Here is a 273,740-nt window from a genome sequence, read left to right as displayed (position 1 = left end):
GCAACAATATATTATTATAAATAACAGATATGATTTCAATACAAATAGATAGAACACAAAATGCCGTGTTGCCTCAGTGGTAGAGCGCTCACCTCAGGTGCGTGGGATCAATGGTTGTATCCTAGCTCGCGCCAAATTCTGCTTTTGGTATACAAACAATTGTGTGGGGTTTTTTTTTCGGGGTCCTCCCGCTTCCTTCCACTATCTTAATCCACCCTTATAATTCATCTCATCATGACAGTTTTCCTTAGCCTTGTGAATATTCGTAGGACGTTAAACTTTAGAAAATAAAAGCACAAACACTATAATACGATTGATTTGTTGATTTAAGTTTAATGACCCTTTTCAGCAGCGAGGCTATGAGATGTGGACTTACAGTTTAAGGTGGAATCCGAACTACGGTAATCGTTCAAATTTTTGTAAGGCGCTCCCACCGGGAATCGAACCCAGGATCCCGTGCACCGAAGATGGTGCGCGCGTGCTAACCACTAGACCACTGAAGAGAGCCACAATAATACAAGCATTGAATGGTTGTGTTACTGTATTTATAGACCTAAAATATAGTTTGCAATAACGTATCTTACATTAGAGAAAATTTTTAAGATTAAACTTCACTTTCTTTCCTTGTGTAACAAGAGTTGAACATGTGATGGCCAGAAGAAACCCACGTATGAGCAGCAGTAATAGCATCCCATAATTTTAAAGGAAATCCACTGAGTTTAATTATCAATAAAGATTGCAAGGTACTCGCCAACATACGGTTTCTTTCGGAACTTTTAATATGAACAACATTGAATCCACGTTCACAGGCAGCAGTTGATAATGACACAGAACTAACTTTCCGTGTTAAGGTTTTAAGAACTTGAAAATCATTTACCGACTTAGAACTTGACTTGTACTCTCTCCATTCTGACACTGTAGAACCCCCACTTGGTCTATTGGCTAGCACGCTTGACTTCGGTTAGCGTGGTCCCTGGTTCCACGGTGAGGTACAGTTGAACGACCAAAGTGATTCGGATTCCATTATAATCAGTAGGTCCACGTCTCCTTTAGCCTAGCAGGCATAACCGTGGGACGTTAAACTAAATCAAATCAAATCATTCTGACACTGCAGTATGAAGATTCAATCCAAACAATTAAGCTGCTTTATATACGTCTACGTTACCGTATAAACCACTCAGGCTATTACGATCTTTATTTTCAAACATTGAAAAGCACTTTAGCACATCATTAAAAGGAAACCTTCTTTCCACTTTGTCTATTAAACCCTGGATTACCTGCCCCCTTATTTGATCAAACTCACTATCATCATTCCCTGTATCAGACGCTTGTCTGCAATGCACTAAATAATTATCTTTACAAAGACTTTGGTAGACATTATCTTTCATACGCATTTCTCTCAGAGCTTGGATTGTAGGGTCAATTTTTTCTCTATTTCATTGTACGAAACTGCTTCCTTTTGCATCGTTTTACTAATATTAGACAGAATGGACGCAATATCCAGAAGAAACCGAGCAATGGAATGTTCTTTTTCTCCGACTGTTTTTTTTTTTTTTTTGTTGTTGTTGTTTTTTGTTTGTTTGTTTGCTTGTTTGGTAAATACCACTCAGTTTAAAACTGTCTCTGTTGAAATGGTCAGTATTTTCATACTCCAAAAGTAGGAATTGCATTATACAAGAAAAGTATGTAAAGACTGCCAATAATGCATCCTTCTCATTTGAAATCCAACGTATGTGAAACAATCTTTTGATTTTCAGCAGTCCTGCGACATCTGTGACTGTCGCGATACTTTTAAGTGTTGCAGATGTAGATGACTTACTGAACACCTTGTAAAGTTCGCCTAACAAACATTCAAAGTTGTGAACAGCATTCACAACACCAAAAACTCTTTCTGAAACGAGATCAATTCGATGTGCCATGCAGTGTACGCTAATTAGGCACGGGTTGACATTTCTTCTAATTTGAGCAGCAACACCTACGTTTCTCCCAGTAAACTCTGCATCCCCGTCCGAACTAAATCCAACAAGTTTTTCTTTAAGATTAAAAATATCTATGCCATCTTCGGAAAATGCTTGAATAATTTTCTCTTCGAGGGATTTTGCATCGGCGTTTTTTACAGGCACTAATGTATAAAAACGACAACAAGGTTTATTTTCTTCGTCCATATATTTTCATATAAAAGCAAGTGCTTATCCGCAAACCTGTTTGTAGATTCGTCCACTGAAATTGAAAAACAATCTGTTTGTTTGAGAAATTTTACAAATTTTGCATGTAACTGGTACGCTAGAGAATAAGTCTTCATCTCGTCAACAACCGAACAACCGAAAAAGTTAAACACCTGATCCTTCTACAAATAAACTACGTTTTTTAAAACAGCATGCATTTACAATTATTGTTTGTCTGAAAAATTTCATTATATACCTACTTATATTTTCCTATTAAGGTGTCCCCCCTTACAGATTTTGGTGAGGGGGAAATGCAAGTGTAAAATTTTTGGTGGGGGGAAATCCCTCCCGTCCCCCCCCCCCGGGATTTCGCACCCTGTACAGAAACTTGCGTCAAACCTGCACTAACTTGCTGTGCACTCGCAGTGCAAGTGGAAACTTGCAGTAGGCTTGATTTGCAAATCTGCTGCAAGTTTATTGCAAGTATATTTTGCTGTCTGGGGAGACTTCAAATTCACAGCTCCCGAACCAATCAGTCGCTGTCAGTATCATATAATAAAAATAATGATCCATAGACGTATTTCATTAGAAGAAATTTATTAAGTTTCGGAGGAAAAATGTGCAGTAACCCAAGGAATCCATATGATCAACATTGACATGGAATAAGTCACTTGCGCAAAACAAATGCACCGAATCCTAACTGATTCAAGCGAATCACTCTCAACAAGTTTACTTGCGCGAAGGGAATGCGCTGACGTATAACAACTCATACGAACGAATAAAATAATGGAGTAATTTGAATGAATCAGAGTAAACAAATCACTTTACCCATTCTATCTTTGAACACAATGTTCTAATTGTGCTCTCAAAAAAATGTTTAAACCACTGACCACGGGGTCAGTCTGATTTTAAAGGCCATATAATTTGTGATATTTACTGGCGCCATTATTTTCTACGCCTTGGAACTAATATACTGAATTTGCTGCGTGAATTTATGAGTAATTATCTTTCTCTAAAGCCGTATATTTGTATATATATATGGCTGTTATAAGCTTTCCATAATAAATTATAAGTTATGGCCGTATTACAAAACATTCAGTTGTTTTCTCTATTATTGCATATAATGTTTCGATTCTGTGAACAGACATTTATGCTGCCATCTGCTGGGCATCATGAATAACACAACTCTTCGTAAGAAAAATATGTCTACTACACCAGGGATGCAAATAAGTAACAAAATTTTACTAGCCCACATTCCACATCCCAATTGTAACTTTTACAGTTTTTGCTGTTTTAAAGCTCGCCCGCAGCGATGAACCGTTCGCCCGCAGCGAGTGGACGAGCGGTTATTTGCATCCCTGTACTAGACATATCTTTCTTAACTATATATAAAACAACATGAGCTGACATAAATTATTGAGCACTTCCTGTAGGGCTACAATGATTAAATTTGGCATGATTGTAGCTTTCCGAAACTAACCGATAGGAAAATTGCTAAAAGTGAATATTTTTAAATTTTAGGAGGTCTAAAGGAGAAATGAAGAAATCCCCCATGTTATTTTAATGGGTCTTTTTTTGACTTATAATCTCATGTTTTAGGTACTTTAAATTGGAATAAAAAATTGAAATTCGGTATGCTTGTACATTGTCGTTAGCTTTACCTAAATAAACCAATGAAAATAAAAATTTCGAACTTTAGAATTGTTTTATAGGGAACTGAAAAATGGTTTTATGGGGAACAGGTGCGAGGCCGTAGGTCTGGGGGCGAAGCCCCCAGCTAGCCAATTGCTAGTTCTCTAATAAAACATGATTAACGAACTTTTTCTTTGGTGTGTACCAGTGGAGTAGGCCTATACTGGTTTGAAGGCATGGGCTACCACTGACCTTTTATAATAATAATAATAATAATAATAATAATAATAATAATAATAATAATAATAATAATAATAATAATAATAATAATAATAATAATAATAATATACAAAATATGGATAACAATGAACAAAAAGTGGTTGGTGTGTTTTGCTTGAAATTTTGCTTTGAGACCATTGTTTTCCACCGTAAATGAAATTCCATCATACATTTATCCAGTTAACTTTTCGTTGATTGCATTTGTAAAATGTTGATTTTTACTAATGTCACTTCCCGCAAAAGTCGCCTCTGTTACTGACATTGATTGTTATTCCGTACAATTCTTCGCAAAAATTCTAAGTACAGCATTGTAACGCAAATATGCAGACAGTCATTATAATTGTCATGTCCATTATCGCTACTTACATCGCAAAGTTTCCGTTGTGTTAACGCAAACGATTACAGAATGTGACCGGTTATCCCATACAATATATTTCGTTCCTCAATTTGCGTCACGAAATATGTATAGTAATTTTGGTATTTGGTCTTAAATCCATTATTGTATTGATTTTACCCTTACAGAAAAACTTTCTATAATGAATTTCCTTTGTAACAAATATACAAATTGATAATTTTCTTTGTATCATTTCATTTTCCCTTTAGATATTACGTACTTAACAATTCTCACCAGAGTAAAGGCGGATTTTCATGTGTCCTTTACCTTTGTGAGTTGCGAGCGATTGTGCTAAACAGCCAATGAAATCACGCATTGGAGATGGCGCGCTACACTCGCGTCAGAGTAGAAATTTGTTCAATTCTGACGGAAGTAGCGCGCGTACACTATTGTATTCACTGACTAACATGGCGGAGGTAAGAACAACGTTTGAAGAACTGCTCGTAGAACAAGTAAGAGAAAACGAAATTTTGTACAACCTTAAGCATCCGAAATACAAGGATTCAGTATTAAGGACAAAAACATGGCATCAAATTGCTGAAAATATTGGTATCGATGGTTAGTACTTTTATATTTGTGTAATTAATTAGTTGTATTACCGGGAACAATAGATAGTTCATACAATAACTGGTATGTACAAATTATCAATCCCTATATAAAATAAAAGCAATGTGATTTGAAACATGCTTTAGTATGATTTATAAATATTTTTATTTGTTTTATAAAATATATCCGGATCGGATTTTAATTCAAAGAAAAGGTTCCTGTATATTCCGTATTCTCGTCGAAGCTGGAAAATGGGGTGAACCCACCACATTTTCCTAACATACTTCTGACGGCGGCGTTTTGAAATATAATATATTCCAGCTAAAACGATAGCTCTCCTTCGGGAATCCATTACCACAAACTAAAGTCGCTAACTTTCTATTTTACGCATGCGTATTAGCTAGCGAGTAGTAATTTGGCGCAATACACGCACGGATGTATGAAAACGAAAATAATTTACGATGAATACGCTACATGTGATGCTTCCGTTCTAACGCGGGCATGAAAATCCGCCTTAATAGAAGTTAACACATTACAGTATATCCAATATACAATACTATCTGTGGGCCTCATTTCGTAACGGTTAGGCACAAACTCAGCGGATTCAACTCAATGTAAATAACGCAATAAATAATTGTAATTACAATAACAAGAATCGCAAAGTAAAACAGAAATTTTGAATTGAGTTGACGTAAAGAGCTACGAAATGATGCCCTGAAATTATCAGATAGCCCCAAATGGCTGCTAAGTCCTTGTTCTTATAATACACGACAGAACATAACCAATTTTTTCCTCGAAGGTTAAGATCTAAGGCTTTACTTGTCCCTACCATAAATCCTTGCTTGTAACTAGATTCCGGCGTTGCCGCTCCAACTCAGGTACAACTGTTGTTCAGCTCTCAGTACGGCTAACCCCATTACAGTTATCATAGCATCGTACAGCGTTTGTTCAGTCTGGCATCCGTAGCTTTTACAGCGTGATTGATGAACGTATCTGTACATTTCGGTTGCTAGGCTTTGCAATCAGCCCACGTCATATGACAATATATGAAAGCTATTTTGCTCTAGTTCGTTCAGCTTAAAACACAAATTACTTTGATGTAAATTATGTCGGGGAGTATGTAAATGTTATCGAATAGAGCAAAACTTCTCTACTTCCGATCCAAGCCTTTGCATTATGTTTTCTTCATAAGTGACGTAAAGGCAATGGGAGGGGGTATGTGAGGTATACTTCCTTAGATCTTCCACTTCGAGCACTGTGTAAAGGAAATGTAACACAATTTAAAAACCGAGATCTTCCTATTTGGAATATTTTCAGTGTGTAGCTGATGGTTATTGTACCCAATTACACCATTGGTCAGGCACAGAGATCATGGACCATACCTCCAGGGAGTCAATTTAGTTTCTTCTCTATATTTCCTAGCTGATTTCCTCGCTATTTCAATATGCATTTATTATTTTATTACCAACACCCTAGCAACACTGGAATATCGTTCCACGTGAGATCAGCGAAGTCAAACAGTGCCGGGTCTGGTCAGAGGTAAGATAGGTGTGACCATTCGTACTCACCAGACCGTGTTGGCGTTGCGGCGTCCGCTCACCGTCGTGAGGACAGTTGGGAAACTACTTGAAAGAAAAAAATTAGGGAACTGCAGTCTAGGAAGCCAGCATTGATGGCGAGGGTAGCCGATCTGATGGCATAGCATCACCCCACAGGAATGAGTGCCCAAAATCCAGGCCTCCTAAGGGCTGTTGTGCCAGAAATTTATCATTACTATTATTGCTAATAATAATAATAATAATAATAATAATAATAATAAAGTTGTCCCAGAATACGTCACTGATATAGTAATTAGTTAAACTAATTAAAATAATTATAAAAGTTTTGTTTTCATGGATATATAATGATTTGACCCCCTTGGTCCTAGGTGCTACCCATCTTTGTTTTCCCTAGAATTCCTTTCATTTGTTTTTTATATCTAAAATTTGTATTACTTTTTTAAAATGTTACTTTTCTCCTTTATATAAACACTTAGGCTTTTATATACCTTGTCGAATGTTAGTTATAATATTGGTTTTCTGCATAGTATTATAAGCAACTTGGTATAATATAGAAGCAATTGTACACATTGTACTTAGCGAGTTTTTTTTAAATAAAAAGCACAATTTGTTGAAAAGTTTCTTTTTTCTTTTTTTAAAAAAGTTAGTTCAACATGTCAACTCAAATTGAACAAATATAGTCTGAAAGCTACTTAAAACCAGCCCGGGAAAATTATCGCTTCCCCCCTGGTCATTCACGTAGCTGATGTGAGCACGGACTTTCTAGGGTTAATATTGGAGAAAATTACTTCGTTGACTGATCTGTAGTTATTCTTGTTTTATTTATTTGCTTATTGTTTTGCAACACTGAGTACGGTTAATAGTTCGTCTTTATTATTTACCCTGGCAACAGGGTGAGCTTCTAAGTTTTCACAATACCGGCAACATCCAACTGATTGACAAACAGCACGTGGCCGCTAATTACCTTTTGACAGTTTTACTGCTGATAAGAAACTTGGTTTAGCTTTGGAAACAATTATAGCTTGAATTTACTTGCTACGCCTACGGAAACCGATCCACAGAGAGGAAACCTGCTTGATTATCAGCCGGGCAGCCAGTAGCTGGCTAGCACACTGTTGCGGAGGAACCTGCGTGGGAGCGCGAGCATTTACACGTTTTGGTCTGTTGGGAGTAAACAGCGCAGCGGTATCCCAGGGGTTGCGAAACCTTCAGTGCCTACGAAAGCTAGAGGGATTGTGTTCTAAGCGTTAACGGCTGCCTTAGTACGTATTCACGTTCTACGAAAGCGAGAGGGATTGTGTTCGAAGCGTTAACGGCTGCCTTAGTACGTATTCACGTTCGCGAAAATATAGAGAAACTGGTACCATGAAAAGAAGAAAAACTGTAAACGTATTATTTTAAATTAATTTATACGTGTTATATTAGCTTTCTTTATTAATGTTGCAGATCTACCGCTGGTAACCTCGGTTGCCCATAAAATACGCCACTGGTATGTACTGATAATACGTAATATATAAATATTTAACAGTTTGGGTGCACATTTCTACTAGGACAGTCAATCATGGGCATAGCTAGAACTTTATATTTGGGTGTGCACAGGCCGGTAGCCAGCCCAAAAATGTACGGGGGGGGGGGCGATCCAACCATATTATAGTTTATTATCATGTTATAGTTCATTTGCTAGCCTACCGTGAAAATTTAAGGGGGGCAGCCAAAATTTAGGGGGCCCGGGCCTCTCCCAGACCCCCCTTGGATACCGGCCTGGGTGTGCATAAAGGAAGCAAATTAGGTCTTGTGCCTTTTTAATTAATGTTTAACTTTACAATTCAATCATTAGGCTCTTTAACTGCATTAATGTTTTCAATAGAACATAAATTCGTTAAATGACAGTGTTGAAACTTTCTGAATATAGTTATGTAGTAGAAAAAGAAACAAATTGCATAAAAATTACGCACACGAAATGTTAGTAAATGTTACAAACAAATACATCAATATACACATAGTCTATAACAAGAGACGTCTGTCAAAAGGTACAATGTTGTTAAATTCATAAATTACTTCATCTAAATCATTAGACGAAGCTCTTTCCTGTTCTATAAACAACAAAAGCAGGACTTCCAATCTATCCTGCTTCTGAGTTGCTCTTTATTTACTTTCAATTTGAGTAAGCTCGGAGAAAGCTCTCTCACATTTGCAGGCAGGCCCGTATCCAGGGGGAGTCTAGGAGAGCCGGTCCCCCCTTAATTTTGCTGCCCCCTTAAAATTTTGACGATAGGCTTGCAAATGAACTACAATATCGTGATGTACTATAATATGGTTGGATCGGGTCTCCCCTATCTTCAGCCGGCCCCCCTACATTTTGGGGCTGGCCACCGGCCTGCTTGCAGCTTGTGACAAGTGTGGAACAGAAGCAGGTCCCAAGGGGGTCTAGGAGACCGCCCCCCATAATTTTTCTTGACCCCCTAAAATTTTCACGTTAAGCTTGCAAATGAACTAGAATATGGTGATGAACTATAGTACGGTTGGGTCAGGTCCCCCTAACTTCTACCCCCCCTACATTTTTGGTTGGCTACCGGCCTGAAGAGAAGCGGTACAGAGTAAAATGTAGTAAATATGTTCTTTCTATCTTATTTCTCCAACCACTGAAACCACTCCTGTAGCGTAACAGCAGAACTTCCCTTAGGTTCAGACGACTTTCCTTTCAAAAGTCTTACTTCTGCAGCCAACTTAGGGGTCTATAACCTGATAATTTTTATGTTTTAACTAAGAGGGTTATTCATCCTTTAAATTTAAGTGAACCAGCTTTCCCATGGCGCTGATGATTCCAATAGTTTCTTGACTAAATCTCTCATCAATACTACAAACAACTGAGTCTAAAAGAGGATAATAACAAGAAATGCTGATCTCCTCTTTCTTTTCTTTTGTACAAATACTGTTTTGTACAATACAAAGATTTTAATAGCTTTCGTTGAAAGTTCCATGAATTGAGATGAGTTTCTCATGGATTGCACGGAATTGCGAAGCGATCAAACAATCTGGCTTCTTTTAGTTAATTCGTTTTAGCTCCCCTATCACCCTGATGACTGTTTTGAGTGAATTCTTCCAAAGCAAAAATAATTTGTCAGTAGATTTCCTTTTAACTGCAGAAACTAGGGATGGCCACAAAGTTTCGGTTCCGGCGGAACCGGTTCCAAAAGGAACCGGTTCTTTGAGATCGGGTTCCAGACCTGGATCTGAAAACCCGGTCTCAGAACCGGAATATTAGGAGCCGGTTCCAGATCTGGCTCTGAAAACCCGATTCCAGAACCGGATCTTAGGAACCGTTTCCATACCTGGATCTGAAAACTTGGTTCCAGAACCGGATCTTAGGAACCGGTTCCATACATGGATCCAAAAGCCCCCATACGCTTGTGCCCTCCCCGCCCAGACCCGCTTCAACCCCACAGAAAAAGTTTTGGTACACCACCTGGGTGCTTAGCCAAATGAGTTTGCCAATTTGCCTGTTTAGCCAATGAATTTGCCAGTTACACAGTTTAGGCAAACGAGACAAGCTGCCGCCTCCTACGCGAATGCTTGTCGCTTCCACCATTTCATCTAGGACACTGTTCACAGCCTGTCAGCAGCTCGGGTTTAGCGTAAAGATGGCCACAAAGTTCTGGAACCGGTTCCTGACCTGTATCCGAAGAACCGTTTCCAGACCTGAATCCGAAAGCCGGTTCCGGAACCGGATCCGTTCAGAGCCGAAAACCAGTTCCGCCAGGTACCGGTTCTGGCCAACCTAGCAGAAATAGCTTCAGCATGGCAGGGCCATTTCGTTGTCGATAAAGACTTCAGTGTTCTCAAACTTAGAGCAATTTACTGGCATACACTTTCAAACACTACCGATTCTTATGTGTCCCGTTTTTGCAAGTAAAAATTCTGGTCACCTCGATCCTATCGTAACAACCAATTTATACATTAAGTATATTCACAGCGTGAAAATAATCTCACACTTTCAAAAAGTTTCCTATATATCATTTGTGCCTTGCATTATTCTAGTGGTCTTGCGCTGTTCAATAATATACCCAAATTAGATCCATTAATTTAGCAAGAGTCGCGATAAATTGTAATAATCTTAGTAAAATTTAGCACTCTGTAAAGAAAGATACATTATATTTATTGCAAGCAGTATTAATAGTTGAAAAATGTTTCAAATTCTTGCACTACGTTGACGAGTTGTAGAATAACCTTATACTACTTGCAGGACATAAGTTTTGCCTTCTATTGACAACATATGAAGTAACTTGTGAAAAGAAGGAAATCATCAACTTCGCAGAACAAGTGACCGATTCAGAAGAGGAGCATGCAGACATGTAACATTTTGCGTGTTACGTCTTAACAGTGTAGTTGGGGCTATCGGTCTCAAGGCCCCCCCCCCCCCCCCCGAAATAAATTTTTTATAGCCACACACAAAGAGTAAATGTTCTGTGCACCAAACCTCAGGATATGGATTCGATGTCTATTTTGTTACACAGAATCCAAATTTCGAAACCCCAGGATGATTGACTCCAGGATATGGATTCGATGTCTATTTTGTTACACAGAATCCAAATTTCGAAACCCCAGGATGATTGACTCCAGGATATGGATTCGATGTCTATTTTGTTACACAGAATCCAAATTTCGAAACCCCAGGATGATTGACTCCAGGATATGGATTCGATGTCTATTTTGTTACACAGAATCCAAATTTCGAAACCCCAGGATGATTGACCCCAGGATATGGATTCGATGTCTATTTTGTTACAAAAAATCCAAATTTCGAAACCCCAGGATGATTGACCCCAGGATATGGATTCGATGTCTATTTTGTTACACAAAATCCAAATTTCGAAACCCCAGGATGATTGACCCCAGGATATGGATTCGATGTCTATTTTGTTACACAAAATCCAAATTTCGAAACCCCAGGATGATTGACCCCAGGATATGGATTCGATGTCTATTTTGTTACACAAAATCCAAATTTCAAAACCCCAGGACGACTGACCGTCAGAGCCGTAGCTAGGGGGGGAGGGCAGCGGGGCGGTCGCCCCGGGCGCTGACAGCAAGGGGGCGCCGAACGAGCAAGAAGAAAGGAAAAATTTTAGACGATAGTAAACAACGGGGCGCCTCGTGAAAGTGTTGGCGCCCTAATAAATCAATATTGTTGTTGGTTTAGAAAGAAATGGATTTGGTAAAAAAAAAAAAAAAAAAAATTCTTGCTCGCTTCGCTCGCAACCCAAACTAAGTATTTCAATAAGAGTCACAAGCTTTTACTTATTACTTAAAGGAAGTTATTATATAATATTTGTTAATGATGATGTGATATACAAGGTGCGATCTAGTGTTACATTTCACAAAATATTTTTTTTTTTTAATGTAAAAGAATCGAAATTAAAATGCTATTTGTGTGGTCACATACAGAATATAATTTCAAAAGTTTACAATTTTTGTTGGAAATTAATGATGTTACTCATTTCAAACATTTTAAAAGCACAGAGCTTCTGATGTATTGAAATTTCATTTCTTATCGATAGTGTGAAACGTAAATAATTGTAAATTTCCGTAACTGTTCTCAAAGTTGACCTGTATACCAACCAAAGGTAATTTTGCCAAGTTTAACGAAAAGTACGAAATAAGCGTCTTGAAAACTGCTCTTATTTGTAAAAGAATGTATAATGATCGGTTTTAGCTGTTGCAAGTCTGTCCAAGAAAAGTGCAATGTGCGCTTTCTCATTGTTTCTGTTTAGCATGCCTCAAGGTAAGAGAAAACTGTTCATGGCAGTTTAGTCCAGTTATAACGCTATTCGAATTTCTTTAATCTTTTTCAATAGTGTGTGTGTTTTCGCTTGTTGCTATATCTATCCAGAACCTTAGGATAAACATGAAATTCGAAGAGAGCGCTATGATTAATACAAACAGAATTGTTTATTTCCCGCTCCTGCACAAAGAGTCCGTGCTATTTTATTTTTAAATTTAGCTACAACAGAGCAGACACACAGTTTGCAAGGAAGGAGTATTGTTAAGTCACCTTTTGTGTAGGTGTGTTTACGAAACCGAGCTTTCTATCGTTGTATTTTTAGTCTGTCTTTGTTTTCAAAGTTATTTTTTTGAATTTTTTAAATTAATATTTAGACTGTTATAGTATATACTTAATCATGCCTCCTAAAAAACTTTCTGGTGCTCAAAACAGAAAAAGAAAGAAGATGCAGGCCAACGAAGACATGAGAAGTGCAAAGCTTTTGAAGACGTTTATGACGAAGATATCCACTGATGACAACGAAGATTGTTCCGATTCACGTACAGATTCGCCAGAAACTCAAAGAACACAACAGGAAGAAGTAAGTAATATATTTCTATAAAGTTTCATATTCTATATTTTTTAGATCTATGAGTTACATCACTTGCCATGACGTTTGATGATAAAACAAGATTTGAATGTTACATTCTTTTAAAAGAATATCAGATTAGCTGCATCAGTTAGGTGCGGGTAGAATAAACTTCAGATTATTTAAGACCCACTTCATGCAACGAGACTAACAGGAATCTAAGGCTTTCAATTAGCTCGCTCCAACAGAGTTTCTGATTACCAACCAAACGATTGTAACCATTTAGCTACCCTAGCTGCAACCTACATTGTAGACATAAATTCAGACACGGTATTTTCGTGGCTGGTTTATTTGTTTATTTATTGCTTGTTCGATATAAATATTCAAATATATGACCTGTAGTCTAGTCAATACTTTGAGAAGCAACAACATTAATAATAATACAATTTTTTGCAACATTGTGTCACAAATGTTGATCAAAGTGGTAATAGATATATTCGTATCATAATCTATATATGCTTTGAATTATCAGTAAGCTATATTATATAAAGACCAAGCCACTCATCAATCGCTACCTCAGTCCAGTCGAGGCCAGGAGGTAGAAACGTAAGAGCATGTTGCATCGTGTGTTAGAAACAAAATAACAACCAATATTATTTTTCAATTCTAATAATGAATATTTATAATAAAGGCACTTCTTGTTTACTAAATTGTCAGGGTCAAAGAAATATTATTACTACATTACTATTGAATAGGTTCATGATCGTAACAAGATACACTTCCTGCAGTGTAAAGTTTCAAAATTATTTAATATTTTTTGCATATAAATATCATAATTTCAACGACTAATCCAAATTTTCCCCGAAGATAGGCACACACAAAATATTTTTAGGTAAACATGAAAATGTGATATGTATGTAGGGAGAATGTTTTTACTTTTTACGAAATCGCTAATTAAAATTATCATTAACATTAATTATTTGATTTAATTATTTCGACGGTGAGAGTACGAGCTACGATAGCAGGGTTCGTAGATTCGAATCCTTGGTAAGGCACTGATGTTTGTGTGTCTCTTCATGCCTTTCATATTCATCCACTCATTCACATTGTCACAAATCATCCAGTCGGTGTGCAAAGACATTAAATAACTCAATTCATCAACATAATTAATTATTTCGATTGAAAACAGTTAGCATATGAGTATTTTGTAAAAACTGAAAACTTGTTCCAACGATATGCATCAAATCTTCATGTTTATTAAACAATTATCATTAGTGTCTGTATCTTCTGAGAAATTTGGATAATTCTCTGAAATTATGATAATTAATTAACATGCAAATATTTTTGAAACCGTACACTTCAGGATCATAACATATTCTACCTTATGTTTTAAGCTAGTATAGTATGTATGGTATAGTAATAGCTTTATTACCACTTTCATATTTCCTGCATAAAACTTAATATTTTCAGAGTGGAGCAGAGCGAAGGTCTCTTAGCAGTCAAAAAGTTTTTGTTTGTTCCACTAGAACTCACCCATTTCTCAACCGATTTCGAAGAAATTAATTTTAACTTTAATTGGAGAGTGCAAAATTAAAGAACTAGATGAGATCTAAGTCGTGACAAAGCACAAAATATAGATGGGGCTTTAGGAGAGCAGAGCCTCCACTTGAAACAGTTACCTATATATTATAACCATTTCATGACAGTTTACATATATAGCATTTTATGGCATTTCTATCCATGCTGTAAAATCGTCCAATCCCCGGACGGAGGATAGTCGGAAAACGTATTTTCGCAAAATGACCGTCTTTTATATATATATATATATATATATATATATATATATATATATATATATATACCAAAATGGCATCTGACAAGGCAGCACGAAGCGTCGAAAGTGACACTTTTTTTTTCATCGTTTCAATGGAGTGAGTGGTCGTAATAACATAGTTTTGATCGCGTTGAATTTGTTTCATCCAGGAGTGGCTAGCTACTGCACTGAGAAAAATCCATTATCCGGACAGCGGTATATTGTACAAATACAAGGATTCGTTATGTTTACTAAGGAAATCTGTACGGAGCGTACTTTATCCATATGCTACACAGGTATTGCCTTTTACCCGCTTAGATATTACATCATGTCGCTGCAGGATGTCTGACATCTAACAATCTTCTGTATTTTACATACGTATACGTATGTTAAATACTTCAGCTATATGTTATATACGTCCATCTGTGTGTGAGGTCCTGACCTATATACACCTCTTTCTTGCACCATAGATGACGTCATGAAACAACGGTCGTTTGCTTGCGAGTTGGTTTATAAACGAGGTTGTTTACAAACGGAAAAGAAGAGTGGAAGGAAACAAAAGCCTGGGTAAGTGCAATAGTAAACTATCACTTTAGTTAAATATTCCATTAATTATATATTCCTTTAGTATAACTTGCTTTAATATAGTACTAAACAAGTAATGTGATTTATGACTACAATTCTTACTATTGTAACTCGTTAATGGTTGAGGAGAAAGGAATGGGTTATTCTGAATTTTGAGAAATCTTTGAATATTAATGTTTTGTAACTTTTTACATTTCAATGTACTCAAAATGAATGTTATGTGTCTATTCATTCCTTTTTATATGTGACGGTTTATTACTTGATGGAGATTTACTACAGGACTGCTTAACATAATTGCTAAGAAACCGTTTTCAGCGCGAACATTTTCTTGTGTAGTGAATGAAGATTTAGGATTTAGGTTTCTGGGCTTTCGGCATCAATGACCTTGTTAGCCCGTCACATGTGAGTTATGACGTCCCTCGGTGAGCATACTATCCGGGGAAAGGGAAGGAAGCAAACGGCCTGGGACCTATATGTTGGGTACCACCCGGCATTTGCCTGGTGTGAAATGAGGAAAACCCAAGAAAGCCTCATTCAGGATGGCTGGACTTAAAAGCTTTCGATACTTTTTCGACCGAGCGCCCCTACCGGAATCGAACCTGGGTCCGCTCGTACCGAAGGCGAGAGCGTTAGCAACTACGCTACGCGGAGCCACTTGTGTCTAGAAAATTTATTTTTACTAGGATATTTGCAACAAAATTTATTTCATTTCTTTTTTTATTTTTCTTTTTCTTTTTGTTTTTTAACAATAAAACAAAACATATTTTACAGCCTCACTGAAATTTAAAAACAGCAGTCAGTTCTTTTTGTTTTGTTTGTTTTGCTTGTTATGTTCTCTAGTTAACTAATGTTTGAGTTACTGAGAATTAAAACATTATTATTATTGTTTCATAATTTTGGAACCAAAAATTAGATGTTTTTCTTTTTTTCCTTGTGTTGACGTCATTGTGGCAAGTTGGGGTGTTTGTATCGTACCTTGGCATTAATTTGGTTACTAGCACTTAGTTTCAAGGTCATAAGTTGCAGACCGCTTGAAACAGCTACTACACAGCTTGAAGAGTTAGGAGTGTCAGGCGTTTGACTTGCAGCTTTCGTTACAGCGTCTAAATTGCAGTATTGGATTGCGTCCAGCTTCTATCGCTGGTAAAAAAGTTATATCGCTTTCGTAATATGGTAAGAAATACAATGTAACAGTTAGGTATAGTATATATGACTAGTTTAATCAGTCGGAAATTACTCTGTTTCCTTGTCTTATTCTTTCGATTATGTTTAAGTACTGTGACTTCATAGTATTGTTTCACTATTTCTAGAAGGAATTAAGTATTAACGAAGTAAAGAATAAGCAGAAGCCCACTTTGATTGACGTTTACTATTTCTCATACTTCATTGAGAATGTTTTGATCCCCAATTGCGCAAACTTCTAGTATATATATATATATATATATATATATATATATATATATATATATATATATATATATATATATATACGTATATATTAGGGATGGCCAATTCCGAAATTTTTACTTTCCGGAATCCGGAAAGTAAAATCGGAAAATTCCGGAATTCGGAAAAATTCCGGATTTCGGAAAAATTCCGGAATTCGGAAAAATCCGGAATTCAGAAAAATTCCGGAATTCGGAAAAATTCCGGATTTCGGAAAAAATCCGGAATTCAGAAAAAATCCGGAATTCGGAAAAAATCCGGAATTCGGGAAAATTCCGGATTTCGGAAAAATTCCGTATTTCGGAAAAATTCCGGATTTCGGAAAAAAATCCGGAATTCAGAAAAATTCCGGAATTCGGAAAAATTCCGGATTTCGGAAAAATTCCGGAATTCGGAAAAAATATTTTTTCTTTTTGTAATCCTAAGAATTTTGTTCAAATGCAAACGAACAAATTTCCTTTTTGTAATCCTAAGAATGTATGATGCAAGTTGAGCTGAAACTTACATCCTAAAGTATACACTACTCAATCTTCCCATGGTTAATGAGATGTAGTCCAAAAGTACGATGTACTCCTAATATTTAATTTTCGTTTTACTGTGATATTGTCCAGATGTAAGACATATATCACACTCAGATAAACAACTTGACATAATGAAAATGTTATCATACGTAGTTTTCCAGAAAATCGTGAGAAACGATTTTTTATGAAGTTAAAATATGCGTCGCTTGTTGCCAGTGTGATGCAATTGATAACTTTTCTGCTGGAATAGTCTTATTATTATTATTATTATTATTATTATTATTATTATTATTATTATTATTATTATTATTATTAATCGTTTATGTATTGTAAAAGAAAAATATGAACCGTTAAGTAGTAGATTTTATCTGTTGTTTTTTGATATCTTCTAACAGTAATAACAAATTGCTTGTAAATACGCAATGATTATCAAAGACAATGGCATATTAATGTAAGGACTACTCTGCAGACTAGCAATAAACAATAAACAATAACAGATAAACAATAGTCCCCCCAAAAAAAGTAACTAACTTGGGCACGTCAGAATATTCGCGAGAATGTAGGGACGCATTGAGACTAGCAAAAAGCGTGGTGTTATTATTACTCAAAGGGCCGTACGATGGAGGCTTTAACGTTAATGTTAATGGCACCAATGAGCACTTACTTGCTCTAACGGTTAACCTCATTTTTGAGATGATTCTTAGAAGTGGGCGTGTTGGCATGCAGTTGGAGTACTAACGATTTGCGTCACTATCGAACACTAAGGTAGCACTAGCGACGTTTAAAGTCGAAATTGGAGTCTGACATAAGTGGCTTGTCAACTTCACGGACATTATATTTTCCTTGAATGCGAGAATTTTGCGCCCTACCACAAAAATAGGAAAAAATGCGCTCGCAATATATTTGCACTGGAATATTTGCGCCCTACCCCCAAAAGAGGGGAAAATGCGCCGGCTATATATTTGCACTGGGATGTTAGCGCCCTACAATTCAACTTATTATTGTATTGTGTAAAGTAACTTCCACTCACACTTGAACTAGGCTTGCCTCTCATCGTCTCAGTAAGTTACTCATCCGTTATAATATTCCGAACAAATGAAAAAAATACAATTTTAGTTCACTAAAGGGCAATCCATACAAATACAATTTTTCATTATACTACAAAATTTAAAATAAACGTATAAATGACTGATATATAATTATTTATTAATATAATCAAAGAGTATAATTTAATCTACAAAAGGCTGTTTGGCTCTACCCAGATATCTCTGTTCACAATCCTTGAGAGTTGTTTGGCTTTTCAGGACACAAAATATAGAAAAGAAAATGTAAAGTGAATGTAAAATCAGTTCAGTAATATTATCAAGAAAACTATGTACAGTGTGTTTACTTGCTGGAATTACACTTCAAACACACAATTGCGTTCAGTCGTTCTTTCAGGAAAAATGTTCCGGGGGGCACATTTAGTATTCCGGAGGGGGGTCACTGCTGGTACTATTCTATTTATTATTATATTATAGACGTATTATTTTGGTCTCCTCCGAGGGGGCACTCTGAGAGCTCTGGGGAGGCCAGTGTTCCCCCAAAATCATCTCTGGAAGAAGCAGTGATTGCGTTGATTCGTTGTGTTCTTTTGGCTTATATTGAAGTTTATTCTCCCCTTATATAGCCACAATGAAAATAAATCACAAATGGCATGGTTGTGGGGGGAGGATTGTTTATGCTGTAATTTCAGCCCCTCCGAGGAAATGCGTAAGCTCCAATAGGTTCTTTTATTTTGCAGGGCTCAAACTTCCCGGTGGAGGTACATCGCAGGCGCAATTTTCCCTGTTCTTGAGGTAGGGCGCAAATTTCCCAGACGCAAAATTCTCGACACCGTTCGAATGACCTCGGAAGACGATATCTTTTTCAATACTTTTTTTATATTCTTTTACTCGAGATTTCTTCATAGCTTCTTATTAAAATACTTACTAATATATCCTCATTTTATTGTCCTAACCAATCAATATGGGTATGTTGTCAGTAAAATATTTAGATTGATCGAGCCTCTGGTGTGTAACCACAGTATTTCATATCATGCCCCCATTAGAAATCTTGGCTAAACGAACCAATATATGTTGCCAATAAAATAGTTTAGAATGATTGAGCAATTGGTAAATAACCACAGTATTTCGTGACAGATCCCCCCCCCCTTCCTATTACCATATTCTAGCTACGTGCCTGACTCAGATAATTCTCTACATTCTTTATCAAGCACACATTTTCTAAAGCGGAAAATGCTCTCTAAATACCTAAGCTCATTATTTTCAGCAGATGCACAAACTGGGTAACATTCTATCTACATGAATGTTATATATGTCGATTACTGGAAACCGCTTCTCGCTATCTATTACCATATTTACTATATAATGATTAACGTTAAAACCGGAAATGGTTGATTTGTACCGCTTCCGGTTTGAATATTACATTTATCAGGGAACTCGATTCTTAACTATTGACTCTGTACATCATGGCCAAAATTGATTGGTAATCCATCAGATAGTTCTTGAGACTGTTTGTTTCACTGACGGACAGAATGAATATATGGCTATAGAGTTTTGATAAACTAAATTCGTTAATGAGTGATGATGGAACAAATATAAGAAAGGGAACCAAGAGTACCACCGGGAAAATTTTCGAACACAAAATTAGCCATCGAAAACCCACATGTCCTGGGTTAGAATACCATAGATGAAAACTCTACCACTGAGTCATCAATCACCCGCTTATTAGTTTTGTTAACTATTATATTAATATAAATTAATGAATGCCTGCTTATGTTAATTATTGAACAATTACATTGTATACTTCGTAAAGTCAAAAATTATAAATTTGTATTTACTGTACATACAGTGAGCGCAGAAAGTGTTCGTACACCTATGCTATTGAAACGAGAATGCCTGCGAAAAAGAAACAGAAAATTTAAGAAGTGTAATAACACACACAATATGAATAATGAAAACTAAGCTTTATGAATATATCAATAAAGAACCACAAAGACAAGTTTAATGGTCAGAAAGTAAATAAATTCCGTAGAAAATATATAGAGTAGACGCAAAAAGTGATCGTACACCTGACGTACGAATACGAAACAAAGATACCACAACTGGGGTTCACTAGTATTCACCTGAGTATACACCTCTGTATAGCATGGCGAGTAACAGAATGAGTTTAGTTGTGAATAGGAGTGAAAAAACTGCACGGTGGGCTGTCGAAATGGGAAGCAACCGAACAGAAACAAATGAGGAGACAAGAAAAGTAATTATTAAAGCGCATAAGAAGGGTAAGTCTTTGAGAAAGATAGCAAACCTCAGGGGCAGATCCAGAGGGGGGCGATCGGGGCCATCGCCCCCCCCCACACACATACACACAAGAGGAAACTTTCTTATTTTATATATAAATAAACCCATCCATAACAAGTTTGGAGCTCTTAAAAGTAGCAGTATTACTGCCGACCGCCCCTTCCCCAGAAGTCCGTCCTGGATCCGCCCCTGTATAGAGTAGCCACAATCGAGTATTTTCCGCTGTATGTTTGGAGTCGTTGTCTTGCTGAACAATAAATTGTTTTCAAGAACCATCTTCTGCGCACTAGTATGGAGATATTCCTTTAATATGTTAATATACACTTTGTGGATCATCACTCCATCGATAAGGTGGAGACGACCCACTCCTGAGGCACTCATACAACCCCAGACGAGCACGGACCCTCCTCCGTGTCTTACTTTAGGGACGAGATTTTGAGGATTCATCTCTGTATTCACCTTGCGCCATACCATACGCCTCCCATTGGACTCGATAAAATTAAATTTATTTTCGTCCGAAAATATGACCCTATTCCAGAAAGAAGCCTGATCCCTTATCTTTATACTCTTTTTCAAACTTTAGTCTCTTTATACGATTTGTCTTGTTCACCCAGAACATTTTCCTGGCTACCCGACCATGATACCCTGCAAATATTCCGCACTGTACTGGCTAATACTTTAACACCGCGTGTTTCCAGATCCGTTGCCAATTGCACAGCACTATTTTTTGGAATCTTTTTTCTTTCCCTAATAATGTAACGTTTAACTTGTTCACTCAACACTCTTGGTCTTCCAGTTCTTTTTATTATTATTTTTTTTTTATTATTTTTTTATGGTTTCGCACAGTGATAGAAACATTATACATCGCAATTATTGTTTGTACTGTTGAACAAGGCCTGTCTGCAAGGTTTGCCAGGGGCGGATCCAGGACGGACTTCTGGGGGGGGGGCGGTCGGCGGTAATACTGCTACTTTTAAGAGCTCCAAACTTGTTATGGATGGGTTTATTTATATATAAAATAAGAGTTTCCTCTTGTGGGGGGGGGGCGATCGCCCCCCTCTGGACCCGCCCCTGACTCTATAATACCTTGAAACAGCTTCGCACACCTCCCCAATCCCCAGACATGAACCCCATAGAACATCTATGATCTGTTCTGGAGACAAGAATCAGAAGGCACAGCTTGTCTACTAAAGAAGGCCTAAGAAAAGCTATTCAAGAAGAATGGGACATAATCAGTCCCGAAGCTACAGAACTACGAACTACTACAGGTGAAATCAATGCCACGAAGACTACAGACAATCATTAACGCACAGGGTAATCCCACAAAATATTAAATAACGTAATATACTTTATAAGCATTAATTCAAGCATAAGTGTACGGTGACTTTTTGCGTTTACAAAAAAGGAATTCTCTCTTTTCTTCTGAACAGAACAGTGATTGTGTTTGTTTGGCCTTTCTCTTGTATATAGAAATAAAATGTATGAATGTGTAGTCTTAATTCTGGTTATATATATATTTTCCACCTCCCGTTCTCATGCTAGCTGTTTTCAATATAAAGTAGGCACGGTGTACGAACACTTTCTGCGCTCACTGTAGGTATGTTGACAATAAGCGAATGTTATTAGAATATTTGTTGAGATTTATTTTCCTTCACTGCCTTTCGCCTGGTTAAAAAGTAGTTTGCAGTGCTTTGGAGCAGCTGCAGGTGGGAACGCGATAATGTTTGAGACATACCGGCGACTTTTTTGTGTGTGAAAATAAGATCTTTCTCATAAAGTAGTAAATAACTGCAGTAGCAATTGTCTACGTAAATGATAAAGACATATCCAACTAAAAGAAATTAATACAGTATATAGAGCCTATTCATTATTGTGTTTCTCTTTTAATAGCTACTAGCTAAGGATGGCCAATTCCAGAATTTTTACTTTCCGGAATCCGGAAAGTAAAATCGGAAAAATTCCGAATCTCCGAAAAATTCCGGATTTTTCCGAAATCCGGAATTTTTCCGAAATCCGGAATTTTTCTGAATTCCGGAATTTTTCTAAATTCCGGATTTTTCCGAATGTCGGAATTTTTCCGAAATCCGGAATTTTTCTGAATTCCGGAATTTTTCCGAAATCCGGAATTTTTCCGAATTCCGGAAAGTAAAATTTCCGATTCCGGAAAACAAAATTTCCGGAATCCGGATTCCGGAAAATTTTGGCCATCGCTAGTATATATATATATATATATATATATATATATATATATATATATATATATATATATATATATGTGTGTGTGTGTGTGTGTGTGTGTTTCTTTTTTTGTTGTTGTTGTTGCTTACACTGCTTTAGAGATGAGCTCCTTCATGGCTAAGTGGTTAGCGTACACGCCTTTGGTGTGGGAGACCCGCGTTCGATTCCCGGCGGGAGTGGTTCGGAGTCCATGTTAATCAGTAAGTCCACGTCTCATACAGCCTCGTTGCAGGAAAGGATATTAAAATCAACTCAGCACTGCTTTACAGATAGAGTTGTTTGATTCAGGGTTCGAATGAAGCTTTTTACGGGAAGCAGGCACGTAGCCGAGGGGTGGGTCCAGACCCCCCCTTTGGATCTAGAAATGAAAAATATTAAGGAAAGATGAAACAGATGAATCAGCCTAAAAAATATAAAGCTACGAGAAGCGTTTGGTTACTCTTTCTTACGAGGAGCTTTGTGTGGAGGAAACGGGGGGGGGGGGGATCAAGTTGAAATTGGATATTATTGTAACGGAACATTCCGAATTCCATCTAGCTCCATGTTAACCCTATGCAGCGGCGCAAATCTGTCTTCAACATTGAGAGGGACGCGTAAGACAGTTCTCATAATTTTTTTAAAGATGTTCAAAATATTTATGACGTTGAAAAACAATGCTGCGGAGGATCAGGGGAGCAGAGTTGTCTTCAAAATTGTGAGGCGGGCAGATTGAAGGTTTATTCTGGGGTGGGGACATCATTTCATCTTACTTTCCTTTGTGGCAATCGGACACAAATCATCACATTTCTCCCCCCCAAAATGCATTTCAAATCGGATTATTGAGGGGAAAGTCCCCCCCAGTTCTAAGATTGGAGGGGACATGTCCTCATCCCCCCGGGATTTGCGCCGGTAACCCTATGGACTAAAATGACGATCGATAAACCGGTTCTTTCAGATAGCCTGTCAGTTAGAACTTAAGCAATGCCCAGAATTACCAATAATATGAACCATTTTGAATTTCGCGGCAACACTAATCCATTTTATAGGATGTCTTTACTCCCGAAAGAGATCTCGTTTGCTATCCTTGACGGCATTAAACTAAGATAAGAGAAATAGAAAGAAGACGAGAAGAACCGAGTTCGAATGACCTCGGAAGACTATGTCTTTGTTAATACTTTTTTCTATTCTTTTACGCAAGATTTCTTCATAATTCTTTAATTAAAATACTTACTAACATATCCTCATTTTATTGTCCTAACAAATCAATATGGATATGTTGTCAGTAAAATAGTTTAGATTGATCGATCCCCTGGTGTTGTAACCACAGTATTTCAAGTCACGCACCCCCTTCCATTACGAAATCCTGGTTAAACGAACGAATATATGCTACCAGTAAAATAGTTTAGAATGATCGAACCCAAACGAAGCAGGTAATTAACACTAGTACTAGGTATGTGTAGACTAAATGAGGTGATTTGCTTCGTGACCCTTCGAACAATGTACGAAGCGGATGCAAGCAGTTAGTACATGGAGTTAGCTTACCTAAATTTAGATTTCGCTTTCTGAAATCTTAATGGATGTATTAAGTGATTTCGTTACTTACACTCTCAATCTCTAAGTACAAGGATTCAAAACACATTTTCGATTCCAAACTATGACTCTGCTAGACAAAGAAAGCATAGTCCAGTGTATGTTTTACTTCATTTTCATATACGTGCTTGTAGGTTTTCTCGGGGACTTGGTTTCCTCCCACTTTCTCATTCCACCAAATATTCCATAACCATTAACTTGCTTTAATCACCGTCTCTCTTAGCCTAACAGCATAATCGTGGGACATTAAACTCAAAGACTTTATTTTTATTTCCAAGTAATTACTTTTCTCTCCCTTATTTATTTTTAATTTAATTTCTCTTTCAATTTCCCTCTTTTAGAAACATCAACATAATTTGCAATTCTTTCTCATTATAATAACACTATTACAAGTCCCATATGCAGCTTACCACGTTGTAACCCAGCGGAAACGGATGAACAACGAATATTGTCGAAAATATGTATTGCTTACAGCGGCGTAGCGAGCATTACAAGATTGGGAGGGGGATGAAACTTGAAATTGCCAAGTCTTGGTTTCTTTTTTTAAAAAATGTCAAGTCTTGATAAAAAAAAATTGCCAAGTGTTTCGAAAATCTTACAAACCCTGTGGAAAACTATTACAGGAACCTTATTTTCATATTCGTTCCATTCCATGCCCTGTCTGAGACACTAATAACATCAGCCCTTGTTCCGCTCTCGAGTCCAATTTAACATCTAACCTCAGGATCATTATCATCACCCACGATGCACAACTGTTAATTTGATAACTCATGGCTATGTTAGGTAACCTCCGCCAGCTAATCTTCACGAGAACCTTTAAAGTTACAATCAGTTGTAGAAATGCATTTAAAACGTAGAATAAGGTAGGTTATATTTACTGTTTGTGATGTAGGAGTGCCTAATTTACATATTAAACATTCAATTGAGGGGTTCAGTGAGGACCAGGCTAACCTACATCCAGGTCAAGATTGAGATTTTGACGGAACAGCATACCAATGTCATTAATTGACCTTTGCCTCAACCACTTGTCGGTGTAGCTTGTCCTGAGTTAGGGGCGGATCCAGGGAGGGTCTATCGCCCCCAAGAAGAGGAAACTTTGTGTATTTTAATATAAAATAAAACCCACCCAGAGTTGAATCTCTTAAAAGTAGCGAAAGCTTGTAAGTAGTGGCATTACAACCCACCGCCCCCCAGTAGTCCATCCTGGATCCACCCCTGTTGTATACTAAGCCAAACTATGAATATCAGACGTATCCTTTGTAACGTGCTGTTTTCATTTGTTTCCTTTTCTTTCAGAAAGTTAAAATTGTCAGTTAGCCTAGTCTCTCGCTAAACTGTCAATTGTGACAAAACACACCAATAATTGTTGATGCCAACTAAAACATTCATATCCAAAGCCTACAAAATATATCACATTATTTAAGTTTTTTTTTTTTTTTTTTAGTTGCTTGCAATGTTTTTCTTCGTGCCAAGCATCCGAATGTCATCTTGAATTCTGACCTTCTCATTTCACTACAATTCTTTGAAGTGTAAAACTGCACAGCTTTTTTTTTTTTTGTTTTTTTCCTCTCTCTCGCTCTCTTCAGTCCTTCAGTCTCCCTCACTTTGATTTCATGATTTCGCACTCTGATGAAAAGTATTAAACACCAAACGGAAAAGTACTAATATATAACCTCTCTTTTAGTAGCCCCTCCAACCACGCGCCTGGGGCACGTGCCTGGCTTGCTCGCCCATAGCTCTGTGAGCTATATAAGTAATATACAATGCGCGCGCATATGTAAACTTGGTGCCAGCTTTGATTCTCGCTGAGAGAGTATACATATAATGTTGGTTCGACTTCCATCAAACCATAGGCTCATTTTTGTGTAACCTTGGTAGTGAAGAAGACAGTAGACTTCAACAAATATTCCTGTCGGGCCTCGATGGCTCAGTGGTAGAGCGTTCACCTCTGGTGTTTGGGGTCTTTGATTTGATCCCAGCTCGCGCCAAGTAAACTTTGTGGTGGACAAACACCGTGTGAGTGGGTTTTCTCGGGGTTCTCCCGTTTCCTCCCACTTTCTTCATTCCACCATTTCATTCATTATATCATCATCAGCGTCTCCTTTAGCCTAGCCGGTATACCCGTCGCACGTAAAACTCAGATTTCAACAAATATTCCCTTTTCAGCAAGACATTAGGTTAAATTGGAAACAACATTCTAGATCACATACTTCCAACTTCATTATTGATACAACTATTATATACAGGATGCATCAGAGGTCCCTTGTCATCCTTTCTGAAAACTACAGGGATGTAGTTTCATTGAATGCGAGATAAGAGATACACATTAGGCCCAGAGGGATACTTTCGGATTACATCACGCGGACGGTCGCCATCTTAGATTCGAAATTGTAATACGGATGATAAGTGGGTAGTGTGATACATGGCCATGCACTAAAATGTTCTGAGGATGTCAAATGTGCAATCAGATATCATTTAACTTATTCCGGTGAAATGTTATTGGCAGTGAACCAAGTGAGACTATATGTAGTGGTATGTCATACCCTTCTGTTTTTTTTTTCAGTGATAGAGACATACCGTTTCTGGTTTTATAGTGATCAAGATATACCTTCAGGGAAGAATAAATGCTAAATACCTTTAATAAATCCATTTTTATATATTGACAAAGATTTTATTTCTCATGTAGAAGTAACTTCTAAGTTGACAATACTGACATTTTTTTTTTACCTTTTTCTACCTTTTGTTTGTAAAATGAGGTGTTTTCAAAGAAGTTCATTAGTTTATATTTTGATGTGCCATATTGAATTGTTTCTTTCGTATGTTGGTATGTGTCGTCTTGTCTGAAGTCTTATAAGCGTCGTGGTTTGAGCGTGGGCGGATTTAGGGGATTGCAGTGGGGGCAAATCTTACGAAAGTTTGAAATACCCCTCATTCGAGTGTGTGGTCCAGGAGTTTTCCCGCTGGAAATTGTTAATATTAAAAGTCGGTTTTTGAGCACTTTCGTGTATAATTCTCTGATACAAGGTAAGGGGCTATTTTTATTTATTTATTTATTTATTTTTTCAGAAAGTTGTTCACGATGGATGGAATAGTCTCTCCATTTTTTCTCCGTAACTAAAGAGGCTTTCCAGTGGTTTTCAGACATTATGTAAATAGAAATGCAATCTTGTAGGCTTCACACTTCACTGCATTTGAACATTTAGATAGCCGATATGTCGAGTCAAAATCGTAATAAAACGCACCGCCTCTGATTGTTCCCACTTCGAACACATTTCCCTGTTATAGTCAGGGGTAAAAGCGAGGGGGAACGCGGGGGACACAGTTCCTCACCTCGAAAAACATGTACGGCGTCTCCCAGACCCTAAAATGGTACAATGGGCTAAGATAGGCAGGAGGAACGGCGTGGAGTGATGCCGCTACCTACCGTCCCCCCACCTTTTCAGGTCCACTTTTACCCCTGGTTATAGTATATGTTCCACATGTTCCTACTGAGCAATAAACATTTGCAGAAGCTTCTTCCAATTAATGTGGACACAAAGTAGGATATAGGGTCAAATTCGTGCACAGACGATGGCGATACTTTGTTCTAGATGATAAAAATTATGAATATTTACTGCACAAACCATAGGCTTAACATGTCCACAAAGCTAGAAATTGAACAGCGTTAGGTCCGGTGATCGGGCAGCCATTCAACTGCCTCTCGTCGATCAACCCATGTTCTAGGGAATTGTTCAAGTAGTGACGCACCACGAATCCATAATGAAGAAAGCGCCATGGTGTTGAAAAAACTGCGAGAATGTACCATCCTCGGGCATCGCAGCTCGCAATATCTATCCCTGTACGAGCGTGAGGTATTATTCCGCAGTTAATTTTATGGAATGAAAAAGTGACTGATTAGACGTATTCCTCATTTATCTGCCAACACCATAATTAATTTTCTTTGCGCTGGTCATGTTGGAGGGGTCTTGCACGCGGGGTTGTCAGGTGACCAATTGTGCATGTTCTGCCTATTAACCTTCCCATTTACGTAGAGGTCAGCTTCATCTGAAAAGAGTATTTGCATAAAAATGTTAGTTTAACCATAATTACTCGATAACTCGGTCACAAAACTGCACTTGGCGACCAAGATCGTTCTCTTGGAGATGTTGCTTCATTTGCACCTTGTACGGATGCACTTATACACGCGCAGACAGTAGTAGGGGTCCCCGTTCCCCCGAATGACTCATCCTCACTCTCTTTTATGACCGGGGTCAAAGGTCAATGACCTGGCCCGGGGTCAATGACCTAGGGGTACCTAGGACCACCCCCTCTAAATTTTGGCAGGGGTACCTTGGCCCACCCCCTAAATTTTGGCAGGGGTACATAGGACCACACCCCTTAAATTTTGGAAATTGCCAAATCTAAAAATTTGGTATGGTAGCCTAGGACCATAGTATGTACCTCTATCAGTATTGGGTGTCTATGTCGTTCCCTTTCATGGGTAAAAAATTGCCAAAAATTCAAATTTCGGGGGTTTTTGACGTAATTTATCCCCTTTGATGAGGTGTTATTACCCTATATAGTTATATGAGCGTATACAGGAGTCTATTATCTTTCATAAGATATGGGTACATTGGTGCACCCCTTTAAAAATTTGGGAGGGGTACCTTGGCCCACCCCTTAAATTTTAGAAATTGCCCAATTTAAACATTGGGTATTATACTACAGGACCCTAATATGTATTATGATAAATTTGGATGGTCCACCTCGTTCCCTTTTAGGGGTACAAAATTGCCAAAATATAAACGTAAGCAATACGTAGTACCACGTGTTTGGATTTTGGTCGATTTTATCCCCGTTGATGAGGTCCTATTACCTTATATGGTTATATGGGCGTATACAGGGGTCCATTACCTTTCATAAGACATGGGTACATTAATGCACCCCTTGAAAAATTTGGGAGGGGTACCTTGGCCCACCCCTTAAATTTTGGAAATTGACCAATTTAAACATTGGGTATTATAGTATAGGACCCTAATATGTATTATGATAAATTTGGATGGTCCACCTCGTTCCCTTTTAGGGGTATAAAATTGTCAAAAATATAAACGTAAGCAATACGTTGTACCACGTGTTTGTTCTTTTGGCCCATTTATCCCCTTGGATGAGGTCCTACTACCTTATATAGTTATATGGTTATGTATAGGGGTCTATTTCCTATCATAAGACATGGGTATATTGGTGCACCCCTTGAAAAATTTGGGAGGGGTACCTTGGCCCACCCCTTCATTTTTAGAAATTGCCCATTTTACACATTTGGTATAATAGTATAGGACCCTAATATATACTATAAATTTGGGTGGTCCACCTCGTTCCCTTTTAGGGGTACCAAATTGCCAAAATTTTAGTACAACCACGTGTTTGGACTTTTGACCTAATTTATCGCCTTTGATGAGGTGTTATTATCCTATATGGTTATATGGGCGTATACAGGGTTCATTACCTTTCATAAAACATGGGTATATTAATGCACCCCTTGAAAAATTTGGGAGAGGTACATTGGCCCACCCCTTAAATTTTGGAAATTGCCCAATTTAAACATTTGGTATAATAGTATAGGACCCTAATATATATTACTATAAACTCGTTCCCTTTTAGGGGTACAAAATTGCCAAAATATAAACGTAAGCAATACGTTGTACCACGTGTTTCGTTTTTTTACCTAATTTATTCCATTGGATGAAGTCCTATTACCTTATATCGTTATATGGTCACGTATGGGGATTCATTTCCTATCATAAGACATAGGTACATTTGTGCACCCCGTTTAAATTTTTGGGAGGGGTACTTTGGCCCACCCCTTTAATTTTGGAAATTGCCCCTTTTACATGTTTGGTATTATAGTATAGGACCCTAATATAGATTAGTATAAATTTGGATGATTCACCTCGTTTCCTTTCATGGGTACGAAATTGCCAAATTTTAGTACAACCACGTGTTTGGTTTTGGCTCAATTTATCCCCTTGGATGAGGTCCTATTACCTTATATGGTTATATGGCCATGTATGTATTGGTCCATTTCCTATTATAAGACATGTGTACATTGATGCACCCCAGGGAGGGGATTCGGTATCATAGTACATGCCTCAACATGTATCATGATAAATTTGGATGGTCCATCTTGTTCCCTTTCATGGGTAAAAAATTGCTAAAATATAAACATAAGCAATATGTTGTACCATGTGTTTGGTTTCTGGCCCAATTTTTCCCCTTTGATGATGTTCTATTACGTTATATGGTTATATGGACATGTATATGGGTTCATTTCCTATCATAAGACATGGGTACATTGACGCATACTTTAAAAATTTGGGAGGGGTATCTTGGCTCATCCACTCGGTTTTAGAAGTTGTTTAATATAAGCATTTGGTATCATAGTACAGGACCTCAATATGTACCACTATAAATTTGGATGGTCCACATCGTTCCCTTTCATGGGTAAAGAACTACCAAAAATCAAATTTTGGAGGTTATTGACCCCGTCTTATAAGGTTTTAACACGTTATATGGGTATGTACAGAGGTTTATTACCTTCATATGTTTATGTTCCCTTTTAAATTTGGGAATTATCAAATAACAAAATTCGGTAAACGTTTTCTAGGACCCATTGGTGTTCCTCTTATGGCCAAATATTCAAAATTTAAAGGTTATTGACCGGCTTTATTATTGAATAAGTACAGGATTTATTACTTTTTTCATAAGACACAGGTGTGTTTGTGTACCAATCTTAAATTTTGGGAGGGGGTACATTTCTTATTGTCATATCAATAATTGGTAATTGTTCTTAGAATTGGGTGGTATCTCTTTCTTTGGGTAAATCATTGTCAAATATGAGTATGATCACGTGATCAGTTATTGACCTATGATGGGATTAGGAGCCCAGGACATTGGTACATTTAAACTTTATAGGATAATTTGAGAATGCGTCATTGGTATTGATTATTACAGCCAAATATAAACGTAAGCAATACGATGTACCACGTGATTGACCTTGATGAGGTAGTGTACAGGGATACATAGCTAACCTTATTGAATCTTATGACTCATAGTCTTAAGGAAATACATGCTACAACACTGGCAAAGTTATTGTTGATGCAATTTGATTGGTGGATCACTATCTTTCGTGCAATCTGATTGGCTGATCACTATCTTTCGTGCAATCTGATTGGTTGCTGATGTTCAAATCTTTGCTGCATTCAGTTTTAAGTTTTGTTTAACATTTAAAAATCTTGGTTTCGTTCAACATTTTGCACTCACTGATAAATATGATCAAAACCGTTTATTTGTTAATCGAATAGTTAAAAACCGGATAAAGTTTGACGGCTAACCGTGAAACGTAAAATTTTTTTGTTTGAAAGATTTTGTTTGAAAACTCTTGTTTCAAATTTGTTTGAATTTTTTTGAAAACCGTTTATTTGTTAATCGAATAGTTAAAAAACCGGATAAAGTTTGACGGTTAACCGTGAAACGTAAAATTTTTAGTTTGAATTTTTTGTTTGAAACTTTGCTTGAAAATTCTTGCTTTCAAATTTTTGTTTGAATTTTTTGTTTCAGAATTTTGTTTGAAATTTCTTTGACAACTTTTGTTTCAAAATTTTTTGTTTAAAAATTTTTCGTTTGAAATTTAAAAAACATTTTGTATCAAAATTTTGTTTAAAATTTTTGTTTGAAATTTTTCGTTTCCAAATTTTTTGTTTGAAATTTTTTTTCAAAATTTTGTTTGAATTTTTTTGTTTAAAATTTTTTGTTGAAATTTTTTGTTTGAATTTTTTCGTTTCCAAGTTTTTTCCGTTTCAAAATTTTTTTTTCAAAATTTCTTCATAGATTTTTGTTCGAAATATTTGTTTGTAAACTTTTTTGTTTGAAATTATTGTTTGGAAAATTTTGGTTTGACATCTTTTAAGTTTGTGCACTCATTAGTAAAGAACCGGAACTGTTTAGAACTAAAACCTCTGGCAACATTGTGGTGCAATAGTACACGTCAGAACATGATAATGCAACGACATCGGTTTTGCATCATATATAAGTATCGTTCGAGTTAGTATTCATGATAACGTCATCATGGCTACTTGTCTGCAGTTTCTAAACACACGTGATGTGATGAAATCATTTACCAAGATTACTGATTTACCACAGAATGTACCTTATAGAATCTTAGCTAGCCAAAAAATCCCTACAAAGTTTGGATTAAGAATCGTAGTGAAGCTTCAAAATGATAAGAATATAATCTTACCAGCAAGATATTTACCCATGGAAGCATCAAAACAAGAAGAACTGCTGCGTTTCTTAAATACTGGATCTGTATCTTTATGTTACAAAGGATTCTTGGGCCGAAGTCATCAATTTGAATTTAGTACACAGCAATTGTGATGAAATCATGAATTCAAACGTCAGCACATTAGACATAGTTGTATGAATTTGGTTGGTCAGCATGACGTCAGCAAATGTGATGAAACCATGAATTCAAATGTCAGCACATTCCTTTCCAATGACGTCAGTAATAACTATAAAATCAGCAAATACAGTGTCATCCCACGAAATCATTTGAGCAAGTGCTTTTCAGGAGGAAAGATGTGTACTTCTAACGATAAAGAGTTCATCTTCGCAAACTATTATCCAATAAATATATTTCAAACAAAACATGTGATGATTGGTATCAGTGCTAGAACATTTGAACCAGTGATTCGATTGGGCAAAGCAGAACAATTTGGTGTACAACTGACCTGTGAAGAATGGCAAATATTATGTTCACGAATCGACCAAATGAACGATTATTTTCATGATGAGCTAAATGTGACCATAGTCAAATCATTAGGCTCAAATCATGAAGTGGTGATGCGTACAGTCCTCGAAGAGAAGATGGTGCTGTTACGTAAAAAGAGTACATTCCATGTCCCTCGCGACATGGTGTATCTAACGCAAACGGAATGGAACAAATTCATCAGCGTATTTCAGTGTGTTAAACATGCAGTGGAAGTCTGCATCAAAACAAGTATATTCCTGAAAAAGTACTATTTTGAAAAATGTGTGATGCATATTGTACAACATGTATCTAGATATTGTGATGGCTGTCAACATCGTTCGTGGGTGCATACCTGTATTGATGAACAGTTTATTTGTGATCAAATGGACATTGAGTTTCCACCAATTGATATTGCAATAGACCTTAAAAGACTTCAAGTGGAATTAAAATTATATGCTAAAGACAAACTAGTGCAAGAAGTTCAAAATACATTGTATCGACAATATCCAGAACCACTATCTGGTATGGATGTATGTGGAGTGTAATAAAATGTTCCATTTCAATCAATTGTGTTTTTTTTTCATTTCAAGTAAAACCCCATGTTCTGACGTGTACTATTGCATCACAATGTTGCCAGAGGTTTTAGTTCTAAACAGTTCCGGTTCTTTACTAATGAGTGCACAAACTTAAAAGATGTCAAACCAAAATTTTCCAAACAATAATTTCAAACAAAAAAGTTTACAAACAAATATTTCGAACAAAAATCTTTGAAACAAAATTTTGAAAAAAAAATTTTTGAAACGGAAAAACTTGGAAACGAAAAAATTCAAACAAAAAATTTCAACAAAAAATTTTAAACAAAAAATTCAAACAAAATTTTGAAAAAAAATTTCAAACAAAAAATTTGGAAACGAAAAATTTCAAACAAAAATTTTAAACAAAATTTTGATACAATTTTTTTTTTAAATTTCAAACGAAAAATTTTTAAACAAAAAATTTTGAAACAAAAGTTGTCAAAGAAATTTCAAACAAAATTCTGAAACAAAAAATTCAAACAAAAATTTGAAAGCAAGAATTTTCAAGCAAAGTTTCAAACAAAAAATTCAAACTAAAAATTTTACGTTTCACGGTTAACCGTCAAACTTTATCCGGTTTTTTAACTATTCGATTAACAAATAAACGGTTTTCAAAAAAATTCAAACAAATTTGAAACAAGAGTTTTCAAACAAAAACCTTCAAACAAAAAATTTTACGTTTCACGGTTAACCGTCAAACTTTATCCGGTTTTTAACTATTCGATTAACAAATAAACGGTTTTGATCATATTTATCAGTGAGTGCAAAATGTTGAACGAAACCAAGATTTTTAAATGTTAAACAAAACTTAAAACTGAATGCAGCAAAGATTTGAACATCAGCAACCAATCAGATTGCACGAAAGATAGTGATCAGCCAATCAGATTGCACGAAAGATAGTGATCCACCAATCAAATTGCATCAACAATAACTTTGCCAGTGTTGTAGCATGTATTTCCTTAAGACTATGAGTCATAAGATTCAATAAGGTTAGCTATGTATCCCTGTACACTACCTCATCAAGGTCAATCACGTGGTACATCATATTGCTTACGTTTATATTTGGCTGTAATAATCAATACCAATGACGCATTCTCAAATTATCCTATAAAGTTTAAATGTACCAATGTCCTGGGCTCCTAATCCCATCATAGGTCAATAACTGATCACGTGATCATACTCATATTTGACAATGATTTACCCAAAGAAAGAGATACCACCCAATTCTAAGAACAATTACCAATTATTGATATGACAATAAGAAATGTACCCCCTCCCAAAATTTAAGATTGGTACACAAACACACCTGTGTCTTATGAAAAAAGTAATAAATCCTGTACTTATTCAATAATAAAGCCGGTCAATAACCTTTAAATTTTGAATATTTGGCCATAAGAGGAACACCAATGGGTCCTAGAAAACGTTTACCGAATTTTGTTATTTGATAATTCCCAAATTTAAAAGGGAACATAAACATATGAAGGTAATAAACCTCTGTACATACCCATATAACGTGTTAAAACCTTATAAGACGGGGTCAATAACCTCCAAAATTTGATTTTTGGTAGTTCTTTACCCATGAAAGGGAACGATGTGGACCATCCAAATTTATAGTGGTACATATTGAGGTCCTGTACTATGATACCAAATGCTTATATTAAACAACTTCTAAAACCGAGTGGATGAGCCAAGATACCCCTCCCAAATTTTTAAAGTATGCGTCAATGTACCCATGTCTTATGATAGGAAATGAACCCATATACATGTCCATATAACCATATAACGTAATAGAACATCATCAAAGGGGAAAAATTGGGCCAGAAACCAAACACATGGTACAACATATTGCTTATGTTTATATTTTAGCAATTTTTTACCCATGAAAGGGAACAAGATGGACCATCCAAATTTATCATGATACATGTTGAGGCATGTACTATGATACCGAATCCCCTCCCTGGGGTGCATCAATGTACACATGTCTTATAATAGGAAATGGACCAATATATACATGGCCATATAACCATATAAGGTAATAGGACCTCATCCAAGGGGATAAATTGAGCCAAAACCAAACACGTGGTTGTACTAAAATTTGGCAATTTCGTACCCATGAAAGGAAACGAGGTGAATCATCCAAATTTATACTAATCTATATTAGGGTCCTATACTATAATACCAAGCATGTAAAAGGGGCAATTTCCAAAATTAAAGGGGTGGGCCAAAGTACCCCTCCCAAAAATTTAAACGGGGTGCACAAATGTACCTATGTCTTATGATAGGAAATGAATCCCCATACGTGACCATATAACGATATAAGGTAATAGGACTTCATCCAATGGAATAAATTAGGTAAAAAAACGAAACACGTGGTACAACGTATTGCTTACGTTTATATTTTGGCAATTTTGTACCCCTAAAAGGGAACGAGTTTATAGTAATATATATTAGGGTCCTATACTATTATACCAAATGTTTAAATTGGGCAATTTCCAAAATGTAAGGGGTGGGCCAAGGTACCTCTCCCAAATTTTTCAAGGGGTGCATTAATATACCCATGTTTTATGAAAGGTAATGAACCCTGTATACGCCCATATAACCATATAGGATAATAACACCTCATCAAAGGCGATAAATTAGGTCAAAAGTCCAAACACGTGGTTGTACTAAAATTTTGGCAATTTGGTACCCCTAAAAAGGGAACGAGGTGGACCACCCAAATTTATAGTAATATATATTAGGGTCCTATACTATTATACCAAATGTGTAAAATGGGCAATTTCTAAAAATGAAGGGGTGGGCCAAGGTACCCCTCCCAAATTTTTCAAGGGGTGCACCAATATACCCATGTCTTATGATAGGAAATAGACCCCAATACATAACCATATAACTATATAAGGTAGTAGGACCTCATCCAAGGGGATAAATGGGCCAAAAGAACAAACACGTGGTACAACGTATTGCTTACGTTTATATTTTTGACAATTTTATACCCCTAAAAGGGAACGAGGTGGACCATCCAAATTTATCATAATACATATTAGGGTCCTATACTATAATACCCAATGTTTAAATTGGTCAATTTCCAAAATTTAAGGGGTGGGCCAAGGTACCCCTCCCAAATTTTTCAAGGGGTGCATTAATGTACCCATGTCTTATGAAAGGTAATGGACCCCTGTATACGCCCATATAACCATATAAGGTAATAGGACCTCATCAACGGGGATAAAATCGACCAAAATCCAAACACGTGGTACTACGTATTGCTTACTTTTATATTTTGGCAATTTTGTACCCCTAAAAGGGAACGAGGTGGACCATCCAAATTTATCATAATACATATTAGGGTCCTGTAGTATAATACCCAATGTTTAAATTGGGCAATTTCTAAAATTTAAGGGGTGGGCCAAGGTACCCCTCCCAAATTTTTAAAGGGGTGCACCAATGTACCCATATCTTATGAAAGATAGTAGTAGGGGCCGGCGTATATTGCGCCGAGTCAGCAAAAATTTTTGTGACGTCATAGGTCAAAGGTCAATGACCTTGGCCCGGGGTCAATGGCCGAGGGGTACCTAGGACCACCCCCTCTAAATTTTGGCAGGGGTACCTTGGCCCACCCCCTAAATTTTGGCAGGGGTACATAGGACCACCCCCCTTAAATTTTGGAAATTGCCAAATTTAAAAATTGGGTATGGTAGCCTAGGACCATAGTATGTACCTCTATTAGTATTGGGGGTCTATGTCGTTCCCTTTCATGGGTAAAAAATTGCCAAAAAGTCAAATTTCGGGGTTTTTTGACCTAATTTAACCCCTTTGATGAGGTGTTATTACCCTATATAGTTATATGGGCGTATACAGGGGTTCATTACCTTTCATAAGACATGGGTATATTAATGCATCCCTTGAAAAATTTGGGAGGGGTACCTTGGCCCACCCCTTAAATTTTGGAAATTGCCCAATTTAAACATTGGGTATTTTAGTACTGGACCCTAATATGTATTATGATAAATTTGGATGGTCCACCTCGTTCCCTTCTAGGGGTACAAAATTGCCAAAATATAAACGTAAGCAATACGTAGTACCACGTGTTTGGTTTTTGGTCGATTTTATCTCCTTGGATGAGGTCCTATTACCTTATATGGTTATATGGTCATGTATAGGGGTCCATTACCTTTCATAAGATATGGGTATATTTGTGCACTCCTTTAAAAATTTGGGAGGGGTACTTTGGCCCACCCCTTAAATTTTGGAAATTGCTCATTTTATATATTTGGTATTATAGTACTGGACCCTAACATGTATTATAATAAATTTGGGTGGTCCACTTCGTTCCCTTTTAGGGGTACAAAATTGCCAAAATATAAACGTAAGCAATACGTTGTACCACGTGTTTGGTTTCGACCCAAGTTATCCCCTTGGATGAGGTCCTATTACCTTATATGGTTATATGGTCATGTATAGGGGTCCATTCCCTTTCATAACATATGGGTATATTGGTGCACCCCTTTAAAAATTTGGGAGGGGTACATTGGCCCACCCCTTAAATTTTAGAAATTGACCATTTTACATATTTGGTATAATAGTATAGGACCCTAATATATATATATATATATTACTATAAATTTGGGTGGTCCACCTCGTTCCCTTTCATGGGTACGAAATTGCCAAATTGTTAGTACAACCACGTGTTTCGTTTTTGACCTAATTTATTCCCTTGGATGAGGTCCTATTACCTTATATGGTTATATGGTCATGTATAGGGGTCTATTACCTATCATAAGACATAGGTACATTTGTGCACCCCTTTAAATTTTTGGGAGGGGTACTTTGGCCCACCCCTTTAATTTTGGAAATTGCCCATTTAATATATTTGGTATTATAGTATAGGACCCTAATAGAGATTACTATAAATTTGGGTGGTCCACCTCGTTCCCTTCTAGGGGTACAAAATTGCCAAAATATAAACGTAAGCAATACGTTATACCACGTGTTTGGTTTTTGGTCGATTTTATCCCCTTTGATGAGGTGTTATTATCCTATATAGTTATATGGGCGTATACAGGGGTCCATTACCTTTCATAAGACATGGGTATATTAATGCACCCCTTGAAAAAATTTGGGAGGGGTACCTTGGCCCACCCCTTAAATTTTGGAAATTGTCCAATTTAAACATTTGGTATTATAGTACTGGACCCTAACATGTATTATGATAAATTTGGGTGGTCCACCTCGTTCCCTTCTAGGGGTACAAAATTGTCAAAATATAAACGTAAGCAATACGTAGTACCACGTGTTTGGTTTTTTTTTTTGTCGATTTTATTTCCTTTGATGAGGTGTTATTATCCTATATAGTTATATGGTCATGTATAGGGGTCCATTACATTTCATAAGATATGGGTATGTTTGTGCACTCCTTTAAAAATTTGGGAGGGGTACTTTGGCCCACCCCTTAAATTTTGGAAATTGCCCAATTTAAACATTTGGTATTATAGTACTGGACCCTAACATGTATTATGATAAATTTGGGTGGTCCACCTCGTTCCCTTCTAGGGGTACAAAATTGCCAAAATATAAACGTAAGCATTACGTTGTACCACGTGTTTGGTTTTTGGCCTAATTTATTCCTTTGGATGAGGTCCTATTACCTTATATGGTAATGTATAGGTGTTCATTCCCTATCATAAGACATAGGTACATTGATGCACCCCGGGAGGGGATTCGGTATCATAGTACAGGCCTCAACATGTATTATGATAAATTTGGGTGGTCCACATCGTTCTCTTTTAGGGGTACAAAATTGCTAAAATATAAACATAAGCAATATGTTGTACCATGTGTTTGGTTTTTGGCCCAATTTCTCCCCCTTTGATGAGGTTCTATTACCTTATATGGTTATATGGTCATGTATATAGGTTCATTTCCTATCATAAGATATGGGTACGTTGATGCATCCTTTAAAAATTTGGGAGGGGTATCTTGACACATCCACTCCCAAATTTGGTTTTAGAAATTGTTTAATATAAGCATTTGGTATCATAGTACAGGACTTCAATATGTACCACTATAAATTTGGATGGTCCACATCGTTCCCTTTTCATAGGTAAAGAACTACCAAAAATCAAATTTCGGAGGTTATTGACCCCTATTTAGCACGTTATATGGTTTATTACCTTTATATGTTTATGTTCCCTTTTAAATTTGGGAATTATCGAATAACAAAATTCGGTAAACGTTTTCTAGGACCCGTTGGTATTCCTCTTATGGCCAAATATTCAAAATTTAAAGGTTATTGACCGGCTTTATTATTGAATAAGTACAGGATTTATTACTTTTTTCATAAGACACAGGTGTATTTGTGTACCAATCTTAAATTTTGGGAGGGGGTACATTTCTTATTGTCATATCAATAATTGGTAAATGTTCTTTGGGTAAATCATTGTGATCACGTGATCAGTTATTGACCTATGATGGGATTAGGAGTCCAGGACATTGGTACATTGAAACTTTGTAGGATAATTTGAGAATGCGTCATTGGTATTGATTATTACAGCCAAATATAAACGTAAGCAAGACGTTGTACCACGTGATTGACCTTGATGAGGTAGTGTACAGGGATACATAGCTAACCTTATTGAAACTTATGACTCATAGTCTTAAGGGAATACATGCTACAACACTGGCAAAGTTATTGTTGATGCAATTTGATTGGCTGATCACTATCTTTCGTGCAATCTGATTGGTTGATCACTATCTTTCGTGCAATCTGATTGGTTGATGAGTTTTAAATCTTTGCTGTATTCAGTTTTTAAGTTTTGTTTTACATTTAAAAATCTTGTTTTTGTTCAACATTTTGCACTCAATGATAAATATGATCAAAACCGTTTATTTGTTAATCGAATAGTTAAAAACCGGATAAAGTTTGACGGTTAACCGTGAAACGTAAAAATTTTTTAGTTTGAAATTTTTTTTGCTTGAAACATTTTGTTTGAAAATTCTTGCTTTCAAATTTTTTTTGTTTGAATTTTTTGTTTGAGAATTTTGTTTGAAATTTTTTTTGACAACTTTTGTTTCAAAATTTTTTGTTTAAAATTTTTTTGTTTGAAATTTTTTTTCGTTTCAAAATTTTGTTTAAAATTTTTGTTTGAACTTTTTTCGTTTCCAAATTTTTTGTTTGAAAAAATTTTTGTTTGAAATTTTTTTGTTTCAAAATTTTGTTTCAAAATTTTGTTTGAATTTTTTCGTTTGAAATTTTTTGTTTAAAAATTTTTCGTTTGAAATTTTTTCGTTTCAAAATTTTGTTTAAAATTTTTTTCGTTTCAAAATTTTGTTTGGAAAATTTTGTTTGAAATTTTTTCGTTTGAATTTTTTTTTTCGTTTCAAAATTTTGTTTCAAAGATTTTTGTTTGAAATTTTTGTTTCAAAGTTTGAGTTGACATTTTTAAAAGTTTGTGCACCTATTAGTAAAGAACCGGAACTGTTTAGAACAAAAACCTTTGACAACATTGCGGTGCAATAGTACACGTCAGAACCTGGGGTTGTACTTGAAATGAAAAAACACAATTCATTGAAATGGATCATTTTATTACACTCCACATACATCCATACCAGATAGTGGTTCTGGATATTGTCGATACAATGTATTTTGAACTTCTTGCACTAGTTTGTCTTTAGCATATAATTTTAATTCCAGTTGAAGTCTTTTAAGGTCTAATGCAATATCAATTGGTGGAAACTCAATGTCCATTTGATCACAAATAAACTGTTTATCAATACAGGTATGCACCCACGATCGATGTTGACAACCATCACAATATCTAGATACATGTTGTACAATATGCATAACACATTTTTCAAAATAGTACTTTTTCAGGAATATACTTGTTTTGTTGCACATTTCCACTGCATGTTTCACACACTGAAATACGCTGATGAATTTGTTCCATTCAGTTTGTGTTAGATACACCATGTTGCGAGGGACATGAAATGTACTCTTCTTACGTAACAGCACCATCTTCTCTTCGAGGACTGTACGCAGCACCACTTCATGATTTGAGCCTAATGATTTGACTATGGTCACATTTAGCTCATCATGAAAATAATCGTTCATTTGGTCGATTCGTGCCATTCTTCACAGGTCAGTTGTACACCAAATTGTTCTGCTTTGCCCAATCGAATCACTGGGTCAAATGTTCTAGCACTGATACCAATCATCACATGTTTTGTTTGAAATATATTTATTGGATAATAGCTTGCGAAGATGAACTCTTTATCGTTAGAAGTACACATCTTTCCTTGTGAAAAGCACTTGCTCAAATGATTTCGTGGGATGACACTGTATTTGCTGGTTTATAGTTATTGCTGACGTCATTGGTAAGGAATGTGCTGATTCATGATTTCATCACAGTTGCTGACGTCATGCCGACCAACCACATTCATACAACTACAGCTGACGTCATTGGAAAGAAATGTGCTGATTCATGATTTCATCACAATGGCTGACGAATCTGGCTGTGTACTAAATTCAAGTTGATGACTTCGACCCAAGAATCCTTTGTAACATAAAGATACAGATCCAGTATTTAAGAAACGCAGCAGTTCTTCTTGTTTTGATGCCTCCATGGGTAAATATCTTGCTGGTAAAATTATATTCTTATCATTTTCAAGCTTCACTACGATTCTTACTCCAAACTTTGTAGGGATCATTTGGCTAGCTAAGATTCTATAAGGTACATTCTGTTGTAAATCAGTAATCTTGGTAAATGATTTCATCACATCACGTGTGTTTAGAAACTGCAGACAAGTAGCCATGATGACGTTATCATGAATACTAACTCGAACGATACTTATATATGATGCAAAACTGATGACGTTGCATGATCATGTTCTGACGTGCACCACAATGTTGCCAGATGTTTTTGTTCTAAACAGTTCCGACTAGTGCATACCTGTATTGATAAACAGTTTATTTGTGATCAAATGGACATTGAGTTTCCACCAATTGATATTGCATTAGACCTTAAAAGACTTCAACTGGAATTAAAATTATATGCTAAAGACAAACTAGTGCAAGAAGTTCAAAATACATTGTATCGACAATATCCAGAACCACTATCTGGTATGGATGTATGTGGAGTGTAATAAAATGATCCATTTCAATGAATTGTGTTTTTTCATTTCAAGTACAACCCCAGGTTCTGACGTGTACTATTGCACCACAATGTTGTCAAAGGTTTTTGTTCTAAACAGTTCCGGTTCTTTACTAATAGGTGCACAAACTTTTAAAAATGTCAACTCAAACTTTGAAACAAAAATTTCAAACAAAAATCTTTGAAACAAAATTTTGAAACGAAAAAAAAAATTCAAACGAAAAAATTTCAAACAAAATTTTCCAAACAAAATTTTGAAACGAAAAAAATTTTAAACAAAATTTTGAAACGAAAAAATTTCAAACGAAAAATTTTTAAACAAAAAATTTCAAACGAAAAAATTCAAACAAAATTTTGAAACAAAATTTTGAAAAAAAAATTTCAAAAAATTTTTTCAAACAAAAAATTTGGAAACGAAAAAATTTCAAACAAAAATTTTAAACAAAATTTTGAAACGAAAAAAAATTTCAAACAAAAAAATTTTAAACAAAAAATTTTGAAACAAAAGTTGTCAAAAAAAAATTTCAAACAAAATTCTCAAACAAAAAATTCAAACAAAAAAAAATTTGAAAGCAAGAATTTTCAAACAAAATGTTTCAAGCAAAAAAAATTTCAAACTAAAAAATTTTTACGTTTCACGGTTAACCGTCAAACTTTATCCGGTTTTTAACTATTCGATTAACAAATAAACGGTTTTGATCATATTTATCATTGAGTGCAAAATGTTGAACAAAAACAAGATTTTTAAATGTAAAACAAAACTTAAAAACTGAATACAGCAAAGATTTAAAACTCATCAACCAATCAGATTGCACGAAAGATAGTGATCAACCAATCAGATTGCACGAAAGATAGTGATCAGCCAATCAAATTGCATCAACAATAACTTTGCCAGTGTTGTAGCATGTATTCCCTTAAGACTATGAGTCATAAGTTTCAATAAGGTTAGCTATGTATCCCTGTACACTACCTCATCAAGGTCAATCACGTGGTACAACGTCTTGCTTACGTTTATATTTGGCTGTAATAATCAATACCAATGACGCATTCTCAAATTATCCTACAAAGTTTCAATGTACCAATGTCCTGGACTCCTAATCCCATCATAGGTCAATAACTGATCACGTGATCACAATGATTTACCCAAAGAACATTTACCAATTATTGATATGACAATAAGAAATGTACCCCCTCCCAAAATTTAAGATTGGTACACAAATACACCTGTGTCTTATGAAAAAAGTAATAAATCCTGTACTTATTCAATAATAAAGCCGGTCAATAACCTTTAAATTTTGAATATTTGGCCATAAGAGGAATACCAACGGGTCCTAGAAAACGTTTACCGAATTTTGTTATTCGATAATTCCCAAATTTAAAAGGGAACATAAACATATAAAGGTAATAAACCATATAACGTGCTAAATAGGGGTCAATAACCTCCGAAATTTGATTTTTGGTAGTTCTTTACCTATGAAAAGGGAACGATGTGGACCATCCAAATTTATAGTGGTACATATTGAAGACCTGTACTATGATACCAAATGCTTATATTAAACAATTTCTAAAACCAAATTTGGGAGTGGATGTGTCAAGATACCCCTCCCAAATTTTTAAAGGATGCATCAACGTACCCATATCTTATGATAGGAAATGAACCTATATACATGACCATATAACCATATAAGGTAATAGAACCTCATCAAAGGGGGAGAAATTGGGCCAAAAACCAAACACATGGTACAACATATTGCTTATGTTTATATTTTAGCAATTTTGTACCCCTAAAAGAGAACGATGTGGACCACCCAAATTTATCATAATACATGTTGAGGCCTGTACTATGATACCGAATCCCCTCCCGGGGTGCATCAATGTACCTATGTCTTATGATAGGGAATGAACACCTATACATTACCATATAAGGTAATAGGACCTCATCCAAAGGAATAAATTAGGTCAAAAACCAAACACGTGGTACAACGTAATGCTTACGTTTATATTTTGGCAATTTTGTACCCCTAGAAGGGAACGAGGTGGACCACCCAAATTTATCATAATACATGTTAGGGTCCAGTACTATAATACCAAATGTTTAAATTGGGCAATTTCCAAAATTTAAGGGGATGGGCCAAAGTACCCCTCCCAAATTTTTAAAGGAGTGCACAAACATACCCATATCTTATGAAATGTAATGGACCCCTATACATGACCATATAACTATATAGGATAATAACACCTCATCAAAGGAAATAAAATCGACAAAAAAAAACCAAACACGTGGTACTACGTATTGCTTACGTTTATATTTTGACAATTTTGTACCCCTAGAAGGGAACGAGGTGGACCACCCAAATTTATCATAATACATGTTAGGGTCCAGTACTATAATACCAAATGTTTAAATTGGACAATTTCCAAAATTTAAGGGGTGGGCCAAGGTACCCCTCCCAAATTTTTTCAAGGGGTGCATTAATATACCCATGTCTTATGAAAGGTAATGGACCCCTGTATACGCCCATATAACTATATAGGATAATAACACCTCATCAAAGGGGATAAAATCGACCAAAAACCAAACACGTGGTATAACGTATTGCTTACGTTTATATTTTGGCAATTTTGTACCCCTAGAAGGGAACGAGGTGGACCACCCAAATTTATAGTAATCTCTATTAGGGTCCTATACTATAATACCAAATATATTAAATGGGCAATTTCCAAAATTAAAGGGGTGGGCCAAAGTACCCCTCCCAAAAATTTAAAGGGGTGCACAAATGTACCTATGTCTTATGATAGGTAATAGACCCCTATACATGACCATATAACCATATAAGGTAATAGGACCTCATCCAAGGGAATAAATTAGGTCAAAAACGAAACACGTGGTTGTACTAACAATTTGGCAATTTCGTACCCATGAAAGGGAACGAGGTGGACCACCCAAATTTATAGTAATATATATATATATATATTAGGGTCCTATACTATTATACCAAATATGTAAAATGGTCAATTTCTAAAATTTAAGGGGTGGGCCAATGTACCCCTCCCAAATTTTTAAAGGGGTGCACCAATATACCCATATGTTATGAAAGGGAATGGACCCCTATACATGACCATATAACCATATAAGGTAATAGGACCTCATCCAAGGGGATAACTTGGGTCGAAACCAAACACGTGGTACAACGTATTGCTTACGTTTATATTTTGGCAATTTTGTACCCCTAAAAGGGAACGAAGTGGACCACCCAAATTTATTATAATACATGTTAGGGTCCAGTACTATAATACCAAATATATAAAATGAGCAATTTCCAAAATTTAAGGGGTGGGCCAAAGTACCCCTCCCAAATTTTTAAAGGAGTGCACAAATATACCCATATCTTATGAAAGGTAATGGACCCCTATACATGACCATATAACCATATAAGGTAATAGGACCTCATCCAAGGAGATAAAATCGACCAAAAACCAAACACGTGGTACTACGTATTGCTTACGTTTATATTTTGGCAATTTTGTACCCCTAGAAGGGAACGAGGTGGACCATCCAAATTTATCATAATACATATTAGGGTCCAGTACTAAAATACCCAATGTTTAAATTGGGCAATTTCCAAAATTTAAGGGGTGGGCCAAGGTACCCCTCCCAAATTTTTCAAGGGGTGCATTAATATACCCATGTCTTATGAAAGGTAATGAACCCCTGTATACGCCCATATAACTATATAGGGTAATAACACCTCATCAAAGGGGTTAAATTAGGTCAAAAAACCCCGAAATTTGACTTTTTGGCAATTTTTTACCCATGAAAGGGAACGACATAGACCCCCAATACTAATAGAGGTACATACTATGGTCCTAGGCTACCATACCCAATTTTTAAATTTGGCAATTTCCAAAATTTAAGGGGGGTGGTCCTATGTACCCCTGCCAAAATTTAGGGGGTGGGCCAAGGTACCCCTGCCAAAATTTAGAGGGGGTGGTCCTAGGTACCCCTCGGTCATTGACCCCGGGCCAAGGTCATTGACCTTTGACCTATGACGTCACAAAAATTTTTGCTGACTCGGCGCAATATACGCCGGCCCCTACTACTAAGATAATAGACTCCTGTATACGCTCATATAACTATATAGGGTAATAACACCTCATCAAAGGGGATAAATTACGTCAAAAACCCCCGAAATTTGAATTTTTGGCAATTTTTTACCCATGAAAGGGAACGACATAGACACCCAATACTGATAGAGGTACATACTATGGTCCTAGGCTACCATACCAAATTTTTAGATTTGGCAATTTCCAAAATTTAAGGGGTGTGGTCCTATGTACCCCTGCCAAAATTTAGGGGGTGGGCCAAGGTACCCCTGCCAAAATTTAGAGGGGGTGGTCCTAGGTACCCCTAGGTCATTGACCCCGGGCCAGGTCATTGACCTTTGACCCCGGTCATAAAAGAGAGTGAGGATGAGTCATTCGGGCGAACGGGGACCCCTACTACTCAGACCCTATGACTCAATCCATAGATTAATTGCATTAATAAATGACGTGTGCTCCTTTGGGGCCACATCGAGAAGGAAGTCAGCACTGCCGTAGGCGTTGCTTCATTTGTAGCTGTCTACGATCGTCCGCTACGACGTATGTCCACGAATGTGCCCGTCTCCTCAAATTTAGTTAATTACTGTGACACTGCAACATGTAACACAGTCACATTGTGGATAATTCTGTTTGCAATCGGTAACCACTGCACAGGCACTCCTCCCGCTCCACAGTTTGAATATTTCGATACATTCCTCACGTTCTAACCGTATGGTTCTACATCTAGAAGAAAGAGGTAAATACAACGTTCAATTGGCAATAACTTTTCACCAAATTAAGCTCCATGGAATCTGATTGCATATTTGACATACTGAGAAAATTCTAGCCCGTGGCTATATATATATATATATATATATATATATATATATCACATTACCCACCAATTTATAACAAACAAATTTAATCCAAAATGGCGGCCATCTGTGTGAGTATTTTCAAACGGCCTAATGTATCATCCATCTCACATTCAATTAAACTACACCCGTGTAGAATTTAGAAAGGAACTTCGTATGATGTATACAGGGTGTTTCGAAAGTCCCCTGACACAGAGTAACTCTGTTATCAGAGTTACAACAAATTGTAAGAGGAAAAACCATTTCTAAATATGTTGTTTTCAATCTAAAGTGAACACTTTTTAAATCAGAGGAGCCGTTTGGGCTGTACTCTTTATGCGCCCAATGTGGAATGAAAATGCAATGTTACCATTTACCTGGACCCACAACATATGTGAATGAAGTTACTGTTTGAAATGGGCCATCGACATGTTAACGTAAAAGACAGTAACTTCATTCACTTAGGCCTATGTTGTGGGTCCAGGTAAATGGCAACGTTGCATTTTCATTTAACATTGGACGCATAAAGAGTGTACAGCCAAACGACTCATCCGATTTCGAAAATTCCTTCAACTTACATTGGAAACATCATATTTGGAGACGGTTTCCCAATTACATTTTGTTGTAACTCTGATAATAACCGAGTTACTTTATGTCAGGGAACTTTTGAGACACCCTATATATCTTATGGAATATATGTTTGATGTCCCTATAACTGTAGTATAATTTTGTTTAAATTTACAAGTTATTACAAGTAGATTCTGACTTACATGCGTAAGAGTTTCTATGTAACTAACTAATGAATTGTATTTCATGAATTTAAATACAATTGTGTGAAATATTTAACACAAAATCTTTTATATTCATGCTTAGTGACTTGGCTTTGGACTGCAACTGATTATTGTACCCCATTATTGCTTGAGAAGAAAACCGATGTCCGAATCTTCATTTGGAGAAACCAAAGTTCTATTGGAATGCTGAGGATTGCAATTATTAATTTCTAGACTTCAAGGTGCGTAAATTATATCTAGGTATATTTTGTGTTTATTGTTATAATTACTATTACTATTATTGGGTTTAGAATCAATCAAGTACTTCATGATATTTTAGAGGGATCAAGATGGCTGCCAGATAGATAAATATTTGAGCGTCAGGCCCTTATTTCTTTTCAATTTTATATTTAATCAATGTCTATTCCCCCCCCTCATTATTCCACCAAATCGTATTCCAAGATCATCAATTTTCAATACTCATTTGTGACTGTCAGCATACACAGTATAACCGCAGGACGTAAAACAAAGATTTATTTTTATTTTTCGTTTTCATGTCTTTTCTTCATAGCTGTGAAAAATAACGCCTTCAACATCATAAATTTGTATGCTACTTGCCTGCATTCGAGCACAGTAATCAACTATTTGGACATTACGAAGCAAAGCAGGTCTACTTTGCAGTTAGCATAGTTTTGAAAGGATGTGACATAATGATATTGGTGTTGCGATGTTCAGCACCGTAGATAATTAAACAGTGCTAGTAAATAAATCTGTAACAATTGTATTGGTGTTTAGCTTACATGACCTCCAGACGGGCCAATTTTTTTTTTTTTTTTACAACATATTGTTACTTGTACTCTATATGAGGGGCCGCGGTGGCTCAGTGGTAGAGCGTTCACCTCTGGTGCTTGGGGTCCCGGGTTCGATCCCAGCCCCCGCCAAGTGAACTTTGTGGTGGACAAACACCGCGTGTTCTCGGGGTTGTCCCGTTTCCTCCCACTTTCTTCATTCCACCATTTCATTCATTACTCATCATCACCGTCTCCTTTAGCATACCCGGCAAAATCGTGGAACGTAAAACTCAAAGATTTCATTTCATATAAACTTTGGTGCAAAGTAACCCCATAGATGAAGATATTTTGCACCACATACAAAAAAGTATGTTCAACATACTAACATAATGTTTGTCTGCAATGTTTTCTCTCCTGTATTTATACATTTCACTTTTTACACAAAACTGCATGTAGTCTACAAATATTGATGTTGGAATTATGGTACCGGTATCAGTACTTAGTATGAATTATCGATATTTGTAAAGAAAATTATGTATTTTCTGGTACCGAAATAGGAGCCACATTCTGATAGTTTAGCATGACCCACAAAAATGGCAACTGAAAAACAGAAAAAATCTCCGTGAACAGATTTGCCTTGGTTGCTCTTTATATCCAAGAATATCATCTCAATCGTAATCAGTGGAAGATTTACGGGATTTGGGGCTTTCAGGCTGAAGCCCACCCAAATTGCAGGATTTCTTTTTTAAAAAATCTAATTTAGTCATTCCTATGCATATGCCCGTCAAGCCCTTCAAAAAGTCTACTGATTTCTAAATAAACGAAGTATTTCTGTGTGAAGTCCCTCTCAAACTATTCTTCTGAATCCGCCGCTGTTCGTAATTTATTTTCCAACAAGAAATCCATTTCGACATCTACCTAAAGAGGAAATTTTCCTAAAGTTAGACGGGAGGAGGTGCCAGTAGTAAGAATTTCCCATTTAAGGGGTTACGTTGACCCGGTGCAAAGTAACCACGATTTGAGGCTCAAAACAGCCTTCTCCCAGTGTTATTTTTTCTATGACTTTACAATGTTTCACCCTTCAGTTTCAACTATTGCTTGGAAGTCCCATCATACACAGTAGAATTCTACGAAACCGACTTAACCATTTCATTCATTACTCATCATCACGGCTGGAACATTTGACGGAAATTCTTGTAGGTGATATCTTCCAAATTTTGTCTGCATTTACAGTGAGTGCTTTCCATACCTCTACAACAACAAACCCTTCAGGTGATTAGAACTGATGTTAACCGCCAACATTATAGCCAAAATCCAATTAGATGTTCTATCTTACGGTGGCAGTTGAAACTTTCTCTTTACAGTTCATGGGTTTACCGACGGAAGACAGTGTAACTTTTTTCGTATTTTGTGCGAAGTTAACCCTGAAGTGCAAAGTAACCCCGTCTTAAGGTACTTACAGATTACCTAGGTAGTTAGCAATTTTCACATTCTTTTTTAAGGTGGTAACAGTTGGAGCCAAGGGATGTGCGATATTTCGATCGAACGATTAATATTTTCAAATATCAAACTATCGATATCGAAATTTTTGACCGATATATCGATGTTTTTGATCTTTATCAATTTCTATATTTTCGATTTTTGATATTGCTTATATTTTGATATTGCTGTATTTTTTGATATTTCGAACAAGTTTCAATAGTATTTCAATATCGATTATCTATTTCAAAATTTGGATATCACAAAGCCCTATCGAAACCCCACCGAAATGAAGTTTTTGTCTATGGCCTGATTAGGGTTGCGCACGGCACGAGACTAGACAGAATTTTTGTTACGAAATTCGAGACGAGACATAGCTCTTCCAATAGAAACAGATACAGATTTCGAGAGGAGACAACTTTCGCGACATCTTTGCGAGAGGTGACAGTCTCAAATCATTTCTCGTGCGCACCCCTAGCCCATATCGTGCGTTATCAAAAAGCATGTTAATGAGAAATAACATGTAAATACAATATAGGTAGTTAAAAACATTTTTGTTTTCATTCTTCAGTAATGCATTATTATTAACCTCAGTATTTTATAGTCCATTCTTAATCTTAAGGTGATGTATAATTAAGTTTTGAATTCGGTTAACTTATTTTGTTTCTCAAATTGTTTTAAAAATGTATGTACAAACATGTTTATTTTCATTCTTGAGTGCTTAAAGTCACTATAGTTATTAAACATAGTATTTAATATTGTACTCTTAACGTTAAAATAATATACAGTTAACTTTTGAATTCAGTTAACACTTTTCTTACTGAAATTGCTTTAAAAAAGTATGTAAAAACGTTTTTATTTTCTTTCTTGAGTGCCAAAAGTGATGCACAGTTATTAACATTAGTACTTTATATTCTATTTTTAATTTTAAACTGATAAACAGTGCGTTTCTGAATAAATTATGTCAAGTTATTTGAGTGACGAACACTGGTAGAAAATTCTGACTACTACTGGAACATTTTGATTTTAAGCTGACGACTACTGGTGCAAGGATTTTAAAATATTGTTTTTCCTTCAACGGCTACTCCTTTTTGAATTCTGACTACATGGTCATTATAGGAAGGATCAGTGAGTCTTTCCAACTATGGTACAGCTCCGACAGATTCACGATGCTCAGAGAAGAGACAATATATTATGTTTTCAACCTTAAAGTGAGAACCACTGGCGTTTTTACCCTGCTATGCAAAAGTAAGTGAGTACTCCAATGGGGTTCCAATGCAGTACCTAATTTTTGCATTTTAGATATATGGAAATGCATGTGTCTAAAATGTAAAGAACTGATATTTGTTTACTGAAAACTGCAACTCGCTAAGCCTTACGGATACCGAGATATGGGAAAATAAAGAGCGACTCGATATGTATGTGGGGCTTGCATACTTGAAGGTACAATTTGGAAAATGAATTAAAATATGACTAACGGCTATCAAGATATTGTCAAATAAAGAGAGGACCAATACAAGTATGAGATTTTCGTGTTAGATGATAAAATTTCCGAAACCGGTCATGGAAAGTTAATAAGCACCAGTAGCAATTCCATCTTCAAGTAATTAGATATTTCCATGGGGTGTTAGAACATCTTACAGTCTACTAAGATTAAATTTTAAAAGCTTTTGAAAATATAACTTGACATTTGTAAAGAGTATTAGAAATATGTAAGTATAAATATAATATGTTTACCTAAAACTTCCAGCCAGTACATCTAACATATAGAGAAACACCGTAAAATAAAAGAGTATGAGATGTTGAAACTTCGGAAAAAATATTGGTCCCAACAAAATTAAATAAGATGGTACTTCTATGATTTAAGTGAGTACCTCATTACAATTTCGATGGAAAGATTAGTTCTAGGTTTTCTTCAGGCAGTTCCAAAGGTTCATCGAGCTGTGTAAGAGAGTGAAAATTCCCTGTGAATATCTAATATAGTAACCAAAATATAACGAGTCATATGTTTTATGACGTAAAAATAGAGATCTTTTAGGATCTGTACTTCTGGGTCTTTGCTATAAGAAAGAAATTCAAAAACCTACTGTATATACCTTAATAGACAATTAAATCAGTGAGGACACAGTAACTTCGTGGTGGGGTGTTTACCTAGTATGTTTTGCAGAAACTACACTGGAGTATTCTCTTAATCCACAGAGATACGATCACACTTAACTGCCCATTTAATTTTAAAATGAAATTAAGGCAAATGAATGTTGATGATAGAATTGATGGAGTGTAAAGGTGGGAGGAAACGGGAGTACCCCGAGAATACCCACGAATACGATGTCGACTACAAACTGACTTGGCCGCGGATCGAACCAGGGACCCAATACACCAAAGGTACGCACTCTACCACTAAGCCACCGTGCTTGCACCCATTTAATTGTCTATTAAGGTATATACGGTAATTTTCTGAAATTTCTTCTTCTTACAGCAAAGACTCAACAGTACAAATCCATGGGGGTCTCCATTTTTACGACGTCATAAAATACATAATTACTTATATCTCGGTTGCTATATTAGATATTGACAGAGAATTTTCATTCTTTTTTTACGCTAGGAATTATCACGCTTGGATTTACCCGAAGAAAACTTCGAGCTGAATTAATCTTTCGATCGGAATTGCCCTGACGAGTGTGAGGTACTCACTTCACCCATATAAGTACCATCTTATTTAACTTATATTAAGATCAACAGTTGTTTTATGAAATTTCAAGATCTAATACTCTTTTATTTCACGGTGTCTCTCTAGCTGTAAGATGTACTGGCTGGAAGTTTTGGGTAACTCTATTCTCTTTTCTAATACTCTTTACAAATGTCAAATTATATTTTCCAAAGCTTTTAAAACTTAATCTTTTTAGACTCATGATGTTCTAAAACCCCATGGAAATACCCAGTTACTTTAGGATGAAATTGCTATTGGTGCTTATTCAGATTTCATGACCGGTTTCGGAAATTTTACCACCTAACACCAAAACCCCATAACTGTGTGGGTCCTCCCTTTATTTGACAATATCTTGATAGCCATTAGTCATATTTTCATTAATTTTCTAAACTGTACTGTCAAGTATGGAAGCCCCACATACCTATGGTGTTCCTATTTATTTCACCATATTTCGGTAACTGTTAAACGTACCGACTTGCGGTTTCGGTAAACACACACCTGTAACGTTCTTTATAAGTTTATTAAGATATATTTTAGAATGTTTAGAAATGGGAGGTCTGTGAATGCCATACTACCCGAAAACCCCCATAAGGACGTGTGTGTAGTGTATTGAATTGAAACTACTTTTGAGGTTGTTGTTAGCTCTCAGTAATTACGTTTTCGAAACTGCACATCTGGTACACAAACCTCACACTTCTATGGTGTTGTTCTTTATTTTCCCATACCTCGGTATCCATAAGGCTTACCGAGTTGCGGTTTTCTGTACTAAACAGATATCAGTTCTTTACATTTTAGAGACATATATTTCCACATATCTAAAAATGCAGACATTAGGTACCCCATAGTACCTCGAACGCCATTGGGTACCCACTTACTTTTGCATAGTAATACATTTCGAGTTGTTCAGCATCAATAAACACTTTTTTTTAATTAATCGTTTTTCTACCAGAAACCCAAAAGTCCATACCTGACTGAACAGATTTTGTCCATTTAATTTAAAAAAATGTTAAATATTTTAAAATGTAACATTTTAAATATTTTTTTGGATTTTTCTTTCAGGTATTTCATGCATCAAAACAAAACCAGGATTCTGCATGAAAGACAGCGAAAAGAAGCAGTGTAATTTGTGGCTAAAAGCACGTCCTTTTTGAAGACAGACCCGATTATATTTACATTCTTTTGTACGAATATGTAACCTTAATAAATATACTGCTCCTCAAATTATTTCTTTCTTCCATAAATTAGAATAAATGTATGTCTGTTTAAAGAAAATGTTTGTTAGCGTTAAGTCCTTTCAACTCTTTTTCTCTGTAAATAAGAAGATTATACCTTGCAACATTTTTTTTATCATTGTGCAATTCCGATTGGATAAAGTATCTGCACGAAGCACTATTATTTCAGACATACATTAATAACTAATGTATTGTTCTGTGAATAAGGCAATGGTATAGTGAACATGTTTTAACATAAAATCTGTATAACTCAGCTTTTCAGTAGTCAACTTTATTGAGAATCCGAAGAAAGAAAAAATGTTGGACTTAACAACGAATTTCAAAATTATTTTTGTTCGAATTCTGAACTAATCTAAATTATCCAGAGAAATCATTTATGTTGCTCTCTACAGATGTATCCTTTATCCAAATCGTATGAAAAGGAGACTTCATACATCGCTATATTTTGTATGAACTATGTTTCGTATTTATTTAATCACTTTGTACCTTTCTCTAGTGTTGACAAGGCCGCAAGTGTCAATCGAATAATTTAGTGTTTCACTCATGTAACCTTGTGACTAACGTACGTCCTGTCGGTATATATATGTTACTGGGTTCGATTAGCGACAAACAATTTTTAGCGTTAAACAAATACAAAAATCTACACGCAATGAGATACGATGATCTTTGCCTCATAGACAATACCAAGCAACTAACGGTACTGAGTGTGGTTGAGTTTACTAGTGGTATTATCTGGCTATAATCAGTGTTCCGAGAGCTATACTTCTTTTTGTACTCTGAATTGCAAACTTTGATATAACCGTTTTAAATTATTGTATATCTATCTATCTATCTATCTATCTATCTATCTATCTATCTATCTATCTATATATATATATATATATATATATATATATATATATATATATATATATATATATATATATATGATATAAAATTGTAAACTAGAAACTTCCGAGTAGTTCTGAGAATTATCGCTCTTTCTTTAAATAATGTATGAGACTATTACACTGCTCGTTACTTAAAATGTTGAACTAAGAAGGATACATCCAGGAAAGTCCTAATTTGCAGAATGTATAGAGCAGGGAAGGATAAATATATTTGGTCGATGGCTGCACAGCTTCTCATACCTGTGAACTCCGCCAGCTACAGTTGATGAGCTGTGGCATTGGATCGTAAGACGCATGGCTTACCATACCAGAAGAGAACATCCTCTCGATGTCTCGCTGTGTTACAGTCGTTCTGGTTGTCAATGTTGGGTCAGTTCTGCTCCTTTGTCACCACGTTGTCACACAGCGAAAACAGCGGTAAGTTTAACCCTTAACGTACCAAGCCTAAGTCGTCAAAGTTTACCAAGCTGGAGTCTTCTGGAGACCCCAAGTATTATTTTAATTTCTCAACATAGTATTGCAGAGGGTTACTCCAACTATTATTTTTTGGATGTCTAGAAGCATACTTAAGTTAAATGAACATTGTTGACATCAAATATTATGTATATTTAAGCACTATTCAGTTCTTCATACAATTTTATATTTTTGTGTTCGTAAATCTGAAACACAGGTTTAACAATGGAGTTTTTACATTTTCAAGTGTGTTTTTATTTTTTGTATTTTTTAAAGAAACGAGTCGTTGATCTAATCATGTAATTAATATCTCAAAGGGTTGCAGGATACATATAAAAATTGAGAATAAATTGATTCTTATGATTGCGGCAGTATCACTAAATATCACTCTCTGGGGTCCCTAGAGTACTCCGCTTGGTATGTTAAGGGTTAAGCATATTCGACACTTACTATTAGATATCGGCTTGGGAACTTTGGCGTAGCTACCCTGTCTCCCTGAAGTTGCATTTTTAATGGCGAGTACTGTGTAGGAATCATCTTGTGAGGGAACACGTTTTCAACTGACACCATGTTTTTAATTATAGCGTCATTTAAAAAATAACTTATCTGTTAATTAAAATGTGCAGAGAAGTTATTTCTGGAAAATCCTATTCACGCCTCTTGTGGTAACAACTTCTGCATTTTGGAAGAGGATATTATTAAGGAAAAGAATGAGGTAAAGTCGTCTTTATATAGTACACACGGAAAAGAGAGTATTTGACAGTTGACAAATTTTCTTTTGCCAATAGCTCGGGAACAAATGAATTTATTTGGATCTTTTTGGTGTTATTCTTCGAATAGTTATAACTTGATAACCTGCCAAAGTCGGTACTCTAATAGGTTAATTTATTGTTGAGTTTTTAGGAAAACAAATTTTGTCAACTGAAGAATATTTAATTTCGTGACTGTACAAGCAATGGATGATAACGGCTTAATAAATGACTGTACGTAAGTCTTTTTTGAGTTTGAACATAGGATTGTACATGGTTGTGCATTTTGCATTATTATTGAAGTGCTGCAACTAAGTTATTGCAAAAGGTATGATAAATTCTTACAGTAATATTGTCACATATTGATTTACTCTGTATGAAAACTAAAATAGTTTAACATATGGTTAACCTCCTTTGTGCCAATAATTTTAAAATTAACGCTTGTGCCACTTTTCAACACTTGGCTTTGCAGTAGCTTTCCAAAGAATTAGCAGGAAGTCCAAACTTATACACTGCAGGTAAATACATTTCTCTGGACAGTTTCACTGCTCCAAACTAAGATTGAAAAGTGTAGTATTTTTAATTTTATTATTATTGGCACAAAAGATCAACCATATTTTAAGCTATTTTTGTTTCCATACAGAGAAAAACAATATGTGACAACATTACAGTAAGAATGTATCATGCATTTCTCAGTATGTTGCAGCACTTCAATAACGGTGCACTATACGTACAATATAGATCCTGAATATGTCCAATCCATATATTACAACAAGGCAATACGTATGCGATACAGGTAAAATCCGTATATTTCATACGGACAATCTATAAGCTACATACATCCAATCCATACATTACATATGGCCAGCCTGTACGCGACATACGTATAATCTATATGCTGCATGCACACAGTCTGTAAGCTGCATATGTGCACTCTGTATGGTGCATACGGATATTCTGTATGCTGTATCGGGACAAGCTGTGTGCGACATAAGGAAAATCTGTATAATACATACGTACATGACGCATACTGTATCTAGTCGTACGTACGGGGCACAAGTACAATATAGATGCTGCCTCGGGGTTGAACGCAAGAAACACACGTACAGAACGTATATTGCATACTTCTTGAAATTATGCTCCGTCCTGATAGTCAGTGAGTGTCGTCATTATTAACCCACATGCTACATACGATCGTGACGTCACAAAGCTAGATATTACCTCCGTATATACTTGTTACTGCAGATGACGTCACACGAATGACGTGATTGCACTTATGCAGACAGTATGTATAATACATACTTTTTCAGCTATACGTTTGCTGCAGGATGTTATATACGGTTGTACGTTAAGTCCGGAAACTACAGGAATTACGAATGTAACCTACGTTTTTAAGTATGCCACCTACATTTTTTTTTCTCAGTGTGGAAATAAAATTGCCCCGCTCTGATAATGTTGAAGAACCAAGTGTTCGGTGACCACCGTAGTTATAATTTGTTCCCTGTGTAGATTTATTAAATAGTGTCATTACATTCCTTCCCTAGAAATTTGTCATCACACGCCATTGCTCTGTACAGAAAGTAATATAAATTTTACTAATTACTTCAGCATCATAAGTTTAAAATGATATTTTAAAGCTATTTCAACTTGTTAAATAATGTTATTTTGCTTTCAGAGCACATCTGCTGGGAACACAGAATGCGATGCTTTTCAACCCGGATGTTCTCTTCTCGTTCACGAATCAAGTGTTGGAGAAAGAAGAAGCAGTGCTTCCTATAAGCCATCAGACACTGCACAAGAAAGTGGTCCAACAGATCCTTCATTGCTTGGGAAAATACAAGAGGAAACAGTGTTTCCACAAGTTGTCGCTTCATATGATATAGGGTTGGTGCCTTTTCAGCAAAGACAGCAAGACTCAGTTAGGTGTTACATAACAGAGAATAGTGTAAGAGTTCCAGAACAAGGATGCGGACTACACCAGAGAAACAGAACACGATGATGGGCGGTATTTTTCAAAAAGGTGGTTTACTCGTACACTTCCAAATAATGTTGAAGTTGAAAGAACATGGTTAGCATATTCTCCAAGCAAAAAAAAAGTGTGTATTGTCTTCCTTGTTTCTTATTCGCAAAACCTGATTCGTCACAGTTTTGCCGTGCTGAAGGATTTTCCCACTGGCGTAAACTTAATCCGAGAATTCCGGATCACGAAATTTCACCGATTCATAAAAATGCTTTCGACGAGTGGAGGCAGCTATTCTCTCGTTTGAAAAATAGGACTGCTATTGACAACGAACTACAACAGCGAATTGTGAGTGAAACTGGCAAATGGAGACATATACTGCGAGCAATATTACACTGCATTTTGTTTCTGGCATCAAGAAATCTTGCATTACGAGGCAGCGATGATGTTTTGTGGAAGAAAGCTGATGGAAACACAGGACAACATGGAAATCTATTGGATCTGTTCATGTTGTTAGCGAAGTATGATGATGTATCAAAATCTCACGTTTCAAAAATTATGCACTCCCCATCAGCTCTTGCTGTGACATATTTATCTCCACAAATTCAGAATGAACTTGTCTACTTAGCTGGAAATTGTGTACGTCAGGCAATAATTGAGGACATTAAAAAAGCAAAAATATTTTGCCATTTTGTATGACTCGACTCCAGATGTAAGTCATAAAGAGAAGATGTCCCAGATTTATCGTTATATTACAATATCTTCTGATGGAGAGTGCAAAATTGAAGAAAGTTTCGTAGGCTTCATTACTACGAACAACAAAACTGGAGCTACCTTAACTGAAGACATTTTACGTGCTGTTCAGAATGATGGCCTTCCCATGTCAAATTGCCGTGGTCAGTGCTTTGACAATGCCAGTACTATGTCGGGAAAGTACTCGGGTGTTCAAGCTCGCATATCTCAGCAGTTTCCTGCCGCTCGTTATGTTCCTTGTGCATCGCACTCGTTAAATTTAGTTGGTGTTCACGCTGCATCAGTGGAAATAGAAATTGTCAATGGATTTGGGGTAATTCAAAATGTTTACAATTTTTTTAGTAAGTCAACGCATCGCTGGGATATTTTAAAAAATCATGTTCATATTACTGTGAAGGGACATTCAGCAACCCGGTGGTCTTCGAAGCAAAATGCAGTACATGCTCTAAGCACCCAATTTCCGGATGTCTGTGCTGCTTTGGAAGAACTTTCGGACTTTTCAAAAGAAACCCCCGAAACTGTAAATGGTGCCAAGTATCTCCTATACAATCTTAAGAAGTTTGATTTTCTTGTGTTTTTATTCTGCTGGAATGATATCCTTGATGCTATCAACAACATTAACCTACGACTGCAAGAAAAGACAGTTACTGTAGATATAACTGTCAGTCACTTACAGGGACTGAGGAGCTTCTTTGCTACCAACCGGGAAAGAATTGTGACCAAGGTTATTGAGAAAAGCAAGGAGATCTGCAATGATATGATGATCACAATTGAAGAGCCTTGTCCGAGAAAGAGAGCCAAGTTTTTTGACGAAGTTACAGAGGATGAATCTGTACTCATCAATATAGAAGACAAAATGAGAAAGATCTTGTTTTGTGCTTGGATTCAATTACATCACAAATAGCTGATCGATTCCAGCGCATGAACGGAGTTTTGGAGGATTTTTCAGTAATTATTCCAAGTAATATGGCAGTTATGTCAGAAGAAACATTGAGGAAAGGTATCTCTGATCTGGCCTTATTGTACCCTATGGATATTAATGGAGGTGAGTTGCTTCAAGAACTGTTGATCTTTAAATACCATGCGCAAGCATTTTTGAAAAACTTTCACTTGGAGAGTTTGTCAGAATTTCCCCTCTTGCTGCTCTTACGTTCATTCGTAAAATATCATGTCTTGAGTTATACCCTAATTTTGTCACTGCATTGAAAATACTTTTAACATTGCCTTGCTCTATTGCATCTTGTGAAAGGAGTTTTAGCAAGCTAAAGCTTATAAAGAATTACTTGTGCTCTTCCTTGTGTCAAGAAAAACTTACTAACCTCGCTATTTTATCTGTTGAAAAGCTTCGTGTTCAGTCACTTGTGTTCGACGACGTTATAAATGATTTTGCTGCTCGGAAGGCAAGAGAAGTTAACCTGTAGCTTTGTTCTCACACGAGAAACCTTTTCGTTCTAAAATAATTGTTCACTGTGTTCATTTTTTAAAACCATTTCCGTTTAAATTTTTATTGTTTGTTGATTTCATCAGATTTGTGTAATAATGTTCCAGTGTATTTTAAGTAGTGTTATGTGAATAACAACACTGTATTACATTAATGATTTTACTTATATTTTTCTCCTGCCTAAGAAATATATACTGTTCATACGGTAAAGTATTTTGTATTTATAAGTTTTATTTTTAAGGATTTTTTATAATATTGATTTTTCTATTTGCGGCGAAAGACATTATTTTAGTGCAGCATAACAACAAATGTTGCTCCTTTAAAAAAAAAAAACTTGGTGAGATGAGTGTAGGGGGCGCCAAATTCTAATCTCGCCCCGGGCGCAGAAATCTCTAGCTACGGCTCTGCTGACCGTGTCAGTGTTTTATGGGCGAAAAATTTGAGCGATTTTGGAAAAGGAAGACATACATTTTTCGCCCATAAAACAAAATTTGAACGATTTTGGAAAAGGAAGACACATTTTTCGACCATAATACAAAATTTGAGCGATTTTGGAAAAGGAGGACATACATTTTTCGCATATAAAACAAAATTTGAGCGATTTTGGAAAAGGAGGACATACATTTTTCGACCATAAAACAAAATTTTGAGCGATTTTGGAAAAGGAGGACATACATTTTTCGCATATAAAACAAAATTTGAGCGATTTTGGAAAAGGAGGACATACATTTTTCGCCCATAAAACAAAATTTTGAGCGATTTTGGAAAAGGAGGACATACATTTTTCACCCATAAAACAAAATTTGAACGATTTTGTAAAAGGAGGACATATATTTTTCGCCCATAAAACAAAATTTGAGCGATTTTGGAAAAGGAAGACATACATTTTTCGCCCATAAAACAAAATTTGAGCGATTTTGGAAAAGGAGGACATACATTTTTCGCTCATAAAACAAAATTTGAGCGATTTTGTAAAGGAAGGACATACATTTTTCGCCCATAAAACAAAATTTTGAGCGATTTTGGAAAAGGAGGACATGCATTTTTCGCCCATAAAACAAAATTTGAGCGATTTTGTAAAAGAAGGACATACATTTTTCGCCCATAAAACAAAATTTTGAGCGATTTTGGAAAAGGAGGACATACATTTTTCGCCCATAAAACAAAATTTGAGCGATTTTGGAAAAGGAAGACATACATTTTTTCGCCCATAAAACAAAATGTGAGCGATTTTGGAAAAGGAAGACATACATTTTTCGCCCATAAAACAAACTTGACACTGTCAGTCTCCTAGGGTTTTGAAATATGGATAATGTGTGACAAAATACATTGAAGCCATACCTGGGATCCGGTATACAGAACTTTTATGTTTCTGTGTGTGTGGGTGTTTTATTAATAATTACCTTGAAACAAAGAACTTTAATCTGCTTAGATGTCGTTGCCACATGAATTTTCTTCTATGTAATTGTCAATATAAAAGCTTATCTCAAGTTTGACTGCATTATTCAACTCTTTCTTAAACAAACGCAAAACAATAACAAAATTTCCTTATTCCCAAGGGCGCCGATTATGGGAGGGCCGAGGGCCCCCCCCCAAAGCTCATGTGGGTCCCCTATTGTATTTGTGAATATACAATATTTTGCATAATTTGAGTGCAATTTGTCTTAAAATCTTCATATATATATACCTTCTGCATCTGAATGCCCCCCCCCCAAATTTACAGAGAAATCTTCGCCCTTGCTTATTTCTGAAGTATTCTGAACATATAACAAAATCATTACTATTATTTGAAATTATTGTTTCCCTACGCACACTGATTGGGTTGAAATTGACCCTATTGGTGCATATTTTAATACAACCAGGTGGCTAAAACTGCTCCGACCCAAATAGGGTCAAAGCGTTTAGTTAACCCTTAATGCACTAAGCCTAAATCGTCAGCGTTGTTTACCAAGTAGGCCTATTATTTTAATTGCTCAACTTATTTTTTTTCCCCTGAACGTATCATTGATCTAATTATGTGGCAGATACCACAAAAGGATACCACAATAGGGCACACATAAAAATTGAGAATAAATTGGTTCTTATAGTTGCAGCAGTATCACCAAATATCATCCTCTGCGGTCCCTAGCGGACCCCGCTTGGTGTGTTAAAGGTTAAATTGGGTTGAAATAAATTCAACCCAACGTATAGTTAAATGTAGGAGTCCAACCTATCGTATAGTTTAATGTAGGAGTCCAACCCAACGATCCAATTTGTGTGAAATCGCATAACCGGTTAATACGTGTAGCCCAACTTGGTAAGACTTATACAATATAACCCAACAAAGTGTAAATTTCACTAACCCGGCTTTGTGTTTGAAGTTACAAGTGAACAAACGTGGGTTCGCTTGGAGAAGGGAGGGAGTGCAAATAACCCAACAATGAAATAAAATTGACCACGACGGAGTTGAAACATGACGAAATAATAGATTAAAAACGTCATGGTCACATTAATCATTACGGGATTTAACATAACATGTGATTAATGTTAAACCATCAGTTGGTTACAAAGGTGAAAAAACAAGCATAAAATATAAACCTAAAATAAAATGCACATATTGCTATGTTGATCACAGTGTCGTGTAGCTAAGCTCCTACTCTTTCCAGCGAGCCCAATCACATGTCAGTACGAGTAAAACTGTGGCCACAGTAACGTCTCCCGTGAAAGATGTCAATAAAATCTGACCTGAAGTTCGAGATTCGCAGTGTTATCTCGTTCTGAAGAGAAAATCTTCTCCTGAAGTTTTCAACGAGACAGACCGGTAGTCAGCCCAAAAATGAAGGGAGGGGCCGGTAGAAGTTAGGGAGGGCCCGACCCAGCATATTATAGTTAATTTGCAAGCCTATCGTGAAAATTTTAGGGGGAGGGGCAGTGAAAATTTCTGGTATGAGATCAAATCAGTTTATGGCGAAGGAGATGCGAATGGTACGAGTGTGTTTAAATGGTATCGTGAATTTAAAAACGGTCGTACTGATGTGCAAGATGAGCAAAGAAGTGGACGACCGTCGATTTTGACTGGTTCGCGCATGCTCCTAAACTGGCGTCTTTAGACCATCATGTGTTCACCTCCTTGAGGATGCTCATAGGTTGAAAAACAAAAGTTTCAATTGACAAAGAAGTGAAGATGGAGATGAATAATTGTGAAAAAAAAAAAAAGATGGCGGAAGACTTCTTTGACTAAGGCGTAAAAAATTTAATCCCTCGTCTCACTAAGTGCATCAAGAGGGATGGCGACTACATGGAAAAATATTCCACATAAGTACTGATGTAAACCATGCAAAAGTTTTGTTTAAAAATAATTTTTTTTGAAACATACACAAATCTAGTACACTTATTTTCCGGACGTGCCTCGTATGATAATAATTGGTGTTTCTTTCTTTTTTTTTTAATATCTTTTATTCATTTCAAATAAAAATGTTCTTGGCAGTCTTTGTGTGAGCATAAGATAACTCTTCGAACATAACTCTTGTGTCTGCTTAAGGTGAGAAGGGCTAATGAAACAATCTCTGAACAAACACAGGATGTCTCTGTGTGCAGTTTCTCACAAATTATTTACACGCACAACAATAAATACTAGCATCAGCACTCTGAAAGCTTTTTTACTTACTCAAATAAAATTATTTACTAAATTACGTAATTTTCACTACATACGTCACATATAATGCCTATAATAATTAATTATAAACAATACACTTCTCTGCCCTTTTCATCGTTTACTGAGATATTAAGTATAAAGTAATAATCAAAAAATCAATATAAATAGTCAGTCTGATAGGTATAAATAACAGTGGATTAATCTGCTTGAGTCACTGTGTCATTGTGGCTTCTGCGGTCGATTCGTACTCTTCAAGAATAGTCATTGTTAACACTATAGCATAAGACAAGTTGGGAGTGAAACAATGTCCAGTGGTGTAGAACGTTCATTATTAGTCCGGCCCGTAGTAGTGCTACTCTTTCTAGGCAAGTGTAAATGATCGGACATAACGCTATATTTTAAAATTGGTGTGTCTGTGTGTTATTACTAGTGTTAGTGCATTATTAGTGCTAGTTTCAATGCGATTACGTCTATCTGACGACAAAAAATTCAGTGTTCTGTGTGTTAGTGTTGTGTCATCGTTGTTCCTTAAGGATGTTGAAGATAGATATATTTTTATTTTATTGTCCTTCTTTCTTTTCTCTCTTAACAAATAGTAACTAAATACCAATAGCAGGATGAAGCATGTTACTATGCCTCATGTCAACATTATTAGCATGACCTAAGCCTCCATTGTCTGTAAAAATAAAATACGAGGGCTATTCGGAGAGTAAGCTCCGATCGGTTAAGAGTCTTCATCCCGGCGAAATTAAAATACCGCTAATTTTACAGTAATTATGTGATATCTTCAAACAGATAAAAGATAATCGAAATGTGGAACAAGAGCGCCCTAGACAATATTATTTTGCATGAGAAACCGTTATCACGACTCACTTATCTGCTTTCGATTTCGAGCAATTTTGAAAAGCAGCATTTATTTTCGCGTTTCTAAACAGCTCAAAACGGAAAGTCATTAGGTGACTTGTGATAACGGTACCTCACGCAAAATAATATTGTCTAGGGCGCTCTTGTTCCATATTTCAATTATCTTTTATCTATTTGAAGATATCACATAATTACTATAAAATTAGCGGTATTTTAATTTCGCCGGGATGAAGACACTTAAGAATTAAACACCAAAGTAAATAAGAAGAATTTATTATATACATCTGAAAAGTACTTCTTTGCTCTATATTTCAACATAGTTTCCATAAACATTCAAACACTTATCATATATCTGCACTAGCTTAGAAATTCCATCAGTATAAAAATCTTGCGTCTGTGTCTTGAGGCACAGTACTTTCTGCAGCTAACCTTTTATGTCACTACGTCATGTAACACAGTCCTGGAAATTTGTGGAAATTCATCGGAAAGGTCCGAGATTATGAAACGTCCTATTTTCACGAACTTTTCTATCAATTTTCTAAACGAGTTCATCAGTGACTACTGATGTCCTACCACTGCTCTCTTCGTCATGAAAGTTTAAATGAACGAACCCATTCACGAACAACTTTACTCATCACACTTGGTCCATACACGGCAGAAAGTTCCCGACAAATAGCTGCTGTCGAATATGTGTTTTGCCGTAAGAAAACATATAAGAGTTCGCACATCGCACTTGGCTGGGTTTTCTATTGCAGCACATATTTTTAGACGCTAAAAAAAAATGGAACTTGTGATCAGGTAACCTTCATTCTACCACGGCTGGATGCAGACTGATCTGCTGCGCACGTCTGTGCAAAGATTGTTGCGCTGCACACCCACTATTTCACGCACCGTGACCAATCGGAGGTTACTTTCCGAACGTCCCTCGTAAATAGAGTCGGCGTGTGTTGGAAATAACTAGAAAGAAAATAATAGAAACTTCTTAGTTACAAAATCTATTCCCTCTCTTCCAGACAAATTTTCTATTTTTCGCCACTATAAGAAATTCACCTTTGATATAATGCACTATTTTTGTCTTTGATCAAAATTCCATTATCATATTCATTTTTAGATTCTATCGGTTAATATGGATAACACATCGGGAAGGAATTTGAACGAAATAGTAGACTCTCACGTTGAGGGCCTTGGTGACCCTCCTAAACATCACAGGGTAATAATTTGTATCTCTTTAGAAAGCTGATGAAACACTAATTCCAACGAAGAATCACTTGTGCAATTCCGGCCATATTCGTGGAAGAAGGAGAAACAAAAAATTATAAAAAAAATATATATATATTTAAAAAAACGAATTTGGGGGTTCTGATAACCCTTACAGTCACTTTACGCTGACAAAATGAAGCTAATGTGTAGGAAATACATTTGTGACAATAATACAAAAATGGTAGCCATTGCTGAAATAGAAAGGGAGATACAAATTTAGAACAAAATATTCGTAAAAACGCTTTGTATACCATTTTCGAAAAATTCATAGAATTTGACCTTCGCCTCTAGAATTTGACCATCATACTAACACGTTATATACACACACCATGTTTTCATTATTGTCCGTAGAATAAACAGAAACAAGAATTATGCTTCTAGACCAATTCAGTGAAAAGATATCTTGTAGTATATAGGGCTGTCCAGAAACTAAATGTAATTTACCTAAAAAAAAAAAAAAAAAGGCCAACCTTGTCCCTGCCCTATTTCCCAAAGATAAGTAACAAGTACTTTTGCAAGTTGTTACCGAATAGTGAACTACTTCATTGCTTCATATACCAATTTATATGACTGTAACCCCAAGGGAAGAAATAACCATTCCTAAATAATCTCATGCAAAAAGAAACACGAGCTTTACCCTCCACCACTCCACCGTAGCATCTCCATATTCATACAATGCATATCGGCCGCAAGTTGCCATCTTCAGAAACACATTGATACCAAAATTATCTTTCTAGTTTAATTAGCGGCTGACTTAAGCTTTAAAGCCTTGACGCAACAGTTGCATTCTACAGCACTTAAAGGCTAAACCTCAACTAATAAAATAATCTTTCTCTTTTCATTTTAATGTATTCTTCAATATTTTCTTTAATATAGTAATACATTTCGTTTCAAGTGTACATTTTATATATTAACAAGGATATAATAATAATAATAATAATAATAATAATAATAATAATAATAATAATAATAATAATAATAATAATAATAATAATAATAATAATAATAAAATAGAAACAAGGAATATTCCTATTTTTATTCCGTCATATTTCTTAAATGTAACATATATTTCGAATTTTCTTTCATATATCATATATATACTTATTATTTCATCATCATATTATTATTATCATGATAAGAACGTCCTAGGATCCTAGATAATATTATATTCATTAGTTACCTATTGCAGTATAATTATTATTATTTACCTTATAAGGCTTCTTACATCTTACAATGACAACTATCTTCATATATAATGATTGTCCTTTGAATTAAGTATTTGATTAATGAATTTAATGAATCAATAAATTAATTAACTAATCGATAACCTTTTAATCAGTCAATCGATAACCAATCAAAATCAGTCAATCGATAAAAATCAATCAATCGATGATGAATTAATTTTTTGAAGAACCTATACATGGAGCACTTTTAAGAACTTAGACACGCCATTTTATAGTAGTGAATCACAACACACCAGGAAATAGTCATTTTCACTTGATCATTTTCCTTAAAATGAAAATCCCGTGTATAGGTAACTATAGAGTTAACTTTCCCTGTAGTTCTATTCAAGAAAATAATAGCGCACAGTCTTAATCAGTGTTTCCTTTTTAGAAAAAGTGTTCCGAGGAGCACACTTAATGTTCGGAGAGGCACATATTATTTTCACATGGCACTATTCTATTTATTATATTATAGACGTATTATTTTGGTCCTCTGTGGGGGGCACTCTCAGAGCTCAAGGGGGACGTGCCTCCCACCAAAAACATGTCTGGAAGAAATACTGGTCTTAATCCACACAAAACTAAACAAAAGTTTAAATGGTGTTTTCATTTTATCTTTTAGGTAAGTGTTGTATGAGTATTTGGACCAAAATAATCTAAAGATGTGTTTATACATTTTGGTTAGGGATGCGCACGAGACAGGATTTTCCTGACAAAATTCGAGTCGCGACACGGCTCTTCCAATAGAGAAATATATATTTTTCGAGTCGAGACATCACTTTTACAGCACATTTTCGAGACGAGACAGCCACAAATCTTGTCTCGTGCGCATCCCTAATTTTGGTTGGTGGCGTTAACCTATATAACTTCTATTTTGTATGTTAGATTACCACTTCTTATATTCAACACAAATTTTTCTTTGATATTCCATAAAGAGTCTGACTTTGTTGTTGTCCTTCCAATTGGTGAGTACAATTATTTTTTATCTTTTCCAATATAAATTTCTTTATTTTAACATATCTTAATGCTACTATTAGTGTTACTAGAAATTATAACGATGATCGCACCAAGAACGAATGTCATAGAATCTTTATATTAATGTAAATATTCTATTTCGTCTGCATTAGAGCCTTCTCCAATTTATCGAATGTCTGAGTGTAATTTGTTAAATTGAAATGAAACTCTTTCCAGTCCTGCATTACATCTGATATTTAGTTCGACCCATTTAACAATATTATTTAACAGGTTTATACTAGCTTTGTTATCTTAAATAACTTACATTAAAAATACAAATCGCTGAGCAAAACAACGTTTATTTTCAAAAAATAATAAATGTGTAACAAGTTTCGCCAACTAACTGAACATATTGGCTTCATTAGACACTGTAACTTGTAACTTGTTTGTTACTGTAGCAGTTTCGCCAGCCGCTGTAACAGTTTCGCCAACTAACTGAATATGTTGGTTTCATTAGACACTGTACCTTGTAACTTGTTTGTTACTGTAGCAGTTTCGCCAGCCGTTGTGACAGTTTCCGCAACTAACTGAACATATTGGTTTCATTGGACACAGTATCTGGTGACTTGACATTGTTTGATGAAGCAAATATGTTCAGTTAGTTGGCGAAACTTGTCACACATTTATTAGTTTTGAAAATAAACGCTGTTTTGCTTATCGATTTTTTTTTTTAGCGTAAGACAATATTATTTGTCTTGTTGGTAACGCTGTATCAACAAAGATTGCATGTGGAAAATTTTCAGACGCAATGAAATGTGATCGATTATAACCAAGAATCAATTGCTTTGATCTCAACACATTATCACTGCCTAATATTGTTTTGAAGCTTGATTCTTTCGGCGAGTACAAAATACGAGCATTAGTACCAAGGGAGCCGATCGTGGGTGGCCAAGGCCCCCCCCAAAAAGCTCATGTGAGTCCCACATTTTATTTATGAATATACAATATTTGGCATAATTTGAATTCAATTTGTCTTAAAATCCTCATATATGCCTTCTGCATCTGAATGCCCCCCCCCAAATTTACAGAGAAATTGGCGCCCTTGATTAGTACATTTGAAAATAAAATTTTACTTTCGCTTTTCCGAAAATAGATTACAACCTTTCAGTATTTTTTAAAAAAATATAATATTATAGAGACATAGTGACTCTTTAGTCATTCTTATCGAGTCTGCTTATTAATATTGTGGAATTTAGATTCTGATAAATACAAACTCTCTGGTAAATCATAATAATACCTTGTATTTCCTGGCAAAAAGAACGGAAAGATTTTACTCCGTACATTCTTAAAATGCTACTTTCATATAAAGTTGTGGTCTTCAACAAGATATCGATATTATTCGCATTGAAATTAAATTGAATTAAATATGCTGATGATAACTTATAAAATAACCTTAAATTTGTTCTTATAAACAGTAGCTTTCAAAACATCATGACCATCCAAAAACTGTAGTGCCTGATCGTTACTTAAGATGTAAAATAAAAATGTATTAGCCATTATGTTATGAATCATTTGCAATATACGAGGTGTTATCTAAAAATACGGTGAATGATTTTATTAGCAACAAAGCAATAAGCTTACATGGAATTTTATTAGAAACAAAGCAATAAGCTTACATGGAATTTTATTAGAAACAAAGCAATAAGCTTGCATGGAATTTTATTAGCAACAAAGCAATAAGCTTACATGGAATTTTATTAGCAACAAAGCAATAAGCTTACATGGAATTTTATTAGAAACAAAGCAATAAGCTTACATGGAATTTTATTAGAAACAAAGCAATAAGCTTACATGGAATTTTATTAGAAACAAAGCAATAAGCTTACATGGAATTTTATTAGAAACAAAGCAATAAGCTTACATGGAATTTTATTAGCAACAAAGCAATAAGCTTACATGGAATTTTATTAGCAACAAAGCAATAAGCTTACATGGAATTTTATTAGCAACAAAGCAATAAGCTTACATGGAAATTTATTAGAAACAAAGCAATAAGCTTACATGGAATTTTATTAGAAACAAAGCAATAAGCTTACATGGAATTTTATTAGGAACAAAGTAATAAGCTTACATAGAATTTGATTTAATCTCCTTCAAAGTACTGTCCTTGGCCTGCAATGCACTTATCTGAACGTTGAATCCATAACTGGAAGCAATTCTGGAAGGATTCTTTTGGACGAGCGTTTAGCTGGTCTGCCGTGGCCTTCACAATGTCAGGAATAGTGTCCAAAGATTTTCCTTTAAGAGCTTTCATCCCGGCGAAATTAAAATACCGCTAATTTTACAGTAATTATGTGATATCTTCAAATAGATAAAAGATAATTGAAATATGGAACAAAAGCGCCCTAGACAATATTATTTTGCGTGAGATACCGTTATCACAAGTCACCTAGTGGCTTTCCGTTTTCAGCTGTTTAGAAACGCGAAAATAAATGCCAATTTTCAAAATGTCTCGAAATCGAAAGCAGATAAGTGAGTCATGATAACGGTATCTCATGTAAAATAATATTGTCTAGGGCGCTCTTGTTCCACATTTCGATTATCTTTTATCTATTTGAAGATAAAAGATTTATCTATTTGAAGGTGCATGGTACTATATCAGGAGAATACTGTGGATATGGACAAACATCAATATTTTTATTGACTAAAAACTCCCGTTCGTTAGTCAAAAGTTGAGGAGCGAATTTCGCACTCACTCTTCTCACTTGCAAATGGGTGGTTAAAATGCTTTCCACGGACCCGTACGAGATGCAAAGTTCTTCAATAAGCTCTCGAATAGTTATTCGCCTGTTTGAACGAATAATTTTTGCCACTTTTGGCACGCTTTCTTCTGTTTTTGAGGTTAATGGATGACCCGAGCGTTGCCCGTTTTCCACCGACTCATTTACGCTTTTAAATCCATTATATCACTTGTAAACTGGATCCCAGGTTAACAGGAACCAGCCAATTATAAATGAAGATAACCATCATCCTGCACTAGAAATCACTATTCCATTTAAAGGACAAAATTATTCACTAAAAAATGATACAAAAGTTGTATTCAACTTTTGGAAAGCTAATTTTTTAAAACTATATCAATTAATTCAAGAAGTTGACTGGTCGGTTTTAAAAGAATTTAATAATGTTGATGACGCAACTAACGCATTTTATGAAATAAGAAATAAAATAATCATTGATACAGTAGCTAAAATGCGAAAATGTAACATTAGAAAATATATGTGCTGGTTTACAAAAGAGGTAATAAATAAGTTAAAATTAAAAGAATATTATAGGAAAGACATGAAAGACTCAAAACACAATAAACATATGTATAAGGAGATAAGGAAGGATACAAAGAAAATCATTCGTAAGACGTATGAACATTATATCAGGAAAAGTGAAATTCAGGTTTAAAAGGATGTAAAAATCTTTCTGGTCTGATATAAAATGTAAACAGAAGAATAATAATAGTGAAAATGGTAGTATGACGTTAAACGGTAATACAAATAAACTAGTTGCTAGTGGTTCTGCAAATTATTTTAAATCAATATATGATAAAAATATATCATTACACAACCCTCCTGAGGAAGAACATATTGAGATAAGCAACTGTTTAGTAATTGATAAAGTGTCGAATGAAGAGTATAGGAAAGCTATTAAGAAGTTAAAACTAGGGATGGCCACAAAGTTCCGGTTCCGGTTCAATAATCCGAAAACCCAGTTCCAGAACTAGATCTTAGGAACCGGTTCCAAACCTGGATCCGAAAGCCCGCAAAGACTCGTAACCTTCAAAACACTGCAAAGAGGACCATGCGCTTGTGCCCTCCTCGCCCAGACCCGCTTGTGCCCCCAGAAAAAAAATTGGTCCACCAGTGGGTGTTTAGCCAAATGAGTTGGCCAGTTTGCCTGTTTAGCCAACGAGTTTGCCTGTTTAGCCTGTCGCTTCCACCATTTCACTAGCACACTGTTCACAATCTGCCTGCAGCTAGGGATGCGCACGAGTAGAGTCGAGTCGAGATTTAAGCCTGTCTCGACTCGTCTCGAGAAAATGTTGTCTCGACTCGAAAATATCTTTCTGTCTCGACTCGAGTCTCGACTCGACAGTCTCTGTCTCGACTCGACTCGAATTCGAGTCGAGACAAAATATATGAGTTAAAATATATGCACACATCAGCCAGACCAATATGATTACCTACCTAATTGTCAGTATGTCGACCTTTGGCACGGATAACAACGGCAACGCGTCTTGGTGCACGCAATGATCCTTGGTAGGTCGCTGGAGAGAGTTGACACCACATATGCACACACAGGTCACCAAATTCCCGTAAATTCCGGGGAGGGGGCGATGCGCCCTGACGTCACGTTCAATCTCATCCCAGATGTGTTCGATTGGGTTCAGATCCGGCGAGTTGCGAGGCCAGCACATCACTTGGAACTCGCTCTTCGTTCCTCGAACCACTCCATCACACTCCTGACCTTGTGACATGGTGCATTATCTTGTCGAAAAATGCCACTACCGTAGGAAACATGGTCGTCATGAAAAGATGTACATAGTCTGCAAGCAGTGTGCGATACGCCTCGGCCGGTATGGTGCCTTGCTCGAGCTCCACTAGACAAATGGATGCTTACATGAATGTTCCCCAGATAATAATTAAGCCGCAGCCAGCTTGTCTCCGTCCCGCAGTACAGGTGTCAAGGAGCTGTTCCGTTGGAATACGACGGATTCGCACACTCCCATCGTCATGATGAAGAAGGTATTGGGATTCATCAGACAATGCAACGCTTTGTCACTGTGCCAAGATCCAGTGGCGATGGTCACGTGTTCATTTCAGTCGTAGTTGCCGATGTCATAACATTCTCACATGAATGGGTCGTCGGCTGCGGAGGCCCATTGTTAGGAGTGTTTGGTGCACTGTGTGTTGAGATTAGTGTTGTGAAGGCCTGGGAAAAAACGGAAGTTTTGGGTTTTAAAAAAAACACCTTCTTACGGTCTTCCCGATGTTGGAAAAAACGGCAAATTTGGTTAAAATTGAAATTTTCGAATATTTTATTATATTATGCTTTCAAAATTAAAACTATTTTGTATTTACTAGTTTAGAGTTAAGATAATTGAGTACTTATGTTTCTTGAATTAGAAAGGGGAATTTTGTGCACAACTCAATCAAACACTTCAAAGTTAGCACCGTGATAGAATGGAGTTATGTCTACAAAAGAAGCTAAAATATAATCCTAGTTAGCTTAATTAGTATAGACGCATTAAAATTATCTTGAGCAATCTTATGAAGTTCCCCCTTGATGGCAGGGAAGTGTTAAAATAACGGGGCCAGAATCATTTTAGTTAATATGTTAAATCAAACATATATTTTATAGAGATATCTTCCTTGTTCTATGTAAAATTTCCGGAAATTTTGAATCCATTAGAAAAATCATTTGTTCGAAAGTATTGGCAAAAACAAGAAAATATAGTTTAAAAACTATTTCTTGACCTCATGCTAATAATCTTACTTGCTGTAACATGTCTGCAGCATATACAGTAGGAAGTCGAAAATCCGAACTAATTAGGACTACAGGTAGTTCGAATTTTCAAATTGTTCGGATTTTCGAAAATGACCAAGTAAATGCCATTTAGGCTTACATATACTGTACGATATGTTCTATCGATACAGTGGTTATTCAGTACATACAGTAACTGCAATACCGTACGTAAGGCTACTTACATTTAATGTTTCCGAAGAACCTGCTCGTACACTAAATTACACTGATCTTGTACGTCACACTTAAAACTTATAGGCCTAAGAGAAAATAAAAATAAAAATATGTATGACAAACAGTTACATATGAATGTACTTTTGTAAAAACACTGACTTCACACAACGTCGACGGACACACTATTGTTTATTATCGTTAGCGTTAAGAAAGCTTCTAGGGACCGCGTTCGGATTTTTGACGTTCGTTTATCGACGTCCTACTGTATATACAATGTATTTCGCTAACGGAAAAATACTTAAAGCAACAGGTTTTAATTCTACTTATTAGTTTTCTGATTTCTGGTAAAATTCCTCTTTATTCTTTGTATGGTGCTTTCCATTTCAACTCAGGCAAAAAAATATAAAATTGTACCATCACCATCTCAGATATTGTTGAAACTTTTTTTATAGCAACTAGACATGTTTTTAAGAGACCCATATTTTTTTGTTTTGTCGAAAAAAATTTTCCCGCCAAGTAATGGGCCATCAAAGACGGGGAGTACAATTTATGAATTGTAGAAGACATGGAAAATGGTCAATTTCGGAGCCTCACCATTCGGCTATGGAGACAGGTAGAGTTATAATTCTTGTTGTGGTATGTACATAGGGATATAAATAAACTATATTTTATTATAGTTTGGTTTGCGCATGCGTATCTTTTTGTACATAAATTAACAAATGAACGTCAATTTATCTGAAAAGTCGAAGTTTGCGAATTTTTTTCGAGCACTTCCGGTTCGAATTTTAAAATTCTGTTTCCACGGTTGGTAAAACCTTGTTACCCGCTTTCCGAAAAAAAATTTGTATCGCTTCTGTGGTCAACCGTTTTGTCGCAAAAAATTCGAGAAATTGTAAAATTTTCAAAAATCGCCATTTTTGGGCGCCATTTTCTCGAAAACACCATTTTTTAAAATTCTGAAATTTTGTCAGATGGTTCAACTTTACCTGAATAATAAACACACCAAATATCATTCTCGACCAATGCTTCATGGATTAACTGCAGCCTTTTAAAGTTAGCGAAGTTTCGCTAATTTTGATGTCACAGTTAGCAACACTGGGAACAATGAAAGTGCAATGATTTGATGATGTTTGTGGTTTACATTCATTAAATGAAGAATAAATGGTTTTCTTGACTGTTTTTTTATTATTATTTTGATTAAAATGCTCTCTGAAATAGTAAAATGAGCCTCCCTCTACTCCTGCGTTTTCTGAAACTGAAGTAATCTGAGGTGGAAATTACGATTACGAAACACACAAATTTCAAGTTCACTTACTTAAAATGGTCTTCGGAAACAAAATTTCACAGAATTTTTTTTTACATGGACCAATCATTTGCTTGGTTGTTGTCTTCTTTGCTAATAGCATGTAACCGTGCAAATGCTCCAATAGATGTTGGTTCACTTATAACTGATCCAGGAGTGGATCTAGGGGGACGATTGCCGCCCCTTCCCCCAGAAGAAGAAACTTTCTTATTTATATATAAATAAAACCCATCCCAGAGTTTGGAGCTCTTAAAAGTAGCTCTAAGTAGCAGTATTACAATCCCCCCCCCCCAGAAGTCCGTCCTGGATCCGCCCCCTGCGTAGCACATTGTCGATAGTCACAAAACACTTATTTTCACTTCTCTTATGCTCTTCTGGAAACTGTACGCTGCTGAATGTTCATGTGGAAGCATAAACAGCACTTCAACTTCACGTAATTCATGATTTATTCATAATATTTCTGCTACGCACCACTGGTTATCATACGTATATGTATATAACAAAAGTTCCTTTTTGCAGATTTCTTAAATCTTCACTTTGAATTGCAAAAGTTCGATTTTGGGGGAAGTATGAAGTTAGTTCATGGTGACCCGTTACTGCCATAAAAACTTCGCAATTTTCCGAAAGCCAAAGATAACTTCGTTGAATACCAGTTACCGGTCGCATACTTTCCCTTTTTTCTTCCGGAAGTCGTTGAATTCAGTTCCAGGTAACAAAACGAGAGTAATACCCGGAGTTTGTACTTGCACTATACTCACGAATTCTTCTGCGGTTTTAGTGGGGACGCGGTGGCTCAGTGGTAGAGCGTTCACTTCCGGTGCTTGGGGTCCCTGGTTCAATCCCAGCTCGTGCCCTGTGGGCTTTGTGGTGGACAAACACCGTGCTCGTGGGTTTTCTTGGGGTTATCCCGTTTCCTTCCACTTTCTGCATTCCACCATTTCATTCATTTCTCATAATCACCGTCTCCTTTAGACTAATCGGCATAACCGTGGAACGTAAAACTTAAAGATTTCATTTCATTTTTTTATTCTGCGGTTTTAATACTGTGTATCTGTTTTAGCCTAAGGCTATGGCGCGTTGCCACATTCTTTGCCCCTACCCCACTACCGTCGCAGAGACCCTTGCATGGCCGGTTTCACTGCAAAAACACTGCTTTATCGGACCTGTCTGCATCTCGAACATCTGAAAGCGATTTTTAAAGTAGGATGCAGCACCATCAGAAATCACTGACACGGTTTGGGAAATTGTAGACACCTATTTTCACGTATTCAAACCTTTTTCTATAAAATATATTTTCGCTTTTCTTTGAGTATGTTTAGAATCTTGTCTATGACTATGAGTACATGAGCCGAATCGTGTGTTTTATCGTCGTTTATTACAACAAAACTGTCAGTTGTTTCATATTTCGGTGATAACTCTGAATTGCACTTTGCAGAATAACAGTCCAGTTTTCAACAAAGTCCACATGAAGTAAAATAGAATTTGTATCTTGAAATTTTATATACGGTGGTTTTCGGTAGCAATTGATTCTCTTTGGATTTTCTTGATATAGTCATGAATTACAATTCTTACAGTTAAACCAGCAATGTACGATACAAAAACAGAAAGTGGCACAGTTTTTTTTTTTTTTTTTTTTTTTTTAACGAGATCATTATTCTCTCATACGGCATACGTAACCACTTTCATTTTCATCAGAATCAATAATTAAAGACACCACACTTATTTCTTCCACTACAGGACATTCACCACATTCCTGAAGAAGACAGCTGTCATTTTCTACGGATCATACTACTAAAGGAAATATGTCACTCATGACAGCTTCAATACAGCTTGCACCTTTGATTTGTAGCAACGCAGTAGCAGCTAACTTAAAATTTGCACAATACACACACACACACACACACTTCCCTCTCAGGTTGCGGACTGGCACACTTTAGTCGAATACTATAAAATTCCGAGTGACCCATTTTTATGCTGCAATTGTTCTGTTTAAAAATTCAGTAAATTTCTTTGAAACGCGTAAGAAAACATTTCGATTTTTTTTTTTTAACTTTTTGTCATTTTTCGATCACTGTAATGACATCGCACTTAATTGAGACTTTGTCTGGAGCATTCCAAATCATACTGAGGTAATAGTTTAGGCCTTTTATAGATCATCAGAATTCGTTGGATGGCCATTTCAAGTGAACTTAAAATTTGTGTGTTTCGTAATCGTAATTTCCACCTCAGATTACTTCAGTTTAAGAAAACGGAGAAGTAGGGGTAGGCTCATTTTACTATTTCAGAGAGCCTCTTTGTTCAAAATAATAAAAAACCAGCCAAGAAAACCTTTTATTCTTCATTTAATGAATATGAACCACAAACATCATCAAATCATTGCACTTTTATTGTTCCCAGTGTTGCTAACTGTGACATCAAAATTAGCGAAACTTTGCTAACTTTAAAAGGCTGCAGTTAATCCATGAAGCATTGGTCGAGAATGATATTTGGTGTGTTTATTATTCAGGTAAAGTTGAACCATCTGACAAAATTTCAGAATTTTAAAAAATGGTGTTTTCGAGAAAATGGCGCCCAAAAATGGCGATTTTTGAAAATTTTACAATTTCTCGAATTTTTTGCGACAAAACGGTTGACCACAGAAGCGATACAAAATTTTTTTCGGAAAGCGGGTAACAAGGTCTTACCAACCGTGGAAACAGAATTTTAAAATTCGAACCGGAAGTGCTCGAAAAAAATTCGCAAACTTCGACTTTTCAGATAAATTGACGTTCATTTGTTAATTTATGTACAAAAAGATACGCATGCGCAAACCAAACTATAATAAAATATAGTTTATTTATATCCCTATGTACATACCACAACAAGAATTATAACTCTACCTGTCTCCATAGCCGAATGGTGAGGCTCCGAAATTGACCATTTTCCATGTCTTCTACAATTCATAAATTGTACTCCCCGTCTTTGATGGCCCATTACTTGGCGGGAAAATTTTTTTCGACAAAACAAAAAAATATGGGTCTCTTAAAAACATGTCTAGTTGCTATAAAAAAAGTTTCAACAATATCTGAGATGGTGATGGTACATGCTCTGCCTGAATTGAAATGGAAGGCACCGTATATTTTTTTGAATAACTCAAAAAGAGAGATGATCTTGTTTACACATACACACATATACCGCACACGTGAGAAATTTGAGCAGCGAGAAATATATTAAAGGGTTGAGTATGTGAAACTTCCGTTCGTTATTATTACAGACTAGCAGAATACCCGTTCTTCGCACGGGGAGAATACGTTTCATTTTGAACACAAAGGGCACCAAAACTTTCACCAACGGACTTATGGAGCCCCAAAACAATGAATTCGACATTAATATTGGTAATTTTCAATTATCTTTACATGTCACCATCCCCCCTTGGAGTACTAATGGGACTGGATTTGGATTTAAACGGCCGGAAGTGTCACTGTTCATTTCAGCGACCCCGAAAACTATGGATTCGACACTAATATCTGTCATTTCCTCCTCTCCCCTTCCCTCAAGTTGCACTTTAAAGGGAAATAATAAAATCCATCCCGAACCTCATCTATGTTGAAAATTTTATCGAAGTCGGTTTGATGATTCAAGAATTATTAAATTAGAAACATAGTCACTTTCATTTTGGTTGTAATAGATATTCTGTCGCACTAGAAAACATGTATTTGTTTACATACAAAATTTTGTTCCTAAAGTTTATATAAGTGTCTATATTAAAATATTAAATAATAGTAATTATACGAGTATGTTTTAGTGCATGTGTATTAGTGAAATTTGCCTATTGCTCTTTCTCTTAAGAAGTAATTTGGTTAAAATTAACAAAGCTTCACCAGATCAAAGAGCGTATTAAGAACTCAGTTTTATTCAAGAGACCTATTTGATGCGATAGAAACACTTCATGTTGGTAGGCTTGTATATAACTGTAAAAGTTCTGTAATTAATGCAAATCCACGAATGAACGACACAAGAGAAATAAGCGAAGACTATTAATCAAGCGCATCATTCAAGTATGAGCATGAATCTCCTTGTCATTCCTCATATCCGTACATGTCCCATTACAGATACAAGTGAAGGACGCATTCATAAAAATCGGCAAGGGGTATCATAAACGGGATTTTTTTTTCGATTTGTTTTCAATATCTCGCACCGTTTGCAATGGTTGTCCTTCGTTTTCTTATCATTTGGCTATTATCATGAAACAAACACCTGAGAGATATACAACCCCTATATACAACTATGTGATGTTGGAATATATAACTCGTAGGGTATGATGCTTTACTTTTTCAAAAATTTCAGTACTTCCAGTGTACTACTAAAAATGTAATAAAGAACTAATGGCCATGCTTTTTTTTAAAAAAAATATTAATTAGAACTGGACAATTTACACAAAATTTGGAATCGACCAATGAAAATGGCACGTTTCTAGCACTTGTGGGTTCAAGATCTCATTGCCGAAAGGACTGGAGACAAACATATAAACTTTTCTATGGAGACAACCATATACGCTTAAATCTAGTATTTTAATATATAGATATTAACTGGAATAGTTTGATTTTCGAGTGCTATTTTTTAATATTCGCAATATTGAAATTTTTGAACTTATATTTTTCACGGGTTTGAAAAAAAAATTTATATCATTACTAGTAAAATTAACCTAATACAAACATTTTTTTATTTTTTCAATTTTTCCGGAAAGAAATCGAAAAAAACGGTTTTGACCAACAGGTTCCAAATTTCCGAAAATTTTACAACACTAGTTCAGACACTTCTACTTTGCCCAGCATTAAACTTTGATGTTAGTTCCGACGCAGTTCGCTGCTGTCCAGCTTTACCAGTCTGGCCAGCGTGCGACGTCCGACATATGTAATGAGGTGGGAAGGCCCAACACCTCGACGTTTGGACGTCGTTTCCCCTTGGTTTCGACGCTTGTTGAAGACACTCACCACAGCACTCCTCGAACACCTGACAAGTCCTGCAGTTTCCGAAATTCTCGTGCCGAGTGTTTCTGAGTGAGTACTTTCTTCAAAATAATATTAACAATTATAGAAAGATTTTCGAGACATTCGAGTCGAGTCGAGACTTTTACGAGCTGTCTCGACTCGACTCGTGTCTCAAAAATTCGAGTCGAGAAACACGTTTGTCTCGACTCGTCTCGAATTTTACAAAGCGTGTCTCGACTCGATTCTCGACTCGAATTCGAGTCGAGTCGAGTCGAGATTCGAGACATGTCTCGACCCTGCGCATCCCTACCAGCAGCTCGGGTTTAGCGTAGGGATGGTCACAAAATTTCGGTTCCAGCGGAACCGGTTCTCGGAGATCCGGTTTTCAGAACCGGTTCTAGACCTGGATCCGAAAACCTGGTTCCAGAACCGGATCTTGGGAACTGGTTCCAGACCTGGATCAGGAAAACCGGTTCCAGAAGCAGATCTTGGGAACCGGTTCCAGGCCTGGATCTGGAAAAACGGTTTTGGAACCGGATCTTCTGGAACCGGATCCGTTCAGACCCGAAAACCGGTTCCACCAGGAACCGGTTCTGGCCATCCCTAGTTAAAACCTAAAAAAAGCGTGTGGACCAGATGTTATTCCTCCATGTATGATAAAAACATGCTCGGAAATACTACTAAAACCTCTGTCTATACTTTTCAATTTAATACTTAAAACTCAAACGTTTCCTGAAATCTGGAAAATTACTAAAGTATTACCAATCTTTAAAATGGGGATAAGAGTAAAATAGAACATTATCCATATAGCCATAATTTGTGCACTAGTAAAAGTTTTCGAACAAATATTATACGATCGAATTTTTAACCATGTAAAGAATTATATTTGTAAAAATCAGCATGGATTTTACCCTGGACGATCGCGATAACAAATTTACTTAATTTCACTCAATTCGTTCATGAAGCTATACACGATCGCAAACGAGTAGACACAATATATATTGATTTTCCAATGGCATTTGACACAATTTATCATGACAAACTAGTTAGAAAACACTCAAGCTTTGGAATCTCATCAAATTTACTAAAATTGTTTAAATGTTACCTGTATCAGAGAAACAGTATGTATACTTTAATCACATAAGATCATTCAGTTATAATATTAATTTCAGTGTCCCACAGGGCTCACACATAGCACCCTTATTGCTCCTACTTTTTATAAATGACCCCAAAATATGTTAAATATTCCAAATGTTTATTATATGCTAACGATTTAAAATTATACAAAGACATACAGGAAAATCTGGGTATTTTGAAATTGAATTAGGATCTAAATAATATATATAAGTGGAGTACAAGTGTAAATTCATGATATTTTCAAAACAAAGAAAGTCAACTAAAATTAAACCTTGCATGATAGACAATAAATTATTGAAACGTGTATATACATATAAAGATTTGGGTGTTACTTTCAGCTGTGATATGTCTATTAATAAATATATTTTGTTGGTAAAACATAACGCTTTTAAGCAATTAGGATTTATTATAAGAAACACGAAGATGTTTATAAACATTGATGGTATAGGAACTCTTTTCATAATTATTGTAAGATCAAAGATGGAGTACGCCTTACTTATGTGGACTACGAAATTCGTAACTGAAAAACCATCAATTAGAAGCAATTTAGAAAAGGTTTTTAAGGTATCTGTACTACAAGAAAACTGGACAATCTGCAATTACTAATAAAAATTTCGTATTCCAAACTACTTAGTCTTAAAACTTTGCTATAATAACATAACGAAGTCCATTCTCCATTTTCCTGCTGTTGTAAAACGACACTTCCGATAAATTATGTACACGCATCTATGCGCAATCTGCATTCTCCATTTTCCTGCTGTTGTAAAACGACACTTACGATAGATTTGGTACACGCATCTATGCGCAATCTGCATTCTCCATTTTCCTGCTGTTGTAAAACGACACTTCCGATATATTTTGTACACGCATCTATGCGCAATCTTAACAGTCTTCCAGAAAAAATGGGGCTTCCTTAGTGCATTCTTTAGCTTCTGAAAAGCATCGTCTTCGGATTTACTCAATTCATTTTTTTAATCTTTCCTGGTGACTTTTTTGCAGCGGCTCTACTACTTTTACATAGTCCTTACAATATTTTCGAAAATAGTCTGCTAAACCTAAGAATGATTTTAACATTTTCGGAGTTTTTGATGCTTCAAATTCTTTAATTGCTCTAATTATTTTGTCGCTTATATGGAACTCAAAATTCGAAACTATATATATCTAAGAGCCAACACTTTGCATGAATTTGCTCTTTTCAACTGATAATTTTATTCCTATATGAGACAAATGTTCGAACACTTTTACTAATATTTCAACCATTTCTCCTTGAGAGTCCGTGAATATCATGTAGAAATTAACTGCTGAAGTTTCTATATTCGCTGAAGTCATAATCATGATTCTAGTGTAAATCGCAGGAGTTGATAAATAAACCATGGGCAAACATTTCATTCTAAAGCTATCTTCTCCAGGTATATCAAATCCAGTGCAGTCCCTGCATTATTCCGTAATCGGAATTGTACAGTACGCCGATTTTACATCCAAGCTAAATCAGTGATGTCCTATTTCTGCTAACAAATTATTTATGGGCAGTAACGATACCGTGTGAACGATTGCATTGTTATTAAGAACCCTGGCATCTAATACGGCACGTAACGATTTATCCGCTTTTCTGATTAAGAAAATTGGAAAATTACATGGCGATTGGGCATACTCAATTACCTAGGTATATCCTGTTCCAGCAACATTCAGCTGTTTTCGCACTAAAGATTTAATAGCTGGAGGTATCGCATATTTCGGTCTATGGAAAGTAGTCTTTGTTTTCAACTCTATATGATGAGCAAAGTTCTCTACTAAACTATCGAATTCTTTTTTTTCCATGCGAATATATGTGCAAACGTTTCGCATATTTACTAATTTCACTCCAATATCTGATTCTATTTTTCTCCAATGACTACTTTTGATTCTTCAAATAAAATTCTTCTGTCGCTTTTCTGATTTCTTGTTCTTTTTCCTTTCCTTTTCTCTTCTTCTTTTTCACTGTTTAGGTCCAGTTTATTTTCCTGTATATATAGTTCTTCATTTCCTATCACTCTACCTGTTACCAACTTATTTTTTCTTTTTTTGTAATGGATTTACTAATTTCTCCAAATTTCGTTCTTTTGATAATAGTACTCTACTCTCGGAATTAATATGTGCATCTTTTCCTGAATTTTGTTGTCGAGCTCATCATACCACGTATTCACTAACTTTACTTGAACTATTACGTTTGAACTATGTGGCTAAAACACTTTTCTTCTTAATACAAATTTTGGTACTATATAAGTCTGCAACATAATGTATGCTATGTTGGAAATTTGTAATGTCTCCTCATTTCCGAAATCTCTTGCCGATTGCTTGAAAAATCGATGTGAAGTTGTTGTACACGCGCTATAATCAATTCGAGCTTCTTGCGGCTGTAGAAAATCATTTCCGATAAGAATGTCATACTGAAAATTTTTAATTACTCGAAAATAATAATGAAATATTTTATCGGCTATCTCAAATTTTACAATACCAACCTTATCAATTTGTAACGAATTTTGCGTGATTCGTTGAATTCTCATGTATTTCTTCAAAGCTTTCGCTCCGAAAGGTATTAAATTCTGATTAATGATTGGCAATTACGATGCTGAATCGATAACTGTCTTCACACGTTTATTTTCAATTTGCACCGGCCACATTCCTTTCTTCACATCTAATAGAGGCTTACAAGTCTCTTCTTTTCCGAATCTTAGCGCTTCTGGCATTTACAGTATTGCTTAGTTTAAATTCAGACTATTATATACATACTGCTGCATGTTGGAGTGATCATCACAATTATTGCAGTTTTGAAAAATCCCCTTTCGGTACCCTTGGTTGTGCATTATATTTTAACTAACTAGACATAGTAGTTAGTACGTCTAGGCACTAAAGACCCTATCCTACGTTGAAATTGTTGATACAAATTAAATTGTTGCGATTGCTGTACGCGTACATTCCTATGGTTCCTATTTATACACATGCTAGACCGTCTACCTCTATTTCTACCAAGGGCCACGGTGGCTCAGTGGTAGAGCGTTCACCTCTGGTGCATGGGTTCGATCCCAGCTCACGCCAAGTGAACTTTGTGGTGGATAAACACTGTGTACATAAATTTTTCGGTGTTCTCCCGTTTCCTCCTACTTTCTTCATTCCACCATTTCATTCATTTCTCATCATCAATGTCTCCTTTAGCCTAGTTGGCGTAACCGTGGGACGTAAAATTTAAAGCTTTAATTTCATCTCTATTTCTATTTCTACCACGAAATACTCCTTCATTTGTTCCCAAATTACCTCTATTTCGATAATACCTGCACTGATAAGCATTACCACAACCTTGTTATTGCATATTGCTGTAAATATCCGTTACTATTAGTTTTATTATTATTATTCCTCTGTTGAAACTGATGTCCATTTTCATTATTCATTCTAAAGTGTTTATTCGTTGCTCTAAACGAATTCTGCTGCTGTTGGTACTGCTTTCCCTGTTCTGTATCCTGGTTATTTGTCATTGAAACTTTAAGTTCGTTTAACGTCTTTTCTATCCTAAACATTTGTTCACTCGCAATCGGTTCTCCCTTTATTCTCGTTTATACTTTCCTACTTGATTCTTTCTTCTTCTGTTTCGTTAATACTGATTTCGTTTGTTCCGTTATTACTATTTTTTTCGTTTTGAATATTACTCTCTGACGAATCTATGTTTACTACAACCGGACTTCTAACTCTGTTAAGCAATTCCTGCACTGAATCTGCCTTTCTTTTTCTCTCGTTTCTTTCTCCTTTCCATTTTATACTTATTTTTCTCTGTTTTCAGTAGTAGTTGTATAAAGTCTTCCACAATATCGAATGACTTTGTGCCTACACTTTCAAGATAATATAGCAAATCGGAAGCTTTAAGTCCTATCTTCTTCCTATCTGTCATTTCACTGCCAAATTTATCTGCTAATGCTATCATGTCATAGACAAAACTAACAAACGGTTCTTTTTCCTTTTACAACTTGCCTGTCAATCAACAGATCAAACTGGAACCCCTTTCACTGAAGCGTTGGTGACAGTGGTCGAAGTGAGACGGTATGCGGTGGTATGCCATACCGTCACTGGTTTCTCAGTGATGAAGGCATACCGCCTCTCGTCTTTCAGTGATCAAGATATACCGTCACTGGAGAGTAGATGCTAAGTACCTTTAATAAATCCATTTTTATACACAGTAATTGACGAATAGCTTTACACGTAAAAATATTTTGTTTCTTATGGGCAAATAATTTCTAACTTGACAACACCGACATTTTTGTTACCTTTTTTCTACTTTTTGTTTTTAAAATGAGGTGTCTGCAAAGAAATTCACCTAGTTTATATTTTGATGTGCCATATTGAATTGTTTCTTTCTTATATATGTGGGCGTGTCGTGTTTCGAGCATGGGCGAATTTACGGGTTGTCTGCTGTGGGGGACGGGTCTTCCAGGGGTTTAGAATACCCCTCAGTCGAGTGGAGGATCCGGGAGTTTTCCTCAAGAAATTGTTAATACAAAAACTGGGCTTTTGAGCATTTTCGTGTAATTCTCTATAACATAACATTAGGGGATATTTTTTATTTCTTTCAGAAAGTTGTTGGTGGGGGATCAAAGTCTCTCCATGCCTCTTCTCCCCTCGTAACTAAAGAAAAGGTATCTAATGTTTTTTTAGTCTTTATGTTAATAGAAATGCAATCTTTTAGGGAACATATTTCACTGTATTTCAACATTTAGATAGACGGTATGTCGAGTCAAAATCGTAATAAAACATACCACCTCTGTTTTTTCTCCACTTCGAACACTGGTTGGTGGCAACGAAGTTTAAAGACAAAGTCTAAAGATGAGTGATGAAATATATCAGAGTTCAACACAGACAGAAATCTGGAGACTAAAGAACTGATGACACAGTCTCCGATGATCGAAGAATGAAGAAGAAGCCCGAGAGACCAGGACAGAACAGCACAACGGCTGATCATCTCCAATCTCCATATTTACATGTGTTCACCGTCTGTTGTATTGTGTTCTTCACTCTTGGGTTTTTTGTTCCTTTCTTCCTGCTTACAAAATCGGAGGTATTTTCCACCTTAGTCTTTGCTCAATGTGTATTCTTGATTTTGATTTTAATTTTAACATTCCTTTCAGCAGCGAGGCTACATGAGACGGGACCTAATGATTAACGTGGAATCCGAACCACATGAGCTCCCGCCGGGTCAATATGTATTCCTCAGTTAAAATGTTGACAATTTGTGGATTCTACTAAGCATTCCTTGAGAACACATAAAACTACAACGTTTGCAGTTTCATAGCATTTTCGCGTGTTACAGGTGTAGATTATCTGGCATTTTCTTTCTTTTTAGAAGTTACGAACCTGTCATTTGTTTTTCAATTAATTCACTACTTCTTCCTGGTTTTAACTTTATTGTCCCTATATTTCGTTGTACAGTCTGCAGCAAAAAAAAAAAAAAAAAAAACTGCAAAATGAGCATGTAAGTTTATTGTGAAACTACGACTAACAGCCCAGGGAATCAACATAACCTCTAAGTGGCACGAATCGCGCGAGGAGAAACCTCAGCATCTTCCCCTATACACTTATTTTGGAGCAAAAGACTTCGTCGTTTCACAATAAACTTACATTCTCATGTTGCAGTTTTTTTTTTTTTTTTTTGCTGCAGACTGTACAGATAACTTAAATGTTGACAATTTTTATCAATAACTCAAAATGACACCTCAATATATATATATATATATATATAGGGAGTCACAGACTTGCGCACACTTATACTATCTTCTTTATCAGAAAATACCAGATAAGAGGTTGATTGACAGTATCTTTGGCCAGGATTGCGCACAGGATCGGGAATCGACGTTGCGAGGTGATAAAAACAGAATTGTGCACAACATCTAATGAAGAAAAGAAAGTGAGATTTCTGGATGCTAAATCTAAAATACTAGTTATTCGTACTTGGAAGGGAAACACCACCACCTACTTTTATTTGTAAAGACAAATTTCAGGATATCAGGAATCAAAATTATTCTAAATGATTCAATTGTAATATTTTTCGGCTTTCCCCAGTTTTCAAAATCTAACAGCAGGTCAATAATTTTGTAAAATATTCAAGTCCAATAGTAATTTCAGAAGCATTTCTTAAATTACTATTGGACTTAAACTTCAGAAGCATATTCTAAACGAAGCATGTAAGAGAAAAGCAATGGAATATGTTAGTGAGAGACCTAATAAGATTATCAGGCAGGAGCTTTCAAAGATGACGATTGTGTACAGTTTACCCACAAAGATTCGAGATGAGCACGAGTCGAGTCAAAGGTAATTTTCTCGAGTCGAGTTCCGAGCATAGTCAGTGTTTTGAATTCGAGTTTCGAGTCGAGTCGAGTTTAATAAATGGCTCGCTCGTTCAGCTCGTTTTAACTCGTTTTGAAATCATGGCCTGATTAGATTGGAAAGCGAAAGCCATATGTAAGCAGTAACGTGGAATACTTTTAGTGATGCTTTTGACAAGGTTCATCTCATGTCTTACTTTTAGTGCATCTCGTGGAGTACTTTTAGTGCATTTAGTCCCGTCTCGAAAACGAGACGACAATAGATTTTTATAACGAGACATTGTATATACTGTATATATACTGTAGTTGTTACCGTCAAGGCTGAGACCTGCATGGTCTAAGTTTTGAGCCCAAGCATAAGCCTAACCCGGATAGTGATGTCAACCGGCTCTACTCGGTTCAACTCAGCGAACAGCTGAGCCAGCTCGGTTGGGATGAAGAGCCATCTGCTCAGATGAGTTGAGCCGGCTTGGCTGGGATGAGCCACCAACTCGGCTCATGTGAGCCATCAGCTCCAGCCAGCTCCGTTGTAGCGAGTCCATCAACTTGGTTCGACTCAGCTCAACTGAGCCAAGGCTCGACGAGCTCCTTCGTGGATGAGCGGTTAGCGTACACGCCTTTAGTGTTTGAGACTCGGGTTCGATTCCCGGCGGGATATCGTGTACTTTTGGATTCCACGTTAATCAGTAGGTCCCGTCTCAGATAGCCTCACTGCTGAAAGGGACGTTAAACTCAAAATCAATCAACCAACAGCTCGAACCGGCTCCGTTTGGGGTGAGTAGTCAGCTCGGTTCGGTTCGGCTCGGTTGAATGAGCTGTTGGCTCGTCTCACTTCTCGGTTCGACTCGACAGTGAATGAGCTGTGAACCGAGCCGCTCGAGCCGTTAATGACACTAAACCCGAGCCGAACAGTTTTGAACATGTTTGGCAGGTGCCTTATAACTTCTAACAATTTTTGGCTGGAGCTCGAATACTTGTTCCTCCGGAAGTCAAACCCAGAACCTCGTGACCGATGTCCTTGCCTTCTGAAGACTTCACGACGACCGAGATCGACAGTCAATTAGCTTTTACTATTCAGATGCAAACCGCATATCTTTCAAAGATTATACACAGTGTTCATATAATAATAATAATAATAATAATAATAATAATAATAATAATAATAATAATAATAATAATAATAATCTATATATATAAAAGAGAACGTACAAAATCCTTTGTCCGCTCATCACGCTAATACGGCTGAACCAATTTCTTTCATTTTTGGGGGGTTATTAGGATTTGGACCCTAGATGGTTTTTATCATATCACTTTAATTTTTAATTACCAGTGTCTTGAGATAATTGACCATTCAAGTGTCCATAACGTACAAATCCTTTGTTATTAGTTCATCATAGGTAAAAATAAACGTATTTATATGCAACCCGCATGACCGTGTCACTCGGCGGGTTAACATAAATGACAGGCGATATACAGCGGAAAATAGCTTGAATCTTCTGTTTAAAATTTTTTAATTGATTTGCTTATTTTTACAGACACTTTTACAATATGCCAGCACCGGGATGACCGCAGCGAAGCGGGGCGGGTTAACATAAATGACAGGCGATATAATGTTAAGATTTACTGCAATCTTCTATGGTTTTTATCATATCACTTGAAAGCGAAAAAGTAAAAATTATCTAAGTAACAAAGTTTATTGCGTTCCGGGGTGACCGCAGCGAAGTGGGGTGAACGCTGCTAGTAATAATAATAATAATAATAATAATAATAATAATAATAAATGCAATTGTGGTATCATTGATAGTTATATTATCTATGTAGGATACTTGAAGAGAGTACTTGGAACTACAGACAGGATTTAGGACGAATTGGCTCGTTTTGACTGGACTCGACTCGAAACTCGACCCAAATTCGAGTCGAGCCCAAACATGTCAGTTTCGAGTTGAGTCGAGTTTCAAAGAAAACTCGCTCGAACTCGCTCGTGCCCATCCCTAATAAAGATATGAAGAGTTGCAGAGAAGCAATGTATAATTGTCGAAATAAATTAGCCCCTACTCGACTCATATGCACTTTCCAAGCTGCACTTTCCACACCCCTGCATTGATCAAGTATAACATTCTAGTTTATGGGTTTGTTTGCTTCGGCTCTTCCTAGCTTAAGATGTAAGTAAAACACTTTAAAAACAAATAATAAAGAAACTAAGTATATCTGAAAGATAACAATAAGAAATGATATAAAATACCATGAGCCTGAGCAGTATGGTACTGTATACCTACTTTTGAGACATCCTGTAAACATCTAAGTTTGGCAACGTTGTAAAAAAAACTGTGCGCAAACCTGGATTTTTAGATCTTGATCTGTATAATTGAAAAGTGTGCGCAATCTTGGATCTCAAGTGTGCGCAAGTCTGTTGCACCCGATATATATATATATATATATATATATATATATATATATATATATATATATATATATATATATATATATATATATATATATATATATATAGGGTTTACCCAGGCCCGTATTTAGGTAAGTGCTATTCTGTGCTCGACCACAGGCTGTCAGAATTTAGGAGCGGCAAAATTTTGGAATTTCTTTTAAGATTTACAATAAATTAATATTTGAAACTAGCAATCCACAGAGTCCTGCGCAAGCGTGGGGAAATATGTTAATGTGTTTAATTCACTCTAATTATAGTAGTTACTAATTACCTAGCTAATCTTATTTAATTATTTTTTTTTTAAAGTCATCCTTCTCCACCTCCAACCTAAGAGGGTGAGGATGAACTTGAACATCATGAAAACTGATACCGTTGAAGTCAACGACCTCGAAAGTTATGAATTCTACACTAATATATGTCGTTTTCGATTACTTTTAAAATCTCGCTCCCTCCCTGGGGAGTGAAGTATGACCTTGAACTTGAATTGGATTAAAACTGTCACTATTCATCTCAGCTTCCCAAAAAACCACGAATTCAACTCTAATATTGGTAGTTTTCAATTATTTTAAAAATGAACCATGTTATTCTTATGGGGATTTTGCACCCACAAAACTCAGGTGTGATCTAGGGACCTGGAAGAGGTCATTTGGATAATTTCACTGGGAACTTTAAAACATATTAAAATTTCAAGTTTCTATCCATTATGATTCTCGAGTTGAAAGCGCTACAATCAGACAACTTATTGTACTATTAATATAGATGCTGTTAAACCATTACTGACGATAAATAATGTAAACAATTATTTTCTTATAAGTTAACACCAATAATATTGGTGTCTCACAATGACGTCCACCAATGGACGTCAGCCAATCCCAGCTTCAAAATCACGCTCCCATTAGATCTCCAGTAGGCTACTCTATCTCTCAGTGGATTCGGGTATTGCTTGTCTTCCACTTCTTGTGGATCGGTATCGGTGACAACAATCTCTCCGTCACTCGTCATTCCGACAAGTGACACTGTTTGCAGTGCCGTGCCGTGGAAAAACAGCGCCTGGGGCGAGAGAATACGGCGGCGCCCTCGTATATATGAGTGAGGTCGACAGACAGCCGCGAAACGTCAACATGGTTGGTGTAAAACGTAAGACAATTTTCAAAAACAAACCCTGCTTTCCTTGATTTTGAGCACTTTTTGTTACTTGTCTTTCCCTTTCATTTTATATATAGCTTTTCTATCTTCCCTCTTGAATTCTGCGTCCCCTTACTTTGGCATCCGGGGCCGTCGCCCTCCCCCCGAGGCACGGCATTGCGTGTTTGTGTGTTTTTAGTGCTTTTAGTGATTTGTGTTCTAGTTTTTCTAAATGTTAGTTTATAGTACACTCTGAACTGTAATGTGAAAAAGAGAAAAGTACGAGTTTATTATTACTTCTTTTGTATGAAGTTGCGATAGACGGTAGGAAAAGACTAAGTGGAGTGGCATATAGACGGAAGGCAGAAGAAAAGAAGCATAAAGAAGAGGAAACGTTTAAAAATTATTCCACCTTATGCACAGTCGTTTTGGCTTATGATTAGCGTCATACTAAATGCTTGACTACTGCAAGAAACATATGTTAGTCGAACCCTTTAGTATGGCATCAATCATGCGTCAGAACGACTCTGCATAAGGCCCATAATCTTTAATTATGTGATAAGTTCAAAATAAATAATGTCAAAACCACTGCCTAGTTTCTTTCATTCTATATTTTACTATTACAATGGTAAAAATAAATATTTAAGAATTTCAATCATAATTCAAGTGAAATTGAGAAACATAAAATGACATAACGGTTGATTACGAATTAATATAATGCATTTCTCCAGGCAGTAAATTAAAATCTACAAAAACAAATTACATACCAGTATTGAGATAATGGGTCAACAATGGGTGGTTAAGCTCGTTGCTCTAATTAGGGGGTCCCGGGTTCGATTACCGGTGGGGACACAAGAGGTTCGGATCCCAAGTTAAGCTGTAGGTCCCGTCCTTAGTACGTCATCATCCCATGAAAGGCAATGGCAGACTACCTTGGGACCTTTGGGTCAAACATTACCTTCGGGCAGAACACCACATCTGCTACTCAATAAGAGGTGGTACGGACGGAGAGGTACGGGTATGCTACCTTCTTTCTTCAAGAAGAGAAATTATTTGTGCCGTACAGTACATTAACGACACCTATTTAGGGAAGAACTTAGAGAACTTGGAAATGTGGTGCTCGAGGAAGATGTAGAAGATAAAGTGGACAGACAGAGTAACAAATTACAACGATATTGTATATTTATTTTGTACTGTAATTTCTTCTATTTTTATATCTTGATTTTGGGCAACGGTGCATAAAAGTATACAATCTGTCTGCAGAAGAAGAAGAAGAAGAAGAAAAGAATATATATATGTTGTTGATTCTAAATAGAAAGAAATAAGATTTAATCTCAATAGTTGAAATATATGTTGGTTTCATACGAGGATGTTATAAATAGAGGATCTGTTTATATGTATCTTCATCCTATTAAATCGATGAAGCCAAAAAAAGCAACCGAGCATAGACACGTCTGATTGGCTACTCTCGTTTCCGCCATCATCTGATTGGCTATTTTCGTTTCCGCCATGATTGTTGGCTCAAAACATTGCGATCCTATTGGGCGGAGTGGGCAGAGTAAGGGGGGAGGTGAAACTGTGACGTATGGCTTCAAGATTTTGTTGTAAGGGCAGATTCTCTATTTTATAACATCCTTGGTTTTATAGGTGCAATCTGCATTTATAGTTATCATAACAGCAGATAGTTAATTGTTTAAAACGTTGCTATGATAACCGAAAAAAGGTATAATTAATGAAGTTTTGGAGAATAAAGGTAATAGTAATATAATTTGTCGTGCCTGATTTAATGTGATTGGATTGTATTGACATATTTTAAAAAATACACGGACTGTGGGCTGAAATGTAACGTACAATATATATATATATAATATAAATTAATCGTTATATTTTAAATGGTGGTTCCAATATACGTTACAAAATGAAGACGTTTTGAAACGGATAGGAGAGAAGAGCCACCATCGATAGCCACCATCCTTCATACTAAGGCCAATTGAAGTGGACATATTTGGGAAGAAACTGTCTTCTTCATACCGCCATAGAAGGAAAGATGGAAGGAAAGCGAGGAATAGGAAGAAGAAGAACACAATTGATCGATGATTTGAAAAATAGAAGAAAATATTGGGTTAAAAGAGGAAACTGAACATTGAGAAATTTGAAATAAACATTTCCAGGACCAAACCTAAAATTAAAAGAAAAACAAATCATTAGTCCCGGGGCCTGCAAAAGGCAGAATGTTTAATAATAATAATTCTGTGAAGAAAAGGGACCTCTGGGACTACTTGATCTGTTACAGTATAACGTGTTTGGGAAGAGAATCATGGATCAGGTGTAGCCACGGAGGTATTCACCCCCATTTTCCTACTTCTAGCGCCATCACTGGTACCAGTAGTCATTTTATCGTGATTAAATAATTATTGAAAAAATTATAGCTTTTTTTGTTTTATCAGATAGACTATATATTTTCTGTTCACCCTGTAGATTAGTATTTATAAAAGATTTTCATCCTACCCCATACATAGAGAGAAGAGGTTTTTTTATCTGAACATTTATAAATAACCCTTATTTCGTTTCTTATGCCTATTAATAGTAACATTGAGGAGGCCTCCCTCTATCCTACTGCAGCACACATGCTTCGCAAGCATCATAAAACAAATATAAATAATGTATTCCCAACATATAGACCAGAACATGCAGTGAATTGTGTCTAGCTATTGAACGTCCATACGAAAACAACAACGAAAAACAAATATTTTATTAGTGATTAATCTTTATCTGTTATAACTCCTTTCAGTAGACTAACATCAATCTTATTACTACTGGCTTATCAAGGAATCACGTGCTCTGTGGCCGATAAACTGTGACGTATATTTTTTTGCGGTTTTTCTTCGTTTTTCAATGATAACAAACTTGTCCTGAACCTTATGTTCATTTGATTATGAAGAAAGTGACACAGTTCCGTATCTTATTTTAATGCTTATGAATATTAAAAGATTAAAAAAAAAAAAAAAAAAAAAAGAACTAGTGTCAAAGTACAAGCGGAAATACAATGGACTTTTATTAATTATTCGAAAAACTAATTCGTGATAGTGTGTTTAATTCAGAACGAAGAACTGAAATTAGTTGCACACTCTCCGCTCAGACTGCCGAACCAAGTGTGTGTATGTCGGTTCTAAGCTTCGTAATGTATTGATCCACGTTGAAAACAGCACGCAAACTCGAACTCTAAAACATCAATTGACGCAGTTCATATGATTTAGTACATACACACACACACATAGATCATATTTTGTACCCAGTGCCTTTTCTTATGTGCTACGATTTATTGTGATTTAATAATAATAATAATCAAATAATTGACAATAATTTTATAATACAACTTCTGGTCACAAGATGAATCTTAATTTCATTCAATCTACATTTCTACTTATGCTAGGTAAGTTTAATTAATTCTTGTGCTATTCTTGTACTTATATTCAAAATTACAATAATCTGTCCACACTATTTTTAACTCTTAATTTGCTTTTACTTTTTGCTTGTATAGTATTCTGTGTCACAGATATCTATATTTCTTTTATAAATGATTGTAGCCCTTATTAAAAGTACTGTTACGGATTCGATGTTATGTGGAAGGATGTGTGTTGAAAATGTACATTTGGAGAAGATTTTTAATATCTTTAGCGGTCAAAGTACCTGTTCAGCTTGCATGATACTGTAAAATGGCATTTGTAAATCTATATCTTCTTCGCTCCGTCGCGATTCCCAACTTAAATATTCTTACTGCAGGTTTTTCTTGCGTCATAAAATCTACCCAATATCTAAAATTTAATAAATAACCCCGTTTAAGACAATTTAATCCATTTTAAAAATACATACTAGCTGAACCTGCGCTCTCTACACAGCGCATAATTCATATATGAGCATGAATATCCTTGTTATTCCTTACAACATCTGTACATGTCCCTTTACAGATACAAGTGAAGGATGTTTTGATAAAAATCGGCTAGGGGTACCATACAGGGGATTTTTCGATTATTTTTTCAATATCTCGCACCCCTTGTCTACTTCCGGTTGGAGTTTCTTATTCATTATGATCAGTGTTTTCTTTCTTCTTGTATGCAGTGTGTAATAAGCAAATACATTACACATACAATTATTTATAATGTCACTGATATATGGTGTTCATTGGGAAACACTCCAAACAATAAAGATTCATTTTACATTGTTAGACTGGAGAAATGGTTGTCCTTCGTTTTTCATTATTATTTGGCTCTGAAACAAACGCCTGAGAGATATACAACCACTGTATACAAATATGTACTATTTGAATGTATAACGCCTAGGATATGATGCTTTACTTTTTAAAAAAATTCAACACTTCCAATGTACCCTTGAAAATGTAATAAAGAAATAACGGCTATTTGTTTTAATATTCAATTAGAACTGAACAATCAACCCAAAATTTGAAATCAACGAGAAAAAACGGCACGTTTCTAGGACTTGTGATTTCCGAAATCTCATTGTCGAATGGATTGGGGACAAACATATAAACTTTTCTTGGCCGCAAACATATAAAACTAGCATTTTAATATATAGATTTAAAGAGCATCAGTGAGGCGCTATTTTCAAGGAGGCACTGACTACAGTTGTACAGTCACAAACATTAATAAATGAAGTTTGGAGCCATAAGAAATAATGGCTTCAGCCTCCATTTATTAAAGTTCGTGACTGTACAAGATTTCTCGTGGCACAATAGTTAGCGTTCTGGCTTTTAAAACAAGATACCAAAAATCGATTTTCAGTTAGTGTGTGTGTGTGTGTGTTCATGTCTTACACAAACTTGAAACAGGGACGCAGGCAGCTAAGGGGGGTGTCCGAGGATCCGGACCCCCCCCCTCCTTCGAAACCAGAAATGAGAAAAACTAAGGAAGGATGAAACAAAAGGAAGAATCAGCGTTACAAATAAAAAGCTACAACAAGCTTTTGGTTACTCTTTCTTATGAGGAGATTTGTATTACTTCCAATACATGGTGGCGAATGAGCGGGATATCCCGGAAAAGTCGGGAATTTGAAATTTCTAGAAAAGTTACGGAATTCTCAGAATTTCTAATACTAGTCAGGGAAATTTCAAGCTTTCGACAGCATAGTGCCGTTCTGTAACAGTGTGGACATTTTTTGATAATAATTTTTCGTCATCGCTTCACTGCAGTATCAAACACGTTATTTCAGAATCAGTTTTCTACTGCTCCTTTAATCTATCTTTTGAAACAGAGAGTACTTGATGGAATAATGAAAGCAAAAAAGTTGTGTGGAAAGAAAATTTTGTTAACATTTGATTCAACAGAGAAAGGAATGCAGATATTGTAAAATATTTTACAAGACATTATTGGATATGTACTGTTTATAATAGTGGATGTGTACATTTTTATAATAGTTGAGGTCATAATGAAAGGAAAATTGTTATATTTGAATGAACAAAGGAAGGACGTAAATATTGTAAAATCTTTTTTCAATCCGATTTTATATTCTTTTACTCGAGATGCCTTCATAGTTTGTTATTAAAACATTAACAGATCCTTATTTTATTGTCTTGTTGCCAGTAAAATAGTTTAGATTGATCGAGCTCCTGGTGTGATAACCATAGTATTGGACCCCCAACCCCTTCACGAAATCCTGGCTATGCCTGCTTGAAGGATACCTCATGATTTTAACCTATTAAAGTATTATTCGTATTTTTACACTAAACACGCCAGTGCTATTTTACCAAAATTACTGTAAGACATGTACAATGTGTTGAAATAAACACTTAAATTATCCTCCATTACTACTTAGTGAGCGTGTTTTGTTTGTTTGAAACCCCAGTAAGGGGTACAAAATCTCGAATAATATTTTAAGCTATGGCTTGTATCCCATTTTCAGCAATAGGTGCAGTCTGATATACAGATGGTGATCAGAAAAATGGAAACACCTGAACGAAATTGCAACTTACCAGATTAATATGGTGTCGGGCCATCTTTCGCCTTCAGAACAGCCTTGATGCGACGTGGGATGGAGGCATAGGGGTCGTGAATGGTAGCAAGTGGAATTTTACACCATTCCTCGTACAGGGCATCGGCCAGTTCTGTGAGAGCGGATGGAGGTGGAAATCATCGCCGGAGTTGTGTTTCCAAGACGGACCACAGATGTTCAATTATGTTGAGATCTGGGGATTGGGCGGGCCAGCGGAGGTGTTGAACTTCTTCCCGATGTTCCTCAAACCACGCTGCAACAACGCCAGCTGTGTGAATGGGTGCATTATCATCCTGGAAGATAGCATCATTGCCCGGGAACAACATCCGGACCATAGGATGCAAGTGGTCTCCTAAAATTGCGACATAATCGTTGGCAGTGATTCGTCCGCTAAGTGTGACCACAGGACCCAATGAAAACCATGATATGGCGACCCACAGCATCACCGAGCCACCGCCATGTTTCACAGTTGGGCGGAGACACTGCAGATCATAAGCTTCTTTGGACGTTCTCCACACATAAACACGGCCCGTGGTTGGGAATAGGGTGAAGGATGACTCATCCCACCATATCACACGTTTCCAGTCCTCAACGGTCCAAGTTTCATGGTCGCGGCACCATTTGCGGCGTGCGAAAGCGTTATGGTCCCTGATGAGCGGTTTGGCCCTTGCAACACGACCCCATAACCTCATGTCATGTAATTCGCGACGAACTGTGATTGTCGAAATAGGGTGGGGGAGGTGCTGATTGAGTTCCTCCGTCACTTGCTCCGCAGTGGCACGACGGTTCTGCGCTTTAATACCCGGCGTGACCTGTCACTAATTATTTTCTTCCGCCCACTGTTCCGCTTCCCCGATTGGTTTTCCCGTGTGTTGAGTAGGCCGTCATCACCTTCGACACTGTCCCATGCGACACACCTAACACAGTAGCCACCGCCGTCACACTCACTCCACATAACCGCGCACTAACAATTTACCCTCTTTGAAAATCTGAGAGGTCTCCCATTTTACACTACCTCCGTCTGTTGCAGCCACTGGACACTGCTGTTCCACTGCGCCTGACGTAGTATGGAGACCGACCTAACACACCACCACCAGCGGTCCGGCGCTGCGGGTACCACGACACCACTGCCAACCCATACATCTGACGTGTTGCCAACTACAGGTGTTTCCATTTTTCTGATCACCATCTGTAGTTTCGGCAGTGACAAACTGAAAGAATCAACAAACTGCTTACAAATTATCCCCGGTTGCACCATTGTTGACGATTATAGACAATCGCAGCAAAATAACAACGTATCAAAATAACCTTATAAAACATATAGAGAACAATTTGCGCCACAAATGCTGAAAAATGAGATGACATTTTTTAGTTTTACGTCCGACGCTTATGCCGGCTAGGCTAAAGGAAACTGAACAATGCAGAGCCTGTGACGGGGAAAACATTTGGTATTTGCACCTGGCCAGTCACGTCTTTTAGTAATATATGGATGATTTATATTAATGTACTTACCAGCAGGGGTAAAAGTGGGGAAAACCACGTCCCCTCGCCTTTAAAAAATGTACAACGTGCCCTCGGTTCCTAAAAAAATTACAATGGGCAAAACTTCCTAACAACATACATTTGTACACTTTGTCAATAAAACTATAATTGTTTAACAGAGAAATGGTTGATAAAACACGAAATTTTGATCTTACGCTTCATCTGTACTCTTTCGCTTATAAAAATACTTATATATTTTTTTCTGAAAATATAGGTGGTCTTATCGTCTTTTTGGGTGCAGAATAATACACGTTCAATACTACATAGACGCAATGGCTTGTAGTATTGAAACCCCCAACACAAATTTCTGGGTGCGCGACTGAACATACTAATTGTTAGTTAATTTTAGGGATCTATATAGTACATAATGTAGTAATTAGTAATTGCATTATACGTATTATAAACTACAACCGAACTCCCAGCCGTCTCGCGTATGTCAACGTTTAATTTCAGAGCAATACGTATTTCGTGCACAAGCATAGGCGCTCTTTAAAAACTTTCTTCTTCTTCTCTTGTAACTGACAGTTTCAAATGTGGGAGTACCGGGTTCTTTGTTGGGAACCATTGCCTCCTATATGAGCTGAATGAGCATATGTAATAAACGCATATGAGCTGATGGTGAAGGGTAACTGTCACACCTTCGTGATGTATGTTTGTTAGCGTTTGTTATGAGCAAGCTTAACAAAGATATTTTATTTATTTTATTTTTATTATTCATAAAATTTGCATATGCAATCTAAATTTTATATTCAGAATTAATATATATATATATATATATATATAATTAGTTTGGTTATTCTTTATACATTAGATTTCAAGCAATCATTCTGATATTATTTTATTTTATTTTAAATTTCATTAAGTTTAGTGGCATAACAGAAAACTGATTTTTCTTTTATATATTTGTTGGAAAGTTCTGTATGAATTTTGAAACTTCAGGGAGATAGAGGTTAGTGACCTCTACAGCACCAAAGATTTCCAACCTATAGTAACTAGAAAATACTATAAACAAGATTCTTTCAATGTGTTATAACTATTATAGAAATATATTGTAAGAAAAGGAAAGAAACTCTAAGGATGGACAAAACAAAATTGGCGACAGAAAGTCGCTGAGCAATCTTTTCTTAAACTGTACACACCTAGATACGAATTTTCGAATACAATACGTGAGAAATTGTTTCACTGACCGCGATTTTCACACTTTTAATGGAACCGCTACCTCTCCGGTGGGGGTGGTTCAACAGTTCTGGGTGCCTAGTCAGCGAACCTTCATCAATTCAATTTTCATATTGTTCCAGGGTTACCAGAAGGTACTGATATATGAAATATATTTTTGAATATAAATTCCAACCTCTAACAATTCTTGGACAGATCCGATATCGTTATATTAACATATAGAATCGCGATCCTTACCGTATTTTCTTTATAGAATAGCTATTTTGGCAGTTTCCTATTCTTTGCTTAATTTTTAACTCAGTATGTTGATTCTGGCACTCCCGGCATGCCTTGGAGTGTGATGGAAGGTAGCAGAAGACAATTGTCTACCACAAACAAGTTACAACTCCACCCAAGTTTATAAATGTAAAATAGGATATTCAAATATTGGTTTTCAACTTTTGTTACATGTCAATTGTAATTCGTTAATCAGTAATATCATTAAATATAAATGTAAACAGAGAAGGATATCGGTCACTGAGAGAGGTTGTTTACATTCGAAAAAGAAACAGTAACCGCTAGAGGGATACACCTGTTAGGCCTCTCGCAAGCAACCCTTTGTGAAAGAAAGTCCCTCTATCCTCTGACAATGAAGAAAAAAACTTTTGCAGCCCCGCGGAGGAGGCGAGTTTTGGTAAAAGCTCGCGTTTGTGTGCGTAACAAAAGCAAAAGAGAGTAAAACATTGAGTTAGTTTAAAATCGACTGTCGCCAAAGTCAGACATTTATTTTTTTGTGAGAAACTGAGAGTTGAACTCATATCTTCATACATACATAACTTCAGCAGTAATGATAGAGCTAATTGTTATTTGGATATCTGTTATATAAAGATAATTATTCTGAAGAACTACATTTTATTTTATGCTAAAGTGAATAATCTTTGACGTAAAGTTACAGCTGAAAATGTCTGACAAGTTAACGAATATCAGTTTAGCATACCAAAAGTAAAACACTATGTTTGCATTGCAGAACTTAAATTTGACATCAGTGCAATGTTATTTATTTAAAAACAAGACTGAGTTAAAGATGCCAGTGTGTTTTATCAGCAGTTTCTCTGTAACTGAAACTTTATTCTCAAGAGAAGACAAGATCTAAAGACAGTGACTCCCAAAGAAGAAGGAATTGGACCTCTCCCGGAGAATCATCTGAAGTGAAGTGTAATTACAGTGACAGTGCATCGAAATATCTTGTTTAAACGGTTTAGTGACAGTGAACAGTTGAATTGAGAGAGATCTCTATTTTTTTATAAAAAAAATCATTTAAGGCAGTTATCAAAGTGATTGTTTAAAAATATATATATCTATATCTATATATATATATAAATATATATATATATATATATATATATATATATATATATTGAATATTTAGTGTGTATATATCTATATATTGCGTGTGGTGGTGTTGTGTGTTCAGTAGGGAAATTAAAAATAAATATGTGTGCATTTTCTATAAAGTGTGTGGAATTTTTAATTGAATATTAGCCGCAAGGTGAGTACAAAATAACTTGTATTTTTTTTTACTTTTCAGGCATTTCAGGATATGTTGTGTCTGCCAGAGTTAATTAATGCAAATTGATGATAAATTCACATTTTCTAAATATTAAAACAATATCTTACCTAAGTCAGATCTTCAAGCAGCATTACTGTCCCTAACGGGGCAATGGGACGTTAATATAGAACTCATGTTTACAGGAATGTAAATTCTAACTTTATTTGTAATTTGGCTCTACCGACACTAAATTATTTTTTTTATTTTTTTATATTTGGCTAATCTAAATTTTATTAATTATTTATAACAATTACATATCATTTGCATATGTCGTACATTCCTGTGGTGAGAGGGTGAGATGGTTATTGAAAGCACCTCCCACCTATCTCATGCTCTTCACAAGAATTTGGCGCCCAGCGTGGGACTTGATCACGCTGGTCATTGTGTTACATAAAATCACTCCAGCGTGTTGCTAGACTAAATGCTGCATCTGTCATTTATTGCAAATGAGAATTTATCATCACCAGTCAAAATTAACTATTCGCGAATATATTTTCCCACCTCTGGTCCAAGAATTGTTACATAATTAAGTATGAAGCTCACTAATACAAAAGCTATGTTTTAGATGTAAATAATAAAGGGGGAGGTAATTTTTTTTAGGATTTCAAAAATCGAATTTTAGAGATAATTTTGAGAATTTTAGAGAAAGTTAATGGTATTGACTCGGTCACAAAAGAGAAAAATGGATGAAAATCTGGTATTCTTAGATTATGCACAAAGGTTGAGTCCTTCAGAGGAAGACATGATAAATGTCCAAGAAATAAGTGAAGTAGCAACAGGTGATAGGAGAGAAATATTAGAAGTTAGGCAATCACAAGGTGATAAAGTAGAACGTAGTCAATAAGAGACAGGAGATAAAGAGAAAGCTAGGCCAAGTAATCCTGTAGTACCACCATTAGGAGTAAATAGTGAGGAAATGAGAAATCTAATGGAATTTATAAAATTAATGATAGTTGCTTCACAGAAGGAAATAGAACAGAAAATTGATAGTACAAATCATAAGTTATTAAATAGATCAAACGAACGCTTGCCAAAAAGAAATAGAAAGTAAACTTTTGCAGGTTGAAGAAAAATTAGAGAATACAAATACAGAAATTAGAAATGCGCGTAGGGATTTTGAAAATGCTCACAAGGATTTAGAAGACTATCTAAAGCTCTCGAAAATACAAAGCAACAGTTACATAATGATCTTGAGAAAACAGTAAATCAAGTAGATGGTGCATTAGGAAAGGTAAACGATAGGATTGAGGCCACTGAAAATTCAATTGTAAGTGTTAGGACAGAAATAGGTTCAAAACTAGTCACATTAGAAGAGAAAAATGACACTATTCAAAATGAAATAGTTCACACTAGATCAGAATTTGAAGATAAGTTAGAAAATGTAATCGCAGGACAGGTCAGTTTGCAAGAAGACATAGAGAAAAAAATTAGTGAGGCCAATACAGTGTTCAAGCAAGATGTAATAGAAAAAGTGCAAAATTTAGAAGGAAAACTTATTGCATTAGATAATGTTACCAACAAGAAAGTGCAAGAATTATGTAATTCAATAAGCAGGTTACAAGATAGGACACAACGCGAAGAATGTAGGGGAATGCATGTCAATAATGAAAATACAGGCAATGGTAATAGGTCAGACAGTGTAACCTTTCAATTAGAACAGGAATTGCCATCATGTTCAAGGGCAGTAGGTGATAATACGTTCCAACCAATAAGCTCACCACCTGCACAGTCACTAACTCAGATGGATAGTCAGGTTGCCTTGGCAACGGCTATGAATTCCTTTTTACATAGAGATTTAAAGTTACCATGTTTTCAAGGATTAGAAGATGAGGCCCAGACTTATAGCTTCCTTGTTGACCTAGATAATTATTTTGAACTAACTGGTGTCAACACTGAAGCATGTCTGTCCTTCATCTCTCGCACATTAAAAGGTAGTGCCTTGCAATGGTTTAAAGTCATGAGAAGCAAGATTGTTACATATTCAGACTTTATAACAGCATTTAAAGCCACATATTTGAACCAAGAGAGATTAGCTGCTTTAAGAGTAAACATATTGACAAGTCAATTCAATCCAAAAGTACACAAAAGCGCATCGGAGTACTTGCTCCACTTGCTACACTTAAATGCGGTCTTAGACCCTCCCCTTGAAGAGAAAATCCTGTTAAAGGTTCTTCCGCGCCAACTTTCGCCTTCTCTTTTCAGAATTATAATAGCCGCAAAACCAGAAACTATTTCAGAATTACTCACGCTTGTGACGGAAGTTCAGTATTCATACCAGGATAGGATTAATGTCCCTCAGAGGAGGAGCATTAATATGCTAGAGGTCACACGTGAACAACACGAGACCACACAGCCACAAAGGAACAATCGTGTTCACAGACAAAACCGTGGTCCTTACTCTAGAAATGCAAGAGGTCACGTAGAAAGGACTGAAAGAAATTCCAATGCAAATCAAGAGACCTCAAGAGGGCGTGGCCGAAATACTGAAAATCAATTATCCAGAAATAACAGACACAATTCTCAAAACGCATCTCATCAAAACACGAGACCACAGAGAGGTATACGGGGTGTAAATACAAGGAATTTTTACAGCCGTAGTAGTAATAATAATAACAGGAACACATATGATGACACAGAACAAATTCAAGTATTAGAAACATATGACAGCAGACAAACTTCCAACACTTACACAGCACAAGGAAATACAACCAGTGCAAGGGAAAACAATCTCAATGAACAATGAGAATTTCCAGCATGCACTGAGGAAGAGTTGATACTTGACATCCGAAATAACGAACCCAGTATCCAACTAGTGGTCCAACCCCAGTGCGTGCTCGATGACAGTCAAAACAGTAATAATGGTAGTATGATACACAATGAAAAAGAAACTTCATTGAAGATTTTAGAATGTAGGTCATTAGAAGAAAAAGAAAATTGTGTCACTTGTGCAAAGATAATAGAAAAGAAATATTTTGATCAAAGTAGTGATACAGAAAATAACTCAGTTAAGTTAGTATTAAAAGATGGTAAAAGTGTGTTAATTAGTAAACCCGTATTTGAACAAGCAAACGGAATATTTGATGATTTGCTTGATATTCGAGACGAGCCTGTGACTCGAAACAATATTATACATTTACCGGAAATTAATGTAATGATTTATGAGCAGTCAATCAATGCATTGCTGGACAGTGGATCATCAATCTCAGCATTGAGTGAAACTCTTTGGAATACAGTTAAGGACAGTAATCCCGCACCACCTTTTTTGAAAAGTAACAATATGAAAGTTACTTCTGCGTTTGGTAGAAAGGTAGCTGTTATATTGGGGCAAACTCTATTAGCATTGTACATTAATGGGAAACTATTTCACACAGTAGGGATCATAGTGAAAAACCTTAATCGTGATTTAATCCTTGGATCTCAGTTCTTTGTAGAAGCACATGCTGTGTTAGATTATTCTAGAGGATTATTAGTATTAAATAAGCCACACACTGTAGAAATAAATTTTCGAGACGTGGAAGTAGATAACCAAGATTTAGTATTGAGGTATATAGAGGAGACAATTAACTGTGATGCTGATAATGCAATTACGGTAGAGAATTTTTGTGAATTAGAGAGACATGATGAATTGCAGCAAATGGTTTATGGCAATTCAAGGAAGCAGCTAAATGAGACTGACCCCAAGCCACAATTGAAGCTTAGAAAGTTTCCAACAATCAAAGAACTGCAAGAAAGAGTATTGTCACCCTCAGAATGGTTACAGGTGGATACGAAAACCACTGTAGAAGAAATCCACGAACATGTAAACGCTTATGTAGAACTTAATAATGATCAAAAGGCCATGTTAGCTTCTTTGTTAATTAAACATCGTGATATATTTGACAAGAGACCTGGAACAATCAAAGGGTATGAACATTGTATTGAAATAATTGATCCCACACCCATTAGGTCAAAAATGTACAATTTTCCCATGAAATTTCAGAATCAAATTCGGAATGAAATTCACAGATGGCTCGCGTGGAAGATAATAAAAAAAACACCTAGTAGCTATAGTCATCCATTTGTTGTTGTAGAGAAACCAAATGGACAGATTCGTCTGTGTGGATGGGAGGAGGCTTTCGCAAGTTATAAAAGGACAGACCGACAAACCATTGGTCCCTCTTGACATCTTACAATCACTTAGTAATAAGAATTGTTTCAGTAAACTCGATATAGTTGAATTCTTTGTAAACGTGAAAGTCAGGGAAAAAGACCAACAATTTTTAGGTTTCGTATATGAAGGTATATCATACTGTTTCATGAAACTACCATTTGGAACAAAAACCAGTCTGTCATCGTGCATCAGAGCACTTGATCAAATTCTTGGAAATGATGTCAAATCATTCTGTAATACTTATGTTGATGATACGATTATAGCATCTACTAGCTTCGAAGAGCACCTGTCTCATTTGGACCAGGTGTTGACCTTATTGAAGGAAGGAGGAGTTACACTCCGGCTAAAAAAATGTGAGTTCGCGCAACCAAAAATTAAGATACTCGGTTTTGAATTGTCTCAAGAAGGAATTGGCAAGGACGAGAATAAAATTAAAAAAGTAATTGATTTTAGACCACCTAAGAATGTAAAAGAGTTACGTAAGCTGTTAGGTTATTTAGGATTTTACAGATGTTTCAGTGCGAAATATTCGGATGTCTTGTATCTGTATGAGTTGCTAAAGAAAAATGTTAAGTTTAAATGGAGTTCACAGCATCAGGAAGCTCTAAATAAAATTAAAGAAGTATTTCAAGAGAAAGTAGTGCTTAAAAAGCCACTACCTAACAAAGAATTTATTTTAGAAGTAGATGCGTCTGATCGAGCGAGTTCCAATTTGTTGTATCAAATAGACGATGATGGAGAGAAAAGAGTGATAGGAATGTCCTCGAGAATATTTTCTGGCCCTCAGAAACATTACACGACGACTGAAAAGGAACTTTTGGCATTGGTTGATGGGGTAGCAAAATTTAAACACTATTTGATAGGAAATAAATTCATAATACGTTCAGACCACGAGGCCTTAAGGTTTATTTTACTATGTAGACTCACCAATCAGAGAATTTTAAGATGGGCACTCTCATTAGCGAATTTAGACTTCAGTTTTCAGCATGTAAGGTCCCAAGATAATATGGCTGATTATCATTCAAGATATCCACCACATAGTAATGTTGAATTTGACATTGAAGCCAAACCAGTTTTGAAAGAATCATTAATGGGTATCTTAGAAGAGATTCCATGTGAAATGAGAAGTTTAATTAGCATGTTACCTGAACTACAAACTTCAGATTCATTTCTAGGTTCCATTAAAAGACAAGTAGAAAATGGAGAAAAGAATGGTAAAGTTTGTGGGAAAAGCCACCGGTATGAAATATTGAATGGTAGGCTATGTAAGAGAGATAACATGGGCATACGCATATGTATCCCGGAAGTCTTAGTCAAACCTTTATTAAATTATTATCACGAACAAAGTGGACATCTTTCAGCTAGTAAACTTGTGCCTCAGTTGACAGAGAGTTTCTTTTGGCCAAAGATGCGCACTGTAATCAGGAAATATTGTGGCTCATGCTCCATATGCCAGAAGGCAAACCCTCCTACTTGTTATTATAGAGGTCCTATGCATTCAGTTATAGCACAGAAGCCAGGCGTCTTTCTGGGTGCTGACTTCTGCGGTCCAATCACTAAGGGATATGGTGGTTATCAATACATATTAGTATTTTTAGATGTGTTTTCAAAATTAGTAGGTCTTTATGCTTGTAAGAGAGCAACTACATCCATTGCATTACAAAAATTGAGAGATTTTCTCAAACTATGCCCAAATGCAGAAATGCTAATCACGGATAGAGGGACCCAGTTCCAGTCCACACAGTGGAAAAATGCAATGAAAGAATTAGGAATTAAGCATGTTATGAGTAGTGTTTACTTTCCTCAGGGAGAAATTGCGGAAACAGCTGTAAAGTCTACAGTCCGTATGTTACGTAAATATTGCTCTCATAACCAAAAAGAGTGGCCACGATTACTTACTAAAGTGGAAAGGTGCTTAAATACAGCAAAACATTTAAGTACGGGATTTTCTCCCTATGAGCTACATCTAAACATCTCACAAACAAGTGATATAGCTCGTCTGTTTGAGGTACCAGAAGTGGACAGATCTGCTGAAACCAAGTATTACGTGGAGATTGCGCAGAAAAACTTGAAGAAAAAGGCGGAAGCAAGAAAAGCATACTTCGACAAGCATCATCGGCTTGTAGAGTATAATATTGGAGACCTTGTACTCGTTCGTCTCTTTCCAAAATCAGATGCTTTGGCAGGGGTGTCCAAAAGGTTAATGGTTTTATATAGTGGCCCCTGGAAAGTAGTCCACAAGACAGACACCAATGTCTATACACTTGCAGACCTCAACACAGGCAAGGAGATAATTAAGAGAAATGCTTTTCTATTAAAAAAATATAACATGCGAGAAAATACACCTGGAAAGGAGAATGCAGAAACGTAAATTCTCAAGATGGGAACTCCAACGTATCATGGGATACATAGATCTTAATTAATTAGTATTTATATTATTATATTCACACATATAATCACATTAGCTTAAAGCATATTCCTATATATATAGTATTGTTAGTAATATAGTTTTTCATACAAGTCTATAGATAGATAGGTAGACAAATACGCATAAATTTGCTAGGATAGTTGTATTTTATTAATTCTAATCAAAGTGTCATATATAGTATTCACTCTAGGTAACTCTATTCATGTTTAATTAGCATAAGTGAGAACGTTGTGATATCTTTTCACAAGTATATCCCAACCTTCCCAAAGGGGGATTTGTTATGAGCAAGCTTAACAAAGATATTTTATTTATTTTATTTTTATTATTCATAAAATTTGCATATGCAATCTAAATTTTATATTCAGAATTAATATATATATTTAATTAGTTTAGTTATTCTTTATACATTAGATTTCAAGCAATCATTCTGATATTATTTTATTTTATTTTAAATTTCATTAAGTTTAGTGGCATAACAGAAAACTGATTTTTCTTTTATATATTTGTTGGAAAGTTCTGTATGAATTTTGAAACTTCAGGGAGATAGAGGTTAGTGACCTCTACAGCACCAAAGATTTCCAACCTATAGTAACTAGAAAATACTATAAACAAGATTCTTTCAATGTGTTATAACTATTATAGAAATATATTGTAAGAAAAGGAAAGAAACTCTAAGGATGGACAAAACAAAATTGGCGACAGAAAGTCACTGAGCAATCTTTTGTTAAACTGTACACACCTAGATACGAATTTTCGAATACAATACGTGAGAAATTGTTTCGCTGACCGCGATTTTCACACTTTTAATGGAACCGCTATCTCTCCGGTGGGGGTGGTTCAACAGTTCTGGGTGCCTAGTCAGCGAACCTTCATCAATTCAATTTTCATATTGTTCCAGGGTTACCAGAAGGTACTGATATATGAAATATATTTTTGAATATAAATTCCAACCTCTAACAATTCTTGGACAGATCCGATATCGTTATATTAACATATAGAATCGCGATCCTTACCGTATTTTCTTTATAGAATAGCTATTTTGGCAGTTTCCTATTCTTTGCTTAATTTTTAACTCAGTATGTTGATTCTGGCACTCCCGGCATGCCTTGGAGTGTGATGGAAGGTAGCAGAAGACAATTGTCTACCACAAACAAGTTATTTGGTATTTTTTTTTGCTTTTTAACAATGACAACTCCACCCAAGTTTATAAATGTAAAATAGGATATTCAAATATTGGTTTTCAACTTTTGTTACATGTCAATTGTAATTCGTTAATCAGTAATATCATTAAATATAAATGTAAACAGAGAAGGATATCGGTCACTGAGAGAGGTTGTTTACATTCGAAAAAGAAACAGTAACCGCTAGAGGGATACACCTATTAGGCCTCTCGCAAGCAACCCTTTGTGAAAGAAAGTCCCTCTATCCTCTGACAATGAAGAAAAAAACTTTTGCAGCCCCGCGGAGGAGGCGAGTTTTGGTAAAAGCTCGCGTTTGTGTGCGTAACAAAAGCAAAAGAGAGTAAAACATTGAGTTAGTTTAAAATCGACTGTCGCCAAAGTCAGACATTTATTTTTTTGTGAGAAACTGAGAGTTGAACTCATATCTTCATACATACATAACTTCAGCAGTAATAATAGAGCTAATTGTTATTTGGATATCTGTTATATAAAGATAATTATTCTGAAGAACTACATTTTATTTTATGCTAAAGTGAATAATCTTTGACGTAAAGTTACAGCTGAAAATGTCTGACAAGTTAACGAATATCAGTTTAGCATACCAAAAGTAAAACACTATGTTTGCATTGCAGAACTTAAATTTGACATCAGTGCAATGTTATTTATTTAAAAACAAGACTGAGTTAAAGATGCCAGTGTGTTTTATCAGCAGTTTCTCTGTAACTGAAACTTTATTCTCAAGAGAAGACAAGATCTAAAGACAGTGACTCCCAAAGAAGAAGGAATTGGACCTCTCCCGGAGAATCATCTGAAGTGAAGTGTAATTACAGTGACTGTGCATCGAAATATCTTGTTTAAACGGTTTAGTGACAGTGAACAGTTGAATTGAGAGAGATCTCTATTTTTTTTATAAAAAAAATCATTTAAGGCAGTTATCAAAGTGATTGTTTAAAAATATATATATATATATATATATATATATATATATATATATATATATATATATATTGAATATCTAGTGTGTGTATATATCTATATATTGCGTGTGGTGGTGTTGTGTGTTCAGTAGGGAAATTAAAAATAAATATGTGTGCATTTTCTATAAAGTGTGTGGAATTTTTAATTGAATATTAGCCGCAAGGTGAGTACAAAATAACTTGTATTTTTTTTTTTACTTTTCAGGCATTTCAGGATATGTTGTGTCTGCCAGAGTTAATTAATGCAAATTGATGATAAATTCACATTTTCTAAATATTAAAACAATATCTTACCTAAGTCAGATCTTCAAGCAGCATTACTGTCCCTAACGGGGCAATGGGACGTTAATATAGAACTCATGTTTACAGGAATGTAAATTCTAACTTTATTTGTAATTTGGCTCTACCGACACTAAATTATTTTTTATATTTTTTTATATTTGGCTAATCTAAATTTTATTAATTATTTACAACAATTACATATCATTTGCATATGTCGTACATTCCTGTGGTGAGAGGGTGAGATGGGTATTGAAAGCACCTCCCACCTATCTCATGCTCTTCACACGTTGATAGATTGAATTGACTGGTGGTCCTGATGTTGTTGTATTTAAATGAAGAACTAGTGACACTGGCGATGATTGGTTCCTGAGTGAGCCAATGGTGGTTGTCTGAAGTGGTCCTCATAAGGGTGGTGGTCCTGATATTGTTGTATTTAAATGAAGAACTAGTGACACTGGCGATGATTGGTTCCTGAGTGAGCCAATGGTGGTTGTCTCAAGTGGCTCTCATAAGGGTGGTGGTCCTGATATTGTTGTATTTAAATGAAGAACTAGTGACACTGGCGATGATTGGTTCCTGAGTGAGCCAATGGTGGTTGTCCGAAGTGGTCCTCATAAGGGTGGTGGTCCTGTATGTAATTAGAAGATGTTTTCAAGGTATAGCTTTTGTCATGTCATTCAGAATTTCAGTAAGCATCGACAATTTGGTGAATTCATCTGCAGCTTTTTGTAGACGTGGAAGTCTGTTTTTGAAGGCTTTTAAAAGTTTAAATAGCTGTAAATCTCTAAGGATGGTCAGAAGTTCTGTTCAACTAGGTTCTGTATCAGGCAAAGTATCGTTTTTTGACGTACCATGTTTAGAAGTGAGATTAATCATTGTTTTAGGCACAGTTGTCGTCCTCTTGGCATAAGTGTCTGCATGAGCTAGGGCCGGCCCGGGGGCCACAGAAGGTGAATCAGATGTTAAAGCAGGAAATTCTCCTCTAGATGGTGTTTATTTGGTTTGTACGTCTTGATATTAATTTAAGGAGAAAAACCGTTAAATTATCAATGTCTTCGATGAACCAAGCGTTGCTGAGAGAAATAATATATCCTGGGGAGCTACATGTGTGCTGCAAACACCATTATTAAACATTTCAGATTCCGAATTAAACATTTTACTTCTAATAACGCAATAAATATACTTGGGTATTGTACGAATTTATTTTAAAACATTGTAATATTGTACTGGTATTTTAGACTCCCATCTAATAAGCATCTAACGCATTAGGAACGCAATATATCTTAAACCTTTTAAAAAACCTCGAAGTTTTCAAGAAAATTTTAAATTTTCACCTAGGAAGTGGGTGCAATTATCTTAGTTTAATGTTTTCTGTATATCATTATTTTTAAAGAAAATCAGGCTTTCGAATAATATGAACATTAGCGGATCAGTTACAGGTCCGTATCCACGGGGGGCTAGGGGATCCCTGCCCCCTAAAATGTTCACTGCCTCCTAAGCTTGCAAATGTACTATAATATGTTTCGATCGGCACCTCCCAGATTTCTACCGAGCCCCTCTATACAAGCTTGGCTGGCTACAAGCTTGAGTCAGTATAATGCCCAGGATACAACACACTAATCTGTCCTTGTGGAATACAATGCTAAAGTGAAATAAATTACTCTTTACTCGACAAATCTAAATATTTATGTATTTTATATTTTCAAATGTTCTTTATTTTAGACTACATTCAATTTGAGCTAAATGCTATATTTAAGCCTATGCTTCGTAAAATTTAGCTCGTTACGACGTCTGGTTTACTGAAACAAAACCAAATTCTTTCACGTGATGTACATTGTGACGTTGATGCATGATTCGCTATACGCTAGTGACATTGAAGAATACGAATATGCATTACTCAGTATTTGAACTAGAAGTTAGTACATATCACGCCATGACTTACATAAATCTCCAACGTGTTGTTTCAAAGAAGTGGTCCGGAAGCGCAAATCATCAATCCGGAACCTTGCAAATGAACTATATTTGACTTTGATACTGTCTGCTTCGTTTTAATAGAGATTTTCGGTTCAATTTACGCGTCTACCGGTCCATGTGAGAATATAGCAACACGATAGATCTTACCGGTACTGAATGACAAACCGATGAGTAAAGCCTGGCTGCGTTGACAAGGAAACTGTCACTGGCGTCTCTGGCATGTAAAATTTGGGGGGACATCAAAGAAAGTTATTTAAATGGTACTCCTTAGCCCAACCACTTTATTATCTTCGATTCCATTTATTACCTTTTTGCTTATCTTAACTGACCCCCTAAGGTAGATAAAGAACTGTTATAATCCTTTCACAGCCTTAATATTATATTCCAAATAAATATAATTATTATTATTTATAAGTTATTTTGTCGTTAGTAAATAAATTAAATTAGAATAAAATATTGGGGGAACGCGTCCCCCTCGTTCCCCGCGTCCCCCGCCAGAGACGCCTATGGAAACTTTAAGGATAATTTGGGTTACTACTAGTGATTGGTAGTTCCGGAACGATTCGTTCCAATAGAACGAATCATTCGCTGGAACGAAGAGATGGAATCTCTGAAAGGAATCGGATTGAGTTAAGCTGAATCAAAATACGGATTCACTCAGAGGAACAAAAATACGAATTCAGTTAGTGTCAGTATAGTTGATGTATTGAACCAGTGGATTTGGTTGATGAAACCGGAAGACGAACCCAAATAACACACGGGTGGATCCAGTTGATGAATTAATACGGGTAGAATCAAACAAAAGCAATATTTTAATAGCAGAGGGCACGAAATGACTGAGAAGCAAATGTTGAACCTATTGTGCATGCCTAGAAACAACCAATCTTTCATTCCTTTTAGTGTCATTTCTTTATGTAGAGCTAAAAATCAGGAAAAAAATGGGACCTTCTTCACATGACTTGGAACATAGCAGTACATACAAATCTATATATCCGCTTTCCTCACTTAAAATCAACTTTCTTAGTTCATAAAACTGGTTTGACAAGTTTGGTTAAAAGGAAAAATCATACTAAAGAACCATATAGATCCTCGGAATTATTCAGTTTATCGGAACCAAAGGATTCGATCCCAAGAAGGGATTTTATGTTTGGAATTAAATGAGAGGAATCGATTCCGGAAAGGGAATCAAGCTACCTATCACTATTTCCTACCTCAAAGATTGGTAGCGGAATGTGGTCCAGAAAACTAACAAGAATGAGTTGGGCATACGTGATATGTTAATAACACAGATGTCTTACCATTCACTGATTGTCTGTTACGCACCTTTGAACATTTTTAATTATTTAACATTTTTTTTAAAACATCCAAATAAAGTTAAATTCCTTCCCTGGCCTGCTCAATCTCCGGATCTAAACATCATTCAACATCTATATGGTTCCTTTGGAGACGCCACTGGTTTCCGGCTCTATCGTCTCTCATGGGACTGGGTGATACAGTTAGTAACGTCATTGCAGATTTTGCTGTGAGGGAGGGGGACAAGATAAAATTTCCCACGTAAAAATTCCACGATTTTTTTATTACTGTATTAGTATAAACAATGAAAAGTATGATCTCAAAACTCATTTGAGGAGCAATTCTCCCTACCCTTCCCTGTCCAAAGGACGCCCCTGTATAAGCTGCACGCGAGATGGCTACCATTCGTGACTTCTTACCGTAGAATCTGAATCACATGAACTGCCACCAGGAATCGAAGCCTGGTTCTCCGCACACAGGGAGAGAATAACAACCGTATAGTCACAGTGCAGCTCAATTTTGGAATTTTCAAGCCTTATAAAATGAGGTAATATTTTTGATCGAAACTGAGAGATTGATGGGGAAAACTTTCTCAATTAAAATTTCTAAATTCATAACAAGTTACCTCGTAAGGAGTGCAAGAGAGTCCTATTTACACATAGAACACGTATGTAATTAATTAATCTTTTGGTGTACTTTCGAAAATAGTACGCGTGAAAAATAATGATACTCCTGTTACTTACTATTTATACATTGTTGCCAACCCCGGAAAACAAAATTATCGATTTTCGTCTTTAAAATTATCGTATATTACAAAAAAATATCGTATATTCGTTATGAATGTGATAATTATAGAAACAAGTATAATACTACTAATACTATCAATAAAATATAATAAACTTACCTTACTAATGACATTTTTATCACACCCGTTGCCTTAGTTCTACCTAGTTGAGTCTTGTTAGTAATTTTAGAATCAGCAAACGCACTTGTAATCATTTACATATCTTAAATGATGATCTGCCGTGTTCATAGAAATATTGTGTTTGCCTCCCCCCCCAAAATAGCATTATTTCAGCTCGCCTACCTTCTGTATACAATGTGTAAGGAGTAGACGTGGATTATGAAAAATCGAGTTTCCTTTGGGCAAACCCTACACGTTTCACGGCACTCAAATACTTTTTTTTTCCTTTTTTACTACAGTCAACTTAGCAGTAAATTCGGTTCTGGAAACTTTACACCGAGCTTTATACACATTATCAATAATAGGCTCTAACCAGTCCTTGAATACAGCATCAATTAACCACTCTTTCCTGAAGTTTTGTTTTAAATGCTTAAGTTTCAACTCACCTCATGCCTTTAGCTTCTTTTGTGGATTGGATGACCCTTCAGGATCTCTGTCACTTTCCATAGCTATTTTACGTGTTCGCATAAGTAATTAGGAAAACATTAATTTATTCCAATTTCCACAACCATTTCCACACAATAATTCTAACTTCTTTGTTTTATACATCTATAGGCACTCACACTCACGCGCGTGAATAACAGAGCCTTCTATCCGACATTAACATTATTCCCGCCTCCCTGTAAATGCAATTGAATTTAAAGAATGGATGCAGGGTTACCATTTGCCAATTCTCAAATCGTTATTGATTTATTTCAGCAAGAATGATTGTTAAAAAATCTCAGTGTGTGTGGGATTTATAATTCTTTAATGCCCACCTACAATTTATTTGCACATTCAAAACTAAAAAAAAAAAAAAAAAAAATGTGCGTTCTAAAATTATCGTATATTCATGTATTATCGCAAGGCCATTATCGTATATCGTATTAAGGCTTAAATTACCGTATATGATGATAGATTATCGTATGGTTGGCAACCGTGTATTTATACAATAAAACAATTAAATTAAATGTCATGCTTTTTACTTGAGGTAACTTGTAGTTAGTTATAGATAATAAAGGTGTTATTTTTACTGGTTAATACAACATTCTAAACATCAGACCCTTGAGATTGATGTTAGTTCTTCTAAGCGTAATGAACATGTTAACAACATAAGTTCACTCAATATTTTATGGGATTTGTGTCCAATAGCTTAATCTGCCATCTATGATATATCATGTTTAGAATATTAATCTTTCTTAGAAATTGAACCTTTATGCACTATTAATGCTGTGCCCTATTCCTTGAGTTGGTTTTGAGCTTAACCTCCCTTTCAGCAGGGAGGCTATATCAGACGGGACCTACTGATTAACTGGAATCCGAACCATATGAACGCCCGCCGGGAATCGAACCCGAGTCTCCCACGCCAAAGGCGCGTAAGCTAACCGCTTAGCCTCGAAGGAGCTCTGTCCTATTCGTACAAAAAATATAATCATTTCTATGATTATAAACATCAACATTCAATGTTATAAATATGGCGCATATTGGGAATAGCTCGGCTATTGATATTTTACGAGTAAAATATATCCCCTCGCAGAGTGACACATTAAAAAAATATATTTATTTATTTTATCAACACAACAGGCATATGCCCAATTAGAGTGTTAAAATATTATAATTCATTTAACAACAGTTTTTTTTTCAGTGCTTTACAGGATATCGTTCACTCATCGAGTCAAGTCGATTTTGAGCTTAACGTCCCTTTCAACAGCAAAGTTATATGAGACGGGATCTACTGATTACGTGAAATCCGAACCACATGAGCTCCCGCCCGGAACCGAACCCAGATCTCCCACACCAAGCGTACACTAGCCCCTTAGAAACAGAGGAGCTCTTGTACACTCATGTCCAAAATGATTGTCGCATATCTATAGCTGTCTTCTTGTAAGATTATAATTTGATAATGATTTTGCAGGGTACTTTTAATACTGATACTATGTGTATAATCGGGAATGTATATTTGTGGTAAATTTCATAGCAAAAGAATTATAAATACGAAAATTAGAATGAATAAAACAAAATGTTGCTAAATGGACAAGAAAGTTTTATTTTCGTTTTATTGTTCTTATTTACTGCTGTTTTGACATGAAATTTGCCACATACGTGTCTTTGCCGATTATACACATACTAACATTATAAGAAATACCGGACGAATTCGTAATCAAATTATATTCCTACAACAACATATTTATAGACATGCGACAATAATTTTGGACATGAGTGTACATATGCCAATTTCATCATGTTTATGACATAATTTGTTATAGAAAGAACATCTTCTCCCGATTGGTGACTTCGGCATTATGTTGGTTCTAGCCTTTTTTGCAATAAAAGAAACCTGTATTATCCTTTCTAGTTCTAACTGAAGGAAAATGGAAGTATAATGAAGATATACCGCCTTATGCAGAGTCGTTTTGATGTCTGATTAGCGTCACACTAAAGGCCTGACCACAGCAGGAAACAAATGTTAGTCGAACTCTTTAGTATGGTACTAATCACACGTCAGAACGACTCTGCATGAGGCCCATAAAGTTTAAACAATCGAATTCATTTTAAACTATTTATTTGGAGAAACACGAGATCAGCAATATTACGTCTTTGTTCTGAAGAGTAAATATTACAATTATCTATTAGCGTAGTAAGAATTTCAGGTGAGGGATAAATTCCAGTTATTTTGAATACCTTAGAAATTTAGATTGAACTCCTTCAATTTGTTGGTGATATTTTTGTTATGAGAGGTTCCAAATCACGACTGCATATATTCCAACTTGGTGCGTACATATACATAATACATTTTCAATAGTGTTGCAATATTTCTGAAGTCCTCACCACTACTAATTATGAATCCTGATAATTTAAACGTATTATGAGTAACATTTTCTGTGTGTTTAATGAACGTTATTTTCGGGTCAAATGTAACACCTAGATCTTTAACTGTATTAGGTCTACTTATAGAAGTATTACTAAGCTTATAATCATATTGAAGGGTACTTTTGTTTTTGCTGAATGATAATACGTTACATTTGTGTATATTTACTCCAAGTTTATTAACTGAACACCAGTTCGCAATATCTTCTAAGTCATGTTGTAAATCAAGACAATCATGCACAGATTTTATCTTGGCGTATATTTTGAGATCATCAACGAACAATTATTTTTCACTGTTATGTATATGATCTGTAAGATCGTTGATAAATAATAGAAATAGTAAAGGGTCTAGGTTGGAGCCTTGTGGAACTCCTGATAACGTAAAATACTTCTCAGATTTAAATTCTTTATACACAACTCTGTGCTTACATTCAATCACATATAATGAAAAAAAATGGTGAGGGCTGAGGAAAAAATTATAATGATTGAATTTGTTTAACAGTATTTTATGACTTACTCTGTCGAAAGCCTTCTCAAAGTCAATACATATTACGTAAACTTGGCATCCTTCATCTAACGAGTTAACTATAAAGTCAGTGACTATTGCTAGATTAACGTAGTAATAAGGTAGAAAAACATAGATGTACGAGACATGTTTTTGAACTTGGTGCCTATATTGTTTAAAAGTAAACAAAGCATTATTTGTGCACTCTTTTATTTCCACAGAATGTTATAAACTTTAAACTACTTCTCCATATAGTTTCTACCATTATTAAGACATTTGTAACGGGAAAACATTCTGTGTATCCATTCGTCATAGAAGGATACCGCCTGTTCTTGTGTTCAGTAGAAAGATTTTCACGATCGCCGTGCGAACGATTTCCGAAATTCTAAGTGTTCTGCCACAATTTTGTAAAGAACTTATTCTCCCTCTTCTTTTACTTTCCGGGTTGCTTATTAAAAGTGAGTCCCCTCGCCTGTCTCTGCTTTTTATAGTAATTTATAGTATAATTGGATCCCATGTTAAACTTTGAAGAACGCAATAGGTGAGGGGACTCACTATAAATAAGCACCCCGGCTAGTAAGAGGCGATGAACTCACTATAAATAAGCACCCCAAATAGTGAGAGGTTCAGAGACAGTTTATCAAGCGTCCTGTTAAGATAAGTACAGAAAGTGGTTTCAAATCGGTCTGCAGCCTGCTCGCAATAACCCCTGCCAATTCTGATTGTTCTTGGCTAACTACAGAGCATTTTAAACCAGAAGAGAATTTGTAATTGTAATTACCATAACAGATTCGCCATTTTGAATTTTGTAATTTTGACTTAAGATTCTGAATTAGCTGTCCTAACACCCCCCCCCCCCACTGACAGTATGTTTTCTTCTATGTTAAATGATTGTTTTCTATCTATGCTTGCAGATCACTCCTAACGTTCAGAGGGTGGTTTCTATCCTTAAACCCGCACCATTGCCGAAATAAAAAAAAAATACATGTCTATTATTATTTTTCGATATTCTACAAGTATGCAAAGTTTCATTCAAATCGATGAGTTACACTTCCGTACGTCTCCTTGTAAGAGTCAGACTCGTACAGCATTAAAAAGTTAAGTAAAAAGTAGAAATCTGGAAATTTATTTAAAGACTCTCTTGTCCTGAGTTCGACGTTTTGTTATTATTGCTCCTATTCTCGAACTTAGAACAGAGAGTAACCATACCTGTTTGTCTCATATTTGGAGTTTTTTTATTATTATTAAACGTTTTAGGATTTTAGCAAACCATTTATAACATTTAAAATTTTAAATATTTTTTTCTGAACTCATTAAGAATTACTTCTGGTTTTTCCACAGGTATCTTATTCTTCTTTCGGTATGAATTTCGAAGAGTTTGTGTAAGACTTAAGAACTACTATTACCCTCGACCAGAAGATGTGCCTGCAATATTACGGAAAGAAGTGTGTTATGGTGAGTATTGTATATGATAATATCAGTTGGATATTTAGGTTATGGCGTAATTACCTGTGACTTACTGCAAACTGAGAAGACGCATTGACTTGGCATCCAACGACGGTTTTCTGAAACTAGGCTACAACCATTCAAACAACACTCATTACCTTGCCGGCACGTTCTATATTCTGTAATTATTACAGTTCAAAATCGGGTCATTCTTTTTGAAACACGGTATATATATCCTATCCGCCCCGCAAATACATTAACAAATAAAGAAATTTGAAGCATTTGGTACTGAATTTCTACAGTCAAACTTCCAGGAGAACGGATAGGAATTCCATAAGGATTACATGCAAAGGAAAAGCCTATTGATTCCTGTGTAGCACTCGGATATATTTTGATAGAGTGATTAGGAATTTACCGTCTATTTCAATGCCGAAGCTGTATGAAACGTTTCTAGCATTTACAAAAGGTTAACAGTGATCGATGTAAAGAGACAACATTAAGGGTAAAGATATACCGAAGATACCTCGGTCGAGATCGAGGTTTAAGTCTCGCGGTCGCTACCTCGATAAAGGCACAAACACATGGATTCAAATTGGTAAGCGCATGCCGAAGATGTACGCTACATCGCGACGTAGAGGTCGACCGCGATGGTGAGTTAGGGGTCGCGATGATAAACAACCGAGTTTGTTTTTAAATCGATGTTCAGTGGAAGTATCGTTGCGGATCGTGTTTTTATTGGTTATCCCTGAAGCACTGCATGGAATAAAATTTTCATTTGTTCAGAATTTCGTCTGCAGAGGATTGTATCTATGCTCAAGAGGTTTTGCTGCACTTTAAATTTGATTGTGAAAGACATATTAGTAGAACTAATGAAGAATGTTCCAGCAAATGGGATGAGAGGCAGAAACAACTTCATTATAAGGACGTTTTAAATAGAGAATGGAAGAAAATAGCAACTCAAATGGGAATGTCAGATAAGTTATTCATATTTATTTGAGAACAATACTGTAGCTTATTATTATGTAAAGTAGTGGCGGTTGTAGGGAAGGGGTTTTCGGGCTGAAGTGCCTAAAATCCGGAATTTCTAAAGAAAAAAGAAGCTAGTGTGAATCATATATATGCTTAAAAACTTCGCGCCCCCTCCTCAATTCCGAGATTAATAAAAAAGAATTTCTTCTAAATTCGTTACTGATATAAAGTAAAGAAATACATGTAAAGACAGGCACGTATCCATTGGAAGACAACGTCGAATAATGGAATTGCAGTAACGAAACTTCATTTGGTGAAATTAATACATCCTCCACCTCGAAACCTGAAGACATTCCTATTTTTTATTTTACTGGGAAATGATTTCTCGCTTGAGTGCTGAAAGAGGGTATTTCTTCACAGAAAATTGAAAAAAATGTAAAAGTCTTTTATTTATTTATAGGGATGAACAAGAGATGAGATTCAAATATTTTTGAAAAACAAGAGACGAGACTTTAGCATTTCTCATATCTCGTCTCGCATCCATCCCTATTTATAAACTGTTTGGTCCTTTCAATCTTAAAATGTGTTTTTGCAGTGATTTTTATGCACTGACGGAATAATTTCACACGTATTATCCGCGTAATTTCACACATATTGTCCGGAATAATTTCACACGTATTGTAATTGCACTGTCCGCGTAGTCACGACACCTTCACTAAAAGCCTTACATATCTTCCGTCCCGCTGTAGCGGCGTTTGACCTCAGTTTGAACTCATAAAGCATACACGCCCTTACGACGCTCTGTGGAGATCCCATATTCACTCTGTTTTTACGCAAGTTTACGGTAACTGAACTGCCGCAACCAGGTAGTATGTTGGATATAAGCACACCAACAACTGACCTTCGCGTTATTTCCATCCGCATTCAACTCACGGTTCGAGGGCCAATTGAACACAGATCTCCACAAAAAGAGACAGAACTCTTTTGGTTATCTTTATAGATATAACTGTAGAACCCCTCTAATCCGTCACCTTTGAGACTGAAGATATGATAGGAACACAAGAAAGATCGAATTATCAGGAAATTCAGAAAAATATGGATTTACAATAAAATAAACAATCTCTAAACTCAAAAATGACTGTATTGTTCTCTACAGTATAAACAAACGTACAGTAAGCACTAAAAATTGCACTTTACAGTACAGAAAACACGCACAACGAAAGAAACGGCAAGAGATGACCTATAGCACTAAAGTATTCATGCCATAACAGCAAAGTAAACAGCAATGCCGCGACGGCAGTAAATGACAATGGGCCTCATAAGTCACCGACGAGTCAGAATAAGTTCGGCTCGAGCGCGATCGGATCAACCGGAGTGGCGTAACAGCCGAGGGCGGACGAGAAGGGTACTACTGTAATTAAATTGAAACAATGCAGTTTTTTAAAGTTGCAATCCAATCGTCACAATACTTTTTTCAACCTGCAAATTGCTTGCATAGTAGTGCCATTTACTTACGTCAGGAAGGTAGTGAACATAGCGAAACGAGGGATGTTGACTATTAGTAGTTAAGTGTTACAACAGACTGAAATATTTCCTCTCTCTCTCTCTCTCTCTCTCTCTCTCTCTATATATATATATATATATATATATATATATATATATATATATATATATATATATATATATAGTTGGGTCCTATTGTTGCTAGTCCACATACCACTTGTAGTAATTAATCTGAAAATGTCTTCCTTTTTCCTTCTCAGATGATCTCGGATGCTTTTCAACGGAAGGAACATTTAACCATACGTGGTATTTGCCAGATTCTCCTAGTGCCATAGGAACACGATTTTGGATGTATACTCGCCAGAACCCAACAGACATCGATGAAATTTTGTATTCCGACCCAACAACATTGAAGTCTTCCCATTTTGATCCGAAAAAGAAAACAAAGGTTATCATTCATGAATTTGGTGGAAATGGCAACTCGTCGTGGGTCAACGAAATAAAACACAGATTTCTAGACCAGGTAAGTCAACAATAACTATAAAGTATCATTTCAGATGCTAAAATTATGTACTACGATAGATTCCCAAATTGTAGTCCAATCTTCGAACCGGAAGTGATATATTTATTTGTTTATCAGTTTTCAATATTTAAATAAAGCGGAGAAGAAACCTGAGGATGAGAGTAACATGAAAGGTAATAAAGGTCATCAGTATAGGGGGATTAAATTCTGGACTATATGAGTTCGCAAGGATTGATGTGATATTAGGTGAACAGGCAATAAAATATATGGAAATGTTTTAACCCGACTATCTTACACGTTTCTTATTGGTTGCAGTTTTGCGATTGTCCAAACTTTCTGGTGCATGTATTATAGTAATAGAAGAAAATTGTCACTTTGTGTGTCGATAAAAATAAAAAAAGATAATAATTATGTTTGGGTTACATTTCGTAAGAACATAAGGTATTCGATTCCCGGTAGGGTCACTCCGTCGAAAAAGTGTAATACGCTTTTTCAGGCCAGCCACCCTGAATGAGGTTTTCCTGGGTTTTCCTCATTCACACCAGGCAAATGCTGGGGTGGTACCTAATTTATAGGTCCCAGGCCGTTTCCTTCCTTCCCCAATCCTTTCTTCCTTCCCTTTGCCCGGATTGTCATCCCTCAAATTGTGAAGGGCTAAATGGCCTTAGATGCAGAAAGCCCAGAAATCTAAAAATCCTAATCCTAGAACATAAGGTATATTTTTCTTTCACGCGCTACCCTAAAAGAAATACGTATTTTGGTCACAAGAACGTGGGTGAGGTTCGGAGTTAGAAAATCCAAGTGTGACGTAATGTCACGTGGTATTATCATGGGGTAAAGGTGGAACAAAACAGGCCCTGCAGGGCTTCTAACCCCCTTCGCTCGCTCAGCTATGTTTCGTAACATAAGTAAATAACTTTTTATGTATTATATATTAAGTACAAATTAGTATTATTTATATCTTATTTTAGTGATAAAAGTGTTATGAAAATTTAAAGAAAAACTTTTCTTGGGTCGGGTTTGAACCCACGTCAAGAACATTTTATATTAATAGACCGTTCGCTAATACGCTTGACCAGCAGCAGGCGTTAGATTTGTGCTATATGTATGCTACGTGGCGAGAAACGGATATCTTCTACCAATCAGAACCGTGTATTTAGCTCCTATGACCAGGGTCAAGCGTGATTACAATATATGCGCTGCAATAATGGAGAGAAAACAGAAATGTAGAGCGCAAATTAGTAAGAGTTGAAACTGATCCAAATGTGGTGAAATGGGCCAAAATTTGAGTGCTATCCCATTTTATGAGGGCACAAATTTGTAAAATCCACGGAAGAAATATGTCACTTGATTTCACAATAAGATTGTACAGTCCGCAGCAAAAAACCTGCAACATGAGCGTATAAGTTTATTTTGAAACGACGAAATCTTTTGCTCCAAAATAAGTGTGCAGAGGAGGACGCCGATGTTTCTCCTGGCGTGATTCGTGCCACTTAGACATTATGTTGATTCCCTTGGCTGTTAGGCGTAGTTTCACAATAAACTTATATGCTCATGTTGCAGGATTTTTGCTGCGGACTGTACAACTAATCAAAATATATCGGGATCTTACCTCTTACATGTATAATAAGCTATAAATACGAAATGTAAAGTGTGCTTTTCATCACATTAGTATGTTGGGTACATGACTGGAGAAGCCAAGATGCTGCACTTTTTGATTGGAACATGCCACTTTCTGTGGTCATAGTTTATGTAAAAATGTAACATTTGAGCCGAAATTCCACTTCTAAAACTGTGTAGAACCCCGAAATGGCGGACATTCAAGACGACTGCCATGAGTCACGGTATTGCCTTGTTTAAATAGCTATTGCTTCAACACTACTCATCCGAATTTAATGATTAGTACCGCATTCTCTTAACAATGAAACAGTCCTTCAACTGCATAATTGCGTATATCCGTGTGACGTATGAGAAAAGGGAAATTTTGGGGAAATCGGGAAATTTCTCCGGAAAAAATACCTTTTTTGAAGTTTGGAGAGCCTCAGAGCGACTCCAGGTAAGAGTACGTAATCGCATTGTACCCCGAAAAATGCATTTATTTATTGGTAATGCTTTTGCCAAATAAGATTTTGATATCTTAAATATAGTGACGTGGGAAAAATATTTCCTAATCCTATTTGAAATTAGAAAATATGTATCAGTAGGGAACATTACGATCTAAAATTCCTTGAGCGAATACAATCCATCCAAATCTTATGATTTGTATTCCATTCTCTTTAGAATGATGTAATCTTTCAAATGCAATATTGTTTATGTCCTAATAAAGTACAGGAAAGAGGAAATTTTGGCAAAAGCGTGATATTTCTCCTAAAAATTCCTTTTTTTAAAGACGTTTGGATCCTCTTAGAAAGCTAAAAGTACGCAACCCTAACATGCCGCAAACAATGCGCCAAAGTATTGTTAATGCTTCCTTCAAACATTATTTCGATATCTTATTTAATGACGTCGCGAAACAATATTCTCCAGTCCCTTTGTAAGTAAACCTTATATGCAAAAGATGGAAAATTACGATATAAAATTTCTGGACAGAGTTGGAACCATCCAAATTTTGTGATTAGTACGTCATTCTCTTTAAAATGATGGAATGTTTCAAATGAAATATTACCCATAAACCCATGACCTACGAAAAAGGGGGAAGTTTATGTCCTTTCTTGAATTCTTGCCAATCTATTCAATGTATTCTCTTAAAGCAAGAAGAGCTAATTTCCTTCTGTGTTTCCTGCATAAACTTATACATAATGAGATAGATTCGCCAATATTACTGTCCGAAATATCCCTTCATATTCCGAACAAGAAAATTCGCTCGCAGCCACAAACATTTCATGAACCACCTCAGCGTACTAATGCATTAAATATATCGCCTATTAGGAGAATGTGCACAATATACATAGTATAATAGGTATAGTGTCCAAATAAGGTGCCCTACGTATAAAAAATACTTTGACTACATAGTTTAGCATGTAGAACAGATATTATGTATTCATTTATGTATACTACTGCACACTGCCAATGGGTATATACCTGTTGTGTTAAATATACAATAAATAAATAAATAAAACGGGTTCATGTGAGTCTAATCCGGGGCCCTCATCGGCTTAAGTTTAGAGTTGCCCCTCCAATCTGAAGGTGCCCTTGGACTTTGCAACATACAAAAAGCAGTCCTTAAAGTATTAAAAATTGTTACATTTCACGTAACTTCAGTACTCCGTGGGCTTCACAAAAATTTAAAAGGTTTTCTTCATTATTTTTGCGCATCCGTTACACCTGTTCGCCATATTCGCCATATTTTACAACTACCATGCTGCTGAAACCTTCCGCGAATGCTTCCGCATCCGGCAAATAGTACTAACTTCCACATATCTTTTCTCGTATTAAACATAACTCTCCTGACGAACTTACATTCCTAAACTTCAAATAAAACTTCAAATTATCATTTCTTACCTTATTTCTCCTGTAAATTTTCCTGATTTTTATAAAAAGCGGAGGGGTAACTCTAATCTTAACCCCCGTCATCAGCAGAAGAATAGCCAAATTATCTAAATTCAATACGGCACTTAGAATCAAAACACGAACTTAAATTTTAATAATTTTAATCTTTACAAAGCGACAGTAGATGTAGACATACTTCGTTAAGAAATAAGGATTTCGTTTGTGATGCACTATGCTGCAAATCTTCGTCACTGAATCCTAAAAACCACAAAATAAAACGTGAAAGTTTGTATGACTGATATCAGACAAAAATTTAATACCAATGAAATCTTCGATCAATAATTAATAAAACACCCCTACTGCAAAAAATTTTGTGTGTTTAGAAAAACAGCGAAGATGTGGGTGTCTATACGGTTTAATTTTTCTGGGGCATAATATGAAGATGAAATTATTATGTTTATCCAAATTATACAACTGAATGTTCACTAGTACAGAGATAGTGTAACCTTCTGCAAGGAATAGAAGAACGAAGTTTCTAACTTAATATTCAGTTACCTTTGCACCTACAATTATCATATGAGTTATTTCCACAGTATAAAGTCTTCACCCTCAATATTCTCACTTCTGCAATATGACAGATTTTTGTAGAACTCTTGGAAATTGTTCCGAATCGCTGCAGTTGGTACTCTGCAGAGAACCTGAAGATCTTTATACTTCTTTGTAGATAGCTTAGAAGCACTGATATTGAGACATGGAAGAGATTGACGCAAAACTTCCAAAACATTTCTCTTGAGAAGAACTCTTCCGTGAATTCTTTGTGTAAGGTGGCTTGTCTTTATGCAAATACAAGTCAGATCTTCCTTGGTAACCATGACCTGGTTGATATCTGTCCAATCGATTTTATCTCCCGAATCGAAGCTCTTGACAGATCTAGTGCAAATATCTTCTCAGACACTTTTGAAATCACTAAAAGTCTTCAACACCCTTATTACGAACAATGTAAGGGAAGATCCCCAAAGAGTACGCACTTAGTCTCGAAGAAAAGGGAAATCACCCAGGGTGATAATTTCTATAACAAATCTTTATTCATTCCTTAAGGTCAAAATTGGAGGCAAATATGAAGACAGTGACGCAATAGTTACAACAATAGACGCATTGTTATAAAACAATGCATTTGCTCACTCTTGAAGGACTATGCCTCTAAGAGTACGCAATGTGTCCTCTCCAAAAGTGCGCATTTGCTATCTGAGAATAATACTATTACAAGGCAGCAAACGAAGATCATATTACACAATTCAAAGAAAATTATGACAGAAATACGAAAAGAAGTACAAAGTGTTTTGGTTTTTCAAGAAATTGATATAAATGAATACAAATATAAGTGTAACATCAAAAGTATTCAAATTCTTGATATTAAGGGAAACCAAAAGATAGCCTACAATTAACTTAGGCCTAGATTACAAAATAAAATTGAAATCTGCAATTACAATTAGAATTACAAAATAAAATTGAAAACTGCCAAATTATACCAGAGTATAATTGGCACTGCCTTTGAACTAAATAGAAACTTATACGTACAAATAAAACAAATAGAACATTATAATAAAATTGTGCATCTAAATTCTGACATTTTTATGATCATTAGCAACTGTCACTCTTAAAAACCCCGAGGCCCTCATAATTTGAACAGGCCTCATGCTACCACTTCCTGCAGGCATGACACTGCACCTAATCCTCGATGATGGTTTGCGTCTACTGCTCATTACACCCAGGGCAGAAGTAATTCTCCTCGGATGAAGATCGTGGTTGGTCTGAAGAAACACATCTTCCTTCAGTCTTGACATCAAGTTAATCGTTAGGCCTATTCCTCTTGCAAGCTGCTTCTGTGGATGCTTCAAGTTTGTTTTTGAATGGTGGAAACGTCATCATCTCAGACTTCTTTCCTGCTCTTTTTATTTTCTGTACACCTGAGTGTTTAGGAAGAGGCAGACATGCTGACGATGTACTGCTACTGGTTCATTTGGGACATCTGATGTTGTTGCGCCATTCTCTTCGCTGTCAGCACAGCACAGTTGTTGATCGATCAATGCCAAAAGTTGGAAGTCTACTTCGCTCAAGACGTCAGGATTCAAAGGGTGGATCCCTGTAGCTATCACAAACTCCTAGCTTTCTTAATTGTTGCAATCCCTTCGTATGCAATGTGGATGACGCCGGAAATGTCCTTTTGTGTTATTCTTCCCGCGGGTGATCAATGGTTGTTGACCATCCATTTGTCACATTCAGCTGCAAAGGCAGTCTTCAGAGGTTCAAACCCCTTGTCAAGGGGCTGCAGCATGTGGCTTGCATGCGGAGGAAGAGAAAGAAAGGTAATGTAATTATCCCTATAATACAGCACTGCTTCCAAAGTGCAGTGTGTGGTGTGGTTATCAAAAAGTAGCAACATTTCATCATTCTGAGTTGGCTTCACGAGGTGAAAGAAATGTTTCAACCAATCCAAAAAAAAGTTTGCTGGTTATGTATCCGGAATCTGAGACCAGAGGTAAAGTTCCTTCAGGTCCATCTTCATACAACACTATTTTCATTCTATTTCTGAGAAATATGATGGCTGGAGGCACGTTGGAGACATATAACAGGGAACAGTAATCGTTTGTCCCCTCTCACCAGACACAACTTTACTCACCAGACACAAAAGGTTACCGATTGGCGAAAGTACTTTTGGAATTTTATTTGGGAGAGTTAAAATTCCATTTTCATCCATATTAAACATTCTATGAGAGATAAATTGTTTGTCTTGTAACACTGCCTGAAAGTTGCTGAAGAATATCGTGTATTGAGTTTTGTTGAAGCCAATTATTCTTCCAAGGCTGCATTTCTCCGGTGAGCGCAATGTTATAATTCCTTTTCAAAATGCATATATCCAATTCTTTCCGGCTTTCTTCTTCTCTCTCTTGAAGTTGTGTTGATCTGATTTCTCTCTGCATTATCGAACGCAAGGTCTATCAGTTGTTGGCATGTGATACCGTAAAGCATGGAGTCAAGGTCCCTTACGTGCTGAGCAAATTCCTGTTCTTGCAGAGGGCTGAATGTTGACTTTATCAGTCGCGCGGACGTTGGGACAGTCCCCTGGAAAAATTAAAAGAAAAGGAGCTATAGCTAAACAAAAACCATTAAAAAATCATTGCAGTATGTTAGTTAAGAAACTCTTTTCGGAGGTTAGTTCGCAAGCAGGAGGTTAAAATTTGTAATTTTCTGATCCTGAAAGTAATCATACCCATTTTGTTCTACTTCATTCACTTCAAGAATAGCGTAATTACACATTGCTATAAAGTAAATCATTGGTGATTTCACATTAGTATTGCTTTAGTGAGCCATGTAAATCGCCGGCGATTCACATCTTACCTAGGCCTACCTACTTTCTCGGGCTATGCGAATCAACAGCAATGCACACTGCTAGTGTTTATATTAGAGAAACCTATTCATTTTGCCTCATAGCAACCCCGCAGTGTCAGCATTGGAAAATAATCTGAAAAGGGTGTCTTCTCTGATAGTCTACACAGTCCTCCAAGAGTACGGCATCACCGGTCCCGGAGAGTGCGCGCGTACTCTTGAAGGAAAGAAAATGCGTACTCTTAAAGGAATCGCACTCATTTTACAAATCTATCACAAGTAGTTTCCAGATATGATGGTATTATCTGCTTTATGCCCAAACTTGATTGTGACACCTAATATTTGATACTAAGTTTAGAAACAAAATATATCTATATTCAACTACACACACTAATTAGTGGGAACTCAATTATTACACTGGAAGTATCAAAAATATTTACTTACCAATAAAACGTAGGGCACAGATGCTGGCAGCAGACAACTTGCGTACAACCACCTTTCACACAACGACGCTTCTGCAGGAATACAAACAAACATCGTACAGCTTTGCCAGAGCTGGCAAATTGTTGATCGTACTCTTAGAGGCCGCGTGCTCTTAGAGGAACTTCCCTTATGTATTTGAACGACGAGCTAAACGCAATATCGGCAGCAACTGTGTCTGGAATGAAGTCGCGAAATTGTGCTGTGAACAGTCTCCTTCACTTTGCCTATTCGGTTCGGTCCAAAGAAATAGGTCTACAAAGAAATGCTACGTAAATGTGTAAAATTTGTCAGAACGAAAAATAACATACAAATGATAATATTTTTGTTCTGTCCTGCACATGAATCTGGGAATATTTTCATTTCTTCCATACCGGTACCTTTTTTATTGAGTACTTGCAAATTTTGCTATACACCAGCGTTTCCCAACCTTTTTCAACTTGCGGCACATTATGGGTGTAACTTGAATTCTTGCGGCACACTCATAGATTTTATTATGTTTAAATATAAAATACCATGGTATCTTCTTCTGTGATTACTGATCTCACAGAGAAAAAAGCTCTATCACTGGTTTTTCCCAGTGGTAAATCATTATGCTTATTTTTCACTCTAATTTAAAATAGAAAACAACTGCAATGAAATTTTGGACTTAGGGTTTTAAAAATACGCTTTCTTTTTCGAAAACTGCATCCAAACTTTCACTAACAAGGAAGATCACTAAATAACGAACGAACAAACAAATCTCTTGTACTTTTAAAACAGAAATGTAGGTGTATGCATGTTTGTTTTGTCGAAAGGATTGAATATTTTAAAATTTGAAGTTACGAAATAGTCTGTAACAATAAAGAAGCAATAATGGTCATAATGTCATAACAATGATAACAAATACCTTTTTCAGTATTAAAAATGTACAGAAAAATAACGCGGTATGAAACTTAAAATTGTAGGTTCATATTAGAGATTCATAGTAATGTGAAATACAAATATACATTTTCCCCTACGTCCTGCAATTTAATTGCTATAGAACTAACAATTTTGTTTCGATTTACTTGCGGCACACCAGCGGCCCATTCACGCCACACCAGTGTGCCGCGGCACACCAGTTGGGAAATGCTGCAATACATCATCTGGCCATACATTTGCATTACATACAGTATGAAACTCATTTTCTTGTACACTTACATAAAATGAAGAGTAACTGTTATGCTTGGTCTTTAGTTTTACGCACTTTCCAACTTCAATATTTACACTATCTTTCACGGACTCACTAAAATCATTACAAAAAAGAGTTAGGTCAAGCCGTGCAACGAATAAAGGAGCCACACGAGAAGGTTTCTTATTGGCCTTCAGCTTATCTGTGTTCCTAATAATAATAATAATAATAATAATAATAATAATAATAATAATAATAATAATAATAATAATAATAATAAAGAGTGTTAAGTTTTCCATGTATATAAGTGTACTATACCAACTTCATGTCCATTTTCCTCACAATTTTGGTAATTGTTCTAAATTTGCGTATGCTCTGGGCGCCTCACCTCTATAGCACGAGACGTACGGTGGCTCAGTCCTCAACAGTAGATCACTCACCTCTGTTGCAAAGAGTCCCTGATTCGATCCCAGAGTCATCAGAGTTTATGGTAAACGACATTGTATTAATTGGCTTTCTTCCATTTCCCCATCCCCTTCCTTTAGTCTTAAGGTGGATCACCACCCGGAACTCAGTACATATTTTTAGCTCATTTCCTTAACTACTGCGCAATGAAACGTTACATATTATAAGAATTGTACTATAAGATAGAGTAATGTTTCAGCTACAGCACAAGACACTGATTCATTTGGTTGTGTCTTCTGATATCGAAAAAGGTAACAAATAAAGGAAAATATTTGATTCGTTTTACAATGAGCACACAAGATGGCACTTGCTGTTAGATCTTACTAGAGGTGCTCAGTTTTATGAAATGTTTATTTGTATGTGTAAAGTATTTTAAAGTAATGATCTTATTACGAAATAGATATATTGTTTGACTGTTTTTCGTGTTATGTTTCACATTTTATTTCAATATTAATCTATATTTAAGGAAATAGATTTTGAGAAGAAACTTGCGCTGAACGCCATAATGCGTTGTGTCCAAATTTGTACTTTTACTGTAGTAATCACAATAAGAAAATTCCTGGATTCTAGCGTTGCAGTTTGAGAAGCGAGATTGTGGTAAGGGTCGAAAACTAATTTTTCCATGAAGTATCCATACAGAATTCCATGATTACTCCCTTTATTATCCTACATCAGTAAATACTCGACACTATCTGGCAACGCCGCACTGTTCAAACAGCGTTTTGCGTAGCACCGAGAACACCTAGTGATCCACCTTAATGGAATAATCTTGGGATGTGAAACAAATTAATTTCAGTTCACATGTCGCGCAGTCGAATGAGAAATATATATTTTCGTAGTTTGTAATCTGCATTTCTGTACGTCCCTCGTATAATTGATACTTTTCCTTCCTCCAGGATGATTACAACGTTCTTGTCGTGGACTGGGCAGACGGTGCAGCATATCCTGATGTGTGGCAAGCAGCAACGAACGCCGAACTCGTAGCGAGACAACTGGCAATTCTTCTCAAGCATATGATGCTTCTGGGAAACGAACCGAAGGACATGCACTTGGTTGGATTTAGTCTGGGAAGTCAAGTAGCAGGCTTCACTGGAGCTCGAACCCAATACCTTGGGTTTAAGGTCGGTATGATTACCGGTACGTTCAACATTGTTTAATAATAATAACAATAATAATAATATAAGTAGTAGCAACACGTGTATACCACATTGACAAGTTTGGTTTGTTTGGCCTGATATTTTCTCAATTATTATTGAAACCGAAGTTGTCGTAGAGTTTCTCCGGTTTTGACAGAGATATTAGAGGAGAGATGAAATACAATACACTGTAAAAAATCAGATGTTGAAACAACACAAAATGACTACTAGTTCAGCGTATTACTTGTGTGTTAATTCAGCACCAAGCACATCGCCTTCCGAGCATATCAGAAATAACTCGTTACTATATGAGAGAATTTGCATTGGTATTTATCGTTTAATATGAGCAAAGTTTTGCGAAATATATTTGGCACTTATGCCAAGTAACGAATAATGTTCTGTTTTCTGTAATCGGTCACAATAATATTGTTGTAAACCTGTGAATCGTCTGACAACAGTTACATAGACAACAGTTCTGCTATCTTCTGTTCATATGTGCTAAGACTCAAAAATAACAAATAAAGAAAATAGATGAAAGCATTGCTATCTGTGCAACTGTTTCCAGATGATTCACACGTTTACAACAATATTATTGTAACCGATTACAGAAAGCATAGAATGTGATTAGTTACTTGCCACAAATGCGAAATATATCTCGCAAAGCTTTGCTCATACCAAACAGTTAAAACCAATGCAAATACTCACAGCCAGTAGCGAGGTATTTCTGATATGCTCTGAAGGAAATGTGCTTGCTGTTGAATTGACACACAAGTAGCACACTAAAGTGGTAGTCATTTTGTATTGTTTCAACACCTCATTTTTTGCTGTGTATTGGGACCTTAAATAATTGGAGACACCCGCTTCTCGCTATTTATTATCGTTTCAACTTGTTAGGGCAGTAAATGCTTAGTTTTAATAACATGCTGATTTGTACGAGGCAAAAATAGAAAAAGAACAGAAGTCGATTAATCTTGATAATATTCAGTATGATCAATGTGGTTAAGAGAAAATAAAAATGAAAAGTTTGGTGGATTATATAATTATATTATTGTTGTAATTTTTTTCCAATATATATAGTGGCCGTCATAAATTAAGTAACAAAAGGATACTCAAGTAAGGAAAGTAAATGCATGCTGATGAACAAACTGCTATTGAAATTTAAAAAGCACCTATTTTACGCCATACAGCAAGATAAACAATCAAATGAAAGTACACTCGTTGGCAAAAAATGATGCTGGACGTAGGTGGCACTGAAACTGAGAAACGCTGAAGCAGCAAAAGTATGGTTTGCTGACACTAATAAGGTACATGATCATCACGCATAGCAATACTGGATTCACAACGTCGTCTCATGCTCGTAATAAGTGTTTGTACCAGCTCATTTGGTATCTGGGTCCATTGTTGACGAAGAGCCCATTGAAGATCTTGGAGAGTTCGTAGAGGGAGTACAGGGCTTGCAATATGTCGTCCTACCACATGTGTTCGATCCGGTTAAGGTCAGTGGACCTCGACGTCCACTCCATTCGTTGAACATGGTGTTGCTCCAAGTACTGATCGACCAGTTGTTCTCTATGGGGACGAGCATTATCGTCCTGTAGAATGAATCCCTGACCTCTAGGAATTGCGAAGGGTACAACGTGACGATCCAGAACATCATCCCTATAGCACTGAGCTCTCATTGTGCCACAAGGGAGAATATACAGATTTGTACGTCTTCCAAGTGAGATGCCACTCCACACAAGCACACCTGCACCACCATATGTATCCTTTTGAAGAACATTGGATGGATGGTAATGGATTCCTGTTTCTCACCACACTAATTTGCGTCGAGAATCATTGTCTAGAGAAAATTTAGACTCATCAGTAAAGAAAACCGACTGCCATTGCTCTGGGGTTCAATTCGCATGCGCTTTTGTCCAATTTAATCGCTGCCTCTTGTGACACCGGGTAAGAGCTATGCACACCACTGGTCTTTTGTTATATAACCTACCTTCATGAAGTCGCCTGCGTACTGTATTCGTTGCTAGGGGACGTCCAGTACCAGCAACAGCCTCCACACGCACTTGAGTTGCTGTTGCAGACCTGTTTCTTCGACTTGTCAAACGGATATATCGATAATCCCTGGCCGATGTCACATGCAGTCGACAGCCACTTAACTTCTCGAAGATTTTGCGTTCCCTGGAACTTGCTCCATAACTTCCTGATCACTGCTCGATCGACATTAAGCCACCGGACTACGGTCGGCCTGACGCTGTCCTGCTTCCAATCGACCGATGGTACGCCAGCGTAATTCATCCGGTAAATGATGCCTCCCTCGTTGCCATATTCGCCTGTTTCACTCCACTAGACTTGCCTCTGCACTCTACACACACTGTCAGCCAACAATTCCGTGAACTCAGGTAGTCCTCGTCCGTTACCTATTTATTTACGAAGTGGTGTGAGGGCAGCATAATCGCGAGTTCTTCCTCACAGTCTTTCCCCGATCATTCATCAATGCTCGATGTATTATGACATCCATTTTCTCTGCATTTCATCACCCCCGCCCACGGCATTTTTTTTATTGTACGGTTTGTCTCTGTTGCTTAATTTATGACGGTCTGTGTATTTAAAGGTGTGAGAGATAATATTGGCACAGAGAATAGTAAGAATTTACGATGAAGAAATAATTGGCAAAGAAACCCAATTTTTACAAAATGAAAAACTATTGAAAGCTTTCGAAATGTGGATGTGGAGAAGAATTGAGAGAATTAGCTGGAACGAATGGAAAGCGAATGAGATGATGAAAAGAACAATTTTAGATGTTATTGATAAAAAGAAGTGAAACTGGTCTGGACATTGGTTAAGAAGGATCTGTATCATGAGGGACGTGCTAGAGGGTATGGTGGTAGAAAAAAGAGGGAGGGACGAAGGAGGCTACAATGGCAGAATACCTATAAAAATAATGATGATATTAAAATACAATTAGCATACGATAATCAAAACATTGAATTTATGCTGGACGCAAGAGCGTTAGTTTCAGCAATTGGTTTGAATCAGTGGAGAAAATGGTCTCCACATAGATCACATTTCTGTTCACTTCACGGTCATCAGCCTAACGCCTCCTCACACTGATCAAACTCCTGATGGGCACGGTCGTCAGTCTAATGCCTCAAACAGATCGAACTACTGATGGGCTTCACTTCACGGTAGTTAGCCCAATGCCTCAGACAGATCGAACTCCTGATGTTCTTCACTTCAGGGTCGTCAGCCAAACTCTTCAGACTGATCGAACTCCTGATGGGCTTCACTTCACGGTCGTCAGCCTAAATCTTCAGAGTGATCGAACTGCAGATGGGCTTCACTTCACGGTCATCAGCCTAACTCTTCAGACAGATCGAACTCCTGATGGGCTTCACTTCACGGTCGTCAGCCTAACGCCCCTGACTGCTCTACTAAACCAACCTCATCAGAAATTAAATAATGAAATAAAATTAAAGACAAAATTATTGTCCTTTATATGACCATAAGCCATCTTTCTCGTACAGGGTGTCCGAAAAGCCCACGTACCCCTACGTTTGAGTATCATATGGAACGATGTCAGTGTAAATTTATTTGTCGTATTGGCAACAGTGTTTTCATGATAATAAACACCGTTGTCTAGTACCCCTGCTTAGTCACGTGAAGCCTTTCAGTTTCCGAAGTCGTGGTTGATATGAATGGTTGCAGAGTTATACGATTGAAGAACATGTGTGTGAGTTAAAGTAACCAGAGTTATAACTAGCAAAAATGAGACGCATATTGATCGAGGGGTCGATATTGTCAACCTTTGATTTGTAGATGGCATTGGACGCCAGCAATGCTTTCAACTTGTAAAATAAACAAGTAACACATTGAAAAGTTCCAAGCACTCAAGAGCATTAAAAAGTTCCACACGTAGCCTAAAATGAAATGAAACGAAAATTTTTAGTATAATGCCCCAGGGTTATGGCCTTTAGGCTAAAGAAGTCGAGTGATTGCCCTGTCCCCAAATCGAACCCGGGACCATGTGCACCATAGACACCAGAAAAAGAGAAACTATTCGATTGATAAAAGCACCAATTATTGCGTATGTTATTGAGATATGTAATGTTTCTAAGTGCTACAAAAAGAAAAGATTTCATTTGCTTTATCTATTAATGTTAAATAAGTCTATTGTGTTGAAGAAGTAGCAGAAAGCTGGGGTAAATACAAATCATAGGGCAAACCTAATTTCAAGGGTACACATCTCTTATCGTGAGTTCCATCGGAAGATTTGCTTCTTCCCTGGAAATCGTTCCACCTGACCAATTAGCCATACTTGATTTTTCCACGCGAGAGGATACGCCCTCTCACCACGTGCTTGTCATAGTTGAGTTGATTTTGAGTTTAACGTCCCGTTCAGCAGCGAGGGTATATGAGACGTGGACCTACTGATTAACATGGAATCCGAACCGCATGAGCTCCCGCCAGGAATCAAACCCCCGCCAAAGGCGCGTACGCTAACCGCTTAGCCACGGAGGAGCTCATGCTTGTCATAGTTGTTACCAGTGCCAGCCACTGGGCGGTAAGAGGGTACACTCATTTCAAGGGTACACATTTTAATCAGTGCTCCACTAGTTTACAGACCAGTCAACATGAACACCTTTAAAAGCATTACAAAGCTACGTACAACTATTGCTTTGATCATTTCTTTGAAAGACTAATGTTTTTAAATACTTTTAATTTCTAAATTGTTCCCAAATACCTGATACAGTAAAACCTGTCTTTAACAGAATCGAACGGGACTTGCAAAACTTTTCCGTTAAAGATAGGTTTCCGGTTAACGAAGATAGACCTATGCAAAAAGAAATGCATGCATATAATGGACATACAGATAAAATAAGATACTGTACTATCTTGGTCAATTTCCAGTATTTATTTCTCCTACGAATTAATACACACAAAACTTACAAAAAAAAAAAAAAAAAAAAAAGCACACACGTTAACTTAATTTTTCCAGTAGTCAGGAGTTATCTATACATGTCGCTGCTTGTCTGATCAACTTTACACAAAGGCTTTAGCCTGGGAAACCACGCTAAGCATATGAGCACATAAGGCAAATGTTGCAGTTCCTTTAAACTTTTATCAGAATCTTGATAAATCTTTAGCCTACATTCCCCTTCCAACTCAATGCCTTATTTCTCTTCTTCCTCCATCTTCTCTTCTCCTTTCAGACTTTCCGTATAATTCTCAATTAAAGCATGTATAGCCGTTGTGTCTACTTCGGTTTGCACATCACTGTCTGTTTTGCTGAAAACATATCTAACCTCTCATATGGTGTCTACAAACTTTCTAAATGCTGCAGTCTGATTCTTGAAATTTTCCGTTAAGAGGCATATTTTGATTTCCGTTGTCCGCGTAATGAAGTTTCCGCTTAATGAAGGGAATTTAACACGATTTTCGTCAGTAAATTTATGAGACTCTGAAATATTTCCGTTTAATACAAATTTCCGTTTAATAAAGTGTCCGTTGAAGACAGGGTTTACTGTATCAAAGAAAATGTCGGCATGTAAAAGCAAATATACAACATGAACAAATATGTTGCTTGAGTTTTACCTTGCTGTTCCTGTTTCGGTTTTCCATGGATGCAGTAGCTCCTTTCCATTAAAATTATTCACAATATGAGTAGTTTTTGGCTTTCATTTCTGAGAGATTAGTCTGTATACTCTGAGAAAGCATCGGTAGACGTGAAACGTAAACAATACAAAAGCATCTAGCTATCAAATTTTACAATATTTTCACACAACGGTCTAGTCCTACACTTACGATTTAAAAAGAAGTTCACATTAATATATTTCTAAAACAATTATGTTACCACTTTAAATTCGTGAAAAAAATGGTGTGTGCTAATTATTCAAAAGAGATAGGGCAAAATACAGGGTGTTTCGAAACAATACCGATAACGTTTGGGAGGTGATTCCTGACACCAAGATAAAACAAAAAGTATAGACCAACCTGGGTGCGCAACTGCTTCCTTTCGGAGTTATAGGCTGCCGAAAACATGAGAAAGTGAACTTTAAAGGTCCATACCTCCACAACTGTGGGACCTACCGTAGTCGGGTCAAGACTTCACTTAGGAACTAATATGTGCTCTATCCAAAAATACAGTTTGAGAATCCTGTGGTACTCACGCAACAATTTTTTATAGAGACAATTTGGCTATGGGCATATAACTTGAAGTATTCACCAACTGCCTCTATAAAAATTGTTACGGAAGTACCGCAGAATTCTGAAACATGGATATTTGGATAGGACACATATTAGTTCCTAAGAGAAGTCTTAACCCGACTACGGTAGGTTCCATGGTTTTGAAGCTATGGACCTTTAAAGTTCTTTTTTTTTATGTTTTCGGCAGCCTATAACTCGGAAGGGAAGCATTTGTGCACCCAGACTTGTCTACACTTGTCTGTACTTTTCGTCTTATCTTGGTGTCAAGAATTACATCCGAAACGTTGTCGGTGTTGTTTTGGAACACCCTGTATATCAATTGATATATCTCATTAAGCAGAACAAAACGAGGTGAGGTTGAATCCTTATTTATAGGTTTTTTTATAAAATGTACAAAAGCGAATTTTTACAACAACAAAAAAAAAAAAAAATGCTATTCGTGGCCAACAATAGGAAACTCAATAACACGGTACCTATATTAGAGTGAAACTGATTCTAAAACATATCGCTAAAGTTTTTCAATATTACCTCTTCAGCTTTAAGGAGATTAAATAGGAATTTTGCTTTAAAAAAAATTAGAATTGTATTTCTAATAATGGATCTTTTTGAACTGGGATCACATTAGTCTTTCCGCCCCAGACAAGGTGCTGATAACAAGTATAACACGCATGTGAAAGTGGTCACTTTAAAAATGAAATGATTTTTTTGAGTTTTACGTCCTACGGTTATGCCGGTTAGGCTAAAGGAGACGGTGATTATGAGAAATGAGTGAAATGGTGGAATGAAGAAAGTGGGAGGAAACGGGAGAACCACGGGAAAACCCAGGAGCACGATGTTTGTCCACCACAAAATCCACACTGCGCGAGCTGGGATCGAACCAGGGACCCCAAGCACCAGAGGTGAACGCTCTACCACTGAGCCTCCGCGGCCCCATGTGGTCACTTTAAGTTTGACTAACTGATCAGAGGGTGATGTGGGCATTCACGTGGAACGATCTCCAGTGAAGAAGCAAATCATCTGTTGGAAGTCACGATAAGAGATGTGTACTCCTGAAATGAGGTTTACCCTAATTATCTATATTTTTCCTTACCGCTGTACAAGTTTAGATTTTCCAACTAGCACCGCTGGAATGCAGTGATTTTTTTCGTGTACGAGACGGGGTCAAGTCAAGTCAAGTTATGTCAGTTTTCCGTCTTATATGAGATGGAAGGATATTATGCTTCTGCTACTTTATCCAGAGATTTGTATTTGGTGTGTATAGGTAAAGATGCCAGGAACAATATGTGTTGTGTGAATATTGTGGTCTGACAAGGAACATTCGCGAAGTGTCCCCCTCAGGTTTAGTGCAAAATTGATTCAGATGCAAAGTTCTCCGCGGCCCAATGTATTGTACTAATTTTAGCGGCCCATACCGGTAATTTGCATATTTATTGGCCTTCATATCCGGAATTCAATCATTCACCACTATAACGCTCGAACTCAAAATTGCTTTTATTTTTATTTTTATTTTTATTTTTCTTTATTTTTTTTAAAGATGTAAGTGAACATGTGCAAATGACACCTCAAATTCACGTACAATTTTCTCGGAAACTCACTGGTGTAGAGAATGTTACCGTAGCTTGTACCGTTTGGAAGGTATTACATGTTAAATATCGTCAGGCACTTCGCGAATTGACATTGCAAAGTAATATCAGTTACACTTACGTTTTTGATGTTGAAAAATCAAAACACTTTCTAACTGGAAAAATACTGTAGGTATAAACAAACTCTTTACAACATTGGTGTCATAATCTTATTATATTTCTGTGAATGGTTGTTATTACTTCCATGTTATACTATAACAAGAAAGTGTTGTATTAGGTCAAAATGCGTAATGTAAATCCAGATACGACCAAATTTGGGTGAATACCTACCATTTCCGTATTGATGCCTGTGTGTTTGTATGTATGTACGTTCAGATAATATTTCGTCAACGAGAAATCACGTAAAGGCTTACATATAGACACGAAGCCCTGCACAACTTTCTATTTTGTTCAATATTCGTGAAGTGCCTGACATTTAATATGCAATACCTTCCAAACGGTACAAGCTACGGTAAGACTCACTACACCAATTCATTTCCGAGAAAATTGTACATGAATTTGATGTATCACTTGCACCTATTCCCATTTGAAAGACCGAAAGTTGAATCCAAAATAGCGGATCCAAGATGGCGGCTGGGGCGGGTAACGTGTGTCAGAGAAGCAGTACTTGATCTAATTTGTTCTGTATATGCCCACATTCATTTCCAGTTATATCTAAAGAAACTAAAAGCAATTTTGTGTCCGAGCGTTATAGTAATGTATAATTGAATTCCGGATACATGAAGGACAATAAATATGCAAATTACCTGTATGGCCGCTAAAATTAGTACAATACATATTGAGCCGCAGAGAATTTTGCATTTGAATCAATTTTACACTAATCCCGATTGGATACTTCGCATATGTACCTTGTGACATTTTTTTATGTGTGTGTTATACTCGTTCTTGAGAATTCAACAGTTCTTCCTTGTTATATGTGATTTGTATTTTGTGAACTTAGTTGTTACGCAGAATCTGCTTCTGATACAAACAGGTTCTAAATACAAACGTATTTATAGCTATTGATATCCCAAATCGTCATTAAATGATTCGCTAAACTTCATAAATGTGAGATAAGTATACCAAAAGCTAGAGTTACAGAAGTTTTAAACAAAAGACTTTTTATTTTCTTATTTTTACGTGTCTCTCCTTGAAGTTTATTTTTCTGTTCGTTTGTCTGTGTGAGACAAATTTTGCAAAGAACTTACTGAACTCTGGCGACTCGATTGGCATTAAATTGTTGATACGTATCATACTGTATACCAGGGGTTTTCAAACTTTTTTGCAGTTGAGGCTCCTCTCAACCACCAAAGTCTGAACGCGCCTCCTCTGTCAAAAATGGCATGTGTCCCTAAAACAAAAACTATCACTATGATAAACTATGTTTCATTTATTAATCACTAATAGAAATATCTCATTAACACAGGTGATCTACATTGTATACACTGATTGCACCTTTTAATGTTATTAGCCGTTGTTAATAGACCTAATAATTATAAATTGTGGTAAGTCAGACATTTATGTAACTGAAAAATACGAGCAAGGAGGGAATTTACATAACAAAAACTGACACACTTAAATGTTGAGCAACGTCATGGGATGTATGAGCTTGTTTTGAGTCACACAATTTATTAAATCTTGGTAGATATTTTGAAATGACAAGACACATCTCTTGCTGGAGATATAGTTTTGAGCTATATTTGGATTTGATCACCTCTATGGCTTCGGATACTCATTCTTCACTGAGCTCCAAAATTCAGGCAACGATGTAGAAAGAAACTTGGTCTTCAATGTGCTGTCTGAAGAGAGATCAATGAGCTATTCCTCTTCTCGGGTGGTGAAATTTGGTGAATTCTCTGCGTTGAGTGGGTTCACGACCCAATTGTGCTGTGTGACCTCTGGAAAGTGCTTCTCAAATTGGTCATAAAGTTGTGTTAAAAGACATACTATTCTACAGAGATAAATAGAAGATCGTTACTGGCCATCTAACAAGCATTATACACGTTTAAGCCAAAGATGAAAGGGTCATAACTGATTTTATGTGGAACAGAGGTGGTGACTTAGTCCACTATGTATTACTAAAGAAGAAGGGTGCAGACTCAAGTATGGGTGTAAGATTATAATCATGTTCCTTTGTAGGTTTTTTTGAAATTCCTCGCGCCTCCCCTTACAACCTTTGGTGCCTCCCCAAGGTGTCGCGCCGCACAGTTTGAAAACCCCTGCTGTATACAGGACTGTACTGGACATTCATTGTATTAACTGTATTTTATAGTTACGCAAATATTTTACCCGCAAATCACTAGATGTCAGGACATGTTTACTTTCAGTGGCCGTCACGCGGCGAACGCAGGAACTAGTTTGATGTTCCGTACATGTTCGGAAAGTCTTTACACTTTATTTTCACGAACGATTTGGGGAAATCTCATAATAGTAATTTGAACTGACAATGTTTTATCTTTCTTTTTTTTCTAATGCACTCATTAAACGTATTCATGTTTTGTGATATCGTAGAAGCATCTCCATGCTGAGAGTGATTACGCTAGAGGAAGGGAAAACGAGAGAGCGCCACTCACCGATGGCTTCGTTCACCCTCCATACACCGATTGCCCCAATAGACAGTCATATTTTAATGTAGATGTTGATCACGTAATATAGAACTATTACTTTTGACATACAAAATGATAATTACCCTCCAAGGGCGCCGATTTCTCTGTAAATTTGGGGGGGAGCTATTCAGATGCAGAAGGTATATATATGAAGATTTTAAGACAAATTGCACTCAAATTATGCCAAATATTGTATACTCATAAATACAATAGAGGGGCCCACATGAGCTTTGGGGGGGCCTCGCCCCCAGGATCGGCGCCCTTGTTGCCCTCCAAAAAGTGTCTGCCCCTCTGCTTGCTCTTCTCCCCAATTAAAACTGATCACTGCATACAAAACTATGTACAGTATTTGTTCATGGTACACCACATTCAAGGAGACAAACTTCGATGTACGGAAACAAAAGGACAAACTTGTGCTTCTTTTTTTTTTTTTTTTTTTTTTTTTGACTAACGTCTTCCGGTAAAATCTAAAAGTACACTTCAGTGCCCTTTACTGAAAAACTTGAATGAGTTCTTGTGCCTGCCGATATCTTTCTTCGTCCTGTTTCTTCCTTTACTATTGTGCTAGTGAGGCGTAAAATCCAACAACTGTACGAAATATTTCATATCTGAAGAAATTCTTTTTCACCTTTTAGAGAAGTTTTCAAAAAAAAAATGGCAGGGATGTAACTTATTACAAAATTCAAATCTTTGTGCAAAAAAGAAAGAAAGAAAGAAAGGATGAAAAGAAAAAGAAAAGAAGAAAAGTTAGCACCAAAGTTTTCCAAATGCTAAGTGTATCTTTTATTTTTTTCAAGAAGTTATCTTCCGGTCGTTGATTTTTGACTTTTAGTTTAGCGTTTCTTTCAGCAGCGAGACTATATGAGACTTGGACCTACAGTTTAACGTAGAATCCGAACCACATGAGCTTCTGCTGGGAACTGAACCCAGGTCTACCAAGCCAAAGGCGCGTACGCTAACCGCTTAGCCACGACTGCGCTCTTATTTTCCAGTCGTGTGTTCCTGTGTAGCGTAGTCGCTAACCCTCTCGTCGTTTGTGCAAGAGTCCTCGGGTTCGATTTCTGGTGAGTGACAATCGGTCGAAAAGGTGTAATAGCTTTTTTCAGGCAGGCATCATTCTGAGTGAAATTTCTTTCTATTCCTTCATTCACACCAGGCAAATACCAGAATGCTACCTAATATATAGGTCCTAGGTCCCTCCCTTCCCTATTCTCGGGATAGTGTACTTGTCGAGGGACGTCATCCCTTATTTGCGACAGTCTTAAGTCCATAGATGCTCATAATGACCAGAAATATGAATAAGTAAATAAATAAATAAATAAAATTTAATTGAAAAGAAAAAAAGTACGAGTAGCTAGTACACGCGTCTTTGGTACTCAAGTACTCGGGTTCGATTCCCGGAATTATATCACTAAAATTTAAACGTATCACGGTAATTTGGATTAGGATTACCAACTTTCAAATGCCAAATGTCGGGACAGTTCATGTAACTATTCGATGGAGGGTGGGGATGTACAGTATTTCCATTTCCTAACAATCTAACATAAGCCTTTCAATAGCGAACAGCGAATCCTATACCTAGGTATATCATACCTAATTGGTAAAAGAAAAGTGAGGTATTTTACATCATATAGACCCTGTCTATACATTAAAATGCTAGAAAAGTGTATATGTTTGTGGTGAATCTTTTTGAGAGTGAGTTCTCGGGAACAATAGACTCTAGAAAGATGCCGTTTTAACTGATCGATTACAAATTTTGTGTAGATTGTTCAATTAATTAAAAATTTTAAAAATATGGCCTTTACTTCTTTATTACATTTTTAGGGATACACTGGAAGTGTTGATTAAAAAAAAAAAAGAAGTTAAGCATCATAGCCTACAAGTTATACATTCCAACACTATATAGCTGTATGCAGAGGTTGTATATCCTTCAGGCGTTTGTTTCATGGCCAAATGATAATGAAAAAAGAAGGATAACCATTTCTCCAGTCTAAGATGAATCTTTATTGTTTGGAGTGTTTTGCTCAATGAACACCGTATATCACTGGCATTATAATTAATTGTATATGTAATGTATTTGCTTATTACATACTGCATGCAAGAAGAAAGGAAACACTGATCATACATAAATTAGAAACTCCAACCGGAAGTAGGCTCAAATCTTGGAAACGGTACGGAACATTGAAAAATAGTCGAAAAATCTCCCCTTTATGGCACCCCTTGTCTATTTTTTTTTATCAAGACATCTTTAACTTGTGTTTGTAAAAGGACACGTGAGGAATGATAAGGAGATTCATGCTCATATGTAAATAATGCACTGAGTGGAGAGCACAGGTTCAGCTAAACTCACTAACTCTATAGCCTACGAAACCCGGAGGTTCAATGCAGCGTTCACAAAAGCTCTCCACTGACTTCTATCCTTAGCCAATTGGATCCAGTTTCTACTTTGGATTCCAATCTCTGCGAGATCCATCTTAATATTGTCCTCCATCTGCGCCTTGGTCTTCCTAATGGTCGTTTTCCGATTGGTCTTCCAGTCAAGACTTTGAAAGCGTTTTTACTTTCTTTCATTCTAGCTACATGACCCGCGCACCTAAGCCTCCTAGACTTGACGACCCTAACAATGTTGGGTGAACCATATAAATTATGTAGTTCCTCGTTATGAAGTTTCCGCCATTCCCCATTCCCGTTCCTCTTGGGTCCGAATATTCTTCTCAAGATCTTGTTTTCAAATACTTCCAGTCTGTTCTTCCCTCAGAGTAAGTGACCATGTTTCGCAACCATACAGAACAACAGGCATGATTATCATTTTATATATTTTAAGCTTCAAATTCTTCGACAGAATTCGCGACGATGAAAGATTTTGAACCGATTAGTAACACGAATTCCCTGCTTGTAGTCGACATTTAATTTCTTCGTGAATATGATTTTCGTCTGTTAATATTGACCCTAAATATTTGAAACTATCCACTTTATCAAAAGTATTATTTAATATTTTAACGCATCCACAATTTGCCGTATTACGATCCCGACGTACTTCCATGTATTTAGTTTTCTCTGCATTTACTTCTAAACCCATGTCCCTGCAAGCGTTTAATATGATCTCTGCATTTCTTCCTATTGTTCTCCTATCATCCCCTATTAAATTTACATCATCAGCATATGCCATAACCTGGTGCATACCGTTCAACTCTAGGCCCTGGTTGCTATCTTTGATTTTCCTTATGGTGTATTCCAGAACGAAGTTAAATAATAATGGCGACAACGCATCTCCTTGTTTCAGGCCATTTTCGACGTGAAAGCTCGTGGACAAAAATTTTCCTATCCGGACTTTACTTTGGGACTCATTTAAACATATCTTAATTAACCTAATTAGTTTTCTCGGTATTCCCAGTTCTGTAAGAACGTTGTATAATGTTTCTCTCCTAACCGAGTCGTACGCCTTTCTAAAATCAATAAATAGTTGATGTACCGGGGTATTTTATTCCCACTTTTCTTCGAGTATTTGGCGAATGGTAAATATTTGGTCGATAGTTGATCGATCTCCAATAATTTCATCTGCGTATTGGGTCAGTCTTATTAATAGAATATTTGAAAGGATTTGATAGGATGTTGCCAGAAGAGAAATGCCTCGATAATTATTACAGTCAGTTTTGTCGTCTTTCTTGTGAATTGGAACAATGATTGATTCTTTCCACTCTTGTGGCAATTCTTCCTTGTTCCATATAAGCAGAATGAGTTTGTGTATTTTGTTCCACAAGTTTTGGCCTCCAGCTAAAATTAACTCAGCCGGAATTTCATCTACACCCGGAGATTTGTATTTCTTTAATTTCTTTATAGCGGTTTCTGCTTCAATTCGGTTGGTTCTGGAATATACAGTTCTGCGGTGTGTATCTCCTTTTCTCCACGCACACTAGTTTTTGGTTGCGTGTTAAGCAAATCGTCAAAGAAATCTTTCCATCTATTTAAGATGCTATCCGTATCAGTAAAAAATGTACCGTCAGATTTCTTTAATATATAAGCACGAGGTTGATAGCCTTTCTTAAATTCACTGATCCCCTTAAACATGTCCCGGGTGTTTTTATTTTTACTATTATCTTCAAGTTCCTTAATTTTAGCTTTCAGAAAATCGCGTTTCTTTGTTCTAAAAATTTTGGCAGTTTCCCGTCTGATGTCTGCAAAATTTTGTGTAGTTATTTCATTCGGATTTTGTAGCCAGCGTAATTGTGCCTGTTTTCTCTTCTCTGCTACTTTTATGCATTCCTGGTCGAACCATGGTTTGTTCCTACGTATTTCCGCGTGTCCCAATTTTTCTTTTGCTGAAATTTTAATGCTATCTCTAATTTCAATCCAGGTATCCTCAACACTAGTGCACTCCGAATCTTCTAAAGCCGAGAATCTATTCGAAACTTCAATCTGGTATTTCTCTCTTACCTGGCTCTCTTCTAATTTCTTTAAATTGAATCTCTCCGTTTTCGGACAATGAATATTACCTTTATTCAACGATAACCTCTCTCGTATTATCACTGCTACCAGGTAGTGATCAGTGTCACAATCAGCCCCTCTAAACGACCGGACATCAATTATGCTAGATTGCCTTCTTCTATCTACTAAAACGTGATCAATTTGATTATGTGCTTTCCCGTCTGGTGATGTCCAAGTGTATTTATGAACGTCGCGATGTGGAAATTTTGTACTCTTCACGATTAGGTTTTTGGATGTTGCAAAGTTCACGAGTCTAACACCGTTGTCATTACTTTCCTTATGCAGACTGTCGTTCCCTATAATCGGTTTGAAAATATCCTCTCGTCCCACCTTCACATTGAAATCCCCTAATATAATTTTCACATGGTATCGCGGGAGTTGGTCAAATATCCGTTCCACTTCTTCGTAAAAACTGCCTTTTATATCGTCATCCTTATCTTCAGTTGGGGCATGTATATTTAAAACAATAATATCACACCACCGTCCCTTAAGAGTAATAAAAGAAAGTCTGTCAGTAACAAATTCAACCGGTTTAGTTGCTGGTAGTATACGTATATGAACGAAAAACCCTGTTCCTAACTGGTGATTTTTATTTCCTTCCCCGTAAAAGAACGTAAAATTTCCGGAATTCACAGATCCATTTCCTTCCCACCTAACTTCCTGAACTCCTACTACGTCCATCCTGTATTTCTCGAACTCAAGCGTTACGGATTTTAACGCGCCTGTCCTATAAAGACTCCTAATATTCCATGTTCCAAATCTCATGTCCATTTTCTTTTGTTGAGGTCGTGCCTAGTTATCAGTCCTTGTCCGAGGCTTTTGTGAATATTTCTGAACAAGTGCTTTTTTTTTTACAGGATGAGGTTGTTAGCCCTACCCAAACCCCCAAGCTGCAGGACCACTCCTAGTCGGCTGTCCGCGACTGCTTATTCAGTATATTCGCAGCTAACCTCTATATCTAGAGGCCTTCTCCTCGATCCGCAACCTGAGGACGCGCCATGCCGTGGTGACAGGAACCCACGTTACAGGGCACGAGGTTGATAGCCTTTCTTAAATTCGCTGATCCCCTTATACCTGTCCCGAATATTTTTATTTTTATTATTATCTTCGAGTTCCTTAATTTTAGCTTTCAAAAAATCGCGTTTCTTTGTTCTAAAAGTTTTGGAAGTTTCCCGCCTGATATCTGCGAAATTTTGTGTAGTTATTTCAATAATAATAATAATAATAATAATAATAATAATAATAATAATAATAATAATAATAATAATAATAATAATAATAATAATAATAATAATATCCAACTTCATCAACAAATATGAAAGTCAGAACATTTTAAATTTCCGACAGAGCTAGACGCGGCACATTTTCTCCGGAATCGGGACGGTTAACAATCCTATTTCGGTTAGCAACCTTTCCACCTTAAACTGTAGGCCCACGTCTTGATATAGCATCGGTGCTGAATGGGACGCTACACTATAATCCAAAGCCAAAACCAAAAACCCCTTGGTGTAACGGCCGGATTGTGAGTCTGAGCCGCTCCATGCCATCTGTTAGCGATTGGTGGAACTACGTCCATCCTAGTGACGAACGCGTAGTCAGAGCGCCGCTTAGCCCTATCGTTAACCGCTGTATTGAAAGCTTTCTAGACTTAGTACCCGGCTATTTGAGGCGATCTCAAAGCGTATTTATTGCTCATGCGAACTCTTGGAATACGCTGACCATGTATTTCAATGTAGATGGCTAATCATAAACGCGAAAGCAATAAAATCGCTGAGAAAACGTCAGCTCGAGCGTATTTGGTGCGGGTCGGAACAATAGACCGCCTGCTGTTTAAAAGATTTCAAAAGGAAGGGGGAAAAAAAGGAAAGACGTGTTGCCAGGCAAAGGGATTGTAGCAAGAAACAGCTACTTGGAAAATGGTTTGTGCAGAGTATTGAAACTCTGCTATTACACACCTGGACCTGGCAAAAAGACCTGGAAACCCTGACTGGCTCACAGTATGATTTACAAATCTGGTGAAAGTAAAATTACTGAAGAGCCACTTTGGCCGCGTTCGCTACAGCGGGTAACGCTTTCTCAAATAGCCTAAGACTTAGTGGCCGTCACGTCTTTTATTCAGGTGACTTCCCATGTGGCTCTTACCGCGCTGGGTGGACGCCGAAAACTGGGGAAGCACCGGCCGAGAATCGAGCCCGGGACCACGCGGACATGAATCCAACGCTCTAACAACTAGGCTATGGTGCCCCCCACACTCTAATCCAACCATCTAATATTATTTAGATGATATTATTGTATCTAAATGTCATTCATTAGCATTTAACGGCTTAGTAGAAAAAACTGCCCCGTCATTTATTGACTCATGCTATTTCGCTTCCATCTCTTTTCCCCTTTTCCTCCATCACTTGATGTGAAAGCCCAAAAAAAAAAAAAAATATATATATATATATACAACGCTAAGAATCATTACAAAAGGTGTAATAAGGAAAACACCTCTTAACAAACGTCCGTGACCCAGATTAAGTGAAAATTAAAAACTCTTTTTCAATAAGTTCTTGTGCACTGGAATTTGGGTCTTTTTATTCAATTGACTGACACACGCATTTGAGTCCCGCTGGTCTCCTGTTATTGAAACAACTTTTCACTTTCATTAATGTTAACAATGGAAGAATTAGCACTGAGAATTGCGCATACTTATTGCGATCCCTTTTGATAGGTTGAAATCATTGCAAAACTATTTATATTGTGGATTAAGTAATCAGAATGCCTGAAGAGTGTATTTGGGTAGCGTTGCTGAATCAGAGTGGTTAGCGCGTATGTTTCTGGTAAAGGTGGTCCCACGTTCGGTAACTGGTGTACGTAAGTTAAACAATGACAAACTCCTCTCTAAAATACTCTGAAATAAAGATGTAAATGGTAGTGTTGCCACGAGACGAGACGAGACGAGACTTCAGACTGTCTCGTCTCGTCTCGTGCAAAGCATGTCTCGACTCGTGTCTCGTCTCGAAAAAAATGTGCCCGTCCCGTCTCGTGTCTCGTCTCGAGAGGTTATGTCCCGTCTCGTCTCGTCCCGTCTCGTTTTGTCTCGTTTTGTCTCGTCTTGTCTCGTAAAAAATATAGCAGCATACCATGGGAACGAAAGTAAAATGTAGCAGGCTGCACCTTGCTAATCAAGATGAAACTAAGTTACAAGTATTACCCAGAACTCACAAGACAAGAAATGTCACGGTAGCTACACCGTGAAGCCTTCACCTCTGGTGTATGTGGTAGTCGGTTCGATCTCGGTTAGTGCCATGTGAGCTTTGTGGTGGACAAACATTGAATGTGTGTGGGGACCGTGGTGGCTCAGTGGTAGAGCGTTCACCTCAGGTGCTTGGGGTCTCGGGTTCGATCCCAGCCCCGCCAAGTGAACTTTGTGGTGGACAAACACCATGTGCGTGGGTTTTCTAGGGGTTCTCTCGTTTCCTCCCACTTTCTTCATTCTACCATTTCATTCATTACTGATCATCACTGTCTCCTTTAGCCTAACCGGCATAATCGTGGGACGTAAAGCTCAAAGATTTCATTTCATTTTTCGAATTTGTGTGTTTTCTCAAAGTTGTCTAGTATCCTACCACTTTCTTCATTCCACTAATTTTCCCAGCATCATCCATTTGGCCAAAGTTGCCTAAAGGTCTTAAAAATAAATTCGAATAAGCTCACAAGGCAAGGACAAATAGTTTACAAGATAATATATGTCTGCTGTTAGTTGTCTGAGGCTTCTCGACCCTGGCTTCTTCTTCTTCTTCTTTTTTTTACATTCTAAAACATTGAAATTTGTTTTACCAGTTTCAATACACGAATATACAGTAAATTGCTCATAGGTACGTCGAAGATGAAGACGCTAATGTCAAATAATATTTATACGACAAGCAAAGGTGTCATCATCCCCGACACTATCCCACTTCCTTTATAGTGTCTGTATATATATATATATATATATATATATATATATATATATATATATATAGAGAGAGAGAGAGAGAGAGAGAGAGAGAGAGAGAGAGAGAGAGAGAGAAAGAAAGAGAGAGAGAGAAAGAAAGAGATGGAAAGATATATAGATAAATAGAGAGATAGATATGTGTGTACACTTTGATTTCATATATTCCAGCCTTTAGGTTTCACGGTGTTAACCCATGACAATCAAAAAACTACTTTCCATTTTAGCATATTTAGATTTGTTGCAATTATTTTTTTTTTTTAAGAAAAAAGCTCGGAACCAAATAATTTTATTGAGTAAAGGAAAGTATTTGATTGAAATTTTATATGTTACTGCACACTAAGCTCTACTTAAAGTGCCATATAGTAATGGGAGCTGAACGACACATCGGACGAAAGAATGTTTGGGGCCAGTCTTCAACTCCATGGTTAAAATCTGTTCCCATAACCGCGGGGTGTGTGCTACTATGTCGTGGTTGCCCCGTTTGTGTAACAAACTCATGACAGTACACCCAGATTAGCTAGTGGCTAAAAAAAAAGTTGATTTTTGGGTGGCCATTTTGAATTAAAGTTTCTTATATTATCGGGATCTATTCGCAATCATACAACGTACATCTTCATACCAAGCCGAGCGGTCTGCGGCGATAGACCATCGGCTTGAAGGCCCCGGGTTGAGTCCCGGCAGGGTCATGTGTATGGAATTTAACATCATTTGTTTTTTTTCCTATTGTGTCAGGGGGGAAATCGTATGGGATAAAAGGATTTCAGTCTGAAAAAAATGGAGAGAATATCCTCCCCAGGATACTTTCATGGGAGTAAGGAATTAGTAAAAATATAGGATATACATTTTATAGCAGATTTAAAAATATGGTTTGGGTTTCCTATTTCTTTTCTGTTAATTATGTTCTTCAATGTTCGAATTTTGATCATTCTCATGATATTTTCTGCTTTCAACGGAGTTCCATGAATATTATATCAAATGTTCTTTAAAATTATTAAGTTCGAGAGGTTTTATATGCCTGTAAGAAATAATTTCTGAAGATAACTCAGGTCCTAATGAATATCATTCGCTAGGAAAAGGAAGTATTCCCCTCCTCTCAACATGGAAGCAGAGGGCAATTTCGCACTCTGGTCAGATCAAACATTTATGCATAACAAAACGAAGGTCCCCCTGTAAAACTTCTTTACCTAAAGTGTTATTATTAGTATCATAAATTTGCTTAAAGCAAACATTTTGAAGGGTTCGTCGATAATATCTTTGCTTTCTTTGTCCTTCGCCCGCCTTCCAAACGAAGAGGTGAATTTTACAACATGACTGCTGTATAATAAGCGAGAGATTGGTAAAATGGTAAAAGTGTGTTTTTCTTGTATGTGTATGTGTGTGTGAGAGAGAGAGAGAGAGAGAGAGAGAGAGAAAGAGAGAGAGAGAGAGGACAAAATTTTAGTTGCAAGATAACATACTTCAATTGGCGTTTTCGGTTCATATAACAAAAAGAATACCGCCACCAGAGAATAAAGACAAGTGTAGTCTGTTCTGTTCTCTTCCGCCATCTCAGCCAGAACTTTCAACTACAGCCTGTAATGAGTGTAGACCTTACCCAGTTTTCAAATTGAATAGATGGTGGTAGTAGTTCGGTTTCTTGACCTTGTAAAAATCTTCCCTGTCTTTGATTTTGTTCGTCATCATTCCAGCCAGAAATAAAAAAATGAGAGTTCCTCAGTTTACAGCAAGAGGAATTAGGGACAAGACCAGTGTTGCCAATTTAGCGACTTTGTCGCTAGAACTAACGACTTTTGGAAGTGTCTAACGACAAAAAATTTTATCTAGCGCCTAGCGACAAATCTAGCGACATTTAGGAATTCAAATATTTTGTTCTATATTTATATTAAAGTTTCCACAATTTTGCAGTTTGTGATACTAATAATTACTTTTACACACTCGGTTGCAGTACTGCTATGAGCGACTTACTTCGTTGGATTCATCGCTGCTATGAGGATTATGTTGTTTGGGAATTTCCCGTATCTAACTAGTTGCGTAATAGCTGGTAACCTCTTGTATTGCACAGTGCGTACAGTGACAGTGACGTTGGAGAACGTTATGCTTTCCAGGTTCATGCGTGTGATTTATATATTAATTTAACTGTGGTTGTTCTTAATATAAATTATACATCAATTTCGTGGATTGAGTTCGGTGAATTGTTCCAATACGAAAGCAACATGAATTTCCCAACCCATCCAAAAAATATAATCCTACTCTATAAGAAGGAATGGGAAAAAGGGATCCAAAATTTTAAGTATTTGCAAACTTTTAATGCTACATTTATTAATTTTGTATTCTTGAAAGAGCATAATGCAGTGGTTTTGTCAAGATGGTCATTTTTTTAAAGAAAAAATACTCGAGTCTTCCATTGCACATGAAAAATATTTAAATTATTTTAATTCCTTTGTAAAATTATATAGCGACTTGGCAAGAGGCGTTTAGCGACTTCTAGCGACTTTAGAGTACTAAACTAGCGACATTTCAGACTGGCGAGTTGGCAACAGTGACAAGACATTAAGGATGATATTCGTAGAAGCTCATATATCACGATTGTTTCATTCAATAGACAGAGGACACTTTTCTATGAAGGCTTTTCAACATGTTTTCTCACAAAGGGGATTTTCCTTTTGCAATCTATATGACCACTGGCAATTTCAATCTTGGCCATTCCCGGAGCGTTTTCATTTTCGAGACACGAGACGAGACGAGACATTTCACGAGACGTCCCGTCTCGTCTCGTGTCTCGTCTCGTTTTCGAGACGGGACAAGTAGTCTGTCTCGTCTCGTGTCTCGTCTAAGAGGGTTCTGTCCCGTCTCGTGTCCCGTCTCGTTTACGAGACGAGACGAGACGAGACACGAGAAATGTCTCGTCTCGTGGCAACACTAGTAAATGGTAATATGCTTACCAGCCAGAACTGACTTGGCATATATTATAGTTAGAGTTAGCATATAAATTTAATGCGTCTGAGAATTATGACTTGGATTACCAGGTCACTTTTTCCCCCTCAAGATCACTCAGTCTGTATCAAAGTGCATTTTTGCTACTGCACTCACACTTGCCCTCAATCAAGTTCCTTACACTCACATTCCAATATTGTTGATACCCTCACCTTACTCACCCTCAATCAACACGCTTATACTCACTGTCACTCGCTCTCACCCTCACCCACCGAAATGAAGGTGAAGGCGGCCCACATGAAGGCAAGATGAATAAGGGTGTCATCTCTGGTCTGTACCTCTCTTTTTATCTTTGGCCCAGACAGATCTAGTGACCTAGACACACCCGTGACCTAGACAGATCTAGGGACTCAGACAGACCCAATGACCCGGACAGATCTAGTGACCCAGACAGATCTAATAACCCAGACTGACCCGGTTACTCGGACAGATCTAATGACCAAGACATAACCGGTGACCCGGACAAATCTAGTAACCCAGACTGACCCGGTAACTCGGACAGATCTAATGACCAAGACATAGCGGGTGACCCGAACAGATCTTGTGATTCAGACAGATCTAGTAATCCAGACAGACTCAGAGACCCGGAGAAACCCAGTAACAGGCAAAATCATATCAGCTCGTGACAGTATTACTGCAAAATTTAACTTTAAATAAGCTCCTTCGTGGCTATATCGTTACCATAGGCGCCTTTAGCGCGCTAGACCCTGAGTTAGATTCCCAGTGCGAGCTCTTCTGCTTTAGATCACATGTTAAGCTGACTGTCAGAATCCTGTCTCATATAGACTCAGTGCTGAAAGGGACATTAAACTCCAAATCAATCCATGGAAAATTTAATGTAGGTTAATGAAGTCCATCAGTTGAGTTCGAATATTCATATGTTTGATTTCCAATGTGATGTTTTGTCTTAACCACGATACATTTAATCTATTTGTCCAGAGTTTGTCATCTTATAGAAACGATCTCAGTAAGATGTGGATTTACAGCTGAACTTGAACGCTCTGTTATCAGGAATCCCATACGGAGACGGGCTGACTTCATAAGGATGTACACTGTCCGAACTGAATGAACTTCTATGAAGCAAACGAGATATTTGAATTAAAAGTATGGCAAATTATTCTTCCTGTGAAAGAACGAGAGTGAATTATGCGATATTAAAATATATGGCTTAAAAGAGCAAGAGCAATGATGCTGTGGCAAAATCTGCTCTGCACGAACGAGAAATAAATTAGCTGGTCAAAACCTGGTATAAAGAATGAGACATAAATTAGCTGGTCAAAACCTGGTATAAAGAACGAGAAATAAATTAGCTGGTCAAAACCTGGTATAAAGAATGAGACATAAATTAGCTGGTCAAAACCTGGTATAAAGAACGAGAAATAAATTAGCTGGTCAAAATCTGAAATAAAGAACGAGAAATAAATTAGCTGGTCAAAACCTGGTATAAAGAACGAGAAATAGTTGTGGCACTGTAAAAATCTGGTCTAAAAGAACGCGAATTGCAAACTTTGCTTTAAAAGAACAAGAAACAATTGCACAGTGGCAAACTCTGTCAAAAGAAAAAAAAAGAGAAATAATTGTGTACTTCCAAAAATATGATCTAAAACAACGAGAAACAAAGTATGGCATAATATGCCTGAAACAACAAGAAATCTTTATACTATTCCAAACTGCTATAAAATAAAGAGAAATAATTGGGCCAAATATCAATGTGCTGAGCGCGCGTCACGCAAATAAATGTACACTATAGTGCTGCCAAAATGTCTTGAGCCGTGGCAAATGCGAACTAAGGCTCACACCCTCGACATACCCACGTGTTGAGTCAATGAGGGTTCAGCTGTTGCTAAGCGAGAGAGCCTTAGCGAAAGGGAGTGGAATTCCTTCAGTCGATAGCAGCGCTCGGAACGGAAGATTAGGTATTAAGTCAATGTGGTATATCTTTAGCAGTCTAGAAATTTTGTATCCTTTGGTACACTGCGCCATCAGCACTAAATTTAGCATAATTTTGGTATAAACCAAATAGTTCATTCGTTGTAAGTAAAATGTGTAGTGTTCTTTTTCTCTTAGTGATTCAATGAGGGTGAATATGTATAGAATACTAGGTTAATCTTTAGCCACCAATCAGCGCACAACAATTTAAAGTTCCGGTATGTACACGACTGCTTCTATTAAATTTGATTCGGTTCAGTACTATACCGTCTGATTTTCTTGAAAAACTGCATGGGGAAGAAATCTCAAGTAAAATCAGTACCTCTGGCAACCTTGACGTGTTACGTCAAATGTAAACAAAGAAATCATTTCGCAACTTTGCCACACACACAGATAAATCAAACGATTTGTAAAAGAACATAGTGCTTATTAGGTAGGAGCCTAGATTCCATTGTACTGTACCAGTTGATGTGGAACAAAGGCAGCGACAGGCTTACTTTTGAAGCATAAAAAGAGATTCATCAGGCGTTCTAGAAACCAAATGATAGATCAGAAGCCGAGAACTGGCCCGCATTTCACATCTACTGCTATATTAATGAAACCTAGGCACAATAAACACCGGATGTTATTTTACCAAATCTTTCTTTGACAATTTGTTTACAAATTTTTGTCCTTTTTTATACTGTATACGTACTGTTAATCAGGAGTACAAGTAGATCTGAAAAGGTAGGGGAACGGTAGGTAACGGCATGACGTCACGCCGTCCGTCCCCCTGCCTATCTTTGCCCATTGTAATTTTTTTTAGGAACTGGGGAACGCCGTGTATATTATTTCGAGGTCGGGGGACGCCGTCCCCGTGTTTCCCTCACTTTTACCCCTGGAGGTATAATGAATGCTTCGGTACATTTTAATAAATTCTGATCACTTAAAAATTATTCACTCATTTATTCATTAGCTACATCACCTCTCTATCTATTTTTTTTATTGCTAGTCGTAGTGACTAGCTACCTATAAGAGGGTTACGCCCTCTTTGAGGTGCGTGGTGGGAAGGAAGAAATGAGAGCTATGGGAAAGAGGTTGGTGAGCTAAGAGATTTTACTCTCTATCTATCTATCTATCTCTGGTAGAAAAAATATGTCGATTAGCAAGTGCCGTGTATGCTACAGTATTCATTCTAGTACTTATAAGATTTTTCTAAAAAAAAAAACAATGATTTTTAAGATTTTTAAAGTAGTTTCATATAATGTAAAATATTTATTTAATTACTTAAATCTAGGCTTGGATCCTCCACATCCCGTTTACTACGAGAAGGGTACAGTTAACCAGCACCATCTAGACGCCAGCGATGCAGATTATGTGGAAATTGTCCACACAAATGGCGAATCTCCATACATAGGTGGTCTTGGAACGACAGTTGCTGCTGGTCACGTAGACTATTATCCAAATGGTGGCGTTTATCAGCCTGGATGTTCTCATGTTATTATAGAGACAATATTGTATCCGTTCAGTAAGTATTGCTTTTCGTTCATATGGTTCTTTTTTCTTCTACAAACTAAGCGGTATAGTTTGGTATGTGGTGGTACAATGGCGAAAATTTATAAATATAAATACAGTATAAATTAAACGTTGTCATTCTCCAAATTTTCACTTCTTCATATGGACGGGTGAAATTTAAAGCGGTGTAAATACTTTGTTTAAAAAAAAAAGACACAAAAACCAGATTTAGATAGTTCAATCTGTTAACAGACATGAAGTAAGTCAAAGTTCCATCCTGAAAGGTAACGGTTTCAACAGGTGATTATGAAAGTTCTACCGCAATGCCTTAAGAGTCTTCATTTATCCCGGCGAAATTAAAATACCGCTAATTTTACAGTAATTATATGATATCTTCAAATAGATGAAAGATAAACGAAATGTGGAACAAGAGCGCCTTAGACAATATTATTTTACATGAGAAACCGTTATGACGACTCACTTATCTGCTTTCGATTTCGAGCCATTTTGAAAATCGGCATTTATTTTCGCGTTTCTAAACAGCTGAAAACGAAAAGCCACTAAGTGACTTGTGACAACGGTACCTCACGCAAAATAATTATTGTCTAGGACGCTTTTGTTCCATATTTCAATTATGTTTTATCTATTTGAAGATATCACATAATTACTGTAAAATTAGCGGTATTTTAATTTCGCCGGGATGAAGACTCTTATGTAGGAAGCCGTGTTTCATACACAGCCACTGAGTTGCACCAACAAGTTCAGGGTTGCCAACTTTTCTTAAGAAAAAATCGGGAAGGGGCAATCGATGTTGGAGTGCCGCCCCCTTCCCCCGAGCGGAGACGACTCCTCGTACTGCAAGTAATTAAAAACATTGTAAATAATCAGCTGAATAACATGAACCTAAATAAATGCTGCTCCTTTTTTTATTATTTTCCCACCCACCGTTCATCACTAGGTTGCAACAAATTCAAACCAAAACAACTACAATTTATTTAATATAAACAACGTTTAAAGAGAAAACTATATAGATTTTTCTTTATCCCAAATGAGTGCATAACATTGTTAATAGTAGGGTAACAAAATATAGAAATGTGTCACCCCATAGGATTCTCATTGCCAAAAGTGGCAACTATTCTATCATGATAGACATTGGTACGAAGAGCTAGAAAAGTAATGTTGCCAACCTCGGCAATTGGTAGGGTGGCCGCCATCTTGGTTCAAAAATGGCCTACATAATGACAAATTACGTAATACAAGTTAATTAAAATATAGTCATGTGGGGTATCAAATGAAAGCTTAAGATGCATATAAGTAAATTAAAGTACTTTTATACATTGTTTAAGCCATTTTTGTGTGTGTGTGTTTAAGGTCAAGATTGTTAGGTCACCTTACTGAAATTCCTAGTTAGAGGAATTAATGTTACTGATTTGTTAATACTTTAAATTGAAAACAATTTCAATCAAATACATTACATGAAAGGGAACTGAAAGTTAACTATAAAACTGTAATTGTAGTCCGAGAAGAAAATTTCATTTCTGAATTCTCACAGTGTCATCTATAGTCGTACGATTCTTCATCCTCACTTCAGTCTCTGAGTCTGATAAGTTGTGTTGAGATGCATTCTCATTATAGCACACCTGGTTATAACAGTCACATACTGGAGACCATAAACATCTTGCATATTTACACGAACAAAATGATGATTTACATCATTTTTTGCGCCTACATCTTGTGATATGCTAATATTCTGTAGAAACTGATGGAAATGTTGTCATAATTGGTACGTACGATGTCCTTTTCGCTTGCCAGCCGCAATCAGTACGTGTTCGAAGCTTTTGATGTTGCAGAAGTGCTCTCTTCCATATGATCGTTTGCTACTTTGCTCGATTGACATGCTGTCATAAAGCATCCTCTGTTGGGGGCAGTTGTTGAATAGCCTTTTCTGATGAAATAGCTTCAATCTAAGATCATTTACTTCAGATACAGTGGGTTTGGAGTGGAAAAGGAGGACAATGAAATATTCAATTCTCTTGAAAACATCAGAAGTAACTTCGTTTTCTAGTTCCACAGATGTTTGTAATTCTTAGTTGTCTTTATATACTTTCCAAGCTCACTTTTTCCCATGCCTATTTATTTGACTGGTAGTATCATAGCCTGTAGTGCTGTGAAATGAAAGCAAAGAGAACCGTATACCACAACATGGTATATCAGACACAATCTTATGGATTGATATTAATCTAGTTGGGTTGTTTCTTTTCATCCATACGCGAGGGCCTAAATTATGCCACACAAAAAGAAAAAAATACATCTGTATCGTCACAAGAAAAGACAAACGATGTAAATCCTTAATCTAAAGCTTGTTTTCTACGCAACAACATCCTTGTCTCTGTTTATTTTTGATCTGAATGTAGGTTGTACATGTCTCCAGCTGCAGAGTTCACTGTTTTACCAGATGAAAGGCTCTGTATGGAAGGAAGTATAAATTATTACTTTGTTGTTTGGTAATCTTTTTGAATGTTTAAGAAATTCCTCACTGAGCAAACTAGCAAGGTTCTCTTTGTTCTGTGGAAGCGCCATAAAATGCCTCCATGATGCTGGAAGTGGCGTTTCTCTGTCTTGAATAATCCTCCTAATGGATAAGTTGTTTCCAGATCTAAAGTTTCCTGAGATTGGTATAATAGACGGAGAGACATACCTATCAGAAACAACACTAATCCTAGTGCATGTTGCTGCATCATTGGAAAAAATATGATCAGTGAAAGAATCTGCAAGATCTCCAAAATTTTACCATTCTTTGGCTTACCAACCTTGTGCACACAAGCCATACCATGAATAATCAGTGCTACTGAGCTGTGAAGATCTTTTATGTTTGTAGTGGCTACTGTATCCTGTTTCAGAAGCTGAAATAAACAGCCTCATAATCAATGATGGGTGAAAAATCCGATCTGAACAAGTATGGAGGATATTCAGAGAACTCATGTTGTAGGAGAAGTCGAACATCAACATTTGGTTATCAGGCTATGTATGTAATTAGTCGCTGATTAACTTGTGTGGCAGACTCCAGATGTCTTACTTTTGTCTTACTTCGTTGTGACGTAATGTCTTTGAATGTTTTTTGGATTGATTTTGGTATAGTCTCAAACAGATTAACTTGGAATTCAGGAAGTAGAAGTGTCTCGACGATAGATTCAATAATCCATTTGCCATTTTCAAAAGCATTGAGAATGTCATGTAAAGTATCTCCTATTAATCTCCCTCAATCATTGTTAATATCGCGAAAAGTTGAAAGGGCACAAGTTATTCTTTTATTACCAATACATCAGTGATGTCCCTCTATAGTCGTTTCTTATCTTGTTCATTATGGATGAACGGTGTTTGAATGTCAATGTTGAAGATCTGATTAACCGCTTAAACTAGATGTCTAAGTTCATTGTAACTGAAATCCCACCGCTGTCTGGCAGATTCATTCCGAGTAATGCTTATTATACCATTTGCTACCTTGCAAATCTTGTTGAAATATTCAATGGCTTAATCAGTTGCTATCTCTACAAATGGCAGCTTGCTTCTTTTGACTTAAAAATGACCTTCTCTGAACTCTGCATAAACATCTCCGGCAAAGTATGGCAAATCTCGCATGCATGTAAGGTACACTGGACCACATTTGGTGTAGGTTGTATTGTTATGAGCAGCAATCAAAGGTAACATATTTTCGAAAGCTTCTAAGTGCTTATGCCAGTTTCCCTCACGTTCAGCTGAGCTGAACTGAGCTGAGCTGAGCTTATAAAGCTGAGATGAGAAATGCATTCACTGTTTCCAAGTAGGGAAACCAAAATCTAAAAGTTAATTGATTTACATGCTCATCAAAAAATTCCTGTAGCTTTGTTACAAATGCTGGAAGATTACACGTTAACTCCTTCACCGTGCTTCTGACTTGTTCATAATCTCCATTATAGAAAGATGTAGCAATTCTTAATGCCTATTCCTCTACGACATCATATTCGCATCCTCCACCTGAATGTTCAACCAATCCACATATTCATTAATCAATATATGCCAAATAGCTTCAAAGGTAAGTTTGTGAGCTCTGATTGCACGGTTATACATTTTACCTTTTATTAAATTTGACGATATGACTTCTGAGAAAATTCCACTTTCAATCCAACAGTCTTCCAGTCCTGAACCAGCAAACTGTGGACCTAGAGCTAACAAGTACACCAGAATCATGGGAAATCCACCAAGTCTAATTACCACGCCACAGGTTCCCTCTTTATTCTACCATAGAAACTCATTTGCATTGCAGTAAATAGCCTGATCAAATGTTACAATAGTGTGGTCCTGGCACAAATGTTGTGAAATCAACTTACATCGCATTATAGCTGTCCAAATCGTATCATAATCTGAAGCTGATGCAGGCAGAATTGGACAAAACCCAACTTTAGTGACTGGAGTATCATCTTCGCTAAAACATGAAATAAATTATAATATAACGCTTGGGTATTACACTTTCACCTTCATTGGCCTCAAATGATTCTGTATTGTATATTTCTTACTTTTTAATGCATTGTGGATGTTTCAATCTTTAATTTTCTATCCACATATGCCAATATTTCAATTGAATTTAAGTATTATATGAATTTTGGATCCGCCATTTTTGAACCAATATGGCGACCAACACACCTACTTGTTATGTTGGCAACAATACTTTTCTAAGTCTTAGATGCAAGGACTTACAGAAAATAACTGTTGCTGGTTTTGGCAATGAATTTCCCACGGATTCATTTTCTGTGCAACTTTATCAATTTTGTTCCCCTACTATAAGGAATTACTGACAAAAAGTATTACTAAAATCAAGTCTTATGCTTTGGCTATCATCATACAACAAATTCAAACCAAAACCATTGTAATTTAACTTAAACAACGTTTAAAAACTATATACAATGTTTGATTTTTATCACGAACAAATGAGTTATAGTTAGCGTGAGTAGATGTCCCGGCGTATAGACGGCCGAGTCAGCAAAAAATTATCTTGTTTTCCTAGAATTCTGTGTCATTTCCTGGAATTGGGAGGCAAGTTTCGACAAGCCTTTGGTTGCTATGTTCATAGCCTTTTACGGGTAGTACAGAAGCGCGTGGGAAAATTTTGGTTTATCTGAACCCCTATGAGAACAGTTTGTTGTTGTTATGGTGATAGTCTTGGATGGTCATACTCTTGGAGGGATCATAGTCCTATCAGTTATCATGATCGAAGCTTCATGATTGATTGATTGATTTTTGCTTTTCGTTATGTATTGAATAGCTAGAGGCTCTTGGCCTTCATAGTCTTGGATGCTCATACTGATGGACGGATCAGAGTCCTATTAGTTATCATGATCGAAGCTTCCCAATTGATTGATTGATTGATTTTTGTCTTTTCGTTATGAATTTGAACCCCCAAACCCCTCCACTCCCATTGCTTTTCGTTATGTATTGAATAGCTAGAGGCTCTTGTCCTTCATAGTCTTGGATGCTCATACTGTTGGGCGGATCAGAGTCCTATTAGTTATCATGATCGAAGCTTCCCAATGGATTGATTGATTGATTTTTGTCTTTTCGTTATGAATTTGAACCCCCAAACCCCCTCCACTCCCTCCTGCGAAGAACGTAAGGGAACGTTGTTACTATGCTCATACTCTTGGACGGCGAAGCTTCCCAATTGATTGATTGATTGATTTTTGCTTTTCGTTATGTATTGAATAGCTAAATGCTCTTGGACGGATGAGAGTTCTATTAGTTATCATGATCGAAGCTTCCCAATTGATTGATTGATTTTTGTCTTTTCGTTATGAATTTGAACCCCCAAACCCCCTCCACTCTGTCCTGCGAAAAACATAAGGGAACGTTGTTACTATGCTCATACTCTTGGACGGCGAAGCTTCCCAATTGATTGATTGATTGATTTTTGCTTTTCGTTATGTATTGAATAGCTAAATGCTCTTGGACGGATGAGAGTTCTATTAGTTATCATGATCGAAGCTTCCCAATTGATTGATTGATTTTTGTCTTTTCGTTATGGATTTGAACCCCTCAAACCCCTCCACTCCACTCCCTCCTGCGAAGAACGTAAGCGAACGTTATTACTATGCTCATACTCTTGGGGCGGCTACCGGATCTTGATGAGAGTCCTTTTAGTTATCACGTTCGAAGCTTCCCAATTGATTGAATATCAAGTTCGAAGCTTCCCAATTGATTGATTGATTTTCGTCTTTTCGTTATGTATGTATTGAATAGCGAAGAGCATACTTAATATCTTAAAATATTCAATGCTTTCTCATCGAGAATCGAACCTGTACACTAAACGCAAGACCAGTGCTTTACGATTTAGAGTTGAATTAATTCTTGCATGAAAAAAAAAAAAGAATTTCATGTATTGGTTTTAGCGTAGCATATGATATGTACATTGTTCGAAGCTCTTCATTTCGAAGCACTTAGCTTCGTTAACTTATGAAATAAAGATTGTACATCGGAATCGAACGCGAGACCAGTACTTCACGATTTAGAGTTGAATTAATCCTTGCACGGAGTAATCCAACTTGAGGTGGGCACTCTATCACTGTACGTCAGTGCCTCGCATATAGATTAGATTTTATTAAAAAAAAACTTTTCGTCCTTTTTTTCTAGTCGTCTTGTATTGGGTAGCTAGATTCCCCCTCCACCTTAGCCCCACCAGACTCATCTTGTAATACTAAGAATAGAAGTTCCCAGATTTTCTGCGAAGAAAAAAAAGATTGCTTTATCATCGAGAATCGAACCCGGATCCCAAACGATCGTGGTCTTTCGTAAGTGTATGGTATATGAATAAACAAGATGATACACGTTTTCCTCATCGACATCCCTTCTTGCATCATGCATAGTGTCATTAGTCTCTGTTGATCATCTGCTGAAATAACATGGCTGTGTAAATCATAAGTTACTTTATAATATTGACTTCCATAGATTTCCAACATAATTGAACATAGAAACGTAAGCAAGATTTCATTGAAGTAGACGATTAGAAAAATACGAATAGTGGAAGATTAAGAATGGAACTGCGACCAAATTCTGTATCTGAAAGGATACCACTTCAACAAATGCCAGAATTACCATATAGTGGTGCACATAAATGTTTTGCCCCTCAATATAGTCAGTATTGTACAAAGGAATTACGTTTAAGAACATTCGAACACTGGCCTATTTCATCAAAACAATGCCCGGATCAATTAAGTGATGCTGGATTTTTTTACACGAAAACAAGAGACCAAACTATATGCTTCTATTGTGCTGGAGGATTAAAAGATTGGACTGATAACGATGTTCCATGGATAGAACATACGAAATGGTTTCCTAATTGTCCATTTCTTTACCTTAAGAAGGGATATGCTTTTATTAAACAAATACAGGAAAAGTGCCCTGTTATACAAGTATTACGTAGTGCTCCGAAATGAAAGCCAAATTAATGTGTATTGTACTAAAAAGTGGAACATTTGAATAAGTGAATCGTGTTGCTAAAGACCTTGTATTTGGATTTAAGTGAAATTTTAACAGAATGGGAAAGAAAACTTGTACATTTGATTCCGCTTGTTTTCAGACTATAAACAAAAAACTCATAGATTCAATTATGACTGATTTATTGGATAGTGTACAAACACAGTCAAGTTTGACGGAAAACGAACTTTAAAGTTGATGAGTGTCAATGAAGTGGACTTCTGTTCATAAAGAAGCAGAAAATACTTTTCATTTATACTGAACAGTGTAGTACTAATTCTAGAGCATTTAATAATAATAATAATAATAATATAGTGAAATTGAAATCTTTTATTATTTTCACATAAAATTTGTATTTTGTGAACGATCAATACGATAGGATTTTTAAATTAGTATACTAATGTTGTTGTTATTCCGATACTTCTCTTTTAGGATACGGTAGGATTTTTAAATTAGTATACTAATGTTGTTGTTATTCCGATACTTCTCTTTTAGGAGTTAAGAAACTTCATTTAGAATGGATGATCTGAAAAGAAACCGTACGGACGTCTTTTTTTCGATCACAGTACAACGTACGTTTACGATGAAGAACGTTGTGTTTGTAGATTTTTGAATTTATCAGAAAGTCCACACGGTGTGAACCGCGATCGAATCAGGGACCCCAAAATACTGGATGTAAATCCTCTATCACTGAGCCATCATACTCGTCAAACCATAAAAAAACAGACACATATGTGAATGTCTGTTTTGCTAGTCTCTTTCTTTTCTCTGTTTGCTAGTACAGTGAACTCCATCTTAAAATGGTTTAGTTTCAAGAGCAACAGATAAGATAACATTGTCAAATGTTTTGATGATTCGTAACAGACTGACCTTCAGACCTGCTAAATGAATAATAAAAGGTACAGTACATTTAATTGTATGTTAAAGAGTTTTAGTCCTATAGTTGACTACTACACTAGTAGAGAGGGAAAGTGATGATGAGAAATGATGAAGTGAAGAAAGTGGGAGGAAACGGGAGAACTCCCAAGGAAACCCATTCATACGGTGTTTGTCCACCACAAAGTTCACTTGTCTGAAGTAGAATTTGAACACGGTGCTTCATGCAATACAGGTGAACGCTCCGGGAGAACCCAGAGGAAATCCACGTACACGGTGTTTGTTCATTATAAAGTTCATCTGGCGGGAACAGAATATTGAACCTGGGACCCCTCCTCATCATGTAGCAGAAGTGAACGCTTTATCAGTGAGCCACTGATGTCCCTGATGAAAAAAAAGTATAAAATATGATAAGAAACACGACCGCCGAGCTAAGATGCCCTCCAGACAATGTATTTGATTTGTGTTTTCCGTGTTCCATAGAGATGAAATTCTATCGTTAAAAACACATACATATAAACGAATTTGTACGTCTCACAATAAAGCCAACAAGGTCTGTCTGTCTTTCTGTTTGTATGAAATGATGTAATGAAGAAAGTGGAAGGAAACTGGTGAACTCCGAAGGGAAATCCACGCATACGATGTTTGTCCACCACAAAGTTCATAGGGCACGAACTGGGATCGAATCAGGGACCCAAGCACTTGAGGTGAACGCTCTACCACTGAGCCACCGTGCCCTCTGGAACGTAAAAATGAAATGATAAGGACGGTTTTCCGGGGACTGTGAATAGCATCTTTTCGTTAAGTTGTAAAGGAAGCAGGGAATTTGTGATCGCTAAAATTAATGACAAGTATATAGAAAAAAAAGACGTGATTTGAACACGGGCCCTCATGCACCAGAGGTAAACACTCTACCACTGAGGCACTGAAGTTAATTTCATAATTTTCTAATGTTAATAAGAGTGAAATCTAACGTTAAATACACATACATAAGTCAACGAACTGAGAGAGTTTTTGTATCTGCAATGTCTACTTGCAAAGAGCAGAAAAATAAGATAACAGAACATGTTTTGTATTTCAATGTTGTTCTCCAGCTGTCGCGTCAACATTATCTTAGGTCATGGTTTCAGACAACACGAAGCGAAGATATGTATGTGTGTGTGTGTGTGTGTTTTAGGTAATATTAAAACAGTGTTTGAGATCTAAAACTTGACAAAACTAGTGTTGCTTATACATCTCGGATGCCGTTACTTATGTACACATGATGTTGATTGATTTTTGAGTTTAACGTTCCGTTCAGCAGCGAGGCTATATGCACCACAAAGTTCACACGGCAAGAGTTAGGATCGAACCAGGGACCCCAATCACAGAAGGTGAACGCTTTACCACTGAGCCACAGCACCCCACGATTTCATCATGGGGCACAAATCTTCAAGTTAAAACAATTGTCTATTCTCAAATAAGAGAACATTTCTCCATTTCTTTAAGTTGATCTAGGAAGTTGAACTTTATACAGTTTTCTCCATATTATAGTCTAAGCTGTATGTGATATTACTTTAAAAGGACGAAAGTGGTTAAAATATTCCCTATTATTATCATCATTTCTTCTAAAATGCTCAGATTCCCGTCATAGAATTCGTATACTAGCTATGTACACAGGCGTGCATTAAGAAATTTTTTGTTGGGAGAGGTCCAAGCTTTGGGCGACGGGGCTCAAATACTACAAGCCTCTGTGTAGTATTGAACGCGTATTATTTTGCACTCGAAAAGACAATAAGTACTATCTAAGTGTATATCTTTCTGTCTGTCTATCTGTATGATGAGTATAATCGTGGTACGTTAAACTGAAATATTTTCTTACGTTTCGAACGTAAGAAATATGTGAAAGTTTGTGTGTGGTTCAGTGATAAAGCAATGACTTATTCTTTCAGATGAATACTTAGTATAGTAGAGTATTGTTCCGCAACCCAATGCATGCGGTCCCTAGTTCGATCTCCGATCAAATAAGCTTATAATTTTTTATTACTAATTGTCGTGCACTGTGACAAAGTGCATGCAACCCCTAGTTTCATCTCCAAACATCGTGTCCATGAGTTTTCATGATCTACTCATACATTCTCATTCTACTAAGTATTCATTCATTCATTTGTCTGAATCATCCAACTCCCTCAGCATAATGGACATAGTCGTGGTACGTTAAACTGATTTGAACGTACCTCTAAATTGAGTTTTCCTATTTGCTACGGAATAAGAACATCATATTGTGTTAAGTAATAGTTTTCGCAATCATTGAGACATCATGCCCTTCGTAAGAAAGAGAGAGAGAAAGAGAGAGAGAGAGAGAGAGATGAAATATTTTTAGTTTAACGTTCCGCCTAACAGAATTTCTTCGTATTTCCACTCTTCAGTGAAAATCAACGTTGCCATGCCATTTTCTTTTAACATAACATGTTTTTTTTGAAGGTACATTAGTGACAATACTACACGTCTGTTTCTGTTTCATTTCGAATTTGAAAAAATGTACTTGTCGATTTGCGACTTATGTCTTTTCGTACCGAAAAGTTTCTCCATTCTTGGCAAATAAATCTAAAAGTAATAATTTTTTCTTCACGAACTATGAGAATTGTCTGAAACAAAGAGAGAGATGTGTTTATGCCCTTATTTTTATTATACTGAACACCTAACATTACCATCATCATCATCATCATCATCAGCCTTGAAGAAACATGAACCTAATAAATTCCGAATTCGTTATCTTTCTTTTTTTTAGAGTAATTAACTGAAAGTGTGATGATTGCCAAATCTGAGGCACGGATCGCCATTAAGTTCCAGCACTTGCTTTGTACAGGATGCATACCAAGAAGCTTCAGCATTTGAAAAACGAAGTAGTGATTGTAAATCCTTTACCACTGAGCCACCATACTCCGGCAAATAAATCTAAAAGTAATAATTTTTTCTTCACGAACTATGAGAATTGTCTGAAACAAAGAGAGAGATGTGTTTATGCCCTTATTATTATTATACTGAACACCTAACATTACCATCATCATCATCATCATCAGCCTTGAAGAAACATGAATCTAATAAATTCCGAATTCGTTATCTTTCTTTTTTTTTTAGAGTAATTAACTGAAAGTGTGATGATTGTCAAATCTGAGGCACGGATCGCCATTAAGTTCCAGCACTTGCTTTGTACAGGATGCATACCAAGAAGCTTCAGCATTTGAAAAACGAAGTAGTGATTGTAAATCCTTTACCACTGAGCCACCATACTCCTCAAACCTAAAATGTAATAGGTTTGTACATCATGTAAAGATCTCCGGAGAAATAAAGATACGTCCCACATATATACCCTTTTTCGGTAAAAGGACATATGATTAAGACAAATGAATGACGAAAAAATATTAGTTGATAGAATGACAATATGAATAAACGTTATATCACTGAGTCATCATGCATCCTGAAATCCATTGAATTTATGAGTAGAAGAACAATACACGTACTAGAAAGAATGTGATGTACACAAGAGTAACATGTAATCGTTTCTTAGAAAATTAATTACTTTTCAAAACGAATGTCTAAGAATAAAAATGAATCGAATGACTTCATTAAAAGATTGAAATCTATTGTACATGTTCACCATCATCATCTTTAAACATCGCAAGTTTACTTTAAAAAAAATGAACTACATACGTGTGAAGATAAATATTAAACCAAGACATTCATCAACAAAACTGAGAAGTGTTAACGTGATGTTCTGACGTAATGCTGAACAGCAAAAGATAGCATATATCTAAAGAAAGAAACACTGACCTATCCTATATACAGAAGGAGTAGCAATGTAATATTCTGCGACATAATACATGATGCATTTTTATGTAACTCTGCACATGCCGTCATCAGGTCCACAATTTGAATTACTAGCGAAAAAGGTTGCATCACGTAATGACCAATAAGTTTTGATCTATATTTGTTGGAGATACAGTAGCATCATTATTACGTATAGCCATATAATCTTCCTGTATACACGAAAAAGAAAGTATTCTTCAGTTGACAAATTTTCTTTTTCGCACTAATTCGTGAACAAATGAATTAATCTGTTTTCACGTTATCTTTGGAATAGTTATAATTTGATAACTTGTCAAGTCGGTACTGAAGTAGGAAAAGAAATTTTCTCAACTGCCTGTATGGGCACTAAATGTTTATCCGCGAAGATGTATTGCTTTTTAAGACAAATAAGAAAAGGTAATTCAGATGACGAATTACAATAGTCTTGTGTTACGTTTTTTGAACAAATCTGAAAAAGTGATTAGATCTAGCAATGTAGTATTCTGTGATATAATACATGATGCATTTTACATAACTCTGCACATGTTGACATCAGGTCCACAATTTGAATTACGCTATTAAAGATGTACCTAGACTTATATTCGGTTAATCAATTCTGTAACTGTAACTGATCACTTACACTTCGAAAAATTGCACAAATCTGAAATTTTCAGATGAATCTTTAATGCGAAAAAAAGTTGCATCACGTAATGGTCAACAAGTTTTGATAAGTGATGACACTACGGATAAAAAAATATCTATATCCTCCTAACTCTAGCAATTCCCGAAAGTCGCTGCTAACAGGTGTAATATAAATCAAAAATCATCGCTGATAATGGGCTTGCGTGTACAAATTTCTAATTTCGATATCGTTTTTTCTAAAATATATTGGATCTTGGATCAAGTTATCACAAACTTTTTTGAACGTACCTATGTTTTTGTATCATCTCGAATTTGAAAATGTACTTATTGAATTGAGACTTGCCTCTTTTTGTATCGAGAAGTTTCTCTCGTTTTGTTGGCAATACTAGTTACCATAGTAATAGTATTTTGAGGTTTCAGCGTTAGATCTTCATAATAAATCTTTCAATCCTCCTTCATTTGTACATTTTGTTTCTACTTTTATATCTCTGTAGTTATTAGATAAAACATAAAATGTGAACGTGATTTAAAAACAAAGATAGAGTAGGAATATTGAAAGAAGCATTTAAATAAGAAATAACCTATCTTGTGAATCTTTGAATAAGAAGTTAGAAACATAAACTCTACTCACGCACACACGATGTTTGTACACTACAAAGTTCACTTCATGGGAACTGTGATTAAAATCGAACCCGTACACACCATTTGAGGTACAATTCATGTTCATTCCTGTTCTTTGTTTACTGTAATGAAAAGGTATGTTCTAGGTCAGATCACCAACATTCCTTAATATTCCGAATTTTCTGTAAATTTTGTCTAATGTGGGCATCTTCCTCATCAAAAACTTGGGCGAACTAGTATTGCTCATAAGTCTCGGATGTGTGTGAATTAGTAATGCTCATAAATCTCGGATGTTTCTGTATTGTCTTGAGTTTGAAAATACATCGTGTTCGTGCAATTACTATATCAATTTAAAGCTTTTATATATACCACATGTGACATTAAAACAGTGTCTGAGGTCTAAAACTTCAGTGAACTAGTATTGTCTATGAGTCTCGGATGTTTCTGTTTCATTTCGAATTTGAAAAAAAATGTACTTGTCGATTTGCGACTTATCTCTTTTTCGTACCGAAAAGTTTCTCGAATCGTGTCATATTTTGTCAGACAGTGAAGATAGGAACAAAGGAACCACTGGATGGATTATTTTGCAAAGAGGAATTACATCCTGTGACGTTATCAAAGATCTAGATATTCTATGCTTGGTCGTCCTTCTGCCTTTCTCTCTATCAACACGGATTTAATAAAAAAAAAGTCGTGAGAAACACTAAAAGTATTTCACATTATTGCTTATATTTCTCATGGTTTTCCTTTTCCAGTCTAATAAGACCATGATTCCAAAACGACTTAAAATGAGCTGAAGGAGCGAGCCATTTATGAAACTCGACTCGACTCGAAACTCGGCCTGAAAACAGTAACTCGACTCGAAACTCAACTCGAGAAAATTACATTTGACTCGACTTACGCCTATCCCTAAGATTTACGCATGTAACCTACGATTTTACGTACGCTACATAGTTTTTTTTCTTTGTGGCATCAAGTCTGTATATAATTGGTTCATATTGAGCCTCAAAGTCTTTCAAAATCCTCAACTTCAGTCCATATAATGGAAATTTAACCCAATTTGAGAAATGTTGGATAATGTTGCGTGTTGTGTGTCATCTTCTTTTTTTATCCATTGACTTATAGAGGATTTATTTTTCTTTCTTCTTTGAAATGAACTGGAATGTTAATAATTTATTCTACTAATATCTTCTTAAAATATTCCTTACTTAATAAAACTAAATTTTGGTAGATCTATATCAGTTGTCTGAAAAGCATTGTCCTTTGAAGTTCAAAATTGAGAATACACTTGTGATTTGAAAATAACGCAATGAAACTTCAAATACAAATGATCTGCCATTTTCCGGTAACAGAATTAACCTGTAACTGTAGAACAAGTATTTCAAACTTGTGAGTTGCATGTGGCCCTTGAATCATTTCTTTGTGACCATTGGTTCACCTTCAGAAAACAAGAAAGAAGTACTCGTATATATATATATATAATGGCCCAAAAGTATATATACATCCCCGTACTGATCAGCTCATGGAATTTTCATTTACTTATTGCATTGCAGTATATTGACTTAGCTTCTCCATTATTTGCTCTTAATTCCTTTTCACTTATGCCTAAACTCGGAATAGACCGAAGCATATAATGTCATACTTGATCAATGCAGGTATGTATACCTACTTTGGGTCACTTTGTGATACGTTCAAAGATAGTTCACATAAACAATGTTCTTAAATCAACTTCATATGGCTTAAACCAGCGACAATTTGCTGTTTTCTTGGGAGATTTTGCATAAATATTCTAGGTTTCCCTATCGCAGAGAAGTGTGCTCGGTATCCTGTGCTCCACGGGTCTGAAAAGTTCCTAGAACTTGAGAGATGGAATTAACAATTTTCTTCAAATCAAAGAACAAAGTACAAACTTACTGACAGATTCTTTATGGATGCAATATGTTTCTTTCATGGCAGATGATATTACGAAATATTTGTCACATTTTAATTTGAAACTTTAAGGAAAAACATAATTACTGCAAACATTACGTAAATAAAACGTTAGAACACAAGTTGAAGCTCTGGGAGAAACTGTTACAAAACGAAGACTTCATACATTTACCAATTTGTGTTAAGTATGGAACAAGTACAAGACACTTGCTTTGTACAGGTTGCATACCAAGAAGCTTCAGCATTGGAAAAATGAATTCAAAGAAAGATTTCGCGATATCAAAGATTAGCTCTCCCTGTATTCTGCTTCTTTCTGAACTGACATTAAGGAATGATCAACTCTCAGTCCTTTCGCGTGGGAGGTGCAGGTTCGATTCCCGTCGGGAGCTCATGTGGTTTGGATTCCACGTTAATCAGTAGGGCCACGTCTCATATAGCCTCACTGCCAAACGGTACGTTAAACTCAAAATCAACTGATATATGCCACATGTAACATTAAAACAGTGTCTGAGGGCTAAAACTTGAGTGAACTAGTATTGTCTATGAGACTCGGATGTTTCTGTTTCATTTCGAATTTGAAAAAAAATGTACTTGTCGATTTATATCAAACGAATCTACTCCCCAAATTAATAATAATAATAATAATAATAATAATAATAATAATAATAATAATAATAATCAAACGGTGAATTTAGTACATAACTTTTCACAAATTAAGATTTCCTGCTCGAAGTGATTCTACCTAAGGAACGTCTGAGATGATTTTTCGTTTCTTTTACTTTTATTAAAATGTAAAACTTCCAAACAAATGTACAAGATTAAATCTAAACCTAATAGCTCTCTCTCTCTCTCTCTCTCTCTTTCTCTCTTCAATTAGTTTTTTATTGGTGAATGAATTCAAATACGATTTTTAATACAACGTAAAATATTAGTGAACTAATGAATGATACATAATCGGATATGTATAAAATATATCACTTTCACTAAAATCACTACACTGAAAAAAATATTTTTTTCTTTTCATAATAATGAATTCAAATACGATTTTTACATACAACGTAAAATATTACTCACTAATGAATGATACATTTTTCAGAAATGTATAAAATATATCACTTTAATAAAATCACTAGACTGAAACATATGTTTTCTTTCTTTGCGTGTTTCATTTCACTATTGGTATAGTAAACTTGATAATGTATATAATTTTCAGACAGTTAGATATCCTCTTGTCACTCAATTTACGTCATAAAAATATATATCACTTTTCACTAAAACCACTACACTGAAAAATATTTTTTTCTTCTTTTTTTATCAACACATATCCATCTCATCGATGTCATCCACAGGTTGAGTATCAGTTTCCCCCCACCATGATTGTGTTTGAATTGTGTCAAATAATTCATCCCTGATTGCTTCTATAATTTTTTGTTTACATAATACTTTCATTTCCAATTTTAATCTTTCATCATCAATGATTATATCACCGTCCTTCTTCAAAGCCGGAGATACATTCGGAAAACTATTGTTCATTTCACTAATAATATTTTGTTCATTTACACACGTATGAATTGCCTCAAGTCCAGTACATGCAAGACATTGCGATTCTACATGATTGCGAATAGTCACTGTACACAATTGAAAATATTCACGTACCACCTCAATGCAAAGTTTACTTTTTTTTACAGCATGCTCAATACATGGTAATATTTCCAAAAAATGAAACCATTCGCTTGAATTTAAGTATACACTGTTTCGAGGAGCATGAAGTGTACCTTTTTTCTCTATTATAACTATTTTCTCACCCATCAAGTTTCGCAACAGCAGTTCATTATTTCGTCCAAGAGAATTTATAGATGTACTTTCAACTTGCGAATTTAAATAATCCGAAACAAATGGGATCAAATGTACAAGTTTTCCCCACTCCGACAAATTTAACTCGACTCCAAAAATAATTCCTTTACCAATACGGATCACTGGCTCAAATGTATCACTATCCAATCCAATACAAATTAATTTTGTTTTCATTGAACTAAGTCCATATTGGACACTTAACAGCAAACACTCTCTCTTAGTCACCATTGTCGTTGATGCCACCTTTAACTAATGAATAATATGTTCACTCTCGAAGACGTATTCTATATGTATGACCATTAAATCACCTTGTCCTCATTATCTTAAGAATTCGCAGGATACCTTTCTTATCTCTCGATGGAAATAATAATAATAAAGGACTCTCCTGCGTGAGACACAAAACTTAATACATTCACACAGGATTGAAAATTTTCAAGCTCATCGATTTTCCTTAACATTGTGTGAGAACATGATGTCTTAAGAAATCCCACGAACAAAGATCATTTCTTTGATCACATAGGAAGTAAATCGTAAACGAAATAAGCTGAATTGCATAAATAATGAAATTTGTAACTAAGTAAGTTAACGAATAGTGTAATGAGAGAATTTACTTATCATGCGTACAAAAGATTTATTACACTAATTTTACAACTAAACAAGGGCTAATGCTATATCCGTACATATCAATTATTTATTAACTTGAGAAAGGCCTACGACTCGAATATGAGGGAAACAAAATTTGAAATACCGAAAAAAGTTATTTAAACTAATTAACATATATTTAAATGAATCTAAAAGTAATAAATTTTTCTTCACGAACTTTGAGATTGGTCTGAAACAGAGAGAGAGAAGCGTTGACGCCCTTATTATTATACTGAGCATCTAGTCTAGTAACACATGAAGGCAAAATTTGTATGTGATGTCTTGTACTTCCAAGTCGAGTTGCCATATTACACGATTTAACGGATGGTTTGGGTACAAAACCTCGCGGCCAGAACCTCGCGGCGACAACCTCGCGGACCAAAACCTCGCCTGGCCAAAACTTCGCCTCCCAAAACCTCGCGGCCCAAAATCTCGCCAGGCCGAAACCTCGCCTGGCCAAAACCTCGCCGCCCAAAACCTCGCGGGACAAAATCTCGCCGGGCCAAAACCCCGCCTGGCCAAAACCTCGCCGCCCAAAACGTCGCGGGCCAAAATCTCGCGGGGCGAAAACCTCGCCTGGCCAAAACCTCGCCACCCAAAACCTCGCGGGCCAAAATCTCGCCGGGCCAAAACCTCGCGCCCCAAAATATCGCCATACCCGAAATCTCGCCTGACCAAAATGTAAATGTTCCAACAGATGATAAGAATGACGGTATAAAAGACGCTGTTTCAGAAGAAGTATCACGGGTATTTGACCAAGTCCCGCGATACCATGTGAAAATTATATTTCTGTATTAGAGGATTTCAATGTGAAGGTAGGGCGACAGGATGTTTTTAAACTGGTTATAGGGAAAGAAAGTCTGCATAAGGAAAGTAATGACAACTAACGAGGTTAGTTTTGTGAACTTTGGAACATCCAAAAACTTAAAATTTTAACAAAAATCTAATAATATTTATGAAAATATGAAACAATATATGAGTTTTTACGACGTCCCTTGATTATGTCCTATAGGTTAAAGGAGACGTAGATGACCAGGATGAAGGAAATGATCGAATAAAGAAAGTGGGAGGAAACGGGAATAACCCGAGAAAGCCCACGCACACGATGTTTTGTATATTATTATTATTATTATTATTATTATTATTATTATTATTATTATTATTATTTGTAACGTGGAATTGCATATTAGGAAACACATTGGGTAAATTTTAAAGAAAAGTTTCATTCGCGGCGAGGTTTTGGCACGGCGAGATTTTGGGCGGCGAGGTTTTGGCCCGGCGAGATTTTGTCCCGCGAGGTTTAGGGCGGCGAGGTTTTGGCCACGCGAGGTTTTGGGCGGCGAGGTTTTGGCCACGCGAGGTTTTGGGCGGCGAGGTTTTGGCCCGGCGAGATTTTGGCCCGCGAGGTTTTGGCCACGCGAGGTTTTGGCTCGGCGAGATTTTGTCCCGCGAGGTTTTGGGCGGCGAGGTTTTGGCCACGCGAGGTTTTGGCCCGGCGAGATTTTGTCCCGCGAGGTTTTGGCCGGCGAGATTTTGGGCGGCGATGTTTCGGCCGCGAGATTTTGTCCGTATACCTTAACGGATATCTTCCAATTAAAGCCTTAATTTACAACAGTGAAAACAGAATGAATCCTTTTTCTATGACTTTTATAAGGAGTTCTGTCCGACATTGGATCTCATCATAAATTTTTGTAAAAGTATCGTCGATCTTGCTTCTCGATGTATTCTATCTCGTCTCGAGAATGAACTATATCATGAGGGACGTACCCTTCGCCACAGAATTAAGATTTCTTGTTCAAAGTAATTCTACTTAAGGAACGTCTAAGACGATTTTTCGTTTCTTTTATTTTTTATTAAAATGTAAATCTCCAAACCTAGCCATAAGAACAGAAACACGACTAAATGTAGAATGTTACACATGATGATCGGGAAAACAATTGTGTGCAACGATAAAGATGAAATCTTTCAGTTTAACGCCCCACGAATATCTATTTTAGGCTAAGATGAAAGGATGATTAAGGTATTTTAAATGAAATGATATTATGAGATGAAGCGGAAATACCACATGAGAATCAACGAACACGATGTTGTCCATCACAAATTTATTTATTTAATGTCCTACGATTATGCCCATTATGCTAAGGCATCATGAGCTAATATATTCGGTAGTCGAGCTAGGGACCATCATATACCAAATGTAAGCGCTTTGCCGCTGTGCCTTCTGCTCATCTTTTCACCACCTCCAGCTGTTCTAATAGCTAACACGGACATGTGGTGAACGTGATCCTGAGTTCGATTTACGGATGGGAGAGCATTGGAAGTCAAAAATAAAGCAAGTTTATTATGATAACTGTTTTCAAGAAACATATGAACTTATCCAAACGAATAAAATCTCCCCCCCTCTCCCCTGCTACATTTAATATCCTTATTCAATTTCATTTCCTTATTCACACACATTATTTGATAGATGTATCAAAATATCATCTTTAGTAAATCTTATCTATTAACAGACTTATTTTTCATTACACAAACTCAGCGTTTTCGCATTCAGATTACACTATCTTCAGTCGCACGTGAGTATGTTCGTATGTGAAGACGACAACAAACATACATGTAATCTCAAATGCTGTATACGTTTGAAAATACGATATTCACGATTCATGCAATGCGATATTCCCCTGAGCAACTAAGGTCTATTCGATCAAAGAACAGTCTGCAAACAAATTCTATTCCCATGAACACTTACAAGTGAATTCGTGAGAATCCCAAGACCAAATTAGATAAAACAAATAGTTCATAACCTACAGACATTTCGTGGGGCGTAATCTTTAGTGCTATGGGAATGTTATAGCGCAATATTTCATCACGGCTTCAACTTAAGTGATTTTAATTACTTGTCATAGCAGATAACATCATGTGAATATCCATATAATACTTTTCACATGCAATACAATCAACCCTGCTGATTTGAGCATACACATTTTTTCATCCTACGTTTTAAAACATTATGATATGCTATGAGAAGTGCTTCCGCTACCAATACCTTTAAAAAACATCCAGGAACTACAACAATCATCTTATCAACTCAATTTCCTGAGAAGGTTCCAGACGAAAATTTTCCAGACGTTTCGTAAGAAACTTCTCAAACTCTTCGCAGAAAATCTGGGAGCTTCTATTCTTAGTATTACAAGATGGGTCTGGTGGGGCTAAGGTGGAGGGGGAATCTAGCTACCCAATACAAGACGACTAGAAAAAAAGGACGAAAAGTTTTTTTTTAATAACATCTAATCTATATGCGAGGCACTGACGTACAGTGATAGAGTGCCCACCTCAAGTTGGATTACTCCGTGCAAGGATTAATTCAACTCTAAATCGTGAAGTACTGGTCTCGCGTTCGATTCCGATGTACAATCTTTATTTCATAAGTTAACGAAGCTAAGTGCTTCGAAATGAAGAGCTTCGAACAATGTACATATCATATGCTACGCTAAAACCAATACATGAAATTCTTTTTTTTTTTCATGCAAGAATTAATTCAACTCTAAATCGTAAAGCACTGGTCTTGCGTTTAGTGTACAGGTTCGATTCTCGATGAGAAAGCATTGAATATTTTAAGATATTAAGTATGCTCTTCGCTATTCAATACATAACGAAAAGACGAAAATCAATCAATCAATTGGGAAGCTTCGAACTTGATATTCAATCAATTGGGAAGCTTCGAACGTGATAACTAAAAGGACTCTCATCAAGATCCGGTAGCCGCCCCAAGAGTATGAGCATAGTAATAACGTTCGCTTACGTTCTTCGCAGGAGGGAGTGGAGTGGAGGGGTTTGAGGGGTTCAAATCCATAACGAAAAGACAAAAATCAATCAATCAATTGGGAAGCTTCGATCATGATAACTAATAGAACTCTCATCCGTCCAAGAGCATTTAGCTATTCAATACATAACGAAAAGCAAAAATCAATCAATCAATCAATTGGGAAGCTTCGCCGTCCAAGAGTATGAGCATAGTAACAACGTTCCCTTATGTTTTTCGCAGGACAGAGTGGAGGGGGTTTGGGGGTTCAAATTCATAACGAAAAGACAAAAATCAATCAATCAATTGGGAAGCTTCGATCATGATAACTAATAGAACTCTCATCCGTCCAAGAGCATTTAGCTATTCAATACATAACGAAAAGCAAAAATCAATCAATCAATCAATTGGGAAGCTTCGCCGTCCAAGAGTATGAGCATAGTAACAACGTTCCCTTACGTTCTTCGCAGGAGGGAGTGGAGGGGGTTTGGGGGTTCAAATTCATAACGAAAAGACAAAAATCAATCAATCAATCCATTGGGAAGCTTCGATCATGATAACTAATAGGACTCTGATCCGCCCAACAGTATGAGCATCCAAGACTATGAAGGACAAGAGCCTCTAGCTATTCAATACATAACGAAAAGCAATGGGAGTGGAGGGGTTTGGGGGTTCAAATTCATAACGAAAAGACAAAAATCAATCAATCAATCAATTGGGAAGCTTCGATCATGATAACTAATAGGACTCTGATCCGTCCATCAGTATGAGCATCCAAGACTATGAAGGCCAAGAGCCTCTAGCTATTCAATACATAACGAAAAGCAAAAATCAATCAATCAATCATGAAGCTTCGATCATGATAACTGATAGGACTATGATCCCTCCAAGAGTATGACCATCCAAGACTATCACCATAACAACAACAAACTGTTCTCATAGGGGTTCAGATAAACCAAAATTTTCCCACGCGCTTCTGTACTACCCGTAAAAGGCTATGAACATAGCAACCAAAGGCTTGTCGAAACTTGCCTCCCAATTCCAGGAAATGACACAGAATTCTAGGAAAACAAGATAATTTTTTGCTGACTCGGCCGTCTATACGCCGGGACATCTACTGCGTGGCAGCCACCCACTAAAGTGAGCGCTAGTGTTACTGCCATTGCGGTAGCAGTCGCTTTAATGTATAGGTTGAGAAAACAATATTTTTAGCGCTGCATGGAATGAAGGCCTACTATCATCATAAGTGGCTGGATTATCAACTCAAAACAATTAGGGAATTAAGGATGAGCTGCGATTTTATCATGATCAAACTAAAACATAAATTTGTTAAATTGATTCTATACATAAAATTGTGCGTGTAAAGGAATAAGTTATTCCTTTATAAAAAGGCCCAGAAATATATTAATTAACTTTGAAAACCGATAAATCGGGACAATATGTGTTCCGACGAGTGTCCGGTCGGAACACGGGACAAATAATCAGAAATCGGTACAGTCCCGACAGAATCGGGACGGTTGGCAACCCTGACCTAATTGTGCCACTGATGGTAATGCATTACTTTAAGTTGGAGCTTTCATACGAATCCACCGCAGTTGCTGCCACTAAACCAGTGGCTACCACTGTCTGCTCTCTCGCAGCAATCTCGAGCAACTGTCATTATCCGCCACTCGTGAAGAAGCACTCATCCAATCTTTACGCAAACTTGTGAAGCGGTCAATCTTGATTTGTTTATCACGCATGTAAAATTTCTGAATAGACATTTGGTTTCTATGATTTTGACTAATGGCGTAATTAGGGTTTTGTTTGCGGTAGGGATATGCACAATACGTGAATAAGCACTGATGTTCTTTTTCTCTTTTGGGTGCAGAGAAATTTTAATGAAGTTATGGATTATTTATTATGCGGGGAGGGGGCTTGAGTCCGATAGTCACCCGCTAAATACTCCAGTGGTTTTGACCATTCAAGTGGGGGCTTTGAATGTACTCAGATTTTCTGAGAAAAATTATTAATTATTGTTTAGAACAAAAATGAGGACAAAATTCATGAAGCAAACACGTTGGAGGTTAATTTTCGAGGTTTAACTTCTCCTTCCTCCTGGATTAAATATTCTGAAATCTTCACTGGATCACAGTAAACATATTCCTTGAGAATACTCCATAGATGAAACTATGTTGCAGTGAGATCAAGAAACAATGCAGGCGAGATGTCACGGAAGATAACGCATCTTCACAAATGCTTGAGCAAAAGCACTATCCCTTCTATTGTCAGAACTATTATGAGGAAGTAGGGCTGAAATTCCTCCTTATAACTCCTCTAGTGCTGTTGTATTGACCTGATTATAGAGCAAGTAGCATTAGACAACTTACACACCTAGGTTTCTATCCCTGCTACTCCACATATAGTATTAATACTCTGGTACTAGATTTGGGTTTCTATCCCTGCTACTCTGCATGTAGTAATAATACTCTGGTACTAGATTTGGGTTTCTATCCCTGCTACTCTGCATGTAGTAATAATACTCTAGTACTAGATTTGGGTTTCTATCCTTGCTACTCTACAAATAGTATCAATACTCTGGTACTAGATCTGCGTTTCTATCCCTGATACTTTTAATAATCTGGTACTAGATCTGGGTTTCTGAGTTGAGTTGAGTTGATTTTGAGTTCAACGTTCCTTTCAGCAGTGATGCTATAGGAGACGGAGACGGAACCTACTGATTAACGTGGAATCCGAACCACATGAGCTCCCGCCGAGAATCGATCCCAGGTCTCCCACGCCAAAGTAGGTCTGGGTTTCTATCCCTGCTACTCTACAGATACTATTAATAATTTGGTACTAGTTCTAGATTTCTATCCCTGCTACGCTACGCATAGTATTAGTAACCTGGTACTAGATTTGAGTTTCTTATCCCTACTACTCTAACATAGTATCAATAATCTGATCTGGGTTTCTATCTCCGCTACTCTTCAAGTAGTATTTATAACATTGTACTAACAGCATTGTTTGATCTGTATGACGGTCCCAACTACACAGGAACTTAAACACACTCTTTACCGAACGTGCAAGCAGGGGCGGATCCAGGGGAAGGGCGATCGTCCCGCCCCAGAAGAGGAAACTTTTTTATTTTATATATATAAATAAAACCCATTCCAAAGTTTGGAGCCCTTAAAACTAGCAGTATGACCACCCAGAAGTCGGTCCTGGATCCGCCCCTGCGTGCAAGTATGTCTCCAATTATCTCCCAGAACGTTATCAGTGTAGCAACTTGTCTAATTGTTCGAGAGTTTGCAATGTATTACGTTTCAAGTAGCTGGATTTAATTTTAACCCCTTCATGCAAGTTCTGGTCCCATGTGTATTGCAAGTCTTGCACATCATAACATTATAAGTTAATTTAGAGGATATAGGAGAGTATTTTGTCTAGGTTTGGACTAACCTTTTGACAGTAGATGTAAAACTAGATTATTAACATTAGATCTCACTTCTATATAGGATTAGCTCAGGAGCGTAATGCTCCCGGAAGTAGGAACGAAAAACACAGTTCTGATTGGTTGGCGTTATCAATTTCTTGCCACATTGCATTCAAATAGCAGAAATCAAACGATTTTTGCTGTCAGTCTTCGTGGCCGAGTTGGCTAGCGCTACATGCTACTAATTAAAATCTCTTTTGGCGTGAGTTCAAACCCGGCCCGAGGATTTTTTTTTACATTTATATAACACTTCTTAAATTAAAATAATATGAAAATAATACTAAAAAAAGTGATTTACTTACTTTTGTGCAGATAAGTAGTAGTAGTAGTAGGAACGGGTTAGAAGCCCCCCGGGGCTTGTTTTGTTCCCCTTGTACCCCATTATATAAATTTTGTGACCAACTTAAAACAACTGGCTAGGATAGCGCGTAAAATAGCTGGCTAGAGTAGCGCGCCAAAAAACTTACTTCCGGGAGCATTACTTTCCCGAACGGGTCTTCTTCTATATTGTTCTCTTGTACTCAAACATAAGTTTTTATGATGTGTAATTATTGTTGCAATTATTTATTTTTCAGTGGAAGAAAATGTTTATATCCAATGCCACCACAGACGAGCAGTGCATTATTTCATTCAATCATTTTTTAATGGCTGCCGTTTCAAAGGTTTCGCTTGCCCTTCCATGAACGATTTCACAGAGGATTTTGTTCAAGGAGACGATTGCTTCTCGTGCAGTGATGGCGCTTGTGCAGTTATTGGACAAAGGCCAGAAAATATTACACAGTCCAGATCGGTGTATTTGGTGACTCGTGACTCTGAATCTTTCTGTGGTAAGTATTTATTCATAATACTGTGATTTGATACATATCTACTATCAGTTTCCCGAACACCCAAAATTACACATCGGGAACATCCTTTTAAGCCGGGAGTGTGTACTTTACAGGTAATTTCTTCACTTCGCGCCCACAAGGCAAATTTCTATTACAAGCTCAAAAAAAAAAATCAAATGAAATATTTAAGTTTCACGTCCCACGATATGCCGGATAGGCTAAAGAAAACGGTGATGATGAGGAATGAATGAAATGGTAGAATGAAGAAAGTGGGAGGAAACGGAAAAACCCCGAGAAAACCCACACACAGGGTGTTTGTCCACCACAAGGCTCACTTGGCGCGAGTTGGGATCAAACCAAGGACCCCATGCACCAGAGGTGAACGCTCTACCATTGAGCCACCGCGGTCCCAATATTACAAGATAAAGTTACAAAGTACTCTCATAATCTGTTTTACCAATATTCACAGAAATGCTAAGCCCTTAACATCAATATTATCTTCCAAAGAAACTCTGTGATAGAAATCCTGTTCTGACAAAGCAATTTCCACATTTCCACTTGGGAGAGAAAAAAGAAGTTTTATTTCACATTTTCCATATCGGAGAAAATGCTCCCAGATTCAAGTTAACTCAGGATTCATGAACACTTAAAAGGTTTATTATGCTTCGACATGTTGATCACAACCTTCACTGGCGTCTCAAAAGAATAAAGTAAAGAAGCAATGATTGAATACAGTAATTGTGCAGTATACGCTCGATGTTATTGTAAGATCCTGAGTGTCACTATAGTTGAACACAAAATTTAAGCAAACATTGCATGTAGATGCATGTAGATTGCATGTAGAGTATCTTGTATCAACTTGCATAACCGAAAACAATGTTTCATACAAAGGATTTGTTACTAAAAAATTTAATATTCTATCAAGAGTTCCTCAGGGATCTAATCTAGGTCCTCTGTTGTTTCTTCTTGTTATTAATGATATTCCTCTATGTATTAAAACTTCTCAAATTCTTCTTTTTGCCGACGATCTCAAATTATACTCCAAAGTAAGTTCAATTGATGACTGCGTGAAACTTCAACAAGATCTAGAGAGTATTCAAATGTGGAGTGATAAGAATAAATTAATCCTGAATGTTTCCAAATGTAAATCTGTATCTTTCACGAGGAAAGAAAATCAAATTAACTTTACGTATACAATAAGTGCCACTTCCTTGTCTACCCCAAATACTATCAAAGATCTAGGAGTTATATTTGATAGCAAATTAACCTTTACTCAACACATTGACGCGGTAACGAGTAGTGCATATAGAAACCTAGGTTTAATTTATACAATAGGACAGGATTTCTGCAAACAATCAACATTTATAAGGTTATATTTTTCATATGTGACGTCAAAATTAGAATACTGTTGTACTGTTTGGACACCAAATGTCACTAAATACACTTATGCAATAGAAAATATACAATTTAAATTCTTAAAACTGCTTGCATACAAGAAAACCGGTTTCTATCCAAAGTATGTCTCCTATGACGACTTGGTAAGGAATTTTAATTTTCAACATTAGGAAAAAGGAGATGTGTTTTTGATTTGTTGTTCTTACATAAATTATTAAATGGTAAAATTGATTGTCCAGAATTAGTTTCAGAAGTATTATTACGTGTCCCAACAGGTAAGACTAGAACAGCAAACGCTGGGACATTCTATTGTAGAAAAACAAGAACAAAAATATTGCATAAGTCTCCTCTGTGGAGAATGTGTGCTTCATATAATGAAATTATTAGATTTCATGTAATAGATGTGTTTAGCATGTCAGAGAACAAGTTCAAAAGAATTATCATGCAATAACTTATGTATAATTAGATAACGTATATTTGTGTATGTATAATAGTGTATGTCAAATAATTCTGTATACGACATTACAACTGGGCATTAAACCTGTTGTGTTGTCCTTATGAAATAAATAAATAAATAAATAATAACGACAACTCAAGACAAAAGCATTAGATTATTATTTAAGGTTTCCGTTTGAAATTCTAACACATTTACCACTTACATCCGTAATAGATAGGAACACATTGGCAGATTAGTAACCTATAACAGTTTCTAACAGAAAATTTATTTAACCTATTGAAGGTTCTAGTATTAGTAACTTGTAACAGTTTCTAACACAGAAAATTTATTTAAGCTATTGAAGGTTCCAGTTTTAGTAACTTGTAACAGTTTCTAACACAGAAAATTTATTAAGCTATTGAAACGAAATCTTTAAGTTTTATGTCCAACGCTTATGCCGGTTAGCCTAAAGGAGACGGTGATGATGAGTAATGAATAAAACGGTGGAATGAAGAAAGTGGGAGGAAAGGGAGAACCTCGAGAAAACCCACGCACACGGTGTTTGTTCACCACAAAGTTCACTTGGCGGGGCTGGGATCGAACCCGAGACCCCAAGCACCAGAGCTGAACGCTCTACCACTGAGCCACCGCGGCCCCTTATTAAGCTATCGAAGATTCTAGTATTAGTAACTTGTAACAGTTTCTAACACAGAAAATTTATTAAGATATTGAAGGTTCCAGTTTTAGTGACTTGTAACAGTTTCTAACACAGAAGATTTATGTAAGCTATTAGAGGTTCCAGTTTTAGTAACTTGTAGCAGTTTTTAACACAGAAAATTTATTTTAAGCTATTGAAGGTTGTAGTATTAGTAACTTGTAACAGTTTCTAACACAAAAAATTATTTAAGCTATTGAAGATTCTACTATTAATAACTTGTAACAGTTTCTAACACAGAAAATTTATATAAGCTATTGAAGGATCTACTATTAATAACTTGTAACAGTTTCTAACACAAAAAATTTTTATTTAAGCTATTGAAGGTTGTAGTATTAGTAACTTATAACAGTTTCTAACACAGAAAATTTATTAAGATGTTGAAGGTTCCAGTTTTAGTGACTTGTAACAGTTTCTAACACAGAATATTTATTAAGCTATTTGAGGTTCTAGTATTAGTAACTTGTAACAGTTTCCAACACAGAAAACTTATTAAACTATTGAAGGTTCTAGTATCAGTAACTTGTAACAGTTTCTAACACAGAAAATGTATTAAGCTATTGAAGGTTGCAGTACATAATCACAGTTTTAATTAACGTATTCGTCTACAGGGACGGCGTTAAGGGTGGGCGAGGGTGGGCGACCGCCCACCCGATGGATGGTCTCGCCCACCCATCCGCCCACCCCAACAGAAGTAGAATAATGAAGGTGACCAGTGCCGGATTTAGGTTTGATGGGGCCCTAAGCTATTGAAGATAATGGGGCTCTTTGTATTTCTAGCTTTCTTTTTCAGCGACAAAATTTCGCCTTTTTTATTTGAATATATGCTATGCGGTAATCTATGGACCTAATACATATCTAAGTACGTTTTCGCATATATTTCGTTATCTTAACTTACTGTTTTGAATACATTACAGAAAAACTGTAAAATTTATAAAATTAGCGGTAGTTTAATTTGGTCCCAATAAAGCCCCTTGCCGATCTTCTCTGTTTTCTTTCTGCACCAACTATGATCTACGCTCCACGCCATGCTTCTACAATATGTGGAGGCCGCATCATTTCTCATTTCAAGTTGTTTCTAGTCAGTTGGGTAAAGTTTGAAACGATTCCAGGGATCCGATGTAAGTAAATACAATCTGAATACCATCCAGGGTTGGTAATTACTGCCTGAAGCTCAACTAATCGTGTAAGCTTTTTCCAGGCCAGGTTACTAGAGTAACTCAAAATGGAATGCAACTCTTTAAGATTACACAAGGTGTAATACGACACAAATTCGCTGGAAGCAGAGGCGAATCTAGAAGGTTAAAACTGGAGGAGGGGCAACTAAAACCCAGATTATGATAGATATATTGTGAGTTTACTATAAACTTTCAAAAGTGTGTAAGTAATGGCTTCAATAATTTCTGTCACTCAAAACACTGGGGGCTTAGACCTCTCCGGCCTAGTGATGAGCGCAAGAGTCTTGGTCTTGCAGTTTTTGCAAGAGTCTTGCATGCAAGACCAAGACCAAGACCAAGATCATACCTGCAAGACCAAGACCAAGACCAAGACTCTTGCGCAAGAGTCTTGCATAAGTACTGGCTCAGTAGTAGAGCGTTCCCCTTTGGTGCTGGGGTCCCTAGTTTGATCCCAACTTGCACCATGTGAGCTTTTTTGGTGGATAGAGACCGTGTGTGTAGGTTTCTCGGGGTTTTCCCGTTTCCTCCTACTTTCTTCATTCTACCATTTCATTCATTTCTCATCATCCCCATCTCTCTTAGTCTCGGTGCATAATCGTGGCATGTAAAACTAGATACTACATCATTTCAAAACGTATTAGTGATGATCTTCTTCTAAAACTAAAATGAAATGTAGTATTGAACATCGGTAACTCTGTACATCATAGGTGCCGACTACATGGTTATGGCCTTGGCAAAGAGGATCAAGCATCCGTTAGAATTTTTTAATGTGTGTTCAAAAACTTAATATCTAAATAACATTTTTATTATATTGACAAAAACTTGTGTATGTGACCAGGGCCGTGAGGTGGGGCGGGGCGACCGCCCCGGGCGCCGAAGTAAGGGGGAGAAAAATTCGGGGGAATAAAGGAAAAAAGATCGTGGAGTGCACTTAGCGCCCGTAGATTTAGCGCCCACATATAATATCGTGTACTTAGCGCCCAGAAAATATTTGATGCTTATCAGTGTGCTAGGGTTGACCAAAGAGAGAACTAGTTTATATGTATAAACGTAGTTTCGTACTCAAATCATCTATCCCATCCCCTCTCTTTTGACGACTAAAGAACAAAAATTTTTTCACTTGAAAGATCCTGCCTAAGGGGTTTTAAAACTTCCTGCACAATTGTCATGTCACTTTTAAAACCCCTTAGGCAAGTTGAAAGAAATGTGTTCTTTTCTTCCTCTTCTGTTCATCACCGTCAGCTCTAACACTCTGACTTTTCATGTACATCTGTAATTACGTACAATTTAATTACGACTTAAGAGCATTACCATATCACCTATGAGATTTTCATATATGGATGTGAATTCATGTGCCAGCGTTATTTTAAAATTTATATAGTTTTAAATAATAATAATTACACGCACCTTAATGCAAATACTACTGCATGGAAAACAGCAATTATTTATGCACATTGCATAACTTCATTTCCTATCGTAAATACAGGGTGTCAAAAAATTCAAATGCCAAAATTTGCTGGGTAATTCTTTATATCAAATGAAAATAAAACGTTCTAATGAACATGTGTCAAGTGTTATAAGCCGCCCTAAACGCAATCAATCACATTTTAAACCCTAGTTTAAAAATAATGGAACATATCGTAAGTAGTTAAAGAAATTCGGCAAGAACTAGTATTTCCTCTATCTAGTTAAATATCCATACAAGGATACACTTTTAACCCTAGGACCACGGGCGGCGATTAGGGGGCGGCAAAGGGGTCAGTTGCCCCTCCACTTTTTGAAATGTATATAGTTTCATTTGGAAATATAAAGTTTTGTATGTATTATTGGTTCATAGAATACAAATGGTGCCATAAAATATTTGCCGTTCCATGAGTACGTATTGGTTATCTTTCCGTGAAGTTAAGAAAGCTACAGTAATTGCGTTTTAAAAATGCCACTAAAAATGGCCCAAAAATTAAGCTGTTGGAGCGAGACAATTCGAGCGTACTTTCATTTCATCTTACAAGGGCTCGATATGTTAGTAAGCCGCTCTGGATCTAATTGAGATATCATTTCGCAAGAAAAGAAGTCCTTCACAAGTTATTCTTTAATTGTACAAAAATTGACAGTTCCTAAAACAGTTCTTTTCTTGAAAAATTGACAGTTCTTTTCTTCTTTCTTATAGTAAGGAATATTTTGATTTGATTTTTTTTTCAGTTTAACATCCTGTTCAGCAGCGAAACTATATGAGACGTGAACTTAATGATTAACGTAGAGTCCGAACCACGTGAGCTCCCTCCGGGAATTGAACCCAGATCTCCCACGTCAAAGGTGCGTACGTTAACCGCTTAGCCACGAAGGAGCTCAGTAAGGAATATATAATTTTGCAGTGTAATATACGAGTTTAGGGGTGTACATATACAGTTTTGTTATACAATTAAATTTAGTAAATTCAACATAATTCTAGGTTTTAGGATTATTTTGTATAACTGGAATGTGGAGTGACTAAGTATTGTTGAGTTTTGATGTATTCCAAGAAAATGAAAACTGTATCTAATGGCAACGAACATGTTTCGGGAAGCTGCAAAAATATTTCTTTGAAAGTCGTAGCATATGCTTGTAGTATTCACTGTCTTTCTAAGAGTAATAACACATATAATAACATGCGTGGAATTAAAAATATAAGTTGTTCATTAATTTCCAGTTTCAATATAACTTTTGCAGAACAAGCCTTATTATCCATTACTATGATTATTTGATTAATATTATCCTTTCTATTTCTTTGTTTTGCAAATTTCTTATTAAATAGGTCCCTAATCTGATCACACAATATTCCAGACAGAATTTTAAGATGCATGATTTTATGATTTTTTGATTTCATGAGCAAGGAATCAGATCTCTTCTTACACCTTCGTTGTATAAGAGTACAAAGAGTTAGTATCTTGTGTTGCTCTTGTCAATTTACGTAACAAAATATGAAAAAAGATATACGGCATTTTAACTGAAAAAGATAGTTATACAGTTATACAGCCTTTAGTCTATATAACAGCCTCCTAATAGTTACACAGCCTTTAGTCTAACAAAGTGTTACAAGCAACCAGGAAAAGTAACATTGACATACAAATACTGTATTCAGATCATGTATTGCCTCCCCCACTTTTAACGTCCAACCGCCGCCACTGCCGAGGACTACCAGGTGGGTCCATTGCACTCGTACGCATACTTTCTTTAATAATTACTAAGGCTTAGTAAGTATTGAAATTCTATGACATTTCCCTGGTTGTGTTCTTGTATTATTTGGTCTAGGAATTAATTCGTGCGGTTTTTAATAAAAATTGAAGCTTTATTTCAAAAACAAAGTAAATGAATACGTTAACAAAAATATTGTCCATCGCTAGCCACTACTTTCTCCCATCTTTCAGGCAATTTACGGATTCCGTGTCGAAAGAATTCCTCATCTTTTGACGCAATCTAATCAAAGATCCATTTTTCGATATTTTCTGAAGAAGTAAACCGCTGTCCAATCAAATCGTTATTCATGCAATCGATCAAGTAGTAGTCAGACGGAGCAGTGTCTGGTGAATATCGCGGGTGGAGTAACACTTTCCATCCGACATTTTCCAAATAGGTTTTGACCGGTTTTGCGACATGTGGTCGAGCGTTATCATCTTGATAAATAAGTTTATTATGCCTGTTATTCCATTCTGGTCGTTTTCAGGCCAGAGCTTGCTTCAAACGCATTAGTTGTTGTCGATAGCGGTGTCCTTTAATAGTTTCACCAAGTTTCAGAAGTTCATAGTACACCACACGTTTCAAATCCCACCATATATACAGCATAACCTTTGCACAATGAATATCTCGTTTCGGTTGTGAAGGACCTGGTTCACCTTGCTTCACCCAGGCCTTTTTTCGTTTAGGATTCTCGTAATGAATCCACTTCTCATCACCAGTTACAATTCGATGCAAAAATCCCTTCCTTTTCTGTCTTTGAAGCAGCAATTCGCAAACGGTTTTTCTTCTTTCAACGTCTTTCTTTTCAATTCATGTGAAACCCAATAAGACATCTTTTGAATCATTCCTATGGCTTTGAGACGTTTGGAAACTGTTGTTTGCTCAACTCCAAATGCTTCTGCAAGTTCGTCCTGCGTTTGACACGAATCCTGATCAAGCAATGCTCTCAATTCTTCATCTTCAAATTCTTTTGGCTGTCCAAATTGCTTTTGGTCTTCCAAGCTGAAATCACCACCTTTAAACCGTGCAAACCACTTCTGACACGTTCGCTCAGCTAGAGCATGGTCACCAAACACTTCCACTAAAATATGATGACTTGCGGTAGCACTTTTCTTCATGTTAAAGCAATGAAGAATAACTCCCCGCAAAAACACTTTATCAGGCACAAAATGCGCCATTTTCAGTTGAAGAAAAAATGTTGTTGTTTCCGCTTCAAGCAACTGACATATACTAAACAAGATGCTCAATGACAGTAGTTTTCAACGCATGTTTGGATCAACGAAACTATGGGACAATAAGCTAGTTACGCCATCTTTTGTAAAACCGCACGAATTAATTCCTAGACCAAATATGTTATTTAAGTTTTTTTTTTCATTTCCGTGAGTTAAGTGATAGTTTTTAAAATTTATAGCATTGGGTGCCGAGTGGGTCCATTAAACTCGAGCCTTAATGAAGAAATATGATAGATTCAGAATAGATTGAGATTGTGGCTCGTAGCGGAGTGAACGTTCTGATAATCTTCTAACTGTCCCAATGAAGTCAGATATAACATATTGCAACTTTATGTGTTATTATTTAGTTTGATTGATTTAATTATTTGCAATTTTGCTTATTTTAGTAGCAGCTTTTCTTTATTTATTCACTTATATAAGTCCATTGTCAGAAGCATAATAGTTGCTTTTGTCTATCAAACTGTATTAATTTTTCCATTGTATGCAGTTGCGTATCCAGGGGGAGTTTCCCGGGATATGAACTCCAAAGAACCAAAATTTTAAAAAGTTGCTAGAATAAAATCTAAATTTGTGCTTTCAGTCTCCACATTAACAAAAAAGTATTCCGGAGTAGGACACTGACCCCCCCCCCCCGAATAGAAATCCTGGCTTTGCCACTGATTGTATGTAAAGTTTTGTTTATTGTTAGTGTGTTTTGATCATTGCACGTGGTAGACAAACAGATCACTAACAATACACGTCACTATTGATGGTAGAGGAGGAATATTTTTGGTAAATCAATAAACAATGAAGAAATTGATTCCCGACAGACGATAAGATATTAGCAGACTTATATACAAATGCAACTGAAGTTTCTTGTTCAGGTACCGATATTGAAATGAGACGTTGAGTAGTTTTCTTATCCAGAGGATTGGTTAGAAGTTTGAAGCGTAGCACCTATAGCTAATGGAAAAGCACGTGCTAATGCAAAAAGCAAAACTCCGGAGAAAGGCGATCCTACATGGGCTGCCTTATGTTTTGATGACAACATCGGCGCTATTAGAATACCTGATGATGAACTGTTCCTAATTTGTGAAGTTGCAGATTCTTCACACACTCTGCAATATAATTTTATTCTTACATATAATATGACTGTAGACGAACAATTTCTCATTTTTTGGGTGCGCTGTCTCTTTTGACAATATATGCCCAGTAAGATCACCCATTGCAAAACACAATGCACAACTATGCTGAAGTGGTCACTTCTAGAGCGGAGGAAAAACTCAAAGTTATCATATATTACAACACAACAAAATCACACGTTCACACTAACAATCATATGGCTCGCTGTTAGATTACAAAACAATGAACAAAATGGCCTATGACAGTATTTTACATAACTGATGTAAGTGGACTCAACACTTATGGTATTGTGTCATTAAAGCGTAATTTCAAACGAGAAACAGACATTAAAAAAGTTTGAAATGCCGTAAATTCTTCATTTCGTCTGGTTAGTAGTTCGCCAACGTTGAGAAAAAATCACGGAGAATGGAAGCCTCCCTGCATACTTTAAGAGGAACAGTCTAAGAAATTCTCTCCAGCAAAGAGGGAGCACAAAACAAGAACTTTCTGCCGCAAATGCAAGCTACATGAATGTATTGACATGTAACATTTTCGAAGTGTAACACTCCGACTTTGATAAAATTTGGCAGGTAGATATTACACATGAAATAAACGAATACGTGTTTCTTTTTTCTTTTCTGGGGAAAACTGTTTTAAGGGTAAAAGCCTCCACCCAAAATTTGGAGAAATTTGAGGTCCGAAAGACAAGAAGAAGTTAGCCGGAGTGAATGAAATTGTGCACAGATATTATAAACGTTAAAAGATGGAATATGTGTTTCGTATTTTCCTGGGAAAAATGGTTGGGTGGGGCACAGACCTCTTCAAACCTTTGATCTCGAAATATCAAAAGCGCTAATAACAGTACGTCAAAAATGCCTACTGAACATGGAGAATTGCAACGAAACTATGTTTACATTTCATCACGACTTATCAAAGTGCTAATTAGTGTAGTGAAAAGTACCTAAAAAGACATGGAGAATTGTAAAACAATTACCTGTGACTAATTAATTTTTAAATTTTGTTACGCAGAAATAAGTTTTCTTCTTGCAAATTTCAATATTATACTTCTAAATAGTGTTTTACTTCATAATAAAACCTCCCTTCTGCAAAAATAAAAAAATAAAAAAATAAATAATAATATTTATAATAATAATAATAATAAATAAATAAATAAATAAATAAAAATAATAAATAAATAAATAAGTTTGTATTTAATTTTATGTCCCATGGTTTTGTCAGGTAGGCTAAAGAAGACTTGAATTTACTGATTATAGTGGAATCCGAACCACTTTGGTCATTCAATGCTCTCCCACCAGGAATCGAATCTTGAACCTCATACGCCAAAGGCTTGCGTTCTTGCCACTAGACCAGCGAGCAGGGATAAAACAAACATATATAGGAATATGTAAATTAAACTCACAACCAGACGTGGCTAGTGAGGGAAGTCGTAAGCCAAAGCGTTCCAGACAAGTCACACGAACACGAAGTACATACTGCAGCACTTGGGATTGGCGAATTTTTACAGGGAGAATGAGAAAGTCCGATTTCTATGGAATGGTGGACGGATTTGTTTTCCTTCACTCTGACAAGGATCAGAAGTGATGGATTACTTACAGCAAATCGTACCAGAAGAAACTGAAGAATTCCTAATTTATTTTGATCAACATTACGCATCAGGTAGTATTTGGAGTATGCGACTTTCATCTTACGGTGATCTTACGATTCAATTTCTTTGCTAGCCTCTTTTGTTTCCTCGCAACATACCCGTTCATATAGCAAAATTACAGAAAGAGACACGAACGAGTAAATTGATAGAAGCTTCGAATTTGAAATTCCAAAAGGTTGAACCTGTCCATCCTTCCTTGTGGATGGACATTACAAAAGGATGAGGTCATGGTTTCAACGAATACGCGACAAAACGTACTAGCGACAAAACGTACCACCGACAAAACGTACCACTTACCTTGAGGGGTGCTTGTGAAAGGTTTTCTAAAAACACTTTAAATAATGACAAGCGACAAAACGTACCACTTGCCTGGAGGGCTACTTGCGAAGAGTCTTCCAATCAGCCATCAAATAATGTCAGGCGACAAAACGTACCACTTGATAGGACAGCATATAAGTACATATATATCGGCCAAAATAAGGTTAAAAGTTGAACAGATTGGTGCTGAGAAAAGTACCGATGCAAGACTAAGACACAGGCTAAGACTAACACCATACCTGCAAAATTCTCGCAACACCAAGACCATACCTGCAAGATTTTCGCCAGACCAACACCAGCAAGAATCTTGCATATGCAATATTTGAATATTTGCTGATTTCCATCACACTTTATTCAGGCTTTGGATCAGGGACGGATAGGTATTATTAGAGGGGCGCGGGCGCTTTCTCCCATAAGGGTCACCAGAATCTCAATGACACAAATCAAGTTGCACATTTTTTTTTCTACAGTAAGTCAAGAGTATTAACAATTGACAATTAAAACCTGATATTCTTTCATCAGTATATTATTCTGAATTGTTCAAAATATTATATGAAGTTCAAGGAGAACGTATACTATATTACAAAATTAGCAGATGTTTTAGTGTACTAGTTTTTGATGCTACTGTATCTATCACTTTTGCATTCGAAATATTTTTGAATAAATCTTTTTCAATAGACATCAACATAAATGTTTTCAAATGTTCCTGAGACATGGTACTCGTTAGCTTATTTTTAATGTATTTCAGTTTATTTCAGTTTTGAAAAAATTCTTTCACATGTTGCCTGAGTTACGGGCCAAGTCAATAAAAATTTGTATGCTGGAAACCTGGATAAGTATTATTGCAAAATTTACAATTCTGCAAAATTAAAAAGCAGCACATTGGACAATTTTGCAACACGTTTTGCATTCGCTTTCCTTGTAAACAAATGTATTTTCTCCTAATTCTGAATCACTTGCACCATCAGCACAGTCATTTTTTCTCGGTTGTGCTCGTCATCAAGACCGACTTTCAAGGATATCCACGTCTTTCAAAAGTCCAAGACAATACATTTACAGTATCCTTGGAAACTTCTTTACTGAAGTTTTTCAGAAAATATGTAAGTTTATCGAAAGGGACGTCTGGAAGTTCTGTTACTTGGTTGAAGTTTAGGGTCCAAATAATCCATAAAGTACATTGCTTCTGGAATCTTGAAGAAATAGTCGAAACTACCATGTCCAATATTGTGTTGAATGCGTCGATGCAGAACCTGGTCATTGGATAGAAGTAGCTTCATCTTCATATTCACAGGAAAATCTTTGTCCATCTCTAAAGGCGAATTGTCGACAGGTCAATAGAAAAAAAATCACGTTCTAAGTCTTCAAATTTGTTATTGGCCCATTCTGCAAAGCTTAATACTGCATTCTTAACGGATTCAAAATCATCTCTCTACTCTTTCGCTTGGAACAGAGTAGTCTGCACCATCCGATAGGACTACACTAGCAGCACTCTCTATTTGGAGATAGTTTGACAGAGAGGTCGTCACTTGAAATATCTTAAGGAACATTTGTGCTGTTCGAGTTGTTTTGAACTTGAAAAAATCTTTTATATATCCTTTCGCTTTACACCTAGCGTTTGGTTTGATATTTTCTCTAGAAACAATTTTCTTAATTATTATGGTCAACTCTGTATACAAAGCACTTTCTGGGTTCGAAAAATGACCAAACTTTTTCTGAAAAACAGTGTGTTTTCTACCATCTTGTTTCCGCAATAACTGTAAGACGCCTTTGTTAACATTTGATCTTCCACATGTACATTCGCTGATAAGACTCACGCATAAATATCGCAGTCATTCAGCAGAACAATGACACAAAATCAATGCAATTTTTTGTCAGATCACATATGACATGATTGAGTATATGAGCGTAACACCACATGTGAAACTGAGTTTCTTAGTAGTTAAGCGGTTAGCGTATGCGCCTTTGTCGTGGGAGACCTGGGTTCGATTCCCGGCGGGAGCTCATGTGCTTCGGATTTCCCGTAAATCAGTATGTCCCGTCTCATATAGCCTCGCTGCTAAAAGGGCCGTTAAACTCAAAATCAACTGAATCACACGTGTAACTGATCATAGGTGAATTGAAAAAATCCGAATATTGTTCTTGCATGTTACTTGAGCCATCGGTTAAATTTCCAACACACTTCTTAATATCAAGGTTCAACTTCTGCAGAATTTCCAGCAGTAAACCACAAGGACACTGGCCTGTGGTAGATATGCGTTTTATAATGACAACAATACTTTGTTTAACAACCATTTTAACAACATATCGTAAAACAACAGAGCACTGGCCTGAAACTACTAGACCTATATCTTGAGTAGTGTCTAATATTATAGAACAGAAAATATTGAAGCTTGAGAGACTTCTTTCGAAATATCTTCTCTGATAAGTGTGCTGATAGCATTCAAAACATAATTCACCGTGTTTAGTAAAAGTTATGCGACCACTATCCTGCTTACTTCCTCGTATATGACTCTTCTCGGTGACCTTATCTAAATTACTTTTAAGCGGAAGATCAAATTTGCTTAAGAAAGGAATAATATCCAAAAAGTTTCCATGATCTATAGCTGTGTCTCTCAGTTTATAGGCTGCTACATTTCCTCTGTAAATGAGCCCTCTTTTACCAATGAGTTTCTGCACTTTGACAGCTCGATACATTACGTGTCTGTTCTTCTCAACCTTATACTGCCGTTGTTTTACCTGTTCATGAGGAAGTAGTTTCTTAGCATTATGTTCTCTTTTGTTAGATATGTAAGCACACACATTGGTCTAATGTATTTTGGAAGACTCGTGTTCTCTTACTCGCTGATAAACGTGTTTAATGTTACGTTTGTCACGTACAGAACCTTTAAGAGAAGTTTGTTCGATCTGGAGAATAATCTGTGAACGCGCTGCAAAAAGAAAATGCTTGAAGTGGTACGTTTTGTCGCGGATTAAATATCCAAAATGTTTTAATTAGTCCAAGACAGGTTGTAATTTATATAAGTGGTACGTTTTGTCGTGGAATAAATGTCAGAAATGCTTTAATTAATCCATGACAGGTTGTCATTTATGACAGGTCGTCAAAAGTGGTACGTTTCGTCGCGAAAATTCAAGTGGTACGTTTTGTCGCTGGTACGTTTTGTCGGGACACCGGTTTCAACTGCATCGAACAAGAGCAGCGATATGAATTACCGAAGAAGAGGGTAAAATGGAAGACGACTAGCCTTCAAAGGCGCTTGTTCAACTTAGTGGTGGATTATTCTCAAAGAAACACCATACTCGTTCAATATCTGATTGGAATTGATTACTGCATAAGGCCGTAACTTTAGGGTATTATGTGTACAATAAGGTTCGTAGAGCGATTAACTTATTGGTTTGTAAAACAACGTTCTTTTTATTATAGAACGTTACGTTGTTTTTCAGTGCTTGTAGTGTATGATATCAATTGCTTAACTATATAGATTTATATTACGCATAAAGCTGTGAAATATGTATCAGATTTAATGCGGATAGCTTGTTAGATTTTTTTTTTCTGAAACTGTGTAATACCATATGATAATATGACTTTTTATCTTTTTTAGTATCAAACTCGATGTTGTTATATAGTCAGAGTTACCATATGACAGATTTTTACCGGGACAGTCCCGGTTTGGAAGCTCTTGAGATGAAATGAAATCTTTGGATTTTACATCCCACGATTAAGGAGATAGGAGTAGGATAGAGGAGACGGTGATTGTGAGAATGAATGAAATGGTGTAATGAAGAAAGTGAGAGAAAACGAGAGAACTCCGAGTTTATCCATGCACGCAGCGTCTGACTACCACAAAGCCCATTTGACGCAAGATGGGATGAAACCAGGGATCCTATGAACCAAATGTGAGTGTTTTTACCACTGAACCACCGTGACCTCCATGAAGACTCTTATCCCGGTGTTTCGCCAGTTTACATTTTGTCCCGGTTCTCAGTCGTGAGAATATGTTCACCGTTTTTTGTATGCCTTATTCTCATTGCGGTATTCTAGATTACGTCTGTTTTACATAGTTTTCACATTAAAAGCTAAATATGTAACCTTAGTTTATAGTACATTTAAATGTTGTAGAGCATTGCATATCACGGAGTACAGTTACATACATGCATACATGCATACATGCATACATACATACACACACACACACACACACACACACACATATATATATATATATATATATATATATATATATATATATATATATATATATATATATATATATATATATATATATATATATAACTACGTTTCTGCGTTTCTCCCTTTCCCCCGGAGGTTATGATTCATTGAAGCGTCATAATCAGTGCTATTGGCTGGTCTCTCTGTCTCTCTCTCGCTCTCTCTCTCTCCCTCTACATAACAGTTTTACTTAGTGGACGCTAAGTACACGGAACATGGATGTAAGAAAATAACAGGAATTAACGACCTGTGGAAAGAGTGGTAAAATGAACTGGACATCCCTGATTGTGAGATAAAATCAATATAAAATTCCTTCTGTGAGCCAGAAACACTGGGCGCTAAGTCTACGGGCGCTACATGCACGGAACCAAAAAGATAGGAAAAATTACTTGGAATACAGTATATGTATCGGGCGCCGTCGTATACTCTTGCCCCGGGCGCTGAGTTTCCACTGCACGGCCCTGTATGTGACCGCAAGTTTGGTTTCATGGGCGGGTGCTTATACGTTGAATAATAATTGTTTATCAATATAACTTTTAGCCTCCTCAGGTGTATGGCACACGAGGATTGAGCGATATAATATTATACAACAATAAATAATCCATATTCACAAGTGAGAGTGGTTTTGTACAGTATTTCAAATAACTTGGAGTTTGATGCTGTGTTTTTGTATTTCTAATATAGGTCAAAAGTATTTGTATAAGTTGAGTTTACACAAAAGACATGGACAGTCGAGTCGTTTTCAGTTTTTACTCAAGTTATACTAAAATATTAAGAAGTTTGATTATAATCGTTATTATTTTAATTTCTCTCTTTTTTTTTGGGGGGGAGGAAATATTGCTAACATATCATCATCATAGCTATTCTGCCATTATTGGCAAGACACTTGTTGCAACTCAGAAAATTAGATATACGGTGGTTCTCAGCTAGTCTCTTCATCTTGACGTAGCAATTTTCTGTTTTAATATCTTCCTTCAACTAGAGTCTCCTTTGCCCCCTCCCTCTCTTTCCTTCCACCATATTCTCTAGCATGTCTCTCATAATAAAGTTCCTCCTCAGCCAATGTCTCAACCAGTTCCTTTTCCTCCGTTTAATTACATCAAAAATTCTTTTCTCCCCTACTGCTACTATTTCTAACACCTTCTCATTCGTTTTCCGTTCAACCCAGCTAATTCTCTCCTTTAATCGAAAGCCTCCAATATTTTTTTCATCGATTTTGAGTATTGTCTGTGTTTCTGTTCCATAGGGTACATATTGGAATCAGTAAAATAAAATCTCAATATTTAATTGGAAGTTTGTTCAATACAAAGATTAGCTAATCTTAGTTGAAATTTATATATATATATATATATATATATATATATATATATATATATATATATATATATATATATATATATATATATATATATATATATATCTGACGTCTTTAGAGTGTAAAAATAATTTAGCAATTTGTAGTATTTCAGTAGTCTGTGCCGTTTTGATATTCTTTCATGCGTCTCCCCAACCAGTAGGGTATTGAATCTGTTAAAAAAATATAAAAAGATTACGAAACGTTGTAATTTATCTTATAAGTAGTGAAGCGTGGGGACCCATTGAAAATAAAATAAAGGTTATCACCCATGTTGTATACTATCATCATACTTACACGAAGGTAAACTATATTTCATTTAGAAACATACAATGTATTTCCGTTACTATTGGCGCATTGTAGAATTTATCCAGAGTAAAATTTACGTATGAAATGCATAAAATTTCTTAAAAGCAAGACTTGCGAGACTCTTGCAGCAAGACCAAGACCAAGACCAAGATTGGGTGTGCAAGAACAAGACCAAGACCAAGACCAAAGGTTCCAGTGCAAGACCAAGACCAAGACTGGATGTGCAAGACCAAGACCAAGACCAAGACCACCCGGGTCTTGGTCTTGGTCTTGCATTTGCTCATCACTACTCCGGCCCCTGGTTAGATACGTCTCTGGCTGAGAAACCTGTTGCAATAAAATTATTATAAGTCCTATAAATGTAGGTAGCATCTTTTCACTGCGACGTGAAAAGATGTTGGTACTTTGCCTTGCTATGTAGTAACTAGTGCCGATAACCTAATGCATTCAGTCTGCTGCATACTAACTTACACAACGTAAATTCGGGCAGTTCTGAACGTAACAATACAAAAAATACTGTTAATATATACAAACGAACGACTCATATGCCTATAACGAATGGATGAAATCACTATGATTCGTGCTCCTATCCTTTCCTTTAGTCAGGAGCGGATCCATTATGAATGTTTGGGGAGGCAGTCGCTCGAAGTCAATAGCTTTTTTTTTTTTTTTTTTTTTTTTTTTACGTTTATAATACAAAGGTGAAAATTCTTAGGATTGGTTTTATTTTTAAAATAAAAAATATTCGATTCGGGGGGCGATCGCCCCCTGGATCCGCCCCTATCTTTAATGATCCATTATTGCACTCTATAGATCACTATATGAGCTCCTCTGTGGCTAAGCGGTTAGCGTACGCACCTTTGGAATAGGAGACCCGGGTTCGATTCATGTCGTTCGGATTCCACGTTAATCAGTAGGTTCCGTCTCATATAGCCTCGCTGCTGAAAGGGACATTAAATTCAAAATCAACTCAACTCTATAGATCACTTTGAAAATCAGTGCCAAGTTCTGAAAGTTATGAAAATACTTCTGCACACTACTTTTCATACTTACGTACAGCGAAATATCTATAATTTCGCGATATAAAGATTATTGCCGCTTAGGGTTGTAATTCCAATATATTTTACTATTATTTCGCCAGCTTGTCGTTTCATGTCTTCTTCTTATGCATCCACTGTTACCAGACTCAATTTCTTGTCGAATTCCAAACAGTATGTGAAAGGGTAGTACTAGAGTTCTATCCGCATACAAGATACTGTATCACTTATGCTGTGAAGTCTTATTAAAATAGTTAAGTGTAATGGCTGTAAAACAGGGTCCCGATTACAAATGGGGCTCTGAAACAAGATCCCCATTACAAGCGGAGTTGGGAAACGAGGGCTCCATTATAAGTGGGGCTGGGCAACAGAGATCCCATTTCAGGCGGTTTGGAAAACAGGGCCCTATTACTTGCTTCATGAGAGCTTAATACATAATAGTACAGAACACCGTTGTTGTATGTGTGTTTTATCTTGCTTGCTTTTTCATATTATTTGGAAATAACTACAGCCATTTTTCTTTAACCCTTTCCGGATCCTGGCTTTTTGGGCTATTTTTTAGACTTTCCGTCAAGCAGCTACTGTATCGTCACTATTAATCCTAGGATCATGGTTCATACCTCATTCTCTTCAGAATAGAGCTGGCTTTCAAATGGTACCACTTGCATGCTCATATCATATACCAGAAGTGGGGAAAAATGTCAAAGTGAAAGTTTCGGAGGGAATTTTTTTTTCTCGAACTTTGGCCCTCCCTGGACCCCCCCCCCTGTGTGAACGTAGCCATCTAAAAAAAATCTGAACGTGTGTGGCTTGGTACTGAACTTGGTATACTGAACGTGTGTGCCAAATTTCAAGTTTCTATCTTGAATAGTAAGGGAGGGAGAAATTTTATCAAAATTTCCCACAATGTCCCAAATTACCACAAAACACTATGATCTCAGGGAAAAAAAATCATGAGACATCGCTAATTACCCTAGGGTTATGTGTCGCCCATATTCTCTTCTGAATAGAACTCTTTCAGGCGGTACCATTCACATGTCTCCATCATGTATCTAAGGCGGGAAATTCCAGGAAAAAGGGATTTTTTGGTCTAAATATCCCTTTTTTCAACTTTTAGCCCCTCTGGACCCCCCTGTTTTAACGCAGAAATCTGAAAAAAATCCGTTAAATACCACTCGGTGGACTGAATGTTTGTGCACAATTTCAATCTTCTAGGTGTAAAAATAGACCCACCAGAAAAAATTCAGAAATTTCCCCATGTTACCCTATACAGAAGTATATTTTGAAAAAAAATCACTGAGACGTCCGTAATTACCCTAGAATAATAATTCGAACGTCATTCTCTTCAGAATGGAACTGCCTTTCAGACGGTATGACTCACGTGTCACCATCATGTATGTGAGGCGGGAAAATCCTGAAAACGGGATTTTTTGGTCTAAAAATCCCTTTTTCAGTTTTTTCCCCTCTGGACCCCCTCTGTTTTAATGCAGAGATCTAAAAAAGATCTGATAAATACTACTAGGTAGGCTGAATGTTTGTGCGCAATTTCAATCTTCTAGGTGCAAAAGTAAGCCCGCCAAAAAAATACCCACCATGTCCCATTTTTCCCTATATAGAAGTATATTTTTCAAAAAATCCCTGAGACGTCCCTAATTACCTTAGGACAATGATTCGACCGTCATTATCTTCAGAATGGAACTGCCTTTTAGGCGGTATGACTCAAGTGTCCCCATCATGTAAGTGAGGCGGGAAAATGACGAAAAACGGGATTTTGGGGGTAAAAATATCCCTTTTTTCACCCCTTTGCCCCTCTGGTTCTCCCCCTGTTTTAGCACTGACATCGGAACAAAAAATCTGGTAAATACTACTCGGTGGACTGAATGTTTGTGCAAAATTTCAATCTTCTACGTAGAAAAATAAGCCCGCCAAAAAATATTGAACATTCGCTTAGAAAATGAGAAAAGAAATTTTTGACTTATGACGTCATCACCTCCTATGTCTGGACGCAGGACGGTCTGAAACCATACGTAATGTCCTCTACAAGGCCTTTGGACTTGGAAAACAAAAAACAAAACAAAAAAAAAAAAACCCGGACGAAAAAGCTCAAATAGAAGAGAAATAACGCAATGTACCATGAAAAATGCGTATGGTACAAATTGTATCATAGGATCCCGAAGGGGTTAAATTTTTTGGGGGGCCCCGAAGCTTATACGTAAATCTCGCACTGAAGGTGACATCCTATACTTCAAAAGCAATAGGTATTACTTTCGATTGAAATGTAATAAGTTTTAGGACTCTGTTTAACTCTGCAATGAACAATGATTTTAAGACAGATACTTATAGTAATATAATGATGACAAAAGTCGTGATAATTGAATTAAAGTTTAACACACACATACACAATCGTGCTACGCCAGTGTTTGTATGTGCTGCACTGAAAAAAAGTATATTTTAAAAAGCCGACTAAATAATGGACAGGTAGCCAGTATTGTCTATTGTCTCATTTCAGAAAGAGAGGGAGGGGAATAGTGCTTTGTGTCGGCGCGATAGCTTCTTATAAAAGGGTTGCATCTTGCAATTGTTTACAGCAATGTACCAATTACGACATGTCTTATCCGTGTGGCATTAAACATATTTGAAAAAAACCTTATTACAGCATTGTTGAGTTGATCTCTGTTGCGTTCAGAAGTCTCGGAGGTCGGTGCTGTTCAGCTAATATGTCGAAAAAACTTATCAGCGATCTCTTCTCAGGCTCAGTGTCTTCCTTGTGTTCAAAGAAACGCGATTTTCAATCCGTTGACGTTAGTGATAATTCTTCTTCAATAGAGAAAAAGACAAAAATAGAAATACATGTGACAACCAGGATTCTCAATTTGAAATGTTCGATTACGAAGAAAGTGGAAATGAACTAGATGCTGGAGAGAGGAAAGATGACAGTATTGCTTCTAAATATACTCATTTATACTTTTTGTCCCTTGCTTTCTTTTAATAAATCCCTCAAAGATAAAAATGTTTGCAGTAGCCTATTTTATCCTTGGTTTACTTTACCTACTTGTTGTGTATTTTATGTTATTAACGAAAAGTAGAGTATTATCTGTTTGTCTGTGTTGTTGGAACCTTCTTTCATTTCTATGCATTCATGTACATTCTTGGAGGGAGAGGAGGTAAAGCTATCTTGAACTTCATCGACTACACAGTACACACCGTTATTATTGCTTTAAAAAAAAAAAAAAAAACCTGGAAGTAGAGGTAGTGTGTCTGCCACGCGGAATTCTGTAGGTCGAGCCTATAGCCCATCCTAAGTCCTGCATTTCTCCAGCCCCACCAGGCGAATGCCGGAATTGTACCTTCTATAAGGCCAAGACAGCTGTTTTCCACATCCTTGTTTCTCCCCAATTTCGGTCTGAGCCTTAGCTAACTAAAGACTATAAAAATTGAAACTTAATTTTTGTAAAAAAATGTTTACATTGCCCAGTTCTCATTTTCATTGTCCGCCCACCCAGGAACTAGGTCCGCCTCTTTCCGCCCACCCCATCAAGCGTTCCTGGCGCCGTCCCTGTTCGTCTAGTTAAATTTTAAGAATAATTTATAATTCGCTAGAACTTATTTATTTATTTATTTATTAGCTATAATGTAACTATCGTTGCTCTCAGGCTGGCCAATCGCAGCTAGTAAAAGGTCACGCTCTTCCTTTAACAGAATTGCTATGATATTTAAAAAAAAATAGAAACTTAATTAGCCTATGTTGTCATGAGATAATAAATGTCTCTGTGCCACGTTATTCCTTAATAATAAACATTCACGTTAATAGATTATGCTACCTGTGCTATCACTTCTCTACCTGACGCAAATAGTTCTCGCTACCTGCACTATCGCTTGCCTGCCTGATGCTAATAGTTTTCGTTAACTGTGCTATCGCTTGTCGGCCTGATGCTAATAGTTCTCGCACCTGCGCTGTTACTTGACTTTCTTATGCTAATAGTTCTCGCTATCTGTGCTATCGCTTCCCTGCCTGACACTAATAGTTCTCGCTACCTACGCTTTCGCTTGCCTGCCGGACGCTGTTCTCGCTACTTGCGCTATCACTTGCCTGCCTGACACTTATAGTTCTCGCTACCTGTGCTATCGCTTCCCTGCCTAACGCTAAAAAGTATCGCTACCTGTGCTATCGCTTCCTTGCCTAACGCTAAAAGTTCTCGCTACCTGTTCTATCGCTTCCCTGCCTGACGTTAAAAGTTCTCGCTACCATATAGGCAGTTTGTCGTTTTAGCTGTTGTGACAATTTAGTAATAATTTGAGAATTGTATTGTTTGACTTTAATTATTTAAATGTAGGATAAGGGCCATGTAACCATATTTAGATTTGAATATTAATATTTTGAATAACTGTATGTTGGATGGTGGTCAAACTCCAAAAATAATAAATAAATTTTTAAGTAGGGGTCTATCAATAATTATAGATTTAAGCACGAGTTTTATCTAAAGTGTAGTAGTGCGGACCAAATGATAGGCACAACAGTTTTGTTTTTTAAATATATATATATATATATATATATATATATATATATATATATATATATATATATATATATATATATATATATATATATATATATATATATATATATATATATATATATATATATATATATATATATATATATTTCATGATGCTTCCATATTATATTTATTTAGTCCCACACAGCCCCAAATTTCACATCAATTGACCAAAAAAATCTTCTTTTCATATGCCCCTGGTAAATAGTGATTTTTGGAAGGAGGGGCTATAGCCTCATATCAGTCACTGACACATGCAAGAAGCAACGGAATATTAATTCTGTGATATTTAGGATTAATCTGACGCTCATTGGCATTTCCAGAATAAAGTCTGGAATTTTTATAAAGGTACACGATCTTTGCTTCGCCCCCTATGCCCCCCTAAGGAGGTGTTTTTTTTTTTTCAAAATAACATTCCAGATTTGAAACATGCATACCAGTTCCTTACAATAACGTCATATTTCACATTAATTGATCAAAAAAGCTTCTTCTTGTATGTCCCTGCTAAAGATATTTATAGTGAATTTTTATGTGATTTTTGGAAGGAGGGCTGTAGCTCTTATATTAGTCACTGACACATGCAAGGAGCGTCGGGGCATTAACTCTGTGGCACTTGTGATAAATTGACACTTGCTGAGATTCCGAAAGTACCCTAAAGTAAGATTTTTCGTAACATTCCATTCCATCCATTCCGTTTTTACGCCCTTGCCCCCGAAGGGGTGGGCTTACCCAAAATAATGTTTGAGACGGCTGTACTAGCATTGCGGATGAGTGTTATTGCATCTTGTACCAAATAAATAACATTTCCCCCAAATCCTTACCAATAATTATTGGAAAAAAATTGCTTCCAAACTTTAACATTGAATCTCCTATAAGGAAAATGAACTTTCATTAGTTTTATGCCTCCAAAAGGGGCGCTAAACAATGGTTTTCTCTTATTTACTTTAGAAATTCGAAAAATTCAGATATTTTTCAATAAGAATGCCAAATTTCAAATTGATGGTGTGAAACCTTCATCTTCTTCCAGTGCTGTAGAAAATAATACTAATCTCTCTCTATATATAGTCTCTATCTCTATACATATATAATGTTACCAGGAGTTATTGTGTAGGACTAAATGGATATAACATGGAGACATTATTAAATCTATGAAATTTATGAAATCTTAGTTCTATTTTATTTTAATAAAATGTAATGTATTTATTTACTTTGTAGGTTTCCAAGTGAAGGCACAGGTATTCGTTTCGAAACAAACAAAGCCGCAGTATGGAAATCTTGATATTACTATCTCAGATGGGCAGAAACAAGAAACAATCATTTTAAGTGAGTAAGTTTCCGGAAGGGGAAAACATATGGAAAGATGTTGATGGAAATATTGCACACTCAACAACATTTTATTATTATTATTATTATTATTATTATTATTATTATTATTATTATTTAGTTGTGGTTCTATCAGTGTTTTCACAGCGGAGTTTTGAAATGTTATATACAAGGTCCGGCAGAAACAATCTACCATTTTATTATAGGTCTTACAGTAGGTCTAACTCTACATAGGGAATGTAAAGGAGAAGAAGGGGAATTGATAAATAACATAATGCTGTTTTATGACAAAATACCCCACGTGGATGTTTTATTTTATTTATGATATCTTTTATTTTTTACACTGTGAGATAAACCACTGGGCTGGTGGAATTGCCCTGACCTCTTCACTGATGCGATGCTTCATATCCTGTAAGTTGGGAACACGTAATGCAAACACTTGGTTCTTGAGGTACACTCATGTCCAAAATTATTGCCGCATATCTATGTATAACTGTCTTCTTGAAAGAATATTATTTGATAATGGTTTTGCAGGGTGCTTTTAGAACTGATACTATGTGTATAATCGGGAAATGTATATTTGTGGTAAATTTCATAGGAAAAGAATTATAAATACGAAAATTAGAATGAGTAAAACAAAATGTTGCTAAATGGAAAAGGAAATTTTATTTTCGTTTTATTGTTCTTATTTACTGCTCTTTTGACATGAAATTTGCCACATACATGTCTTTGCCGATTATACACATACTAACATTACAAGAAATAGCGGGCGAAATCGTTATCAAATTATATTTCTAGAATAACATCTTTATAGACATGCGTCAATAATTTTGGACATGAGTGTACCCCCACAGAAGGAAATCGCAAGCACTCACAAGTAGACATTACGTTTGTGTGAATCGAGTTGCTGCCCGAGACATATGTAACAGAGTAGTACTAAATGTGCTCAATATGTCAAGGAAATTTTAGGTTCAAAGCTGAAAGGGTTTAGGAGATATAGTCACTAGAAGGTCATATGTAGGTACATGTTTTAGTCGTAATACATAGTCCAAAACATAAGAGATGTCATGTACCTATTAAGTCCTCTAAACTAGATTAAATGCTTTATGTTTCCAGCATATTTAACTGATAAAACACAAGAGAAAATGGTTTGTTTTGCAAATCCGAAGTGATTTTGTTATTGCATAGAAAAGTTACCAATTATTACCATCAATATGCAGTTCAGAAAAGAGTGCATGCCTCGCACAAATACTCTGCTCACAGTGAGGACACAATTCTGTCACAATTATGTCGTTCACAATTCTGTCAAAGCAGTAATCGTAAGGAGCGATCCAACTTCCAGGTTCCTCATTCAAGTATCTAGCTTTATGGAAAGCGAATCGATGCGAAAACGAGGAGCACTGAACTGGTGAATTGAGAACGACTGAAGTTGTATGAATCTGTCATGATGCCAAATATTCACGTCACTTCCTGTTATTGTTGTATCAGTGATGAAACGAACAAAAAGCTTTGTATGGACGGAACAAGTGAACATCCAGAGGCTGAATTATGCCAGTACACCCATCAGGAACCAGCCGTTTGATCAATTAAAAGCCTTCTGACACACACATTGACGAAAGATTGTCGTCTTTGTTTGCAGACCACGAATCAAGTAATAGGAGGACTTTCTTGTTATCACTTGGAATGCTTTCCCATATGACATCCGAATAGAACATTTGATGTCGTCACACTTTCTAGTGGCTGCATCTCCTAAACCCTTTGAGCTTTGCACCTAAAATTTACCTGACATATTGAGTGTACTTAGTACTACCTATCAATGTGTCTCGGGCAGCAACTCAATTCACCCACACGTAACGTTTACTTCTCAGATCAGAAGATTTGACTGGTCACGGTATGCCTCCAAAATGAGAAATGATTCTGCTCCCGCGAACATCGTACGTAACATTCTTATCTTGTCTCGAACAGTAGGCGCAGTTGCCCTATCTTGTTAAAATAAACTGGTAACAAATCAAGGTCCTGTCTCTGTAATTCAGGAATCATGAAAGTCGTCAATAGATCTCTATAACGTTCCGAAGTGACTGCGAATACATTTCCGCGATTATCATAAACAAAAACAAAAACAAAAACAAACAAACAAAAAAAAAAAACGTCCAATAATCCTGGAACCGAAACACCAAACCAAGCCGTGATCTTTACACTATGGAGTGATTTCTCGCGGAGTTCCTGTAGATTCACATTACTCCAGTATCGCATATTATGTTTGTTGACATGGTTTGTCAACTCAAAGTGTGTCTCATTCAACATAATCAAGTTGAGAAGAATGTCCGTATTCTCGTCTAATAGGTCGATAAAATCTATATACCACTGAATTGTTTCCAGGATGAATAACTTATGGATTATTTACATTTTGTACGCATGATAACTTAAATCGTACGCATGATAACTTAAATCGATGTGTAGGCTTCCGACTTCTAATATTTTAGTCAAGACTTTATCCAAAATAAGGATGAGGAGGCGCGCTGATCCTGGAGAGCCAGAGGGCCCAGGTCCCCAGTGCTCATGTGGGTCCCCATGTATTTTTATAAATATGCATTTTTATTGTTATATGTGTTTTTCTATGAATATACAATATTTGGCATAATTTGAATTCAATTTGTCTTAAAATTCTTATATTTTCTTTCTTAGACCCTTGTCTACAAACAAACACCCACATCTGAATGACCTCCCTTCCAAAGTTACAGAGAAATCGGTTGTGTTACACAGCTAGCAAGAGGGAATTTGGTAGTTAATTAGATGCTGTGATTATTTCTGCGAAAATTCGTGTTATCTTATTTATTTACATTTTACCTGCAATTTTAAAGGTATATGTATTTAATCATTATCTAGTTCAAGCACTGCTTCAATAAAAATGTTTCAATTTAAGATCTATGTACACGAATAATCTAAGTGAATTAATATATATCTGTGGTGTATACAGAATTTCAAGAATAAATTCCATATACCTGATTCTATATGTGTAGTAAGGGCGACAGTTGATCTAACTTTTGTGCCCTGGATCCTTGGTTCAGGGGCCATATTTCCTGGCCCAGAGGAAGATGGTTCAGGAGGTACAATACGCCCCTCCTGAAGTAGCTCAAGGTGCTAAGGGTTATAGAACATGGGACTAGCGCTGAGATCGGAACAAGAATAACTCCGCTTCAGAATCGAACCCTGATCCTCTACAGCAATGGTTGTGTTCAAGGGTTCCCGTGTGGGTCCTGATGTATTTTTTATGAATATGCATTTTTATATTTTTTTCTTACTGTTATAAGTATTATTATGTGCATTTTTATGAATATATAATACTTGGCTTGAATTCAATTTGTCTTAAAACCCTCATATATGCCTTCTTAGACCCTTGTCTGCAACCAAACGCACATCTGAATGAGCGCCCTTTAAAGCTACAGAGAAATCGGTGCTCTTGTGAAGAGGGTGATATTTGAGGCCAGACTTTGACTAAATGATAATTTGTTTTGGAATGGTTTTTGCAGTTGAATTTAGAGAGAATACGTCATGAATCTTAAACCATGACTACAATGGATTAAAAGTCGCCTGAATATTTCATGATCGATAGATACTGGTGTCGAATTTCGCAGCTTACCATCCAGATTGATTTTTTATTATTTTTTCTATCTACACAGGCGTGTGCTGTGTTGGTACTTTTGAATATCTATTACCTCATAGATTGGCTCAAAATAGAGTGTGACATCGATAACTCGAAGTGTAAGGGAATAGATAACAATTCGAGTTATCGAGATTTTCGAGTAATCAAGATTCGAGTTATCAAAGTGACATCAATAAAACTTCGAGATACCAAAGTTCCGCGTTCCTCGTGAACAATAATTATATAATCTCTATAACTCGAAGTTTTATTCGTTCAACCTCTATAACTCAAAGTTTTATTCGTTCAACTTTAGAACTTGAAGTTTTATTAGTTGAGCCTTTATAACTTGAAATTTTATTCGTTCAACCTTTACAGCTAGAAGTCCTATTTGTTCAACCTTTATAACTCGAAGGTTTATTCGTTGAACTTTTATAACCTGAAGTTTTATTCGTTCAACCTCTATATCTCGAAGTTTTATTCTTTCAGCGTCTGTAACTCGAAGTTTTATTCATTCAACCTCTATAACTCGAAGTTTTATTCATTCAACCTCTATAACTCGAAATTTTATTCACTCAACATCTAAGTATAACTCAAAGTTGCAAAAATTCTTTAAATTAAATAACTACTAAAAATAAAATACTAGACGTTAGTAAAACACAATTATAGTACATATTAGCAACAATAACAGAACTAGCAAAAATAACAATTATGTAAAATCATAGAATTATAGCTTCAAGTTATTGAGGTCAAAATAAGAGAAATTCCAATTTTAGAAGTAAACTTCGATTTCTAGACGTTAGCAGATACTAAAGTTGGAGATATACTGAGATTTTTAAATATGATTCTGAAACACTTAAAATTCGATTTATTGGGGTTGTAATTTTTAAGCATTCGACTTACAGAGGTTATTTTAACTTTGAGTGTTATGGAGAGTTCAAGGGAATGTAAAAAACATCGAGTTATCAAGAAATTCGAGTTATCGAAGTCGAACTCGAGTATTTCTTTTTTCTATTTGATCATTTATTTTATTATTTGTTTATTTGTTATTAATTTAATCCGGTCATTTGTTTTAATATATAATATATTAATTTCAGTAGTTTGTAAGCTTTGTTACATAATGTGGGTATGAAAAATAAAAGATGAAATAAGCTAGATGGAATGGGAAACGAATGAGATAAGTTGAAAATATAGAGATCATAAAGAACAAGAGAACAACATTAAAGAAAATTTAAAATGAAAACGAAGTGTTAGAAGTTTGTTTGTTTAGTAAGAAAGCGTATTCTGAAATACGTCCCTAGTAGCAGAGACAACATGCAAACCGCTTGCTGTAAGCTTGAATTGTAAGTCGGCCAAGTTTGCATCCAGCTTGATTGGAAAATGTGAAAGCATACTGCAACGAAGTTACATGTGGACAATCTTGCATTCAGTGTTCCATTTAAGCTTGACGCAAGCGTTTTAAGTTGGCGGCAAGTCAATATCCAATGAACGGCCAGTGAAACTATGCATAGTGTTGCTTGCGAGTACAACAAAAGGCAGATTGTATGAAAGCATGAGTTTCAAGTGCAAGCGTAGAAAGCCAAAAGGCAGGCACATGCCAACTGCCCGAAAGCGTTCTTGCTACTAAGCTGGGAGCATTTGAAATGTGGTGTGGGCGCAGAATGCTGCGCATATAATGGACCGAAAGGAAAAGGAATGAAGACGTACTAAAGGAAGCCAATGAAGGACAACAGATCATGAAGATAATAGGAAAAAGAAGAAACAGCATGCTTGGCCATCTTATTCGACATACCGATTGGATCACTGTGCTGATAGAGTGAAAGCCAGAAGGAAAATCAGGAAGAGGAAGACCAAGGATAGAATATCTAGATGCAGTTACGAAGAAGAGGCCTTATCAAAGTATAGAAGAGGCCTTATAAAGCTCCCCCAAGCGAGAGAAAAGTTTTAAAATTTCCATGTTGCCCACCAACCTATGGTTGAGGTGAACAAGAAGAATGGGTGAAGGAAGATTTGATGGAAGGAAAAATAAGGGAGGGAAGAAGAAGACTATAGATGAGTTAGGATTTTGAAACGGACAACTTAAATGTAGAAACAGAGTGAAATGTTAGAGAGTGCGACAAGTGATCTTTCGGTATTGCCGATAATAAATAATAATAATAATCTTTTTACTATACATGGATCATTATACTTATCAATGTTTATTGTTTACTAAATGCAGTACATAAGTTCGTATACAGATTAATTGTATTATTTTTTCTTTTACCCTAATTTCAGACGATTGGAAGAAACAAAGCCTGGAGTAATATCCCGAGTGAAAGCAACAGCTATTCCTCCGCTTAATCTGAAGAACTCAACTAAAATAAAGGCTACAATTACCTTCGACCCTTACGAAACTTGGTTGGTTAAACCTGACAGACTGTTATACATTGATAAGGTTTTTCTTGCAGACGAAGATGGAAATCGGTAAATATCCATTTTGTTCCTTTATATAAACTATAGCAACGAAAAGTAGAGTGTTATTTTATCTCTTGTTGAAAAACTCAGTTAGAAAATCTCAGCAAATGAATTTATATGGTAGAAAGCATTATACAAGGTAAATAATCCGAAGAGATTGGTTGTAGAGGAGTAGGTCACTGGTGCCACATGCCAAAATCGCAACCACATCACAAAATCGGTTATAGAACACACTTGTAAGACACACCAACGGTCTCTCAGAGAAATAGATCATCGTACCGTAATCGCAAAAGATCTCCAAAGCACTGGTTTGCGAAAAAAAAAAAGTTCGTGCAGTTGTTGGCAACATTGTTATGTTCGATGTTTCCCCATTCCCAAACAAGCTTGATTGCACTTCGCTGGGATGAGTCTGGGACGCTCAGTCTTGGCTTGACAGCCATTTGTAAGGAAGCTACCGCTTGGTGGTACAGCCAAGTGTGAAGTTCGCGCAGTTATTCGTTTTCGCTAAGAGTTAAATCAATTGAAATCCATCACCGATTGACGAAATGTAAGGTGAGTCGTGCATGGATGTCAACATGTCCTGAAGTGATGTAGGGAGTTTGCAGCTGGTCGTAGTGAAATTCGCGACGAGCAACGGCGCGGAAAAGCGTCGATAAGACAGTCACGAAGGTTGGAGAAACCAGTGACTAACACCTGTGTCCTAAGCCGAAAGAACATTTATTTGACTAGAATGTGCTTCAGCAACAACGACAAGATGAAAGATGAGGTTGAATGCTTCCTCAAACACATGGAGGCGAGCTGGTGTGGTATGGTATACAACAACCGCAACAGTGCCTACAAAAAAAGCATCTACGGAAATGGCGATTATTTAGAATAATAGATCAATATACAAGCTTTAAAATGACGTAAGCATTACTCAAAATAAGCGTTTCTTTGTATTTCTTAAAAAGAGATCTTACTTTTCGGATCATTCTCGTACCAGTCACATTCACGTTGGCCATAATGGTCACATCACACAGTAAATCTAACGTTGGTTATGCAAGCCATTGGTCAGAGCCGACTTCTGTAGAACAATGAGTAGACGTTATATGAAGGTATTATCTGTCAAGAAAGTAAATGTACACCTATTTTTCGAGTCTGGCATTCCTGCACTCCATCCGTGGAGAGTATGAGAATTAAATCAATCAAATATTTACTGAGGGGCAAAAAGAAAAGTTTAATCTGAATAAGACATTGCAGAGGGGCACAAGCTCTGAATACGAATAGTGCATAGTGTAAATAAAGGACAACACCGAAAGAGAAAGCCAGAAACAGCTGTTAAACTTAGAAAAAAGAGTAAAATTTGTCGAAGTGGGAACATAAAACACAAATGCAACAAATACGCCGATAACTAAACGTTCACCATGCCATGACCTCGGTGTAGTGGTTAAGGTGCAGACTTACAAATGCAAAGGTCGTCAGTTCGAATCCTCGTGAAGAACATTTTTAAAATTTTTGTTGATAATGCATACAGCTCATGAGAGGGTAAAAGAGGTCGTATTTAGTTTTTCGTAGCAATTATTCTTGTTAGTTTTTATTACTGATAATACTTTTTGTCTTTGCGTATTGCTTTTATTCTGTTCTTCATTTCGAAAGAGAAGAATATCCGAACAAATGCCACCAAAATTTCTCTTATTTTGAATGTATACGCCATTTGCGATCAGTGAAGAATAAAAATTGAACGTTCCGAAGTAGCTGCAAAAATTAAAAAGAAAAACATGGAAATGAACCATACTCATGGTTACTAAAAATACAATTTCTACATGCCTTACACCTCCTGACCACGTTTCTACGTTAGGAAGTAAGAGGTTTCTACGTTAGCAAGTTTAGGTTAGGCTGGTCAATACGTTTTGCAAAGGGGCCTGGTTTAGCTCTGACCCACCACAGGTGCGAGAAGGGAGCAAAACACTTTTTCTCTCTCCCTCTGTGTGTCTATCTATTTATCTGTATATATATATAACGCTATTTGTGAATGCCATAACCACCCTAATTTTCAGCGGATTGAGACGAAACTTGGCACAAACATTAATTGTTGAAATATCTGGATGCGTTCGTTAACCAGAATAATCAGATGAAAATGTTCAAAATGGCGGCCCTTCAAACTCTTAAAAAGTTCCAAGAGAAACAAATTTCGCCCATAAATAGGCATTCAGAAAGTTTGATTAACTTTTCCTGTTTTACTGAAATATTTGTGTGCAGGGACTTATCCTCTTTTATTGAAATATTGGACCCGATTAATCGCCTAAAGAAAGTTCACGCCCTTTCACTACGGTCAGGCTTTTTTTTTGCAGGAGGGGGTTATTTTCGTATCAAAACAAGATGATTGTTAGTGATGATATGAAATTACACATTGAAAGTGAAGTAACTTGTGAAACGTGGTATTTGAAAGAATAATATAATAAATGTGCTTTCCTCTAACACAGAGAACTGTAAATCATGTATTTCGAGTTGAGTTGAGTTGATTTTGAGTTTAACGTCCCTTTTCAGCAGCGAGGCTATTTGAGACGTGGACCTACTGATTAACGTGGAATCCGAACCACATGAGCTCCCGCCGGGAATCGAATCCGGGCCTCATGTATTTCGAGTTCGGTAGCGTGAATGGCGAGGAGTGTAATTTGATTTGCTTTTTAGTAACACATTGCAATGCAAATAAAGGTAGGCAACATTAGTGGTAAGTAAAACAATAATAATAATAATAATAATAATAATAATAATAATAATAATAATAATAATAATAATAATAATAATAATAATAATAATAAGTGTTGTTTGTGGCAAGGCAATATCTTCCTCAATTCTTCTTCAAACGTAATGGTTGTAACGCCATATCTCCCTTACAAACAAAATATTAGCAATTTATATCGAGAGAATGGGTAATTGTAGTGATGGGAGCAACATTGGACAGTATCCACTCATAGTACTCAGAAAAATAAGCGATTTCAATGCAAAATGAACGAAGAGTCATTGTCATGGGTAGACATGGGGCCACGGCAGAGCCCTCTTTAGGCAAAATGTTGATAACTTATATCGAGAGAACAGGAGGTGGTGGGATGGGACCAACGTTGGACACCGTGGACCTATAAGGCGCATCGAAAAAATTTGGGGGGCGGACGCCAGCGAGCCTTACTTCTTTCCACATAATAATATAAAATTATATTGTCGAAATACACACACGAGTTAGCTACTAATATTTCATATTATTATTATTATTATTATTATTATTATTATTATTATTATTATTATTATTATTATTATTATTATTATTATTATTATTATTATTATTATCGTCAGCGTCTTTTCATTACGTGATCATGTTTGACATAAAACCAAAGAGAAGATCCATCATTCGTAGAAAGAATAAGAATAGCCAGTTACTTTAACTGTGAGCGATAGCGAAAAATACGAAAAAAGTGACTACCTTAGCGAAAAGGAACAATACTTTCTCTCAAATGGATAAAAAATCAAGCCAAGATAGATTCGAACTCGCATGGGCGGCGCGGAAAGCCAGTCCTTTGTCCACCTTTTTTTTTCTAACTGACTCACCGAACGTGTTTTAGTAACTTACTTATTGCTAATTTTACTTGCTTCACTCGTTTAACTTGCTTTTTCTAATAACTTATAACGACAGGGACACGAACACAGAAACATCGAGAACAGTTAAAAATCATAGATTCCCTCCCGCCGGGAATCGAACCCGGGACACCATACACCAAAGGCGCATGTGCTAGCCACTATTTTTTTTTAACAGTCAGTTTTATTGCAAGAAATTACAGTACATATATGTATATATAATAAGAATAAAAGAGCAATCACAAATTACAAAAGGGATACCACTGCAATACAATTGAAAATCAATCACATGAAGTATACACACAAACACACACACGAAAAAAAATTAGTAAACAGCAGTCGGGTAGTGGGCAAAATGACGCAAGCGTAGATCTGAACGCATTGTTTTTAAAGAGCACTGTAGTCTAAAAATGTACATTGCTTGTGTCACCAGCTCATTTTCGGTAAGTAGGATAGCCGCTGTGTGAATAGTTAACCACACTATGATATTGTGTTTAGGACGTGGGAAGTATTTGAAATCAGGCAAAAGAAAAAACGGCTCACTATTAATAATCCGTTGATCAACACGAAGTATTCGTGCTATAATATGTGTATACCTACGCCACAAATGCTGGATAGATGGACATGTTTGCAAGCGATGGATGAGTGTGTCAGCTTGTCCACATCGGATACATTGAGCATCTGGTCGAAAACCGAGTTCCCATGCTCGATGGTTAGTAAGAAATACATTATGCACTAACCTATACCATAACTCTCTCATTCCAGAGGGTAAAAAAGAGGAATTAATATTATGCCAAATTTGCGCCCAAGAACAATTGGGATGGCGAGTAACACATTTAGGGGGGGTATAGAGATAATTTGCATAATAAGTATACAATTTCTTCACAGTCATATCTTCAATAGCTGTGTGACTGATAAGAGCATACGAAATGTCTAGAATGACGGTGCGCAGGTAATGGTAAGGTTGGGTCCAGTTCAGAATAGAAACAGTTGAACTGAGAGTCACGTGCCGAAGGCAACGCATGATATGGCACGTGGAGAAAGACTCAGAAAAGGAAGTTAACAGCTGACACGTGCGTTGTAGTAGTAGACAACGGCCTTGAAGAGCCACGTCTTTAATACCTAACCCTCCTACTTGCTTGGTCGTACACACAGTTCGACGATGTACTCGCAGTGTCGATTGATACCACAAAAAGGCAAACAAATGTTTGTTAAGTGTGTTAGCGTCTGAGACAGAAAGCTGAAAAATCTGCATTATATAGTACAATAGACTGAAGGCAAAAATATTTAAGAAGGTCGCTCGCTCATGTAATGTAAGATTGCGAGCTTTGTGTTTATAAAGCAAGTTAATGACCTTTGGAACAGCCACTCCATAGGTTGCCTGAATAGATGCTTTTATAGTGGTATGCCAAGTAATGCCGAGAATTTTATGAGTGTTAACGACAGGGAAGGGGGAGACAAAAGGGCAAGAAGACGTATCATTCAAAAAAAGTAATTTGGTTTTCGTGGGATGTAATTCCGCACCAGACAGTTGACTAAATATCTGGAGATTAGTAAGGATAGTATCTAAATCGCGCTGGGAGCGAAAGAAAAAGCAAATATCATCTATGAAACTCTGAACTTTAATAGTAGCCGGAGGAACACACAATCCCGTCATTTCATTCCGGATCTTATACAGAACCGGCATAACGGCAATGCTGTAAAGCATGGGGGACAAGGGACAGCCCTGAATAAGCCCCCGGTTAATTGAAAAGACCCGCGTTAAGGCACCGTTCAGTTTAAGTTGGGCAGTACGCTGGGAGTATAACGTCTTAACCATATTTTAAAATACTGGCCCGAAATGGAGTTTCTCAAGAACTGTGAATAAGTACTGATGGCTTAGTTTATCGAAGGCCTGAGAAAAATCAGTACTCAAAAGCGCTGCAGTTAATTTCGGACGACTTTCAAAATAAGCGATCGTGTCCCTAATATTCGATAAAGCCAGATATGTAGGATGCTGCTGATCGTGACCAAATTGTTCCGGTAACAGAATGGAACTTATAGTATTACGTAACCGAGCTGCTAGAACTTTTGCGAGAAGTTTATAATCACAACATGCGAGACTGATAGGTCTAAATTGGTTGATGCGAGTGCTCTTGGGCTGCTTAGGAATGATCACTATAATACTGTGTGTAAATGTTTTGCCGACTTGTAAATTAGAACGAAAGGCATTAAAAAGTTCAGTAAAAAAAGGAATAAAAAGATCTGGGAATGTCTGGTAAAATTCGTAAGGTAGGGAGTCAATGCCACTAGATTTATTCTTTTTTGCCTGGAGGAGGGCATGCTGAATTTCTGCTTCAGTAAAGGGAGCATCAAGCTCTGCTTGGAGTTCAACTGGGAGAGGGTTCAAGGTATCGTAAACACCGTCATTACTAGCTGGAACATCATGGTTGCGATATAAATCAGCAAAATAGCGCACAAAGTATGGAATAATATTAGTTCCTTCATATAAAACACCTTTATCATCCAGTATATTATGAATAATCTGTTGTTTGCCTCTGCGACGTTCAGCACTGATATGTACAAGACTCGGAGGCTCAGTGGGTGACATTGATGAGATTTTGCTGCGAACAGTAATACCGTGGAGTCTTTTGCGGTGTAATGTTAACAAGAAAGCCTTTACCTGTTTAATTTGTGGAAGAACAGGTTCACCGTTAAGGAATGCCGTATGATAGTCACGTAGAAGCTGAGAGTAGTAATTATATTGTTCATGGAATCGCTGTGACCGTTCTCTGCTGTATTCTTTACAGATTTGTTTCAAAGCTGGTTTCCCCCGTTGCTCCCACCATTGGATAATATTGTTCCGCCGCAAAAGTTGCTGATTAATTTCTCTCCAGCGTTGGCGTAGCAACTGCTGGAATTCTGGCTCAGAAAGGATGCCGGTATTGAGGTGCCATAAGCTATTATGGTGCAGAAGCTTTTGAAGCGGTAGCTGGATAGTCATAACTAGGCCCATGTGATCCGAAAAACAAACAGGGATCCTTTCCACAGATTGCACATGTGGAAGTAATGACCGTGAGATATAAAAAGAATCGAGGCGTGAAGACCCAGTGGCGTAGAAAAAAGTATGTCCAGGATTGTGGGGATGAAAATGACGCCAGACATCACATAAATTAAATTGGTTAATCACCTGTAATAAAGTAGGGCAGAAGTTCGAAGTAGAAGTGGAATCTTGAGCGGAAACTATACTGTTATGATCTCCACCCCATATAATCAAACGAGAACTGTCATGTAAGGCGGAGGCTACCTCGGAATTAAAGAAATTATGACGTTCACGCCGTCGGTGTGTACCTGCAGGGGCATACGAGTTGCAAAACCGGATATTGGCCACATTTCCAGTAATAATCCGGCCGGTGGGATGTTTGTATAACTGTTCAAATTCTATATCATTACGATATATAAGTGCAGTACCCGTGCCGTTAACAGTTTCGTTAGAAAAAAAGGTGTGCTGATAAAGGCCTTGAAGGTCAGTCAAGGTCACTTCCTGAGCAAACAGTATATCAAGAGAATAACATTTAATGAAATCCAAAACAGCACTTTGCTTGGTAGGAGATGTTAGACCATTAAAATTGACCGTTCCTATTTTAAAAGAATACATTAAGAGCTGCAAGGAAAGGCTTGGTGTGGAGGAAAAGGCACACACAAAGGAACCGGCAGGCCCAAGGAAAGCAGCAAAAAGATGCAATATTAACAAAAACAAAAGTCCCAAACAGACCGCTAGCATATTCTCACTGCGTAGCGGGTCTGTCCAAAGTCTCGGGGACAACCTCCCCATCATTACATGTAGTACCATCTAATTGTGACATCTGTCGTAATCTAGTGCGGGTTAATCTACTGGTCGAATCATAGGTCTTCCCGGTCACTTTCAAAACTTTCCCAGTATTCACCTCGTGACTGGAACGTTTCTTCTTTTTCAGTTGTTCACTAATAGGGGGTTCAGGAGTGTCATCAACACTGGATGTAGGCGTAACGGGGGAACCACTACCAGTCGAGTCGAGCACATCGGAGAGAGGAGGCACCATGTCAAGGGAATCACTAACAACAGGTTCAGGCCGAGCAGGTGCTGAAGTATCGAAAGTCATTGGCTGGGGTCCGGGACACTCAGTCTTATCAGATAAGTCACCTACCTTATTTGCGTCGGAGTGAACCTCAGGAAGAATTTGGCTGGCCATACCCTCTTCATGAAACGGGACCTGTGAGGATGTATCACTTGGTCGGGACACAGAAGCTGCCTCGCAGGGGGCTGGCGGGGTAGAGTCACCCGGAGTTGTCGGCATGGTAGTAATAGCGGGCCCGCTTTTTGTCGGCAAAACCGGAAACACACTATAGTTGTGAATAGCAGGCGCATCCTTCAGTTGTAGGATAGGTCGAGCAATGCGGCTAACCAAAGTAGAAATTCCAGAAGAATCGCTGGACCGATGATCTAAACGGGCGCTAAATGTTCGGCGATCACACTGGGACACCAAATGCGTTTCACTGTCACACCTCGCACAAGTTTTTGTCTGTCCGGGATACGTCACCCAACAACGAAGAGAACTGAGAGTAATATAAGAAGGGATATTCTTTTTTAAAATCATTTTCACAACTTTGCGGCCAGTACGTACTTTATAATAATGTCCATCAGTATAAAGTTCGTCACTAACACTAAGAATTTCACCATAAACTTGAAGAACTTGTTTCACTTGGTTATCAGAAATTTCCATAGGTACCGCGTGGATACGTACCAATTTAATTGTATGAGAAGCCGAGTCAAGCGGAAGGTCGTAAGTACCTTCTGCATCTATATACGGTACTTTATTGTCAAATTTAGTAATGATCTGTTCACAGAGCTGTTGAGTAATTAATTTGATATATAGAAATTTACGTGGAAAGTCTAGTTCAATACTTAATACTGCATCTTGTGCAAGCTCAAAGGTGGTTCGTATCCACTCATGGAGCGAAATCGAATTGGGAACTTTGGAGACAGGTTGAAAACTAATGCGAAGAGTGTTAAGCCTAATATTGGCCATCGTAGTCAGTCGTAATCTTGCACTTCACTGAACAAAAACGGGGAGAAATCACCCAAATCAAGTGGTAAGCTCACTCTGCTCAAGTCCAAAAAGCACAGCAAAAACTCGCACAAAAAAAAAAAACTATCACTACTAGCAGAATCAGCACCAAGACGCGAGCAACACAGGACGTCGACGAAAACTCAGGCGCAACTGACTACACCAGCAGGGAGGGCACCGCTCGATTAGGAATTACGACCACTGTATTGCCAGCTATCACTTTTGTGGGTTGTATACTATGATCACATGTTTCTTCTTTGCTGGAAGAGTTAAACCTAAATTCTATGTAATATGAGGTATTTAGACCTACATGCTTTTCATATAATGTAATAAAAGGGTCAAGCTGGGAATAAGAAAAAGAACATTTCTTGGACAAAATGGAAACTATTGGCATCAGAAATATTTATCTACGAGGCATGCGCAGTAGTATATTTCAGAATAGTTACTGTTTAGTTCAGTAAACGAGGAAAGGGGTATAAAAAAGCAAATATGTCGCGTCAAGGAGATCGACTAGAGTTGACAGAGGCGGAAATTTGTTCTTTATTCTGTAGTAGATCGTATCACAACTTTACGGGAGAGCAGAGACTTACTGACGCTATAATATAGTAAGCTTTAGTAACACGATCATATAGACACAAATAGATGTAACTGTGAGTACTACAACTTGGATTTAACGAAAGCCATTTAGATATTCTGTGATTTGCAGGGTTGTATAAGACACAATACAATTCTTCATACCTCACCTTCCAGTAGCTAGATACATGCAATTTCTGGTTAGATACTGAAACTGCTGTCGGAGTTTAATACATGACGTATTGCAGGATACAAAATGTTTTGCATTACTTGTATGTTTGTAGACAGCTACTAGCTTAGTGTTCTGAAAGGTTGTGTACAAACTAAGGATAGCCAATTCCGGAATTATTACTTTCCGAACTCCCGAAAGTAAAACCGGACAAATTCCGGAATTCGGAAAATTCCGATTTTGGAATAATTCCGGAATTCAGAAAAATCCGGAAATTAGAAATTTCTGATTTCGTTAATATTCCGGAATTCGAAAAAATCCGGATTTCTTTCGAAATCCGAAGTTTTTCTCAATTCCGGAATTTTCTAAATTCCGGATTCTTCCCGAGTTCCGGAATTCTTCTGAATTAGGGAGTTTAACTGAATTCCATAATTTTCCGAAATCCGGAAAGTGAAAGTTCCGCTTCCGAAAACTTGTGAACCAACGGTTTAGGAATAACTCAAGTTATTAATGTAAACTTTGCCGACATCATAAAAGAAATACGAAAGACATTTTGAATCGAAGAAATATAACATACAAGTTTGCAAGCGGAGACAAAGAAACCTAACGTAACCAGACTAAAAACGAATTGTTTACCGCGTAGCGATCGCGGTTCAGTGGTCGAGGTGCTTGTACGAATACACGTTGTATTTTTTTTTAACTTTAGGAATTTTGATGGCGATTGATAAGCGATAACATACGTTTTATTATATTCAGATATTTGAATACTCGGATGTTTCAATACTTGAACTATCAAATCTTCAGGAATAATAATAGTAATAATAATAAACTAATAATAATTATTATTATCTCGTAGAAGATTAAAAGCTAGGAGCTAATTATCGCTCAGGTCCTACCATTACAAGCATAAACGTGACATTTGGAAAGAATATTTCGGTTTGGTTTAATGTTGCTCACGACAAGAGGATTTTCTCATCTTGTTTCTAAAATAAATAAAATAACATGAGAATTAACATTTTACATTCGAGACAGGTCAAGGCTAACTCAAAATTTTCGTCTCTCTTTGGAGACGAAAAGAATCGTAAACATTTCCCGTCTTGTCTCGATTCTCGAAATAGTTTATGTCCATTCTTTAACTAACAATTGCTCTGTAGACTGAATCTCATAGGCTATTTCGTTACATTCTATTTCAGAGCTCATTGAATTATGCTCTGTGTAGGTATTTTGTAGCAAAGCTTTTATATTTACCTCTGCATATCCTAAAAATTAGTTTATCATATGCCTTACTGTTGCGTGATATTCAGTTATATTTATTACAGTTATTTTCCTTAAAACATACAGTAGAAAACTTCCTACATGAAACTTCAATGGAACGTTCTAGTTAAAAATGTTGGTAGTTGCAGAGGTGTGTCTTGAAGGTACGGAACCCTTTCCCCGAAATCTCTACTTTTAAGTAAGTTTTGCCAAATTTCACTTTTAATATTATTATTATTATTATTATTATTATTATTATTATTATTATTATTATTATTATTATTATTATTATTATTATTATTATTATTATTATTATTATTATATCAACACCGTATATAATCTTTAAAAGATATACGGTTTGTATCTGAATAGTACAAGCTAAGTGACTGTCGATCTCGGTCGTCGAGAAGTCTTCAGGAGGCAAGGACATCGGTCACGTTCTGATTTTGAGTTCCGAAGGGGCAAGTATTCGGGCTCGAGCCAAAAATTGTTAAAAGTTATAGGCTTCAGCCAAACATGTTCAAACAGCTGGGACCGGGTTTAGGTTTCTCAACGGCTCGAGCGGCTCGGCTTACAGCTCATTCACTATCGAACCGAACTGAGAAGTGAGCCGAGCCAACAGCTCACCCAACCGAGCCGATTTGAGCCATCGGCTTAGTTGAGCTGATTCGAAACGTGCCGATGGACTAGTTTCAACTTAGCTGGCTCGAACCGGTTTACATGAGCCGAGTAGGTGACCCATCCCAACCGAGAAAGCTCGACCCATCGGCTCAATTGGGCCGAGCCGACGGCTCATCCCAACCGAGCTGACTCGAGCTGTTCGCTCAGTTGATACGAGACGAGCCAGTTGATATCACTACCCGAGTTGGTCTTCTGCTTGGGCTCAAGAATTCGGCCGTGCAGGTCTCAGTCTTGATTTTAAGAACTACAGTATATACTTATATTGGTGATTACGACATTTGAGGCTGTCTCGTAATAATAAAAAAAACTCTTGTCTTCTCGTTATCTAGACGAGACGAGATACACTAAAATTGTCCCACGAGATGCATTAAAATTACGAGACGAGACGCACCCCCGTCGTGAGCAACACTAAAATATTCCACGTTACTGCTTACATTTCTCATGGCTTTCGCTTTCCAGTCTAATCAGGCCATTGTTTCAAAACGAGTTAAAACGAGCTGAACGAGCGAGCGAGCCATTATCAAACTCAACTCAACTCGAAACTCGATCTCGAAAACAGCGACTTGGCTCGGAACTCAACTCAAAAAATTACCTTTGACTCGACTCGAGTTGAACTCGAGTCGAGTTGAATTTTGGCTCGACTCGTGCTCATCCCTATCCGTATTTGTATTTTATGTTAACGAAAATACAAATTCCGGAATGTTAACGAAATCAGAAATTTCTAAATTCCGGATTTTTCCGAATTCCGGAATTATTCCAAAATCGGAATTATCCGAATTCTGGAATTTGTCCGAGTTTACTTACGGGAGTCCGAAAAGTAATAATTCCGGAATTGGCTATCTCTAGTTTATACACAACCTTTCAGAACACTAAGCTAGTAGCTGTCTACAAACAAACAAGTAATGCAAAGCATTTTGTATCCTGCAATACGTCATGTATTAAAATCCGACAGCAGTTTCAGTATCTAACCAGAAATTGCATGTATCTAGCTACTGGAAGCTGAGGTATGAAGAATTGTATTGTGTCTTATACAACCCTGCAAACCACTGAATATCTAAACGGCTTTCGTTAAATCCAAGTTGTAGTACTCACAGTTACATCTATTTGTGTCTATATGATCGTGTTACTAAAGCTTACTCTATTATAGCGTCAGTAAGTCTCTGCTCTCCCGTAAAGTTGTGATACGATCTACTACAGAATAAAGAACAAATTATCAATTTAACCAAGTTTTTGTATTACTACACATCTGCTTCCGCTTCTGTCAACACTGGTCGTTCTCGTTGACGCGACATATTTGATTTAGTCTGGTCTCTTAACAACAAAAATGGCTCGGATCGTGACAGACCGGACACAAGTATGAAACTTGGCAGACTGAAAGTACTTCGGTATTCAATTCGTTTTAGGGTCGGGTGCCAAAATTTTCTGGCCGCCATTTTGAAATATGCCGCCATATTGGATTTTATGTAATGCTCTCTTAAAAGATCATTATCTCGGTAACTAATGGTCCGATTTTGATGATTCTTTTTCTAAATTATAAGTTAAGCTCGAATGTAATCGATTATAACACTAATGAAGACAAGAAAATATTATAAAAACGAGAAAATTAGAAATATTTAAGATTTTATGAAACATATTTACATATAAATTATTTTTTCTCCAAAATGATCCATTTTATGAAAGCATGTACCCTATAACATTTGAAAGAGAATATAAAGAGCTTCAATTTGATGTATAATACGTTAAAATGCGATGAAAAATAACCGAAATATAGTTAAATTAAAAAATCAGTACAATAGAATACAAGGAGTGTGCAGAGAGTTAACTAGACGAAACTTGGTGTTGTGTGATAACAAGCATGCTCGGAACCTGGCAAATTAATATTTTTCTCCACTTTTGTGAATTGTTATTCAAATCAATATTATTTACATTATTACTATTGTTATTAAATGATCATTATACTGTTCATATAAATTATATTATGTAAGACACTAAACAGCCACATCATAAATACGTCTTTGCATATATGTCAATTTTTAAATTTAACTCTTTCAAACATAATAAATAGCTACTGAAAAACTGAATATTCCAAATCAAAATGCTAACAAAGTGACAAAAATTGATAACATCCAATCGCCTATTCCACAAAGAAAAAATACTTCTTAGTCACATTGCTGTTCATCACAGGAGCTTCTGCAGCAGCAGAGATCTGTATATTGAACACCATTCGTTGAACATACGCACTGTTTTGAGCAAAGAGGAAGAGCTTTGCAACCATACTTTAGCAATTCTCTTGAACTTTTAGAAGCTTCTGGTTTGGTCATCCATAAGGGCTTCCACGGTCCACCTTCTTTCACCCAGCCGAAGTTTTCTTTACTTGAAAATATTCAGTAGTTCAGACTTGTTTGACGACAGTAAAAGCTTCTCGTCATCAATGATTATAGTCAACTACGATTTTCATGAGTAAGAGAGTTGCAGATCACCCTCACGCGGTTTGCGTGACATATACAACCCACTGGACAAACTGTAATCATTTCTCAATTCATCTATCTTCTGTTCAGATGATCTCCTACCCTTCTTTAAGTTTTCTCAAGAAAACAAGAAAACTATTCCTTTTTATGGGAGACTAAATTGACTTGCTTTGTTTTACAAACACCGAGTAAACAAAATCTTCATATTGGTTTTTACCAATCACTTTTATGACTGTAACAGATTTTGAAGATCCTGTAAGGCATATGCATGTGATGATAGATTCATTACCTGTTACGTATCTAAAATAGGATTTCCTGCAGCAGAAATTGTGCCATGCAATGTTTGACAAAGATTCTTAAAACTTACATCACTTCCAACAATTTTCGTTAATTATTTCCTCAATGTGTGCAGCATCTTCAAATTCTTTTGTGGGTCTGCATAACTCAGGAGCAGTGAGCATCCACCGTTGAAAAGCATGTGGATTTTTAGTTAATGGCTCCACTGGAGTCTCTAACACTTCTGTTATTTTGGTCGAACGGCAGGAAACAAAACTTTTGGTTAGTCTTTGAAAACACTCAGTTCTTCTTAAATTCTGTCTTTCCTTTATTTAAACTCTTCATGTCCCTGAGATGCACAGATATAGGCAGAAGACGCTCCAACACAGTTATATATAATAGGAAGTTACTTTGTCGGTGAGCTCTAACAAATATCAAAATTAGAAGTTCCAATTCCAGTACAAGATCCCAATATGAAAACATATATATTTTCTATATCATTCCTTTCCGCCACTGTTGGAATTCTTGTTTACAGTTTCTGGACTCTTGTTCTGTATGAAACTCTACCATTTGAAGAAAGCCTAGAACTACAGCTGGTTTCTGCTGTGTTCTTCTGGTTCTGGTTAGGTGTGAGCAGTCCAGGAATGAATCAGCTGACACTGAACCTGCTACTCCGGCCTCAGCTAAGGACGATGTCCATCCAGTACCATTTAGTATGTGGCCTAACACTCTTCAAAGGGCCATTTCTATGATTAATCTACCAAACATAACGATAGAACTTCTCCACAGTATGAATCTGACCATCTTCACTTTATTTGTTTTGCTATTGCAAAGAGAGGTTGGTCAAGGAAAATAACCTGTATTTGATTAGGATTACATCGATCTGTAATTTTCTGTATGGTAAACATATCATGCTTCACCATTGAAACAGACGCCGCTTTTCAGTAAAAATTGGCAACATGACATTGGTACCTTTAGTAGAACGTACACTTCCTGATTGAGTCAAATTATACTCTGCCCACAAGCATTTATTTTCACCTAGCAGATATTTTTTTTCAATCCACCGCCTCTCTGTCTAAAGTGTTTCTTCGAGCCCTGACTGTATTGGTTCTTGAACAGTAATAGGAACTTGCACACATCACATGATGATACTGATGACACAATAGCATAGATAACTGGTAATAAGTAATCTTCTACTGATGAAGAAACTTCAATTCGCATTGGGGGTAAACCAGGGTTGGAATCGGAAGGCAATTGGATTACGCTAATACTTGTTCCAAGGAAATATCCTGTCGAAGTAGTTGATGATGTGTTGTGGTCTAAATTGTCCAATGCACCGATGGTGTACACATTAGTCATTAATGGAAAGGGGCAGACAAGACCCTCTAATTTGTAACGTCTGCGTGTCACTGCTGCTATCTGAACTTCAATTTGGATCACACGATTATATGTTACAAAAATGCTTAAGTTATGTAAATTACTGACAATCTTTTTCTAGCAAGTAAGAGTGTGTACCTGTAAACCTACATACAGTGGGAGCGGCAGTGGATGAGATATGTTGTGTTTCTTTTTCTTTTTCTTTCTTTTTTTTTTCGTGGTGCTAATCTTCTGTTCTTAAAATTAAAATATATTAATAGACTTATTGTTAGAGCAGTTTAAGAATATGTTATAGAAATTTCTTCTATGTTAGATCCATACGGAAGCAATTGAACGAAATTCTTTAGATTTTCTGGAACACTTTCATCTTGACAGTTTTCTGTAAAGTATCCTGAAAATGTTTGGCACTCCCAGTTTATCATATTTCTTCTTAAAGACTTTGAACACATTGAGAAGGCAAAAATCTCTTCATTTGATCGTTTAGACATGAAATCCTCGAGTAATTTCTAGTGTCCTTTCTTTAAATACCAATAACATTTTGCCATCACTGTTTAGTACAATCAGAAATAAAATGAACGAGGATTTTGTTCTTTAGTCTTGTTTTATTCATTGCTTTTGATATACCTACCGCTCTCAACTTATATAGAATGTGCACCTCTGACAAATTGAAAATGAAATGAACATTTTCTATTTTACCTTCCAACTGATCTATGAGTTCATCAAATACACAAGACTAAAACATCATCATCTTGACTTTCAGTATCATTTAAAGATCTCTTCTCTGTTTCCCAACTTCTCTACCTATTTTTATACATCCATAAGCACTATATGTGGTATGTAGCCTCCATTTCTACCAAGTCTCCTCCGGAAATTTTAGAAAGCAATAATATATACTGTAATTATTAAGCCATTTCCTTAAGATTTTTGTCAAATGTAAGTGACAGTTTCTTCTAACCCCTTTCCCAGAATTGCAAAAAATATAAGCCGGTGGAATTACGTTTCCTCTACTTTCATTTCTCCACTTACGCTTTGGTTCATTATTTTCTGTTTATTTCTGTTTACTTTTTGTTTTCTATTCTTTTGTGATTTCTCTTTTTAGTTTTGAGGCAACAAACGTCAGTCTGCATTGTTTATGCCACTTCGCTGCATTGTCAATTAGTGTGTTTACTAATTATTCTTTTCCAGTGACAAGTTTCATAGATATCTTCTAAGTTATCGAAATCTTTATAGGTCCTCAGGAATTCTGAACACGAATCGCGTAGAAAAGACTTAAGAAAAACATAATTTCAAATACTGCAAGGAATGATATTTTTTCAACTTAAAAGGCACACTACACTTTTAATGTGTTCACAGTTACATTATAATAACCAATATTATGTAAAACAAAATAAAAAGAACTAGCTGTTCATGTCTACATAGAACTGCTGCAATGAAAACTCCTATAACAATACTAAGTAATGATTAAACGTAGTTATTATTAAGTAATCACGACAAGATTAAAAACTAAATAATTTAATGATAAAAAAAATTCTGCCAGACACCGCTAAATTTCACAAAGTTGACCGATTACGCAGTCTTCCTATCTGCGCTGGGTTTGTTTTCAAGACTTATATTTCTACTATTTCTCATAGCATTTTAACGTATTATACATCAAATTAAAGCTCTTTTTATGCTCTTTGAAACGTTATAGGGTACATGCTTTCATAAAATGGACCATTTTGGAGAAAAACTCATTCATATGTAAATATGTTTCATAAAATCTTAAATATTTCTAATTTTCTCATTTTTATCATATTTCCTTGTCTTCATTACTGTTATAATCGATTGCACTCGGGCTTAACTTATAATTTAGAAAAAGAATCATCAAAATCGGACCATTAGTTACCGAGATAATGATCTTTTAGGAGAACCTCACATAAAATCCAATATGGCGGCATATTTCAAAATGGCGGCCAGAAAATTTTGGCACCCGACCCTAAAACGAATTGAATACCGAAGTACTTTCAGTCTGCCAAGTTTCATACTTGTGTCCGGTCTGTCACGATCCTATCCTTAACAGACCAGACTAATTTTTTATACCCCTTTTCTCGTTTACTGAACTAAACAGTAACTATTCTGAAATATACTACTGCGCATGCCTCGTAGATAAATATTTCTGATTCCAATAGTTTCCGTTTTGTCCAAGGAATGTTTTTTTTTTATTCCCAGCATGACCCTTTTATTACATTATATGAAGAGCATGTAGGTCTAAATACCTCATGTATTATATAGAACGTAGGTTTAACTCTTCCAGCAAAGAAGAAACATGTGATCATAGTATACAACCCACAAAAGTGATAGCTGGCAATACAGTGATCGTAATCCCTAACGACACAGAGACTGAGCTATGCCCTCCCTGATGGTCTAGTGGCTAGCACGTGCGCTTTTGGTGTATGGTGTCACGGGTTCGATTCCCGGCGGGAGAGAATCTATGATTTTTAACTGTTCTCGATGTTTCTGTGTTCGTGTCCCTGTCGTTATAAGTTATTAGAAAAAGCAAGTTGAACGAGTGAAGCAAGTAAAATTAGCAATAAGTAAGTTACTGAAACACGTTCGGTGAGTCAGTTAAAAAAAAGGTGGACAAAGCACTGGCTTTTCGCGCCGCCCATGCGAATTCGAATCTATCTCGGCTTGATTTTTTATCCATTTGAATGAAAGTATTGTTCCTTTTCGCTAACGTAGTCACTCTTTTCGTATTTTTCGCTGTCGCTCACAGTTAAAGTAACTGGCTATTCTTATTCTTTGTACGAATGATGGATCTGCTCTTTGGTTTTATGTCAAACATGCTCACGTAATGAATAGACGCTGTCGATAATAATAATAATAATAATAATAATAATAATAATAATAATATTAATAATAATAATAATAATAATAATAATAATAATAATAATAATAATAATAATAATAATAATAATAATAATAATATGAAATATTAGTAGCTAACTCGTGTGTGTATTTCGACAATATAATTTTATATTATTATGTGGAAAAAAGTAAGGCTCGCTGGCGTCCGAACCCCAAATTTTTTCGATGTGCCTTATAGGTCAACGGTGTCCAACGTTGGTCCCATCCCACCACCTCCTGTTCTCTCGATATAAGTTATCGACATTTTGCCTAAAGAGGGCCCTGCCGTGGCCCCACGACTCCCCATGACAATGACTCTTCGTTCATTTTGCATTGAAATCGCTTACTTTTCTGAGTACTATGAGTGCATACTGTCCAACGTTGCTCCCATCACTATACAATTTCCCGTTCTCTCGATATAAATTGCTAATATTTTGTTTGTAAGGGAGATATGGCGTTACAATCATTACGTTTGAAGAAGAATTGAGGAAGATATTGCCTTGCCACAAACAACACTTATTATTATTATTATTATTATTATTATTATTATTATTATTTTACTTACCACTAATGGTGCCTACCTTTATTTGCATTGCAAAGTGTTACTAAAAAGCAAATCAAATTACACTCCTCGCCATTCACGCTCCCGAACTCGAAATAAAAGATTTACAGTTCTCTGTGTTAGAGGAAAGCAATTTATTATATTATCCTTTCAAATACGACGTTTTACAAGTTACTTCACTTTCAATGTGTAATTCCATATCATCACTAATAATCATCTTGTTCCGATAGGAAATAACCTCCTTTTGCAAAAAAAAAAAAAAAAAAAAAAAAAGCCTGACCGTAGTGAAAGGGCGTGAACCTTCTTTAGGCGATTAATCGGGTCCAATATTTCAATAAAAGAGGATAAGTCCCTGCACACAAATATTTCAGTAAAACAGGAAAAGTTAATCAAACTTTCTGAATGCCTATTTATGGGCGAAATTTGGTTCGCTTGGAACTTTTTAAGAGTTTGAAGGGCCGCCATTTTGAACATTTTCATCTGATTATTCTGGTTAACGAACGCATCCAGATATTTCAACAATTAATGTTTGTGCCAAGTTTCGTCTCAATCCGCTGAAAATTAGGGTGGTTATGGCATTCACAAATAGCGTTATATATATATATACAGATAAATAGATAGACACACAGAGGGAGAGAGAAAAAGTGTTTTGCTCCCTTCTCGCACCTGTGGTGGGTCAGAGCTAAACCAGGCCCCTTTGCAAAACGTATTGACCAGCCTAACCTAAACTTGCTAACGTAGAAACCTCTTACTTCCTAACGTAGAAACGTGGTCAGGAGGTGTAAGGCATGTAGAAATTGTATTTTTAGTAACCATGAGTATGGTTCATTTCCATGTTTTTCTTTTTAATTTTTGCAGCTACTTCGGAACGTTCAATTTTTATTCTTCACTGATCGCAAATGGCGTTTACATTCAAAATAAGAGAAATTTTGGTGGCATTTGTTCGGATATTATTCTCTTTCGAAATGAAGAAAAGAATAAAAGCAATACGCAAAGACAAAAAAAGTATTATCAGTACTAAACATTACCAAGAATAATTGCTACGAAAAACTAAATAGACCTCTTTTACCCTCTCATGAGCTGTATGCATTATCAACAAAAATTTTAAAAATGTCCTTCACGAGGATTCGAACTGACGATCTTTGCATTTGTAAGCCAGCACCTTAACCACTACACTAAGATCATGGCATGGTGAACGTTGAAGTGTTGGCGTATTTGTTGTATTTGTGTTTTATGTTCCCACTTCGAAAATTTTTACTCTTTTTTTCTAAGTTTAACAGCTGTTTCTGGCTTTCTCTTTCGGTGTCGTCCTTTATTTACACTATGCACTATTCGTATTCAGAGCCTGTGCCCTTCTGCAATGTCTTATTCAGATTAAACTTTTCTTTTTGCCTCTCAGTAAATATTTGATTGATTTAATTCTCATACTCTCCACGGATGGAGCGCAGGAATGCCAGACTCGAAAAATAGGTGTACATTTATTTTCCTGACAGATAATACCTGCATTCTGTATCAACAACCGCGTGGAGTAAGAATGGAGAGTTGTTAATAGAATAAGTCTTTTTAAGGTGTATTATTTCTGCAAAGAAACAATAAATTTGGCCTTTAGCAATATTGTGCATATGTGGCTCCCGTGTCCTTTGCCGTCTACACCTGAGGCTGCTCTGACCAGTGGCTTGCCTGACCATCATCGAGCTTTCTGTGTAATGTGGCTTCCGTATTTTTTGGTGTCTATAAACGATTTGGTCTGACCAACTTCGAACTTTCTTTGCAATGTTGCTGCTATTGCATGTGGCGTCTATGACCGAACTTGCATGTAGCTTTCTCTGAAAAATGTAACTTCAGTGACCTTTGAAGCCTATGACCAGTGGCGTGTGTGTGTAGTGTGTGTGTGTTTGTGTGTTTGTGTCAAAAGGCTTTTATGACCAATTTTGTGATATATGGCGTCTGACTTAGACTCGATTAGAGTCGAGACATTGAGTTGCAACGCTATCAGACTATAACTGCCAAAGAATGATAGAGATTATAATTGTGTCTTTTCTGGCTGACTGATTGGTTCTTAATTTCGGGTTTCGAAGTAAAGAAAAAACCCAGGCTGAACAAAGAGGATTTTACATAAAATATTGCAACGCATTCCTCATGCCTTTTGAATCTCCTTATCGGAAAGTTTCTATTCGTCTGTCTTGCAAAATAGAAACAACATTAGGCTTACTGGTTGTTTGAATTCAAGTTTACCAGCAATGAGGCTATATGAGACATAGATATACAACTTAACATTCGGTCCGAACTACATGATGTCCTGGCTGGAACCAAACCTGGGTCTTCCGGGTCAAAAAAGCGCCTGCTAACCGTATAGCCACGAGAAGTCTCAATGTTGGGCTTGTGTTAAGAATTTGAAATTAGGTTCCGGAAACCATATTCATTTAATCTAATCTACTCAGTTAATTATTATTTTGTGTTTAAGGCAAATTTTGAAACTGTACATTTATAATGAGTTTTATAAATTACAGTATTTGATGAGCGGTACTTCAGCACGGGAAAATATATGAGGTGTGTTCAAAAAAGTATAGAACCTTATTTTTTCTCGCGTAAGCCAATGAAGCATAGGCGACTTGCTATAGTGTAGATATAGAGGGGACACTCACGTCCAGTCGTGATTTTTTTCCCCGCCCGCAGAGAGCGTCAGTCGGCCAACGAGTGAAGGCGTATAGTGAGCTGAGCAGTCGTCGGATTTCAGTTCTTTTGTAAAATGACAGAAAAACTTAAGTAGAGATATTACAACGATATTGTATATCTATTTTGTAAATTTCATCTATTTTTATATCTTGGTTTTGGGCAATGGTGCTTAAAAAGTACACAATCTGTTGTGTAGAAGAAGAAAAGAATTTAGATGTTGTTGGTTCTAAATATAAAAATAAGATTTAATCTCAGTAGCTGAAAATATAACGACCCGCTCAGGAGAGTAATGCTCCCGGAAGTAGTTTTTTTCGCGCGCTACTCTAGCCAGCTGTTTTACGCGCTATCCTAGCCAGTTGTTTTAAGTTGGTCACAAAATTTATATCACGGAGTACAAGGGGAACAAAACGAGCCCTGCGGGGCTTCTTCTCCTCCTCCTCCTCCTATTGCTACTACTACTTATCTGCACAACAGTAAGTAAATCATTTTTTAGCATTATTTTCATATTATTTTAATTTAAAATGTGTTATAAAAATGAAAAAAAAAACTTTGCTCGGGCCGGATTTAAACTCACGCCAAAAGAGATTTTTGTTACTAGCACTAGCCCACTCTGCCACTAAGACCGACAATAATAAATCTTTTGATTTCTGCTATTTAAATGCAACGTGGCAAGAAATGGATAACGCCAACCAATCAGAACTGTACTTTTCGTTCCTACTTCCGGGAGCATTACTCTCCTGAGCTAGTCCTAAAATATATGTTATTTTATATGTATAATTGGTACTCTTAGTTACCAAAACAGCAGATAGTTGTTTGTGTAAAACGTTGCTATCACAACCGAAAAGAAAAAAAAAAGTATAATTAATGGAGTTTTGAGAATAAAAGGTAATAGTGATTCTATATGGTGTGTCTGATTTTATATCATTCAATCGTGTTGACATAATTTAAAAATTTATACGAACTGTGGGCTGGAATTAACGTGTAAAATAAGAATAAAAATAAGCTATAATCGTTACATTTTAGATAGTGATTCCTATAAGTTACAATATTATATCAAATTTTGCAAAAAGCTTGACGAAACTCAATCGGATCGGTACATTCAATTTTGAATGACAATTGGGCATAAGGAGAGTTTTCGCGAAATTTGATTCGCGCTTTCATCGCCAAACACAACATTTCTGTGTGTCATCAGGCTCCCTACTCACTCGACATGGCTCCGTGTGATTTTCGGTTACTTCCCAAACTGAAAATGTCACTAAAAGGGAGCCGATTTAAAGCAAAAGAACACATCATGCGGAATGCAACGGCATGGTTGCTCACCATTCCAAAAACTGCGTTCCAGAAGTGTTTCTAAGCGTGTTTGCACACGATACCGACAAAATCGGAGGAAGCCCCGATAATATCGGTATCGGAGTCGGCGTACTTGGCACACGTCGCCGACAATATCGGTGGAAGCCCGGACAATATCGTTGCCGGTGATGAGCGAAGTAAGCGACACACACAAACAAAAAGATCTTCTCCATATATGAAAACAAATTTTAAAAATAATCGGGAAAATTATTTTCTAAAACAAGATAAAAAAGGAGTGGAAAATAATCAAGAAATTGGTTATCTAAATGTCCTATATTCTATTTGGTAATAGCTATTTAGAGGGAAACCAGTACTCTTCAGACTTCCCACATTTTATACATATTTAATAAAGGGAATTAGCTACTCCAAAACAGAGACTGTAAAAAAGTAATAAGCTGTTCCGAAGTTGTTTATAGGACAAGATAATAATATTATTATTATACAGTTGTAATAGAAAAAATGGAAACAACAAAATTCCAAAGACAAGAAACGAAACAAAAATACACAGCGCTTTGTCACTCACTCTCTTCATCTAACCCACTGGCCGGCCGACATTATCGGCCGCATGTGCATCCAATCATAAGAAAATATTGCCCCCGACAAAATCGGTGTCGGCGATACCGCCGACATTACCGGGGGCTTGGCCAACAGCATCTGCGTGTCGGAGGATCGGCCGATAATATCGGTGGCGTGTGCAAGCTACGATTTGAGTACATTCAAGTCGATTTCACCGCCGACATTATCGCTGGCTCCACCGATATTATCGCTGCCGTGTGCAAACGCACTAAGAACGACGGCGGCGCTGGGAAAAGTGTGTGCATTACCAAGGACACTACTTTGACGGGGATAAGTGTTTCGAATTTCCAAATCAACAACTGTACTTTTGTGATCTAAAAATTCGATACTTTTTGAACATATCTCGTATATATTAATCATTAAGCCATATCTCAGTCTATGTACCACACTTGCATATCATGCAGCTTTAATAATTGTACTGAATATTTGAAAAAGAAAATTAACTAATAATTTTTATCTATTTATTTATATTACAGCTTGGAGTATTGTGGACCTACCCTAGTAATTGATGCTACAAAATCTAAAGTAGGAAAAGCAACATTTAATCTTTCAAGAGATAAATGTTAAGAAGACTGGTTTTTAAATAAATTGTCTTTGTTAATGTTATATCAGTGTTGTTTTTGTTCTAAAAACCTTATATATTTCTTATTTATATAAGAACGGGTGATTCAAAAGTCGCTCACATCAAATTAATAATAATAATAATAATAATAATAATAATAATAATAATAATAACAGACCACTTAACCTCTTCACGGATATGGCATCAAATGATGCCACATGTTTATCGGGAAAATAATCCGATCTTTTTTTCACGAAGAAGAGTGCAAACTGAAGGTAAGTAAAAGCAACTGCTTCAGAATATTATTTTAATTTACCTTCAGTTCGTACTTTTCTTCGTGAAAAAATTCGGATTATTTTCCCGATAAATATGTGGCATCATTTGATGCCATATCCGTGAAGAGGTTAAGTTTATGAACCTTTATTAACGTATATTTTCACTGCATATGCTCAAAATGGCTACCTCCTTCAGTAATGCGAGTATCAACTCTTTTTATCATCTCTGAGGTCACTTTGTTTAGCCAGTGTACACTGATATTAATCTCATTTATTATGTTCATCTTTAGTTCTTCTAGGGTGTGTTCCTGTTGTTATAGACTTTATCTTTAAGATAACACCACAGGAAGAAATCAGGGGACGGGAAATCGGGTGAACGTGGGAGGCCATAATCCTTTAGAGATGATACTCTCGGCAAAAACTCGCGCAGGATATGCGTGGTGTTGTAAGATGTGTGACGTGTGGCACTGTCCTGCTGGAACCAGCAATCAAGTTCTTCCTCAACAAGAAGCGGAATAAACTGTGTAATGCTATCTTGTTACACAACACTGTTCACTGTAGTTTCAAAGAAAATGGGGCCCACTATAAGACCACGTGATATGGCACAACGAACTCCAATTTTCTGAGAGTATAAAGGAGTTTCGTGTAACACATGTGGGGTTCAGTTTACCAAACTCTAGTGTTTTGACTGTTTACGCAGCCACTAAGGCGAAACCACTCTTCAACAGTGAAGAAAACACGGTCAAGCTCTGCAATTTCATGGAAGTCAACAAAAAGTGAGTGAAATCATGTACAGTATACTGCATGCTTCTCTTTATCTCGCCCCTTCAATTCTTGAATACTGCAAACACGATATGCACAAAAGCGTAACCTCTTTATCGCCCTCTGAACACTTCCATATGAAAACTGACAGAGAGAGAGAGAGCTGATAGTTTCCTCAAGCTTTTTGAGAGCGAATGCTGCATCATATTTCTAAGGTGGATCACTAGGTGTTCTCGGTACTATGCTAAACGCTGCTTAAATAGTGCGGTATTGCCAGATAGTGTCGAGTGTTTGCTGATGCCAGATAATAAAGGGAGTAATCATGGAATTCTGCTTAGATACTTACTGGAGAAATTATTTTTCGACCCTTACAGCGATTCCTCTTTTCGAACTTCAACGCTAGAATCCAGGAATTTTCTTATTGTGACTACTACCAGGGACGTACGCAGGGGGTGGGTCATGGCGGTCCGGACCCCCCAAAATTTTGACTTTTGTGTACATTTAGCCTAATTGCAGGGGCAATTTTAGAAATTTTAATATAAAATACTCTCATATTGAGATTGGACCCCCCGAAATAAATTCCTACGTACGCTACTGACTACTACAGTAAACGTACAAATTTGACAACAACGCATTATGGCATTCTGCGCAAGTTTCGTCTCAAAATCTACTTTCTTAACCCTTTGGGGATCTTATGGTACAATTTGTACCATACGGGGTGTTTCATGGTACATTGCGTTATAACTCTTCTATTTAAGCTTTTTCGTCCGGTTTTTTTTTTTTTCAAGTCCAGAGGCATTGTAGAAGACATTACGTATGGTTTCACACCTTCCTGCGTCGAGACATAGGAGGTGATGACGTCATAAATCTAAAATTTATATTTTCGTGTAATACCTTTTGGCGGGGGGGGGGTATGTAAAGTATTTTTGGCGGGCTTATTTTTGCACGTAGACGATTGAAATTTTGCACAAACATGCAGTCCACCGAGTAGAATTTACCTGATTTTTTTTTAGATTTCTGCGTTAAAACAGGGGGGGATCCAGAGGGTCAAAAAGTTGAAAAAAGGGATATTTTTACCAAAAAATCCCGTTTATCCTCATTTTCCCGCCTTAGATACATGATGGAGACAAGTGAGTGGTACCGCCTGAAAGGCAGTTCTATTCTGAAGAGAATGATGTGCGACACATGGCCCTAGGGTAATTAGGGAAGTGTCAGGAATTTTTTTTATCAAAATATAATTCTGTATAGGGGAATTTTGAACATTTTCGGTATTATTTTTTGCGGGCTTATTTTTGAACTTAGAAGATTGAAATTGTGCACAAACATTCAGTCCACCAAGTAATATTTACCAGATTTTTTTTTAATATTTCTACGTTAAAACAGGGGGGTACAGAGGGGCTAAACGTTGAAAAAGGGAAATTTTTACCAAAAAATCCCTTTCACGGGATTTTCCTGCCTTAGATACATGATGGGGGCAAGTGAATGGTACCGCCTGAAAGGCAGTTCTATTCTGAAGAGAATGATGGGCGATACATGACTCTAGGGTAATTAGGGATGTCTCAGGGCATGTTTAAAAATTTCCCTCTGTATAGGGAATATGGGACATTGTCGGTATATTTATTTTCGGCGGGCTGACTTTTGCACCTGGAAAATTGGAATTGTGCATAAACATTCAGCCTACAGAGTAGAATTTACCAGATTTTTTTTCAGATCTCTGCGTTAAAACAGGGGGGTCCACGGGGGCTTAATGTTGAAAAAAGGATATTTAGACCCAAAAAGTCCCGTTTTTCCTCATTTTCCCGTCTTAGATACATGATGGAGACACGTGAGTCATACCGCCTGAAAGGCAGTTCTATTCTGAAGAGAATGATGGGCGAAACATGACCCTAGGGTAATTAGGGATGTCTCAGGAAATTTTTTACCTGAGATCATGGTGTATTACGGTAATTTGGGGCATGGTGGGAATTCCTGATAAAATTTCTGCCGCCCTTGGTATTCAAGATAGAAACTTGAAATTTGGCACACACATTCAGTATACGAAGTACTATTTATCAGATTTTTTTTAGATGGCTACGTTCACACAGGGCCGCTCCATAGGGGCCCAAAGTGCGAGAAAAAATTTCCCTCCGAAATTTTCCCTTTGACAAAAAATTTTTCCCGCTCCTGGTATATGGTATGAGCATGCACCTGGTATCATTTAAAAGCCAGCTCCATTCTGAAGAGAATGAGGGATAAACCATGATCCTAAGATAAATAGTGACGATGCAGTAGCTGCAGAGAGCAGAGATTTCTTGGCGGTTTTTGTGGTTGATTTAAGTACCGGGCTTGGGCCCTTGCCTTCCATTTGTGTTGTTGACTGTCGTTTGTTTTGCGTGCGTATTTGTTGTGAGAGAGGACGCAACTGTCGCGCTCCTCTTTTGCTGTTCCTATGTCAGTTTAGTGGTTGTGCGTTTTAGGGGTGCGGCATCTTGTAAGTTCGTCTTCTTGGGTTGGCCGTTCCTATGGTGGCTATGTGTTGGTGTGGTGAGGCTCTGATTGTCCTCCAGAAGTTGGCTGATCTGTGAATTCTGTAGTCATGTAGAAATGGGAGTTCCAAATCTTCATGTATTTGCTCGAGGCGAGTGTCTCTCGAGTGTCCAGTGATAGCCCTGGCTACTCTGTTCTGGATGACTTGTAGTTGGCTGAGGTGCGTTTTTGCTGCGTGTTGCCATGCAGGGTGGGCATACATCAGGATGGGACGAATGCTCATCTGATATATATGGCGTTTGGTTTTCAGGGTGAGGGATGGGGAGAGGAGTAGCGGTAGCAAGGCTTGATGGCGTTGACTGGCTTTCTTGGCGATGGAATGTATGTGGTGAGCAAATGTAAGTTTCCTGTCCAGTATTATTCCGAGGTATTTGGCATCATCTCGGTTCTGGAGGGGTGTTCCAGCCATGGTGATCCTGACGTGAACCCTTCTTCTGTTTCTTGTGAAGTTTACTACTGAGGTCTTCTGTTCGCTGACTTTGATCTTCCACTCTTCAGACCATCGGTGGAGAAGTTCGGCGTGTCGTCTGAGGTATAGTTCAGCGTATCTGATGTTTCCATGGCTGGCAAAGATTGCCGTGTCGTCTGCGAATGTTGCTACCGCTGTGTTGGGGGTTGTGGGAATGTCCGCCGTGTACATGGCGTAGAGGGTTGGGGATAGGCAGGATCCTTGGGGGACTCCTGCTAGGATAGGTCTGGAGGGTGTTAGGTGTCCTGCATGGGCAACACGAAAGGTTCTTCCTTGAAGAAAGGATTTGATGATTCTCAGAAGGTAGTGCGGAGTGCCCTGGAGCATCATCTTGTGAAAGAGGCCTTCGTGCCACACCTTGTCGAATGCTTTTTCTATGTCGAGAAAAAGCCCCAAGGTGTGGCCTCCCTCGTTGAATCTGTCACATATCTTCTCTACCACCCGTACCAGCTGCTGATCCGCGCAGTGTCCTTTCCTGAAGCCGAACTGGTGGTCCGGGATGATGTCATGATCTTCTATGAATTGCTGAAGTCTGCTCTGCAGTACTCTTTCAAACACCTTGCTGGTATGCGAGAGCAGGCTGATAGAGCGGTAGTTGGCCGGGTTTGATCTTTTCTTTCCTGGTTTGGCCAGCATTATGACTTTTGCTTCTTTCCAGGCTTCTGGGTAGTGTCCGGTTCTCATAATGGCGTTGCACAACTTACAGAGTAGGACCAGGGCCTTTCTCTGGAGGTGCTTCAGTGCTTGCGGCGTCACTCGGTCTTGACCTGGAGCCCGGTGTGCATTGATCCTCTTGATGATTGCTTGTATCTCCCGCGGTGTTGTGAGGGCTTCTGGAGGAGGTGGGTCTTCTATTCGGGAGAGGTGGTAGGATCTATGTACTGCTGCAGTGGTGGTTGCTGGCGTGTTGGTAGCGTTGATCTGGAAGGTGGTTTCCAGGGTCTGGGCGAAAAGTTCTGCCTGTTCTTCCGGTTCGTGTATTGTTCCTTGTGGAGTTTGAAGTGTGAGTGTTCTGGAGTTTGCTTCTGGTCTTGTGATGTTTTTCACTAACTTCCAGAATTGCCTGCTTGGTGCATCTAGCTCCTGGAGGTGGAGGTTCCAGTTTCTGATTTTGATTCGAAGGAGCCTTTTCCTGACTCTGGATACTAGGTGGTTCCAAAGTGTTTTGAACTGGGGAATTCTGGTACGTTGCCACTGCTTCCGGGCCCAACGCTTCAAGTGGATCAAGGCTGAGGTGCGTCGTTCTTCTGGAGTGGTCTGGTGTGATGGATGAGTCGTTGTTGAGGTGGTTGAGGCGATGGCTATGGCTGAGTTGATGGCTGCGGTCAGGGACGCAGTGGTGGCCTCTATGTCTTCCGTTGTTTCAATTATCCGGCGTGGATCTAACATGTCGCTGAGCAAGGATCTGTAGTGGTCCCAGTCTGTTGTGCGCAGAGTTGGAAGGGTTCGAGTTGTGAAGTGGTAGCTGATTGCGATCGTTTGTAGAACGGGTAGATGATCCGAGTCGAGGCCGTGGATAACCTGAGGTACACCTAGGATTGCCAGGTTCGCTGTCAGTACCATGTCCAGTACATCAGGCATCCCGCCGTTTCTGGGATAATGCGTGGGTTCCGTTGGAGCCGTGGGAGTGAAGTCTATGGTGGTGAGAGCGTGGTGGAGGATCCTTCCGTTTGCGTTTGACACATTGGAGTTCCACGCCGGATGTTTACTGTTGAGGTCTCCCCCTAGTAGAATCCGGTGTCCTAGCTGTCGCAGGGCTTGCAGATCTGTTGCGTTGAGGTTGTTGTTGTGAGGCTGTAGGCTGCTATTATTATTATCGGTCCATTAGCTGAGTGGAGGGTGATCCCTGTAGCTTCCAGGGATTGTAGAGGTGGTAGAGGGAGAGGGTCGTACGGGATACTGTCTTTGATTAGAATTGCTGTTCCTCCAAGGGGTCGGTCGGGACGGTCGGTACGGATGGTGGAGTAGTTGCGGATTTTTAGGGTAAGGTGTGGTTTTAGGTGGGTCTCTGACAATAGGGCTATGTCCACTTCTTCTCTGCGGAGAAAGTCCTCCAGGTTGTTCTTCTTCTTTTGGATTCCTTCTGCGTTCCAGTGCAGCACTTTGACTTGTCTGTTGATTCTTCTTTTAGTCGGTGCCATCGTCAAGGATGGACGCGACTACCTCAAACATGATGGTGATTTTGCTTAGTGGGTATGTCGTTTCTTTCACCTTCCGGAGTCCTACTCGCAGCTTTTCTAGCATTGAACGAAGATTGAGGCCCGAGAAGAGTTCTCGGATCTCTTTGAATGTGTCTGCCAATGATGGTTCAGTGCGTTTGTCCTCGGTGTCTTCTTCTCTGGATTGGGAGTTGTCCTGGGTTGTTTGATTTTTCTTTGTTTCTTGGTTGGGGGGCCTCCTGGTTTTCTGGTTGGTGTTGTTCTTGTCTTCCGGCGTGACTGCTCCTGCGTAAGATGTAGCGTTGTTTCTTCTGCGGCTGGTATCAGATTTTGAGGGAGGGTCCGACTTAGCTGGTGGTTGGGTTGGCTGTTTCCTCTTGGCTTTGGCCGCCTTGAGCATGGGACAGCCCATGTAGTTGGCGGGGTGTTCGCCTCCGCAGTTACAACATTTTGCCGGAGTGTCCCTCGTTTTCTTCGGACATTCCGTGGAGAGATGGGATTCTTCGCATTTGATGCAGCGAGGGGTCGCCCTGCATGTTTGCGTGGTGTGCCCTACTCGTTGGCATCGGTAGCATTGGAGAATTGACTGACCCTTGTAGGGTTCCACTGCCACTCTGTAACTAAGAAGGTACTTGAGATCGTAAATCTTGTTGTTCGTTGGGTCCTTGGGTAAAGTAACAAGGAATAGCGGAAACAGGGGCCTGTTGCCAGACGGGTCACTGCGTCCCCTCATCTGGACCACATTGGTTGGGGTGAACCCCTGGTCCTTCAAGTCCTGTAGTATGTCAGCCGTTGGAGTGTCGAGTGGCATCTTCCGGATGACTACTTTGATTGGGCGTGTTTGTTTCGGAAGTTCTGTGGCAAATGATTGTCCGGTCTGGATGCAGAAGGCTTCCATCATTTCAAAGTCGCGCCAGGTGGTGCAGTGGATTTTTATGTATGCACTCGGTTGCAGAATTTTGTAGGGATCCTTGCAGTTTGCGGTTAGCGTTTTTATGAAAGTATGTCTTTTCTGGACGTCATATATGAAGAGGGGGGGTATCTTCCTGCTGCGGACGGTGTCCTCCGGATTTTCTTCTTCATATTCGGTGGGTGTTTGACCACCCCCAGCGTTGGATGGGTCGTTGGTGGTGTCCAGCGCCGAGAAAGAGTTCCTGAATTCAACAGGTGGCGTAATGCTACTTTCTGGTCTTCTTTTCGCTTTCTTCTTGGGGTGTTGGAACTCTCCTGCGCTATCGGTAGGGTCGTATTCTTCATCACTGGACCCTGCCATCTCGATGGACTGATCTTGGATCTGGGGGGCATCCGCGTGGACGGTTGCACTGTCAGCTGTTTCGTTCATGTGAGGGGTAGAAGTGGTTTGAGCCATGAGGGCGTGGAGTTCCTCGAGACTCATAGGAACCAATTTAGCCTGACGGGTTGTTCTGCGGCGTTGAACAGAGCCTAAGTTACTAAAACTCATAGCTTTTAGTTGTTTCGCAAGGCTTGTTTCCGGTCCTGCGGGTGGTTTCCTGACGGGAGGCACTTGGTTGGTATGTGGATCACTGCTTCTTGGGGGGGGGAGGCGACCTGAGTGTTTTGTTTCATTTCTTGGCTGACGTCTAAACGCTGTCTAGGAACGTATTGGACGAGCTCCTAGCGGCCAGTTTTTCTTTTAGCCGTATTGCTGGGATCTTTTATTATTTATGGGAACAGGACCTAATTTTTATTTTTCCCCAGCCTATGAGCCGGGCTCCCGCTCCAGCGGGCAACTGAGCTAGTTGACGATGGTCCTGCTCTTTTGTGTGTGCTGCTAGCGAATGCTGGCTTCTGATTGGCTCTCGCACCTGCGTCTCTCCGACCAATCAGAAGCAGGTTCTTGGTTTCTGTCGTCTCGGGGCCACGCAACTTGCTGAACAAAACTGTTCTTGTTCGTCGAAATGGCGGTTATAGTGCTGCCGTGCTTTGTTGCTAACTACCAACTCTACTGCTAGCTACGCATGCAACATGCACACTGCACCGCACTTTCACAGTCACTAGAGTTCGTCACAGCACTTAAATGTTCGCAAACACTGTAATAAATGTTTATTTCAATGTTTATTTAAGATGTGGGGAATAACAGTTTATATTTTCACGAAAACACGAAAAGATGTCAGGAGCACAGGCACTCGCGTGACGCGCACTACAGCTTCGTATCTCAGTATGATCCAGTAGATGCTTGACTGAAAGTCTAAAAAATAGCCCAAAAACCCCGGATCTCTTAAGGGTTAAATGTAAATTAATATTTAAATAAAATATTAAACACAACAGGAAAAACGGTCAAACAATATATCTATATCGTTACTTTAAAATACTTTACAAACTACTTACTTTACTTTACACACAAATTAACAGTTCATGAAACGAAGGACTTCTAGTAAGATCTAACAGCAAGCGCGATCTTGTGTGCTCATTGTAAAACGATTCAAATATTTTCTTTTATTTGTTACATTTTTCGATATCAGGAGACACAACCAAATGAATCAATGTCTTGTACTATAGCTGAAACATTACTTTATCTTATAGTACAATAATTATAATATGTAACGTTTCATTGTGCAGTAGTTAAGGCAATGAGCTAAAATATGTACTGACTTCCGGGTGGTGATCCACCTTAACTTCAAACAGTTTAGCGTCAGTTAAAATGGATGATATCTCTTCTTGTTTGCAACAGATCCGCATACTCTAAAATGGGCGATTAATCTCGTAATGGTTGAATTGTTAGGCACTGGAACATCAAGGTATTTCCTACGAAATTCGTCTGCAAACTACACACACACATACGAATATCCACTGCCAAAATAATGTTCAAGAAAAACTGTTTGCTCTTGGAAAAACGTTCACCAACAAGTACACAAAACACTAATGCAAACATCGTGTGCTCAATCCACATCTCAACAGCGTCTATGTGTGTTATTGTTGATACCCATTGTGCCATCTTGTGATAGCCGATGGAACTTTTCAACTATAATACTCTATTTATAGACAATTGAATTTGGATGTGCGTGACTTTTGGATCGCATGGTCTATTATTATATAAAAGAGTAAACGGACTCATTCATTAACGTGCAGGCGATACTGCTGCAGCCAGAACGTGAAATTTAAACATAAACGCTTTGTCACCGAAGCAAAAAAATTAGAAGGGATTTTTTGAAGTATAGATCCTACTGGACTAAAAAAGGTTCAAATTTTTTACCAACATTAGAGTGTCTGGTGAATCTCTGAAGTTAAGATGCGCTGTAACTCGGCATATAAACTGTAGACAAACACCATGTTCCTGGGTTTTCTTTGTATTCTCCTGTTTCCTCCCAGTTTCTTCATTGCACCATTTCATTCATTTCTCATCATCACCGTCTCCTTAGCCTAGCCGGCATAACTATAAGACATAAAAAAAAAATTTTTTCATTTCATTTTCGACATATAAACTCAGTGAGAATAACTTAACACACACACTGAGAAAAATCCGTTCTCCAGATAGTAGTATATTGTATAAATATAGGGAATCCTCTTGCTTACTACAGAAATCAGTACAGAACATATGTTATCCGTATGCTACTTAGGAACTGCACTTAGATGTTACATTATGACGTTGCAGGATGTCTGATATCTAACAGTCTTCCTTATATTACATGCATATACGTATGTTATCTTCTTCAGCTATATGTTATATACATCCATTTGTATGTGAGATCCTGACCGCCTACATTGTTTCATACGGAAAGTACGTATAGATGGAATACTTATACAGAAAGTATTATAAAACAAGCGTTTTCAGTTATACGTCTGCTGTACGTTGTCCAAAAACTACAGGAATTACGCATGTAACCTATATTTTAAGTACGCCACCTACAATTTTTTCTCAGTGCACATTCAATGTTTTCGACAATTCAAGTGTTAAAGGGAAAAGGAAAAAGTTTCTACATAAACTTTCTTCCTTTACTCAGAGAGTGCCTAGTATGAAGAGTCACTTAAATTGAAGTTCGAAAATTCAGTATATATAAACTCTTTATTAAAAGCAAGGGAAAATATTGTAACGTTTTCTGTATACAGGGTAGAGCAAAAGACGGTACACGGGAGTTTAGACTTTCCCATCACCTTTTTTATTATAAAATTATTCTCTTGAATACAAAATATTACAAATAGTACAAATTTCTTGTAATATTTTGATGGTTTGTTGGTGAAGTTTAGTGGAGCCCAATGACCATGCGTCTTAGGAAGTATTGGATAGGTGTTCTCAATTACCCAGCATCTTACAGAAGGGAGTTGGAATTCTCAATGACCGTGCATCTTAGAGAATTTGGTAATTAGGTGCCTCTCAATGACCGAGCGTCGGTCAATGACCATGCATCTTCGAGCGTGTAGGGAAAGTACCTCTCAATGACCGAGCGTCGGTCAATGACCATGCATCTTCGAGCGTGTAGGAAAAGTATCTCTCAATGACCGAGCGTCGCTCAATCACCATGCGTCTTCGAGCGTGTAGGAAAAGTACCTCTCAATGACCGAGCGTCGGTCAATGACCATGCATCTTCGAGCGTGTAGGGAAAGTACCTCAGTGACCAAGCGTCTTAGAGGGTTAGTGGGTTTGATCAATCGGAAGAGATTGATATCTTCTGTGGTGTGCTCTCCACTTTTATCCTTAAATGTCGGCTATCTTTGTTGATCCCCGTCACTTACCGACCGTTGCCGATGCTGGACGACCTCTTCTTCGTAGCTGTCATCTGGGAAGTGTTTACTTCAAGCACGTGGTGTAGAAATGTATGGTTACATCCAGCATGGTGTGAAAACACGTGGAACCTTACAATACATGTATGTTTCAGCGTTTCCGAAACGTCCACTGTTAAAGAGAAAATACGACAATTTCTATAATGTTCGAATTTTCGACTTCTCATTCAGATAATGAAAAATATGAAGAATTTATTAAGTTAACGGTATGGAATTCGTTATATAAACTCTTTATGTTTTGTTTTCCAAATTTCCTAAAGGGAAAAAGGAGCATTTTTTTTACAATAATAAAATTCCCGGTTTATTATTTATTAAACCTTATTCTTCCCGTGCGAAGAATGAGGATTTTTGTGCCCAACCGCGTATTGACCAGAGGATAGGTCAGGCCATACTGAGATAGAGGAAGGGAGGGGAGAATGTGGAAAGTGAAGTGAGGCCTGAGTGTATTGATCGTATGTCACAATCAGTAGCCAAGCGTGACATTTTCTACAGTAATATGTTAGCCTACTTCGTATTTACAGTAATTATTATATAGACTTATACATACTAGTTGAAATCTCAGTTCCTTGCACGAGAAAAATAGATTTATGAAATATATTTCAACCCCTTTTCTTTTTCAGGATGCACATGGGAATGGATTTTGACTTAAACGCATCTGGTAATAACTATTCTTTTAGTAGTCCCGAAAACTTTGGATTTGACACTAATTTCAGTTGTTTTCGATTATTTTCATCAGCCATCTCCTTCGCACCACTCGCACTCAACCAATGCCGATGGGACTGAACTTGAACTTCAACGGCAATCGGGAGTATCACTGTACATCTCAGCGACAACAAAATTTTGGTCGTTTTCGATTAGTTTCACACGTTACCCCTCTGTTCACTCCCATACTGACGGGGGGTGAATTTGGGCTTAAACAGAATCGGAATGTTCACTATTCATCTCAGCAACTCTGAAACTATGAATTAAACGCTTAAATCGATCGTTTCTGATTACTTTTAGGCCTACATGTAACACTAAAACATGTAACATGTAGATCCAACACTAAAAACCTAAATCAGGCCAAATTTTCATTTACCAAAAATCAGGGAAATGAGTGCAGTATTCCAACAGAAAATAGTGAGCTAACTTTGTTACATTCATTTCTACAAAGATAAACACAGGGTGTATGTTCTGGGGGTCTCCATTTCCCAGAAAATATAACTTTTCTGTAAATTCAAAAAGAAAATGAAATCTTTGAGCTTTACGTCCCACGGTTATGCCGGTTAGGCTAAAGGAGACGGTGATGATGAGTAATGAATGAAAATGGCGGAATGAAGAAAGTCGCAGGAAACAGGAGAACCACGAGGAAACCCACGCACACGGTGTTTGTCCACCACAAATTTCACTTGGCTGAAATATTTGTGGATGTTACAAAATACCAAGGTTAGCATTTGAGTTTACAAAAGAAACCTATGACTTGATTTAAATATATCAATGTGATTCGAAATATTAACATTTTTACACAAGTTTCTGCACATGTTAACATTTCTGCTCATGATCTGTCCTCATGCGCTTGAGCGTCCGTAAAACAACAAGAAGTACTGTCATACACTGTAAAAACAAATGAGGTGTTGAAATAACACAAAATGACTACCACTTTAGCGTGTTACTTGTGTGTTAATTCATCACCAACCACATCGTCTTCTGAGCATATCAAAAATAACTCTTTACAACCTGAGAGATTTGTATTGGTATTTATCGTTTAATATGGGAAAACTTTGAGAAATATATTTGGCACTTATGCCAAACAACGAATAACGTTTTCTGTAATCAGTCACAGTAATATTGTTGTAAACCTGTGAATCCTCTGACAACCGTTACACAGGCAACAGTTCTGTCATCTTCTGTTCATACGTGCTAAGACACAAGAATAACAGATAAAAAAAATAGATGGAAGCACTGCTACCTCTGTAACTGTTGTCAGATGATTGAAAGGTTTACAACAATATTATTGTGGCCGATTACAGAAAACATAGAATGTTATTAGTTGCTTGTCGTAAATGTGAAATATATTTCGCAAAGCTTTGCTCATACCAAACAATATCAAACAATGCAAATATTCACAGCCAGTGACGAGGTGTTTCTGATATGCTCTGAAGGCGATGGGCTTGGTGTTGAATTGATGCACAAGTAACACGTTCAAGTGGTAGTCATTTTGTACTGTTTCAACACCTCATTTTTTGCTGTGTACCTTGTCATAATACCGCGCTGGAAGCGCCAGTGTTCTTACACATATACAAGCAACAAGACAATAGATAAAACTTTTTCCCCTTAGCTTGAAGCAATGAAGTTTTAATATTTACTGATGTGACTCCCTACTGATTATTGTTACTGAAGTTTGTGGTCTTGTTGGCTAAAAACTTGTATAACATTATTTAGAATTTTCATTTTTTCTGCTAAGAAGATTTTTCCGGTTGTTTGACCAGTTCTTTTTAGTTCTTTCTTCTCTTTTTTTTTTTTTTTTTAATGTCCATATATTCAACAATAATAATACCTATTTACAAGGTCACGAAAATTATACCTTCCAAGGTGAAGAAAAGATGCATGTACTCCTTATTATTTGAAAAAAATAAAAATATTTTCCTTGCGGAAATATTTTCTACATATTACGTAATCGAAAGAAAGTTGTGTTACAGGGAAAGGTCTTGTGAACAGTGAATATGTATATATATATATAGAAGGCTAGCACAAATGTCTGTTCTTGACATGAGAAGAGTAATTTCATAGAAAACACCAGCAGAATACGCGTTCTTCGCACGGGGAGAATACGTTTCATTTTGGACATAAGGGAGTGAATTTGGATTTAAACGGCATCAGAAGTATCACTGTTCGTCTCAGCAATCTCGGAAACTATGGATTCGACACTAATATCGGTCATTTTCGATTATTTTAAACATCTTCCCCTCCCCCTCCTATAAGTCGCACTGTCAAAATGAAATGATACAAGAAATTCCAGGTCCGAGCCTCATCTATGTTGAAAATTTGGTCGAGATCGGTCGGGTGGTTCAAGAGTTATTAAATCACAAACATAGTCACTTTCATAAGTGACTATGTTTGTGACTTAATAACTCTTGAACCACCCGACCGATCTCGACCAAATTTTCAACATAGATGAGGCTCGGACCTGGAATTTCTTGTGTCATTTCATTTTTGCGGTGCAACTTATAATTCTTTAAATGTGCTTCTCGTCAAAGAATCCGCCCTTCGCCGTTATCACTCGATTCATCAATCGGGGCACGCGGCTTCCAAGTTTTTGAAGATTTTCATCCGAATTATTATTCCAGACGTTCTGCAGAATATAAAACCATCAGCAGCAGATGTTGGACAATCTTTTCGTACACTTCTGCCAAGCTCTTCCCAGAGAAGGTCGATGGGGTCAGGATCTGGAGACTGAGGAGGCCATTCCATGAGACAAATATCTCCTTTGGCTTGTTTCTTCTTAAAATAATTAGAACAAAGTTTAGACGTGTCCTTCGGATCAGTATCGTGCAGAAAAGTGATTCTGCGACCAATCAAATCAAATCCTGAGGGAATAGCATGATTCCTTAAAATGAAATGATAACCATTTTTGTCTAGATTTCCTTGTATTCTGTGAATACAACCAAATCCAGAATTTGCAAAACACCTCGAAAGTATCGCAGAACCTCCTCCATGTTTAATAATCGGAGTTACATAGTTAGGACGCATCTTTTCTGTAACAGATCTTCGAACATAAACTCGGTGTCGTTGTCCAAAAACTTGAAATTTTGACTCATCAGTCCATAATACGCGTTTCTACTGCTTTTCTGTCCAATTTTTGTTCTTCAGGGTCGATTAGAGCCTCTGTTACTTGTTTCCACTGAACTATTAACTGTTTCTGCACAGCAACTATTACTCAGAGTGCAGCTACTCTCAAATGTCGATTCACAGTAATAACTGAAATGTTTGTAGAGTGACTATGATTAAATTCTGATTGGAGTTCCGCTGCAGTAAGTTTCAAATTTCTTTTGCTGAACAATACAATAATATGATATTTCGCACGTGACGTAATGCGAGACCTTCCAGCTTGATTTTTGTCCACTTTCGTCTTCGTTGAAAACGCTTGATGGAGTCACCAAAAGTAGATAGAGTCTATTTCAGTTTGAAAGGTATTTGACGAATAGAAAAGCCCACATTATGACGCGCAATGATTCCAACCTGAGCCTTTTCACTTAAGATCTTACCTCTGTCCGTGATTTCTAACAATAACGGCAACAAACCCTCAGAAGAGGAAAAAAAAATCCAAGCAAACATTGTTCAAAACGTCACTGTACTCTATCTTATAATACTGTTAACTAATAATGTAAACTTCTGACATTATTTGAGTATGATAGGGCCTGTATACTAAGGAATTATATTCCAGGGGCAGTGGCGTATTTACGATTTTGTTTCGGGGAGGGCTTTGCTAACTTTCGGGGGAAGGGCTTTGCCTGAAAATGTGAAAATTCTGCAAGATATTTCATGTACTTTACTATAGCAAGTAAGATTTCGGGGGGGGGGCTTAAGCCCAGAAGCCCCCTAAATACGCCACTGTCCAGGGGTAACTATAAAAAGGAATTAACTGCTAACGTTTAACCGTACTTCGATCAGGCAAAGTAATTGCGTGATCCTGATCACGCCATTTTGAATTAAAATAATCGCCGACTGTACAATAATTCAATAATCTTTCTTTTTTACTACATGTAAACACGTTACAAAAACGAAAAACATCTATTATCCTCCTGAGACATTATAGAGACTTAAACAAACAAAATATTTCGAATTAGTTGCTTTCCCTATCGAATATATATTGATTAGCTCATAAAAATGTAAGTTGAAGCGCCTGTCAGGAAACTTTTGACCGGCAGTGTATATATATAAAAGTTTTTAAATGTATAAGTATGTTTCCCATAAACAGGTTCAATCTCGGCTCTGATGCTCTATAGAAACCGAAAGTGTCATAAATCTATATCCAGTTTCAATATTTTGATCTCTTTAGCGGAAGAATGGTTACAGATAACGAAAAGCCATTTCTTTGGATACACATTAATTGTCATAAGAATAGTTTAATTTATATACAGGATGCGGCAGCGTTCATTGCGTAATTTGACTTGCGTAGTACAATGACGTACTGCATGAATGCGCTCCAGCTCGTGCCGCATTCGTGTACTAATGAGCTGCCATTTCGAGCGTGACAGTGATATGGAGCAGTGGAGTGCACAGCATTGTGCCTTTGCTGTTAAAAGTTATTTCAAGAGTAACGACTCTGTTATTGCTACCCAGCGTCTATTTCGGCAACATTTCAATTTGGGATGTCATGGGAAAGTTCAAGATGGACGGATCATTGTGAGGTGGGTATGTGCATTTCGAACAACAGGTTCTGTTTGCAATGGCAAACCGGGAAGAAGTGAAAGAACTGTGCGGACGCCAGATCTCCATTTTCACCCATATAAGCTGCAGATTGTTCAGGAAATTAGGCCTCGCGATTGGGTTTCACGAGAAACATTCTGCTTAAACATGCGTGAACTCCTTCGCCAAAATCCACAAATGTTGCACACCATCCTGATGTCAGATGAAGCTCATTTCGAGTTATGTTGTTCAGTGAATAAACAGAATATGCGTTATTGGAGTGATGTAGACCCCCATGAACTGCACATCAAGCCCTTGCACAGTTCTCGCGTCACAGTGTGGTGTGGAGTTGTTTCCTTTGGGATTATTGGCCCTTACTTCTTTGAGGATGACAGCGGTGTGGCTGTAACTGTCACCAGTGAACGTACCTAAAGATGCAGCAAGACTTCGTTCTTCCCCAATTAGGTATGGTCGATGTGGATGTGGAACAATTATGATTTCAACAAGACGGAGCGACCTCGCATACAACCAGAATTTGCATGGATTTCTTGCGACAGACATTTCCAGGTAGAGTAATTTCCCGTTTTGGTGACATTTCCTGACCGCATCACTCACTTGATCTTTCATGTGCAGACTTTTTCCTTTGGGGCTACCTGAAGCAAGAAGTGATCCGAACACGTTTTGCCACCATTCCTGAGTTGAAGGATCGCATCAGAACTGCCGTCGGCAATGTCCCAGGGAATACGTTACGCCGAGTTATGGAAAGCTTCCAACGCCGCCTAGATGAATGCGTTGTGCAGAGGGGGCATCATTTGACAGGAGTCATATTCAAAAAGTAATCTACGCAATGGGCAATGACTTACACATTAGTAAATGGCATACCTTTAACTATTAATTGACATAAGAGGTAATAAATAAATTACAGTTACTGCCTGATGGTGTGTTTTTAATACCTTACTATGAACGCTGCCGCACCCTGTACTTCAATCTTTTAGCTAGCTAAAATGCCCGCTTTTTCTTACAGGAGTAATAAGTTTATGGAAAATGTCTAAACCCTTTAAGATATACATTTCAATGAAAAAGTGTAGTGATAAAAAAAAATCGTAGGACAATCTATTTTTGGCACATTTTCGAGCCCCTCCTACCCATTAAGGATAAGTCCTTTAATCAAAGTAACATTAAAATCTCAGCTTGAGATATTTACTATGCGCCTTTTAATCAAAGTAACAGAATAAAATCTCAGCTTGAGGTAGGTACTATACATCCTTTAATCAAAGTGACCAGATAAAATCTCAACTTGAGATAGGTACTATAAATCCTTTAATCAAAATGATATGATAAAATCTTAGTTTGAGATACACCCTTTAATCAAAGTGGCATGATGAAATCTCAGTTTGAGATAGGTATTATACGCCCTTTAATCAAAGTGACATGATGAAATTTCAGTTTGAGATATGTACTATACGCCATTTCACCTAAGTGATATGATGAAATCTCAGCTTGAGATACATACCATACGCCCTTTAATCAAAGTGACATGAAAAAAATCTCAGCTCGAGATAGCCACTACACGCCCTTTAATCAAAGAGGCATGATAAAATCTCGGTTTGAGATAGGTACTATACGAGGGCACGGAGGCTCTATGGTAGAGCGTTCACCTCTGGTGCGTGGGTCCCTGGTTCGATTCCCACTCGCGCCAAGTGGGTTTTGTGGTGGACAAACATCGTGTTCGTGGGTTTTCTAGGGGTTTTCCCTTTTCCTTTCACTTTATAAATTTCACCATTGCATTCATTTCTCATCATCGCCGTCTCCTTTAGGCTAGCCGGCATAATCGTGGGATGTAATACTGAAATATTTTATTCAGTATTATAAATCATGAGCCGGATCAAATATAGTCGTAGGCCGGCGTTTGGTCATCGATGTGTTAGCTCATCCTAGCGAAGTGGTTTGAACGAAACTAGACTGTCATAAATATTTGCTAAATTCTTTGTTCCACTGAAACAATGTGCTCTTTCTGTTAATAAGTTGACCCTTAAATATCCAAATATGTTATTCAATTACGTGAAACAGAAAAAAAATATACAGGAGAACTACTATTTTGGCAAAGGATTCTTGCAGCCAACATGCGCCTAGTTGTTGACGAATCCTCTTTGAACTTCAGGAAAACGATGTCAAGCATTGTGTGTATAGGTTACTTCTTAATGCTGAATTTCTCTCTCCTTCAAAACGTACAAAGAAAATTCACACTTACTTCCAATTTAGAACACATGAATAACAAAAGTTGATTATGTAAGGATTGTGCCAAAAATTCATATATACATACTTAAGACAAAGATTGTTTAGACAAAGGTTTAGGTGTAGTGGGTTAAAAGCTCTTATAAAGATGCAGAAAGGTTTCCTTATTCGTCTCTTCCTTTAATCATAACACATGGCTTCGCTTTCACTTCGGTTCTGCAATGTAAACACTTCTGTATGTATGAGCTTAGCTTCAAGTACTACAGCTGGAGTAATGTCCTTTTCAAAGAAAGTATCTCTCATGCGTCTATAATGATTTCATACGTTCACAAGGAAACGCTGGGCAAGTGTCAAAACTATTAATTTGAGTTTTTCATGGTTTTAAAGGTATCTTCTCAGCTTTGGTATCTGAAATTCGATTAGATTACGATCCTATAATAATGTTTCATTTATAGTGAAGCTTAGAGTCTCTTTTTCACAACCGAGGCTCTCTCTCCCATTGGCGTGACTAGGGTATGGGGGCAGGATACTTTACTTTTGAGAATTGAAAGAATCTTACCTCTGGTCCAACACTTTTCTAGAGAACAAATTACTCTAAGGGAACATTGACCATCTAGTTACGTCTATACGTAACTAGGGTTGAAATATTTCTCTACTGTAAATATAGAACGAGCGTTGTCATTTTTAAAAAAGAAACATATTTCTGACTTCTGAATACACACACATTTAATAGATATGTTATTTTGGCATTTAAATATATGAACCCTTGCGCTATGAACCCTTGGGTCAGTGGCGCTAATTTCTGTATAGCTTTCAATGGGGACGGAGCAATTGTTTAGGTATTTATGTTTCGTTATTAGATATCAAAGTAAAGATATCCTTGTCTTAAAGAGGTCCAAGCAAACGGTAGAAGTGCTGCCACCTGTTGTTCCTACCAAGTATCAAATAATATACTACTATCAAGTAATATGTTTCCTGTAATCTTCCACAAAAAATAGTATTGTGAGTGTGTTCATTTTCTGACAACATTTACATCGATAGAAATGCTGCCATCAGTTGATCAGTTGTTCCTGTGTTCACCATGTTCCTCTTAATCGCCGACTATACAAGTACTTCACTTCTCTTAACCACTTATAAATAATTTATGTCACACTTTATTATTCCTCATAATATGTAGTAATTTCCACTTAATAAGAAAGAAAATATTTTAGTAAACGTAGTTGTTTAGCAATTCTATATTTTAAACAAGACCAATGGTGGTCTGTTACTAAAATGGATCCTCATCATGTCAAATTGATTGAACGACTACCATCTTAACATTTTATTCAAAAATGCGATGAAGTTGAAATACCAACAAGCATGTGCCAAAATTTAACTCAACTTGGGTAACACAAACGCTTTGTGTTTAAATTGACACAGCCATTGTTTTACTGTGTACATTAACGTATGTGTTGATTATGTTGAACTATTGTGCTAGTCTTTCCAAAACGCTCTACATTCTCGAGATATGTAATAACGAAAAAGTGTTTATGGTCAATGATAGATTGATGGTGTTAATTCATGTTATAGTGCTGCCAAACTGTCTTGAGCCGTGGCAAAATTGCGAATTAAAGCTTATACCCTGAACACACCCATGCGTGGAGCCAATAAGGGTTCAGCTATTGCTAAGCGAGAGAGCTTTAGCGAATGGGAGTGGAATTCCTTCAGGAGAAGCCTCAAAACAGCACACGGCATGCTTAATAATAATAATAATAATAACAAAAAAGTTGGTAATTTCTAGGAAGACATGCCATAGCTTTTCCTTCTCTGAAATGGGATAAAAAAAATAAAATGAAATCTTTAAATTTTACGTCCCATGGATATGCCGGCTAGGCTAAAGGAAACAGTGATGATGAGAAATGAATGAAATGGTGGTATGAATAAAGTGGGAAGAAACGGGGGAACCCCGAGAAAACCCACCCATACAGTGTTTGTCCACCACAAAGCTCACTTGGTACGAGCTGGGATGGAACCAAGAACCCCACGCACCACAAGTGAATGCTCTACCACTGAGCCACCACGGTCCTGAAATGAAATAAGTTAGCCCTTCTATCCATCACTAATTCCATTTTCGTGCAGTCTTAAGAACAGAAAGAAAATGTTAAGTGTAATGAAAAGGGGATAAAATACATGCCCTTAGTTTTGACAGATTTGAACCCCAAGCAATGGAGGTGATTGAGAAACCTCAAAGAAAATTTATGCTATATTAATCAAAATCGAGTATATATGAGGGTATTTGTAAAAGTTTCTCACATGCCAATGAAGTATCGTGTCACTGCCAATAAGCCATTCATGGTATATAGTGCCATCTGGGAAGAAATAATGAGCAGGTTCAACTATCAATAGTTGCATTAGTTCGTTCAAGTCAGTCGTTTGAATCAGTTCCTGTACGTTGAGGTGGCATACTGCATGACAATGCTCCAGTCCACACGTCTGTTATTGGCAAGCATTCAGTGCTACAAATCTGAACTGTAAGGTGGGTGCTAAATCTTCTCGAAGCCAGAGTCTTTCACTACAGCCGTGGCAGCAAGAGCCGCGTGGACTGAAGTATTATCATAGAAGTACGCATGCGACTTCAACGCAGCAATTGATTTAAATGACTACTTCCAACAAAGTGACGCAGCTAAACAATGGGAACTGATACATTATATCTTCCATACGTGGCACTGTATACCATGAACGGCTTATTACCATGACTGCCTCCAACGAACTGACGCAGCTAGACAGTTGAAGCTGATACACTATTTCTTCCATAGATGTCACTTTATGCCATAAACGTCTTAATACAGTATAAAGTAGTGAGTTATTTTAATGTCAGACTGAAAATTTTTCGAAATACCCTCGTAATTATCACGAAAATTTTGTTTCTGACTGCATTATATACATACGAAAACTTTCAGTTAGGGTGAGCATACAAACTTGAAACATATCGGCCCTTATGCAGAGTCGTTCTGACGCGTGAATAGTGCCACACTAAAGCCTTCGACTAACATATTTTTTGCAGTAGTCAGGCTTTTAGTATGGCGCAAACCATACGTCAAAACGACTCTGGATAAGGCCCATCATGTATATAGTGAGTATTCAGCACAGTAGTAAATCCAATCATACCACATCGTTTCTAGAATGCTTTGGGAATATTTGCCAGCAGAAAAAGAAGCAACATTTTTTGCTCAAATTGCTTAAACACTTAAGCTTTAAGAATAATAAAGATAATAATGACTTACAAGCAATAAAAAAGAGATTTTGAAATTGACTGTGAGAAATATGAGTTTGTAAAAAACAATTTGCGGCAAATTTATTTTTTTCTCTCCTGTGGTTCTTTCTCATTAAGTTTAGTTTAGTGTGGATAAATCCTTGAACTAAGGGGATAAATAAAAACTGACTTATATGATCAATAAATTGAGACTACAAATGGGAGGAAGTTATTTATTCTGTACCAAATCGTTATGTAAGCACATTTATCTTCAATCTCTCTGCATCTACACTGGAATATACAATAGACTTAACTACTGTATATATCAACCAGTCGTTAGTGCTGTTGTAGCCAACGCTGTTCTTCCACTTGTTTTACTATTCAGAAAAGGGAAAAAATGGAATGAAATCTGAGTTTTACTTCCCACATTATGCCGGCCAGGATAAAGGAGACGGTGATAATGAGAAATGAATAAAATGGTGGAATGAAGAAAATGGGAAGAAACGGGAGAACTACGAGAAATACAACGCATACGGTGTTTTGACCACCACAAACTCACTTGGCGCGAGCTTTTATCGAACCAAGGACCCCATGCACCAGAGGTGAACGCTCTACCAACCACTGAGCCACCACGGCCCCTATTCGGAAGAGGGATGGCTGCACAGAACTTATTACGTAAAACCTAAATATCTTCAGAATAACACCCTAGCAGCAGAAACAACTTGCAAACCGCTTGCTGTAAGCTTGAATTGCAAGTCGACCAAGCTTGCAACAAACTTGATTGGAAAACGTGCAAACATACTGCAAGCTGGATTTCAGTAACGAAGTTACATGGCGGCAACTTTGCATTCAGTGTTCCATTGAAGCTTGACGCAAACGTTTTACAAGTCAAGTCCATAGCCAATGAACGGCCTGTGATGCTATGACGCTCTGCGAAGAGTAAAGCATCGATTTCAAGTACAACAAAAGGCAGATTGTATGAAAGCAGGCTTTTAAGTGCAAGCGTAGAAAACCGAAAGCCAAGCACGAGCTATCTGACCGCAAGCTTTCTTCCTACTAGTGCAATAACCGAAGCAGCAGATAGCAAGTATTACATTAAATAGCCACGGAGTGTATCGAATGACTGAAGGAGAACTTTTAGGATTAGGAGTAGGAATTAGATTTCTGGGATTTCGTCATCTATGCCCATGTTAGCCCTTCACCAGGATTAGGATTAGGAATTGTATTTCTGAGCTTTCGGCATTTATGCCCATGTTAGCCCGTCACCAGGATTAGGATTAGGAATTAAGATTTCTGGGCTTTCGGCATCTATGGCCATGTTAGCCCGTCACGTATGAAGAATGACATCTCTTGACGATCACACTATCTAATGAAAAGGAAAGAACGAAACGGCCTGGGACCTATTTATTAGGTATTGTCTCGGTACTTGTCTGATGTGAATGAGGAAAACCCAGGAAAATCTCACTCGAGTTGGCTAGCCTTAGAAAGATTTTATACTTTTTTGACCGACTGTCTCCACTGGGAATCGAACCCTGTACTGTTCGCTGTTCTCAGTTATAAAACCATATAAGATAGTAAAGCCTCATCAAAGGGAATAAAATAGATCAAAACCCCCCGAAATTAACATTTTTTTATCAATAAAAAGAAACGAGATGGACCACCCAAATACACAGGGATACGCACCTCAGTTCTATACTATTATACGGATCTTTCAATTTTGACGATTTCCAAAATTTAAGAGAGATGCTATTATGTACCTCTCCCAAAAGTTACGGGGTAGACCAAGGTACCCATGCCCAAATCAAGAAGGTATTGACCTCTATGCCACTGTTCCACGTGATCAGGTCAGGTGGCGTTCCTCAACCAATCAGCACCGAGTTCGTTCAAATCTCGCAAATACTATTTATATGTCTAATTTTCTCTTAACTTTTTTGTTGTTGTTGTTGTTGTTAAACGCTAATCATAGGGTCTATTGCAGAACATATAATTAAGTAAATATATTGTTAATGAATTAAAGACCCGATACGGGATAGTATTTTGGAATGCGTATTTCTTTTTCCACAATCCTCTAAGCAGAAAGAAACGACGTGGGTGTAGTTAAGATTTGTTGTCTTAAAAGAGCCGTAAATCTTCGCTTTCCAGTCCGTTGCAGTGAGGACGCATTTCAGTCTTGTCTGACCTACATTAGAGGTCACGTACGGCAAGCGGAGTGCACTGAAGGACAAAACGTCTTATGCGTTGTCCTGCGGCGAACATAACGTATGCTTTTCCACTCCTAGGCAATAGCAACTGTGCTTTAGCCTATCGAAAGCAGCAGTAAAAGAAAGTCTGTTCTACCGAAGTGGTAGCTGAAGATTCTGGATCAAATTTAGTCAATATATCATAAATGTACCCAGGGGCGGATCCAGGACCGACTTCTGAAGGGGGGGAGCGGTGGGTCGTCACACTGCTACTTATAAGGGCTCCAAACTTTGAGATGGGTTTTATTTATATATATAAAATATGAAAGTTTCCTCTTCTGGGGGGGCAATCGTCCCGATCGTCCCCCCTGGATCCGCTCCTGTGTACTACAGATGTCTTGTCAGTGACGACGTTAGAGAAGGGCAACGGGACGGACACCGGCTGATTGATTGATTGATTGATTGTGTTTTACGCCCCTTTTCAGCAGCGAGGCTATATGAGACGTGGACCTACTGTTTTAACGTGGAATCCGAACCACATGAGCTCCCGCCGGGAATCGAACCCGGGGCTCCCACGCCAAAGGCGCGTACGCTAACCACTTAGCCACGGAGGAGCTCAGGGACGGACACCGGGTGGCGGCATCGTCCACCCCACGACTATCCTCTCAGACATATTGTATTGCAATGAAGGTCAAATTAATATAACCCTATTATATTGGATATAGAAAAAAAAAACTTTTCTCAAAAAAAGTGTATCTGACCATCCATTTGCCAGCGCAAGAAATTAAAGCTGCCGACGTCACTATGTCTTAAAGCGTTGTCTTTATATACAGAATGGTCGTGTGTTTTACAGTTTATTTTACTATCCTGTATGAAAGTCGTACAGAACGCACATTTGCCCTCTCTTTGCCTGTTAGTACCGGCAATTCAAATTTCAAACCCATGCAACAGAGGGTATTCTAACTATGCTGGCTTATGTCAACTACTTGACGAAAGGTCGTATCTCAAACTCTCACTTTTTCACACATAAAGAAAGAAATATAATTCCATAGAGGAGGAAAAAGTAAAATATGTAATAACTAATCATGTATTCAGTATAATTATTAACTGGAATAAGTGACGAGTCATTACTGCGTTCCTGTCTACGGAATTACTGTTTCTTTCTTCATGACTGAAAAAAGTGAGATTTTGAGATACGACCCTTCGCCAAATAATTCTGATACATGACGAGAAGTGAGGCATTACCTCTCATGCCCTCAATAGTTTCTAGCACTAAAGTTTATATACAAACAAACTCACACACACACACACACACACACACACATATATATATATATATATATATATATATATATATATATATATATATATATATATATATATATATAGGGTGGCCCATTTTAATCTTTCCACGGATTTATCTCAAAAACGATTGAACGTAAATGAACCAAACAAAACTTCAAATAGGAAATACAATGGGGCAAATCGAATGGTGATGTCGGGGTGTCCTCCACGGCTGCTCTTCATGGGGTCCAACTTTGAAGTCACCAACCGGATTTTACAGCCGAGCAAATGACAGTACACGGTCATCCAGAAGATCGCGATAGTGTTCACCTGTGAGGGACCGTGTCACATGTATTAGGGAACCCATTTCAGTTCATGTAAACATTACAAAGATGAGAATACTACCACCACTGGCCTGCACAGTTCCTTGCTGGCACATTGGGTCTATTGCCTCATGCGGTTGGCGACGCATCCGTATCCGTAAATCGGCATTTACCAATGTGAAACGTGACTCAACTGTCCAGGCAACCTTTTTCCACATTCCCATGGTCCAGTGGGGTGTTCCTTTGCCTATGCTAGACGTTGTTTCCTGTATTGTGACGTTAAAAGAGGTACCCTCGTGGGCCAATGGCTTCTGTATCCAATGGAGAAAAGATGGTTGTGAATTATGTGGCTGCTAACACGGTGTTGTCCTGCATTAAACCTCTCCGCGATTTGACGCATTGTGGTCGTTTATTGGCTATTTCGATGCGGGCAAGTCGGTGCCTGCCTCTGTCGTCGACACGTCCCTGACCATGACAGTTTTCCCGTGCGAGTGCGGTTTTACCGGAAGCCAGATACTCACTATATACCCTTGACACAGTTGCCTTTGAAAATTTGAGTGCCGCAGTCACTGCCGAAATCCAGCCACCAAGTCGTTTGGCCCCTGCGATTTGACGGCCAAATGCACTCAGGTCTTTCGTCTTGCCCATCACACACTGCATTGACACGGATACCGAGAGAGGAAGCACATAGCAGTAGTACAAGCGCGATCCGTTTCATTCACATGTACTGGTAAAGCCTCTGCAGGGCGGATTCTGCAACTATCCTGCTGTCTCTAATTCAACTATGTATATAGGTAAAAATGACAGTGACTGCGTTTGTGACTTTATAACTCTTAAACCACACGACCAATCTCGACCAAATTTTCAACATAGATGAGGTTCGATCCTAAAATGTTTATCATTTCTCTTGGACGGTAGGGGGAGGGGTATATATATATATATATATATATATATATATATATATATATATATATATTAAAATGATCGAAAATGACCGATGTTAGTGTCGAATCCATAATTTTCGGGGTCGCTGAGATGAACAATGGTACTTCCAATGCCGTTTAAATCCAAATTCAGCCTTTCATGTTCAAAAATGAAACCTATTCTCTCCGTGCGAAGAACGGGTATTTTGCTAGTACACGTATATAATGTTATCGGACAACATGAATTCTATCAAATGTAATTATAATCTGGAATTTAATGGATAACTGGATTATTCCATAGTAAGGTACACACTTCCAAGCAAAAATCTAGCCAAACTGTTTCACGTCAGGTGCGAGGGATCCCTAGTCCGCGAGTTTATGGTAGACAACATCGTGCTTGTGGGTTTTCCCGGGATTCTCCCGCTTTCTTTCACGTTCCTATTCCACCAATCAATTCATAATTATTAACTGTCAATAATCATCCGTCTCCTTCAGCCTGGAGGATATAAATATTGGACGTAGCACTAGAAATTTCATTTTATTTCGTTCCAACTTTTTTTTTCTTCATACCGTACTTCGATTGGCTCCACTAAAGTAAATTAGCACGAAATAAAATAAATTGTCAAAATAATTTATGTCAAGGTGAACCCATTTCAAAAGACAAAAGTTCATTTAAGGTGCAAAAAGTAAATATATTAGTTTCTAGTATGAATGTAAGTGTTAGTTAAAAACAAATAATTTGTGGAGTTCACTATAATTATCGTGAAGGAAGTAAGAGAATTATCATTATCATTTATTGTTGCTGTTGAGTAATTAAAACCAAGTAAGACGATTGGGTAACAATAATAACTTAAGGTGGTTGCGTCAAAGGAGCAACAGTATGATTATCCACGTGTCTTTGAGGAAATTATTTCGCACCACGATCTGCCACCACTGCTCGTGATACTGAGGTGCAATCATAATTTGTTTGGCGGCCATGAAAACGTAACTAATTCGGTTACAAACGTAAAATATACAGAATACCTACATCTTCTATAGAAGAGAGGGCATGTGAAAGTTGTTTTTTGTGCGTGTATTCTTCGTAATTTCACCCTTGACCTCGAGAAGACATACTGTACGACGTTAGAATTAAGAAAGAAAGAAAAAAAGAAACTGGAAGAAACAATCTTTACAACACACACACATGTCGTAACGATTTCCTCGTAAAACGGAAATTTTATATTGTAATTAAACGTATAATAGTCTGTCGTTAGCTAACTTATATCATTTTTTTAATGCATGATTTCCTCATAAACACATTAGCAATATTTCTTAAACATTTTGAGTATGGTGTATTGTGTTTTAAGCTGTGAAATTTTGATTGTAGTAGCTACAGGGTGTGTTTGCATAAATAATTGCAGATAGACGATAGCAATTTAAGCTTGGTTTACTTATGCGGTGGAAGTTACTTGTTTTGCGGGTAACACAATACGTTTATGACTTTTTTTTTTTTCAATATAAAGAAAAGTACTGAATTATAAAAAGCAGAATTTCCGAAACACAAAAACGAATTATTCAAGGTGAACATAAAACGTCGGGTTTTGTAATCTGGGAAGAAAACAATCTTCGTTCATTTGTCTACGTAGCTTATCCAATGGTCATCTATAAGTTATCTAACACTTCCTATTGTCAAGCATATAGCGCAACCATCAGAGTGGTTTGCTCTTCCTCTAATAATAATCGAATACTTAAACGTTCTGGAACCTTTTGGAGAATACAAATTGAACATATTTTCATAGTGTGAGTGTATTATTTTTAATTTTCCATTAAAATCATTTCAACTTGGGTTCGTAAATGAAATCTGTAACTTTAATGTCCCACGATTATGTCTGGTAGGCTAAGGGAGGCAATAATTAAAGGAAGTGAATGATTATGAAAAAAATGGGTGGAATGAGGAAGTGGGAAAACCCCGAGAAAACCCACGAGCACGATGTTGTTCACCGAAAGTTTTCTTATCCGGGATCGAACCGGGGACACCAAGCACTAGTGGTAAACGCTGTACCACTGAGCCACCGTGCGTTGTCAACTGGGATTCGTATTATATTCGAGGTCAATAATTCATGATCATTGAGTATCCTTTATATGAGAAAAGAGGCTTTGTTAAATTTATCAAAGAGAAATTTAAGAAATAAATTCAAGAAACGCTTCACTTTGTTGTGTTTGTCAAACTGTGTGTGTATTCGTTACATAGACTAAACGCTTTGGCCATATTCTTTGCAGAAGTTTTCACTTCTTAAAAAAAAATCAGCTCACATGGATTGAGTACAATGACATCTCTAGCCACTGTTTTACTTTTATTAGAAAAGAATTAACAGAAACAGGTTACGCCTTTCGTTTGTTGCTTGAGTTAAGTAAGGTAATGGCACACACACAAGAGCTTAGGACTAAGAACTCCTTATTAAATTGACGTTTTTATAATGTTGCTATTAGAACAAATTGATTAGGTAAGAAGTATAGCGAGTAGTAGCATATTCATGTGTACTTGTTAAAATAAACATGTAAGTAATATAGACATACCTTTAAAAAATTGTCTTTAAAGGTCATAGGTACTATACCTGTACATGCATGTACCACGACAGATAACTATCACAAGAGTTAAACAAGTTCCTGCAGATCGGTACGATCTAAAATAAAATACGTTAAGGAAAAATATTAATTGTTTATTTATTTCTTTTGCAAATATGTCTTTTTATCAATGATTTGTTCATTTATTTTTTGAAACATATTTTTTTCCATAAATACATTATGAACTTGTTTATTAATTTATTGTTGATCAAAAAGATCCAATATACTTAATGTAAATTTTCTCTTATAACCTTATATTTGGAGAACTATATAGTGTAGCCAAGCCCAAACTATCACTTAACTCAGTATGATGTGCTTATTCCGTAGAAAATACGAAATTCGAATCAAGGGACGTTCAAAAATTTTGTGGCCCCTCATCCAAAAACTCCAATATATTTCAATCAACAAAAATTTTCTTATAAGCCTTATATCTTGAGAACTATATATAGTGTAACCAAACCCAAACTATCACTTAAATGAATATGATGTGCTTACTCCATAGAAAATACGAAAACTCGATGCAAGGGGCGTTCAAAAATATTTCGCCCCTAATCCAAAAACTCCAATATGTTTCAATCAACAAAAAATTTCTTGTAGGCCTTATATCTTGAGAACTACATAGGCCTATAGTGTAGCCAAACCCAAACTATCACTTAAATCAATATGATGTGCTTATTTCATAGAAAATACGAAAACTCGATTTAGGGACAGTTCAAAAATTTTCTGGCCCCTGATCCAAACCAATATATTTCAATCAACAAAAAATTTTCTTCTAGGCCTTATATCTTGAGAACTACATATAGTGTAGCCAAACCCAAACTATCACTTAATTCAATATGATGTGCTTATTTCGTTAAAATTCGATTTAGAGGCCGTTCAAAAATGTTGTGGCCCCTGATCTAAAAACTAATTATTAGTCAAGATCGCAATCTTTTGATGCATTTTTTGATCATTCCTAAATTTCTCGTTGCACCTGCTTCTTTTCAGAAATATCTTATGAAATCGTTTATTTATTTTGTACAGAAATAACGAAATGATACATTCTTTTATTTCTTGTTTTGAGAAATGTTCGATTAAATGATTTACTTGTTCATATATATTTTACTAATAATATTGTTTTACAGAAATGTTTTATAAAATGATTCAGACCATTCATTTATTTCTTTTACTTATATTTCCTTTCAGTAGTATTTTATGAAAATTTATTTTTTAAATTAAGTTCTTTCCGCATGCATTTCTTTTCTATAAATATTTTATGAAGTGAATTCTTTATTTAACCTTTTACACAAATTTCTTTTCAGACATATTTTATAATTTGCAGTAAAATACCAATAAAAGAAATTTTAAGGATCCCCTAAATTCATTTTAAATAGTAAAATTTTGATAGGTTGAAATAAATCAATTCTCAAAGAATTCACTTATGATTACATCCACCAAGAATATACATTACTTCAACCTAAAGTAAAAGAGAAAAAAATATGAAATGTCCGAGGGTGGGTCAAAAAGTAATACTTCGCTCGCTACAATTTTGTTTCTATTTCGGCTACTGGACTATCTATCCATGATACTACAGAGGTAACCTTACTCTACTAACGTAGACTTTTCTTTTTCAAATTGACTGATTAGAAACACGTATCTGAAGCTAAAAGAAAGAATATTCGATGAATTTCTGGCAAAAGAATGTTGTTCACCGAATTAAATCCAATAATCGGTTGAAAACTGTTTATGGGAATGCTGTAATGAACATCAGCAATGTGCGACGTTGGGTAAAGAACTTTTGAAGCGGAGAAATAGAAATTGCAGAGAAACCGAGAAGCAGCCGTCCAACATCATCAGTCACAGATGCAAATTGAGAATGTGCTGATGAATTGATTCGAGGAGCAGGCTGATTACAGATCAGAATATTTCATGTCTCGTATGGCTCTGCGCAAGGAATAATTGCTGACTTGGGATATCACAAGTTACAGACTCAATGACTTGGAACAAGTAAAAACAGCTTTAAAATCACTGGTCAAGGAGCAAATATCTAAATTTTTGCAAAATAGTTTTGATGCCTGGGTTTGGCTATGGCGGAAATGTGTTCACAATCAAATAGACTATGTTGAACGGTAGTTTTCTCTAGAGGACAATTCAGTCACTATCTCTAATACCTTTTGCTGTTATATGTTCATTAATACATTTTTATGTACAAGAGGGATTACTTTTCGATCTAGCCGCACATAATTATCAAATTAAAGTCTGTAAGTGAAGCAACATGGAGTGTAGTCGCACAATATTTATTCATCCATATATTGTACAGTCACGAAAGGAAGTATTCTTTAGTTGACAAAATTTCTTTCCCTAATAACTCAACAATAAATTAACCTATTGGAGTACCGATTTTGACAAGCTATCAAATTATAAGTATTCTAAAGATAACAACAAAAATGATCCATATCAATTAATTTGTTCCCGAGTTATTGGCAAAATAAAATTTGTCAACTGTCAAATACTTTCTTTTCCGTGTGTACAAACTGTCTGTTTTACGTAAAAATTGTGTTAAACAGTTCTTGTGTTAAAATAAAATGCTTGCATATAAATAATCAGTGGCGTATTTAGGGGGCTTCCGGGCTTAAGCCCCCCCCCCCCCGAACTCTTACTTACTATAGTAAAGTATATGAAATATCTTGCAGAATTTTCGCATTTTCAGGCAAAGCTCCCCTCGAAAATTAGCAAAGCCCCCCCGAAACAAAATCGTAAATATGCCACTGTAAATAATTGAAAGAAATTATTAGAAAGGGATCTAGCTTGACTACGACTTAGTTTCTCATTTCTTCCATTCAGAGATTACCAAAACTTATTTAATGGAATAACATCTCATTGGTTACTTTCAAATTGCTGACCTGTTCGGCGAATCGCATATGTATGAATAATGGCTATCATATCATTAGAATAATAAAATAATCTAGTAAACTATTTATATCATAAAACGGGATAATTTCAATTGTATTTTGAAGAAAATAAAGTTAAATATAGATTTAAAAATGCGACTTTTTTTATTCTTTAGATATTTACTGAAAGTACAAAATTGGTTGAAATAAAATTTTTAACATAAATTAAACAGAGAAAGAGAAGGGGTCTAAAGTAATCTCGCAATTTTGAACATTTTGATATACTGATGTTCATTTAGAGCGACATTTTACTAAATTCATTCATTTATTTATTTTATTTTTAAAAGAAATCTTATAAAATGATTTAATTAATTTTATTTCTTGTTTCAGAATAATTTATGAAAATTTATTTCTTTCTTTACTTTCAAAAATATTTTATGGACAATTTATTCCGTTAATTTTTTCCTGAAATATTTTTTGAAATAATTGATTAATTTATTTCAGAGATATTTAATGAATAATTCATTCATTTACTTTATTTTATGAAATGATTTACTCGTTTATTGCTTTTATACACATACCGCTTTTAAAAAATATTCGATGAAACCATTTCATTCATTGGTTTCTTTTACACGTATATATCTTAAGAAATAATTAAACAGATGACTTATATTTGAGTTAGGCCCCTATTTTATAGAACGAAACATTTCTTTGATATTCCTAATAAAGCAATGTCATTGAGAAAAGTACGATACTTTGAAATACGAGGATCATTCAATAAGTAAAGAGACAAAGTCTATATTTTTAACACTAATCATTGTTTTTTCAGGGGTGTTAGCTGGCAACCTTGGGATATGCTCTGATCTGCTGTTTCGTAATTTTATGTCAACATAACTTCAAAAATATCAATTCATCATGGCAAGTCCTCTAGAAGATTGCACCTTAGAAGAACAGCGCTCAGTCATTAGGTTTTTAGTCGCAGAAGGTGTAAAACCAAGTGAAATTTTTTTCTCGAATGTTGAGACAGTACGGTAACAGTTGTATGAACCGTGCGAATGTGTACAAGTGGGTTGATCGGTTTAAAAGTGGCCGAATAAGTGTAGGTGATGAACCCCGATGTGGACGTCCAGTGGAAGTTTCTGGTTCTTCGTTGGAATCGAGGATTAACGGACTTATTCGTGATAGAAGAATTACTGTTGAAATGATAGCTGAGAAAGTTCAAGTAAGTGTTGGAACTGTTCACAATGTCATTAGGAACATTTTAAAGTACAGAAAAACGTGTGCCAGATGGGTTCCCAGACAGCTTACTGACGCTCATAAAGAATCAAGGCTTTCCATTTGTCAAGCCTTAACGCAACGAAGTTTGAAGGAGACGCTTTTTTTGAAAGAATAGTGACTTGCGACGAGGCCTGGATCCATCACTACGACCCTGAGACCAAAAGGCAGAGTATGAAGTGGAAACACACTAGCTCTCCAGTTCGAAAAAAAAAAAAAAAAATCAAGGTTCAACCTTCCGCTGGTAAAGTGCTGCTGACCATCTTTTGGGACTCACAGGGTCCAATATTTTGCTATTTCCTTGAAGATCAGCGAACTATCAATAGCCTATACTATTCTAAGATGCTAGAACACAAAGTTAAACCAGCTATCAGGAGCAAACGCCGTGGACTCTTGTCAAAAGGAGTCATTCTTCAGCACGATAACGCCCGCCTTCATACAGCCCAGCTGACCCGAGATAAGCTTCAAGAATTGGGTTGGGAGGTCTTACCTCATCCTGCCTACAGCCCAGACCTCGCCCCATCTGATTTTTACCTGTTTGGACCACTCAAAGACGCCCTACGTGGAAAAAGATTTGCTAACAATGAGGAAGTTAAGGCAGCGGTGCAAAGGTGGCTTCGGGGTAAATCGAAAGATTTCTTCGCCAAGAGAATTTGGAAGCTGCAAGAAAGATGGGACAAATGCATAACTGTAAAGGGTGTTTATATTGAAAAGTAGCCTTAGTTTTGAAAGATTGAGATAAATCTTTATTGAGCTATAGCAATTTGTCTCTTTACTTATTGAATGCCCCTCGTAATTAGTTTATGATCGAGATACGTTCGTTTGTTAGTCGCACGGTAACAATTAAATACAATCCAACAATAACATCTTATGCAGAAGTTGGTTTCCTTGACAATATTTCAAGAACACCTTAGAGCTTGCAAGAGTATTCGATACTACTATTACTACTACTACTACTACTACTACTACTACTACTACTACTACTACTACTACTACTACTAATAATAATAATAATAATAATAATAATAATAATAATAATAATAATAATAATAATAATAATAATAATGTAATTAATGTAAATCCTATTGATGTAATACTGTCTGCCAGTAAGCCACGAATAAATATGAATGAAGATTGGTGGAATGAAAAAAGTAGGAGGAAACGGAAGAATCCCAAAGAAATCAATAAGCACGGCTTTGTTAATCTGGAACTCTTGTTAGTTCAAGCCGGTGAACCTATGAGCTAAGAAATGAAAAAAAAAATGAAATTTTTAAGTTTCACGTCTCACGATTATGCCGGCTAGGCTGAAGGAGACGGTGATGATGAGAAATGAATGAAATGCTGGAATGAAGAAAGTGG

The 273,740-nt window shown here is 36.8% G+C and overlaps 3 protein-coding genes across 4 annotated transcripts; all 3 read left to right on the top strand.

The window, feature by feature from the left end:
• Positions 1–59,014: 59,014 nt before the first annotated feature.
• Positions 59,015–59,608, top strand: LOC145672430 (uncharacterized). The gene has a single exon (XM_081741581.1). It carries the CDS (start codon positions 59,015–59,017, stop codon positions 59,606–59,608), a length of 594 nt encoding a protein of 197 aa, XP_081597707.1.
• A 31-nt stretch (positions 59,609–59,639) lies between these two features.
• Positions 59,640–60,566, top strand: LOC145672429 (zinc finger MYM-type protein 1-like). Its single transcript, XM_081741580.1, has one exon. It carries the CDS (start codon positions 59,640–59,642, stop codon positions 60,564–60,566), a length of 927 nt encoding a protein of 308 aa, XP_081597706.1.
• A 34,535-nt stretch (positions 60,567–95,101) lies between these two features.
• LOC145672947 (inactive pancreatic lipase-related protein 1-like) lies at positions 95,102–239,180 on the top strand. 2 transcript variants are annotated; one of them, XM_081742195.1, is made up of 9 exons: positions 95,103–95,538; positions 120,360–120,473; positions 123,197–123,459; positions 133,330–133,570; positions 158,665–158,895; positions 184,624–184,875; positions 208,829–208,940; positions 214,851–215,039; positions 239,051–239,180. In XM_081742195.1, exons 1-9 carry the CDS (start codon positions 95,496–95,498, stop codon positions 239,139–239,141), a joined length of 1,536 nt encoding a protein of 511 aa, XP_081598321.1. In that variant the 5' UTR covers positions 95,103–95,495; the 3' UTR covers positions 239,142–239,180. The 2 variants fall into 2 exon arrangements, with proteins under 2 accessions (XP_081598323.1, XP_081598321.1); XM_081742197.1 differs by lacking the exon at positions 239,051–239,180 and having other exon boundaries at positions 95,102–95,538; positions 208,829–208,936; positions 214,851–215,012.
• The last annotated feature ends 34,560 nt before the right edge of the window (positions 239,181–273,740 follow it).

The sequence above is a fragment of the Thermobia domestica genome, chromosome 16 (assembly GCF_964235325.1).
Source record: "Thermobia domestica chromosome 16, izTheDome1.hap1.1, whole genome shotgun sequence".
In the NCBI taxonomy this organism is placed as follows: domain Eukaryota; kingdom Metazoa; phylum Arthropoda; class Insecta; order Zygentoma; family Lepismatidae; genus Thermobia; species Thermobia domestica.
The sequence above is the reverse complement of the archived record's forward strand: the minus strand, read 5'-3'. Positions and strand labels throughout refer to the sequence as shown.

Bases quoted from the DNA above. Each gene is read 5' to 3' on its own strand.
- LOC145672429 (XM_081741580.1), top strand. From the start codon at position 59,640: ATGTCCCAGATTTATCGTTATATTACAATATCTTCTGATGGAGAGTGC.
- LOC145672947 (XM_081742195.1), top strand. From the start codon at position 95,496: ATGAATCTTAATTTCATTCAATCTACATTTCTACTTATGCTAG. The intron at 95,539-120,359 runs GTAAGTTTAATT...GTTTTTCCACAG, and splicing joins TACATTTCTACTTATGCTAG to GTATCTTATTCTTCTTTCGG. The intron at 133,571-158,664 runs GTACGTTCAACA...ACTTAAATCTAG, and splicing joins TAAGGTCGGTATGATTACCG to GCTTGGATCCTCCACATCCC.
- LOC145672430 (XM_081741581.1), top strand. From the start codon at position 59,015: ATGGTTAGCATATTCTCCAAGCAAAAAAAAAGTGTGTATTGTCTTCCT.